The 273,038-nt window shown below is 39.7% G+C and overlaps 11 protein-coding genes, 1 long non-coding RNA gene and 2 other non-coding genes across 16 annotated transcripts; 9 read left to right on the forward strand and 5 right to left on the reverse strand.

Annotated features, from left to right (window-relative positions):
* The first annotated feature begins 10,227 nt into the window (after positions 1–10,227).
* LOC125231303 (cytochrome P450 4c21-like) lies at positions 10,228–30,828 on the forward strand. Its single transcript, XM_048136744.1, has 10 exons — positions 10,228–10,387; positions 11,229–11,318; positions 12,644–12,754; positions 14,555–14,743; positions 15,380–15,573; positions 17,694–17,763; positions 19,947–20,148; positions 28,453–28,604; positions 29,254–29,430; positions 30,558–30,828. The coding sequence occupies exons 1-10, from the start codon at positions 10,228–10,230 to the stop codon at positions 30,710–30,712; spliced, it is 1,500 nt and encodes a 499-aa protein (XP_047992701.1). The 3' UTR covers positions 30,713–30,828.
* Positions 30,829–45,243: 14,415 nt separating this feature from the next.
* LOC125231123 lies at positions 45,244–47,246 on the forward strand. Its single transcript, XR_007177594.1, has 4 exons — positions 45,244–45,442; positions 45,631–45,751; positions 46,312–46,453; positions 47,181–47,246. It is a non-coding gene; the product is annotated as an uncharacterized LOC125231123 (long non-coding RNA).
* Positions 47,247–72,119: 24,873 nt separating this feature from the next.
* LOC125231362 (odorant receptor 67a-like) lies at positions 72,120–75,283 on the forward strand. The gene is made up of 4 exons (XM_048136807.1): positions 72,120–72,234; positions 73,461–73,656; positions 74,196–74,410; positions 74,592–75,283. The coding sequence occupies exons 1-4, from the start codon at positions 72,120–72,122 to the stop codon at positions 75,281–75,283; spliced, it is 1,218 nt and encodes a 405-aa protein (XP_047992764.1).
* A 419-nt stretch (positions 75,284–75,702) lies between these two features.
* Positions 75,703–78,332, forward strand: LOC125231215. Its single transcript, XM_048136593.1, has 2 exons — positions 75,703–76,122; positions 76,836–78,332. Exons 1-2 carry the CDS (start codon positions 75,778–75,780, stop codon positions 77,244–77,246), a joined length of 756 nt encoding a protein of 251 aa, XP_047992550.1. The 5' UTR covers positions 75,703–75,777; the 3' UTR covers positions 77,247–78,332.
* Positions 78,333–78,420: 88 nt separating this feature from the next.
* Positions 78,421–82,292, forward strand: LOC125231217. Of its 2 annotated transcripts, XM_048136595.1 has the most exons (3): positions 78,421–78,852; positions 80,081–80,486; positions 80,733–82,292. In XM_048136595.1, exons 1-2 carry the CDS (start codon positions 78,499–78,501, stop codon positions 80,462–80,464), a joined length of 738 nt encoding a protein of 245 aa, XP_047992552.1. In that variant the 5' UTR covers positions 78,421–78,498; the 3' UTR covers positions 80,465–80,486; positions 80,733–82,292. The 2 variants fall into 2 exon arrangements, with proteins under 2 accessions (XP_047992552.1, XP_047992551.1); XM_048136594.1 differs by having other exon boundaries at positions 80,081–82,292.
* Positions 82,293–83,948: 1,656 nt separating this feature from the next.
* Trnad-auc lies at positions 83,949–84,021 on the reverse strand. Its single transcript has one exon. It is a non-coding gene; the product is annotated as a tRNA-Asp (tRNA).
* Positions 84,022–89,073: 5,052 nt separating this feature from the next.
* LOC125231454 (macoilin-2) lies at positions 89,074–111,273 on the reverse strand. Its single transcript, XM_048136918.1, has 14 exons — positions 111,072–111,273; positions 109,748–109,889; positions 109,222–109,348; positions 106,946–107,109; positions 106,313–106,423; positions 103,866–104,015; positions 102,811–102,898; positions 101,385–101,501; positions 100,599–100,768; positions 98,702–98,874; positions 98,119–98,235; positions 97,520–97,655; positions 96,722–96,941; positions 89,074–89,537 (listed from the first exon to the last, which is right to left on the reverse strand). Exons 1-14 carry the CDS (start codon positions 111,149–111,151, stop codon positions 89,362–89,364), a joined length of 1,971 nt encoding a protein of 656 aa, XP_047992875.1. The 5' UTR covers positions 111,152–111,273; the 3' UTR covers positions 89,074–89,361.
* A 373-nt stretch (positions 111,274–111,646) lies between these two features.
* Positions 111,647–119,844, forward strand: LOC125231453 (recQ-mediated genome instability protein 1-like). The gene is made up of 7 exons (XM_048136917.1): positions 111,647–111,819; positions 111,903–112,099; positions 113,951–114,047; positions 114,673–114,785; positions 116,787–116,927; positions 117,495–118,156; positions 119,318–119,844. The coding sequence occupies exons 1-7, from the start codon at positions 111,737–111,739 to the stop codon at positions 119,459–119,461; spliced, it is 1,437 nt and encodes a 478-aa protein (XP_047992874.1). The 5' UTR covers positions 111,647–111,736; the 3' UTR covers positions 119,462–119,844.
* A 139-nt stretch (positions 119,845–119,983) lies between these two features.
* Positions 119,984–138,384, reverse strand: LOC125231452 (ubiquitin carboxyl-terminal hydrolase 45). Of its 2 annotated transcripts, XM_048136914.1 has the most exons (7): positions 138,263–138,384; positions 137,242–138,089; positions 133,193–133,316; positions 129,928–130,078; positions 128,057–128,204; positions 126,390–126,494; positions 119,984–125,682 (listed from the first exon to the last, which is right to left on the reverse strand). In XM_048136914.1, the coding sequence occupies exons 2-7, from the start codon at positions 138,068–138,070 to the stop codon at positions 124,121–124,123; spliced, it is 2,919 nt and encodes a 972-aa protein (XP_047992871.1). In that variant the 5' UTR covers positions 138,071–138,089; positions 138,263–138,384; the 3' UTR covers positions 119,984–124,120. The 2 variants fall into 2 exon arrangements, with proteins under 2 accessions (XP_047992871.1, XP_047992872.1); XM_048136915.1 differs by lacking the exon at positions 126,390–126,494.
* A 317-nt stretch (positions 138,385–138,701) lies between these two features.
* Positions 138,702–197,758, forward strand: LOC125231304 (Golgi-specific brefeldin A-resistance guanine nucleotide exchange factor 1). Its single transcript, XM_048136746.1, has 51 exons — positions 138,702–139,232; positions 143,398–143,516; positions 143,779–143,887; positions 144,468–144,629; positions 146,829–146,934; positions 147,249–147,442; positions 148,160–148,325; positions 152,570–152,738; positions 155,820–156,036; positions 164,023–164,255; positions 170,029–170,205; positions 173,812–174,020; positions 176,181–176,331; positions 176,420–176,497; positions 176,586–176,663; positions 176,752–176,829; positions 176,918–176,995; positions 177,084–177,161; positions 177,250–177,327; positions 177,416–177,493; positions 177,582–177,659; positions 177,748–177,825; positions 177,914–177,991; positions 178,080–178,157; positions 178,246–178,323; positions 178,412–178,489; positions 178,578–178,655; positions 178,744–178,821; positions 178,910–178,987; positions 179,076–179,153; positions 179,242–179,319; positions 179,408–179,485; positions 179,665–179,817; positions 180,063–180,300; positions 180,726–180,874; positions 181,615–181,741; positions 185,056–185,180; positions 186,255–186,382; positions 187,348–187,365; positions 187,673–187,895; positions 188,115–188,259; positions 189,173–189,279; positions 190,395–190,593; positions 191,784–191,905; positions 192,586–192,667; positions 193,007–193,092; positions 193,403–193,567; positions 194,541–194,708; positions 195,293–195,392; positions 196,250–196,503; positions 196,927–197,758. Exons 1-51 carry the CDS (start codon positions 138,932–138,934, stop codon positions 197,626–197,628), a joined length of 7,086 nt encoding a protein of 2,361 aa, XP_047992703.1. The 5' UTR covers positions 138,702–138,931; the 3' UTR covers positions 197,629–197,758.
* LOC125230919 (tRNA (adenine(58)-N(1))-methyltransferase non-catalytic subunit TRM6) lies at positions 141,140–143,061 on the reverse strand. The gene is made up of 2 exons (XM_048136199.1): positions 141,745–143,061; positions 141,140–141,293 (listed from the first exon to the last, which is right to left on the reverse strand). The coding sequence occupies exons 1-2, from the start codon at positions 142,984–142,986 to the stop codon at positions 141,213–141,215; spliced, it is 1,323 nt and encodes a 440-aa protein (XP_047992156.1). The 5' UTR covers positions 142,987–143,061; the 3' UTR covers positions 141,140–141,212.
* Positions 145,135–145,266, forward strand: LOC125231501. Its single transcript, XR_007177626.1, has one exon. It is a non-coding gene; the product is annotated as a U11 spliceosomal RNA (small nuclear RNA).
* On the forward strand, positions 159,084–161,587 carry LOC125230920. Its single transcript, XM_048136200.1, has 2 exons — positions 159,084–159,157; positions 160,206–161,587. Exon 2 carries the CDS (start codon positions 160,249–160,251, stop codon positions 160,807–160,809), a length of 561 nt encoding a protein of 186 aa, XP_047992157.1. The 5' UTR covers positions 159,084–159,157; positions 160,206–160,248; the 3' UTR covers positions 160,810–161,587.
* An 8,617-nt stretch (positions 197,759–206,375) lies between the features above and the next one.
* Positions 206,376–237,622, reverse strand: LOC125230985 (frizzled-10-like). Its single transcript, XM_048136307.1, has 2 exons — positions 237,301–237,622; positions 206,376–207,846 (listed from the first exon to the last, which is right to left on the reverse strand). The coding sequence occupies exons 1-2, from the start codon at positions 237,466–237,468 to the stop codon at positions 206,488–206,490; spliced, it is 1,527 nt and encodes a 508-aa protein (XP_047992264.1). The 5' UTR covers positions 237,469–237,622; the 3' UTR covers positions 206,376–206,487.
* Positions 237,623–273,038: the final 35,416 nt, after the last annotated feature.

Genomic DNA, 273,038 nt, shown 5'->3' on the forward strand with positions numbered 1-273,038 from the left:
CTAAGGATCGGGATGATTGGCGTGCACTTGTCCGAGGCCAAGACTCATTTTATTTCATGTTTTTTTTAGTTTTTATAAATTTATGCTTTTATGTTCCTTATGTTTCTTCTTTTGTATGTTACGTTCCGTGATTTTTCTCACCTAATGGTCTCACCAAAAGACCAGCGCTGGAAGTCGCCAGCAATATGCTGAGGTGAGGCCATTTCGTGGCACTTTATTACTATTCTATGTCAGTGTAAAACTATTTATTATCTGTGTGCTTTCGAATAAAAAATATTCTATTCTATTCTATGTATTTTGGGTCGCTGCGCCAATAAGTAGTAGTAGTAGATCGGCGTCTAGCATCAACGATTGGCATTTCGGCTAGGCCGGTAAGAGCGAGCGGGAAAGCTAGCTATGATACGTTCACGAAGCGTAAGCGATTCTGACGTTGGCTAGGTACTTCTTTAAATTATCATAAAAAGGAAGCTCTAAGGATATTTCCACAACAGGAAAACCGAGAAAAACACATTATATTAAATCTGTACAAAACATTTAAGATATAATTCTGAAAATACGCTTCTTATCTCATATGACTGGCACAAAGTAGCAATTAGATGTAATGATACTATTGCGTGGTGCGACAAGGTCGCATATGACAAGGAGTTCTGGTGCAGTTGGAACCTTGTCTGTTGAAACGCTTCGCTTAATGGTGAACATCAGGGTAAGCTGCTTCCGTTAAGGGGAAAAGGGACGTTTTCGTAGAAACGTAGACCTCATTTTCCTCAGTGGATAAATTTAGATATTTTAAGAGTTTTGAATGATTCACGGTTATTTTCATTAGACTTATATTCACGGTCTATATCCCGGTCAATATAAGTCTAAGGGTCATTCTACGAGACAGCGATTTTTGTCTTATTCCTCTGTCCTTTTTTATTTTTGAAATTTGACCAATAAGGACATACTCTTGTGAAAATAGATTTATTTTTAGACATAACTATGGTTTTGGCCCATATTTTTGTGAACTTATTCATAAAATAAATTCATTATAACTTTTTGGTCCAGAGGAATAAGAAATTTAGGCCCCGAGGAATAAGATAAGTCAGGATAGGTTAACAAAAATGTTAAAAAACCGTATATTTATAAATTATATATTGTACTTTTGTTCACAAAACTATCAAAAAAGTATTTTAGAATATTTTTATTAATAACATTCAGACTGTAAATGCACTAGGTGCTAAAAAGATCTAAATTTTTTTTATTAATATTTTTAAAAAGATCTAAGTTTTTTTTTATTAAGGTACTTTTAAATATAGGAAATCACTTGATAACTACTCTTCTTTTTGAAAGTCAGTTAAGGAAAACAAGAAAAATTTAGAAAATTCTTATTCCATTGTCCAAAATCCATAGGAATAAGGGACAGAGGAATAAGAAATTATCAAAAAAAAACCAATGATTCATAATGTGTATAATACAACGCGGCTGTCGTTAATAATATGAATAGATAGTACGTAAAGCAATTAATTAAGCAAAAAAGTACATTTTTAAAAGTTACACAAATCCCAAAAAATCGAACAGAGTAATAAGAATGATACCTGAACCACGGACAGAGGAATAAGATATTTACCTTCGTAATTCCGGAGCCACGTGCAACAGCCGACACTTCCACCTCGTACCACGTTCCGAGCGCGACTGACTATTCCCCGCGGGGGGAAATTTGTCTACAATCTTCAATACGTTTACGATACAGGCGAATAAAACCCGCACCAGAGAAATAAGAATTTTGTCGCGGACATCTCTTATTTCCTAAATTTTAAATACAAAATTATAGATAAAAAAATACTTGTTAAATTTTAGTAATGTAGTAACTAATAATGTATCCATGTACTCAATCAAAATATTCGTTAAGTTGACTGAATTGAAGTTATCATCACATGTTTAGAGAAAAATGGAGAACGGACACGACAGAGTAGTAAGAATAACGGATATATTTTTTTAATATAAAAAATTACAATGACCTGATACTAAAGCTAATCGATGTCCCAGTGGACTAGAGATATAAAGTATCTCTGAAAAAAAAACAGGATTTTAAACTAAAGTTTTCAGTGAAATAAGCCTCCGGACATTGAAAATTAGGGTCTCGGAGAATCACCCCTAATAAATTTAGATATTTTGTTGAAAATATACCTTAACTTTAGCAATGAAGGGGTTCATTCCATTTTGTTGGGACAGGACGCCTTACGTATCAATAAAAAATAAAAAGGAAGAAAAAATCTAAGTGTCAATTGAAGCAAACTGAACATCAAATATTGTTTAGGTTTAGGATGTATAGTCGGCACTAAATACTTAGAAATGATGTCACAAGTACCTGTAACTGGAAATTAAAAACATATTACTTTCCGGTCTCAGGCATGCAAGGAATTTCAATTGTGGCGTATTAGGCGAGAGGCTGGTAACCTGTCACTGCAATGTCACAATTTCGTTTTCATTCAACCCCTTATTTGCCAAGAGTGGCACTGAAACTTGAGTAGTTTTATATGCTCTGCCTACCCCTTCATGGGATACATGCGTGATTGTTTGTATGTATGTTATATTTGTGTGGAAAAGCGACCGTCTTCTTCCTCCTAAAGTGACGTGAAAATAGTAACTGACACTTTCCAAACCTTAATACTAAAGGTATAAAGGTCACAACGAAACATAATATTTTCTCGTAAGTGTAGTGGATTCCTTATAATTATTATTATGGTCATATTATAATATTAACGAGTCCGCGCCTTGTGATTAAAATCTTACGGATATAAACACGGATGTCGCTGAGGAGTCCTCGAAATAAACATAACTATTAGTCTTACATAATAAATTGTTTTAAAAATGTTTTTATATTTTATTTTTATAAATACGTATTGTAGAATGAAAATAAATAAAGAGAAAAACAGTAATAATATGAGTTTTGAATGATTCACGGTTATTTTCATTAGACTTATATTGACCGGGATATAGACCGTGATTACCTTTTTGATTTTTGTCGAGCTCCCGATATTTCGACGCAGTTGCATGCATCATGATCCTTTGAGTAATTATGTTAACTAGAGAGGGCACCTCAACTTGATTTTGTGTAACAACACTTAGAGCCGATCGGCACAACCGCGCTTAGTCTGTGCCGAACGGCTGTGGTAGATTGACGTATCGCATTGAAAAATATTTCGTCTAAATAATGCCGTCATGTGTAGTGAGGTACTGTACAAACAGCTCAGGAAAATCTAACTAAAGCCAAGGAGTGACTTTTCATACGTAGGTTTACTGCATTTTTGTTTAAACACGCTTACTTTTAAAAAAATGTATCAATATAAACTCATGCCGAAGTGCCATGTTGCGGCGGCCATGTTTCGTTGAAACCAAAGAGTAAAAAATGCAACAAAAGCAGACGTGACAATATCGCAAGTTAGTTCAAATTTCCTATCATACATTAAATTATATATATGTATCGACGCAAAAAAGGTTATTTAATTATTATTGTCAGAATTGCACAGTTTTCCGACATGTCGGTCTATAACAGATTCTCAATACGCGTGTCGAATTTCATGTGAGTATGTAAATGTAAGTGCAGTACCTAACCTATCTGAATGAATTTGGGTAGGTAGACGGTCAAGCAAATTATGAGTATAAAAACGCGCGAAATTCAAATTTTGTATGGGACGATAAACCCGCGCCCATACATACATGGATGTAGATAAAGTTATGTATGCGACTATACATAATTAGGCATTAAAACATTCATGTTATCTTATTAACACAACAAAAACAACACTCATGTTTTAATGCCTACCATTATGCAACAGTCACATAAATAACTAATATCAAGTTGCGGCTACGTGTACACATGTATGCTCAGTCCGTATGCAGCTTTCTATGTGGGCATTTAAAAAAATTGGGATTGAGTTGTTAAGAAAAAGTTAAATCGCTGTTAGTTTTGCAACGATAATTAAGCATGGAATTTTAATAAAAACATCGTTTTTGTTTTAATTATGTAAATTATACTAAGCTATAATCTAAATTCAGAACGTGAAAAAAGTTTAGTTTTAAATACAGATTTCAAACTTGATTGTCGTTACAAAACTAACAGCGATTTATGTTTTTTGTTAACAAAAATGCCCATGTAAACCCATGTCACTTCTATACTACGACCTAATCTATGCACTCTATGCAGGACTCATCATCGCGACCGAAACGTCGTAAGCGCCGAGTAAAATCGTAGCGCTTGCGACGTTACGGAAGCAGGCCATTGGTTCACACCCCGCCCCCTCGCACCGCCTTCAGCTTACAGGCTGTGACACGTTCGTTGTTTGCTATAGCTCCTCTATACGAAGTAATAATTACTCAATGTCATGATCACGGAAAACTCATCCGTGATCCGTTTTCCGTGATCATGATGCATGCAACTGCGTCGAAATATCGGGAGCTCGACAAAAATCAAAAAGGTAATCACGGTCTATATCCCGGTCAATATAAGTCTAGTAATAATATGGAAAGGAAACATAGGTACCTACTTAACATTTGAAATGCGAGGAACAATAACATGAAAAAAATTACATATGTGAAAGAAAATCTCTTATGAGAGATACTTTCGACCTGTAGGCCTAGCACATATGGCCGCGGGAGTATGTCGCCGCGAGATAGATGACACGTCTTTGTCTAATTGTATTAATGACATAAGGACAGGTAGTCTATCTCGCGGCGACATACTCTCGCGGCCATCATGTGCTAGGCCTGCTGAGCAACCTGTGACCTGGGTACGTTGCCGAATGGCACAAACGCTCACGAAACGAAACGCTAGTAGATATCTTTCTCTATCGCTCTTACACATTGGCGTGACAGAGCCAGACTACCTATCGCGGCATTTCGTTTTCGTTTCGCGTCGCCGAAATGCCATTCGGCTTCGGCACCTGGATGGCCGAGGGGATACAGGCATCTGCCGCGATTGCAGAGTATGCTGGTTTAGTTACTATCCCGTATCCAGCCTCAGGCACTGGAGGTCTTGCTGGCGTAGCACGGTAGCACACTAAGTTCGATAAACTACATCATCGTAACGGTGCGTCCCTATCGCACTTAGGTACAAAATAAATAACGCGAAAAGGACGGCCTGACGTTATATCATTTATCACGTGACCATGCTTGCCTAGGCGGTCACTTTTTCTTGTTTAAGTTTAAATTTAAATGTGACAACTTTAAAATAGCACAATAAAGAGAAAAACAGTAATAATATGGAAAGGAAACATAGGTACCTACTTAACATTTGAAATGCGAGGAACAATAACATGAAATAATTACATATGTGAAAGAAAATCTCTTATGAGAGATACTTTCGACCTGAGCAACCTGTGACCTGGGTACGTTGCCGAATGGCACAAACGCTCACGAAACGAAACGCTAGTAGATATCTTTCTCTATCGCTCTTACACATTGGCGTGACAGAGCCAGACTACCTATCGCTGCATTTCGTTTTCGTTTCGCGTCGCCGAAATGCCATTTGGCTTCGGCACCTGGATGGCCGAGGGGTTACAGGCATCTGCCGCGATTGCAGAGTACGCTGGTTTAGTTACTATCCCGTATCCAGCCTGAGCACTGGAGGTCTTGCTGGCGTAGCACGGTAGCACACTAAGTTCGATAAACTATATCGAAAATACGTAGCCACCATACACTTTTAATACCCAAAATCTATAAAAATTGGTTTCTTATGTCAAATACTACAGGAAACAATCATTTCTTGTGCCAAATTCGATAAGTCTAGATGCCTATATTATAATTATGATTAAACAAAGACATCATTTGGCAAGAAAACGACGTGTATAAATAAAAGAGATAGTAATTATATTAATTGATTGCAATCATAGAAATGATTTCCTTAATAATTAACAAACAAGTTACACAATGTCGCATTTTTTCGCATTGCCTTATTTTCTTTTTTAAACAAAAGAAAAACGAAATCTAAATCGGTTCATCCGTTCGAGAGCTAAGATGCCATAGACAGATACACAGACAAGCACGTCAAACTTATTAACTTTGCGTCGGGGGTTAAGTAAAACTTTCGCATTAGGTCGTAACTTTTACGTACCACATGCTTGAAAGTCTCTTTAACTTATCTTATTTTCTCAATCTACGGCCGGTGAAAATGTGTGGCAATGATGATTATATCAATTCATAATGGTCCAAGAGCTGGCAAGATTTTGGAGTAGGTCCTTCAGGCAACCTGGGTGGCTAGCCGAATGGCACAATCGCTCACGAAACGCTCACGAAACGAAGCGCTAGTAGATATCTATCTCTATCGCGCTTGCGTATTGGCGCGACAGAGCCAGCGGCGTATCGCTTTCGTTTGGCGTCGGAGAAATGCCATTCGGCTACGGGGCCTGGAAAGGTGCTCAGTTGCTTCTCTGATCATAGCCAACATCGGTACCAACTCTACATTATCCCATAGTTTCATCCTTGAGAAAATTAGGATGGTTTCGCAGCTCTGGCCCCGTAGCCGAATGGCATTTCTCCGACGCCAAACGAAAGCGATACGCCGCTGGCTCTGTCGCGCCAATACGCAAGCGCGATAGAGATAGATATCTACTAGCGCTTCGTTTCGTGAGCGTTTCGTGAGCGATTGTGCCATTCGGCTAGCCACCCAGAGCTCGTTTAGAAGCATACATTACATTATTACATTACAATACAAGTGCGACCGAAGGGAGTGTTTTAAATCGACACGAGTTACATCCGTATTCGCATCCGTAATTCCAACTAAGACACGAGGATAGTTTTTTTGCATCACAAACAAGTCGTGAACATCAATTCTGTGATCCCACATTAAAATCAGATAACGCAACCATGAATAAAATTAGTATTAAATGATGTTATCAATTATCCATACTAAAGTACAGAAATTTGTTCCAGAGTAATGGATTTTTTCTACGTACCTAATATATAATAATAGTAGCTATGTACCTAATATAAGGATGTAAGGTCAATACGGATAAGTGTGTCATAAGGAAAAGTGAGCCTAGCTTTCAAATTTAGCCTATTTAAACCTATGATAAGTGGTTTTTGAGAGTTCATACGCCACCACTAACCGCGAGTAGCAAGTTGCAAAAGCATGAACTCGAAAAAACACATGAGACTATGAGTAAAAAGCAGAAATGTAAAGGCCAGACAAACTTTTCCTAATGACACACTTACCCGTTTTGAAAATAAATAAATAAATATTGGGGGACACCTTACACAGATCAACTTAGCCCCAAACTAAGCAAAGCTTGTACTATGGGTGCTAAGCGACGATATACATACTTAAATAGATAAATACATACTTATATACATAGAAAACATCCATGACTCAGGAACAAATATCTGTGCTCATCACACAAATAAATGCCCTTACCGGGATTCGAACCTGGGACCGCGGCTCAGCAGGCAGGGTCACTACCGACTGAGCCAGACCGGTCGTCGAAAAATGAAATATTTATTTTTCAAGTAGGCATATTACAATGCGCATATGAACGTCAAATAAAGCTACGCCGGCTCTAACCCTACGGCTCAGCCTCGAGAAGATTTCAGTCCCCCCTCAGTTGGGATCCACTATGGGACCGGCAAGAAACTCGGCGGGCCACTTCTTTTTAAAACATTACATCTTATAATTAACATGCATTAACCCCTGGAACGCCGTTGTCAAAAATTTGCTACTGAATTAATAACTTTCAATTTGTTAATTACAGTTTCAATTTCGTGGGACAGATCTAGAATAATGCGGTTTCAGAGGAATTTCCTCCCACGAACGCTCCGGCTGTGGAATGAGCTCCCTGTCGAGGTATTCCCGATGAACTACAGTATGGGGTTCTTCAAAAAAGGAGTGTACAAGTTTCTAAAGGGTCGGCAACGCGCATGTAACACCCCTTGAGTTGCAGGCGTCCATAGGTTGGTGACCGCTTTCCATCAGGCGGGCCGTATACCTGTTTGCCACCGACGTGGTATCAAAAAAAAACAAGGCGCTTGAGGGGTTAAATAACAAGATACAATTTAACATACAAAAGTATTCATCATTGACCTTATTTATTAAGTATGTATATCGTCGCCTAGCACCCATAGTTCAAGCTTTGCTTAGTTTGGGTCTGGGTTCATCTGTAGTGTCCCCCAAAAAAAGTCATGACAATGACAATATTCAGTTATTCACATCGGCGTGCGACTTCATGAATGACATGCTTCTATGCCCTCAAGATCTGCATCTAATCCTTCCTAGAGAACTTCCTGATAGCTGATCATTAGGCACTTAGCTCACTTAGCCACTTAAGACAATGATTACGCGTCGCGAACCTTAATTCTAGCTCGGTCATCGCTGAGGAACAACGTCTGTGAGTATTCTGCAAATATACTGCAATGCAATGCGAACTCCTTTTACATTAAAATTTTGAAAAAAACCTCGACCGCGACATAGTAGACCGATTTTCATGAAACATGGCTAAGAACACTCCCGACTAACTCAGCTTTCAGACAAAAAAAAACTAAATCTATAAATCGGTTCATCCGTTCGGGAGCTACGATGCGACAGACAGACACACACACAGACAAACACACAGACAAACAGACAGACAGACACGTCAAACTTATATCACCCCGTCGTTTTTGCGTCGGGGGTTAATATAATAACTCGCACTGATTTATATGTAGGTGCATTAGGTAATTCCGAATCACAGAAATGCTGGTAATTTCGAAAGTGGAATCTTGATATGATGGAAATAATGGTGGTTTTTATACGATTTTCGAAATTAGACGACTTGCTGTCGTTCGAAATTACCCTAATGCACCTTACCACTAATTTTTGAAAAAACATCGACATAGCGGAACAATTTCCATCAAAAATGGCTAAAGAACACTCCCGACTAATTCAGCTTTCAAACAAAAACCACGAAATCTCTCTCTGTCCAGGAGCTACGATGCCTCAGACAGACACACAGACAGACAGATACGTCAGACTTATAAAACACCGTCGTATTCACAGAACTTAATTTAGATAGAAGAAACAAATTCATATATTTGTATAGGGGCCGAGCGTGTCAAATTTTGTACTGAAGTTGATTCTTGCCTGTAATTTTAAATATGTCTCAGGCTCTTGATTGTTCATAATTTTTGTGTTGTTGCAATTGAATATCACGTAACGAGGCATTTTCTATGTTTTGGTTGACTTCAACTTACAAAAATTGACGCCCGAAAGCTGCAAGCTGCGAGTAAAGACGGACAACTCAGTGGATTTCACTGAGTTCATTTGACACGCTAAGTAGATACGTTTGCTTGATCTATTCTATGGTATATATGACATCTGTGGTCGTATTTATGTATTTCGGATAAAATCCTACAACCTATTGGTAAAAATCATAACCCTCCTTTTGTTTTCTACGGGTAAAAAGGAAAAGGTAACCTAAATAATTGTTCGTGGAACAACGTGAAGATCTCGAGAAGTATTTGCGTTGCATTTTTGATGCGGTCTGCTAAGGAATGGAATGCCTGTTCTGTATTCTGTATTCTCTGACAAATATGTACTGGAACTCTTGAACGGAACATAATATAAAGACATATGTAACTCCGTATAGACAGCTAAAGTCTAAGAAAAAAACGAAAACCATATAAAAAAGGTACGGTGACGTAGATGGCGTTACACCTTTGGGGGACGCTCGGCTAGATGGCGCTCATATTAATATTTGACATTTTAACACATATCAAGATAAGAATATGGGCCAAATTGTCAAAACTGAGGTTCAAAAGTTTTAAGCCTGTGTCGAGAAATGGCAGTCTGTGCACTGTGATTACACATTTTACTTAGACAGTAACTCTCTATAAATATCGATTCTCTTTGATAATATGTAGGTATATTATGTTCCCTTATTAATCCCCGACGCAAAAACGACGGGGTGTTATAAGTTTGATGTTTCTGTCTATCCGTCTGTTTGTCTCTCTGTGTGTGTGAGAATATTTTATCATCCTACACCGGGGCAAACGACGCAACGGAGCCACGCTGTTACGTCATCGCCCAAATCAATTGTTTAGTTGTAAACTTTATTGTTTGTTTTTTTTTTCATGTTCTTATTTACTGTTTTTTTTTTTTAATTTAAGTTTCATGACGCATTGGATTTATCTGTAATGTCATTGAAATATGTTTTTAAATAAATAAATAAATAATAATAATCATCATCAACTTATATACTTAATTAATTTTCCAGTGCCACAATGTACTACACCCTGGCAATCGTCTGCCTGGCGTTCTTCTGCGCATGGGCACTGGCGTGGCTGCGCACGCGCCGGGCGCGCGCCTGTTTCGCCGGCCTGCCGTCCTACCCGGCCCTGCCTATAGTGGGCAACGCGCTACGGCTTGCCACTAGCACTGAGGGTAAGTACGTGTTCACATTATCCGATCCGATATCGGATGTCGGAAGAATTTCAGAGGCAAAAATCAAAGATGGCGGCTTCAGTGTACGGGATATCGGTCCTAAATACATCTGATAACGGCTCGGATAATATGAAAACGGCATAAGGAACTGTATGTCAAAAAGGTCCGAAAATACATATGAATTCATCTCAATTCAGAGATATGCGATGCGCATAATTATGTAAAAAAAAATTAAGTGCCGAAAGAGGAAATTCGGAAAGGAACGATAAACGAGAACGATAAATAATACATGACCAAAGAGAGATGAAGGAGATGTTTTTAACACTTTCGCTACCAAGAACCCGACTGTCGGGCACACCGCTCGTAGAAGCGTAGCCGATTACATGGATTTCCCCGTATGTAGCGAAAATGTCGTAGCGCCGCGTAGAGCCCGGTTTCGAAAGTGTTAAATTGACACTAGTTACGAATTTCCTTTTCGCACATGTATTGTAATTCGTACGACGTTTTCTAGTACATATTGCCCTTTGTAGTTATCGTAATGAACCACTTCTGGCACTAATTAATGCGATAAAATATTGCGGGAGTTATAGAAAAATCGTTTTTCCAAGCGAGTTATGAAATTTCTAGTTACGTACTAAACTTTAAAAACAAGTTTTTAAAAAAGTTTAGTACGGAACTATAAATTTCATAACTCGCTTGAGAGAACGATTTTTATAAAGACTCGTGTTTTCAATATTCTTACGCCCCTAGTTATAACTCGCTCCTCGCTCCAGCAAGCCGTCGCGGTTTAACTTACACTCGTTTGCAATGTTTAACTTTCGCCCCGCATACTATTTTGCAGCCATCTACCGCATGATACTACACTTGTCGGAGAAAAGCGATGTGGAGCAAAAGCCTTTCATCTTTTGGTTCGGGCCTATACCTGTCATAGGTAAGTCAACTAAACATTACGAGTATAATGACCTTATTGAACTTTTCATGCACAGAAGGAAAAGTCAACCAATTGGAACCCTAGGCCACTGTAGAACCATGTCATAGCGACGTTATATGGGCAATTCCACGTAACTGTAATGTAAGTGACCACTTCATTGCGTGTTTTTTTATTTATGGTGCAAGTTGGAGTCTTAATTTATCTCTAGATAAGCCTACTTTTAATCCTTAGATATATTGATATTTAAATTGGCACCATGAATGAAGAAACATGCGAGTAATTGGTCACTTACATTACTCTGTTGCATGGAATTACCCATATAGGGTTCCAATTGGTTGACTGTACATTGTACAAATGTACACAGTATGACATGAGGAAACCGAATAATTTCAACAGAGTATTCCTGGTCACATTTTAATACTAAAATGTCATATGAACTATTCTGGATTTCGCCTAGTTTCAGAGTTATTACCAATTAACAAACATCTTATTGTTACTCAGTACATAGGTAAGGCCTTTCTAACGGCACGCACGTCCACGCCACGCCTTTCTAGAATGTCCAACTGTCCATGGGCGGCAGTGATCGCTTACCATCAGCAGGGCAAGCACATGATTGTCGCGAGAGTATGTCGCCGCCATAGATTTATATTCAGCTAGATTGAGTTGTTAGGCCAAAAAGTGTGTCCACATGAGAGGGTAAAGTTGGGGCTGGTGTATCTCGCACTTATTGCCACTGTCAAAATCATTTGAATGACGTCATCACTGTCATTACCAGTCAATATTCAAAGTTACTACCAAATCTACTAATACCGAATTAAATGTTTTTTTTTTATTGCGTAATTAATCTTTGGTTTTATGTCTTCATAATAATGACTTACCAATTCGTTACAAGGTATTAATATCCTTGCCTCGATATAATACAAAAATAATGTAAAAAGTTTATAAACTTAGTTATCACACAGGTAAAAATACTACTACTATAGTCTATCTCGTGGCGACATACTCTCGCTCGCGACAATCATATGCTAACCCTGCTGGTGACCTGTTTACTGGTTTACCTCCTATCGCATGCGTGACTGTCCGTGATCCCTTAAAGGGATAAGTTCGCCTTTGTACTGAAACTTTTTATTTTAAATATTATGTGCTGTATTATTTTCCTGTACAATAAAGTGTTTACTTACTTACTTACTTACTTACTGTCATCTTTATTTTATTGTAAAATCATGATATCACGTCAATATTGTGTATAAGGATTATTGACAAAAAGTGATGTATGTCCCAAGACCTTGTATCAAAATTAATTAATTAATGTTATTACCTTGCAGTCGTAAGCGACCCCGACTCTGTGAAACAAGTGACCAACACGTTCATTGAGAAGTCGTTCTTCTACAAAATCGGCCGCATATGGATTGGCGATGGACTCGTTACGGCCACTGGTATGTCTACTTAAAGCACCTACATACATACATACATACATACATACAAACATACAATACATACATACAATCACGCCTGTATCCACTAGATCAAGTAAACGTATCTACTTAGCGTGTCAAATGAACTCAGTGAAATCCACTGACTGAGCATTTCTTTTTTTTGCCACTTTTATGAAGTGTGATCTTTAAAAAAAATGCTATTACTACTTAGAATTACTAGCTTTTTCAATGCTAGCTGTTAAAAAAATAGTCCCATACGATTTTTTCTTATTTTGTTACCATTTTCCGTACATGTTGTATGGGGTAACAAAAGAGGAAAGTAACAAAAATGTATGGAAATTCTGGGACACTTTTTGTCTCCCAGTGAAATTGAAAGTACTCGTGATTCTGAGTACAATTGACCTAAACTTCCCTAAAACAATCAAAATTTTTTTATTGGCAAAAATAAAAAGAAATGCTCGACTTGTCCGTCTTTAATCTCAGCGGTTTAGGCCCAGTTCTACAGATTTGTATTACAGATTTCTATCTCTACAGACTCCCAATTCTACATAATTAAAATTTTACAGAATTTTGATTCAACATATTCACAATTCTACAGATTCCCAATTTTACATAATTTAAATTTTACAGAATCTTGATTCTACACATTCACAATTCTACATAATTGGTATTCTACAAAATTTTAATTCAACATATTCGTAATTATACAGACTCCCATTTCCACTAACTCCCAATTCCACAGATTCCCAGTCCAACAGATTTCCAGTCCTACAGATTCCCAATTCTACAGATTATACTATTAGTACGGCCATATTTGAAAATATGTATACTATTTAAAATTTTACTCTAATACATATATTTATACAATATTATTAAATATTATAATAGAACCATAAAAATATGATATGTAAATTTGAGTATGTTGTATCAAATTAGATAAAAACTATTTCTTAGGTAGGTCTTGTTGAGTGATTAAATAATAAGTTTGAATTTTATTCGCACTCGTTTTATTTGTTGTAAACTGAAATTGTACATAGGCAGAACCTCCTATTAGAATTTCAATAAATATGAAGCTCTTTACTGTAACGGTAAAATTGGTCATTTTGAAGGATGCTAATTTGTAGAGTTTAAAAATTTAACCAAAGTTTTTCATCTGACTACAAAGAAAGCGGCTCTGTTTAATAATAGATAATAAATAAACTAAAGAATCTGTGAAGTTAGGAATTTGTATAATTGGGAAACTGTAGAGATAAGAAACTGTGGAATAAAGAATATGTAGAATTGGGAATCTGTGTAATTGGTTATCTGTTAAATTGGGAATCCGTATTATAGAGAATCTGTGGAATTGGGAATCTGTATAATTGGTTATCTCTTAAATTGGGAACATGTGTAATTGGTTATCTGTTGAATTGGGAATCTGTATAATTGGTTATCTCTTAAATTGGGAACATGTGTAATTGGTTATCTGTTGAATTGGGAATCTGTATAATTGGTTATCTGTTAAATTGGGACTCTGTAGATTAGATAATCTGTAGGGTTGGGAATATGTACTCATGGGCCTAAACCGTGCTTCCGCTCCAGTTCTCACTCTCGCTCTAACTGGTTGGGGAACGCGTCAGCTATCGTCGTCATTGTAAAGGCTCTGTAAAATATAAGTTTACGTACACATTGGCTTTACCATTTACTCCTCGGGCACCCCCGCTACAATAATAAATAAATATTATAGGACATTCTTACACAGATTGACAGAGGCCCACGGGATTCGAAGCCATTATTTTATATTTTCCTATATTATTTTAGGATCAGTATGGAAGAAGAACATAAAGAAGCTAGCCGGCACCTTCGTGGGCCCCATAGTGGACGGGTACCAGGACGTGTTCAACGCGCAAGCGCACAAGCTGGTGGGCAGGTTGAAGGCCGAGGCGGGGAAGGGGCCGTTCGACATCATGGAGAAATACCTGGCTTTTGCTACGCTGGAGACTATTTGCCGTAAGTTTTAGAATTTAGGAACTCTGCGCATAGTCGATTTCATAAATGAGCATTTCTTTTTTTTCGCCACTTTTATGAAATGTGATATTTTTGAAAAAAATTATGGTATTACTACTCATAATCACTAGCTTCCTAGCAGAGAAGAAATTGTCACTTTGCTCACTCCTACGCGTAAAGAAGATATAACATTATATTTTTTCCGGGCCACACCAGATTGCAAAAAATTACAAATTTTGATTTGTTTCCTCAATTTTAAAAATAAATAGTACATTACGATACAAGTGCGTAAAAAAGGAAGTTCGAAACGAGTGGCGATAAATTAAAACACGACCGAAGGGAGTGTTTTAAATCGACACGAGTTACGAACTTCCTTTTCGCACGTGTATCGTACGACGTTTTCCAGTACAGATGAGCCTCCGAAGTTTCGACCTGGCATATAATGAACCACTTCACGAACTAGTGCGTAAAAAAACGACCATCTGTACTGAAAAAATCTTTATTTCAGACCGAAGTCCATACAGTGAGGAATACACTTTAAAAACTTATTCTAATTAAGTTAATCTTAAAAAATCTCTCTACTATACCTTATTTGAAGTTGCTTTGTACCTTGTTTTACACTAAACTTTCCCATTTCAGAAACAGCACTCGGTTTCCCAAGCTCCGAACAGCTTGTGACCACAGAGTACTACCAGGCCTTCGGCAGAACTTTGGAACTGCTGATCGCGAGGGGCATCAACCTACTCATGCATCCAGACTGGGTCTATCAGAGGACGCCCATGTATAAGGAACTGGTGAAGTGTGTGGAGATACTGCATAATGTTTCAAACACGGTTAGTAACAAATCGAAAATCGAGAACCTTATAACATTCAGCAGGGCTAAGATAAGAAATAAAAGGCATTTATTGCAACCAAAAAGAAAATATACACCGTATTTTTATTGTTTTCCATTAAATTCGACACGCAGTTCGGTTCATCATCAGGAACCACCCCGTTAAATTCGTAAAAAAAAATTCTTCCTTTCCATACATAATAAATGAATTAATAAGTGTGAGAGAACCTTAATCATAACATTAAAGTCAGTGTCAAATTTAGTGTCTGACGGCAAATGTCAAAACAAATAACTTTGGGAAGTGGTAAAGGCTGTCACACACGTGTTCAGTAATTATTTTTATTTTTTTAATAACTCTATAACCGTAGAGTTAAGACGCTAGTTTCTTAGAGAAATTAATTGTATTTGACCTAAAGAACCTTCCCTTAAAGTTAACGGAATTAAATAAAACCAGGGTGTAGAATTGACACTTACATACTAAACAGTACAAAATTAGTAACAGAGGGTTTGGTTTGTGGTTGCAAAAGGGCACCACTCAGCATGTGCTCTGGCACTGATGGTGCCACAGCGCAGGTCTTCCGTGGAGCCCTGGGTCGGGCGATAGCGCAATACAATAAGCTTGAAAACAATTGTATATAAGTAATTAAATAGTGCTGTCTATCATTTGTTACCGTCTGCACAGAATATATTATAATAGTACAAGTACAGAAGGCTGATGTTCACGAAATGCCGCCTTTTTAAATGCCTACAAAATTCTAACAAAGAAACGAGCCACACGTGCGCAGCGTCGGACGATAGGGTTGCCTATGGTTTAAAACGAATTAATACTCAAATAAAATGTCATACTATTATATTCAAGTCTTGGGTACTTTCTAGGTCTATATACAGGATTTATATATTTTTGTTCAAATCCCAACATCACAAGCCTTATTGAACTTTTCCGTGGGACAATTAATAGTAGATCTGTGTAAAATTGTCCTATTTTATTCATGACGTTTATTTACCTAAGCATTATTAGCCATTCCACAGGCGGACGTCGCATATGAACCTTAAAAAATAAATCGCGACGTAAAGTAACAATAGAAAGTCCGAACGTGCGTTCCGTGAGAACGCGCGTCACCCCTGATTAGGCCGCGAACTCGCGGCCGCCAGCATGTACTTGTAGCGCGGCGATAGAATCGCGGAGTGAGCCGCCCCTGGTAGCACGGTAAATTCAGCGGCAAAAGCATAATCACGGTCTATATCCCTCAATATAAGTCTAAGGCTTGTGATGTTGGAACTTAAACCAAAATGCTGTATATATACCTAGAAAGTACCCAAGACTTAAATATAATAGTATAAAATTTTATCTAATTCGTTTTAATCCATAGGCAACCCTATCATCCGACGCTGCGCACGTGCGGCTGGTTTCTTTGTAAAAATTTTGTAGGCATTTAAAAAGGCGGCATTTCGTGAACATCAAAGCAGTGGGCCTTCTGTACTTGTACTATTATATATTCTGTGGTAACGTTAAAATAAAGTTACTTACCACAGAAGGTTGCAACGTCTGACGGTGACGGTACTATAGTAACCTAGTGAAATAAAAGTTTAAGTCGTGTAACTTACATTTCAAAGCGTCTGTGTGTGCTTCATCCTAGAAGTCTACTCTCTAGGGTGGTTCAACCACTGGAACAGACTGGCAAAATCACAATCACAGTCTTGCTTTCACACAAAGTCACAGCACGCTCAGCTCGTACATATTAAGTACACCACACGTAGGTACAACTTTCCACTCATTTCTTGCTATGAAAAACAAGTAATTTTTTAACACAACAGATCAAGCAAAATTTGCACGGATTTTTCAGTGGGTTTTAAACTGAAACTGACATGACCATGACATATGGTAATAAAAGTAGATTTAGAAAAAATAAACGCCACATCAGAGAGTATTTTATGACATACTTAGAAGTAGGATGACAAAGAAGAAGTGTCAAATACCGAAAGTATAATTCAGAAATTATATACGAAAACGTGAATAATTTGCTTTTCTAACTGTTTAATCGTAAGCGTAATCGATAGGATAGGTCTGATTTATTAAGACAAATACATGAATGAAATATTAAATAATATTTTCCTTTTCAGGTAATAGCCAGGAAAAGGAATGAAATTACAGCCATGAAACAGAACGGAACCTTAAAACAACCAAATATCGGTAAATTAAACGTACATTATACATTATACATACTTAGTAGCTAAAAAGATCTTCTCAATAGTGCTGATTTTTTCATTCAGGGGGCCGATTTTTGAGTCTCACTGTCACTAAAATACCGGTTGAAAACGGTGAATTGCCTATTATTTTCTGAATTCGAACGCCGTGAGTAGGGATTGCAATCCAGCAGTGTTTTCAATCCAGCTGGATTTTTGCTGGATCGGCGCCAATCCAGCTGGATCCAGCGCGGATCCAGCAGGTAGAACAAATGCCAAAAAAAAATTACATTTTGCTCTACTATAGGGCTGTTATTACTAAAATTATTTGAAATAGTGAAGGGAAGGATGAAAACGCGCAATTTTGTAACAAAAAAAAAACTTAAAACGGTTCTCTTATTTATCTCCGAAAATTGTATGACCGAATATCACTTCCCAACGCACGTTTCGCGGAATTTTATTCCGCCGAATGTTCATTTCCCAAATTATCATATTGTTTTTTTTTTAAATTTGCCAATCTTGCATTTACCTACCAACTTAAAGTTTGGCAGTTTTTAGGGTTTTTCAAAAGGCCTTTTTTTTTAAACCGAACTTTCATGTTATCTAATTTTTTACTTGACGGAATATACAACCAGTTGTTTATTGTATATACCAAATGTTTTATTGAACACCGACAATATCTATGGCGTATTTCGAAAAATATGCAATACTGAGTCTCCTATGAACTTCTAAATTTATTGACAGGGGTGCAATTACTTATTTTACTTACATATTTTTTTTAAATAGTTACCTACTTCCTTTTTTGGAAGAATATTGTTTAATTTATTGTTATTACATTTCAAAAGTTTTTTCCGGTTTGCTCACGGTCAACCTAACACGCCCCTCCTCGTTTCGCTCGTCGTCGCCCCTTACTGGACTCTGTCATATATGATTATACTGCCAAGTTGCCAACATAGTCTGTGAACAGAAAACTGCTACTTTGCTCCATCCTAACAGGGAAAAAAGCTTAAAATTTAGTTGTAAAAAGTTGGCATTACTTTTTGTAACCATTTTTATCCTTGTAGCAATCTACAATATCTACATAAAAAAACATGTCATTAAAAGTGTAACAACGATGAAGCGAAGGTACTACAATAAGTAGGTACATAAATACTGCTATCAACCAGAGTAGACACGGCCTGCTTTTTTGGCACAACATTTGGGCATTCACTAGTTCACATTGAAAATTACTAATTTACTTACCAGTACTTAGTTTAACTTACTTAATATTTATGAAAAAATAAACCTCTAAGTAGGTATATTATATAGACAAACATCAATCAATATTCTGATCTAAACATAAGTTGAAACTTAAAAGAAATTTTGCGGTAGGTAACAGTAAATAATTAAATACTATAAATACATTTTGAGATTTCAGTAGTTATACAGTTTCAAGTTTCAAACTACTTACGTTTTTGAAAAAAAAAACACACAATTGTAGCGAAATAGAATTATTTTATGCTAAGCGGCCACGGGCTACGCGCGGGAACGCGGAACCGTTTTAAACATGACGTAAAATAAGTTTACTGAAGTTAATTACGCATTTTATTGAAGATTTTTTTATTTGCGGATCCGCAGCGCTGGATCCAGCGCTGGCTGCTGGATCCAGCAGACCGAAAAATGCGCTGGATCCAGCTGGATTGCTGGATGCTGGATCCAGCAATTGCAATCCCTAGCCGTGAGATTCAAAAATCGGCCCCCAGGTCGTATAAACCTTAGACTAGTACAATACTTGGCTGGCGCGATAACCCAAAATGAGTTTTGTCCTCCAACACAAGAGCACACCACTTTGCTCGGTCTTGAGCGGTATCGCGCCAGCTTTCGCCGACGCCGAGCTCACGGAGGTCTACCTCCACTCTATCCGCCCAACGATATTTTGGGTGACCAGCAAGACGGCGTCCATTCGATCATCCCAAGTAGGCTCTTTTGACTGCCCGATCTTCATTCATCCTTTCAAGGTGACCAAGCCAACGGAGACGATACGCTTTGGTTACGCATATTATACCTATAAGGCCCACTTGCACCAACCACTTAACAGGGTTGGTGGGCTGTCATCTGTCAAATTCCATATAAAATAGTGGGTTAACCCGAGGGTTTTCGTTAGTGCGAGTGGCCCTTACTAGACTAGTAACTAAAATACTTGTATTTCAGAAGACGGCCAAACAAAGTTCCGTTCGTTCCTCGACATTATCCTCGAGCTAAGCGAAGCTGATCCATCCATGACCGACGACTATATCCGTGCTGAGGTGGACACCATTATAGTGGGTGGACAGGAAACTACAGCCACCACACTGATGTATTCGATCCTGATGATTGGTAGGCATCCAAGGGTGCAGGAGAAGCTTTATGCTGAGTAAGACCTTTATTACTTTAAAAATATTATTCATTTGTGCTAAGTACATACTTAGAATAATTACTGGTCAGTCTCTTCGTGACCGAGTCCTAGTACCACTAGGTAAATTTCCTGTATTTCTCATTATCCTTGCAGTGGCATCTTAGGTCTTGGTTCAAAATTTTGTAAAAGTGCACTGACGTATATTAATAGTATTTCGAAAGCAGTGGTTTGCAGTATGTATTTGTGCCTGGTCAAAAGAGAGCAGATAGATAGCCGCATTTTTGCAGGAGATCCGGAATAAAGGACGAGTTGGTAGATTTGTGAGGCAGTTTGTGTAGCACAGGTGTAAAACCGAGAGCAGGTAGGTACTTATAGAGGATAGATTTTTAAATAGCGACTCCTTAGGACACTGTCATCTGAATTATCAAACGCAGCAGCGGAGCTCACGCAACTTAGCCAACAAAACCGCGAACTAACCGAGTGGTTTTTAACAACACAACTAGAGAATGAAGAGTCCGAAGACTCTGGCAAAATCGATCAAGATCTCACTAAAGGTGCTGAGCAACTCCTACAAGCCGATGACTGCATAGAGGATAATGAGTCATCTATCCTTTCACCGAAGCACAAAAAAGTACCAAGGCGCTCAAATTCTAAAAGGGTCAAACGTCGTCGTCACTTGTGGAATCGACGCAATCGCGCTAATGGTCGTCGTAGGCATACAAGTGCGTGTATTGATTTACCGGCCGCTTCATCTCAGGATTCTCCGGTCTGTGAGACATCTGTACGTCGATCCTCACCTACTGAGGAGAATACCACGCTTGGGTTATGCTGCATGGCTGATGCTGGGAGTGCGTCTCGAAGCGGTGAGGCGTCAATACAAGACAAGTCTCAACAGGAAACATCGAAACTGCGTTGCCTTTCTACGTCACGGTCTGAAAGACAAACTATTATTTTCTCTGACAAAATAGGTGTGGGAATTGGGCCTATAATGGCTGAGTGTCTTCAACAAAATGTAGTTAATAGGTGCTATTCAGGGTTATCGTTTAATGATCTCATTGAAAAAATTCGATCATGCGAGTATGATAAATTCACTACCATAGTTGTATTGGCCGGAAACCATACTAATGTAACTAAGAGGTCGCTGGATACTGGCATTAAATCACTGATTGACATTCAAATTAAATCTAAATGTAAGATAATTGTATGTACGTTTCCATACTGTTTTAAGAGCGTTATAACATTTCGGCGTCGGGCGAAATTAGGTATTTTACCCGCCGCGCGAGCCCAATATGCCGACCCTTTCTAGCACGTCTTATCACTCGCTCGCACTACAATAATGGACAAAACAATCTTGATCCTTTCTATGGAATTTTGATAACAACCACAATCTACTATCTCGATATAAACTTTTGATTTCTAATAAACATTATTTTGTACGAAAATACTAGAATGTAGCGCAAAATAATATCAATTATGTTAAAATTTATTTAAAAAATTAATTATAAAAGTAGATCCCATCCCAAATATTTGCTTTTGTTATATGAAAATTACTGTAATGCTGTATTATGATTACCTCTGTAATCTATTCCTTTGGAATCGGTATAATATAGATTCCTGTAATATGGATTCCTCGGTAATCAAGTACTTAAGTAATCTGAATTCCACTTTACTTCGATTCCAGGCTTATTACTTTACTTCTTTATGTCACTCAAATTGTTTTTGGTTTACATGTCATTCTAGCATTTTCACTTTCACATTTCAAGTGCATATACCACGAGTATAGGTTTTCGGGTGTGCTGATTTAAAAATTAATGACCGATTTGGAATCTGACATTGCTGACTGTCACTTTGACACAAAAGTCGCCATGGGTGTCGTAAAATAGGTTTTAGGGGTGCTGATTCCAAAATTAATGACCAATGTGAAATCTGACATTGCTGACTGTCACTTTGACACAAAAGTCGTCATGGGTGTCGTCAAATAGGTTTGCGGGGGTGCTGATTCGAAAATTAATGAACAATGTGGAATCTGACATTGCTGACTGTCACTTTGACACAAAAGTCGTCATGGGTGTCGTAAAATTGGTTTTAGGGGGTGCTGATTCCAAAATTAATGACCAATATGGAATCTAACATTGCCGACTGCCACTTTGACACAAAAGTCATCATGGGTGTCGTAAAATAGGTTTTAGGGAGTGCTGATTCCAAAAATAATGACCAATGTGGAATCTAACATTGCTGACTGTCACTTTGACACAAAAGTCGTCATGGGTGTCGTCAAATAGGTTTCCGGAGGTGCTGATTTGAAAATTAATGACCGATTTGGAATCTTGACATTGCTGACTGTCACTTTGACACAAAAGTCGTCATAGGTGTCGTCAAAAAGGTTTCCAAGGGTGCTGATTCCAAAATTAATAACTATTTTGGAATATCACAGTGCTAATTGTCATTTTGACACAAAAGGAATCATGGGTGTAGTCAAATAGTTTTAGGGGGTACTGATTCCAAAATTAATGAAATGATTTAAAAAGTCATGACCGATTTGGAACCTGACATTGCACAGTACCCCTGGAAACCTATTCGACAACACCCATAACGACTTTTATGTCAAAGTGACAGTCAGCAATATCAGATTCCAAATTGATCATTAATATTGAGATCAGTACCCATGAAAACCTATTTTACGACACCCATGACAACTTTTGTGTCAAAGTGACAGTCAGCAATGTCAGATTCCACATTGGTCATTAATTTTGGAATCAGCACCCCCTAAAACCTATTTTACGACACCCATGACGACTTTTGTGTCAAAGTGACAGTCAGCAATGTCAGATTCCAAATTGGTCATTAATTTTGGAATCAGCACCCCTAAAACCTATTTTACGACACCCATGACGACTTTTGTGTCAGAGTGACAGTCAGCAACGTCAGATTGAACATTGGTCATTAATTTTGGAATCAGCACCCCCTAAAACCTATTTTACGACACCCATGACGACTTTTGTGTCAAAGTGACAGTCAGCAATGTCAGATTGAACATTGGTCATTAATTTTGGAATCAGCACCCCTAAAACCTATTTTACGACACCCATGACGACTTTTGTGTCAAAGTGACAGTCAGCAATGTCAGATTCCACATTGGTCATTAATTTTGGAATCAGCACCCCCTAAAACCTATTTTACGACACCCATGACGACTTTTGTGTCAAAGTGACAGTCAGCAATGTCAGATTCCAAATTGGTCATTAAATTTGGAATCAGCACACCCTAAAACCTATTTTACGACACCCATGACGACTTTTGTGTCAGAGTGACAGTCAGCAACGTCAGATTGAACATTGGTCATTAATTTTGGAATCAGCACCCCCTAAAACCTATTTTACGACACCCATGACGACTTTTGTGTCAAAATGACAGTCAGCAATGTCAGATTCCACATTGGTCATTAATTTTGGAATCAGCACCCCCTAAAACCTATTTTACGACACCCATGATGACTTTTGTGTCAAAGTGACAGTCAGCAATCTGAGGTACTACATATTTGTAATCTGAAAGTAATCAAGTCAATAATTTCAGCTACTTTGAATCGACTATGATTCCGAATTATTGGTAATAGTAATTATTGTATAGATGATTAGTGATTCCTTTACATGTAATGGTAATTTACCGTTTCACTTGATTACATTACAAGTAATCTGACACCCAGTAGTGGATTACAAAGTAAAATCAAGTAATCGTGTAATCCGGAATCGATTACGATTTCCCCATCTCTGGGTTTAGTTATATGGTTCATTGGTACTGGTGACCACCATCTGGCTCCATCATCAGACCCTGAGTACCACCTCTTGTCAAAGGTCTTGTTGAGACGAACCCAACGAGCCTAAACACGAAGTCGTTTACTTACATGGTTCACTGGTACTGGTGACCACCTTCTGGCTCCATCATCAGATCCCGAGTACCATCTTGATGTGTCTTATCATCTTGACCGTATTGTAATTTTTACATATTTATCATCATAACGTTGTAATACTTTAACATTCAAACATAACAAAATATTACAAAAGCAAATATTTACGGATCTAGGATCAAATTCCGACCAACGCTGTTTACACACACACAATGCGAGGATAGCCCGTGTATAAACAAGGCGTCCGACCCACACAACGATAAATATTCTCGACGTTTGCGATCAAAACTCGGAGAGCGAAGTGACATACGTCTCACCTATACGAGCTCCGGCGCGGCACTGAAATCGCAGGCGTCCGTCGCCGGTCAAATAGCGACAGGAAGGCTAGTTTTCAAAAAATTGGCAAAAAATCATTATATAATATTATAACGACAAATGGATAACAGCAATTTAAGCAGATTGTACAGATTATTTATATACTAAAATAACTTCGATAACATGTAGATTTTCGGAGAAATGATCACTTGTTTCAATGTATTTTCAAGACAAAATTGAGTTCGTTTTACTTTCAATTTCTCAATTTTAAAGGATTAAATGATAAATATTGTTTAATGGGCCTTAAGTACAAGATATTTGGAACTTAAATTTACCTCATTTATGAGAGTGAGCTTATCAAATTGTAGATAATAAGAGCTCCGAATTCTGTGCTTCACGCGGTTTTTCCTAAACGAGCTTCAGGAAAACAATCATTACTAATTGAAAAAGCTTTTTTTTCCATATGTTTTTTAATTAACCGACAGTTAATAAGATGTTCTAACTGAAACAAGTACTTTCACTGTCTTTTAGTATGAGTAAAGTGTACAATTTTGTCGATAAATATTGTGCATTTTACAATATATCGCCTTTTTTTGTCATAGCGCTCTTAATATGACTCGAGATTACAACCTGTGTATTCACCGAATGAATTTGTTTATGTATAATGCGACGAGCCAGGTTCGTGAAGCGATCCAGTTATTTGATGTTAATAAATTTATCTATAATTTCAAATTAACAAAATATACAATGTACATGTCGCAAGTAGAGAAACGGTGTTTAGTGAAATTATTGGCATATAACATTTCTGATCCACATGTACTAAATGCAAAACAGTCTATTACCAATGTATTTGGTGACACCAGCAATACAAATACTAAAGTGCCGAAAGAAATTTCTTTGCATAATTTAAACTTACAGTAAAGACAACAGATAAGCAAAAAAGTATTTCACTACTACACCAAAACATAAATCGCTTCTCTGGCAAAATCCTAGATTTAGAGTTGTTTACAGAAAGACAAGATCTCGATGTGGTTTGCTTGACGGAAACTTGGTTGAAAGACGACACAATGAAATTTAATGTAAGTAATTTTGTAGTAGCTAGCGCTTATAACAGAACGACCACGGTAGGGGGTGGCTCTATTGTATTAGTGAAAGATGGCCTAGCATTTAAAGAGCGTAGGGACCTGTCGGCTCTTTCTGTGGATCGAATATGTGAGATCGCCTCTGCAGAGCTGGACCAGTATCTTATAATTTGTATCTATAAGCCACCTTCTAGCAACATGGCTTATTTTATGAATACTGTTGAAGATGTCTTGAATAAAGCGTCCAATTCCAAAAAATCAATAGTCGTATGTGGCGATTTCAATATAGATGTTTTAACTCAATCTATTGATAAAGACCTGTATGTATCTTTGTTTCGGTCATTCAATCTACATTACGTGTTTGAGGAACCTACTCGGGTTACTCCTACTACCGCTACATGCATTGATAACGTTTGGTTAAGCTGTTCTCATCTGGGGTCAAGTGTGGTGAACGGTGTTCGTTCGGACCATAAAGCTCTTATTGTTAGCCTACCGAGTGAAAAGAAAGATACTGGCCGCGTGATCGAAATTAGGCCACTAGGTAAAAACAGACTGGAACAACTTAAGTTTAACTTGGCTGCTAAAATCTCAAATACACAAGTAGAGTCGAATGACCCGAATGAGCTGTTTAACATGCTCCAGAACACAGTGTGCACGGAATTTAATAAAACTTGTGGAAAAAAGCAAATAAGATTAAAAAGTAGAATGTCATTTCGAGAGTGGGCCACGAAGGGTATACGCATAAGTAGAGACAGATTGTATCAGTTATATGAAAGAAGATCTTACACCAACAACGAAAATTTTCACCAATACGTCAGAAACTATTCAAAAGTTTTTAAACTAGTATGCAAAAAAGCAAAAGCAGCTTATCTTAAAGAAAAAATAAAAACCTCTAAAAGTAAATCTAAAGCGGTCTGGAAAATAATAAACACTGAAACTGGTCAAAACAGTAAACGAAATCCTTCAATCACCTTGACAGTCAATGGTAAATTAGAAGCAGATCCCGTTAAAGTAGCAAATGAGTTCAATGCTTTCTTTTCCGAAATACCCAAAGAAACCACTAGATTACTGTCATCGTCAACAGCTGTTGCTGAATCTTTGCTACGTCAAAATGTAGAACTTAAAAATTTAAGTCACTTTAAATTTCAGTGTGTTTCCGCATTAGACATAATGAAGACGTTTAAAATGTTACAAGTAAAGAAAACTGAAGATTTATGGGGTGTTTCGGTCCAGGTACTGAAATCGATTTTGGAGATTGTGGCACCAACTCTGGCATTAATTTTTAACAATTGTATAGATATCGGTGTATTCCCAAGTTTAATGAAATTCAGTAAAGTAGTACCAATTTTCAAATCAGGTGATAGCCATAATCCGACTGACTATCGTCCAGTGTCTATATTGCCTGCATTCAGTAAAATATTTGAAAAGATGATCCTTAATCAATTGATTTCCTATTTCAATCGTAATAAAATTCTACATGAACAACAATTTGGCTTTACCAAAAATAAATCTACTGCTGACGCAGGTATAAGTCTAATCAAATTTATTTTGCAAGCTTGGGAAGAGTCGCAGGACGTGATTGGAGTTTTCTGCGACCTTTCCAAAGCTTTTGATTGCGTAGATCATAAAACGTTAATTTCCAAGCTCTGTTTCTATGGTATTCAAGGACCAGCATTAAATCTCATACAATCGTATCTATCAGAAAGAAGCCAAAGAGTTACTGTAAATGGCGCTTTTTCAACAGATAAAGTGGTAGAGATGGGTGTGCCACAGGGTTCGATTTTAGGCCCTTTTCTGTTTCTGGTATATGTGAATGACCTGCCATATATGGTGAGCCAAAAATCTGGCATTGTCATGTATGCCGATGACACTTCTTTACTTTTTAAGGTGAATAGAAGAGATACCGAATTAGTTGAGGTGAACAACACTCTCTCTGAGGTAGGCCATTGGTTTTCTGTAAATAATTTAATGTTGAACCCAAAGAAAACCAAGTGTATGAAATTCTCCTTATGTACTGGTTCTAATCTAAATTTAGTCTCGAATATCAAGCTTAATGGTCAGCTGCTTGGCTTTGCGCAAACAACGGTGTTTTTAGGAATAACGCTGGACCCAAAATTACAATGGGGATCTCATGTAACTACACTAGCAAATAGATTGAGCTCAGCTGCTTTTGCAGTCAAAAAAATGAAACAGTTAACTAATGTAGAAACGGCACGACTGGTTTACTTCGCCTACTTTAATAGTTTGATGTCGTACGGTCTTGTATTGTGGGGCTCTGCAGCCGATATAGAAACAATATTTATACTACAAAAACGAGCATTAAGAGCAATTTATAATTTAAAGACACGAGATTCACTAAGAGAAATCTTTAAAAATATTAACATTTTAACGTTGCCGTCCCTATATATTTTCGAAGTCATTATGTATGTCAGGAGAAATTTGTACGCTTTTCCAACAAACTCTGAGAAAGCAAAGGTTACCAGAAATTCGGGTAAGCTTAAAGTTTCTTCCTGTAGACTAGTAAAAACGAAAAAGTCCTTCTTGGGAAACTGTACAAAGTTCTACAATAAAATTCCACTAGAAATTTGTAATCTTACAGACGCAAAGTTTAAAGCCGTTGTAAAAGGGGCGCTCATTGCTAGGGCATACTATAAAGTTAAGGACTATATCACAGACCGGGATATATGGAAAATGTACTTAAGTGACAAACCAAAATAATGTATTTTGCTTTATATGCATAATTATTTAATTTAAATTGTATTTTCAGTTAGGATAATTGGTTAATTTATTTATTTATGTTTGTACAAATGTACCCTTGACTTTCATAAGAGCATTATGTTAATGCCTAAATTGAAGAATAAAGAATTTCATTTCATTTCATTTCATTTCATTTCATTTCATTTCATTTCATTTCACTGTGTGATATGATATATGTCAACGCGCGGCCTTTATAGTGTACGAAGTAAACTTGTAGATTTTTTGGTAAATAAAATAAGCACCAAATAGCCTTTTTTATTTCAGACTGCAATCAATATTCGGGGACAGCAAACGGCCAGTTGAGAAGCAAGACTTGGCACGTATGACGTACTGTGAGGCCGTCATCTCAGAAAGTCTACGGCTGCATCCGCCCTTGCCGATGGTGGCACGAGAGGCGACACACGATCTCAAGCTAAGTATGTATTTGACGGTTAAAATTAAAAGGATTTTTAGAAATCGCGAATCTGGTTGCCGTCACTGGTGACTAAAAAGTTGACGACCTACTCGAAAAATGTTCTCAGCATTGCATTTCTACGAGGAAATGTTGCCAACATCCTTAGTATTTATGCCTCAAGGCCTGTTTTGTATAGTTTGCTTCATTTCAGTTGACATATGTAGGATATTTAATCATTTATCTACTCGTATTATATAATAGGCTAGTTTCCTACTAGTCAAATCAGCATCTTTTTATGAACTGTCAAAACGATTTGCTAATATGGAATTACTATGAAATACTGAGGAGTGACGTCACGGTCAATTCATTTACTTTATATTTTTCTCTTTGACTTATTAAATAGAAATTATGTTTAAAAATAACTACTGTCCATATTTTTCTTCTAATTATGTGATGCTTTATTTCGTGCACTGCATAAAATATTTTATTTTATGTATAGGAAACTAGCCTATTGTTGGTCTCAAAAAATTGAGAAGTATACGAACCCACTAGAATATTGGCAACTTCAGACAACTAAACAACATCTCTCATGCCGCCCCTCAATTTAAAGATAGATAAGTCAAATTGCTCAATTAATATTTTTATCACATAAAATATACCTTTCTCCACAGAGCAGTGCACGATCCCAAAAGGCACGTCATGCATTATAAACGCCATCGGCGCCGGCCGCTCCAAAAACAACTGGGGTCCTGATGCTTTGGAGTTCAAACCAGAACGATGGCTCAACGGCTCAGTGATACCTGCTGCAGCTTTTCTGCCATTTAGTTATGGAAAGAGATCGTGTATCGGTACGTAAACACATTTTTGACATTAGCTAAGTCTAGTACCTAAAGGTTTACGCTCCCGACATAACTGGGCATGGCGTTGACGCTGAATGGGATATCTCCCGCGGCCGTTTTCCTGACATTTAGTTATATAAAAAGATATTTACATAGATACCTAAGTACAAGACCCAAGAGGTTTAAAACGTGCTGGGTGCATTGCACATAATTCATAATTCATAATAATTTATTGGTAATTTAAAATTACATGTCAATAGTTACAGTGCGTATTTACATTTATTACATTTAGTTTATTACAATATTTCACATAACTAAATAACTCCTTGTGGTCGTAAAACGTCTGCTCGAGAAGCCATTTTTTAAGTTTTGCCTTAAACAGTGCAGCACTATGCATATTTTTTATTTCGTGTGGTAGCTGATTGTACACCTTACGGCCCATGACGTGGGTAAGTTTTTTAGACTTAGCTAGTCGATGCGGCTCAAGCCGCAGTAATCCTGCGCGCGCGCTACGGGTCTCGTACCTTCGCGGGGGCTCTATGATGGGGTTTGAGCTCACTTCATCACGCACATTTGTTGCCATCTGTAATATTAAGAGTTTTCAACTTCGGTTCATACGAGTTTCTTGGAACTTACGATATTTACCAGTTGCTTGTCAGGCCCCGTAGCCGAATGGCATTTCTGCGACGCGAAACGAAAACGAAACGCCGCCAAAGGTAGTCTGGCTCTGTTGCGCCAATACGCAAGAGCGATAGAGATAGATATCTACGAGCGTTCCGTTTCGTGCCATTCGGCTACGTATCCAGGGAAAAAAGACGTGAGGAAGTCTTAATAGTGATTAGTTTCATAGATTTTCTTATCCACACCAAGGATTTGGAGAAGAAAATTTCTCGGTAAAATATTAGATCAAATATTTAGCTACTCAATGTAGGACCGAATCAAGGTCCTACGTTTGCAGTGTAGGTACATGGAGCGATAGAACTGTCTCGAATTCTTATGAAAATTAGACTACATAACATATTAATAGATACTTACCCACTGTATGACTTTCATTTAAATGTCAGTGCAAAGTCATTTTAGAAAAACTTGAAAATAAGTGAGTGAAAAATGACTAACTTCACCTTTTTCTCTTCCAGGTAAAAGATACGCCATGACCCTCTTAAAAACACTTCTAGCGTATTCTCTTAGAGAGTTAGAATTCGTTTCCGAAGAAGCAGAACTGAAATTTAAAGTGGACATCGCTCTAAGGCCCGCGAGTGGCCATTTTGTAGAAGTGCGACTTAGGAAGTAACGATATGATGAAATTAAATATACCTCTATGACATATAATTTAGAAGGGTCTGGTTGGAGTTACTGCTGGCTTAGCGTCTCTCCAAACCTACCGACGTAGAATCGGCTTTGTCGACCAAAAAATTCAAAAATCGCTCGTTAGTGTAAAATGCGTATGAACGTGCGTATGGATCCATTCATCAGCGACGAGCGGTTTTGAACTTTTGACCGACTAGAGTCGGCTCGGCTCCACGTTGATAGGTTTGGGTAAGGCCATAAATTAAATAATAAGAAGATCATCATACCATCCCTGATCCCATATATTAAAACGCGACCACCTAAGAACGCGCATACACTACACCACAAGATGGCGCCACAAAAAAAATGCCTTGTTGCCATCGATTATTTTTAGATTAGCTTTAAGTGTCATTTTCGAGCCATAAATCTATGTCAAAAGTGATATTTAATAACATCTACAACTATAATCGAAAGCTAAAAGACATTTCTTTTATGGCGCCATCTATGTGTGGTGCCGGTGACTGTGCAATGTCTCAAGGGCCTATATTAGAATTATTAGATTTAAGGTGCTAGTTTTTATTTAAGCAAATATTTAACATGTATTTCAAGAAGACAAACTTTACCTGTAAGTACAAACAAAGTGATAATTATACACTGGTAAACAATTTTACATTATATTTTTAATATAAAATGATAGTTGTTTTATTACAGATTTCTAAAATACTTCAAGGCAATCATAGTTGCGTAATAAGGACACATATTTACGGCGCGGGCGTTTATTGAATCTTGAGCATGATGAGGGATTCAAGTGCTGAGACCCGAGTTGGATATGTATGACTTTGGTACCTACCATATGTACCTAACTTCCGCACCCGCTCACTTATTTACTTACTTACTTGACTAAACATTCTTACAACTAACCATCCTTTAAAAATACCCCGTAGATTTGGCCTTGTGATCGTCTAATGGTAGTAGAAGGACCCCTCGATATGAACCATAGCAACCCAAACTCTTTAATGCGAAGTAGATACGACTATTGGACTCATATGATTAATTATAACTTAACCCACTAATTAAAACTCAGCATAATTTTGTGAAAATTACGTTAACTTGGACGAATAGGCAAAAGACGTGGAGATTATGTTAACGCTAAATAACGCCTGTGAAAAATGTGCGAGCAAAGTAACATACGAACTTGAACAGGAAAAAACCTATAGGCGCCAGACATTTTATTCATAATTTTGGTTTATAAATGGTAAATAATATAAAAAATATTTTAGTAATCATCCACTACGCCCTATTAGTAGTTTCAATTGGGCTCGAAGCTTGCGTTGTGGTTTGAAACTCCTCATCTCAACCAAACTGCTCTGTTGAGAATCCTATGCCAAACCAGAAGGGCTATCTATCTATGAACTAACCCCCCTCTTATTCTGTTTCATTTTCCCTAGCTAAACCCCCCTTTTCCCCAATACTGCTAATAGACCATAACTTCTCGACCCTTTCACTGTTTCAACGATACATCGAGTAAGAAGCTTCCAATTGAAAACCCAAGAAAAGTAAGCTTAATCACTCCTCGGAGTTTTCGGCTTCCCATCAGTGGACGGCGCCCGCATGCCACTGGTCCCTAAACAAACCCCAGCTAACACTCAATGATCGCTGTCACATGAAGAATCAGAAATTGCTACCACAATTACAAATTACACTTAGATGAATTAACCAGTAATAATTCAAAGCTTTTTCACACTTCGATAATAAATATGATATTGAAGTTTCATTATACCAAGAATAAACACACGATATTATTTATAAAATACCTTCTAACACCCAGTAATTTTGTTCACAATGATTTTAGGTCTAGAATTTAATTTACTTTTACATAATTTATTTTTAGTTATTAGATAAGATAGGTTTTTATACAGAACTTTATTTATTTCCCTACCTATCGATGTGTGATTCTACCCTACTAGACAGAAAGTTCCCTAATCTAAAACGATAAAAACTCTGTTCGTACTCACCATGGACCCAGAGTTTTAGAACTTACGCGGTGTATATCTAATCTGACTACGCTAGAGTTCAGCAGACTAGACTGAAGAAAGCAAACCCTATAAGTCTGTGTATTTATCCCCCCCGATGCAGGCGTCCGTGGACAGGGAGGCAATCGGGTAGGATAGTTCCCTATTGTGTATATGATATATACTTATGACAATAAATATACAAGGCCTTCAAATACTGCAACTTCGAGCGAGCTTGGATTACTCCAAATGACACATATAATGTCCTCGTTCTAGGCTAACAGCTGGGCATTGAAGAACCAGGGAGGGAGAGATTTTTCATTTTTCTATGTTGGTAAAGAGAAAAATGCCAATTTAACCCTCTGTATTGGTAAAACTACGGACCTCCTTGCATCAATAGTTTAACAGCCGCTAGGTTAATCGATGCAAGGCTAAACAAACTGTCTGTCTGGGCAGCGATCTGGCTTTATAATTAAATATTCTTCACTTAATTTGAACTGATTAGGTATTATTTACTTTAACCATTAAATTTGATTATCACAATAACAATGAAACTTCTGACAAGAAGAACCGAATCGTTAGCGGTTCACTTCACTCATATAAACTCCAACTCAATAGCACAAGACAATAAACCTGCACCACCGAATCGGAATCTACCATCCAAAATCAGGCTCTGAAAAGAACATATGTTCCACACAAAACCAAACAATAGACGGCATGAATAAAATAAACACTCACTAACTTTCAATACTTCTAGTAAAACATAACTTAAACTTAGCAGAAATCACTACCCATTAGTACCAGAGTTAAACAACTCTAAGCACTTATCCCAAATGCTGACTTTACGAGAATAAAACATAGATTTTATTCACAATAAAATCAAACACTTAGAAATTTGGGCAGAGGTTCCCCGCTATTTAAGAGCGTTATAACATTTCGGCGTCGGGCGAAATTAGGTATTTTACCCGCCGCGCGAGCCCAATATGCCGACCCTTTCTAGCACGTCTTATCACTCGCTCGCACTACAATAATGGACAAAACAATCTTGATCCTTTCTATGGAATTTTGATAACAACCACAATCTACTATCTCGAATATCTCGATATAAACTTTTGGTTTCTAATAAACATTATTTTGTACGAAAATACGAGAATATAGCGCGAAATAATATCAATTATGTTAAAATTTATTTAAAAAATTAAAGTAATAATTATAAAAGTAGATCCCATCCCAAATATTCGCTTTTGTTATATGATAAGTATTAGAGTAAAGTATAATTATATTAATATGATGATAAAATAAGACAAATACAATTCTAATTACTTCAAGGTGGTGCTCAGGGTCTGATGATGGAGCCAGATGGTGGTCACCAATACCAATGAACAATATGACTATACAACTTCGTGGTTTACATGTCATTCTAGCATTTTCACTTTCACGTTTCAAGTGCATATACCACGAGTATAGGTTTTCGGGTGTGCTGATTTAAAAATTAATGACCGATTTGGAATCTGACATTGCTGACTGTCACTTTGACACAAAAGTCGTCATGGGTGTCGTAAAATAGGTTTTAGGGGGTGCTGATTCCAAAATTAATGGCCAATGTGGAATCTGACATTGCTGACTGTCACTTTGACACAAAAGTCGTCATGGGTGTCGTCAAATAGGTTTGCGGGGGTGCTGATTCCAAAATTAATGAACAATGTGGAATCTGACATTGCTGACTGTCACTTTGACACAAAAGTCGTCATGGGTGTCGTAAAATAGGTTTTAGGGGTGCTGATTCCAAAATTAATGACCAATGTGGAATCTGACATTGCTGACTGTCACTTTGACACAAAAGTCGTCATGGGTGTCGTCAAATAGGTTTGCGGGTGCTGATTCCAAAATTAATGAACAATGTGGAATCTGACATTGCTGACTGTCACTTTGACACAAAAGTCGTCATGGGTGTCGTAAAATTGGTTTTAGGGGGTGCTGATTCCAAAATTAATGACCAATGTGGAATCTAACATTGCTGACTGCCACTTTGACACAAAAGTCATCATGGGTGTCGTAAAATAGGTTTTAGGGGGTGCTGATTCCAAAAATAATGATTAATGTGGAATCTAACTTTGCTGACTGTCACTTTGACACAAAAGTCGTCATGGGTGTCGTCAAATAGGTTTCCGGAGGTGCTGATTTGAAAATTAATGACCGATTTGGAATCTTGACATTGCTGACTGTCACTTTGACACAAAAGTCGTCATGGGTGTCTTCAAAAAGGTTTCCGGGGGTGCTGATTCCAAAATTAACGACTATTTTGGAATCTCACAGTGCTAATTGTAATTTTGACACAAAAGGAATCATGGGTGTAGTCAAATAGTTTTTAGGGGGCACTGATTCCAAAATTAATGAAATGATTTAAAAAGTAATGACCGATTTGGAACCTGACATTGCACAGTACCTCTGGAAAGGAAACCTATTTGACGACACCCATAACGACTTTTATGTCAAAGTGACAGTCAGCAATGTCAGATTCCAAATTGATCATTAATATTGAGATCAGTACCCATGAAAACCTATTTGAAGACACCCATGATCACTTTTGTGTCAAAGTGACAGTCAACAGTGTCAGATTCCAAATTGGTCATTAGTTTTCAAACACCTCCGGATACCTATTTGACGACACCCATGACGACTTTTGTGTCAAAGTGACAGTCAGCAATGTCAGATTCCAAATTGGTCACTAATTTTGGAATCAGCACCCCCTAAAACCTATTTTACGACACCCATGACGACTTTTGTGTCAAAGTGAGAGTCAGCAATGTCAGATTGAACATTGGTCATTAATTTTGGAATCAGCACCCCCTAAAACCTATTTTACGACACCCATGACGACTTTTGTGTCAGAGTGACAGTCAGCAATGTCAGATTGAACATTGGTCATTAATTTTGGAATCAGCACCCCCTAAAACCTATTTTACGACACCCATGACGACTTTTGTGTCAGAGTGACAGTCAGCAATGTCAGATTGAACATTGGTCATTAATTTTGGAATCAGCACCCCCTAAAACCTATTTTACGACACCCATGACGACTTTTGTGTCAAAGTGACAGTCAGCAATGTCAGATTCCACATTGGTCATTAATTTTGGAATCAGCACCCCCTAAAACCTATTTTACGACACCCATGACGACTTTTGTGTCAAAGTGACAGTCAGCAATGTCAGATTCCAAATTGGTCATTAATTTTGGAATCAGCACCCCCTAAAACCTATTTTACGACACCCATGACGACTTTTGTGTCAGAGTGACAGTCAGCAATGTCAGATTGAACATTAGTCATTAATTTTGGAATCAGCACCTCCTAAAACCTATTTTACGACACCCATGACGACTTTTGTGTCAAAGTGACAGTCAGCAATGTCAGATTCCACATTGGTCATTAATTTTGGAATCAGCACCCCCTAAAACCTATTTTACGACACCCATGACGACTTTTGTGTCAAAGTGACAGTCAGCAATGTCAGATTCCAAATTGGTCATTCATTTTGGAATCAGCACCCCCTAAAACCTATTTTACGAGACCCATGACGACTTTTGTGTCAGAGTGACAGTCAGCAATGTCAGATTGAACATTAGTCATTAATTTTGGAATCAGCACCTCCTAAAACCTATTTTACGACACCCATGACGACTTTTGTGTCAAAGTGACAGTCAGCAATCTGAGGTACTACAAGTCAATAATTTCAGTTATTTTGAATCGACTATGATTCCGAATTATTGGTAATAGTAATGATTGTATAGATGATTAGTGATTCCTTTACATGTAATGGTAATTTACCGTTTCACTTGATTACATTACAAGTAATCTGACACCCAGTAGTGTCAGATTACAAAGTAAAATCAAGTAATCGTGTAATCCGGAATCGATTACGATTTCCCCATCTCTGAATTTAGTTATATGGTTCATTGGTACTGGTGACCACCATCTGGCTCCATCATCAGACCCTGAGTACCACCTCTTTTCAAAGGTCTTGTTGAGACGAACCCAACGAGCCTAAACACGAAGTCGTTTACTTACATGGTTCACTGGTACTGGTGACCACCTTCTGGCTCCATCATCAGATCCCGAGTACCATCTTGATGTGTCTTATCATCTTGACCGTATTGTAATTTTCACATTTTTATCATCACAACGTTGTAATACCTTAACATTTAAACATAACAAAGTATTACAAAAGCAAATATTTACGGATCTAGGATCAAATTCGTTGGTCGCTGTTTACACACACACAATGCGAGGATAGCCCGTGTAAAAACAAGGCGTCCGACCCACACAACAATAAATATTCTCGACGTTTGCGATGAAAACTCGGAGACCAAAGCGACATACGTCTTACCTCCTCGAGGTCCGGCGCGGCACTGAAATCGCAGGCGTCCGTCGCCGGTAAAATAGCGACAGGAAGGCTAGTTTTCAAAAAATTGGCAAAAAATCATGATAAAATATTATAACGACAAATGGATAACAGCAGTTTAAGCACATTGTGCAGATTATTTATATACTAAAATAACTTCGATAACATGTAGATTTTCGGAGAAATGATCACTTGTTTCGATGTATTTTCAAGACAAAATTGAGTTCGTTTTACTTTCAATTTCTCAATTTCAAAGGATTAAATGATAAATATTGTTTAATGGGCCTTAAGTACAAGATATTTGGAACTTAAATTTACCTCATTTATGAGAGTGATCTTATCAAATTGTACATAATAAGAGCTCCGAATTCTGTGCTTCACGCGGTTTTTCCTAAACGAGCATCAGAAAAACAATCATTACTAATTGAAAAAGCTTTTTTTTTCATATGTTTTTTATTTAACCGACAGTTAATAAGATGTTCTAACTGAAACAAGTACTTTCACTGTCTTTTAGTATGAGTAAAGTGTACAATTTTGTCGATAAATATTGTGCATTTTACAATATATCGCCTTTTTTTGTCATAGCGCTCTTAAAACAATTTACACTTTAGGCCAGAGTCGACTGTCGGTCCCTGATGCTCGAAAAATAATGAATCAAATAACGCTCCCGGAGCTATTTAAAGGCACGGATCTGGACACTTTTCTAGACATTTCTTCTAGGAAATTTTGTCCAGACATTTTATTTGGACATTTCTTCCTGGTAATGGACTCGCCTTGAAGACGCACCTGCAGGCGCTTTTGTTTGATGTATCGGCTCCAAAGAGAAAGATCATAAGTGCTTTGTTTACACCCATACGCTCTACGAATCAAAGTCCACGTTTTCTCAGCAAAAGATGCTTCCTATCACAGGTGTTTCCACACCTGACTTAGAGAGAGACAGATATATCATTGTTTATACCTAATTAAACTACTTATTGCATTGCGCAATAGTTGAAATACTTGAAATACACCGTGTTCCATTCAACACTAAAAATATGAAAACCGCCTATTCAGAATCGAGAGCAGAATCGACTGAACCATATCCCGATGGGAGCAATACTTCTATTCAAATCAACATGATCAATCATCTCTTTACAAGCCTATTCTACTGCACTTGCAACACAACAATGTACATATCGCATCGCTAGAGGTTGTTTACCTTTTTCAATATTTAGGGTTGTTAATACTGGCCGGTTACTTGGGCAACCATTCTTTCCAGCTACGAGCTTGATGTTGTTTGTCATTTTAATTTCAATGTTTATCATAAGTCACTACAAACTAAACTCGCATCTAATCACAACCTTTGTCACTCTTAATATTGGCTCAAACCCGCCTACTACAATTGCGAAATCCACCGTGACAAAACCTCAAAGTGCTTTACAATGATATCTTAGCCGTCTATTGGCAATCCCCATGTCGCCGCAGTAACGCACATAAATAAATAGTTTTATAGTTTATGATGGCAATCAGCAATTATTTTATTAAATGTAGTGTGAGGTTTTGAGTAATGGCAAAAACACGTTGTATAAGATGTTTTGTTGAACAAGCGCCATCTAACGGAGTTGTTTTACAATCGCTCGCCCGTTCAATAACTTCGCTCGCTATTCGCTATTCATGTACGTCTCTCAGTAGTTCTTAATGTTTAGTATTTGCTGAAAGATGGCGCTAATTTCAATAGACGATAACACGCTGATTATTTTTGTGTAACCATTTAGTTCATTCGAATTCTGACATACTTTTATATGAATAAATAGATACAAAGTTACATTTAATCATCAATTTAAACCATTTGTTCTTTTATTATGTTTCTTATTTATAGCTAGATGAAGTTGTTCAGTTACAGTTTCACCCCCGATTCAGTTAATTTATTGGATCACAAACGTTTTCCATGAAATAAACTTAATCTATTCTATAAATCAGCTTATTGTACTCAAAGAACCAATACCATGAATGAAATTGAAAAAGAAAAATAAATACATTATCTCTAGTTTGGTCGAAAATGTTCCCCACATTTCTAAACATGTAGTGTGTTTTCCAATACTACGCGACTGCCAATGACTCAGTTTTAAAATCAGTCTATCAGAATCTCGACAATGAACCCTGAGAACCATGATCCCAGCCACTTCTCTCTGCCAGAGATAACAGGTTGTGAATCTGTTAGGTCCTATTAACCCGTTTTTGCTAGCTCATCCCCTGGTCGCGGCGAATTTTCCTTCCATCCACACTGTTGGACCAGATTTATTACCCTCCTGCTAGTAATTCCAATGAGAATCACAAAAACTTCTCATGCAGATACGAAGAAACCTTTTGATCCTTCCTTGTAAGACCAAAGCCTTCAATTTCCACTGTCGAAACTCAAACCAACTTCTCTACTTAACCACTCCCAGCCACATGTGTTGGCGCATGTCTCATACTTGAATAAGATAAATCGACTTAAGGTTTGTTCGAGTGTGTTTTTTTTTTTTTTTATTATATATAAACAAACCTTAAATGACAAGCACGTACCTCAATATGGTACAATATCACTTTTGCCGATGCTATAGAATTATTGGAACAAATGACAAAATTATTTGATGATACTAAACTTCACATCTTTGAACTCATAACAGATAAACAATTAGTAATAAGAGCCTCGTTCTCACCAGACGATTATGGCTCTTAAATATGTCAGATGTCAAATGTATCCCATTCAAGATAAGGTGTGTGGATTTCGTTATAGTTGTCATACCTTGTGAAGTAGTAGCCAAAAAATACTACCCTTTGAAATGGGTCGAATCCATTGGATTTTAACCTAACCAATAAGAATTTTATGGCTAATGTGTTCCCAGAATTCCCCCCCGTTGTATTGTTCCCCTGCAAGTTCCGACCAACCTAGTTTTGACCACTTTCCAGCCCTGTCTGCCTCTATCAATCCTCTCATACCATAAAAATAAATTGGAGACATCCTTCTTATCTAACATCCATCAAATCTAGCCATTCACAAACACTCATACATCTGTAAACATTCATCATCTCTAACTTATACACATACACACAATCAATCCTCCTCATTCACGCTTTCACACGACTTCTAAAGACAGCCAGAACCTTTAAAAGTAATCAAAATAAATAATAAGATGGAAATAAATTACTACATACTATTTTTAAAAGTTTACCTATCCCATCCTACCCCATTCTACCCTGTCATAAAATAAGAAGAATCTAACTTTATGTGGTCTTCTATTCATTTTTTTTTTTAAATTACTAAACGCAAATTATCCAATTACAAATTTCGAATACCCCGCTGCTGTTATTTCATTAAACGTTTAAGTACTTTGTGCAACGTGGGGCGAAATCAAATATCGCCAACTGGTTTAAGTCAAATCGCAACGGTCCGCCAGAGCAACTAAAATACTCCAGCCCGCAAATCTCTCACGTCCCGATCTACACACATACATATAAAAATAAATATAAAAGATAGAAGTAAAATATGTCACCAAAAACTCTGTTAATCCCCAGGCAGGACGATTCCTCCACATCTTCCCATAGGCCCGTGCGCAACTATACCTACAAATACTGTGGAAATACGATGAAAACTACATAGTTAATTTAATATGCAGGAAAGTTAATGAAAAACTATGAAAAATGTAATCATTATCTTGCCAAGGTGTAAGTACAATCCCAAAGAAAAAGTATGAAATATATGAAGGTCCAACTTGGTTAAATACAAAACCACTAATTGCAAAAATATCAAATAAATATAAGTATTCCAATACACAAAAAAAATAACACAGTTCTCTACCTACTAATATCTAGACTGTTGTCTCTATTTTCCCCTTTTTTTTTTTAAGGCATACAAATGAATATCTAAACAATAATTTAATTTAATGAAGTTGATGTTTAATATCATCATCATTATGATCTTGATTTTACGTGTTTAACATATTGCCAAAGATAAGCAATATGCCTAACTAAATTGTCTCTTATTCGTCAACAAATATCACAAGTCAATACTCGGTCAAATGATATTTAATACACCAAAAGACTGAATTAACATGCATACATACTTAATTATATTTTTTTTTTCCAATAATGTGGAAAAGATTCGAAATACAACATGAAACTATAAACATGACATGAAACTTTTAAGTAAAGATAAGCGGTATGATTCGAAATTTAAGATACGTGAAATATTTGCTATAAATATATTGTGAAGAGGATAAATTTGGGTCAACATACATACATACAATCACACCCGCACGTCACAAAAGGGGGTAGGCCGAGCACACGAAACCAGCCCAGTCCCAGTAGGTATCACTCCCAGCAAACAATGGACCGAATGAAAAAGAAACTAAAAATGGCAGAGATAGGTTATAAAAAACAACAGATTAATTACATATATATATTCATATCCCGTTGGTGGCAAATAGGCAAACGGTCCGCCAGAGGTCGTATGCGCATTGCCCACCCGTTAGGAACAATATCATTCAATTATTTATTAGCATAGGAAAACAATACTACTACCTAACATAAGTACATAAGTACCTACTTATAAATTTCTTCAGATGATATCCATAGCCCAAGAAGTTGTGTAGTCCTTTTCGAAGGTATGCTGTAGAGTTTAATGTTACAACAAGAAATCCAGTCATTTATCTTGAATAGGTACAGCTAGCAGCTAGGAGACCAGCCAAATTATCTTCTTTCGCATTTTTTTTTCCTTCTTACATTCTTGAGTAGATAGTTATGATGATGATGATTAGATCCTGTTAGTCTTCATTAGAGGCATACGGCTCTTAGAAAGAATTTCTAGTGCTCCTGGTTCCAGATAAGTAGGTATTTCAACTTTTTCCTATCTATTCTCTTCTCAGTCGATGTCATAACTCAGGAAAACATGAATCTCTTCTTGAAGACATGCTGCAAACTTGACCACAATTAAAATAACCGCAGAAGATCCAGTCATTTACTCTTGAACACAGCAAGTAACTTGAAACCAATCAATATTTTCTTCATCTCCAAAGTTGACTAGTCCTTATTTATCCAATCAATGGCAAGTTTTTGAGCAATACCTACTTCCAGTTTTCCAAAAATATCTCTCACTTGAATTGTAACTAATGAAATACCACATTAGTGACATTAACTACTCCCTAAAACTTGTTGTGAAAACCACCTTCCTTCAGTTTTTTAACATAATTTACAAAAAAAAATCACTATCTATTTTTTTTTTTTTCAAAACAATAAACAAATCAAAGTCGTAACTATAAAAACAAAATATAGAATAGGATTTCAAAATAAAAATTACAAAAAGTGAAGCAAAAGTAAGATTCGAACACCCACCCTTGCATGAACTGTCCCATACATTAGTCCATCCCTATACTACCTGAGCTACGAACGAGTTATGAAAAGGGTCGAATTTAGCAATCAAATAGAACTAACGGACGAAAGTATTAAATTTCCAATTATGAATTTTTACATTACTGATGTTCACTCAAAACATTTTGTTTTACTTAATTCACGAACATGAAATAATATGTAATGAATACTCATATCACGATTTAAACTTTTCTAAGATACAAAATACATTTGAAACCTAAAATAATCAATATTGTTGAAATTTGAAGTGATTTCAGCGCACTATTTCCATAAAATTGTATGTAATAAGAAGGAATAATATGTAATAAAATGTCATATACAATCAGTTTCTAAAAACCATACCAAATCAATCACTGTTTCGACTAAATACTAGGTAATATTTGTTTGTATTTGTACTCACTTGCTTAGTGCACTTTTCTCGCAGAATTTTAAACACTGAATACCACTAATCACCATTGCACTTCACTGATGCCAAATAATAATTATTTTAAAGACTTCCTTCCCACACATATCTGCATTTTTCTTTTTGAACAATCGTAAACACAATTTTTGGTTGTAAACGGGTCGTCACTTTACACTTTTTACACACACTTTTGCCTCTCGCGACAGGGAAATAACGCTACCAACCATTTGTACAGATAAAATAAACACATATTCACTGAATTTGAACTAAATTACATTACTTTCTTTCACAAAACCGTAATTTATCCAAACTAACCTCAAATTAGCCGGCTTTTGATTGTTTTGAAAACGTCAAACTACACGAACTTATCGACATTTTTCGTGAATACTAACGTCATCCATATTTTACGATCAAAAAAGTCGAAGTAAGTATATAAATTTCCAATTATGAATTTTTACATTACTGATGTTCACTCAAAACATTTTGTTTTACTTAATTCACGAACATGAAATAATATGTAATGAATACTCATATCACGATTTAAACTTTTCTAAGATACAAAATACATTTGAAACCTAAAATAATCAATATTGTTGAAATTTGAAGTGATTTCAGCGCACTATTTCCATAAAATTGTATGTAATAAGAAGGAATAATATGTAATAAAATGTCATATACAATCAGTTTCTAAAAACCATACCAAATCAATCACTGTTTCGACTAAATACTAGGTAATATTTGTTTGTATTTGTACTCACTTGCTTAGTGCACTTTTCTCGCAGAATTTTAAACACTGAATACCACTAATCACCATTGCACTTCACTGATGCCAAATAATAATTATTTTAAAGACTTCCTTCCCACACATATCTGCATTTTTCTTTTTGAACAATCGTAAACACAATTTTTGGTTGTAAACGGGTCGTCACTTTACACTTTTTACACACACTTTTGCCTCTCGCGACAGGGAAATAACGCTACCAACCATTTGTACAGATAAAATAAACACATATTCACTGAATTTGAACTAAATTACATTACTTTCTTTCACAAAACCGTAATTTATCCAAACTAACCTCAAATTAGCCGGCTTTTGATTGTTTTGAAAACGTCAAACTACACGAACTTATCGACATTTTTCGTGAATACTAACGTCATCCATATTTTACGATCAAAAAAGTCGAAGTAAGTATAGTAAAAGTAAGTAAGAATAGTTGTTGCACGCCATCTATGTCAGATACTCGTAGTTAAAAGGTAGTTTCGATTGCGGAAGTTAAAGATTTCAATCGAAAAAGGTAAAATAAGCAAATACTTCTCGAAATTAGGTACTTCTCGTTACGGTATGTCGATTTTAATAAAATTATGACAAAATATGATTTCTAATTTCTACAATGAATAAATATTTAATTTTTCGCCAGATTAATGGGACACAATTTGACTTATGGCAATATCAGATCGGTACTAACTTCCGTTGACTTAAATGTGTCTTAATAATATTTTCTTGGCACGACATTGCTTTTGTTCTTCTTTAAACTCGTCATTAATCGCGTGATCTTCAATTAGAATTACTTAAATAACCGCGTCATTTTTAAATCTGCTTAAACAAATGACAAATCGAAACAGCGCCGACGCCTATCTTCCGCCATTCATACAGCGTATACGCCATTTTGTCATTTTTGCAAGAAAATGCAAGAGTAGACGAAATAAGAAAATGCAAAGAAATCATTGCCCTAGATACTCGTTGCTCTCAAATGATGCTGACGACAAAGTGATTCTGTTTTATCAAACTGAAAATCCGAATTATAATGTAAATTGTGATCTTCGAAATTGAGGTTATGAAATTGACATAACTCTATTTATAAACAAATATCTGGGCGACCGAGCTTCGCTCGGTTCTATTTTAATATATCACGTCTTTAGATAAAAAAAAACTCTTATAAATACAAAAACAAAAAAAAAGACAAAAAACAAAAACTTAATTTCTGGCCGGGATTCGAAACCCTGACACCTACGATCTATCTGCGTACATTAGACCGACCTCGTGCGACTGAGCTAAGCGGAATCGATGCGCGCGCGGCGAAATTAAGGACCATATTTTACGTTTACAAATGCGAAAGAAAAACTCATGAAAACTCGAAAATTCGCGTTTTCCGGGATCTAAGGCTACGCTAGATCGATTTTTCACCCCCGAAAACCCCCACAAAACAAATTTCAGCGAAATCGTTAGAGCGGTTTCCGAGATCGTCGGTATATATAAATAAATATATAAATAAATAAATAAATAAATAAATAAATATACAAGAATTGCTCGTTTAATAGTATAAGATATGAACGACCGCGTTGGAGGATATGAATGCATTGGAACCTTGACATGTGTTTTACTGTGTTTCTCATCACGATAATAGAAAATCTAGTGCTCAAATTCACAATCTAATGAACATACAGCCATACAAAAGATGTCTTAAAGAGGTATGCCTCCACTGACAAAGTGAATTAAGTTGCCTACTCGAAAAGCAACTTTGCAAGGAAGGTAAGATCCCAGACCTACTTGGAACTTATAGTAACAGACTATTATTTGCACTACTTTCCCCTAAGACCGATTATCTATAAAACCTGTTACTTAAACTTACTCTTTATGCTTCTAAAATAATGGATACTAAGTGAACCTACTTTGCTCTGTTTCAATGAATGATATTTACAAGTTTGTTTGTTTTTCAGCAAGTTTACTACCCACTGAAATGTTCTCTTGGTACTTGATGTGATTATGAAATGAAACTGTCATCCATTAAAATGTGATAAAGATATTCCTGATGGCGATGAGTGATGACTAACTTTCAAAGTAAGTTCCTACTTTTATACTGCTAAACTTATGCCTAGACCTGACCTTAATATATCGCAAATCCTTATTTTAACTGTGTATATCTATATAAATTTTACTCATGTTTGCCGCTCAAGACAGACGGATATCTTCCCAAGAATAATATTTTCAGCATTAAATATAGAATTGTAATCCTGTCAGCTAACACTATTCTACTCTAAACCAGTTAAATTAAATCTAGATAACTTATTTATAACCTAATTAAACACCCAGGTATATTTTAGAAGTCAAAGTTACTCAGACAGACTCGGTGAAAAGTTTGGCACATATGGCTTACTCGTATTCCATGAAATTTAATACTTCCTGTGTATTTCTATAAATGTATAGTTGAAATAGTGTTGAAAATGGTGCTAAGATATTCCTTTGAGTGGATACCCAAAACCCAAGTCAATATGTCACATTGACTGATCATCAATAGTTCCTCGGAAACTGCATACTAAAAAATTGAAATTCTTAAAAATCTATAACTACCTAGCCTATTCTTTCTATAATCTAATATCCTACTCTGTTTTGCTTTACAGACTACAAGATGAACCCCTTCCACTTCTAGAATGTGAAGAATGCTGCCATATTACTGGCCCATATGATCATCATGACAACTGTCTACCGTTGTCTACCCCGATATAAGGAAAATTACAAACGTGTTGCTAAGCTTAATATTAGGTACCTACATACTTCCTTAGACTAAAACTACTCTTACTTTAGCTTATTCTAGCCATAGATAAGTACATGTATAGCCTACTGTTAGAGAAATAACATAAAAATTGTATGAAAAGCCCTAAGTCGCAGTATGGCTTACTGTACATGTGTGTATGTACACATCCTATCTTTCTTGTTTGGGCAAAGGTAGAAATGAAGTATTATTGTGAATACTACTTAATAAATGGAACAGGACAAGTTGAAATTATGGAATATTGTCACTTCCTTATTAAATTTCCAAAATAATCTGTCGAATGATAATGGAGATGTTCACCCCCATTCAATTGTTTCCTAACTATGATAAATATGACATTAAGTATTTAAATATGAAATATAATGCCACTAGGACATTACAGCTGTTAATAAGGTAGACTTTCACCCCCATGTCTTTAGACCACTAGACATATCTTGTTTACCGCTGATCTGCTTGTAACCATTTCCTACTTTGGCAAATTGTACTAATGTTTTGAAATGCCTCACCCCCTGCTATTTAAAATAAGGAACTCATGTATGTACATGACTGATTTTTAGGTATATGGCATCCTACAGATATTGCTAACTTATAATTGTACTATTGTAAATATTCTGTGCCTATACCTACTTATATCTATGCATACTTAGATAAAACCACTTAAATTGAAATGTAAAAGGTTCCTACAACCAACTAATGCATATTTATCTCTATTTTCAGATCAGTAGAAGCAGTTAGAAGAATAAAGAATGGTTCCGGAGTTTTACAATGGCCGACTAAGTTTTGATGACTGATGGAGAAGACTATGCCAGCAAAAGACAGACAGCAGATGTACTTCGAATAGCAATATGACTAAAGCACTGCCTTACATTATTAAGACTAGGATATTGAATATATGATAAAATTTAAGTTGTAAAATAATAATGTGGATTTCATATATATGTTTATTTTTAATTAAAGATATGCAAGTGTTCGATTTTCACTTAACCCTCAACTGCATGAATTAGATGATATTTGTCAGAGTTTGCACTTCAAGGCATGTCAATATTTTGTGATTGACTATCTGACAAGTATTTAATAAAGAAGAATTTGGGTCCAATAGTCAAAGTCACTCGCACTCCGCTTCACGATCAACAAAATGTGAGTGTCCTTAGCAAAGCATCCCACAAAGCGACAACGTGAGACGCTCCACCAAACACACACAATTATAACTAAATAAGCTACTGTTTAGTATTATAATGTATATGAAATATATCTCAATGTTATGTAATTAAAAGAAACCCTATGGTAATACCTCACATCCTGGTTACGGCCTATCCAAAATTGTACCTAACTTCCGCACCCGCTCACTTATTGTGTGCGTGTGGATTGAGTGAGCACCTTCCGAAAATAAAAAAAAATATGCTGATCATTTAGTAAAAGTTCTAAAACAATTGTAAAACGAATCTCTGAATTTGTAAAAAGATAAATCAAAAGATACAGCCATTAACATGTGCTCACTCAGTTCTCACAAACTACCAACGAAAACAGTGAATATATTCATTTAACATATAATATTTATATACTAACATTTAGTAAAAAATAGGCCAACCTACCTCTATAAATATTAGATCACCTAGTGACGTATTAAATTTTTTACAAATAGTTTCTTATGCTCACTCAATCCACACACTTTTGAAAAGCCGAATTTTGATGAAAAACATAAGATTTAGACCGCTATTATATGTGTATAGTTTAGTAAAAGTGAAATGGGAATTTGTAAAATACAAAACGAACCACTAACGTGTCAGGTTTTTTTATAATAAATTTTTGTAAGTGCTCACTCAGTCCACACGTTTTGAGAAAGTTAAAAATGTAAATATCTTACGATTTGTAGCACCTAAGACACTCGAAAGTACTTCAACATTTAGTAAAAATTTTTACTAAATATCCACCATCTAATATTTTATATTCGTTGTCTGGTTTTAAAGATATTCAGACATAACTTTTCTCATACAAATGTATCAAGTAGGGTGACCACACTATGTCGGCTCCTGATTTTCCCCACCTTCCCATTGTCATATTGAGATTGGGGAGTTTCGTTCGTTCAATTCTGATAATATTAAACTAATACCATATTAATTCTCCATCTGCAAACTGTTTTTAGGTTATGTTCTTGGCCTAGTGATGATGTGTATTGTGTAATTTTTATCGACGTCAGGATATAATAACCATATCGACATGCAAGCATTAAAAAGGACATGAATAATAATTGGTAAGAAACAAAGAATATAATACTTCACTAGTAAGAAACCAGAACCTGGTAATCTAATCGCGCTAACAGATGAGCGTACCGGATTTGTAAGTGGGAGCGAGAAATAGTTATTCTTTTCTCGCTCCCACTTACAAATCCGGTAAACTATTATCAAAATTGAACGAAACTCCCCAATCTCAATATGACAATGGGAAGGTGGGGAAAATCAGGAGCCGACATAGTGTGGTCACCCTACTTGATACATTTGTATGAGAAAAGTTATGTCTGAATATCTTTAAAACCAGACAACGAATATAAAATATTAGATGGTGGATATTTAGTAAAAATTTTTACTAAATGTTGAAGTACTTTCGAGTGTCTTAGGTGCTACAAATCGTAAGATATTTACATTTTTAACTTTCTCAAAACGTGTGGACTGAGTGAGCACTTACAAAAATTTATTATAAAAAAACCTGACACGTTAGTGGTTCGTTTTGTATTTTACAAATTCCCATTTCACTTTTACTAAACTATACACATATAATAGCGGTCTAAATCTTATGTTTTTCATCAAAATTCGGCTTTTCAAAAGTGTGTGGATTGAGTGAGCATAAGAAACTATTTGTAAAAAATTTAATACGTCACTAGGTGATTTAATATTTATAGAGGTAGGTTGGCCTATTTTTTACTAAATGTTAGTATATAAATATTATATGTTAAATGAATATATTCACTGTTTTCGTTGGTAGTTTGTGAGAACTGAGTGAGCACATGTTAATGGCTGTATCTTTTGATTTATCTTTTTACAAATTCAGAGATTCGTTTTACAATTGTTTTAGAACTTTTACTAAATGATCAGCATATTTTTTTTTATTTTCGGAAGGTGCTCACTCAATCCACACACACACTCACTTATTTACTTACTTACTTGACTAAACATTCTTACAACTAACCATCCTTTAAAAATACCCCGTAGATTTGGCCTTGTGATCGTCTAATGGTAGTAGAAGGACCCCTCGATATGAACCATAGCAACCCAAACTCTTTAATGCGAAGTAGATACGACTATTGGACTCATATGATTAATTATAACTTAACCCACTAATTAAAACTCAGCATAATTTTGTGAAAATTACGTTAACTTGGACGAATAGGCAAAAGACGTGGAGATTATGTTAACGCTAAATAACGCCTGTGAAAAATGTGCGAGCAAAGTAACATACGAACTTGAACAGGAAAAAACCTATAGGCGCCAGACATTTTATTCATAATTTTGGTTTATAAATGGTAAATAATATAAAAAATATTTTAGTAATCATCCACTACGCCCTATTAGTAGTTTCAATTGGGCTCGAAGCTTGCGTTGTGGTTTGAAACTCCTCATCTCAACCAAACTGCTCTGTTGAGAATCCTATGCCAAACCAGAAGGGCTATCTATCTATGAACTAACCCCCCTCTTATTCTGTTTCATTTTCCCTAGCTAAACCCCCCTTTTCCCCAATACTGCTAATAGACCATAACTTCTCGACCCTTTCACTGTTTCAACGATACATCGAGTAAGAAGCTTCCAATTGAAAACCCAAGAAAAGTAAGCTTAATCACTCCTCGGAGTTTTCGGCTTCCCATCAGTGGACGGCGCCCGCATGCCACTGGTCCCTAAACAAACCCCAGCTAACACTCAATGATCGCTGTCACATGAAGAATCAGAAATTGCTACCACAATTACAAATTACACTTAGATGAATTAACCAGTAATAATTCAAAGCTTTTTCACACTTCGATAATAAATATGATATTGAAGTTTCATTATACCAAGAATAAACACACGATATTATTTATAAAATACCTTCTAACACCCAGTAATTTTGTTCACAATGATTTTAGGTCTAGAATTTAATTTACTTTTACATAATTTATTTTTAGTTATTAGATAAGATAGGTTTTTATACAGAACTTTATTTATTTCCCTACCTATCGATGTGTGATTCTACCCTACTAGACAGAAAGTTCCCTAATCTAAAACGATAAAAACTCTGTTCGTACTCACCATGGACCCAGAGTTTTAGAACTTACGCGGTGTATATCTAATCTGACTACGCTAGAGTTCAGCAGACTAGACTGAAGAAAGCAAACCCTATAAGTCTGTGTATTTATCCCCCCCCGATGCAGGCGTCCGTGGACAGGGAGGCAATCGGGTAGGATAGTTCCCTATTGTGTATATGATATATACTTATGACAATAAATATACAAGGCCTTCAAATACTGCAACTTCGAGCGAGCTTGGATTACTCCAAATGACACATATAATGTCCTCGTTCTAGGCTAACAGCTGGGCATTGAAGAACCAGGGAGGGAGAGATTTTTCATTTTTCTATGTTGGTAAAGAGAAAAATGCCAATTTAACCCTCTGTATTGGTAAAACTACGGACCTCCTTGCATCAATAGTTTAACAGCCGCTAGGTTAATCGATGCAAGGCTAAACAAACTGTCTGTCTGGGCAGCGATCTGGCTTTATAATTAAATATTCTTCACTTAATTTGAACTGATTAGGTATTATTTACTTTAACCATTAAATTTGATTATCACAATAACAATGAAACTTCTGACAAGAAGAACCGAATCGTTAGCGGTTCACTTCACTCATATAAACTCCAACTCAATAGCACAAGACAATAAACCTGCACCACCGAATCGGAATCTACCATCCAAAATCAGGCTCTGAAAAGAACATATGTTCCACACAAAACCAAACAATAGACGGCATGAATAAAATAAACACTCACTAACTTTCAATACTTCTAGTAAAACATAACTTAAACTTAGCAGAAATCACTACCCATTAGTACCAGAGTTAAACAACTCTAAGCACTTATCCCAAATGCTGACTTTACGAGAATAAAACATAGATTTTATTCACAATAAAATCAAACACTTAGAAATTTGGGCAGAGGTTCCCCGCTATTTAAAACAATTTACACTTTAGGCCAGAGTCGACTGTCGGTCCCTGATGCTCGAAAAATAATGAATCAAATAACGCTCCCGGAGCTATTTAAAGGCACGGATCTGGACACTTTTCTAGACATTTCTTCTAGGAAATTTTGTCCAGACATTTTATTTGGACATTTCTTCCTGGATGGACTCGCCTTGAAGACGCACCTGCAGGCGCTTTTGTTTGATGTATCGGCTCCAAAGAGAAAGATCATAAGTGCTTTGTTTACACCCATACGCTCTACGAATCAAAGTCCACGTTTTCTCAGCAAAAGATGCTTCCTATCACAGGTGTTTCCACACCTGACTTAGAGAGAGACAGATATATCATTGTTTATACCTAATTAAACTACTTATTGCATTGCGCAATAGTTGAAATACTTGAAATACACCGTGTTCCATTCAACACTAAAAATATGAAAACCGCCTATTCAGAATCGAGAGCAGAATCGACTGAACCATATCCCGATGGGAGCAATACTTCTATTCAAATCAACATGATCAATCATCTCTTTACAAGCCTATTCCACTGCACTTGCAACACAACAATGTACATATCGCATCGCTAGAGGTTGTTTACCTTTTTCAATATTTAGGGTTGTTAATACTGGCCGGTTACTTGGGCAACCATTCTTTCCAGCTACGAGCTTGATGTTGTTTGTCATTTTAATTTCAATGTTTATCATAAGTCACTACAAACTAAACTCGCATCTAATCACAACCTTTGTCACTCTTAATATTGGCTCAAACCCGCCTACTACAATTGCGAAATCCACCGTGACAAAACCTCAAAGTGCTTTACAATGATATCTTAGCCGTCTATTGGCAATCCCCATGTCGCCGCAGTAACGCACATAAATAAATAGTTTTATAGTTTATGATGGCAATCAGCAATTATTTTATTAAATGTAGTGTGAGGTTTTGAGTAATGGCAAAAACACGTTGTATAAGATGTTTTGTTGAACAAGCGCCATCTAACGGAGTTGTTTTACAATCGCTCGCCCGTTCAATAACTTCGCTCGCTATTCGCTATTCATGTACGTCTCTCAGTAGTTCTTAATGTTTAGTATTTGCTGAAAGATGGCGCTAATTTCAATAGACGATAACACGCTGATTATTTTTGTGTAACCATTTAGTTCATTCGAATTCTGACATACTTTTATATGAATAAATAGATACAAAGTTACATTTAATCATCAATTTAAACCATTTGTTCTTTTATTATGTTTCTTATTTATAGCTAGATGAAGTTGTTCAGTTACACATACGATCCTACTACCTAACACATCACATCACCTATGAGTGAAAAAAATATTGTCCTCTTTAGACCTGACTTCCTGAGTTCCTTTAAAAGGGGAAAATAGGCATGTGTAGGACATGTACTAATAGTACAAAAGATACGATTGCATACACTGTACTAGACCGACCTACTCCCAAATGATTCTGCTCTCTAGTACATTTAGTACAATCACACACGCGCAACAGAATGGGAGCGAAAAGAGCCGAGAAGTGAAAATGACAGCAATGCGATCCGTGTGGTAGAACCGACTGACTCGGACCGAGAGCGCGCGAAAACGGCCGATCAGCTCTCGGCTAGTACGAGCGAGCGTTACTGTACGCCATATGCACAATTTGTCTCTCGCTCTCTCGGCGTACTACTGTACTAAATGTCCTAAAAAAACGAACTAGTACACTTCAGAGATCGTACTAGTTGGAAGCGATCGTTTCAGTGAACGAGCAGGCACAACTCTTGGGGAAAAAATCGAATGCTTAAGTTCTTATTCTCTATGGCAGTGACCACACTGGACGGACAATACGAGAATCTTGAAGCTCTTACAGTTTCGATGTAACGAGCTTCGCTAAGCCCCGAGTGTGTAGGGTGACCACGGTCTATGGTGTTCGTGGATTTTCTTATGAATTAAACGATCAGATGAAACGCCTAATGGTAAGTGATTACCGTGTATGAACAAGTTAACCCTTTTTAAGTAGACTCATCAGTAAGATTAGTATTCGATTTACCAATTCCTAGTAAAGTAGTAGTAAAGTAGTAGTAGTAGTAGTAGTACCTAATAGACGTAAAAGACAGTTGCTCGCAGGCATCGCGAGGAGGTGCTGAAAGAGCACGATGATATATATATTTTTTAATAAAAGGAAAAATTGAATGTCACACCTCAACAGATTCGATTCCTGCCGGACATGTGATTCTTTCAATTTTTCCTTTAATTTAAATAAGTTTTGTTTTCATCTTTGGCACAAGCTATTATCGCAGACTGTACTTTCCTTTAACAGTCATCTACTGCTTTCCAAGAAGTTTCTAAAAATATTACCTCGTTGAACAGACAATGAACGCGGCGAAGTGTCACTGTCGAGCGACAATGGTCACTGTTGTGAAAAGGCCACTGACAGTAGATCAGCAACTGGACCATTTTTTTTTTTCAGAGTTGTCCACCTTACTTTTTTGTAACATGGGTATTTTTTATGCTATTCATACACAGAATCGCGAGGTCTTTCGATCCTCGAGAAAAAATATCCCAAGATTTCCATACGTTTTTCAAACCTTCCATTCCGTTACTGCCATACAAAATGTATGAAAGAATGGTAACGGAATGGGAAAAAACCTTGAGACACTTTTTTTTCTCCTATGAGGATTGAAAGAGCTCGCGATTCTGAGTGGAAACCACATAAAAAATTCCAAAACCAAAAAGAGGGCCATTTTTTTCAAAGTTGTCCACCCCACTGGACAACTTTGAAAAAAATGGCTCAACTAAGCATTATAAAACTGTCCGTCCTCTAGCAGAAGCGTGGTCACCGCGTCTAACTAATCTCGCTAATTGGGAGCGCGCATTGTTGTCGCCCTACTTCTGCTCCACACGAGGAAACGGTCCATTTTTATTTTCCGCCATTTCTTTATTATAATAACATAATGCCGTTTTACGATTTACTAAAGCAAGTAATATCTCGGGTTCAGGTTACAAACATGTGGTCAGTGGTCACGGATTAAAAATTTCACCGCCTCCTTTCTTCCCGTAGGTATCCTAGAAGTCGACTGTGCAATATGGGTTAAATTGTGGCGTAGGCTCTCGGCCTAGCATAAGTAGCAACCTGTCACTGCTATGTAACAATTTTTTTTTGATTCCATAATTGCCAAGGCCCAAGAGTCACTGAAACTTGAGTAGTTTCAGTGCTATGCCTACCTCTTTATGGGATACAAGCGTCATTATACAGGGTGTAAACCTAATACGGGCGAACCTCTTAACGGTGGTGAGTATAGGACCTAAAAAATGGAATTAGATAACTTTTACTTAAAATTGAAATATTTTTTTTATCCATACAAATTAATTCGGCCCGCAACGTAATGCAAACACTCGTGTTAAACGCTCGTTAACAGTTGTCATTGATTGTCATCGCAACCACGTTTACAGTACATTGCCGCTGGGAAATTTTTCAAAAATTTATTATGGGCTGAAAATTAAGAGTAACTCAATAACACCTCTTAATTAATGATAACAATATTGAATTATATGCCTGGTTTCATTTATCGCCCTTATTACGTTTACGCACTGTATGTGTATAAGTAATTAATTACCTACCTACTCAACGCGTTCGATTCTCATTTTGCAATTTGTGATGGTATGGGATTGGTTTTGATACGTAGTGCTCTGCCTTGTGGGAAATGGTCGAAGAAATACGAGTAGTTCGGAACCGAAAACCCTTACCTACTAACTTTTAGTAAATATTTGGGCATTATGGCATTAATCTAGCTTAGGCCGTTTTCACACTATCCGATCCGATATCGGATGTCGGAAGGATTTCAATAGAAAAAATCCAAGATGGCGCCTGTAATGTATGTGATATCGGTCCGACATCCGATATCGGATCGGATAATGTGAAAACGCACTTAGTCCAAAGATATATCGTCACTACTTTTAAAAAATCTCGTATCTCACGGTGTTCCTCAAAGTTAAAACGCAGTAAGTCTATATATGCATTCCATACATACTTACTACAATTTTCTTTTCATTGACAGACGAAGATACAAGTTTTTTTTTTAAATGTGACGATATGTAACTCCGTATAACCGGATAAAATCTAAGAAAAAAACGTACCTCAAAGCCCTAGACAAAAAGGTGCGGTGGCCTAGATGGCGTTACACCTTAGGGGATCGCTCGGCTAGATGGCGCTAATATTAATATTTTACATTTTAACACATATCAAGCTAACAATATGAGCCAAATTGTCAAAACTGAGGTTTAAAAGTTTTAAGCTTGTGTCGAGAAATAGCAGTCTATGCACTGTGATTACACATTTCACTTTGACAGTAACTCTCTATAATACTCGATCCTCTTTGCTTAGTCTTAGGTCCGGGGAAACTCGAATTTTTGAGTTTTTGAAATTCGGAGCGAAGCTCGGTCGCCCGTGCTTATATTATACGAGTACCTAGAGACTGTTTCAAGACGTAAGTTGGTAACTCAAACATCGCAACTCCTAATCCTGTTTTAAGGCTTTGTTGGAGTTCTTTTGGCTCCAACTTCGCTTTATTTGAATTTCAATCAAAGTATTAGCTCAATTTTATTCATTGGATGAGTTTTAAATGTCGAAATTATCAAAGAAACGCGGAGGCTACGAATACTACGGTATTTTTCATTTGAAAATAGTACATTACTACAGAGGCCGGGACAAAGGATAGGTCTGAGGCGGGCAACCCCATTTCCCGCCGAGGTATGTATAGTGCTTTTCTCAAACATGGTATGAAATAAATAAAGTCTACTGAAAATAGTAACTTTGGATGGCTGTATCTCCTAAACGGTGCGTCGTAGCGCAAAAATAATCGAATTTTCGTTCCCCTTTGATGCCCCGTATACGCTTATAAAAAAACAAAAAGTTAAAAAAAAATTAAAGAAAAACGAAAACAATGTTTTTTGTATGAAAACGCACCCAAAATCAAATATTGTCTAGGGCCCGTACCAGTTGCAGTTGGCACGTCTATAAAGCCCCTTATAGTTTTTTTTAATTGGCTAAATACCTGGATGTTATGTCACAATTATCTGTGAACTTGGAAATTAAAAAAGAAGACTCTGCCGGCCTTGGCCTGCAAGGTTTGTATGAAATTCCATTATCTATCAATCGTCCTATTTAGCCGCACCCAAATGCATCTTTCAAAATGACCATTTACCAAAATGGTCGATTCTACCAGCTACCTTTGGGTAGGGCTGCCATCCGTCCGGGTTTCCCCGGATTTGTCCTAGTTTGGAGGCCGTCCGGGGGACGTCCGGGCGGGGAGTCAAGAAGTGTCCGGGAAAAACCCGGACACTTTTCACGTAAGGAAGCACCTCATTGAATTTAAGTATTATCAGCGAATTTAAGTTGACCGATTAACTAATATCTGTTTACATAATAAAACCGACCAAGTGAGACTCGGACTCGCCCACCGAGGGTTCCGTATTCGTACAAACTTCCAATGGTTAAAAAAATCTCAGTTCATATATGTAGACATAATGACTTGACTAGAAGTATAGGTACTAATGAGCATTATTGTGTAGGTACGATCTCTCGGTGAATTCGCTTACTTGCGCAACCAGGGGATCGATTTTTGAATTTCGAACGCCCGAATTCAACACGTCAATACAATACAATATATTCGTCGTTTAAAAGTCTGTGGAAAACGCCGTAATTGCTATTTTTGAAAAAGGAAAGCTAGTAATTTTAAAAATAGTGGTAGGTACGAGTAATGACCATTCGTTTTCGATTCTGTTAGTAAAATTGAAATCGCTAGTAGTGGAGATATTATTGAATGAATTTCACGAAATCGAATGGTCGAGATTCACAAATCGGCCCTGCTACAATAGTATGATGGTTTTTGACGTATAATTCTTTATAATGTTAACCAATTTCGACAGTTTTTATTTTACTTTATTTGAAAGACAACGTTTTAGGTAAAATCGCGTATAATTTTGAAATACGATATGGATGTATAATATGTATATGCAAGGGTGGTAAAATTGGAAGTGGAAATGGAATTTTTTTTTATAGTCAATTTAAAAAAAAAGTTTCCAAGATACACAGTCTATTTAATTTTTCCTGCAATATTTATCATAAAGCCAATGTTTCGTAAAATTTTCACAATTTTTCGTTGGTAAACTTTGGAAATAAGGGGGAAGAACGGTATTTTTTTACATTTACCTTCAAAATATTTTTTTTTTCTTCAACTAAAAAATTATAAGAAATAGTTGATATGTGTAATTTGAGCTCTTTCTAACGATACCCCATTTGATCTAGTAACTTAGTAAACTAAAAAGAGACAAATATTTTTTTTATAAGAAAAATTACACATTAAACATTGTGTGAAATTAAAAAAATAAATGGATGAAAATTAAAGGTCATGTTTTTTAAAAATAAATTCTGACTCGTCCGGGGAAAAAACGCGATTTACGTCAAATGTCCGGGTTTTTTGTGTCTTTGTCCGGGTTTGGCGAAATTCGAGATGGCAGCCCTACCTTTGGGCATCAAATACCAGGCGCGCCGAATATTCAAGTCAAGAGTGAATAGAGCTACAACTTCGGCCTTGTCGTCACTTTCCATTAGATGCAACTAAGGTCAATCACTGGCCAGTTTATTACAAAAAAACCGGCCAAGTGCGAGTCGGACTCGCCCACCGAGGGTTCCGTACAAACTTTCTTTCAAACTACCTAGTAAAAATAATCTCATATTTTCATATAACTCTAATGACTTGACTAGAAGACAAAAGTATAGGCACTAATGAGTATTATAGTGTATAGCGCCATCTCCCGGTCAATTTGCTAACTAATTTGCGTGACCTGGTTTTTCAGGGATAATTCTTTATAATGTTAACCGATTTAAACAGTTTTTACTTTATTGGATAGAAGATGGTTTACGTAACATCTCGTATCAATTTGAAGTACGATATACATCCGCAAGGGTGGGTAAATTGAAAGTAAAAATCTGAAAAGTTTTTTGTGAATTAAAAAAAAAGTATTCAAAATACAAACACGATTTTATTTTTCCTGTAATATATAGCATAAAACCAATGTTTACTAAAATTTTCATAATTTTTCGTTGGTAAACTTCGGAGATAAGGGGGGGGAACGGTATTTTTTTTTACATTTTCCTTCAAAATTCTTTTTTTTTCCACAACAAAAAAATTATAAAAAATAGCTTATTTACGTTCAATTTGAGCTCTTTCCAACGATACCCCACTTGACCTAGTAACTTGAAATTTACAGTTTGCCCCCCTTTCATTTTAGCCATTTTCTACAATTAAAATTAATATATTTAAAAAATATATACTTTTTATTTGTAGAGGTTTACAATGTTCACAACTATTCCAAATTTCAAGTTGATAGCATTAGTAGTTCTCGAGATATTTAGGAATGTGACAGACGGACAGACAGACGGACAGAGTCGCACCATAAGGGTTCCTGTTGTACCTTTTTGGTACGGAACCCTAAAAATGTTTTTTTTATGATGAAAAATAAATACTTTGCACTCTTGTGTATAAATTGCAATTTTCTCATCCGTTTCTGAAGGGATCCCTTTCTTTCCCATAACATTATTGTTCATAATTTCGTTAGTCAGAAGTTGTTATTCATATATTTTGTGGTCATAAACATCACTAGTCATAATTTTTGTTATGAATAACGTTTAATGGTTCTAACAATAACAAACCATAATAACCATAACCATAATTAGGTTTTTTATAATGTGTTTATATGTGTTTTATATTGTTTTGTATGTGTTTTTGTATTTTACTTTTATATTCATATTATAAACAGCCTAGCCTAAGAAAGAAAATAAATAAAGAGTATACAAACCATAATATTGCATGGATTGGATATCATAATCTCAAAAGTCATAAAGTTGATGAGTATAAAATTTAAAAGTATAACAATAATTATTCAGAAATATTATTAGGCATATATTTTGAAGCCCTACTGATTGTTCTGCATATAGATTTAATGTCTAAAATTCCTAAAGCACATTATATTTCAGACATACATAATATAATTACACAGAAAAAAATTATAAAAATATTATTTATGACTTCCAAACAAAAAGTAACCCTATTCCTCAGGTAGGTTGTTAGTTTCCTTTGATTCCTTAGAGCGGAAATAGGAGCGCCGAGTAGCGGGGCTCCGTCTACTCATTGGTGGAGCTAAGTAAATTGTTTTAAAAATACCCTTTTCCTCGTTTAGGTTCGTTAGTTTCCTTTTGTCCCTTAGAGCGGAAATAGGAGGCCCGCGTAGCGGGGCTCCGTCGACTTATTGGCGGGACAAAATTGTTTCAAAAAGTAACCATTTGCCTTGTGTAGTTAGTTTCGTTAGTTTCCCTTTGCTAGTTATCTTTTGTCCTTAAAAGCCGATAGCCGAGCCGAGAGGTAGAAGTTGTCGACGTCAGCTCCTTGGCGAGACCAATTGGTTTAATAGGTGCCATGAAAATTTAATAAATACTGAGGAAGTTAGTAAGCCAAATTACAACTTACGAAAATGCAGACGAAAAAACATTGCAACATTTTTTATGGGAAACAATAGAGGTCCCATTGAATGCTATTAGTGAAGAAACACATGGTTAGTAATCATTATGACTTGTGATAAAGTCTTTAGAACAATTATTCCGAATAAGTTTATTTCCTTCAACATAATGGATTTGTACAACTATGGACTTTGATTGTTATGGCTAATAAATTTTATGACTAACAATAATTATGACTTTCAAAAATCGGAACTACAATTTCTTACGTTCAATTTTATGACTAGTGATAATATGACTAAGAAAAATTATGGCGGAAAACGTTATGGATAGTAAAAATCGGACTTCAAAAATTATGGGAACCAATAGAGACCCGTTTCTGAAGTATCAAGAGAGTCTTTAGCAGTTGGTGTGATGAAAAATATATTCATTTCCTTAATCTGTCTTTGCCTTTGTCCAATAGGTAATTGTTAGAGTGTTTCGTCGAAAAGTTATAATTTACTTGTCAAGTTAAATAAAGTACTCTTCTTTACGTTGTTGTTTATTATGATTTGTGATTTTACTTCCAAGAGAAGTTATAAAAAGATACGCTAAGAAAGTATAAATAAGTTAGGTATGTAGGTACCTATCAACTTCAATGCTTTATATGTGAGTGTGCACGGCAAAACGTCCCCGATTGCTATTAAGCCGTTTTGTCAGTGTATTCATATAAAGATACAAGTAAATCTCGCCTTAATGGTAACCGACAAAGTGGGACGTTTTACTAAACACACTCATGTTTAATAGTTGTTATAGTATGATTACAAAACATCAGATATTTTTAAAAGTTATTTACATTTCATTACCTAATATAATTTACGATATTTCGATATATTTATATCTAAGATCACTACAGGATTACGTGATCCAGCCGAAAAGGGACCAAAAAGACAAAGATTTGAACGTTCTAAAAAGACACACTCAGATCGAGATCAAAGATCAAGTTGGGCTGAGATGACTGATTTGCCCCACTTTGAGTAATTTGTGCCCCGAGAGCCCTCGAGACTGCGGTGCCCCCATTACGCGGGGGGTTGCGAGAAGAGCCTACTTACTTCGAGAAAAACGAAGACAAAATGATATAATGAAATATTTATTTTCCAAGTAGGCATATTAGAATGCGCATAAATGCGTCAAATAAAGCCACGCCGGCTCTAACCCTACGCCTCAGCCTCGAGAAGATTTCAGTCCCCCCTCAGTTGGAGGGGGTATCCACTATGGGACCGGCAAGAAACTCGGCGGGCCACTTCTTTTCAAAACATTACATCTTATAATTAACATGCATTAAATAACAAGATAAAATTTAACATGCAAAAGTATTCATCAAAAAAAAATTAACAGACTAGGTACAGTATCTTTTGCTGAGGTGTGCCAATAAAGAAGTATTCTTATTTAAAGTCACACACAGGTCGAACAAAAGTCGAAACAAAAGTTTTGTGTTCTTTACATCTCCGGTGACACTTTGCTGGGACGTCACGTCAGTCTTCCGCAACCACGGCCAGTGCAACCTGGCCGAAACGTTGGGAAAAAAGAAAAAAGGTAAAAATAATGTTAATTAATCGCGTTCGACCTGTGTGTGACTTTAAATATGTGTACAAAGCGCGAGAACTTAAAGTGTTAAGAAGTATTCTATCTATCTATCTATCTATCTACTCTATGGAAATTAATTTCAATAAATTATATTATAGCTTAATAATTGATCGTTCTTCTTCAGAGAAAACATATCAAATTGTTACAGACAATCAGCCGTATTCAAAACCAAAAACATCACTTTTGAGATTGTTATATCGTATCGTAATCATAGTATCGTTGGTCGAATACGGTCATAGGTACAGGAGCCCAAGACAGGACATGAAGGGAAAGTACCAGAACTAATAATGATTACAAACAATACCTTCTAAATATTTTTTGTATTTTTAAGAGGTCGGCAACGCTCATGTGTCCCTTTAGTTTCGGACGTCCAGAAAGCATGCTACCACTAATACTACTATCCACTAGGTATTTGCGGTCCATATGATTTTTTAATAGCACTTGTTGGCAAACAAGCATATGGCCCGCCTGAAGGTAAGGTGTTTGCGGGTTGCCGACCCTTTAGAAATTTGTATACTTACTCCTTTTTTTTAAGAAGTCCATACTGGTTTTCACGACCAAAAAAAACCGTCGCGTTTTTTAAAGTAAATAGACTGGCGATAGCACTGAACTGGGCTCCTTTTAAGCCGTAATTGCACAAAGGCTACCGTAATATTCGCTTTCTGTAACTGATATTTCAGCCTAGGCCCGGCTAAGCTGACGTAGTGAGTGATGTGATACTAAAATACGAGCAATATGATTTGCGGACTATGATGCGTAAGGATTGTTATAATGTTATGCTGCTTCTTGAAATAAGTAAGACTGAGGCACACCTCGGACACTGGCGATTAGAGATAGGCCGAATATTCGGTATTCGGCATATTCGGCAAGTTTTTAATTGTTCGTATTCGGCCGAATTATTCGGTTGCATTGCCGAATATTTACCGAATATACAAAGTAAATAACTAATGAAGATCTTACGTATTCCATTGGATAATAAGCTCCTATTTTAGTAGCTTTTTGAGGAACTGCTAAAAAGAGAGAAACCTATGCGTCAAAATATAAATACAATTGTTTTTTTTTAAGTTGAGAAGAATTCAGAGTTGTTTTAACTAAGTTTTAGTTATTCACTAAATCATAAAAACATAGATGTAGATGGTTGTAGGTTGTAGTAAAATATGTAACAATTATCAATCCGATCCGAATGTTCGGTTCGGTAAGAGCTGAACCGAATGTTCGGCCGAATATTCGTATTCGGCAAAGTTCATATTCGGCCCATCTCTACTGGCGATCAAATATAAGAAAGAAGCGCGTTCCTAGCACACAGTCTGAGCTCGTGTTGTGAACGCGTACTATGCTTGTATGAGTGAAATATGACAGGTCGACTGTTCGCGTTTTTGACAGGCGGTAACTGTGAGGTAACCGAGAGGGGGTGGGCGGCACTTTCAGCGGGGAGCGGTGGCCATACTGTATGATAGTACTCTTTATTATACTGTGACTGAGGAGTAACCCAATAAGTATATAGTTATTTGTTTTACAGGGGGCAAAGTTGTTGTTTAACCGCACGGTGTGCCAATATTGATACCCGAGCAAGCGAAAGATTCCAGTATTGAACCGCGAGCGTAGAGAGTGGTTCAAAAAGTGGAATCTTGACCGTTGCGTTGCGAGGGTATCAAGGCACGAAGGTTAAACAAACTTTGCAACCGATAAACACAATTTTTTTCACCACACCAACATGAACAAAATACTGACTACTAATAAGCTGAAGCAATCTTACAATGTTTTGTTATAAAGAACCTCATACACCCTTCTCTTTCCCAGAGTGACCCTTTAAAATGAGCTGCGTTAGCGAAAAATGACCTTCCATAGACCAACTTATGGAGTTCCGTAGACCGGGCAGAAAATTTAAAAGGTACAAAAAATGTTTTTTTAAACATTAGTGCTTCTTTGGATTACAATACGAATTATCATTCTTGAAATATTTATCGAAGGGCTTCAGCAATTAGTATCCTGAGCTTTCTTAGAACTTTCAATCGGAAACTTTAGGAAAATGCACGAACATAGATCTAATCTCTAATATAAAAAATATACAAAGTAATAAACTAAACATTGACAGACAGACCGACGGACAGAGCGGCACCATAAGGGTTCCTTTTGTACCTTTTTGGTACGGCACCCTAACAATCGGCAATATCATGATTGAGCGGCCGTGTCACACCTCAGACACTGGCGATTAAATACATGAAAGAGGCGCGTTCCTAGCACACTAAGCTCGTGTAGGTGAAAGCGTACTATGCTTGTATGAGTGACATATGACAGGTCGACTGTTCGCGTTTTTGACAGACGGTAACCGTGAGGTAACCGAGAGGGGGTGGGCGGCACTTTCAGCGGGGAGCGGGAGTGGCCATACTGTATGATAATACTCTTTTCACCACACCAACTGGTAAAGGCTTTCTTTGCTATTCGAAAACGGATAGCAAAATTGCATTTTATTCACAAGGGGGCAAAGTAATTTCATACAAATTTTAACTCGATGTCTTAATCTGGCTGCTAGATTTTACCTATAAATGATTATTTTGAATCATAAATATTGAATAAATTGATGGATTTGATTTATTTTGATGTTTTATAATCATTATTTTGTTCGTGTTGGTGTGGTGAAAAATTTTGTGTTTCACTCGGTGGCAAAGTTTGTTTAACCTTCGTGCCTTGATACCCTCGCAACGCTCAAGATTCCACTTTTTGAACCACTCGCTACGCTCGCGGTTCAATATTGGAATCTTTCGCTTGCTCAGGTATCAATATTGGCACGTGCGGTTAAACAACTACTTTGCCCCCTTGTAAAACAAATAACTATTATTATACTGTGGCCGTGTCTGTTCTTTCATAATATTATCCATTTGTTTCCCAATTTTCAGAAGTCCAGGTGCCGTAGCCGAATGCGTTTCTGCGACGCGAAACGAAAACGAAAAGCCGCGAAAGGTAGTCTGGCTCTGTCGCGCCAATACGCAAGAGCGATAGAGATAGACATCTACGAGCGTTTCGTTTCGTGAGCGTTTCGTGACCGTTTTGTGCCATTCGGCTACGTACCCAGATGTACAAATTGTACAATACAGAAATATGCTGAGTATAAAAGTCCTGATTTCACGTCGAGGATGCTTACACCTTGTCCTTTGAGACCTTTTATTAGGGTTTTAGCGCTTATTACATCTACACAGTTGCCGGATGCTTTTTGCAAAGGTAAAGTTATTTTAGTTATATTTTTTTTGTATCAGTTTGTATTTCTTTCAATATGTATATTTTATACATGTACAGTCAACCAATTGGAACCCTAGGCCACTCTACAACCATGTCAAAATGAAAAGCAATAAGAGATTTCTTACAATCTGATTTATAACGTCACTGTGACATAGTTCTACAGTGGCCTAGGGTTCCAATTGGTTGACTATACTTTTACATTTAGAGACGTGGTAGCGCTTTACTTTAGTTGAATTCATATTATTTTTCACAGTATTTTGTTTTTTTTGTTTCACTCGGTGGCAAAGTTTGTTTAACCTTCGTGCCTTGAAACCCTCGCAACGCTACAGATTCCACTTCACGCTCGCGGTTCAGTATTCGCTTCCCGCGCAAGCGAAAGATTCCAATATAATATTGAACCGCAAGCGTAGCGAGTATCAATATTAACATCGGGTAACAACTTTGCTCCCTTGTAAAACAAATAACTATTGTATGTAATGTTGACATGTAAAAGTGCCTCTGTGGCCCACTTGCCGAATAAATGTTTTGACTTTGACTTTTTGTAGTAAGGAAAGTATTTTTTTATTTATATCTCTGAAATTAGCACTTCCAAAGACACTTGAACTTGTTCCAGTTTTTGGTAGGTACTTAGTTCTAGTAGGTTCTAGGTAGTCAGTTCTTCATTGACATCCTACTTCTATGGTTATGACCACTACAGAGCAATATACAGGCTGTATATCGTCACTACTTTAAAAAAAACTTGTATCTTCGTCTGTCAATGAAAAAAAAATGTAGTAAGTATTGTATGGAATGCATATAGACTTACTGCGTTTTAACTTTGAGAAGCAGCGTGAGATACGAGATTTTTTCAAAGTAGTGACGATATATACATAATATTGTGTTGAAAAATGCCATACGAATGTGGACTACCTTTGAGACAGAAACGAGCAGGTATGTGTACATTACCGGTCTAATCTTTGGAATGTTGGGTAGCATTGTACAGGGACGGCTTATTGAGGATGTAGTCGATAAATCAATCATACATTATTAGCACTATTCTATAATTATTATTATTTTATGAATCTTAGTGACATCTAGCGACATAGATTGAAGGTTGCTAACGGGGCGGGGTACGGTATTTAGCAAAGATACTTATATGTAACTTCGCAAAGACCAAGATGGTGTTACAGCTTTGGGCGACGCTCGGCTAGATGGCGTTAATTTGAATATTTGGCATTCTAACACATATCACGCTAATAATATGGGCCAAATTGTCAAAACTGATGTTAAAAAGTTTTAAGCCTGTGTCGAGAGATGGCAGTCTATGCACTGTGATTACACATTTTACTGTGACAGTAACTCTCTATAATACTTGATCCTCTTTGGTATTTAGTATGGAGTTTATCAGTCCTTTGTAATCGTCCTTGCTAATATGTTCAATTGTTCATCAGTACGAGTATCATCTATACGCTCTGACCGTGAGACATGGTTCTAAATTCAAATTACAGTTACAATACGTAATTACTTAACTGTTACCATTCTCCGTCCAAAAGAAGATTGTAACAACTAAGGTTGCTCATCTCATATCACACTTTTAGGTACAGCTTTTTTAGGTACCCTAAGGATTTTTACGGAAGAACGATTTAGATCCTAATCCTCCAACATTTGAAAACTTCACAAATCAAACCTACCCAGCCTTCATACATCTAAGCACGAATCGTGAATGCCCACATTTATTATGAAACCATTGTGGGTTCTATAAATGTGTAATATATAGCGTCCTAAGCTAACAGTCTGAATTAGGCATTAGAGTAGGGATGTGCTGATGACGGTACTTCATTCTGATTTTGAGAACATATTGGTACCGAAAACGAAGGCGAATGTCGGGGACGGTACAAGAACCAAATACAAGATATGGACTTTTTTCGAGGGGAATACAGTTTATTTATAAATTGCACAATGTTTATGATTTACAGAGATGATGTAACTCGTTAAGTAATAAAATTATTGCCTGGCTCGATGCTCGCATCCAACACGTACCGTGTCTTAATTATCTCCCTACAGGCTTTTGCCTAGCATTCGCCACGCAGCATCCACCATTGTGCTCTTACCATTGATGGTAAACATTGCATCGCTCCTGTACCGCTGGCCGGCCTTCAATATACATATGTTCTTGAAGATGTCAAGGTAGTATCGGACCGTAAATTCTATAAGTGAGACTTCATTCCATAAATATATAGAAAGGTACCTATGGTAATTTAATAACTGGGAAATGTAGCCAAATTTTCGGGACATGTCCCTACCTTATGGGTAAGTGCCTACTCTCCCACCTTCGAGTGCCGTCGACGTCCGGACCGTATTTGTGGATTTCAAGCCTATTTTAGGACAACGTTAGGATCCGACATTAATATTAATATTAAAGATTAAAGATCTTTTCCCCTCACTAGCTCGGAAACACGTGTTTTGTCCTTTAATACCAGCGGGTAAAAACGCATTTTATCCACTAGTGGGTAAAGTAATTTGACCTTGAATAAAGTCAAATTGACTGCTTTAAAATGGATAAAAATAGGTTAATCTAGTAATAAAGATGATTTACCACCTGTGGAACTACTGGAAGCAGTGATAAACGCATTTTTTGCGTTGTAGTTTCCTCGCTATAGTGAGGGGAAAAGTTTTGTGTTACACTCGGGTGCAAATGTATTTTACTTCTCGTGTGTTAAAAAACTCGCAAGTTCAGGATTATATTCTCGAACCACTCGCTTCGCTCGTGGTTCAACTATAGAATCCTTTCACTTGCTCGTTTTTCAATTCCACACTCGGCGTTAAAATACAACTTTGCCCCCTTGTATAACAAATAACTATTTTCTCGCTAAATCTAAAATAGGTTTTAAATAATCTTATCTACCTTTTACTTATTATAGAATACCTACATAATTGAAATGAACTATATTTATTCAAAAGACATCGGTAGATGTAAAACTAACTTGAAAATACTAATTAATATAATACTACTCTATTAAAACTAACATTACTATAAAACTAAATTCTATGTTATATGTTATTATATATGTTAATTATGTCGACACTTAACCTCACTTAACATCATATTTTAAAGGGAAAAATATATAGATTAGGTTTATCGACTTTGAACCCTTGAGTACCAAGTATTTACTTTATTAATGTTAAGTTTTTTTTTTACATGGCAACCCCACAAACTCCGAATTAGTCCCTAGAGTCTAAAGGATAACAAGCTTCCCCTTCCAATTATAAATCGACTTAGAACTAAGATAACTTACATATGAGAAACGTAGGCGGTTAATGCCTTTTAGAATGGCAGCTTTCTCGTCTTACCAACAAATTGGTACTGAAACTTGATTTTTACACCAATATAATTAAAATCAGACACCAAGCAGTTTGTGAAGGAGGTTTCACTTTTATCTGGGTGTCTGGTGCCGTAGCCGAATGGCATTTCTACGACGCGAAACGAAACGCCGCGAAAGGTAGTCTGACTCTGTCGCGCTAATACGCAAGAGCGATAGAGATAGATATCTACGAGCGTTTCGTTTCGTGAGCGTTTGTGCCATTCGGCTACGCACCCTGTGCACGGACAATTTTCTTGCACAACGGCTTAGCCAAGCCATAGGTACAGGCGGGGAAACGCGGCAAGTATCCTAGAGACGATGCCCCGGGCAACCCTCGTAATCTCAGAGGAAAAAATCGTAATACATCTACTTACATACTTCTGATGGCGCTACAACTCTTTGTGGGTCTTGGCCTCCTCCACTATCTTTCTCCAGTTGTCGCTATCTCTGGCAACCCTCCTCCAGTTGGTATATTGCCTCATTCTCCTAAGGTCCTCTTCCACGCAGTCAAGCCACCTTTTCCAAGGTTTAGTCCTAGGCAGCAAACACCCATTGACGAGGAAATCGCGACACGAAAATGGAGATGGATTGGACACACTCTTCGGAGAGGGGAAAGAAATAACGCGAGCATTGCTCTCGACTGGAAACCGCAGAATGCAAGTCGTGGCCTCGGGCGCCCTGTCCACTCATGGAAGCGGTCCATCGAAAATGAGCTACGGGCGGCTGGGTTGAGCTGGAGCGAGGCCACAAGGGTCGCTGAAGACAGGAAGGCGTGGCGCGAGCTCGGGAAGACCCTTTGCACCTCTGGGGTGCCTTAGGACTACAACAACAACAACAACAACAGTCCTAGGCCTTCGTCCTGAAACATAATTTTGGGAGCCCTTATATCTGACATTCTTTCAAGGTGACCAGCCCATCTCAGCCGCTGGGATTTGCAGAACCTAACAATAGTCTCAATACATCTAGAACAATTAATTAAGTTGCACAACTGTAAATAATTAGTTACCTCACTAATTTTGTATGATGATGAAGAAAGGAGGTCTTCCTTTCTTCATCATCATACAAAATTAGTTATTTATTTAGAACATTTTTCTAGAAACTTGTACCTAGGTCATTTAAGACGTAGTCGTCGCGCGTCGTTCAATTCATATATATTATGTATTGTTGGACCTGGGGTATCCTGGAGGGTATCCTTAAATAACACAATATCCTGTTAAAGGATTTGTATGTTTAGTATGTTATGAAGTAGTATAATGACCATATATTTCTCCCCAAGAAACGTAAATAAAGCGCTTTGCAGATGGACACACAATTTCACGGGCGACCGGGCGCCGGAGATGGCCACTTACCGAACCATTGTGAGCCGCTAATAGGGTTAAAATGGAGAAGAAACCTGCGACCACTGCTCCTAGCATCTTTGAGGTACCCCACAGAGATTTTTTAGTTTTAAACTAAGCTATGATCGTATAAAATAACCTAGCAACTACCTATAAAGCCCACGGCCACGGCTAATAATAGTCAATGACGACTACATAAAAAGATGGCATTCTGTTTAGTCCGTCAGTTAGATCGTCCAAAACCGTCACGTGACGTCCTAGGCGTGACGTCACGTGAAACTTCAACGCACTGTACGTACCGTCGTCATTTTTCGATTACGAGAAAAAAGAAAAAATACGTGTCTAAAATTATTTGATAATCTAACTGACGGACTAATTAGTTTTTTTTAGTCATCTCGCCTATTAGCCAAATTTATTATATATTACTACACCACTTACCGAACCATTGTGAGCCGCTAATAGGATTCTAATGGGGAAAGAACCACTGTACCAATCCGTATTTAATTTAGGTACATATCCCTCGGCAACTTTACTGTTCTCATACAAAAGTGCCCCAATAGTTGTCACTTGCAAAACGGTTTCTACTTTTTGCCATAATTTACGTTAAGAAAAATTTAACACTGTTTTAGCTGACTATAAGGTAAGAGGTTAGGCAAAATATTTATTTTATTAAAAAGTACTACAATAAGGTAAACTCATAACACACAGCTGCAAATAATTTATTCAGTGGTGTCAATTTATAATTACAGTTGCGGCAGCAGGTGTTACAAAACACCCTTTTGCATAATGAAGTAGTTACGGGATAGTCAGCCTACACATTTTTTGAGTAAATAATAAATAATACTTAATTACGGACTATGAGTAAATAGTACATGTCACAAGCGTCACTTGTTTAATTTTGTAAATTGTTCTCCCTAAGGCCGTTTTCACATTATCCGAGTGTGATGAAAACAGTTTAATATAACTACTTAGCGCAGTATAGTGATGGTCACAATCACAATCTTACCTACTTATTAACCTGCTAACCGATTAAAGATAAATTAAATGAAAAGAAATAACTGCACCCATGAATAATCATTTAAGACGACTATAATAGTTTTGTACTCGTATGAAAAGGCGATTTCGCGCACGCGCGGCCCATCCCCACTATCCCCAGTCGTCTCAAACTTAACCATATCCAGTGCCAATGCGTGCTACGCGCTACGAGCGAAGACCGAAAACATCTGGAATCCCGTAGAGCGTAGCTAGTCGGCGTCTACGAACAGAGCGCCCGCCCAGCGGGATGCTGATTGTAGTGAATGGGATAGGCACCTAAATTACACTAAAAATTGTATTTATTTTTGCAGTGTTTTTTTTACTACGGCCCGCTTGTTGCTAAGCAGTCTCAGTAGCTTACAGACACCGTGCGCGTTGCCGAAATCTCAGTACCCTCCTTCGCTATGGCAACCTTCCTTACCGGCAGGAACACAACACAACATTATATTATAAGCGACTTATATCCAAGCTCGCTCTCAGCTCGCATCTTGTCCACGTCCTCTGGTCAACGCGACAATGGTATAAATGAACAATCACGACTGCAAACCGCGACACAGCGCTAAACAACATCGATCTAATTGGCCTGCCTGTTTCACTGCAGTCTGCAAGCATCCGAGACTATTCGGTGCTCTTGGTAAAATCCCTTTAAATGTCATGTCTGAAATGTGCCAACTCTAAAGAATGTTGACAAAAATTCTGGAAATTTTCATGAGAAAATTCTTGCGATCACTTAAAGATATAAGGTTGGGCAATAAATCTGCAAGAAGAATACTTAGGGCATTTTATGACATTGTTACTTGCCCAGTGGTCTTACGATTGACAGTTTCACAATCCCGCGCAAATATTCAAAAGTTGTCTGGAGTAAATCACTGCTATATTGCGTTACTTCTAAGTAACTATTTGTCTCTAGCCGAGCTGTTGGTCTGTTGGTTGGTACCTACCTACTTCTAAGATGCCACAAGTGCCACAACGTAGTAGGTAGATAAGTTATAATAAAGACGTGGGTTTCGTTATTACCAAACTAAAATGGAGTTGGGTGGGACATGTTGCTAGGCAGAGTGATGGCAGGTGGAGTAAAATATTAACGGAATGGTGGCCGCTTACAAATGTAAGAAACGCCTGGCATCCGTTGACTCGTTGGGTCGACGACATCCGGCAAATAGCGGGTCACAACTGGATGAGACTAGCCCAGGACCGGGAGAAGTGGCGTAGGTACTAGAAGAGAGGTCTATGCTCAGCAGTGGGCGATAAAGGGCTGATATGATGATGATGTTGATGAAGTGGAACAATTTTTGGTCGAGTGATGCCGCACTACGCATCTGACGCACGTTATCAATAATTTGTTTGATCTTGTTTTCTCTGCAGAGGCAGGGGCAGCATGATTGAGACGTTAGACAAGTTCGGACTCGCGCACTGCGACCTGCCGACCATGATGTGGAATGTCGCGGTGATGCTGCGAGTTGTGGCAGTGAAGATCGAGGGAGGCGCCAAATGTAAGATTAGGAGTAGATTACTTAGTTGAGAACTGAAACACCAGCTCGATAATTTGCCACCTTCGTCACCAGGCTTGACATTCTTGTCAGTTGCGGCCGCAACTACCGCTCTGGCATCGGACTTACATTTGCGTTAGAGCCGCAACATAATGAACGAACGCTACGTACTTAATACATAATGATATCAAAGGCTAGAAGATGATGACATTGATTACACTCGCGGCCTTTCTGTCGGTCGAACTCTGTAGATAAGTTCAGCCTAGTACACTGCAACCATGATGATTGATACCGAATATCGCCGTGATGCTGCGAGTGGTAGGTAGTAAGATTCGATTTCTGTAGGTACAGGACATAAGTGCCCTAATATAAGTGTACTTTAACTATCGTGTGTTATTTAACTAGACCTCGCGACCACGGGAAATACACCCATTTACCTAAACGTCAACCCCATTAACAAAATAATTCAAAACGGTTCATCTTGGTATTTATTAGGTAAACGAGTAGTGATTCCCTCGTTTTGTAGGCTTAAATCCAATCCCATGGAGTCAAATTAGAATTAGAGTAGGTATTCATTTGACATGTCCATAAGATGTGTATTTGTTTGTGACAATCACCGCCATTCTCTCACGCATGATATATAGTATGTACGTAGATCTTCCTCTTAGCAATTGGGGTCAAACCGCTAAGACCACGGAATTGACGGAATCCAGCGCGCGTCAGCTGTATATACCAAGAACAACGGCGCTTCTTAGTACAATCACGAATAACCAAAGCTGGGGGCTGGCCAATTCGCTAATTCGCATTGCCATTGCCATCCAACGTGCCTTCTACTGTTTCTTCATCATCCTCCTTGCGTTATCCCGGCATTTGCCACGGCTCATGGGAGCCTGATGTCCGCTTTGACAACTAATCCCAAGATTTGGCGTAGACACTAGTTTTTACGAAAGCGACTGCCATCTGACCTTCCAAACTAGACCTTATTGGAATTAGTCCGGTTTCCTCACGATGTTTTCCTTCACCGAAAAGCGACTGGCAAATATCAAATGACATTTCGCACATAAGTAAATTCCGAAAAACTCATTGGTGCTAGCTGGGGTTCGAACCCGCGACCTCTGGAACGAAAGTCGAACGTACTTACCGCTAGGCTACCAGCGCTTTGACAAGAAACAGTAGAAGGCTGAATTCAGCCTTCTACTGTTTCTTGTCAATAAATATTTACCTTTTAGCAATCTCAGTATTCTTCTACCTGTTCGCGACGGTGAACATAGTGCTATATTTCTTCAACTACTACGCGTCGATGCTGGTGTTCGTGTTGGTGGGGTGCCGCGAGTCGGGGGACATGCTGGCCGGCATCATGGTAATCTCCATCAGCATGAACAGCCTCATCGGCATCAACAAGCTCTTCTACATTTACACACACCAGTGAGTAGCTGCGTAATGGCGCAATTTCATTAGTCGATAACTCGTTCGGTATACAGCATACGGGGAGTCCCCGCAGGCGAGATAACAACCAATGAAAGTGGAGCAATTTAATTGGTCGTTAACTCGTTTGGTATGCAGCATGCGGCGGGGACTCCCCGCAGGCGAGATAACAACCAATGAAAGTGGAGCAATTTAATTGGTCGTTAACTCGTTCGGTATGCAGCATGCGGGGATTCCCCGCAGGCGAGGTAACAAGTATCACCCAATGAAAGTTACTATTACTATTTAATTTCCCCGAATGCGGGCCCTGTGGCATGCATTCTAGAAATCTCTCGCATCCCGAATGCGGACCCTATCGACTAATGAAAACGTTTCCCCAAATGCGGGCCCTGTGGCACGCGTGCCATAAATCTCTCATACCGTAGCCCGCATGCGGGCCCTATCGACTAACGAAATTGCGCCATAGCTCAGTTAGCGACTGTCAGTATTAACACATTCAATTCCAAATGACCATCTCTGAGTACAAATCAATTTTTCAGAGACAAAGTGCAATCATTGGTGGCCGATTACATAGCGTACGACCGCGTGACTGCGTGGCCCGGCACCACGGCCCTAATGGCCGCGCTCATGAGGAATGTCAAGACCAGGCTGATATTATTCTGGGCCGTCACCATGGGCAACGCCTTCATCTTCAATCTGCAGCCACTTGTGATGCCGTCGAGGCTCAATTTGTATGATAAACATGTGGTCTATGGTAAGAAATTGTAATGATTGGTTTAAAAAATTACCATGCTAATTGTTATTCCTAGCTATATAGAAAAACATATTTGTTGTGAGCATCAACAGAAATCTTCAATGGTAACGGATTTTTGGTGACGATTTCGCGATACTCTGAAACTCCTCCTGTTTATTAAAATATGCCCATTTAATTCCAGGTTTGAAATTTATCCTGAATATAACGAACTACCCGTTTGCTGTAGCCAATATAGTTGCCTGTACCTTCTTCATCTGCTACATAACCTCAAGCATCGGCGGCCTTCTCATCGTAACCTGCGGCTATAGTGAAGTAAGACTCCTGACCCTTAGTCAAGAAATGCGAGATCTCTGGAGCGATGCCCATAAGCACTACAGTGAGAATTTTGAAGGAGATAGTCATGACAAACACGCAGCAAAAGAATTGAATAATTACATAAACTATCGCTTGCAAGCCATAGTTAAAAGCCACGCGATTAATATTGATATTGTAAAGAAACTCGAAGGTCTATTCCGAAACGCAATCGCAGTAGAATTTATCCTGCTCACAGCAGGCCTTATTGTTGATCTCCTGGGAGGTCTGGGCGACACTTATATAATCTTGCCTTTCTCCATAATGCAAGTTAGTATGGACTGCTACTTGGGGCAAAAGCTGATGGACGCAAGCAAGGTTTTCGAGAATGCTATCTACGATTGTAAGTGGGAGAATTTCGATGTTAAAAATAGGAAGACGGTGCTGTTAACTCTGATGATGTCTCAGAGAATTCTCTCTCTGTCGGCCGGCGGCGTGGCCACGCTCAGCTTCGAATGTTTAATGGCCATGTATAAAGCTGTGTACTCCGCTTATACAGCTTTACGATCAACAATGGAGTAATGAAAAATAATATAGTTAGAGTCCGACTAAGCTTTATCTCCTCTTCATTAACATTGAAAAAGTGTGCTACCTACATCATAATTATTTACGTGTTATTTACATACACTGACTTATTTTTTAATAATTATGGCCTGGATGCAAGTCCTTTAAGCCAAGTCTTGGTTTTACTATGTTAGGCTGGCCACACACAGTCATTAAAATTCATAATCTGAAAAAATCATAATCTCATAAAAATCTGATCGAGTGCACGGAGTTCCGTACTATTTATTTTAGGTTCTTGTTAAGCGTTATACAAGATACAACAGAGAGTTTTTTACGACGGCATGAATTTTATTAGTCGTGCAATATTTGGGTGTGTATTTGAAAACCATGAACTTATCTAAATGTCACAACTGTCAAAAGTTGACAGACTTGAATGGCAAAAGAAACTTGTAAAATTATAAATATTAGATATTTATATATAATTTTCTGCAGTTCAGTTTAAACAAGATACAATGCGGTGGAGTGAAGCAATCACTCTAGAGTTTGTGAAAATATACATAAAACACGAATGCCTGTGGAACCCCGCGCACACTGGTTATAAACTAAAATATCAACGAGCAGAAGCTTACAGCAGTATTCAATCAGATTTTAAGGCGGCCACGGGCAAATCATTAAGTATTCCCGAGATAAAAATAAAGATAAAGAATTTGAGAACAACCTACTGTCAGCAAGTGCAGAAAATATTACAGAAGTCGAGCCCTGATGCCATATACGAGCCTTCTTTAGTTTGGTTTCATGAGATGGACCAATGTTTGAAACATGTACCAACTAACAGACACTCTACGTCTTATATCAATGTGAGTAATGTTGTTTGTACCTTCTGCATTTACTATGTCATAGAAGTGGAAGCAATTTTTTTTTGCCATTGATAGATACCATTTTCAATTAAGGGGCTTTTTTTTGCCATTGATAGATACCATTTTCAATTAAGGGGCTCCGTATTCATCGATTTTTGACAAGTTTTGAGTTGAAATTCCTAAATTTGTACTACAGATAGAATTATAAGACAAGCAGTTTCTTCAATCTTTTATCTCTATTTGTAAGAACCATTTTAAGAAAAAAATAAATGCTTATTTTTCTATGATTTTTAAACATGGTCTAAAAAAACCCTTTTTTCTAAATTTTATTTTAGTGAAGGATCTTACACACATGAAATTGACAAGTTTGGCGTTACCTTTCACTTTCCTAAAAATTTGTCCAAAAAACCAGTTTCTTGGCTTAAAATTGGTCAGCTTTGAGGCCAAATATCACAGAAACAATGAGCTGTGAAGTAATTATGAGATACTATTTTGTTTAAAGATGATGCTGTTAATATGATAAATAGGCTTTAGAAACTTCCATAATGTCATTGGGTTCAAATCGAAGGTCATTGGCGCAGGCACGGCCCTTAAAACAACAATTCACCTATTTTAGACCGATAGACATAGGACAATTCTTGTTTAATAGTGATACATGTTGACCAAATGGTCAACATGTATTTATAATGTGGAGTCTGACTGTTCATTTTCAGACCCACGAAATGCCAGAAGTGGACTCATCTAGCCAATTATGGGTCGACCAAGATTTACCGAATGTTAATGCTGAAGACTCCAACCCAGACCCACTCGTGCCACATACCGATGATGAGTGTGACTCCAACCAACTTGAAGACTCGGAAAATATAAAACAAGAAATACACACATCAGCACATTTTAAGAAAATTAAGAAGAAAAAACTCAAGCATAGAGCTAAAGATTACTATTCACAGTCTATAGACAGTGTCAATCAGTCAAAATATGAAGATGAATTTGATATATATGGGAAATACATAGCTTCACAATTGAGGAAGATGGATTTAAGAAATTCTTTGAAACTGAAACTGCAGATTCACAGTCTTGTCAGTGAGGCAAGGCTATCTGATTTATCAAGAAACAATATTTAAATTAAAATAAACTTTAAATTTAAGGTCCATACATACATAATTATATCAGACATGACACCCCATTTGTGTCATGTAATATTATGGCTCCAATATTATATGCAGCTAGTGTGCCCTGTATTCATCAGCATAAAATAAATATAATTGGAAATAATGTACAGTAATATAATTGGAAATAATGTAATTGGAACCCTAGGCCACAGTAGAACTATGTCAGTGACATTTTAAATCAGATTGTAAGAAGTCTCTTACTGCTTGTTATTTTGACAAGGTGGTAGCTTGGCCTAGGGTTCCAATTGATTGACTGTACAAGTGTACACATACTCAGAAAGTGTTTGAGAATCATAAGCTCTTATGTTTTTCATACTTAAGTATTATTATTAGAAAGCTATTTTCAGAAAATGTGCAATGAACAGATCTCTTATTCTATTTAATTAGGACATGCATTTTTAAGTGTTCTTTTACTTAATTTATAAGCAGTGATAAAATTATTTATAGTTTGTGTACATTTGAAATGAGTAAAAAGAGACCAAGAAATATTACATACCACATTATTAATTTGGAATGTTGAACCAAAGATAACGTTTATTTGTTTTATAGTGTAAATGTAATAAAACATGATTTATTTATTTGGCTCCTTGTCTATTTTTATTGACAATTACTTATTTACGTACTTACAAAATCATTTTCCATTTCCGTCTGCAACCAAACTAAACACGGTGATCACAGTACAAAAACGTTTCGATTATCACCATCAGCATATTCATGTCGCCCCATGCTCAAGGATTGATCCATTTCAGTATTTTCAGTGTTTATAAGCCATCATACTTTAAAAAATATTTGATATGTTGGGGCCAAGGTTTAATGAAACTGTCAGTTTGAATTTCGCCCCTTTTCTTAGTGCTAGGATTTGGTTTATACGTGGTCTAAACTGACAGGCTACGGAACCCTTTAAAATGCATAATGCTAAACACCCTTCCCACCTCCCCATTAAAAAAAAACGGATCGTTTTGTCATTACACCGGTCACGTTTTCGTAATTTTCTGCTTTCCTGTAAATTATAGTAACATGAACTTTAATACCATGAAACTAAAGTTGCTTTTGGCTTTCTCTAGAAATATACTCTGTAACAAAAAGTGTGATATTCAATTCAATCTGACAGTCATGTCATTGTCAATCAACAAATGCCGTGCTAGGGCAATGTTAATGTGTTAATAAATAAACATTTACAAAACAACAAACAATATAAGCAGAAATGAGATGGAGCGAAAAAGAAACGTGTACTTTTGTCAAATTGTACCTGGAGAATGAAGCACTTTGGAATCCCAGAGTTCCAGAGTACAAATCAAAACCAGAAAGGCACAAAGCCTATACAAAGATTATATCAGATTTTCGAGCTGCTACGGGAATGCCTTTAACGGAACCTGAAGTGAGAACGAAGATTAAGAACTTGAGATCCACCTACATCCAGGAGGTCAATAAAATACGTAAGCGTTCTAGCCCGGACTCCGTTTTCAAGCCTTCGATCAAATGGTTCTATGCTTGGCATAAACATTTTAGCAAGAGGCACAGAATAAATTTGGACGGTTTAGATGATACATTTTTGAATGTAAGTACCTATCTACGGTTTTTCATATAGTTACATTTTTTCTACTAACAATGAGCTAAACACGGAGTGGGAGCCCCACGAGTCAAACCGGGGATCCGGTAGAATAGACCCCGTCAGTGATGGCGGGATAACTTGATTCCTTTTTTATTTATTATTTATTTATTTATTTATAAAGATTAGCCAGATATTGCTTCAAACTGGGATGACTGGAAAAAGAGGGAGAGGCCTTTGCCCAGCAGTGGGACACGCTGGGCTCTAAATAATAATTTTAAAATATTCATAATATATATTACCACACCAAATATGCCTACTAAGGAGAAACATTTTATTGCCACTTAGTTATTGTAAACCTATTACTTACTAATAATATCATTTTTATTGTTTTGCTCAATAAGCACATAACTACACTACACTGACCTACTAACAAGAAATGCCTAAGATACAACATGCATTAAGTTACTTAGTTTAGGTATTTGGCATATATATATATACCGATGCACTTTAGTTGTTTGTCTACCTATCTAATCTATTTTCCTCTCTCAGTTATTCTAAGGTTAGCTGGAAGAGATCCCTTAAAGGGATAAGCTCGCCTTTGTACATAACCGTTATAATTATTCTCTGTACATGTAATTTGTTCTGTACAATAAAGTGTTTACTACTACTACTACTACTACTAAAATAATATTATGTTAAAGCTACTAAAAAATGTTGCATACAAGATTGATTTATTATTTACTAGCTTTTGCACGCGGCTTCGCTCACGTTAAATTCGAAAATTACGGAATGCTCCATACAAACTTCCACCCCCCATTTTAGAGAAGGGAGGGGATAGAAAGAGACAAAACGTAGCCCATGTCACTCTACATCCCTTCAACTACCTTCACTTAAAAATCACGTCAATTCGACGCTCCATTTCGCTATGAAAGGCGGAAAAACAAACAGACACACACACTTTCCCATTTATAATATTGATGTTTGCTTTCCTCATATTGTGTATGTTTATGTATAACATTATAATTTATCTGGAGACAGTCATTGCATAATATTTAACTTAGTTGTGTCTCGAACACAACAACAGCAGCAGATTGTACAACATAATACATAATATTCCGCAATTTTCGAATTTAACGCGAGCAAAGCCGCGGGCAAAAGCTAGTTTAAAATAAAGAATCACTATTTTTCAACCAAGATTTTGTGAAGCAAAAAAAAAAATTTTTAATTTTCACAGCATGACAAAGAAATTGACGAATCATGTCAAAAAATATGGGTCAATCCAGATGAAGTAAATGATAATTCCAACCCTGACCCCTTCGAGTCCGAGCAAGACTTCCTGCTAGTCCTCAAACCAGAACCAGGAGAAGACATAAAACAAGAAGCCTCAAGTTCATGCAAAGTAAAGAAGAAAAAATTCAAACACCGCCACAGTACCGATCAGTCCGACAGGTCATACAGAAACAGCATAGATGAAGCCAAAGAGGACGAATTTGATATTTATGGGAAATTCATAGCGTCACAGTTGAGGAAAATGAATTTGCAGAAAGCGCTGCGGTTACAGCTGGAGATTCAGAGTTTAGTCAGTGAGGCGAGGATTTCAGATATTACGGAACATTGAAATATAGAAATTAATTTTTAAGGTTATTGATTTTGTTGTTTTTGCCCACAATTGTTTCCAAAGACAGGGTAACAAGTGACATTTTAAGTTCATCATTTTGTGGTGGTCCTTGGACAAAAAATGTATTTTTGTTTCATTAAATGATGAAATGTGTAGAAAACTTCTTCAATGTCTGCCAGTTCATATTAAGTAATTTTGCCATTTATTTATTTTGATTATGAAGATAAAAAATTGACAAAATTATTTCTTATATTTTGTATTATTACAGGAAATGAAACTTACAGTTATAAAATACGATACAACATGCCTACGATGGAGTGAGCTCGCCCAAAAGATCACTGTTTGATGATTTCTTTTGCAAAAATATGAATTTATTTTTGTAGTAATTTCACTATCAGTAACTTGCAATGGCACATCAATCTATAGTTTGATAATTTTCACCAAAGGACCAGTTTTCAAGTACAAGAAAAAATAAAATAAAACTCAAAATAACGGAGATGGCTGGTCCAAGAATTTTACAGATAGTGCCAGCATAGGGTTTGTACCTGTCCATCATGCAATACTACTGTTTTCATATTACTTTTATTTTTATATTTCATACCCTGAATGATAGAGACCTCTTAGGATCTCATAGGACATAATTAGATACAGGTAATACCTATATTGCTGGCGCAATCTGCCGAAATTTTCCGACTCCAATGTAAAATGTATACTGTCTTAAAATTATAAGGATAAATAAATATAAGAAAAAGTCATGTAGCAAGTCTGATCTTTTATTGCTGTTACAGCCTCTGTTTATAATATAAACAAACATAGCTTACGTTTCACTAGTGAAAATCCAGATTTCCTGAATGTACCAATTTATTGTACCTACATTCTCACATTTGTCCTAGAAATGTATGACAAAATATACAGATGTCTGCTGCAGATCGGTTTCAGTACGAGAGTCCACGTCAATTATATCTATAACTAAATTAAGTACTTCAATTTTCACAAATTACGAGTTCAGTAAAACAAAACAAATTATGGAAGCCTTACGGCTGAGCATGGTTTAAAAAACTAACCATCTAAAAACTTAAGTTATAAATATTTAACGTTAAAAATCGATTTACACCAACTTTTTCTTGGACAACTTTATAGTGTAGATCGATATTTAACTTAGACTAGAGAAGACCACAATCTTTATTTCAACAATCTCAAAAATAATACTAACAACATTTCATTACAATCCGATTGAGTCCAATGTGCGTTTATCGTAGTAGAAACTTTGGCAATGATTATCGAGTTCAACCCTCGTGTGGAAAGTTGTTGACACTGAATATTCTGGGTGCCACTGCCAATGAAAGGGTGTTTTATCTTAATTATTACCTCTTAATTATTTACTCTTTAATTGTTATTTGCCTGCTTTTGCTCTCCTGGTTTACAGTTAGTAATTAAGCTAGGAACATACTACGCGGACGTCCGCGGTCGCGCGACCGCGACCGATCAGTGTGCACGGTCTTCGAGACGTGGCTTCGGCTGACCAAAATATCCAGTGAGCCAGATTTCGATCGGACGCCCGTGCGCTCAAGGCCACGTCCACGACCGACGACCGATAGTTTGCACGGTTAAGTGTATATTGATTGTCTAGATCCGCGTCCGCGTAATATGTTCCTAGCTTTAGGCGGGGTCCACAGTGTCCACACTGACCGAGCAGCAATGCCTCGCGCGCAAAACGTCCATGCTCGAGCGAACACGTTTGCCTCGCCCGAGCCAATTTGCGCGGGAAGATGGCGGCCCTCAGGCAGCTGTTCAAAATTCAACTTGCTTAAAAAATAAGAACTTTGACGTAACGTTCTTTAAAAACATAATTTAAGTACATTTCAAAGTGTTTCTCAAATGAAAATAGTATTATAATATTTCAAAATGAGCAAAAACAAGCAACCGGGGCAATAAAAAATATTGGCACTTAAGAACAACATTTAAAGTCACACCACTGAGTACCAAACAGTACGCTTAGCCTAACGCCATCATGTCAATATATTGTGTTGTGTGGAAACTACACCAAAATCTTACAGAAATGTGAGCAAGTACCATTTATTAGTCAGTGTCAGTACTTTGTACACTAATATTGTGATGTTTAAAAGTAACCCGATTAGCGTCAGAAAACTTCCAAAATTGACGAAACTTTGTCACTTGTCAAATCAATTGAAGTTTTACATTTCCAATATGAAAGTATTATTTCTCTTCTCAGAAATTTCGATTTTTTCATATTCCAAACTACTAAGTGAAATAACACAGTTTTATAAGTGCTTGAGACATTTCTCCAGAAACTTCCTGCCCCGCACAGCTAAACTGTGGAATGAATTGTCGCCTGCGGTATTTCCGGACCGATACGACCTTCAAATCTTCAAGAAAAGAGCGTACACCCATCTTAAAGGCCGGCAACGCACCTCCAACACCTCTGGTGTTTCGGGTGTCCATGGGCGGCGGTGATCGCTTACCATCAGGCGATCTGTCTGCTCGTTTGCCTCCTATCCCATAAAAAAAAAACATTATTTATTACAGGTCAAAATTGACCGTATAAATAATCTTTCAGGGTACATAGCCAACTGCACAAACGCTTACGATAATATCGTTATGGCGCGACAGAGACAGACTGCGTTTCGATCAGCGTCTAGCTAGCGTCAACTATTGTCATTTCGGCTAGCCCGGCAGAAACCTTTACAGTCATCATCATCCTCCTTGCGTTGTCCCGGCATTTGCGACGGCTCATGGGAGCCTGGGGTCCGCTTTGACAACTAATCCCAAGATTTGGCGTAGGCACTAGTTTTACGAAAGCGACTGCCATCTGACCTTCCAACCCTAGGCCTTATTGGAATTAGTCCGGTTTCCTCACGATGTTTTCACCGAAAAGCGACTGGCAAATATCAAATGACATTTCGCACATAAGTTCCGAAAAACTCATTGGTACGAGCCGGGGTTCAAACCCGCGACCTCCGGATTGAAAGTCGCACGCTCTTACCGCTAGGCCACCAGTGCTTCACAACATATAAACATACACAAACACAACAAAACAAAACATTTACAGTATTTTATTTATTAATATTATTATAACTGTGTTTGTTTCAATAGGCACTGATGTAGTTTCCACACATTCAAACACCGACCAATGTCTGCCGATTTTCCGGAAAATAAAGGCGAAACTTAAATGCATCGTTTGTACATAAAATAGTGGAAGTATCAGGGAAGCAAGTTCGTTCAAAGTTCAATACATCATTACATTGAAATTCAACAATTTTTCATATGCCAACTCACTTTACAAATTTCATCGGCGTGAATAAGGATTTTTCTTCTTTTATAGAAGCGGCGGAAAGACGGACAATGTATAGGCTACTTGACCCCTTTTTTAAAGTCTGTCTTATATTACGAATAAGCACTGTCCAAATAACCGAAATAAAATATTACTATTAGGCTTAGAATAAATTTAAAAGTGGAAAATGTCTGTCTTGGGTGAGACTTGAACTCACGGCCTCTGGATCGATACTCCAGCGCTCTGCCAACTGAGCCACCAAGACTTCAACCAAGCCAGCGAAATTTTCCACTACTAAGGTCAATGGGACCCGTAGCAACATCTACCGTAAGAGTGTTAAACTTCTTAAACGGCAACCGGAGTTCCAAGTCATATTGGAAATTCACCAGTTACGATGCGCTAACCATGTTAAATTTTAACCAGATATTTTCCACTTTTAAATTTATTCTAAGCCTAGTGGCATCGATTGCAGACGTTTCTGCTAATCAGAAGTTAAAAAATATTACTATATTTTATTATGACCTAAAAACAGCAAAAAATTTATTTAAACTATACTTTTATGTAATCAGGCGAAAACAACAGTCATGTTAATCTATACATTATCTGTGCATCCGGTCATTCTATTCGAAATCAACATTTTCTGACTTTTGAGTATGAGGCATAAAGTTTATTATGTCAGTGATTGTTTTGACATGAAGTAAGTTCGAATTCGATGACGTCACTACTTCGCTGACAGCGTTTTCGGTGGCCAAAAAAAAATTACACACATTTTTAATCGAAAATACGTAGTCATCATATTTTTTTAATACCCAAAATCTATAAATATTGGTTTTTATGTCAATTACTACAGAAGACAGTCATTTATTATGCCAAATTTGATATGAGGCTATTCAAGACTTTTGAGGCCCTTATACAAATTTAACGTTCCACTTTTAGACCAGTGGCGGGCAAACTTTTTTTATTTAGGGGCCAAATTTGAAGGAATTTTACAACAAATATGCAATTTTACTACAATGCTGGCCATATCAGTAGGCCTAGCACATGATGGCCGCGGGAGTATGTCGCCGCGAGATAGATGACACGTCTTTGTCTAATTGTATTAATGACATAAGGACAGGTAGTCTATCTCGCGGCGACATACTCCCGCGGCCATCATGTGCTAGGCCTGCAGATATTATTTTGAAGGGCCACATAAAATCCTTTCGCGGGCCCGATATGGCCTGTAGGCCGTACTTTGCCCACCACTGTTTTAGATAGATGTGACTGATGACTGAAAATTACATGGAAGTTACGTTACGTCTTAGGTCCCACACTTTTAGATTTACCAAAGCTATGAAGGTAGTAATGGTCACATTACCTAGTTTACTTTTTCTTTTTTATTTATTAATTCATGGCAGCTTTTATCATCATGATGTTCATAAGAGTGGGACACAAGTATAGGTAAAACCGAACGTTTTACTTTCCCAATTCACGCCTTTTCTGGACTCACTGCGAGTTGACATTCTCAACGACAGTTATCAAACAATGTAAAATATTTGACAGAAAACATCAACAATAAGTTGTACCGTTTTTGAACACTTAAGGAGTAAGGTACATTTAGATGTGTAAATTAAAAATAAAACGATTTCAACTTAAAACAAATTTACGTTAAGCGATGATTTTGTAATGAATTTTACAGATAATTGCTCTAACATGTTCCTTTCTTACGAAAAATATCTAGTACTCGGTAGGAAAATAATCTGTATTTTTTTGTCGAGTTTCTATAATTTAATTTGATTTTAAACCACTTTTTTCATCTCCAAAATCAACTTTGCCGTCCCATTAAAAAAAATGTAATGAAGACAATTTTATAAAAACGATAGATATTATTTTTATGTTTTTCGCATAGCTTGATAAAAATGAAGAATACTCTGAACCTCTATTGGTTGACTTAATAGTGATGTAAAATATTTATGAATCTATTGGATTTAGGCGGTATTTTCTATCAGTCAACCTTGAGGCGATGCAGTTTGTGTGCGTTAATAGTTATTACTTATTAGTTATTCGCGTGACAATGTTAGAGCTGCCATCTATAAAAGTATGATGAAATTGCGGCTCACCGCATAACAGGATCAGTCGTGTCATGGTATATCCTACAACTAAAGTCGAATTCCAACAAGATACGGGACTGTCAGGTGGAAGAAACTCAACTGGACATCATCATATCAGCCCTTTATCGCCCATTGCCGAAAAATACGTCTGTCAAAAGGAATTTGAACAATTTACTAATATGGTATTAATATGAAATCGAATTTTTATATTTCTATCCGACTTATTAAACAGGAATTGGAGGTAAACATAAGTATCTACCGTGCATGTTTCCTTATAATTATGCTTTATTTCGTGCACGGTATAAAATATTTTAAGGGCAAGCAAGTTAGGGGCGTTTTTTCATGAAAAAGGTGGAAAAGGTATGATTATGACCAATAGAGTTTCTTCCCCTCATAATCCCAAAGAGCGTCACAATGTTGCTATTCTAAACGTCAATAAAACTACACAAGAAGGGAGACTCGAATCAGATCTCGTTTTGTACAATTTATCACATAAATTTAAAGAACACTTCCGCAGCAAATACTGTCTGTTAAATTATGCATTTAGAGATCAAAAGTACACCAATAGAGCAATACGGTTCTAAAATTACATTTACGTCGCTCCGGGCGGCAAAAGGTACCATTAAGGCTTCTACAGACGTCGCAACAAAGCATACGACTTTACCTGTGCGACTAAATGCCGCGATGTAATGCAAATCGCATGCGATTATCGGTTGACGTTTGGAGAGGCCAATAAACTGAGAGCTGGTGATCAAAATACAATTCTGTGTTAAGGCTAACGCGATGCAACCCGATGAAAGCGAGTTGCGTCAATAACAATGTGTTTCGGCCTTTATACCATAGATAATAAATACAGTTTAACGCAGATCTGCTTTTCGATCACAAGCACAGCTCCTATGAATCCAAATATGTCATTGATGAAAAAATAAACGCTCTGCTATTATTGTATCGTACACGGTTACAAAACTAACATACTCGTATTTCATCAGATCCGGTAGTACCGATGTTTGTATGGACATTTTCAAATTGAAAACGCTTTTTAAATAACTAATAAATTAAGAAAAAAATATCAAAAGGTTAATTAAATAAGAGAACAAAAAATGAGATCACAAAACGCCCATACAAAAACCAGCGTTTTACAATGCCAGCGTAATGTTGAAAGCTTGGCATCTAGACATGTCAGTGCTATTCCTTTGGTAAACATCGTTTTGATTCACCTCAACCTCATTAATCTATCCAAATAACGTTTTAAGGGTCTCCCCAAACTTATACGCGGAATAGGCTCGTTAGTATGAATGCGTTGGGCTTTCTAAAGTTTTATGAAAATTATGAAACATGTTATTTTTTTATTCAAATTATCATTATTTTATACGACGGGACGACTTTGACACCTTCATGACTAATTGGCCAGAAATAGCACACCAACGGGAGCTGTGGAAATCACGGGGAGAGGCCTTTGCCCAGCAGTGGGACACATAAACGGGCTATTTAAAAAAAAAACACTAAAATATAATTTCGAGCCCGAATTTACGTATTTGTTACCGTAAATTCCTTGATAATTTTAGGATGTAAACAAAGTTATACCGGAATAGCACTGCATTTTTAGATACTTGTTAACAATAGCTCTCCCTTTCCAGAAGGGATTCTAAAGTTACACTACATGCAAGCTATTTTTGACAAAAGTAAAAATATTTGCGTTCAAAAATATTTACGAATTTACTTGTTTTTTTTAAATGCCAGAAAAATGCTTCTATTTTATGGAAATCAGTCTATTGTTTTTTTTTTTTTTTTTTCAAATAAACGACGAACGCAAATATTTCGACCATCGACAATATTAAAGGGCTAAGCAATGAACTTGACAGACGGGTTTAAAAAAAATCGTTTCCGTCTGACAAATTCAGTTTTGAATAGATAATATTAGAGGATTTTAGACACATTTCTTATTATGTTACCATGTTGTGTTGTCTCCTAAGAGAGCTGTGTTAGTGTCAATTATTGATAAGAAATGTCACTGTTGCTCACTAATATTAAATAACAAATCAAGTTAAAAATTAACCCCAGCGTATTAAGCAGTAGTTAAACGAATTACTTTATAAAAATACTAAAATAATACTTGAAGTCTCTCGAGCTGTGTTGAAACCAACCTGTTTCACATGGGGAGCAAGAACCATACCGTTCTACCCTAGGAATGGTCAGAGGGCGCTACGAGTCCTTGTGTAGATTACTCATATGAGAGATAATTTCGACCTCAGTAGCTGTAACCTGGGTGGCCGAGCGGAAACAGGCATCTGCCGCGATTGCAGAGTACGCTTGTTCGATTCCAGCCTCAGGCACAGGAGGCCTTGGTCACTTTTTCTTTCATATGTGTAATTTGTTTCGGTTTTAATACTTAAAGTGTTAAAAGGGTCTTTACGTGTCGGCTTCGGTTCCGCGCACGCCTCCCAAAGGTCCGGAATACCCAAAGGTTTCCGCGATGGGAAAGACCTACTTTAATAACAACATAATAGTTTAACTTGTAACTATTTTGTATACTGTTTGGTTTCCTATAAAATGCTGCCTATAAAACGCTAAGGGTAATTATTTTTCACCTTGACTCATGCTTAGCTCTTTATGTTAATCAATGAGGTCCTTGTTTACAATAATTCTCCCTCAGACTTTGCCAGGACATATATTAAAAAGATCATATCCAGTAATATTTGGACTTTTGGATTTGAGATGGATTTTTCTAATTTATGCCCTTGTTATAATCATGTCGATTGCTGGATGTTGGACCGAAAATACATCAATTTTGAATAATGACTGTATTTTTAACTATAAAAAGATTTTTCTCAAACATGCAATGAAATATTGTCTTTACGTTCCTTAAAATGGGCTGGGAAGTATCGCTTTTTGGGCGCAACAACTCGAGAGGACTGTAAAGGGATTTCATATTATTTTTTAGGCCTAGGCCTGCAAAGTAACTTTTTTTTTTTAATTTCGACAACATTTTTTATTTCATTGTATGTTTGAGAAAAGCACTATACATGCCTCGGCGTGAAAACGGATTCCCTCCGGAGGAACGGAAATCCTCATTTTCCCGGCCTCTGATGTAATGTACTATTTCATTAAAGTAAGCTTCAAAAGACTTTACATTTTTTTAAATATAAGTGGGCATACTCATGGCCACAGACTAGCCGAGGCGAAGACGTGGCCTACGATGGAGCTCGCTCGAAAGTTACCTTTTTAACCCCCGACGCAAAAACGACGGGGTGTTATAAGTTTGACGTGTCTGTCTGTTTGTCTGTCTGTCTGTGTGTGTGTGTGTCTGTCTATTACGAAACTTACAATATCAATATTTTCAGTCAAACTTCCAACAGGCCTACGATGGTTTCAATTTTACCATTTATACATATAGATCATCTGCCACGTTCTGGCAATGTCAGTGTGAGAGTGACAGATTTGTTATCCACGTTGATAAGTGATAAAATTGCAAGTATAATTGCCCTACAGGAGAATCAAACCTCATCCAGTCCTGTTTAAGCGTCCGAGCAGAGTTGTTTCGGCGTGTACACGGAGGCGTTTGGGTCTAGCGGCGAACCGTCGGTTAAACGCAACTTGCTTACGCCGGCGGACGATACGTACTCGGTCGGCATCACGGCCAGCATTTGCGCTTTTAGCTCTTCTATCTCTTTCTCTTGGCGGGATATTAAGCCTGGAAGAAAATGTTGTGATTAGTAAAAGTAGGATGATCCAACAAATATGTCAAATGATCCATAATGTTAGAATCGGTAAGTGTGTCTGTTTGTCCGTCTTTCACGGCAAAACGGAGCGATGAATCGACGTGATTTTTTTAGTGGAGATAGTTGAAAGGATGGAGAGTGGCATAGGCTCTTTGTCTCTTTCTAACCCCCTATTTCCCTAAAGGGGGGGGGTATAGAGCATTCCGCAATTTTCGAATTTAACGCGAGCGAAGCCGCAGGCAAAAGGTAGTCTTATATTTTTAACCCCCGACGCAAAAACGACGGGGTGTTATAAGTTTGACGTGTCTGTCTGTCTGTCTGTTTGTCTGTCTGTCTGTCTGTATGTGTGTCTGTCTGTGGCATCGTAGCTCGTCAACGGATGAACCGATTTAGATTTCGTTTTTTTTGTCTGAAAGCTGAGTTAGTCGGGAGTGTTCTTAGCCATGTTTCATGGAAATCGGTCTACTATGTCGCGGTCGGGGGTTTTTTCAAAATTTTAATTTTGTGGTTAGGTTATTTTTGTCAAATCATGTTGATATTTAATATGGGAAATGTTGCGATATGTTCTGTTATGTTTTGCTAGATATGAATACATAACTTTGTGGTGAATAACAAAAGATAGCGCTTTATTGATATAGGGGAAGTGTGCCAGAATACTGCTTTAGTTTCTGAACAGAATTCAATCTATGTTCCCCATATGACTTAGAAAAGCGAAACGGCATTTCAAAACACTTTTACTATTGGGTTGTGTTTATTAAGCTCCAATTTCACTACGACCCCGAAAGTAATTTTATTGCGAAAGCCGTAGGCCGAGCTCCGCGTACGGCCGAAGGCTCGGAGCGTCCGTGATAGGCTCCCAAGTAGGCGAGGCCGCAGGTCGAGCTGCGGGCAGGCAATGCTCCCACACCTACACAAAATATTATCAAGTGTTTGAGCCGGTGGGCCGAAGGCCCGACGGCGAGTTTCTAAACTTAGCGAAGGCCGAACTTCGCGTAGGGCCGAAAACCCGGCCCTGAGAGGCTCTCTAGTATGCGAGACCACAGGCCGAGCTACGGGCAGGCAATGCCCCATACAAAACATTAGTAAGTACGGCGAGTGGCCGACGGCGAGGTTCTAAACTCAGTGAAGGCTGTAGGCCCGCGGAGTCCCTAAAAGGTTCCGAAGCACGCGAGGATGCAGGGCGAGCTGCGGGCAGGCAATGCTCCCACACAAAACAAAAAAGTGTCCTAAAAGCGAGCCGGCGGGCCGAAGGCTCTCCTACCACTGCTCCACGCTGGCAGACGGGGCAGTAAAAGTGGGTCAGCATAGTGACATACCCTCCTGTATGTGCATGTGCCGCTTGGCGTCGCCCAGCGCCTGCAGCAGGTCCAGCTTGACCCTGGTCTCGGCGCTGAGCGCGCGCTGCAGGTGCGCCGAGCGCTCGGACAGCGCGGCGCAGGCTACAGTCAGTATAGTGACGTACCCTCCTGTATGTGCATGTGCCGCTTGGCGTCGCCCAGCGCCTGCAGCAGGTCCAGCTTGACCCTGGTCTCGGCGCTGAGCGCGCGCTGCAGGTGCGCCGAGCGCTCGGACAGCGCGGCGCAGGCTACAGTCAGTATAGTGACGTACCCTCCTGTATGTGCATGTGCCGCTTGGCGTCGCCCAGCGCCTGCAGCAGGTCCAGCTTGACCCTGGTCTCGGCGCTGAGCGCGCGCTGCAGGTGCGCCGAGCGCTCGGACAGCGCGGCGCAGGCTACAGTCAGTATAGTGACGTACCCTCCTGTATGTGCATGTGCCGCTTGGCGTCGCCCAGCGCCTGCAGCAGGTCCAGCTTGACCCTGGTCTCGGCGCTGAGCGCGCGCTGCAGGTGCGCCGAGCGCTCGGACAGCGCGGCGCAGGCTACAGTCAGTATAGTGACGTACCCTCCTGTATGTGCATGTGCCGCTTGGCGTCGCCCAGCGCCTGCAGCAGGTCCAGCTTGACCCTGGTCTCGGCGCTGAGCGCGCGCTGCAGGTGCGCCGAGCGCTCGGACAGCGCGGCGCAGGCTACAGTCAGTATAGTGACGTACCCTCCTGTATGTGCATGTGCCGCTTGGCGTCGCCCAGCGCCTGCAGCAGGTCCAGCTTGACCCTGGTCTCGGCGCTGAGCGCGCGCTGCAGGTGCGCCGAGCGCTCGGACAGCGCGGCGCAGGCTACAGTCAGTATAGTGACGTACCCTCCTGTATGTGCATGTGCCGCTTGGCGTCGCCCAGCGCCTGCAGCAGGTCCAGCTTGACCCTGGTCTCGGCGCTGAGCGCGCGCTGCAGGTGCGCCGAGCGCTCGGACAGCGCGGCGCAGGCTACAGTCAGTATAGTGACGTACCCTCCTGTATGTGCATGTGCCGCTTGGCGTCGCCCAGCGCCTGCAGCAGGTCCAGCTTGACCCTGGTCTCGGCGCTGAGCGCGCGCTGCAGGTGCGCCGAGCGCTCGGACAGCGCGGCGCAGGCTACAGTCAGTATAGTGACGTACCCTCCTGTATGTGCATGTGCCGCTTGGCGTCGCCCAGCGCCTGCAGCAGGTCCAGCTTGACCCTGGTCTCGGCGCTGAGCGCGCGCTGCAGGTGCGCCGAGCGCTCGGACAGCGCGGCGCAGGCTACAGTCAGTATAGTGACGTACCCTCCTGTATGTGCATGTGCCGCTTGGCGTCGCCCAGCGCCTGCAGCAGGTCCAGCTTGACCCTGGTCTCGGCGCTGAGCGCGCGCTGCAGGTGCGCCGAGCGCTCGGACAGCGCGGCGCAGGCTACAGTCAGTATAGTGACGTACCCTCCTGTATGTGCATGTGCCGCTTGGCGTCGCCCAGCGCCTGCAGCAGGTCCAGCTTGACCCTGGTCTCGGCGCTGAGCGCGCGCTGCAGGTGCGCCGAGCGCTCGGACAGCGCGGCGCAGGCTACAGTCAGTATAGTGACGTACCCTCCTGTATGTGCATGTGCCGCTTGGCGTCGCCCAGCGCCTGCAGCAGGTCCAGCTTGACCCTGGTCTCGGCGCTGAGCGCGCGCTGCAGGTGCGCCGAGCGCTCGGACAGCGCGGCGCAGGCTACAGTCAGTATAGTGACGTACCCTCCTGTATGTGCATGTGCCGCTTGGCGTCGCCCAGCGCCTGCAGCAGGTCCAGCTTGACCCTGGTCTCGGCGCTGAGCGCGCGCTGCAGGTGCGCCGAGCGCTCGGACAGCGCGGCGCAGGCTACAGTCAGTATAGTGACGTACCCTCCTGTATGTGCATGTGCCGCTTGGCGTCGCCCAGCGCCTGCAGCAGGTCCAGCTTGACCCTGGTCTCGGCGCTGAGCGCGCGCTGCAGGTGCGCCGAGCGCTCGGACAGCGCGGCGCAGGCTACAGTCAGTATAGTGACGTACCCTCCTGTATGTGCATGTGCCGCTTGGCGTCGCCCAGCGCCTGCAGCAGGTCCAGCTTGACCCTGGTCTCGGCGCTGAGCGCGCGCTGCAGGTGCGCCGAGCGCTCGGACAGCGCGGCGCAGGCTACAGTCAGTATAGTGACGTACCCTCCTGTATGTGCATGTGCCGCTTGGCGTCGCCCAGCGCCTGCAGCAGGTCCAGCTTGACCCTGGTCTCGGCGCTGAGCGCGCGCTGCAGGTGCGCCGAGCGCTCGGACAGCGCGGCGCAGGCTACAGTCAGTATAGTGACGTACCCTCCTGTATGTGCATGTGCCGCTTGGCGTCGCCCAGCGCCTGCAGCAGGTCCAGCTTGACCCTGGTCTCGGCGCTGAGCGCGCGCTGCAGGTGCGCCGAGCGCTCGGACAGCGCGGCGCAGGCTACAGTCAGTATAGTGACGTACCCTCCTGTATGTGCATGTGCCGCTTGGCGTCGCCCAGCGCCTGCAGCAGGTCCAGCTTGACCCTGGTCTCGGCGCTGAGCGCGCGCTGCAGGTGCGCCGAGCGCTCGGACAGCGCGGCGCAGGCTACAGTCAGTATAGTGACGTACCCTCCTGTATGTGCATGTGCCGCTTGGCGTCGCCCAGCGCCTGCAGCAGGTCCAGCTTGACCCTGGTCTCGGCGCTGAGCGCGCGCTGCAGGTGCGCCGAGCGCTCGGACAGCGCGGCGCAGGCTACAGTCAGTATAGTGACGTACCCTCCTGTATGTGCATGTGCCGCTTGGCGTCGCCCAGCGCCTGCAGCAGGTCCAGCTTGACCCTGGTCTCGGCGCTGAGCGCGCGCTGCAGGTGCGCCGAGCGCTCGGACAGCGCGGCGCAGGCTACAGTCAGTATAGTGACGTACCCTCCTGTATGTGCATGTGCCGCTTGGCGTCGCCCAGCGCCTGCAGCAGGTCCAGCTTGACCCTGGTCTCGGCGCTGAGCGCGCGCTGCAGGTGCGCCGAGCGCTCGGACAGCGCGGCGCAGGCTACAGTCAGTATAGTGACGTACCCTCCTGTATGTGCATGTGCCGCTTGGCGTCGCCCAGCGCCTGCAGCAGGTCCAGCTTGACCCTGGTCTCGGCGCTGAGCGCGCGCTGCAGGTGCGCCGAGCGCTCGGACAGCGCGGCGCAGGCTACAGTCAGTATAGTGACGTACCCTCCTGTATGTGCATGTGCCGCTTGGCGTCGCCCAGCGCCTGCAGCAGGTCCAGCTTGACCCTGGTCTCGGCGCTGAGCGCGCGCTGCAGGTGCGCCGAGCGCTCGGACAGCGCGGCGCAGGCTACAGTCAGTATAGTGACGTACCCTCCTGTATGTGCATGTGCCGCTTGGCGTCGCCCAGCGCCTGCAGCAGGTCCAGCTTGACCCTGGTCTCGGCGCTGAGCGCGCGCTGCAGGTGCGCCGAGCGCTCGGACAGCGCGGCGCAGGCTACAGTCAGTATAGTGACGTACCCTCCTGTATGTGCATGTGCCGCTTGGCGTCGCCCAGCGCCTGCAGCAGGTCCAGCTTGACCCTGGTCTCGGCGCTGAGCGCGCGCTGCAGGTGCGCCGAGCGCTCGGACAGCGCGGCGCAGGCTACAGTCAGTATAGTGACGTACCCTCCTGTATGTGCATGTGCCGCTTGGCGTCGCCCAGCGCCTGCAGCAGGTCCAGCTTGACCCTGGTCTCGGCGCTGAGCGCGCGCTGCAGGTGCGCCGAGCGCTCGGACAGCGCGGCGCAGGCTACAGTCAGTATAGTGACGTACCCTCCTGTATGTGCATGTGCCGCTTGGCGTCGCCCAGCGCCTGCAGCAGGTCCAGCTTGACCCTGGTCTCGGCGCTGAGCGCGCGCTGCAGGTGCGCCGAGCGCTCGGACAGCGCGGCGCAGGCTACAGTCAGTATAGTGACGTACCCTCCTGTATGTGCATGTGCCGCTTGGCGTCGCCCAGCGCCTGCAGCAGGTCCAGCTTGACCCTGGTCTCGGCGCTGAGCGCGCGCTGCAGGTGCGCCGAGCGCTCGGACAGCGCGGCGCAGGCTACAGTCAGTATAGTGACGTACCCTCCTGTATGTGCATGTGCCGCTTGGCGTCGCCCAGCGCCTGCAGCAGGTCCAGCTTGACCCTGGTCTCGGCGCTGAGCGCGCGCTGCAGGTGCGCCGAGCGCTCGGACAGCGCGGCGCAGGCTACAGTCAGTATAGTGACGTACCCTCCTGTATGTGCATGTGCCGCTTGGCGTCGCCCAGCGCCTGCAGCAGGTCCAGCTTGACCCTGGTCTCGGCGCTGAGCGCGCGCTGCAGGTGCGCCGAGCGCTCGGACAGCGCGGCGCAGGCTACAGTCAGTATAGTGACGTACCCTCCTGTATGTGCATGTGCCGCTTGGCGTCGCCCAGCGCCTGCAGCAGGTCCAGCTTGACCCTGGTCTCGGCGCTGAGCGCGCGCTGCAGGTGCGCCGAGCGCTCGGACAGCGCGGCGCAGGCTACAGTCAGTATAGTGACGTACCCTCCTGTATGTGCATGTGCCGCTTGGCGTCGCCCAGCGCCTGCAGCAGGTCCAGCTTGACCCTGGTCTCGGCGCTGAGCGCGCGCTGCAGGTGCGCCGAGCGCTCGGACAGCGCGGCGCAGGCTACAGTCAGTATAGTGACGTACCCTCCTGTATGTGCATGTGCCGCTTGGCGTCGCCCAGCGCCTGCAGCAGGTCCAGCTTGACCCTGGTCTCGGCGCTGAGCGCGCGCTGCAGGTGCGCCGAGCGCTCGGACAGCGCGGCGCAGGCTACAGTCAGTATAGTGACGTACCCTCCTGTATGTGCATGTGCCGCTTGGCGTCGCCCAGCGCCTGCAGCAGGTCCAGCTTGACCCTGGTCTCGGCGCTGAGCGCGCGCTGCAGGTGCGCCGAGCGCTCGGACAGCGCGGCGCAGGCTACAGTCAGTATAGTGACGTACCCTCCTGTATGTGCATGTGCCGCTTGGCGTCGCCCAGCGCCTGCAGCAGGTCCAGCTTGACCCTGGTCTCGGCGCTGAGCGCGCGCTGCAGGTGCGCCGAGCGCTCGGACAGCGCGGCGCAGGCTACAGTCAGTATAGTGACGTACCCTCCTGTATGTGCATGTGCCGCTTGGCGTCGCCCAGCGCCTGCAGCAGGTCCAGCTTGACCCTGGTCTCGGCGCTGAGCGCGCGCTGCAGGTGCGCCGAGCGCTCGGACAGCGCGGCGCAGGCTACAGTCAGTATAGTGACGTACCCTCCTGTATGTGCATGTGCCGCTTGGCGTCGCCCAGCGCCTGCAGCAGGTCCAGCTTGACCCTGGTCTCGGCGCTGAGCGCGCGCTGCAGGTGCGCCGAGCGCTCGGACAGCGCGGCGCAGGCTACAGTCAGTATAGTGACGTACCCTCCTGTATGTGCATGTGCCGCTTGGCGTCGCCCAGCGCCTGCAGCAGGTCCAGCTTGACCCTGGTCTCGGCGCTGAGCGCGCGCTGCAGGTGCGCCGAGCGCTCGGACAGCGCGGCGCAGGCTACAGTCAGTATAGTGACGTACCCTCCTGTATGTGCATGTGCCGCTTGGCGTCGCCCAGCGCCTGCAGCAGGTCCAGCTTGACCCTGGTCTCGGCGCTGAGCGCGCGCTGCAGGTGCGCCGAGCGCTCGGACAGCGCGGCGCAGGCTACAGTCAGTATAGTGACGTACCCTCCTGTATGTGCATGTGCCGCTTGGCGTCGCCCAGCGCCTGCAGCAGGTCCAGCTTGACCCTGGTCTCGGCGCTGAGCGCGCGCTGCAGGTGCGCCGAGCGCTCGGACAGCGCGGCGCAGGCTACAGTCAGTATAGTGACGTACCCTCCTGTATGTGCATGTGCCGCTTGGCGTCGCCCAGCGCCTGCAGCAGGTCCAGCTTGACCCTGGTCTCGGCGCTGAGCGCGCGCTGCAGGTGCGCCGAGCGCTCGGACAGCGCGGCGCAGGCGGCGGCGAGGCGCCCGCCCTCCGCCGCGGGCGCGGTGGGCGCCGCCGCCGCTGACGGGGACGGCGGCGCGGGCGAGCGCGACTCGAGGGCACGCGCCTGGAATAAAAACAAATGCTACAGTCTCCATGACAACCGTAACATGACATATTATTAGATTACGTAATCAAATGGATTCGATTTTAGAATCAACATCGACACCGAGCGATTCACAGGACTGAGGAAATAGAGGCACGCGATGTGCCGACGTAAAGTATCCAAAATTCTGAAATTTTCACATAGGAAAACTACGGAAACTTTCCATACTCTGTATGGATGGAAACATTCCATTTCATAAATTTAAACTCCTTTTATTTTTCGTGAATTTTCCAAGAAATTGATTTTTTTTTGGAAAATTTCCGCAACTTGCACATCACTAGGAGAAACGATTACCTGATCCGTAGCGTGCTGTCTCGGTCGCGCCTCGCTACCTTCAGCCTCTACACAGCGGACTCTCGTCACTCGTTATCGCAACCAGACTGATTATTGATTGATTTCGCAGCCTGACTGGTTGTATACTGTTAGACAGAGAGCGCACCTGGTCCGTGGCGTGCTGTCTCGCTCTCGCGGCCGCCTCAGCTTCGCCGCGCGACACCATTCGTCCTCACTGACTGTATACTGTTAGACAGAGAGCGCACCTGGTCCGTGGCGTGCTGTCTCGCTCTCACGAGCTCGCGGCGGAGCGCGGCCGCCTCAGCTTCGCCGCAGCGAATGGCCGCGCGACACCATTCGTTCTCGCAGCCCGACTGGTTGTTGTTGTTGGTTGTACTGTTACTGCAATAAAGATAAATGTTAAGAGGGAAAACCCGGGATTTTAATAAAATGTAGGTATGTATTTTGTTGCTAGGTAACTATTTCGCTCGCGGGTGGCTATTCTGTACACGTGGGGTATAGAGTTACTGTTGCGGCTGTCGCTTGGCTGCAGCTAGTGGTTCTCGTGTTGCTCTAGTGTCGCTCGCGGGCGGCTATTCTGTGCACGGGGTATAGTTACTGTTGCGGCTGTCGCTTGGCTGCAGCTAGTGGTCCCGGTGTCGCTCGCGGGTGGCTATTCTGTACACGTAGGGTATAGTTACTGTTGCGGTTGTCGCTTGGCTGCAGCTAGTGGTCCCGGTGTCGCTCGCGGGTGGATATTCTGTACACGTGGGGTATAGTTACTGTTGCGGTTGTCGCTTGGCTGCAGCTAGTGGTCTCGGTGTCGCTCGCGGGTGGCTATTCTGTACACGTGGGGTATAGTTACTGTTGAGGTTGTCGCTTGGCGCGCTGCAGCTGGTGCTCGGCGGCGGTGCGCGCACGCCGCTCCTCGCCGAGCCGTCGCTCCAGTGTCGCTCGCTCGTGCGTGCGCCACGTCGCTATTCTGTAAGAAAATATTATGTCAGTATGATTCTTACAGATCCTGAATTATTTGGGGGTTATTCCAACTCGGACCTAGCACATAAAGCTATTTTGATGCTAAAAAATCCCTAAATCTGAGTGTAATTTCTCCAAAAACAGTGAATAAAAAATTTATGACTCCGCGACGTTTAAAAAACTACTAACATAACTTACTTATATTGCAAAACTTGTTGCTTCTTGAGCTGCGCGTGTTCGGCGCGACGTTGCCACTCCTTCCTTAGCAGCGACGGATTATTTTTTCGTTGTTGAGCGACGTTGCCAGCTCGGCTCTTCACTTATGTTGCAACGCTTGATGCTGCTGCTTAAGCTGCGCGTGTTAGGCGCGACGTTGCTGTTCCGCGGCGGCAGCCGCGGCCAGCGCGCCGCTTGCTTTCGCCTTGTTGCTGCGCGACGTCGCCAGCTTGGCATTCACACAAATAATAACTTACTTATGTTGCAACGCTTGATGCTGCTGCTTGAGCTGCGCGTGTTCCGCGCGGCGTTGCCGCTCCGCGGCGGCGGCGGCGGCCAGCGCTCGCCTTGCTTCCGCCTCGTTGCTGCGCGACGTTGCCAGCTCGGCTTTCAGTCGCTTTATTTCTTCGGCGTATTCGCGAGCTTCGCGCTACGAAAGATTAGTAAAAGTAAAAAAATGCAATTTCTTTAGAAAATTGAAACAAGGCTGCGTCAGTAACAAATAATTTACATACTGAACATAATAAACAAGAATACGAGGATTACAATACTTATGTTGTCAAATAAACGTAGCATAACCTAACCACAAAATTAAAATTTTAAAAAAACCCCCCACCGCGACACAGTGGACCGATTTCATGAAACATGGCTAAGAACACTCCCGACTAAATCAGCTTTCAAACAAAAAAAACTAAATCAAAATCGGTTCATCCGTTCGAGAGCTACGATGCCACAGACAGACACACACACAGACAGACAGACAAACAGACAGACACGTCAAACTTATAACACCCAGTCGTTTTTGCGTCGGGGGTTAAAAAGCAATCCGAATAAACGGCCGAGTATAGCGAGGGTGATTAGTGACACAAAACTGGCAATGTTATATTCATATTCGCCAGCTCGTATCGCGAGAACCCGCCTAGCGGGATCTCTGGCATCTGAGCCAGAATCACGAGTGCCCACTAGGCGGGTTCTTGATTGCGAAAGTGTTAATACCATGACAGGATTAAGATCTTTGTAGTCTATTATCATAATTATCATAAATCAGCCCCACTTGCACCACTAACCACAGTATAATAAAGAGTACTATAGTACAGTATGGCCACTCCCGCTCCCCGCTGAAAGTGCCGCCCACCCCCTCTCGGTTACCTCACAGTTACCGCCTGTCAAAAACACGGACAGTCGATCTGTAATATTTCACTCATACAAGCATGGTACGCGTTCACCTACACGAGCTTAGCTACTGTGTGCTAGGAACGGGCCTCTTTCATATATTTGATCGCCAGTGTCCGAGGTGTGACTTAAGGCTGCTTTCAAGAAAAACGTCAAAATAATGTAAAATTTATAGTTTTAGCCGGTGAAATACTACACTTTCCGTTATCTAACAGATATATTTTATTCAAGTTTCAATTAGAGCATCTTATTATCTTGATTCTTATCAGACTGGATTTTTGAAAACTGACTCACTAAATTAATTATGAATTTTTCTCTGATGCACGTTTAGTAAAACCCGCGTATAGCGCTGAATTAGTCGATCTTATTTGTAAAATTTGGACAATTTTGAATACTGAAACTGGTATATTTATAATACGTATATCCTGTACTACAATCTTCTCAGACTACATTGTCTATATTTTTATTATAAGGTTTTGAAAAAGAGTAAACGAGGCTAAGACAAATTAAATTTTTTTCAGAAATTACCTAAAATTAAGTGACAATTTCTTTGAAAATCTACATCACATAGAAGTTATTTTCATACTAAATTTATCTGCCACGTTTACTAAAATTGCTCTTATGCCTTAGTGATTATAAATTTCTTTTATATATTTTTGGCAATTTTTTGAAAACAAGCTTTCACCGTCACAATTATTACCACTTCTGGACATTTTCTTATATTTTGTTAGACCAAGTAGAAAAAGTCCTATTATATGTTATATATTTGTAAACTACTCAAAAAGCCCTTTAATTTGATACCACACACGGTATGATTAAGCGCTCGGTTGCGATTTCACTATTTTTCACATGAAAGCCCTCTTAACTCAGGGTTTTAGTGGGCTGTCATCTGTCAAATTCCATATAAAATGGTGGGTTAACCCTCCTCCAATCTCGTTGGTACAAGTGGTCCCTTATACATATAATTCTTTAAGGACTTACCAATTCGCGTTCTCGCTCCCTCTCCCTCTCGCGTTCCTTGTCCCGCTCCCTCGTTTCTCTCTCCCTTTCCTTTTCTAGTGCCCTCTCTTTCTCTTTGCTATTGCACTCCTTGTTACTTCTCGTCTCTTTTGTACTTTCTACTTCTTTTTCTTTAACTATTTGTTCTTTTACTGGAACAAAGTCATTAGAATTATTTTATGGAAAAAGTTGTGTTATAGGTTCGGAATGAAGAATTTTTGAAGTTGTTAACAAAAATTAACTCACTGTCAGTTTTATAACGATAGTTAAGCATGAAATTTCAATAAAAATATTGTTTTTGTGTTAATTTCATAAATTTTAAGCGATAATCTACATTCAGAGTGTAAAAAAAAATTTTAGACAGATTTTATGCTTAATTGTCGTCACAAAACTGACAGCGAGTTAATTTTTGTTAACAACTTACGCTAATTGGGGGGACCCAAATTCTGAAAATGCCCATACACAGCTGTCACAAAAAAAAATAACTTTAAGCCTGTTTTTAGTCACTTCAGCTATTCAAATCCTGATTTTTCTTTCTTTCGCTACTTGGCAATCTTAATACTACTCGACAGCGAAAAAACATCAACTTGGGTCTAAAACTTACTTTAAATTATTCGTATTTAAAAAAAAATTAAAGCTAAATATTTGAAAATTGCTTCTAATATGATGTAATAACTGTTTAAGCGAACTTGGGGCCTTAAGAGTAGCAAGATCTGATACCCTGAAGATTTTAAATACATAATAATAAACTACTGCATGTAAACTTACTCTGTTCTGTACTCTTATGACTATCGCTGCTATCCTTATCCTTATTTTTACTCTTTTTCTTCTCTTCTTTTACTGTACTGGCCTCTTTCTTTTCACACTTCGACGATTTTGTACCACCTGCGAAAAAGTAATGATTACACTGATCTGCGGCTGAAGCATGGTGCGCGATGAATGATAAAACATCAGGCCGTCCCTATCGCACTTACAAATAGTGCGATAGGGACGCGCGACCATGCTTGCCTGCCTGAAAAGTAATAGAAAGTTCGAAGGTTCCGGAAATCGGCATCATTCGACAGTTTAAGAGACCGTCCCCACTCAAGAGACGAATGTCTTGCGGCGCGCAACGGTCGTCTCCGCCGCGCCGCCCGAATGTAATTCAAAAAACGTCTCCTCAGTACATTTTGTATAGGAAGGACGTAAGATGCGCCTCCAGGCGTCGTGGCGCGCGCCGCGACGCCGCCGCGCCTCCTCCATGCGTCTCATGAGTGTGGATGGTCCCTAATATTATGTATGAGAATGGAAGCTTCTGACGACGGAAGCATACAATTTTTCAAGATGTCAACGAGAAGTAATTGACTAATAGGTGACGTGCATAAATGGAGGGGAGATCTTGAGTACAACCGTATATTTATTACATAATTAGAATTTACTGTTTCATACTTTTTTCCCCTCCCCGATTATTCCCTCGGATTATATTATGGTCAGACATACCTAATAAAAACTTTCTATAGGTACAGTCAACCAATTGGAACCCTAGGCCACTCTACAACCATGTCAAAATGACAAGCAGTAAGAGATTTCTTACAATCTGACTTATAACGTCACTGTGATATAGTTCTACCACAGTATAAGGACGACAGTAGTTACTCTCTGGCAGGCGACGCGAAAGGCACACACTGCTTTCGAAAGCACGTGGTTGAACAAAATTACTGTAAGTCTAAGTGTTACTCGACATCATCCAAAGTAAGATGTTGTTATTTAATACTATTAACTATAAGTATTAGTATTATAATACCACATTATATCAGTCAGAAAACACAAAAATAAACATTACGCATATTATTATTATCCACGTTTGTCCAAATGCTTATGTGCACTCCGCGCGGCGTACATTTGTTAGGAGTAAGGCTCTGTCTGAAAACCAGCGCTGAGCTCTCTGCCCAGCACATGCTGAGACTGAGACCTTATTGCTTCACAATATTATAAGCTTATTATTAGTTAGTTCATAAGTTTAGTTAAGTTTGTGGCAATAAAAAATTTTGAAGTTATAACTGGTTGATACTGTGATTCTACAGTGGCCTTAGGGTTCTAATTGTTTGACAGTACCTACACGCATAAGCATCCAACACCTATATTTTGATAGGGTCAATGGGCTTCGGATAAGGAACATAGAGTAACAAACATTGTTTGGGGAGAACTAGCGTACCTTTACTGTGGTCCTCGTCAACGTGGGCCTGGCCGTTGCTGAGCGCATGCGCGCGACCGTTGGCCGTGGGCTTCTCTACCTTATCTAACTGTACAAACAAATATGCAACATTAGTACAAAATACAGCAGCTGTTATCTGGTTATAAATAACTTATGGGAGACAGTGGACTAAGTAATATGACTGTTGGGGATATCCCTTGATTTTATCATCATACAATACTTGGAGGAAAAAATTTTTTTATAGCAAATCAATCAATTTCACGAACTCGCAGTTTTCTCTTCGATGGGGAAATGTTCAGCCGAGGCTGACACAGACGTATTCACAAAGTCAGGATATGGTCAGGTCTAAATTAGGTAAAGATAACACACTAAATAACACTGAAAATCTAAAATTAAAGTCGCCTTTGTTGCAGCGTTGTGTCGGCGGTCCCGTTCGGCTGTCTGTTCTTGAGTAACCCATCGTAATCCCATGCATCCATAGCTACCGTGAAGGTATTCTGTACCCAAGGTATATAGCGTGGACTCGGCGGTACCATTCGGCTGTCGCTTCTTGAGCAAGCCGTTGATATGCCGCGCGTCCGTCGTTGCCGGCGGGGCGTTTGTGGATGCTTGCGTCGCGCACTCTGCATGAATACTCGTGTGTACAGAATACCTTCCTATCTTGGCATGCAGCGTTATGTCGGCGGTCCGTTCGGCTGTGAAGGTAGGTATTCTGTACCTTGGCATGTAGCGTGGACTCGGCGGTCCCGTTCGGATGTCTCTTCTTGAGCCAGCCGTTGTAATCCCATGCATCCATCGCTGCCTTAGTCTGAATAATTCTGTAAAGGTAGATATTCTGTACCTTGGCATATAGCGTGGACTCGGCGGTCCCGTTCGGCTGTCGCTTCTTGAGCGAGCCGTTAAGGTGCTGCGCGTCCGTCGCTGCCGCCGGGGCGTTTGTGGATGCTTGCGTCGCGCACTCTGCGTGAATACTAGTGTGTACGGAATACCTTCCTACCTTGGCATGCAGCGTTATGTCGGCGGTCCGTTCGGCTGTGAAGGTAGGTATTCTGTACCTTGGCATGTAGCGTGGACTCGGCGGTCCCATTCGGCTGCCGCTTCTTGAGCGAGCCGTTGAGGTGCCGCGCGTCCGTCGCCGCCGCCGGGGCGTTTGTGGACGCTTGCGTCGCGCACTCTGCTGGTGCGCCGTCTTTCGACGGTTGGTTCTGTGGAATAATGTACAATATTAGTTACTAGCTTTTGTCCACGGCTTCGCTCGCGCTAAATTCCAAAATTGCGGAAGTTTCCATACAAACTTCCACTCCCTATTTTAGGAAAGTAAAGTTAGGTTAGAAAGAGATAAGTAGCCTATGTCACTCTACATCCGTTCAACTATCTCCAATTTAAAAATCACGTAAGTTTGTCGCTCCGTTTTGCCATGAAAGACGGACAAACAAACAGACACACACACTTTCCTATTTATAATATTAGTATGGATTGTTTATTTAGGGACACTTTCAGCGTCTAGTTATCGTTGTACATAAAATTGTATAGGTAAACATCGAGCGAGCAACGGCACGGGAAGGTAATATCTTCGAGCGGGCAATTTTCGGTCGAGGCACGTCTACATTAGTCGTTTGCTGAGTGAGGATATTGTCTCGCGATGTTGTTAGCTCTGTGTGGCCTAATGTCAAACAAAATGCTTGAAAATGGGCCATAATGGGCTCCAGTGCGCTCTCAGGGAGCGCGTCCCTCATGAGCTGGCAGCAGAACTCGTTCACTTGGTATGACTATGACTACATGTGTTGCGTACGTACACAGCGCGCACATACACACCGCGCGGCGTACGTTTGTTAGAAGTGTTACTACTGTGTCGCATTGTTACCTGCTCCAGTGCGCTCTCAGGGAGCGCGTCTCTCATGAGCTGGAAGTAGAACTCGTTCACTTGGTATGACTATGACTACATGTCTTGCGTACGTACACAGCGCACACATACGCACCGCGCGGCGTACGTTTGTTAGAAGTGTTACTACTGTGTCGCATTGTTACCTGCTCCAGTGCGCTCTCAGGGAGCGCGTCCCTCATGAGCTGGAAGCAGAACTCGTTCACTTGGTATGACTATGACTGCATGTGTTGCGTACGTGCACAGCGCGCACATACACACCGCGCGGCGCACGTTTGTTTGAAGTGTTACTACTGTGTCGCATTGTTACCTGCTCCAGTGCGCTCTCAGGGAGCGCGTCCCTCATGAGCTGGAAGCAGAACTCGTTCGCTTGGTATGACTATGACTGCATGTGTTACGTACGTGCACAGCGCGCACATACACGCCGCGCGGCGCACGTTTGTTAGAAGTGTTACTACTGTGCTGCATTGTTACCTGCTCCAGTGCGCTCTCAGGGAGCGCGTCCCTCATAAGCTGGAAGCAGAACTCGTTCACTTGGTATGACTATGACTACATGTGTTGCGTACGTACACAGCGCACACATACACACCGCGCGGCGTACGTTTGTTAGAAGTGTTACTACTGTGTCGCATTGTTACCTGCTCCAGTGCGCTCTCAGGGAGCGCGTCCCTCATGAGCTGGAAGCAGAACTCGTTCACTTGGTATGACTATGACTACATGTGTTGCGTACGTACACAGCGCGCACATACACACCGCGCGGCGCACGTTTGTTAGAAGTGTTACTACTGTGTCGCATTGTTACCTGCTCCAGTGCGCTCTCAGGGAGCGCGTCCCTCATGAGCTGGAAGCAGAACTCTTTCACTTGGTATGACTATGACTAGTATGACTACATGTGTTGCGTACGTACACAGCGCGCACATACACACCGCGCGGCGTACGTTTGTTAGAAGTGTTACTACTGTGCTGCGATGTTACCTGCTCCAGTGCGCTCTCAGGGAGCGCGTCCCTCATGAGCTGGAAGCAGTTGGTATGACTATGACTACATGTGTTGCGTACGTACACAGCGCGCACATACACACCGCGCGGCACACGTTTGTTAGAAGTGTTACTACTGTGCTGCATTGTTACCTGCTCCAGTGCGCTCTCAGGGAGCGCGTCCCTCATGAGCTGGAAGCAGAACTCGTTCTCTTGGTATGACTATGACTACATGTGTTGCGTACGAACACAGCGCGCACATACACACCGCGCGGCACACGTTTGTTAGAAGTGTTACTACTGTGCTGCATTGTTACCTGCTCCAGTGCGCTCTCAGGGAGCGCGTCCCTCATGAGCTGGAAGTAGAACTCGTTCACTTGGTATGACTATGACTACATGTGTTGCGTACGAACACAGCGCGCACATACACACCGCGCGGCACACGTTTGTTAGAAGTGTTACTACTGTGCTGCATTGTTACCTGCTCCAGTGCGCTCTCAGGGAGCGCGTCCCTCATGAGCTGGAAGCAGAACTCGTTCTCTTGGTATGACTATGACTACATGTGTTGCGTACGAACACAGCGCGCACATACACACCGCGCGGCGTACGTTTGTTTGAAGTGTTACTATTGTGCTGCATTGTTACCTGCTCCAGTGCGCTCTCAGGGAGAGCGTCCCTCATGAGCTGGAAGTAGAACTCGTTCTCTTGCCGCACCTGCCGCTGCCGCCGAAGCCGCAGCCTTCGCGTTATGTGTGCCTGAAAAAAAATGTAGCTCTTAAATTTTTATTTTCAATTTAACTAACAATCTATTTGTTTTGATATGTTTTTTCTTAAGAAGAACGACGTATTTATTAAGCCATAACATAATTTATTGAAATTAATTTTCACAGAGTACCTACCTAGTCTGTTAACATTTTTTTTTGATGAATACTTATGCATGTTAAATTGTATCTTGTTATTTAATGCATGTTAATTATAAGTTGTAATGTTTTGAAAAGAAGTGGCCCGTCGAGTTTCTTGCCGGTCCCATAGTGCCCCTCCCAACTGAGGGGGGACTGAAATCTTCTCGAGGCTGAGGCGTAGAGTTAGAGCCAGCGTAGCTTTATTTGACGTTCATATGCGCATTGTAATATGCCTACTTGAAAAATAAATATTTCATTTTCATTTTCATTAGATATTAAGTCTATACTAACAAGTTCTATGGATTTTTAATTGGTCCGGAATAAACAATTTTTTAATTTAGCACTAGGAGCGGTCACCACACTAGTCATAGCCAACCTTGACGGCGGCTCCGAGCGTGACGGCGGGGTAGCCCACGCAGTGCGCCGCCAGCGGCCGAGTCAGCTCCATACTGACTGTCCGCTCCGACCGGAGCGCGCCCTCTACATACACTAGGAAACAGCACACCGCTACTGTGGGCAGGCATATTCCTTTTTCTGCAACTGTAACAAAAAGGACAAGTTAATAAAAACTGATTATAAAACCAATGCAGCATATTAGTATTATATTGTAATAATAGCTGTTGATCTCCATAACCTAAAATAAATAAATATCTGCTATATACGGTTAGATACGAAACGCCTACATAGGTTCATTGATATTTCTAATTACATAACCTAACCACAAAATTAAAATTTTGAAAAACCCTCGACCGCCACATAGTGGACCGATTTTCATGAAACATGGCTAAGAACACTCCCGAGGCCGTTTTCATATTATCCGATCCGATATCGGATGTCGGAAGGATGTCAATGGAAAAAATCCAAGATGGCGCCTGTAATGTATGGGATATCGGTCCGACATCCGATATCGTATCGGATAATGTGAAAACGCACTAATTCAGCTTTCAAACAAAAAAACCTAAATCTAAATCGGTTCATCCGTTCGGGAGCTACGATGCCACAGAAAGACACACACACAGACAGACAGACAAACAGACAGACAGACACGTCAAAATTATAATAACCCGTCCTTTTTGGGTATATCTAAGTAACAGACAGAAAATATAACTACCTAAAGATCTTCAGTTAATCTTATTTTTTATTAAAAAAAAACTTTACATTCCTCTGAATTATAATTTCATAATGTTTAACATTTTATCAAAAGAATAATATTGCCTATATTTTTTACTTGTAGTGTATCTAATAACTTATGATTTTTAAAGTAGAATAAGTAGTTCCAGATCGCCAATGATAAGACTAGACATTAGACAAAGAGTGAAGTCTGTATCAGATACAAGTAAAAGTGTAATTAAGTCATTGCGTCCATTCAACAATAGCATATTGTTTCCAATTCCCACAAGTTTGCCCAAAAACCAACACAATGCCAAGTCTTTCACATTTAACACGAAATCTAGAAATAGATACGGGGAAGACGTAAATTTTATTAGTTACAAACTTCATGTAAACAGTTTTGGCTTATGATGTAATGTTTAGCTTTAGCTGTCTTGGGTATTTGTGAGTTGGGCCGCCATTTTTTTCAAAGTTGTCCACTCCACTTTTTTTGTAACGTGGGTATTTTTTACGCGATTAATACTCAGAATCGCGAGCTTTTACGATCCTGATAAGAGAAAAAAAATGTCCCAAGATTTCCATACATTTTTTCGAACCTTCCATTCCGTTACCGCCATACAAAATGTATGAAAAAATGGTAGCGGAATGGGAAAATACCTTGGGACACTTTTTTTCCTATTAGAATTGAAAGAGTGATTCAGAGAGAAAAATTTTAAAAACCAAAAAAAAGTGGGGTGGACAACTTTGAAAAAAAAATGGCCCAGTTAGACAAATAAGGTGGGTATATTGATCTAGAGAATTATATGAATAAAGAAAGAAATAATTGATAGAACAGTTCATAGTAGAAATGGAAGATTGACAGTTGTCATAGTTTGACAACCTGTATTTTATTTCCATGTTTCTGGATTTATAACTCTGCACCACTAACATATTGTGATCACGGAGCAATTTCCTAGCGCGGCAATGAGCCAATCTAGACGTGCAAACGGCAGCGCGCGTATCCTAATGTAACACTTCTTCATTGTTTGTAACATTTTCATGTGATGTTGAATAAAGATTTTCTATGTCTATGTCTATGTTTTCCTTGGCAGACTTGCCTCGGCCGAGGCACATTCTACGTTGGACAGTATTCTCTATCGTCGCTCGAGTATTCTCTATATTATCCCGAGTATTTCTGTTATTACACGCGCACTTGCTCGGCCGAGGCACCTCTACAATGTCCAATATTTATTTCTTCATTTAATCAATTTTCAAACTTCAAAGATGCATCTATTTTCCCGAAAAGAGGTACAGTGAACTAATTGGAACCCTAGGCCACTGTAGAACTATGTCATAGTGACGTTATAAATCAGATTGTAAGAAATCTCTTACTGCTTGTCATTTTGACATGGTTGTAGAGTGGCTTAGGGTTCCAATTGGTTGACTGTACATACTACTAGTTCCTCTAAAATGTTGATATTTCAAGTGTTGTTATATTACCAAATAAATCTATTAGTGCCTAGGCACTTACTATCTAAAATTAAAACGTAAAAAAGCACTTACATGAATACCATACATATTGCACCCACACATATGTGCTGGCCGCAAAGAATATATACTGCAGCGGTATGAAGAAGAAACATATCATGTCGGATGTGAGCGCTATGCAGATGAAGAATACTGAGAATGCCTGAAACAATATATTTTAATTAATGAATTATAAATAAATAATTATTATCCCTCAACCCTAACGCCCCATTTGCACGACGCGCGAAATAGTATGCGATTTTAGTAACATTTTGGACTGAGGATGATGCAATTAAAGCTCATCATTGGGCACAACATCTTTAACAGATGATTTTTGCAGAGACTTTCACGAGGTATGTGCGCCGACAGAAATGGAGGTATGGCAATTCAAGCACACCGATTGAATACCACAAAAAAAAATTTGACTAGGCATGATTTTTATTTGGTCTGACACCAAATATATAATTATACTTTTATGTTTTTTTGAAGGCACTTATTATTTATTATTTTTTTTTATTAAGAAGAGACACATAGTCGGAGGTTTATTAAGCATTGTACTCACAATTCCCTGGTATTTGAATGAGTCATAAACAGATCGGAGCATCATCCAGAACGGCCAGAGGAACTCGAATCTGAACTCCAGCATGTAATCTGCCAGCACAACTGTAGCCCACAGCATCACGAACTTCAGATACAGGAGCGAGCTGAAAACGATTTAATCATTTTAGACATTTTGTTTAGGGGCCATTAAACTTTTTGCAAGGCAGTCCCTGTGCTTTCTAGTATAAAATTATCAACTGGTTTGGCCGAGTGGATAGTGGTCTAGCCTGCGAAGCAGTTGGTTCTGGGTTTCAATTTGGGTGAGGACATTTGTCTAATGAGCACAGATACTTGTTCCCAAGACATGGATGTTTTCTAAGTATTTGTATTGTATTACTCAGTCAATAAGAATGTCCAATTTTTTTTGTTGTCTGCCTGGCCACAACACAAGCCTTATTGAGCTTACTGTGAGACTCGGTCAATATGTCTAAGAATGTCTTATAATATTTAATTAAACAAATCAGACTCAGAGCTGAAGTATTCTGTAGAAACTAACAGATGTAAATGTAGAACTTTGGGTGAGCCTTATATTGCCTGTGTGGTGACGGGTTAAGAATTTCACCACCCCCTTTCTTCCCATGGGTGTTGTACAAGGCGACTATGGGATATGGGTTAAATTGTGGCGTAGGCGAGAGGCTGGCAACTGCAATGTCAGTTTCGTTTTCTTTCAACCCCTTATTTGCCAAGAGTGGCACTGAAGCTTTAGTAGTTTTATGTGCTCTGCCTACCCCTTTATGGGATACAGGCGTGATTGTATGTTATATTGTTTGTAGTGCTGAAAACAGATATCAACATTAAAAGAGCACACATGATAAACAAAAGTAAGAGATGGCCCTTCATGGTAACATTCAAGTCTTTAAGACATGCCACAGGTGCTATATGTCTGTTACAATTAATTACAACTTAATGGACAAATAGTAGTGTCTTATCATCAACATAGTACATACTACCTTACCACCAGAATCATCACCACATAATATATCTATAGATATATTATAGTGAGAGCTGCAACATAAAACAAATGTGGGAAACATGCCGCACATTTGTGCAACCACTTTTGCAGGGTAGAAACCGACAAAAACACCCAAATAAAACTCATTTCTTCCGCTTTTTTGTCGAGTTGACGTTCCCACGGCCCAAGACAGATGGTTCTCTCTACCCACACTAAATTTATATTTCATGCATTCTCACTTGTTTCATCACTGAATATGAAGCTGCTTTGGAGTTATTACCATAAGACATCGTCCTAAAACCCTGAAAAACAACCAGAATCCACATCCACTCACTTTCCGTACATTCCTTCGGTGATTTTTGTGCGCTTTAAAGGGCGCCGCAATTTGCCACTTTCGGCATTCCGCCTCTTCATATTTTTTCCTCCACGGTGTAAATCACTAATACAGGCTCCCGAGACACAACACTTATTTATACAGAATCATTTGAAACAATAATGTTCCTCAAAATAATGCCTTTTGTTGTCAATCTTTTGGCCTATCGAGAATTTACGAGGGAGATGGATGAAATATCGGCAAGCTCTTTCCTGCGTTCACTCAGAATTTATGTTGCCATACTTTGTTGTTGTTAAGCATTAAATTCAACTAAAATTGAATGACAAACCACTTTGTCTGCAAATAACGTCTGCAAATTAAATTGAAAATTTTAAATCACTGTTACATTTTTTCTTTATTTATTTACAAATAAATAATTATAAGTTTATTTTTTCCTTTCTAGTAACACTTTTTGCAAATAAAGGTGCCCATTCAACAATAAAGTTGATTTCATTACTAACGTGTTTATGTTCGACTCAAACAAACTAATTTTTTTAATATTTGACGGAATGTCAATGTCAAATTATTGACTGACACACACGGATTCGTAAATAGAGGGAATACACGAGATATTCTTGTATTTTTATTAGATTTAGAATGAAATAATACATATATTTTTACATAAAATGTCATCAGTGAATTTAGTGAATTCCGTACGAAATTTCTTAGCGTCTAATTTTATGCGTGTTGAAGATGAATGGTTGACCGGGTAAACTCTTCAAAGAACCATACATCATTCTCGTTGTTTATCGTATTTTTTGTCAAAATTCCTGATTGCAATGTTTATTACAGATGTGTTGAATACTTGACTGAGGATAGCAGCAACAGTTACAGCGAGTCGGACATACAGAATCTTGCTAAAGAGCAATGGCTCTTAAACGATCTAAAAGAGATATGTCCGGGGTCTTTACCTGCCAATTTGAGGGGTCAGCAGAAAACTGTGCTAAATGGGAGGTTCGCGTTACAAATCAACGCAGCTGTGGACATAGGTAACGTAATCAGATTATTCATAACAATAATAACCCGTAACTAGATAGGTCAAATCAGACATCAGTAGGGATAAAATTTAATTGTATTGTTCTTACAGGCTGATTTATTTTGTTTGTATTTTTTTTAATGTAGAATAGAGACACCAATACCTGACTGAGAGGGCAACACTTAAAACTACAGAAACTCTGCATGTCAAACAACAACCCACATAGACACTTCTTTGCTAACAGAGTAGTCACGCCTTGGAACAAGCTACCAGAGGAAGTAGTCTCAGCACCCAACATCAACAGTTTTAAGAACAAATTAGACAAACATAATAATATGAGATAAACCTAGAAAAAGATACCAGGATACAGGCCATATCAGTTGTTTTTTCAACTGCCTGCCTGAATTATATAAATAATAATAATACTCAAATTGTGAGCTGACTTAGGTTGTACCATGAAAATGATTATCAAACTTAGACAACCCAACATATTTTTCAGTAAGCACAGAACAGGTTACGGTAAAAAAAAACATCATGTCCGAGGGAGCACAGATGTGCAATAGTTTACCTAGTGAAGTGACAGACAGCAAATCGTTAAAGTTGTTTAAAGCCAAGTTGAAAAAATATATCAGTGATAATGTTAAGAAAACTTTAAATATTAAGAAAATTGTTTATATCTTAAGCTCATTGTAGGTGACCTTTTGTTCTTTATGAGTAACTAGCTTTTGCCTGCGGCTTCGCTCGCGTTAGAAAGAGACAAAAAGTAGCCTATGTCTCTCTCCATCCCTTCAACTATCTACACTTAAAAATCATGTCTATTCATCGCTCCGTTTTGCCGTGAAAGACGGACAAACAAACAGACACACACTTTCCCATTTATAATATTAGTATGGATAAAATCTTTAAACCCAGATGGGTTTAAAGACTTTAACCATACTAATATTATAAACAGTCAAGTTCCTTATTGTAGATATTGTATCTACAATAAGGAACTTGACTGTAGTTAAAATAAAATATTTTATACCATGCACGAAATAAAGCATCAGATAATTGTAAGAAAAACATGGACAGAAGTTATTTTTAAATCCATTTCTATTTAATAAGTCCTAGGCTTGTGCCGTTTCGTTCGTTGATCGGAGCGCTCCGATCTCGTTCAATCGCTCCCACGAACTAGTTCGCTCTTTTAGGTCTTTGCTCATTTACTTCAGTCAGACCAGCGACCACTACGGTCGGAAGTGGGTCGGAAAGATCAGAACGAATAGGACCGACTAGTCTCAAAATAATACGAATAGTCCACAGATAATAACAAGTGTTGCTCGTCTGAATAGCTCGATCCCGGTCGGCGCAGTCACACACTCGTTCTCGTTCCGAACGGCTCGCGCTCGCCGATCCTATACTGAACTAAATGATCAAAGACCGCTTCACAGAGCACGGAAAGATTCAGTTCATTTCGGTCATTGATGGGATTTTATTCCTAACAGTTCATAGTTCGTGAACGACACAAGCCTAATAAGTCCCACAAGCCTAATAAGTCCGGTAGAAATATATAAAGTAACTGAGTTGATGTGATGTCACTCAATTCAATTTCATATAATTTCCATATTAGCAAGTTGTTCCAGTTCATTTTGACAGTTCTTAAAAAGAAGCTAATTTGACTAGGCAAGTATCCTATTCAACCTTTTATAGGGCACTGGCACAAAAAAAAAACCATACTGTATGTTTTTTAGACCCAAAGGGTGATGATGAGGTTTGCATTCACAATTTATTTTTAAAAGAAGAGGAGAATTTTTGGTAACCTAAGTTACCTAAGAAATACTGAGGCTTCCTAAACAGTTGAATAAAATATAACTTTTTGCATATTCAGGCACACCGGCATATCAGCAGTATATGAAACTCCAGAAAGTTAACACGGAAAACTTGGAAGCCACTACTAAGTTTGAAGATAAAGTGCCAAGCCATAGGTCAGTAAAAATTATGGCACTGGCAAAGTATTAAACATATTTCTTAGATCAAATCAAATTACTACTTAAAGAATACAAATTAAAATTAATGAAAATAATTTGATTTGATCTAACGTTCTGCACGGCAGCGCCATCTGTCTTCGCTAGCTCGTAATCACATGTGTTGATTCAGTTAGGAGGTCGAACTAGTTTGGGTACTACCTCAGAGACGGCGGGGGGCGCCATAAGCCTACGGTAACTGTGTCATATATCTGAAAATTTCGACCCTTGCTTTCGTGATCCGATGGCCGAGTGGTTTTACAGGCATCCGTCCGGTTTTGTGACGACAATTAAGCATGACATTTCAATCAAAATGTTAATTACTTTTGTGTTAATTACATAAACTATAAGCAATAATCTACATTTAAATTATAAATAAAGTTGGTTTTAGACAAATTTTATTCAAAACTGACATAGAGTTAATTTTTGTTATACTATAACAACTGTCACTAATTTTGGGTCCCAATTTCTGAAAATGCCCATTATCATAATGTACTGACATTGCCTGAACTAGCATGACACTTTTCACATTACATCTATAGTAGAAATTTTACTTTACTGCAAATGTCTATGTATACTGTTTCAGAATGATAAAGTTGTACCTTACTGATGGTGTGCAAGAAATATCAGCCATAGAGTACAAACCAATGAGGAATCTCAGCTGTGACATCACTCCAGGGTGTAAAGTACTCGTTAAAGGTAATATCAAAGACATATACTCCGTATGGACAGATAAAGTCTAAGAAAAAAACGTACCTCAGTACTATACAGAAAAAGGTATGGTGGCCTAGCTAGATGGCGCTAATATTAATATTTGACATTTTAAAACATATCAAACTAAAGCTGAGTTTAGACGTGCAAGTTCTTGCTGCGAGTTTTGAGACGCAACTATAGGTAAGAGTGAGTGGCAAATATCGGCATCTCTTTCTTGCATATACTTCTGTTTCAAAACTTGCTGCAATAACTTGCTCGCCTAAACTCAGCATAAGAATATGGGGCCAAATTGTCAAAACTGAGGTTCAAAAGTTTTAAGCCTGTGTCGAAAGATAGCAGTCTATGTACTGTGATTACACATTTTACTTCGATAGTAACTCTCTATAATACTCGGTCCCCTTTGGTAATATGAAAACTGTAATGGCATATTAGCCAATTTCTGTGTTTAGCAGTAACACAATAGGAGGTAGGGCATAGCGAATGATATTCCGCTTTGTGTGGTAGGGCACAGCACAGCGGATATTGTCTCGCTCGAATCTAGAGCAGAGCCCAACTGGGGTAGTACCTCCGCCTTACAGAAGACCGCAGCCAAATAGCACTAGACCCTACTCATAGTGTTGTGTTCCTGTCGGTGAGTAAGGCTGCCAGAGCTCAACGAGGGTGCGGTGTGCTGATGACGGGAGGACTTACGGAACTAACTTGTTCCGTTTATTGTCCTTTGAGTCGTCGGCAACCCGAACCCTCCTTAGAACTTGTACACTCCTTTTTACTGTGTACTTACTTAACACAGCAAAAGGGAATGTACAAGTTTCTAATGGGGTGGCAACGCGCATGTGACACTGTTTGAGTTGCAGGCGTCCATAGGTTACGGTGACCGCTTTACATCAGGCGGGCCGTATACTTGTTTGCCACCGACGTAGTATAAAAAAAAAAACACAATAGTTTACTGCGACATAACGCATACTGCTTGGTCAGCGACAACCCAAACATGTATATGTATATAGGGACACCTTTATACAATAAATGGGATTGATTGGAATTCATTACTTTACCTAACTACTCGTGTCAATCATTTGACGACACCTTATCCCGTGACGCTGCCCATCCTCATCCATAATAACATATCTTGTTATTACATGGCGACCCTGCCAGGATCAGTACAAAATTACAAGTTCTGCTTACAACTTCTTTCTTCAAGGCACTGGTTCCACCAGAAGCGAGTAAGCGATGAGCTATCAGCGAAAGAAACTAACAAAATATAGTCGCCCCCGTGTAAAAAAACCGGCCAAGTGCGAGTTGTACTCGCGTTGCAAGGGTTCCGTACACTATAAGAAAGGCTTAAGCGCCTCTTTTTTAGTAGAAAGTTTTGTCATTTTTGCGAATAATCGATATTTTGAACAAAACGAAACAGGAATGAGTTTATATGCAATATTCAAACGCGCTTCAATGGTCATTTTTTTTCCTATTTTCTTAAATTACTTGAAAATTACTTTACTAAAAATTATTAAAAATATATATATTTGAAATACTTGTAAAAAGCTCTTTCATTTGATATGTAACACAATATAGTTCTAAGAAACTTTTAATTTTCACTTTTACCCCCCAAAAGTGGCCCATATAATTGAATTTTCTTAATTTAAATTACGTCCGTCTTTGGGTCACAGGTCTTTGGGTCATATGTGTGCCAAATTTCAAGTTAATCGGTTCGGTAGTTTCGGAGAAAATTGGCTGTGACAGACACACGAGGGTTCCGTTTTTCCTTTTTGAGGTACGGAACCCTAATAAAAGAGACACGATAAAAGTTCGTCACCGAGCTATAATTCGCTCGCTCTCTCTCTTATTTACACGGGGGCGATTATCTTTTGTTTCGTCTGTCGGCGATAGCTCTTCGCTTAGATACTCGCTTTGGCGGAACCAGTGCCTCAGTTTGTGAAGATATGTTTGAGCACTCAACCATGCAACTGTAGGAATCCATTACGTTTCTAGGTCCGATAGAATGCCGTCGTGGAGTCCTGTTGCTCACAGAGAGCTCGATAGACCTGCTCGGAGGAGAAGTCCAGGAGATCGCCGTCTCTAACTCCTTGGCCGGGTTGCTGTCCAGCAAACTTGGCTTGCCAATGACACAAGGTAGTATTTTATCATTTTTATAAGAACAATGATTTCCTAAAATCTGTAAACACCAATCTTCATTCATTTGAAACAGGGTTCGAGGATATATATCAATGGATATATATATAGATATATATCCGATATATATCGGATATATATCCAGCGGGGTTCGACGATATATATCAATGGATATAAATATCCGATATTTATTATTTGTTTATAAATATTGCAATACAAAAATGGTTTAAAAAAATTTAACATTGTCAAAAATATAGTTTTTTGTGTTTGTTATTGTTTTTCTACTAAATGTTCTGTTTCTTAGTACAATTTTCCTTATCTGAATTTGTATTCATAAATAATGCAACAAAATACTGCTATGCCTTCCATACAAAATGGATATATATCCGATATATATCATAAATATCCGATATTTTGATATTTATTATAAATATCGGATATTTTCGAACCCTGATTTCAAATCGAGGGAATGTCTTCTGAGTCCCATTTTACCCTAGCAGCATGGGATCTGGTAACTGTCCTGTATAAACAACATAGCTTACTAATGTGCTGATTTTTAACTTTCAGGCACCGCAGCAGACCTGAACACAACCGTCCCCCGCCACGCAGACATACCCCCACCGCACTGTGACATGCCCCCCGCGCGCAACCCCGCCCCACCAACATTCGACGCTCCCCGCCCCGTTGCCATAGTAACCAGCGTGCAGCAAGCCAACTTCGCCGACGATGACATCGATATAGACCAACTAGCGGCCATAGAAGCGCAACTGACTAACAAACGAGCATCAACTGACGACCGAAGCAAACCTGAAAAGAAACCAAAAATAGACGTTGCAAACAGAATAGACGATTACCCAGACGACAATGATTTATTCGCCGAGGACGAGGACTATTTGAGAGAATTGGAATCCAAATTCGATGCCACCGATCCTATTTCCGTCTCATCTGAACCGTTTACTTATCTAAAACAGATTAACGAGATGAGAGAGATAGAAAAAGCTGGTAGGGTATTCCGAGTGAAAGCGCAGATAATGAAACTGTTGTCTAAATTGTCTGTGGGCAAAGAAGGGTGGAGTTTGAAGTGTACTATTGTCGATGGTACGGGGAGCTTGGACGTGGATTTTACTAATAATGTTTTGTCGAAATTGGTCGGGTATACGCCGCAGGAAATGAATCAGTTGAAGAAACAGATGGCGACCGATCCGCAGCTGAAACAGAAAGCTGTTATGGTTAGTATATTTCATTTTGCATCACAAAGTATTTCGATCATCCAACAGAGCAAAACCCTACTTGCCCAGTGGGTTCTCCGGCATCCGAGCAAAGTTCCCGAGTGCCCAACTGCCCACCAGGGTTCTTAGTTGCGAAATAGTCTAAAATGACGTCATGCTCCCCGGCAGAACCACAGTGTCTTTCGGAAACAAACATATCAGAAAATATCTAAGACATCTATAAAAAAACTAGGACCCCTTGGAAAAATTCTATATACCTAGTTTTTGTGTAAATCTAATTTCAAAGTGGTTCTGCTACAGAGCTTCCTCCCAGCAGAACCACCAAGATGTTCTAACTACACATGCTATTTACACGTATACCACATCAAATAACTCTATATTAATACTATATTTATTTAGTTTACTATATCACTCTTTTTATTCTGAATACACTTTACGACATGTCAAACTTTAAAGAAAACTATTTTTTCTACTCCCGTGTTGTTATTCGTCATTTACCGTGTCGTGCATAGATCGTTAAAACCCTACATAAAAGATGCCCCGCCCCCGCCCGGCGCCCCGCGCACCCACGCATACGATATAGCTCTTACAGCATTGTGACGTAGCCTTTAGGGATATAACGGGCCGGGGGCGGGCGGCGGCGCGGGGGAGTGCGAGCGACAGGGTGAGTGCAGAAACATTGCAGAGGACAAGTCAAAATACTTGTAGGAAACAGTGCGAATTTCACGAAAGTTATTCTAGAAAACTATTCAAAAGTAAGTGCATGGTCGTAGAAAAAGTATTGTATGCAACGGTGTTTAACTGAGTCAAAAAATACTCGTGGCGTCTTAATAACAATTTTCGGCTTTGCCTCAAATTGTTACCCATGCCACTCGTCTTTTTTGACCTCCTTTAAACGCCTGTTGCATAAAATACTATATCAAGCGCCTGCCCAAATCATCGTAGCAAATAATGAGTAATACATATTTGCAAAGCTTTGCATCAAGGCGTTGTTCAGTCTATTTAGTTTGACATATCGTAAATTCGTGTATTCAGAATAAACAGAGTGATTTAGTAAATTAAATAAATATAGATCTATTTGATGTGGAAATAATAAAGGTTTGTTCTATTGATTTTATACTTTTTCCTTGACTAGCTATAATGTTAATATGTTGTCCACAGGCTCTCCAAAAAGCGAAAGAAGCTCTACAAGTGTTATACTGCATAATAGAGTTAACCATGTTGGAAGTACCCAAAATAACGTGCCTTACACCATTCGATGGATCACATCTAGACTTACTGAAGAAAAGGAAGACTAACTTATAGCATACAATGGGGTAGAAATAGATATTAACAAGTTGTATATATACCTATTATATAGATAGTCACGCACTTTAGTCGCCATTTTTGGGAATATTTGTTTTGTGTTTCACAAAAAAGCGAAGCACGTCACGAGGCAATTTCCTTGCTTGGCAAAGGTTGTATGTAGACTTGCCTCGGCCGAGGCGAGTCATTGAAAGATTGCCTCGCAGCGTGCGGAAGTAAACTGACATTACTTCACGCCAAATGGCTGCCAGAAAAGATATATGTGATTCGATAGCCGGCTTGCTCTGTAAATGCTATGAAAGCGATAAAAGGGTCGCAAATTACAAGTTCAATTTGAGAAAAACAGAAAAAAAAAAGTTATCACAAAAGTGCTAATTTTAGATACCATTTTAAGTTTCTACTCCCCTTTTTACTCAAAATTTTAATTTTAAGTGTAATTTGGACAATAAATTTGAATGTATTATTATACTTACTATATTTAAGTCTTCCTTTATTAAATGAATTATCAAATAAAACAACCTCGACGTTTTAAAATCATATTTTATTTTAATACACCAGTTAACGCAATAATATGTTTGGAGTTCAATATACAAAATTTATCAAATAATATATAAATCAACATAGACAACTAACTTCGCGGAAAACCTGGCAAATGCATACTTTAAAGTGGGCTTAGCTTAGCCGGCTGCCCCAAAAAGGAGGGTTATGTGTTATTAGTAACAATTTTAGTAATAAAGTGACTGTAAATAAGATATGTGAGAAAACACTGGCTGGTTAAGCTACCTTTTCAATCCCAAGAGCGAAGCAGCTAGACAAGCTTGGACCGAGGCTAGGTTGCTTCCGAGCAAATAGTGCCTGCTGCCTCGACCGAGGCACGTCTACATCGAACATTAAGACTTCAAATCAGCCTACTATTGCCTTGAATTCGTACTGAAGTCACTATATTACTGAAAACGTACGTTACTATTTTAAAACGAAATTGTCCAGTTTTGAGTCAGGACATTACTTTAGATTCTAAAATAACGTCTTTACAATTCTAGAATCCAATCGACTAGGCCTAGAATCTAACTATAATATCAGTCTGAAACTTTGCAGGAGATCTAGACAGCTAGGGTGTTAGTAGAAATTAAATAGCTGGGTCCACACTGACAGCACCCTCGCTCGCAAAATGTCCGTGCTTGTCCGCGTTTGCCTCGCGCGAGGCAATTTACTCGGCAAGATGGCGTCAGCTGTTCAAAATAGTCCTGCACAAGTGCACATATTTATCGCCGTGAGTAGTGCATGTTTTGCGAGCGTGAATATGCCTCGCGAGGCTGCTCGGTCGGTGTGGACCCGGCTAATGAATGCTTAGATACTCTTGAACAAGTAGTACTAATTAGTTTGGCATTGCACACTGCAAATGGCAAAGACAGTATTATAGTAAGCTTCTTTTAAACTTGCTTATTGGAACACTAATAGATTAAACGGAAAAATATAACACTTCTCATACTTGTTAGTCCTGAATTAGAAGTTAATGTAACTTCATATTTAAGACTAAAACAGTATTTTATAAGTGTTTAAGGGCATATTTAGACGAGAAGTCGCATACGAGTTTTATTACATTGCGGTATTTGATGGCTGTGCAAAATTATATGTAACCTTAACAGCCCGCAATGTAACTAAAATCGCATGCGAGTTCGCACGCCGTCTAAATCAGGCCATAAAGACTCGGACGGCAATTGCAATCCCCGCTACGCTCGGGTTTCTGTCTGTCCTCGCCCTAATTTACTTCCTTGTGACATGATTAATAAAATGCACGATGAGAGCGTCAACAAAACAATCGAATCAAGCAATTATTAAAATAACAGTCGTTCATATTGAAGTCTCATGAAACCACCGCCATAAAAACAGCTCTTACAATTTTAGCTATATTTAATTTATTTCATACAAAAGTTCTACTCCTCTTTGTATAACATTTATTTCGGTGACAGCTCTTCCGAGAGTAAGTCACCGTAGCTTATGGACGCCTTCAACTCCAGAGGTAATACTTGCGCGTTGCCGATTCTAACAACGCATCTTTGTTGAGCCCTGGTAACTTTACTCACCGGCAAACACAACATCTAGTAGTGTTAGTTGTCTGCGATTTTCTAGATGTTATATCACAATTTTATTTTATTTTAACCCTTTAATTGCTAAGAGTAGCACTGAAACTTGAGCAGCTTCATGTGCTCTGCCGACCCCTTTTGGAAACACAGGCGTGAGTATTGCGTGTTAAAATGAGAGCCGAACTGCTTTTGTATGGTAGCAGCTTTAAAGCAGTGGGTTCATAAGATTTTTAACTACATGGTTTAGATTTAATAGTTCTGTCAGTTTCATGAGAACGACTTAGCAGTAAAATGTTAAAACATCTCATTACAATAAATAACTACGCTAATTTCATTATTACGAATGGCATTTAATGATAATGTACCAGATTTATACAGGCTTGACACTTCAGTGGAAGACTATGGAGAACATAGGACACCCTATATACTTATACAGGGTGATTTAGGAGACGTGAACAGGAATAAAATTGTTTACAATATCATGGTCAACTTTTTACTTTAGACACATTACAATATCTAAGGCAGCGTCCCCACTTAGGCGTCGCGTGTCTCGCGGCGCGCGCCACGCCGCCTGGGGCGCGTCTTACGTCCTTCCTATACAAAATGTACTGAGGAGACGTTTTTTGAATTACATTCAGGCGGCGTGGCTGAGACGTCAGTTGCGCGCCGCGAGACACGTGACGCCTAAGTGGGGACGCTGCCTAATTGACAAAACGGTATAATGATGAAATTGTAGTTACGTCTAAAAACATCGATACGTACGGGCGAAAAATAAATGTAAACACAACCTTGTCACTTAGGATACCTACATGAAACATATTTTTTTGCATTGTTCCGTATAGAACCAACAATTATTGGTGTTAATTAGTTTAATCAGCTTCTTTGGTAGATGACCTAGACTCTAGAGGATACACCCATAAACGCATATTTATTAAATTCCATAAAACCAAGGTTTAAATTCATAGTGATCCATATGTAAAACCTTACATCTTGTATTTTGTCAAGCAAGAATGTTTACATCAACTCGAAGTCACCTTTTTGGTCGTCTTTTTTCCTGATCACGTCTACCGAACCACCCTGTAGTCTCACTTCTCAGGGCCACAAAACAACAAATGACAAACATAAATACAGAAAAGAATAAATACGTTAAAAACCGAACGTTAAACATTTAAAACTTAGTGAGAACCGCTATGTAACGTTCACGAATAAAATAACTTTTAAAATGTAAGACGGCTTAATATTACGTCTTATGCGAGTAACTATATATCGCAGTACATCGAACGCACCAAACAGTACCCTAATTCATTGTTATCAATTCCTTAGACAGGTCATTTTATTTACAGTTGGTAAAACTTGCAAACTACACTTCTCAATTTTTTTATGTTATTTGTACTCAATAATGAACTGTTTTGATCGTAATAGGAAAAAAGTGTATATGAATTTTGGAACTTGATTTTTTTTCCAATCCGTTACCGCCATAAATTTATGAAAATTTAATTTTTCCCTTCCGTTACTGTCATCAATATATGAAAAATTCATTCTTCTTTCTGTTTGTTACCATCATAAAATCTAAAAAAAAATGGCTACAGAATGGGAATAAAAATCTCGGGACACTATTTTTCTCATATGATATTCGAAAAAGTACAAGATGTTGAGTAAAAAATAACATTTATAAATAGAAAAGTGTAATTAGTGGTACAACTTTAAACAAAATGGCCCTTATACATCGTTTTTTATCTGCAATGACTAAGACTCGTATTAATAAAATGCAGTCAGATACCACACAAATGTTAACCCATTCAGCGCTATGACGTCATACTGCCTCAGTTTGGCTTTTTAGCTAAGCACTAGCAGTGAACGTGTTGAGAAAAGCTGATGCTCGAAAAACTTCAATTTCGAGAACCTAATACTCGATGGTTGATTCTTTATTTTCTAACTAGTTTCAGACAGGCTAGTGAAAACATTGCTTGTTATCAGTATAGTATAATCTGATTGCCAGCACTGACGGTTATAGAGAGGCCTTTTAAAGCACTAGTTTCGTCTGAACCTATTTATAATAAAGTTTTTCTGTTTAGCTTCTAAATTAGTGACATAAGTGAGAAGTAGGTGAATGAAAAATTATATACATAAGTTCAAATTTATCGAAGCTGTGTAACTGTGTGCGTAGGCGAATGCACAAACGCTCACGATAATATCTCTTTCGTAGATCTATCTTTATCGCTCTTGAGTATTGGTGCGACAGAGCCAGACTATATTCCTAAGGCGTTTCGGTGGCGTTGGCGTCGCAGAAATGCCATTCGGCTACGCCCCCTGGACGTCAAAATCAATGAGAAAAGCAGCTATTTTCTTTATAGCTAGAGCAAGATATCATTTGACGGTTTATTAATACGAGCTGTACATGAGGCGTAGAGCCGTAAAAAATACAAAATATCGTCGCTAGGACAGCGTTTTGGGGCGAGCAACGGTCACCTGTCCTAAGGATAAACGAAACAAGAGTAACACGGAACACCGCGGTAACCATTAACTAGGAAAGGAAAAGCTAACAAGCTATATACAGCACGCTGGTAAATTAGGCTTATAGGATCCTCTCATAGAAGAGGAGGTAGGCCTGCGCTCTTAATACTTTGTCCTCGGAGACTTCTGAGACCATGCTGTCGGAGACATAGTACCATTTGCCAGGCGGGGAGTCGGGCATTGGTGCTCCTTCCCCGGACTCGTATCCAGAGAGTTCGGACTCAGAGTCAGGTTCCGGAGCCTCCGGGGCTTCAGCAGCAGGAGGTGCTACATTAGCACTCTTAGGTAGGAAGCCCCAGCGAGGATGATCACGCCGTAATGGAGCCCTAACTTTCACATATGCGACATAATGCCCACCGTGCATACCTCCGGAGTGCTCAACAACTCCATATAGAGAGTATAAAACTTGTTCCTGTGTTCGGTTGATACCGGGCTGCTTGCGAAGCTTGTCCATAGCACAGAATGGTGCTAAGTCTAAGATGGCCGGGAAGTCTACATGCTTTGACATCTTCCGGAACATGCAGCGAGGTCCGAGCTGGAAACGCTTCAAATGTAGGATCAAGATAGCCGGAGCGCTGGCTACTAAGAAGCGTTTAGTAGCATTCGTGTAGACAGTTTTGCCTCCTTCCTGGCCTTCTCGCTTAGTGCAAGTGTCGCATCCGACTTTGTTGTTCCCAGTGAGCAGTTCCAGAGCTGTGAACTGGCTGAGACAGGACGCGACGCTGCATTCGTCCTCGTCGCATACGTGGCGAGTAGAATTGCGGGAGTAGGACAGGAAATCCATGAGACCTTTATCGTCGGCGCCTCCGAGCGTCGGCCGCGGTAACGGGGCCGGTAAGGCCGGGGCTGGAGGGACTATTAGAGTCTTCTCTTCCATATCTAGTTTGAGCTTATCAAGTTTGTTCGTGACTTCGACGTGATTCGTCAATTCTGTCTCTGCCGGTTTCGCGTCAGGCGGAGATTCGTAACTGCTGTCTCCGCTCTGTTCCAACAACTGCCTGGATCCAGCTACACTGATGCCTCTGGACACGACTTTATTGGTATACTCTGGAGCGAAAGCGATCCTGGAGACTGGTCTTTCTGGTTCCGTGCCTGGACTTGGTTCAGTCAACTCTAAATTGATCTCGCTTGAGAGTGAACTGGGACTGCCAAGCTCCTTGTTATCAGTTGGTGAGTCGACATGGTCAACTGTCTCAGTAGAGTTGTGTTTCGTTGCTTCCGGGCTCGCTACTCCAGAGTCAGGATTGGACAGGTTTTCGAATGGTGCGAGAGGTTTGTATTCGAGGGGGACAGCCATAGTAGATGTGGAGGAGTCGACATACTCTTTGCCATTTTCCTCGGGAGTTTCCTTTTCTGCTAAATGCACGGGGCTGGTCCGGATGGAGTCAGAGCTGATGACTTTCTCGGAGTTGTAGCCGGACTCCATATTGAGGTAATGGGCGAAGTTGGCAGCGGTGTGGGCGATGGCCTGTGTCCCTACGGAGGTGCTGTGGGTGTCTGCTCGTCGCGGGGCATCCTCTAGGTTATCTTCTACGTCGGCATCGGATTGTTCAGAAGAAGACTTACCGTCTTCTTTTTTGGCGTTCGACTCGGGGGTAGATTCTTCCTTTGACGTGGAATTACCTGGAATTAGAGAGGTTGGTTAGAGATGTAGTCATTTAGGTTAGACTTTGATACAAGCTGTGAATGAGTATAAGTAAATTTAAACGATAAAATAATGGAAGGAGGTATAAATGATTATAGAATACTGAAAAGTGAAAAAATAAATATTTATAAATAACAGTAATAATGATAAAAGCCTATAAATCTACAGAGAAATTAGTAAATTTACTATAAGGCAGGCCCACACAGGGCGAGGCAAATCGCGAGACAAAATGGTCGCGCGCGCAATCATCCAACTAGACATGCATCTGTGAAAAGTTGCTTGACCAACGAACTGAGCGCAGTAGCCATTTGCCACGTGAGGACAATGATTCGCGCCGTGCCTCGGTCTATGTGGAGCCGCCTTTTAATAAAATGGCCTCAATAAGTTCCAGAAGATAATAAATGATGATATTGATGATGTAATCGTCTATATCGGTAGATGTCGCTATACGCCACTTCAATGGTTTTTATATCAAAGGAAAGATTTGCGAAGCATGGCGTGGCTGGTTAAGAGCGGCCGCCGAGACTACGGCTGATGCGGGTTCGAGTCCTGCCGGAAGTGTAAATTTTTCATTTTTTTTTCCTTTAATATAAACTTTAAGTATTATTAGCGGATGTTTCCGCTTGTTACAAAATTAAAGAAAATAAATATTAGAATCAGCAATGTAAGCGTCACAAGCCAGCACCTTTGTTCTTCCTGGCCGCTTTCCTTGCCGCGATGCGCTCCTTTTTGAGCTGGTGCTTCGAGGGTTTATTCTCTTCCTGAGTGTTGTACTGATTGTACATCTCCTCTGAAAACACGGGTTTAGTCAGTACACACGAGGCTGCAAGCTGGTGTGGTTAGTACACATAGGGAATCTACATTTTTATTCAGGTTGTTCTTCTTAAAAGCAATATCTGGGGGCCGATTTTTGAGTCTCACGGCGTTCGAATTCAGAAAATTGTCACTGAAAATAATAGGCAATTCACCGTTTTCAACCGGTATTTTAGTGACAATGAGACTCAAAAATCGGCCCCCTGAACCTGAAAATGTAGTGCTAGGGGGCTAATTCCAATTAAGTCAAAGAAATATTAATATTTCTCAAATAAAGTCCATGCTTGACAAGTTTAAGGGACAAAAAATAAGGGTAAAAACCGTGATATAAACTAAGGTACAGCGGGGCAAATCTCGACTGGGGGACAATTGTAACTAATCCATTTTTCCCATTATTACACTATATATGGTTTATTTGTAGGCCCAGTATCGCGAACTGTGTCTCACCGAAAATCCCCTCTTGTTCGCCCTTTGCCCCTCCTGAATGCTCTCTTAGCATCAGCACCTGAGTGCGATTTATTTGCTGGCAGGTGGAGTGCTGTGCGCGATGAATTATTGAGGCTCTGCGAGAGGATGGATGTACGTCTATCAACAGTGTATCATGTATAATAATTTTTGTAATTTTTTTGTACTTGTTTTCAGTTTTTAGTTTTACGGTGATTTAGTATTTAATACTGTCATGCTGTATCACTATTTTTGAAATAAATAAATAAATAAATATATAACCGGTGGACACTCTATCTAATATTGCAAACATTGTAAAACATGGAAGAAATGGACCAGTTACATTTGCCTCCCTAGTTAAGATTTGCCCTGCTGTACCTTAGTGTTTAAACGGCCTCCATCAGATAATATCATCAATCACTCCTGGAGGTCTGCCCCAGAGATGGCCACAATGACCTGTCCTGTGCCACCCGCATGCAGCGAACTCCTGCGGCCTTCACCAGGTCAGTTCACCTTGTGTAATATGTTTCGCAGTATTTTACCTGACTAGATCGTGATACCTTATGATGATGCTCTCAAAATGTTGTGCTAAAATTGGTCTGGTCTTGTCTGGAGTATAAGAAATATCCCGTGTGGTTCGAGTAGTTAACCCTTAAATGCATGGTGATGTATATATGCTGTATATGCATCATATATTTGATGGCCCGTGGCTCGATATGTAGCTATCCAAGATCACATTTATTGCTTAATTATTATTTATTATTATTTAATAAACAATTAAATAAATTAAATAATATAATGATTTACTATTTATTATTTAAGGATTAAGATGGAATGGCGGAAAAGTGTAAAAAAACAGGACGATCCGATCGACACCAATTTCGATATATTTATATAAATACGATTTGGCCTATTTAACTTCTAACAATGATTTAGTATAAAAAACGTTTTTTTTTTATTATTTTTCCCAGAATCAGAAAACCATTGTCTATCACATATATTAATATCTCGTTAAAAGAAAAAATCATGCATTTAAAGGTTAAAGCGCTCCTGTCTAGAGTAACGAAATGGGATAGAGTATAGGAGTAGACATACCATTGGGAGTTTTCCTGCGGACGACCGCGGGCGGCTGCGGGCGGGACGCGGCGACGGGCAGCGACAGGTCGAGGAAGTACTCCGTGCGGTCCGAGTGGTTGAAGCACTCCTGGCACTCCAGTGTCGACACCAGGAAACCGCGGAACACCTGCCAAACGAACATTCTTATGATCTTCCAATCAAACTTGTGCCGTTTAAAAGTGACTATTGCAGAATATGCTGGTTCGTCTCTAAGTCACTTTTTTTACCCCCGACGCAAAAGCGACAGGGTGTTATAAGTTTGACGTGTGTGTATGTCTGTGGCATCATACGGATGAATCGATTTAGATTTAGTTTTTTGGTCGTGAAAGCTGAGTTAGTGCGTTTTCACATTATCCGATCCGATATCGGATGTCGGAAGGATTTCAAAGGTGGCGACTTAAATGTATGGGATATCGGTCCTGCATCCGATATCGGATCGGAAAATGTGAAAATACACTTAGTGGGGAGTGTTCTTAGCCATGTTTCATGAAAATCGGTCTACTATGTCGCGGTCGGGGGTTTTTTCAAAATTTAAATTTTGTGGTTAGGTTATCGTTGTAATCATGTAATTCATGTAATTTATTTTAGCATAGCCGACTTCGAAACTATAGGCATAGGCATCTCGGCACTACTTTGATAAAAACTTGTATCTTCTTCTGTAAATGAAGAGAAAAATGTATTAAGTATGTATGGAATGCATATTGACTTACTACGTTTTGTCTTTGAGGAGCAGTGTGAGATAAGAGATTTTTTCAAAGTAGTGACGATATGTTCCTCGCCAAGCGCATGGCCTCGTGCAGTTTTAATCGCATGTGTGCAGTAATTTGAACACACCATCTAGTAGGGGGAGGGGCCTGAGATCTCGTTCCTTCAACTTATTCCGTCATAATTAATATCTCCAGGCTATCTAACGGGCGATGTGAGATGTGACCGAAATAACTAAGATAATGGTCCTGACAAATTGTTGACAGCCGGCGTTTTATCTGAAGTATAAACAGCCAGCACCACATCTCAAACGTCGACACGCTTTTTCAAATTTGCTCGGTTAGACGTTAGACTACTTGCCTCCTAGTCAAATCAGCTTCTTTTTAAGAACTGTCAAAACGAATTTCAACGTCTCGCTAATATGGAATTAGTATGTAATCGAATTGAGTGACGTCATTGTCAACTCAGTTACTTTATATATTTCTACCTGACTTAATAAATAGAAATTGGATTTAAAAATAACTTCTATCCATGTTTTTCTTACATTTATCTGATGTTTTATTTCGTGCATGGTATAATAGTACATTACGATACAAGTGCGTAAAAAAGGAAGTCCGAAACGAGTGGCGATAAATTAAAACACGACCGAATTTCCTTTTCGCACGTGTATCGTACGTTTTTCAGTACAGATGAGCCTCTGAAGTTTCGACCTGGCATATAATGAACCACTTCTCGCACTAGTGCGTAAAAAAAACACCATCTGTACTGAAATTTTTCAGCCAATGTTTTTTTTTTTCATTTCAAATTTCAATGCCAGGTCGAAACTTCGGAGGCTCATCTGTACTGAAAAACGTCGTACGATACACGTGCGAAAAGGAAATTCGTAACTCGTGTCGATTTAGAACACTCCCTTCGGTCGTGTTTTAATTTATCACCACTCGTTTCGAACTTCCTTTTTTACGCACTTGTATCGTAATGTACTATTATTTTGAGTACAGTCAAGTTATATCGACGGTGAAGTACCATGAACTCCCAACTACGTAGGTTTTCGTACTTACGCCGTGTCTTGCGTGGGCGACTGATGTTTCCGAACCATACATAAAAGTATTATGGAAGCAGCCGAATGAAGGTAGGCGTGTATTTACCTGTTCAGGCCTCAGCATGGTGTCCGAAGCCTGCTGGCCGTAGAACTTGACCTTCTGCTTGACCTCCCCGTCCACCTTGGACGGGTCCACTTTAGAGTTCATGCCCAGGCTGTTGAGAATCACGGCCTGGTAGCGCCTTAGGTCCTCCGATCTGAAAGTTGGTACCATAAATTGAGCATTTCTTTTTTTTTTTGCTAATAAAAAATTTTTGATTGTTTTAGGGAATTTTAGGTCAATTGTACTCAGAATCCCGAGTACTTTCAATCTCACTGGGAGACAAAGTGTCCCAGAATTTCGATACATTTTTGTTACTTTCCTCTTTTGTTACCCCATACAACATGTACGGAAAATGGTAACGAAATAAGAAAAAATCGTATGGGACAATTTTTTTAACTACTAGGATTGAAAAAGCTAGTAGGTAATTCTGAGTAGAAAAGCATATTTTTTTTTCAAAAATATCACACTTCATAAAAGTGGAAAAAAAAAAAGAAATGCTCAGTTGATATTGTGTTCAATAATAATTATTTAAAAGTTTTGTCTTTATTTTAACCTGTAGCGAGACAGAATAACATTACCACGCACGAGCGCGCGGGCTCGAATACTTTCTCGCTCGCACACCATCACCCGTCGCGCTCAGCGGATCGACCGGCCCGAGCGCGCGCGAAGTACTCCGAGCGGCGCAGGCAGCGCAGGCGGCGGGGAAACCGTAATAAAAGGCGCCGCGCGGCCGCCGATCAGTCAGTTGTTAGCTAGTGGTCTAGCTTGGGAGACGGCCTCTGCTATGCCCCAAGTCCAACCAACAAATGAAGCACGGGTCGAGATCGTCTACACGGACCGCCCATAAGCTTCATAATCGGTTGGCCTTTGGTCTTGCAGTGGTCGTCCCTGAGGACCTTCAACTCATGTTTAGCTAGGTACTCCACTTGTATGATGATTATTTGTAATATTGGAAGTTAAACCAATAAACAACTGGTTCCTACTTGGCGTCTTATTCCAACCACCCTACATTCTGGCGCCCGACTTAAAAACAAGTAGGACAATGGAAAAGTCAAGAGGGAACAAAATCACTACAAGAGGCAAAAACTACGCAATTTCTACGAGTATAGTTTTGGTGCAGGGGGAGGGTTCTGGCGAACACCCTCACTAGCAATGCTGCGTCAACGAGAAACTGGAAGACAATTAGCTGTACATGGATCCTGTTATTCCTGGTACTCTTACGGGACGTCACAGAGTACCAGAGGGGGAGAATGCAGCAAGACAAACTAATTCAGTTGTGACCTACCGGTCAAGCATGAGAGACGGCTCATGCTATGCCTCAAGACTAACCACCAAATGATCACGACGGGTCGAGACCGTCTACACGGACCGCCCATAAGCTCATATTCGGTTAGCCGTTAGTCTATCGACAAAGTAAGGGGTGAGAATGCCGATGCGTACCGCCCCCGATCATAACTTTCGCCCAAGTAGGGCCCATGAATGAAATGTACTGTCGGACCTGCGACAATGGAAACTACCCGCACTCGGAAAAAAAAAGTCGCTCTTACCCTACAATAAGGCTGTAAGTGGCGAATTATTTACAAAGGAGGTAGCAACGGAAGAATCTTCAGATACATCAATACAGAGTTGAATTGCACTATGGACACTATCGGACCAGCTTCACTCCAGGGGAGGGTTCCGAAGAAAACCTTATCAAGCAGTTCTGTAACATGACGAAACTGAAGAATTTGTTCTACTCACGTACCAGAGGGAGAGACAACAACTCCTGCTATTCCTGGTACTCTTACGGGACGTTAAAGAGTACCAGAGGGGGAGAATGTAGCGAGACAGAATAACATTACCACGCACGAGCGCGCGGGCTCGAATACTTTCTCGCTCGCACACCATCACCCGTCGCGCTCAGCGGATCGACCGGCCCGAGCGCGCGCGAAGTACTCCGAGCGGCGCAGGCAGCGCAGGCGGCGGGGAAACCGTAATAAAAGGCGCCGCGCGGCCGCCGATCAGTCAGTTGTTAGCTAGTGGTCTAGCTTGGGAGACGGCCTCTGCTATGCCCCAAGTCCAACCAACAAATGAAGCACGGGTCGAGATCGTCTACACGGACCGCCCATAAGCTTCATAATCGGTTGGCCTTTGGTCTTGCAGTGGTCGTCCCTGAGGACCTTCAACTCATGTTTAGCTAGGTACTCCACTTGTATGATGATTATTTGTAATATTGGAAGTTAAACCAATAAACAACTGGTTCCTACTTGGCGTCTTATTCCAACCACCCTACAAACCTAATTTTAGACGTAATACCTCTCGGAGATTTGCCGTACTATCAGCCTAATGATTTTTTTTTTATCGACTCAGGTCAGATGTTTGAGCCGCCAGCAAAAATCCCTGAATCGGACGACTGGGAATGGAGGGCCTAACAATATTTGGGGTGACCAACTATTGATTGGGACTCCCATAACGTTAGGTGGCGATTGTAAACGCAGTTTGGCTCTGTGCTCGACTACAGAATAGAGATAGGGAAAGCTTGCTACGGTATACTTACGAAGCGTTAGCGATTCTGACGCTGGCTAGGTACTCGGGACTCTAATATTATAAACATTGAAGAGTCTTCTTTTTCTTCCCCTAATCCCATCTACTTGGGGTTGGGTCTCCTTGATCTAGTGACAATTCTGTTCTGGGTTGTCGTTTCTTGAAGATTCTGTCCATTCTAGTAACGCCGCCAGCCCATCGAAGCATCTTCATCTCATTAACATGAACACATTGTTCATGAGTTTGCTTTGTGCATAAGCATTGAAGAGTGTTTCATATTTTTCATCCAGTTTTACGACCGGCCTGGCCTAGCGGGTAGTGACCCTGCCTGCTAAGCCATGGTCCCGGGTTGCAATCCCGGTAAGGGCATTTATTTGTGTGATGAGCACAGATATTTGTTCCTGAGTCATGGGTGTTTTCTATGTATATAAGTATTTGTATATCCATACTAGTATTATAAATGGGAAAGTGTGTGTGTTTGTTTGTCCGTCTTTCACGGCAAAGCGGAGCGACGAAATGACGTGATTTTTTAAGTGGAGATAGTTGAAGGGATGGAGACTGACATAGGTTACTTTTTATCTCTTTCTAACGCGAGCGAAGCCGCAGGCAAAAGCTAGTTATATATATATCGTTGTCTGAGTACTCACAACACAAGTTTTCTTGAGCTTACCGTGGGACTCAGTCAATCTGTTTAAGAATGTTCTATAACATTTATTTATTTCATGACTGTGTAGATTTAACATACCTGACTGCCTCTAGAAGGTGCCTCAATAGCTCGTGAGCATCATGCTGGTCGCCGCCCCCGAACTGAGGCAGCTTGTTCACCAGCGCCGAGAGCAGCTTGCGAGGGGTGTACACTCCTCCTTCTCCTGAAATAGAGAGTTTTTATTGTAATGTTACGATTTTACTGAAGAAAAAATATTCGAAATGTAAAATAGATGAGGTATAATCGTCAGCACATTCTTTATTGACAAAAAAATTGTTACGTCTCCCCAATTTTTATATTACTATATTCAAAGACATATTATAACTCCGTATAGACAAAGTCTAAGAAAAAAACGTACCTCAGTACCTTACAGAAAAAGGTACGGTAGCCTAGATGGCATTACACCTTTGGGGTATGCTCAGCTAGATGGCGCTAATATTAATATTTGATATTTTAACACATATCAAGTTAAGAATATGGGCCAAATTGTCAACAATTGTCAACTGAGGTTCAAAAGTTTTAAGCCTGTGTCAAGAGATGGCAGTCTATGCACTGTGATTACACACTTTACTTCGACAGTAACTCTCTATAATACTCAATCCTTTTTGCTATATTAGAATTGACAAAAAAATATGGCCTAATTTCTAGAGATATTGTAGCGAAGTGTACATAAAAAAAGGGTTTTGCCTCAAGATTTAATAAGTTCAAAGATTTTTTTTTATAATGAACTTTAAAACTCTAATTCTGAAAATTTTATGGATATGACTTGTGAAAAAAGTACAGCTACAATTCATGTCAACTATTCTTGAAATTGCCTAGTGTTATGTTCGTTACGGATCTTCGTATACACAGCCTTTCGTCATTAACATCAGTGATAAACAAACTTTGTGACACAGAGTCACATTTGTTCTCAATTTACAATGTTTATGAAAGCGTTATTATGTATTTGCTAGTGGCATTATGAAACGTTTTCAACGAAAAGGATGTCAATCTCAATCACTGGAACACATTGACCCGCTGATGATTATGCTAATAAGAAAAAATCGATTTTCATAAGGTGTTCTTTGGATCTGCAATAATATCTTAATAATTACGGGCGATTAATAGAGGTAGTAACAGGGTCAATGTACGGAAATCCTTGAAGAAAGCGTTTGTTTTTTACTAGATATTATACTGCAAAGAATCGACTTTCACGGCAAAACGGAGCGACGAATTGATATGATTTTTTGTTGAAGAGATGAAGAGTGACATAGGTTACTTTTTGTCTCTTTCTAACGCGACCGAAGCCGCGGGCAAACGGTACTACTATATATGAGTAAAATGTAAAACCATCAGGTGCCACTGTAATTTCAGTGTCCTTATCTGTCATAAGCATAACAATTAGCAATTAGTAACACAAAAAGTTGGAGTGTGTTGCTGTTGTTATCTGTTAAATAACGCATTATTTTATCATTAAGGTCAATGTAATGCCTATATGTAGCATTATCACCTTGTGCGTAATGTCATTGCTATACGGGCTGTATGTGTATGTTTTGCATGGCAAGAATGAAGATAATGGATTCCTATGCCTTTCTTGGTGCAAGTAATTTACTTACTTAAAGTTTGTTTGTCCTCCTAAGGCCCAAGGCGAAATTCGGCCCCTAGTCATTGCGAACCACGGTACTACCAGTAGTACTATTGTTTTATACCCGTTCAGGCCCAAACATTAGGAACACATTTTTTTAATGTTATTGTACTTGTATGCCACCAACAGCTTTGGGGCATATTTATTATCAGTTTATGATGCCTTTTAGGATCATTTGATTTTAATTAAAAAAGTCCTACAGGAAGGACCATGGGCTTATAAAAAAACGTAATTTATATTACGAAATAAAAAAAACTCACTTAAGATTTGTTTCTTTTTCAGTTTTATTGAATGAATACAATAAAATAATAGTCTTATTTAAATAATATAATGCACTAATCACTTTTAATCAGTCTTTAGTGGTTTACTAGACCCAAAAATTAAGATTTTACGCTCTTCTTGGACGAACGTTACTCCACTGCGAGCGTGAGATCGTCCTCTTGTAGGCGCTCCTCGACGACGTCCTGCAGAAGCTGCATGGCGAAATATCGAGTCCTGCCGTGGATAGGCTTTGAAATTAGTTCTGACAGAGAAATATCGACATAGGAACTAGAGGAATCATACCGGGATCTTGTTTGTACAAAATTTGTTTCTATGAGTTTTATGTCGCAAAAGTCTGTTTCTTCATCTTCAGTTTCTATTTCTGATTCCCTAAGAGCGAATTATGTTTCTCTGTCATTTAATCCTACAACAATAAAAGCAATATGTGTCAGTTTTTGCAACCACCACAAACATTATTATTAAATTATGTAGTTGTATAAACCCGAGGTACTACTCATAGGACTTAATATTTTTACATCCCGTATTTCGTAAAATATAAGCAAAATCAATGAAATTATTACTTAACTCCGTAAAATAACTTATAAAAAAGAAGATAATTTAAAAATTAGTAAAAAATTACTCAAGATTACATGAATAAAATTGGATTTACTAACCTCTCCTTCACGGAATACTCATGTCGCCGTCTGTAACTTGTCAGTTTGACACTTTGTTTTTATTTTTCAAGCTTATGAGTGTGTTCACATTCAAACTAAAATACCCCTCTAGAAAATCGTATGACGTCAGTTTAGATTGGTGCGCAATTTGAAATCAAAATGATGGCTTTTATAATAAGTCCTACTGGTAGGACCGTGGTACGCTATGACTATACAGTCGTTGAAGAAGCTGGGTCTGAATGACCAACTTAATTATTACTATAGGAAGGACCTTGGGCCTTAGGAGGACTATAAAACATAAACTAAATCACTTCCAGTCTTACATAGCATGGGGTACCCCCATATTGGTGGTCCAATGTTGGGGACTACATATAAAACTTTAAATTTCTTTGTAGCTATTTGCAGGTTTTCTCGTGATTTTTTTTCTTTCACCAAAATACTTATTGTTAATATTAAAATTATGAAAATCTCATTGATTGTGGAAATAGGATGTAAAATCCTTTTAAGTTGACTGCGGGTGAGAAACAAATATTCAAAATACGTTTCTAATATAATAGCATTACTTCCTATCATAATTCTAATAAAGAGTACCAAGATGGATACTGTTATCAATGCATAATGTCTATGACACGCAACATACGTATATTACATATGTAAAGACGTGTTTAAGACAAAGCATCTGAACTGGGTCATTAGTCAGCTAATTATAATGAGTATCGTATTTCAAACGTTGCCGTGAACTGGGGAATTAGAAATCATGTGGTAATGGCCTTTAGACTGAAGGATGGAATTAAAATACTGTAGTTTGTATGGTTTTGGTCTCAGTGTCTAACAAAACAGTTCTGTTTTTTATTATTTTGCATTAGTCTATGCTAAAATAATTTTAATGCTGATATTCAGTGTCATTCTAACTTTTATGTATTAAATGTATACATGTGTGATGGCACTAAGAAATAGTCCATAGTATATTTATTTATTCAGTGATACAATATAAAAGCAACTTAGTTGATTTAATAATTAATTTCATTCTACTAATTTAGACCTAAATATTGACAACACACTAAAAAAGATAATAAAATGGATTGTTAACTTTGAAAAATTGAGATTTTTCATTGATTCAAATGGGTGTATTAACTTTTTCTTGCCTGTTATTGCAATGGTTACGGTCCCCTGAGTCACGCTGGTTTTATGCAAAATTTTGCAAGCATGCATGTAGTCCATGTTTGTAGGTGCCAAATTAAGGAAAGGGCTTGTTAACACCAGAAAAATGCATGTTTGCATAGTTTAAGTAGCATAATATTGCATAAAACCAGCGTGACTAAGGGGACCGTAACCATGGCAATAACAGGCAAGAAAAAGTTCATTCACCCAAATCCTATGACACACACTACAGACTATTTTTTGTTAAATTCATATTAGCATCTCAAGATGTCTAATATTCTTATATGAAATCCTATTAGAATAATATTATATTCTTTGTAAAAAATAAAGAAGAGCCTTTAATAATCAAAACAAAAATAGAGTCATACCTGATTGCAAGTCCGACAAAGTCTCTGCTAGAGTCCTAGTCAATGGTCCCCACTCTGACAACTGGCCTGTGATAGGGGGCAGCTCAACTTCCTTCTCCTCACCATCCAGCTTCATATTCAACTTGCCCCCTGGCAGCGTAAACTGCTCCCCTGTCGCTGACATCTCTTGTAACACAGGCAGCAGGTACGGTGTTTGCACTAAACACTGCATGACCGAGTTGAAGAAACAAGTATTTCCTAAGTTAGAGAGACCTCTCACTCGCTGCGCGGTGAAACCCATGGCTTTGTCTTTGCCTTTAAAAGTATAATCAGTTTTTATTATTGTCTCTGGCGGTGGCAATTCTATTGGTGGCAAGGATTTTGTACTGCCACCAGACAAAGCCTGTTTTTTAAGGTACTCAATACATTCATGTAGCTTTTTCGAGCTGGTGGCTGTAACCTCATCATTGCAGTTGTAACAGTAGATTGCCCAGGTCGTGGTATTAGCGGTTAACGCGTGGGAGTCCGAGTGCGGGCGGTTGAAGTGGTTCAAAGCGTGCTGGTTACGAGCGCGGCCGCAGAGTTGCGAGCCACATCTTAGACACATCCACAGAGAAAGGTCCTCCACAAAATCTGGGTCAGACACCTCCGTCTTCGTACTCTTCAAACACTCCGCGCACTCCTTCTCGAAGCCTCCGATCTTCAGTGCCTTCTTCAGCCGAGTCAGGTCGACGGCTTTTGCGACATGAGGACATGCGGACTTGACATTTTCGTCGCACGACTCCGTCGATTCGTCCCCGTTCTCCCCTGGGTCGCCTTGTCTCTTTTTCCACTTGATCGTTTTTCCCATAACTAGGTCAGAAGACTGCCTGCAACACGTAACCAGATACGTTTATAGAATATCCGCATGGATACAAAAAGAGAAAAATGACAAATCTGTGTCGATAGCCATTGCACGCGTGACAACGCACTATCTTCCCGAAAGTTAATTTTTAGCAACACTGATGCAAAATATGTATTAATATAAACGTTCAACACTTACAGTTACATGTGAAGAAAGGTTATTAGACTTAATCGTCGAAACTCCAGTTAAGTTCCGATCTTTCTAAATTTTGTCAAAAGAAAAGTAAACCACGACCGTCAGACATCTTAACAATGTCACCAACATAATGCAATTATAAAAAAAGTTTATTTAAGGGGAAGTTAATTATAAATGAAGTGAACTGATCGGATTAGATTTGTGCCTAAAACTTTTTATTATAAAATGTTATACTATTTAGATAAAAAAAATGTTTTAAATAAATATCTAATCAAATTTTTTACTATATCTTAAACAATTTTGAGTCGTACAAAACTCAAAGACTATGGCAAATCGTATACAATCGATTACTTGACTATCGATTAGCTAAAAAACCTAGCATCCATGTCTCAAACGTCATTCTTTTGTTGCGACCTCTAGCGGGCAGTAGTAGCACTAAATTTATGAAACGTCAACATGATCGTGATGGAATTTGTTAATCAAATTGAAATATTCCACTAAATTGTGTATTTTAAATGCTAATAAGTGTTTGTTTGATCAAAAATTACACAAGTGAGTTGTATCAGTACAAGGAGTGCAGTGCAAATATGTAGCTAAGCTAGCGATCGCGCGCAGCAACGTAGTTTTTCTAAGTGTTGATAGTTCTCAGCTGTACTTGAAGTAAGAGGCAGAATGTCGCTCCCTGGAAATGGAATCTTCGTGGTGCAGGGGGAGATGGCGATGCTGGTCACGGCGATGCGGCGGAGCACTCGCTGGGGCTCGCATTCCTTCCCTAATGAGGAGTACGACGTCCTTATGCGTACCTTTCAAGATCTCAAAACTATACTGAACCAAGTGGACGATCTGAGATTGCTGGACCCTCCGACGTATCTAGGTCCGTTTCTGGAAGTAATCAGAAGCAAGGAGACAACGGGACCTGTGACTAGCCTTGCACTGTCTGCTATAAACAAGTTTTTATCATATGGACTGATTGGTAAGGAAATTATTATACTAACTTAATTTCTGCTCCATTTTGTAGCTAAGAGCTCTATATTTCAAAAAGTCTTGGATAATCTTTGTAAATATTTTGAATAATCTAATTAAGGCCAGAAAAAAAATACATAAGATACAATATCCATGGCTACTGATTGATTTTTGCTTCAAAATAACAATTCAAATAGTATTGGCTTGTTATAAAGCATAATGGCCTTCAGTTTATCTTCTTATCTGTTATTACTGTGTACTTCAAAATTCAAGTAGCTAGTATTAGCAAGTAACTGGTAGCTGTTTTAGAGAGTCTTGACTAAGGTAACTCTACCTAGTATGTGGTCTATATCATCTATATGGATACAATTGTGGGCTGCAAGATACAGGCCTAGCCTAGTTTGCAGTCCACCGGATATTACCTGCGTGTAAAACTTTGTCCTTTTATTTAATTAATAAATTTACTTTACTTTACTTACTTTTACAATATTTCAATGAAAAATGTGATGTACATAATGAGTAATAATGACACTCCACTCTTCCATCTAGTCTATTATATGCAAAATTAGCTTACATATGATGGACTCTTATTATGTGGGTAACAACTTCTTATATGCTCAATTAGTTTATTTTGCTGAAATAGGCAGTTACATATCTACTTTTGCAACAAACAAATAAATATCCTAGAAGAATATTTCATATAGCTTTTTTACATTTCATAAACATGCAATACTATTTTACTTATGACCTATTTGTTATTATAAAATATCCTATATTACTATTTTTCCATGATTTTTCCATCAACATCATTTCATATAAAGGATATTTAAAAGATCTTAAATCATACTTGATGTTCTATTACTCTGTATAATATCTGGACAGTTTCAATTTGATATGAACTTTTTACTGTTTAACTTCCTAGTAAATTAATTACAATAGGCTAGTTTCCTACTAGTCAAATCAGCTTCTTTTTATGAACTGTCAAAACAATTTGCTAGTATGCAATTACTATGAAATACTGTCCGCTGGATGCGGGTGGCGCAGGACAGGTCATTGTGGCAATCTTTGGGGGAGGCCTATGTCCAGCAGTGGACGTCTTTCGGCTGATATGATGATGATGATGATGACTGAGGAGTGATGTCACGGTCAAATCATTTACTTTATATCTTTCTTTTTGACTTATTAAATAGAAATTATGTTTAAAAATAACTTCTGTCCATATTTTTCTTCTAATTATGTGGTGCTTTATTTCGTGCACTGCATAAAATATTTTATTTTAGGTATAGGAAACTAGCCTATTAATAATTTTACTGCATGTCTGGATGGTGAGAGTGATGTATTTATAAATACTATATGCAATAAAAATCTAATATTGGTATTGAAATTTCCATCCATTAATTTATTTGGTACACATACACACTATTTTACTGCAAAGTACTGTACATAATATATACATAGTACACATTATTATTATAAGTTTGAATATTTCATCACTCAAAAATTGCTGGACAGGGTTGTTCAAACATGATTAAAAGATAGTTCACACCCTAGAATATGATTATCTTTATCAGAATTCCACACCTCTATGAGGATGCATTTATCATCCATACTAATATTATAAATGGCAAAGTGTGTGTGTCTGTTTGTTTGTCCGTCTTTCACGGCAAAACGGAGCGACGAATTGTCGTGATTTTTTTTAAATGGAGATACTTGAAGGGATGGACAGTGACATAGGCTACTTTTTGTCTCTTTCTAACTCCCCACTTCCCTAAACTGGGGGGTGGAATTTTGTATAGAGCATTCTGCAATTTTCAAATTTAACGTGAGCGCCGCGGGTAAAAGCTAGTATGGAAATAAATCCAGCTTCTTGATATATAACCTAAAAGCCATAAGGGTGGACGTCAGGTCAACATTTTTTCATATTTTTATACAAACTTATGTTGCAGGCAGAGATAGTGTTGAATGAAACTAAACGTAGATATTTTTAAATTTATTTTAAAACATAGCCAGTTAAAATGAAGCCACTGGCTCCATTCATCATCACCTCTGGGTGGGTCCGGTCTGGCAGAACCTGGAAATAAAAACATGTTTTAGACCAAAAATCTTGGAGACCTAGGATATTAAAAGTTTGGCAAAGCTAATGTAAAGTTAATAATCTCACATTAAAAATATTACTTAACACCAAATATTAAGTAAAACTTCTATTTAGTTATTCTAATGAGAACTAAAAAGTTATAAACTATTTTTAACCCCCAACGCAAAAACGACGAGGTGTTATAAGTTTGACGTGTTTATCTGTCTGTCTGTCTGTCTGTGGCATTGTAGCTCCCGAACGGATGAATCAATTTATATTTAGTTTTTTTGTCCGAAAGCTGAGTTAGTCGGGAGTGTTCTTAGCCATGTTTCATAAAAATCGGTCTACATGTCGCAGCCGGGGGTTTTACAAAATTGTAATTTTGTGGTTATTTGAAAAAAAAACACTATCAATAAACTATTTTTAGATAAATTAAACAACACTGCACCTGATAGTTCCTCATCCAATTACAAGTCAGTTTAAGTGCAGCAACATTACTTCTTATCTTTAAATTCATGTACATTTTCTGCAATGGCTCTGCCACAGTATAGTAAATTGCAAATGGCCGCCCGGGCTTCACAAAGTTCACCAGTTCATCAAATAAATTCTGCGGGTCCTCTTTACAAGCAATCACTAGAGAATCCACTTTGCCTTTTAGCAATTCAGCTGCATTAATGTTATCAAAATGCCATTTAGGTTTTTTAAACTCTTTCGGTTTATCATTTTCTTTTACTTCTGAATTATCAACAATTTTTTCCTCTGTATCTGGTTGTGATTTTTCTTCAAGTTTAGGTATTTTACTCTCAATTTCAGCAGGACTCTCCTCAGCCTTTCTCTTCAAGTTGTTATGCTCAGTTTTCTCATTTGTGTCATGTGTGTCACAACCTTGATAATACTGTCTTAACACAGAGTAAATATTCACAGAGATACATCTGCCTAATTGTTCCTCTTTATAATTCATAGCTAACAACGCTTGTTTCTGCGACATGTTGCCTGGATGCATATGTATTAGCTTTCCATCATTAGATTCGCCTATAGCACTTAATAATGCAGCTGCTAGCAATCCGTTTGAGCCTGAATCATATAAGAGATGGACTCCTTCCGATTGTATGTTAACAGCTGTAATAATCTGTGATAGTGTATCAATACGGATATTTTGTATTTTCCCTGGCTCCAACTTGTACATTATCTCTGAAATCATGCGTAGATTCGGCTTAAGGATTTGAATGTACTCAAAATATTTCTTCTCCTTTTTCCTTAAATATTTCTCTTGAGAAAATTCAGTTTTGTTTGAAAAAGTGTTTGAATTTGATATCAAAGTTTCTACAATATCTGATGCCTTTTTAGCGTCGTTTCTCAGTTCCTCAATCTCGGAATAAGATAATTTTTGTGATTGTCCATCATCGAAAATGTTTCTGTTATCCGTGCCTGATGTTTTGACGTTGATTTCGTCTTTTAAATCGCCAGCCTCTTCTGTTAACTGTACAGAGAACTCCTTAGTCCTTTTACCGCCTTTTGGGATAAGTTTAAACACAGAATGGAACCTGCAGCCTTCTATACCAGTTAGATTAACGCTATCGCGGCCAATGTTGATACAGGAGTCCGCTTTATTGAATTTGTGTAGCTTTCTATAATTTTGCTTCTGTATAACTATGTATTCTCCCACACGTATTGTGTTATCGGGCGTCATTTTAATAAATTTAAGATATATTTAATACAGTTAATACTCGTTATAAATACATAAACTATATCGTGTACCAGCAGTCCAATAGCACGTCACTCAATTAACATAACCTCAAAAATCTATACGTCAACGTCACAGCGCTGTGCGGTTTGAGCTACGTTTTAAAACGATCATATTTTTATGTGCACAAATCGGATAAATGAATGAATTTATTTCTTGTGTTATTGTATCAAAAATCTTCTCTTCTTATATCCTATCTTATATTTTGTTCTAAGATCATAGAAAATAAAATTATCATCTTTGTATTTCATCGCAGATGGCGACACTGCTGTTTGTTTTAATAATAGAACACAGTAACGCCCTCGGCAGGTAAACTGTATGTACAATTTTTAAATTCAACTTTTTTTTTAATTTCAGATCCAACACATCCTAGTGTGCCAGCCACAGTGGAGGATATCGCAGATGCGGTTACGCACGCACGTTTCGTCGGCACCGACCATTCGTCGGACGGCGTCGTGCTTATGAAAATTTTACAGGTAACAACTACGTAAATTACCGTCTCATTTTTTTATCGTTAGCGATTATCCATAAATTACGCCATATGTATTCCACAACTTTCTGATTCATCTCTCTTCTTTTCCAAAGTTTGTGACTTTCTCACATTTTATGGAGTTGAATCTTAGGCCTCAAGGCAGACCTGCTAACGCATAATATCTTAGTTCTTACAGGAAGCTAGCTAGTAGAAAATAATACCAGATCATGATAACATTATTTAAAACCGTATTATTACTTTTACAGGTTCTGCGCACACTAATGCTAAGTCCAGAAGGCGCTATGTTGACAGACGACAGTGTATGCGAGATCATGCTGAGCTGTTTCCGCATATGCTTTGAAACTAGACTTACAGGTATACCTGCAGATAACTACAGCTTGGCAAAAAATAATAGAAATGGAACTTTTTTTACCATAGCAACACTTACTTTTCTCATTCAGAAGCGTCAAAATAGTTCCCAAATGCAAAGCCGCCGTTTACACAGACGGTGGCGAACCCTAACGGACCGGCCACGACATTGGTCTAAGCGCGACAGCGGTGAGCGGCGGCCATACATTGGAGCGAGACACAGCGATGGGACTTTTCATTCGCACGTATGGCTGCCGCTCACCGCTGTCGCGCTTAGACCAATGTCGTGGTCAGGCCGTAATATTTTCTACTATTTTTTGCCCGACTGTAAGAATGCATTTGAACTGAATTCAGACTGTCTTCCGTGAAACTAGATGGCGCTAGTGGTATCCATAGCTCAGCGCTTTGTTCTATTTAAATATTGACCTTATCATGTTTACTTATTATATTGAGCGGGGAATAATCATGCTAGCAGCTCTTGTGTTTTTTTAGTAAGATTTTTGTAAAGACACTCCTCAATTATTTGTCCATGCATCGATTGTTCTCTTCTATTTTCTCGAGAGTATACCTTAGGTTTACGTTCCAGAGCTCCTCCGCCGCAACGCCGAGCAATGTCTCCGCGACATGACGCAGCTGATCTTCATGCGTCTGCCGCAGTTCCCCGCCGAGGACAACGCCGCTTTTGCAGCCGCCGCTCTCTCGCTCAATAAGAGAGAGAAGCCTAAGAAGAAGATTACTTCCGCTAATAGTAAGTTTCCGCCATCCTGCTTGATTCTGGGAATCAATAAGTCTTAAGACTCTTAAGAGAGATTTCGTCTCTAGGTGCGTGGCGCCGCCTTTACAGTCTGACTAATTCTGCAAAATATGGCAAAGTTGCTGAGTACCGATACAACCTTCAAGAAAAGAGCTTCTTCATATTAAAGGCTGGCAACGCATTCACAACATGTCTGGTCTGTCTGCCTCCAATCATTAAAAAAAATCGACACCCTACTACGCAGTACGCATCATGATGGTGCGGTGCGGTACAGACAAACCTGTTATAATGTATTTTGCAACTGAGAATATTTATCAAAATTAAACCTAGTTTCCAATTTTTACAATCCAATAACGGAAATCGAACAAAATCCAAGAACCTTAATTTCGAATTAGTCCCAACATTTCCCGCTAGATGTCGCTGTACCCCTTGCTGCCTCACGCTATCGTTAGTCTCCCGTAGCTTGTATAAGACAACTGTCAGCCGGCCGCCATGTTAACAAAAGGGTGTTTGCCGCTTTGATGGCACGTCGGCCGGCGACGGTCGGCGGAGTATGGTTATCAAGACATACTCAACACGTAATTTTTTTAATGGTGAGGCAGTTGGCTACCTCTTATGTACCGGCGCCTCCTCTATATTACTATCATAATTAATTTCCTATATTTATTACTAGTAGGCTTGTGCCGTTTCGTTCATTGATCGGAGCGCTCCGATCTCGTTCAATCACTCCCACGAACTAGTTCGCTCTTTTAGGTCTTTGCGCATTTAGTTCAGTCAGACCAGTGACCACTACGGTAGGAAAGATCAGAACGAATGGGATCGACTAGTGTCAAAATGATACGAATATTGCACAGATAATAACAATTCCGGGCCGAAAGGTTGTAAGTAACCGAATTTTAATATGAAAACTTGACGTTTTTGTGTCGCTTTGCTACATAGCTCGCTCTCGGTCGGCGCATTCACACACTCCTTCTCGATCCAAACCGCTCGCGCTCGCCGATCCTATACTGAACTAAAAGAACAAAGACCGATTCACAGAGCACGGAAAGATTCAGTTCATTTCGGTCATTGATGGGATTTTATTCCTAACAGTTCATAGTTCGTGAACGACACAAGTCTAATTACTAGCTTTTGTCCGCGGATTCACGTTCGTCAAAATTGCGGAATGCTTTCATCTCATTTTAGGGAAGTGGGGGATTAGAAAGACACAAAAAGTATTCTATGTCACTCTCCATCCCTTCAGCTATCTCCACTTAAAAAATCACGTCAATTCGTCGCTGCGTTTTGCCGTGAAGGACGGACAAACAAACAGACACACACACTTTTCCTTTCACAATTTATAATATTAGTATGGATATGATGATGATTGATGGCTATTCATGTAAATTAGCAAGAGCTTACAAAGTTCATACAAACTTGACATTGGTATGAACCATATAGGTCTGATATGGTTCCGATGTATCTATTAATCATTTTTTTTTTATACTACGTCGGTGGCAAACAAGCATACGGTCCGCCTGATGGAAAGCGGTCACCGTAACCTATGGATGCCTGCAACTTAAAGAGTATCACATGCGCGTTGCCACCCCATTAGAAACTTGTACACTCCCCTTTGCTGTGTTAAGTATAAGTACACAGCAAAAAGGAGTGTACAAGTTCAAAGGAGGGTTTGGGTTGCCGACGACTCAAAGGACAATAGACGGAACAAATTAGTTCCGTAAGTCCTCCCGTCGTCAGCACCCCGCACCCTCGTTGAGCTCTGGCAGCCTTACTCACCGGCAGGAAACACAACACTATGAGTAGGGTCTAGTGCTATTTGGCTGCGGTCTTCTGTAACAGCTCAGCCACGACATTGGTCTAAGCGCGACAGCGGTGAGCGGCGGCCATACATTGGAGCGAGACACAGCGATGGGACTTTTCATTCGCACGTATGGCTACCGCTCACCGCTGTCGCGCTTAGACCAATGTCGTGGCTGAGCCGTAAGGCGGAGGTACTTCCCCAGTTGGGCTCTGCTCTAGATTCGACCGAGACGATATTTGCTGTGCTGTGCCCTACCACACAAAGCGGAATATCATTCGCTATGCCCTACCATCCACATACTTTTCATCAACATATTTTTCAATGAAAGAATTGCATCTCACACATTGAATCTATTCATCTGTTATTTAACTTTCTTTTTTGTTTGTTCCCAGGCACCAACTCTCTGGAAAGAAAATCATCAATGACAGAACCTGTCAGCCCGACTGTTGAACCAGAATCAGACACAGAAGCAGCTAAAAAAGACAATCTTCGAAATAGGTACATGTTTTTTTTAATCGCATAGTTGTACATACATACAATCACGCCTGTTTCCCAGAGGGGTGGGCAGAGATCACGGATTTCCGTTCGGAGGCCAAGATTCTTTTTGGAACGCAGAGCCATACTAGTTAGTTAATTAGTTTTATCAAAACCAAGCAAAATGTACGCACATTATAAATTATGTCTACCTATTGTTAACACTACATTTTCGCAAATATTTTTGTGTTTTACCTTTAATATAATAAAATTAATATGATAGTTCTCGTACGGTCTAAATGGGCCCTTATTCTTAATTGCTTTCCATTTTCTCACAGCCAAGACAAGAACCTAATAAACGAAGCGGAAATCACCATAGAGCCAGTAGAGTCAATCAAGAGCCCTAAGAAACATACACGTCACTCGTCTATGGATCTCGCGACCACAGACAACTCGTCCATAGCGCAACTAGTCGAAAAATGCGTCAGCGCCGATGAGACGGAGAGTGAGACACCCGAGGAACCTGCTGAAGGTAAGACAAGGACAACGAATATACTAGAAAGTTATAAATAAAATAAAATAAATAAATACATATTGGGGACACATTACACAGATCAACTTAGCCCCAAACTAAGCAAAGCTTGTACTATGGGTGCTAAGCGACGATATACATACTTAAATAGATAAATACATACTTATATACATAGAAAACATCCTGACTCAGGAACAGTGTCTGTATCTGCGTTTCAAATCATCATTAAATTCCAAAATTATACCAATTTGTAGTGTTTCGGGTGTTCATGGGTGGCAGTGATCGCTTACCATCAGGTAACCTGCTAGTTTGCCTCCTATCGCATAAAAACCTTGTAATTGTACAAGTACAAATTATATTCGGTTTTTGGAGTCTTATAGAAATAAAAGAAAATTCCAAATTTAACGGAGGAAAAATTTCCCTGGATCTAACAAAGATGCATATACCTACCTTTTTTGAAATGCCAGTGCATTTATCCCTTTCTTTAGATCTTTATGCTTTCTGTAGGTCCTTTGGCTACATCGGTTCGTCTTTTAGGCTACTTCCAGCTTAACCCAACTTAGTATAACCTAACCACAAAATTAAAATTTTGAAAAAACCCCCGACCCTGACGTAGACCGATTTTCATGAAACATGGCTAAGAACACTCCCGATTAACTCAGCTTTCAGACAAAAAAAAACTAAATCTAAATCGGTTCATCCGTTCATCTTTTACAGTTCTACCTCCAGAATCAGACCCAGACGGCACAACTCAGAGCAAACCAGCTGATGAGTCAGAAAAGCTGGAAGAATACGTGAACCACCGCGGCATACGGTTCACTCAGCAAGAAGACGCTCAGGATTTACAGCCGTATGGACTAGCGTGCGTTCGAGAAGTTTTTAGGTATGATAAACCTGTTCGTTACCTCTTGAAACCTATTCTTCTATCTATATCACAAATTAATGATGTAAATAACCACGATGCAAAATTAAATTTAAAAAAAAACCCCGACATAGTGAACCGATTTTCATCTAAAATGGCTAAGAACACTCCCAACAAACTCAGCTTTCAAACAAAAAAAAAAGATATCTAAATCGGTTCGTCCGTTCGGGAGCTACGAGCCCATAGACAGACACACACACAGACAGACAGACACGTCAAACGTACCCCGTCGTTTTTGCGTCGAGGTTTAAGAGGCCGTCAATATCAAAAAGTAGAAAATCGTAAAATTGGTAGTTTTCTACGTCCGGTTTTAGTTTCAGTATATACTTATTGATAAGAAAAGCACTTGTTTTAAACAGCGCGTATTCTTATCTACAAAATCAGTAGTTAACATCAAGGAAAAGTTACTCCCTGAATTAATTATGATTTTTTTCCTGACGCTAGTTTAAGAAAACCCGCAAATAGTGCTCACGTCTGAGTGAGCTGAGCTCAATTTTGTATACTTTAGGCTGCTAAAATTGATGCTGTCGCATTACTTATATCCTAAACTAAAAATTCAGTAGTTTACATGTGTGTTATCATGCTACTAAAATACAGTAAATGGAAGTTAAACGACATCAATATTTGTCTAAAAATACTTCGAATCAAATGGCAATTACTTCGAAAACCTTTTAGGCAAACAAAAGGCTTTCTTGAAATTATAAACTTTAAGTATGTGTATGCAAAATAGTGTGTAATACAAATCAGGAAACACTTCCAATTTTAGATACATACTTACTTAAAGTTGTAACTAAAATGCGGTCGGCCCCTGTCGGCATCTTCATAAATTTGAATATGTACGACCGTGTTTTAGTTTTAAAATAATCTTATACTTTTAAACGAGCAATTCTTGTATATTTATTTATTTATTTATTTATTTATATATATATTTATTTACACTGACGATCTCGGAAACCGCTCTAACGATTTCGCAGAAATTTGTTATGTGGGGGTTTTTGGGGGTGAAAAATCGGTCTAACTTATCCTTAGGTCCCGGAAAACGCGAATTTTCGAGTTTTCATGCGTTTTTCTTCGCGCGCCATCTCGTGTGCAGTAGTTGTACTGTTAAGACAGAATTCTTTCGGTCGATGTAAGTACTATTTATTGCAAACACTAGATGGCGACACAGGTCAAGGCTAAAACGTATAGAAAATACACTATTTGAGTTTTTGTGGCGAAATGCGCGCCATCTCGTGTGGAGTAGTTGTGTTGTTAAGGCTGAGAATTCTTTCGCTCGATGTAGGTACTATTCATTTTTGAACTAGATGGCGACACATGTCAAGGATACGAAACAGAACCGAGCGAAGCTCGGTTGCCCAGATATTGTTATTTTATAAGCTAGATAACTGGACTACAGAATTATTACCTTTTCATATTTTTCCTTACAAAGAGAACGAATAAAATCAATGTTGAATATAAACTTTCGTAAATTTTCCATACAAACGTCAAAACTGCGAACAGATTCTATTGAGTCAGACGCCCGATCGGGCTCGTTCGGAGCGGACGTGTCGCCAAATTTGCTCCAATGACATTTGTTTTTGACACTGGAAATCATATACGGATACAAAAAGATTGCCAGTGCTATGAATGTATTCAAAAGTAATAAGGTAAATAAATATCGTCACGTCTAAAAGAGTCTCAGTTTAAAATCGTTTTTTTTTGTGTTGTTTACTACTTATTATTGTTGAGAAATAAAAAAATATATGTAACTTTAATACAATGATAAGAAATATAGGTATTTTTTGTCTTCTAAACTTTATTAAAATGAAAGAGTTTTAAAATTAATTTTAACTCGTTGGACTTTATTTTCATTATACTGGTCACATTATTTAGTGTGTCAGTGTGTGTAAGGCTCCCCACAGACAGTCTTAAAAATTCATAATCTTAAAAAAAACTTGTATGCAATCTGACAGTTCAAACTGACACTGACAAGACACTGACAGATGTGTCAGTGTCAATTGCATACAAATTTTTTAAGATTATGAATTTTTAAGACTGTCTGTGGGGAGCCTAACATTCTCTTTCGCGAAGAGACATTCAGTGTGGCGTATGAAAAAACTAACACAACTAATCATTATAATTATATTCTATAAACGATTATTTACGTAAATGGCGAAATTATTAATTGTAATAATATATTATCACAAAATTGTTCTGTATGACTTACCTTCTTACGTTCAATATAATTTTTAAATGGTGTTTGCACACGGGGCACGTAACCTTAGATTCAGACAACTTTAACTAAATTTTGAAAATTATTATTTTAATGAAGAATTCTATATATGGCAACAATTTTACATGTAAACTGACTGTCAACCTCTGTTCAATACATAACCTCAACCTTTGTCTCAGTGCATTTATAACGGATGTTATAATGGCTAAACCGATCAGGAACAGTGAATTATTTTAATTCATTCGGAAAAGGGTTTAACCATTTATAATTAGAATAAACGAAGCACTGTTTTTTACACCAGAGTTGTTTTGATTTTATATGGTGTTTGCACAAATTTATTTTGAAAAATAATCGGAGTCAATTCGTGTGAGATGGTAACACTAAATTGACACTGTCCGCAATCTAAACACGCGGCAGCGTGTCAAGCCAAGTTCAAGTAACCGAACTGGCAGACTAGAGATGTGCCAAACCGAAAATATCGCAAACCGGGCTGAACGGTTTGATTTTCTACGTAAACCGGTTTCAACCCGGTTTGACCAAACCGAGTTGCTACGACGGTCCTTAGCGTATTAATGTAGCGGTTAAGTTTGGCCCGTGTGAAGCGATTCGTCAAAATTGAACACGAATCAAGTCGGTCGGGTTGAGTCGAGTCAAGTTATGCCCGAAACACATGATATAAACGTGTGTTTTTTTATTTATTTAAAATTAAAGTTGTGTTTGAACGAGCTAAACTGAAACTAAATTAATGCAAATAAATATATTTCATTTCATCAAAATATTCGTAACGGAGACAGAATTCACAGAATATCGGGCGGCAACGGCAGAATAGCGGGAGCATTTAATTACAGTTGTAAACTGTTATATTTCCCCATTTATTATTAGGAAAAAGAGCACCATCTGTTATAATTGATTTCAAACCAAAGCGAGCACGGTCGGGCGGATCGGGAGTGTGTTTCAGATTCTGGCCGTGGCGCCACTTCCGCGCGAAAGTACAGCTATCCTGCTTGCACTCGCTGGCTTGCAGTTCCGATACCGATATTGCCGGTTTCGTTATCAACATTTTCGAGTTGAGTCATGTGGGAGGGGGACCGATCGGTACGTTCGTTCGGCTGCGTTCCGTCTGCTCGTTGGAACCGGTTTGGTGAACTGTCAAACCGAGTCGGGCCGAGTTGAGCCTAACTCGGTTTGAACCGGGTTGGCAAACCGGGTTGACACATCTCTATGGCAGACAACATCGTGTGTAATATTACACGAACTATTTGGAGCCTCTATGGGCGTCCTCACAACAAAAACTATTTCACATAAACGTCTTAAATTTGGCTCTTATATTGATATTTGTGACATACATATTATGTGCCTGTCGTGATTGTTTCACCGGATGGTCTGATCGGAAGATTAGACCATTTCGTTGGATCTCCTTCTTGTTTATGTCTTATTATTTGTAACGTTTATTTTGTGTGTGTGTTAACGAATAAATTAATTATATTCTATTCTATTATATTATAAAAGTTATAAGAAATGATATTTTATGTCATCAATTGTCATAAAAAATTTTGAGGACTGCCATTGAACTTGGCACCCGTTTAGATCTCACTGCTTTTGTCGTTGACGCCAACAACCAAGGCATATATAATATTGAACTTGGCTCATATTTCCCTTTTTTGGTTTTGATGGGATTTTAACGTTACAACTGATCTTCAGTGAAACTATAGACCTGTCTTAAGTTCCTCTCACTTAGGTCACTGACCTCTTCCAGTAAATTGCGGTAGTGTGCGAAAAGTATGATGGTGAGTGTGACGTGCGTTAGTGTGTGTAAATGGGGTAATTTGACAGATACTGAATTTTTACCCATCGTGACGGGCTCTTAAAACATAAAAGTATTTATTTTTGTCGCATCATTAAAATTTTGCGATGAAAGCTAGAAATTCAATATTATCCTAATTCGATTTTTTATGGTACCTACTCTCTAAGACAAACTTTTTTTCTTCCCCAGGTTCATAATATCGCTATGCAACCCCCTAGATACCCAAAATACTTCCGGAATGGTACACCTAGGGCTCTGCTTAGCTGGTACCGCGTTAGAAGTGGGCGCCGATCAGTTGGCACGGTACCCTTCTCTGCTGTATCTAGTGAAGGACCCGCTGTGCAGAAATCTGCTTAGTGTAAGTAATATCTGCACCCTGGGGCCCGTTTCTCGAAAGGTACAAGCCTTGTATTACAAGTGTGTTTCCATGACAACCCATACGATTTGACAGTTCGCGCACTTGTAATACAAGGCTTGTACCTTTCGAGAAACGGGCCCCTGGTCACACACAATACCTCCGGTAAGTGCGTTTTCACATTATCCGATCCGATATCGGATGTAGGACCGATATCCCATACATTACAGGCGCCATCTTGGATTTGTTCTATTGAAATCCTTTCGATTTCGGATCGGATATTGTGAAAACGGACTAAGGTGCGACTCGGCAGAATATAAGGCCAGTAGTAAGCATTTGCCACGGCTCATGAGAGCCTGGGCTCCGCTTTGACAACTTATCCCAAGATTTGGGCGTAGGCACTAGTTTTTACGAAAGCGACTGCCATCTGACCTTCCAACCCGAAGGGTAAACTAGACCTTATTGGAATTAGTACGGTTTCCTGACGATGTTTTCCTTCACCGGAAAGCGAGTCCACTATCATATGTTAATCATAGAAATATGATCATAGACAACATGCCGTCCTTTTTCATTACGTTGAAGAAAAAGGGAGACATACAGATCTATGATCATATTTCTATGATACGAGTAAACATATGATAATGTACTTTCGACCTAACTCATCTGACAAACGTACAGTCAACCACTTGGAACCCTAGGCCACTCTACAACCATGTCAAAATGACGAGCAGAAAGAGATTTCTTACAATCTGATTTGTAAAGTCACTATGACATAGTTCTACAGTGGCCTAGGGTTCCAATTGGTTGACTGTACGCTAGGGTGGAGCGAAAAAACACTTTTCTGGAATTAGCAAACCTAATAGTTATCAATCAATGCCCCTTAGTCTATGAAGCCTTTGTGCAAATTTTCAGCTTTTTAAATCAACATCTTCTGCCTCCGCATTAGGTTTGAAATTTTGAAAATCTCATACAAACCTGAAAATTCAACTTTTAGATAAATTAACAAAAAATAAAACCGCCTTCAAAAATAGGCGCGTTACAAAACACGGAGAAACTAAAAAGCCAAAAATAATAAACCTTTCAATTCAGATTTCTTATCGTATTGCAATAAGCTAAACATCCAAATTATAAACAAATCAATTATTTTTGTAGTCGGTACCAGACCTGTTCGTCGCCTTGCTATTGCCTGTTTGCCCCACCCAACCATACACAGGCTGGTACCGACTCCAAAAATAATTGATTTGTTTATAATTTGGATGTTTAGCTTATTGCAATACGATAAGAAATCTGAATTGAAAGGTTTATTATTTTTGGCTTTTTAGTTTCTCCGTGTTTTGTAACGCGCCTATTTTTGAAGGCGGTTTTATTTTTTGTTAAAAAGTTTATTTATTTGTTGATTTTTAGTGGTTCCTAGTGATATTATATGTATCAGTCCGAATACATGTACAGTAGTGAAAGAATTATCCTTTAACTCCTAACCATTGAGGAGTTGACCTTCCATCATCAGCTCAGTTGATTTTTAGTGGTTCCTAGTGATATTATATGTATCAGTCCGAATATATGTACAGTAGTGAAAGAATTATCCTTAAACTCCTAACCATTGAGGAGTTGACCTTCCATCATCAGCTCAGCCACATAAAATTATTACCATCAGACGTAAATACTGGTGTACCTTTGAAAAATAGACTAAAAACATTACATGTGCCTATAACATTTGAAGAGTTCCCTCGATTTCTCCAGGATCCCATCATCAGACCCTGACTTGGTGCCAATGGGACCATCTCGGGGTTATACCGGTTCGATCAAAAAAAAAATTTTGAAAATCGGTCCACGATTCTCGGAGATATCGAGTAACATACATACAAAAAAAAAATAAAAAAAAAAAAACATTCAGTCGAATTGAGAACCTCCTCCTTTTTTGAAGTCGGTTAAAAATGTTTTTCGGCAGTATTATGTTCAGTATACATTATTGATACATATTACAAGAAACTACCAAAAATTGCGAAAATAGCGTTAAAAATCGCCAATTTTCAGTATTTTAGCGGCTATTTTGGCGAATGTACTGAAACTAGACAAACTTTGGCGATTCTTGACGCTAGTTTCGCAACTTTTTGTAGTTTCTCATAATGATATGTATCAATAACATATACTAAACATAATACTGCCGAAATTTTTTTTTTATCTGAAAGTTGAATTTTTAGGTTTGTATGAGATTTTCAAAATTTCAACCCTAATGCGGAGGCAGAAGATGTTGATTTAAAAAGCTGAAAATTTTCACAAAGGCTTCATAGACTACGGGGCATTGATTGATAACTATTAGGTTTGATAATTCCAGAAAACTGTTTTTTCGCTCCACCCTACTGTACGCCGCGCGGTAAGTATGTGCAAAGACATACGTAACTCCGTATAGACGGATAAGGTCTAAGAAAAACACGTACCTCAAAGCCATAGAGAAAAAGGTACGGTGGCCTAGGTGGCGTTACACCTGAGGTTCAAAAGTTTTAAGCTTATGGCGAGAGATGGCTGTCTATGCACTGTGATTACACATTTTGACCGTAACTCTCTATAATACTCGATCCTCTTTGGTATGTTTGCGCGCTGTGTACACAACACATGTAAGCGAATGAGAATAAACGAGAATGAATCTTTATCATCCGCTTACATGTGTTGAGTCTAAAACAAAACTTTTCTTACATCACGCCATAATATCGTCACTACTTTTAAAAAATCTCGTATCTCACGCTGCGTCTCAAAGTTAAAACGCAGTAAGTCTATATGCATTCCATACATACTTACTACAATTTTCTTTTCATTGACAGACGAAGATATATGTCTTTTAATGAAAAAAAAAATGAACTTTGAACGTTTTTACAAGTTATTCGTAAAAAGATACAGGCAAACCCCCTATGGTCGTGTCGTGTGACAGTGTTTTATTTATTTATTTAAACTTTATTGCAAAAATTTACAATAAAAGAGTACAAATGGCGGACAACGCCTTGAGGCTTTCTCTACCAGTCAGCCATCTGAACTGAAGCAGTTTGGTGGTTATTTTTTGTAGGATATTAAAGTTTTCTTTTTTTACAGTTGCTAAGCACAGAGCGTATATCAATCTTCGCCCTGGACCTGCAAATAACGTTCCTCCTGTTCGAAGCCCTCCGCTTCCACCTTAAGTTCCAGGTGGAAGCGTTCTTCAAGAAGGTCATAGAAATCGTCTCCATGGACGTCTCTAAAGCGAACTACGAGCTCAAGGAAATACAACATCTGACGCTGGAGAGCTTGGCGCAGATATTCAGAATACCAGGTATATAATAATATTTTCATCACACCCGCACTTTAAATGTGCTATTCCACGCAGGCGGAGCGTGAGTTATAGAAAAATCGTTCTCTCAAGGGAATAATGAAATTTCTTGTACCGTACTTAACTTTTTTACATCTATTTACATGTTTTTTACATTGCGAGTGTGATGAAAAACATTGTGTGTAACTCGGGGAGTATGAATATTACTAACTCGAGTCTTTAAATCGCTCCGGCAAGCCGTCGCGATTTAACTTACTCTCGTTAGTAATATTCAACTTCCTCCCCTTGTTGCACAATGTACTATTATTCATATATATTTTCACCACACCAACTGGTAAAAACTCTGTTTATTCTTCGTAAACAGATAGCAAAATCGCATTTTATCCACAAGATTGCAAAGTTTTTTCTAGCAAATTTTAACTTGATGTCTTAGGCCGGCTGGTAGAATTTACATATGTGAGTGTGCACGGGAAAACGTCCCACTTTGTCAATTGCTATAAAGCCGCTTTGTCAGTGTATTCATATAAAGATACAAGCAAATCTCGCGTTAACGGTAACCGAGAAAGTGGGACGTTTTACTAAACACACTTACATAGTGTTATGTATACGGGTTTACTATCTGTGCATTAAACGTCAGTCTATACCGGATCGTCTTGTTTCATTGACGCGCCTACTTACCTATCACTGGCGAACGAGTATTTTAAATTCGATCGACGCGTGTGATTTTTTCCCCTTTTAAAAATGCCTTTTGGACACATTGAGTGTTTTAATATCGGTAGCAGTAATTGGGACGCATATGTTAGACGTGTTGAACAATATATTCAAGTTAATTCAATTGCTACTACATTGAAAGTAGCCACGTTAGTGACGGTTGTCGGGCCAGAATGTTACGAGTTAATGTGTGACTTGTGTGCACCGGCTAATCCAGAAACCAGGACATTTGAGGAACTTGTAAGATTAGTGAAAGAACATCTCGAGCCTCAAAGGTCCGAGATAGCGGAAAGGCATGTGTTTCGACAAAGAACACAGCGGCAAGGTGAAAGTGTGCGTGACTACCTTCAAGCATTAAAACATTTAGCAAAAACATGTAATTTTAGCGGCTGCCTTGAGGTTTGCCTTCGTGATCAGTTTGTTTCGGGGCTGTTCAATGAAGATATGAGGTCCAGGATATTCGCAGAACAGAATGTTGACTACAAACGCGCCGTGGAGTTGGCGTTGGCCCTGGAGGCGGCGGAGCGGCACGCGGCGACCGCGTGCGCGCCGGGCGCCGAGGGCGCCGCGCTCCCGGCGGCGGCGCCCCCGGCTGCACAAGGGGACGACGGCTTGCATCGTTTCGGCTCGGGCGCCGGCGCTGCCGCCGCGCGCGCTAAAACCAACCAGCGCGTCTGCGGCCGCTGCGGCAAGGCGGGGCACGGCGATGGCAGGTGTCGGTTCAAGCATTATACGTGTGACACTTGTGGACAAAAGGGTCACCTAAAGGTAATGTGCAAAGTAAAAAGTGCAGTTAGTAGTGGTAACGGCAAAACAAGAAGACAGCTACATTTTAACTATGACAGCGATAGTGATTATAGCGAAGATAGTGCTTTCTATAATTTAGTAGCTAGCAGTGAGGGGGACGAGCCATATTATGTGTCTTTAAAAGTAGGAAACGTGACATGTAATTTTGAAGTAGACACGGGGAGTAGGATTTCAGCCATTTCCGAACGATTTTATAAAAAGTATTTCTCGGATATACCAATTCAAAATCCCCAATTAACACTTCATTCGTATATTGGTAGCCCCATTAGGCCATCTGGCTATTTGATTGTCGATGTCGTTTCGGGCGATAACGTAGAAAAACTGAAATTGTATGTATTTAAAAACGGGGGACCGCCATTGATGGGTCGAACATGGATCAGAAAGTTAAAATTAATATTTCCTTGTCATAATCTAGCTGATGACGATTCAATGGCGGGGACCTTGAAAGATGAGTTTCCGGAGGTTTTCGCAGATGGGTTGGGAACTTTTAAGTCAGAGTTGCGTTTGCATTTAAAGGATAAAACGCCGGTGTTTGTGAAGGCGCGCGCGCTGCCGATCGCGCTGCGCGAGCCCGTGGAGCGCGAGCTCGAGCGCCTGCAGCGGGAGGGGGTAATCTATAAAGTCGAGCGGTCCGACTATGGCACGCCGATCGTGCCAGTTGTCAAGTCTAATGGTAGCATTAGATTGTGTGGTGATTATAAAATCACTATAAATCCATTATTGAAAGATTACCACTATCCGCTGCCGCGGATCGAGGACTTGTTCGCGGCGCTAAGGGGCGGCGAACAGTTCACAAAACTAGACTTGTCAAATGCGTTTCAACAATGTTTATTGGACGAACAATCTCAGCCGATGACGGCAATAACCACTCATATAGGTACATTTATGTATAAGCGTGTTCCGTTTGGCATTAAATGCATTCCTGAGAATTTTCAGAAAATAATGGAAGAAACGCTTAGTGGTTTACCGTCGACGGCTGTTTTTGCAGACGATATTTGTGTCACTGGCAAAGACAGGCCAACTCATCTAGCGAATTTAAGGGCGGTGCTACAAAGGCTCAAAGATAACGGTTTACGCATAAATTTTGGTAAATGCGAGTTTTTTAAAGACAGCGTTACATATCTTGGCTATAAAATTGACAAATATGGTCTACATACAGACGAAAAAAAAATTGAGGCCATCGTAGCAGCCCCCACTCCAACTAACGTAACGCAATTGAGAAGTTTTATTGGACTGGTTAATTTTTACGCCAAATTTTGTTTAAGCATGAGTGATATATTGAAACCTATGTACGATTTATTAAAGAAAAATGTGAAGTGGGAATGGGGTAACGACTGCGAAAGGGCATTTACAAAAATTAAAAAAGTGTTAAGTAGCGCTCCGGTACTAGCACACTACGATCCGTCGCGGCCACTAATCCTTTCAGTTGACAGCAGCGCGTACGGCCTGGGGGCGGCCCTGACGCAGCGCGGGCCGGACGGCTGCGAGCGGCCGGTGTGCTGCGCTTCGCGCACGCTCAGCGCCGCCGAGCTCAACTACTCCCAGCTAGATAAGGAGGCCCTCGCTATTGTGTTCGGAGTGACTAAACACCACCACTACTTGTACGGTAAGCGTTTTATATTACGTAGCGACCATCACCCGTTAAGTTATATATTTGGTAAACACAAGGGAATACCGGTGACAGCCGCCAGCCGCTTACAACGTTACGCCGTCAAATTAGCGGCATACGATTTTGAGATACAGTTTGTAAGGTCCGCTCAAAATTGTTTCGCAGACGCTCTTTCCCGCCTTCCTCTAGGATCGACCGAGGATCGATCTAGAACGAAGTGTCGTGAAGAACTTAGTTACCTACATTTCATAGAGGACAACTTTCCGCTCAGTTTTAGAGATGTGAAAACTGAGACTTCGAAAGATCCTTTACTATGTAAAATATATGGGTATGTAATGTTTGGTTGGCCATCTAACGGTCTAAATGAAATTGAAAAACAATATTTTTCTCGAAAAGAAAGCTTACACATCGACCAGGGGTGTCTCGTATGGGGATACAGGATTGTGATTCCCAAATCCTTACGTGAAAAGATTTTAAGAGAGATACACGATGGACACCCAGGTATCGTAAAAATGAAGCAAATTTCCCGTAACTACGTGTGGTGGGAAAACTTGGACGCCGACATCGAGCGCGTGGCGCACGAGTGCTTGGCGTGTCGCTCGCAGCGGCCCGTGGCGCCGGTGGCGCCCCTGCACTCGTGGTCGTGGCCCACTCAGGTATGGTCTCGTCTACACATGGACTTTTTAGGACCATTTAATTCTGACTATTATTTAGTAGTTATAGATGCGCACTCGAAGTGGATTGAAGCGGAAAAAGTAAAAACCACTTCAGCGCCAGTCGTAATTGAGCATCTTCGGAAAATGTTTGCTCGATTTGGATTGCCAAAAAGAATAGTCAGTGACAATGGGCCTCCGTTTTCATCTTCGGAATTTGCCACATATTTGTTGCGTAACGGTATCAAGCATACTTTGATACCTCCTTATCATCCGGCCAGCAACGGGGCCGGGGAGAACGCGGTACGCTCAATAAAACGCGTATTAAAAAAGGCACAATTTGAAAACGAAGACCCACATGTCGCACTTAGTAGGTTTCTCTTCACCTATAGGAATGCAGAGCAAACTACAACCGGGCGAGAGCCCGCGGTCCTCATGCTGGGCCGGCGGCTGCGCGGGCGGCTGGACCTGCTGCGCCCGGACACCGCGGAGGCCGTGCGCGCCGCGCAGCTGACGCACGAGAGGCGCGAGGGCGCGCGCGCGCTTCGCGTCGCCGACCCCGGAGATAAGGTATTATTTAGAGACTATTCAAAGGCGGGGCCTAAGTGGCAGGAAGGGGTCGTGACAAAAAGATCAAGTCCTGTTTCATATGAAGTTAAAACCAGCGATGGGCGCATGCATAAGCGTCATGTCGACCAAATTTTAACAAGTAATAAATCAAATAGTCTAAGGAAATCACGCCACTCGCTCAGTCAGGTACTTGACGAGTCACCGATGTCTCCTAATACAACGTCCCCGAGACCTCTGGACGTCTTAGATACAGAGGAGTTTTATGATAGTGAAGCGGCACACTCAGCTGAGCCAGCATCGCCGAGGGCGCCCCCGCGCTCGCCGCAGCAGGTACCGGTACCGTCCGTGTCAGGACCTGATCGTCGTAGTCCTCGTTTAAAGCGCAAAGCTGCTTTGAAATGCCTAGAAAGGTTACAGAACGCTTAGCTGCAGTCGTTGCCCTTATAATCACTTATATCAATACATGTCAGTCATATCAGTTTTCCAAACGTATTCTTACCTAACTAATCTAACAAGTATCGCGTAATAAGGTATAACATAAATAAACCTGTACTGTTTAGATAATTCAACTTAATTTTAAATGGTATTCAATAAATGTACCTAATGCAAAGCAACCGATGTAAACAAACACCTAATACCTACTAAGATAAGAACATCAACAAGAAAATATTAGACCCATAAAATATGTTCCTTCAACTTAGAGTCAGTAGATTTAAGGTTCAATTTTAAATAATTATACGTTGAGTTACTTTAGGAATAACTAATATTCCTTTATTTGTAATATTTATGTTTTGACCTTGTGTCATTAGTAATAAGGCATATACTTAAGTACATGTTCCTTACTCCAATGGTTTTGTGGTCTGTTCCAGTGCATATTGTTTACGACTAGATTTCAACATCTGTTTGTTTTATCTTTTTATTACTGGCACCTACTTAGACGTAATACCTATCGAAAATGTTTTCATAAATGCTACTTACTATTTAAGGTAAGCATTAAACTATGTAAAACCTAAGTTAGTTTTCGTAGTTCTTATCAATATTTTATGTAAACCTTACACTTACCTAATAGTAATACCTACACGTGTACTTTCGTGTTATACATATGTGCCAAATATAAATCTCTAATTTTATTAGTAATATAATTAAAAGGGGGGAAAAGTGTTATGTATACGGGTTTACTATCTGTGCATTAAACGTCAGTCTATACCGGATCGTCTTGTTTCATTGACGCGCCTACTTACCTATCACATATAAATGATGTTTTTGATTCATAAATGTTGAATAAATTGACGGTTTATTTTGAGATTGACGTTTTACAATTAGTATTCTGTTGGTGTTGGTGTGGTAAAACATTTACCTAACCTCCGTGCCTTGAAACACTCGTAGGTGAACTGGAAGAGATTTCCCTCTTCGGGATAAGTTCGCCTTTGTTCAGTCACCGGTAATAACATTTTTTTTTTATACTACGTCGGTGGCAAACAAGTATACGGTCCGCCTGATGTAAAGCGGTCACCGTAACCTATGGACGCCTGCAACTCAAAGAGTGTCACATGCGCGTTGCCACCCCATTAGAAACTTGTACACTCCCTTTTGCTGTGTTAAGTACACAGCAAAAAGGAGTGTACAAAACAAGGCAATATTTTTGCAGCATTCTTTTTGAGCGATGTTATTGCCGATGACTGTTCTACCCGAGGCCCATTTCTCAAAACTGAAAGTTACAAGTTACAAGCGGAAGTTTCTTTCCAACTTGTCATATTAGACATTGACAACCTCTTGTAAATAGGGAACTTGGCTGTAGTAAAAATAAAATATTTTATACCATGCACGAAATAAAGCATCAGATAATTATAAGAAAAACATGGACAGAAGTTATTTTTAAATCCAATTTCTATTTAATACGTCAGGTAGAAATATATAAAGTAACTGAATTGACCGTGACGTCCACAGAACTTAATTTAGATAGAAGAAACAAATTCATATATTTGTATAGGGGCCGAGCGTGTCAAATTTTGTACTGAAGTTGATTCTTGCCTGTAATTTTAAATATGTCTCAGGCTCTTGATTGTTCATAATTTTTGTGTTGTTGCAATTGAATATCACGTAACGAGGCATTTTTTATGTTTTGGTTGACTTCAACTTACAAAAATTGACGCCCGAAAGCAAGCTGCGAGTAAAGACGGACAACTCAGTGGATTTCACTGAGTTCATTTGACACGCTAAGTAGATACGTTTGCTTGATCTATGGTATATATGACATCTGTGGTGACGTCACTAAATTCGATTTCATATAAATTCCATATTAACAAGTCGTTCAAATTCGTTTTGACAATTCTTAAAAAGAAGCTGATTTGACTAGGAGGCAAGTAGCCTGTTGTAACTTGTAGCTTCGAGAAACGGGGCCCAGGCCTACGTCACTCGCTCGCGGTCGCGCGTTAAGTACCTACCCGCTAGCCGTTCATTCGAATGAACAAGTTGCCGAGGGGCGCCACGCGCCCTCCTGTGTACGTAGTCTATTTTTTTTAACCCCCGACGCAAAAACGACGGGGTGTTATAAGTTTGACGTGTCTGTCTGTCTGTCCGTCTGTCTGTCTGTCTGTCTGTCTGTCTGTCTGTCTGTCTGTCTGTCTGTCTGTCTGTCTGTCTGTCTGTCTGTCTGTTTGTCTGTCTGTGTGTGTGTCTGTCTGTGGCATCGTAGCTCCTGAACGGATAAACCGATTTCGATTTAGTTTTTTTTATTTGAAAGCTGTGTTAGTCGGGAGTGTTCTTAGCCATGTTTCATGAAAATCGGTCCACTAGGTCGCGGTCGGGGGTTTTTTCAAAATTTTAATTTTGTGGTTATTTTGCCATTTTTTTATTTTGATTTTTTTAGGGAATTTTAGGTCAATTGTACTCAGAATCACGAGTACTTTCAATTTCACTGGGAGACAAAAAGTGTCCCAGAATTTCCATACATTTTTGTTACTTTCCTCTTTTGTTACCCCACACAACATGTACGGAAAATGGTAACAAAATAAGAAAAAATCGTATGGGACTATTTTTTTTAACTAATAGGATTGAAAAAGCTAGTGATTCTGAGTAGAAATAGCATAATTTTTTTTCAAAAATATTACATTACATAAAAGTGGTGAAAAAAAAAAGAAATGCTCGTATCTACTATTCTTCTGAGTTTTACGTAGTAACTTATTAGTATTATATATAATTGTAACGATAACATGCATGCCTTTCAACATTTATTATATAGCACTAAGCATTCGGTATTCTTAGTCTAATATTTCTTAGTTTGTAAGGAAGACATTGCATGTACGCAATTCATATTCACATACATAGCTTTGACATGTAGTGAACATGGAAATTTTCACATGCCCTGTGGCAGAGCATATTAAGGATCTCCAATGTAAACACTTTATAACATCTACTGTAACGCACCATATGTTCTTGTGAATAAACTTTCATTCAAACTTTCATTCATTCATTCATTCATTCATTCATTCATTAGTTAAATAAAGCGTAGGTATTTGTCTTTGCGGGCAAGTGAAGGATCTGTTACGTTTGTAACTTACTAATAATCTGTGGTACTACTTTGTTGTTTCTTTAATAATGTTTTAGTTTTATTTTTACAATAAACTGTTTACTTACCAGGTATATGCAACGAGTTATACCTAAACTACGACTGCGATATATACTGCATGAACGTCTTCGAAGAGATGACCAAGTTGTTGTCAAAGAACGTGGTCTCAGCGACTGCGTATAATATACACACCTTGTCGCTAGAGGCGCTCATGACGATAATAGAAGCTATTGAGATGAGCAACCCTAAGGAGAGCGAGACGGAAGTCGTGGTTGAGGAGGAGGATAAGGAAAGGTATAGTTTTGTCAGTGTTTTATATAAATAACGAGAGATAGTAAGCTCAAGCTATGTTGGCGGCGATTTTGATAGACTCGACTGTGTCAAGTGTTGAACGTAACAATTTCATAGAACATTAAATAAATGTCATATACAAAGAAAAAATGACCAATGAAGTATAATAGTAGTGAGACTGCTTAAAAAATACAAATTAAAATATTTTCTATGAGAAAATAAGTTAATGTGATCTAAAATTTCATAGAAATTTGATAGTTATAACTTTCGTAACGGCGGGGCTGGACGTTATAGATTACGTCATAACTATGAGATGCCCAGTATAAAATGAGCTAGAAGTGAATCAACAATGAAAATCCGTGATCGTACACTGTTAATACGTTCATACCAGTGGATTTTAATTGATTATTGTTTTTCCTTTCGAACATAAAAACACAATGTGAAAATCCATACTAATATCGGAAAGTGTGTGAGTCTGTTTGTCCGTCTTTCACGACAAAACGGAGCGACAAATTGGTGTGATTTTTTAAGTGGAAATAGTTGAAGGGATGGAGAGTGACATAGGCTACTTTTTGTCTCTTTCTAACGCGAGCGAAGCCGCGGGCAAAAGCTAGTGTTAAATAATATCGAACTTGTAACCCAGTGGACTTGACGAAGAATATACTAATCTTTATACAAGAACAACATAATCGCCTCTGGATATTAATTTAATTTCATTATTTAGCACTAAAATTCCACATGCTGTTGATTTAATTAGGACAGCAGTTCTCGAATAGTTTGTACAAAAATTAAGGAGAAATGAAAATGAAAATGAAAATGAAATATTTATTTTTCAAGTAGGCATATTACAATGCGCATATGAACGTCAAATAAAGCTACGCCGGCTCTAACCCTACGCCTCAGCCTCGAGAAGATTTCAGTCCCCCTCAGTTGGGAGGGGGTATCCACTATGGGACCGGCAAGAAACTCGGCGGGCAACTTCTTTTCAAAACATTACATCTTATAATTAACATGCATTAAATAACAACATACAATTTAACATGCAAAAGTATTCATCAAAGAATATGAACAGACTAGGTACTCTATGGAAATCAATTTCAATAAATTATATTATTGCTTAATAATACGTCGTTCTTCTTCAGAGAAAACATATCAAATTGTCATAGAAGAAAAAGATAATATGAATCTCAATATCATTAAATATGTAATTTACCTACACAACATAAAATATAAAATATTTGATGTGCTTTCTTATCTGAACTGTGTCCTCTATACATAATACAATTATTTTAATTGCTATTCGTTTTTTGTAGTTTCTGGTTCGGGCCATGCATGTTTGTCTGTCAAATAGTCCTCGACTCTGTAATAAGCCTTTAACATCAATGATTTTTTAAGTAGTTCTTAAGAGCTGGGAGGGGTAATCTCAAAGCAGTGTCAGGTAACTTATTATAAAAATGAATGCATTGCCCAACAAATGACTTCTGTACTTTACGGACACGAAACTTCTTTATGGCAAGCTTATTTTTGTTTCTAGTGTTATAATTATGGATATCAGAATTCTTAGTGAAACAGTCTAAATTCTTAACAACATAAATTATACTATCATAAATGTATTGGGAAGCTACAGTTAAGATATTAATTTCTTTGAAGAGTTCTCTTACTGATTCACGTGTTCCTAAGTTGTAAATAGAACGAATGGCTCTCTTTTGTAATACAAAGATAGTCTGTATGTCAGCTGCTTTGCCCCAAACCAGAATACCGTATGACATTACACTGTGAAAATAACTATGATACACTAGGCGAGCTGTCTCAACATTAGTCAGTTGCCTGATTCTCCTAACGGCGTATGCGGCTGAACTTAATTTGCTTGCTAGTTTCTTTATATGAGGACTCCATTGTAGATTTTTGTCCAATGTTAAACCAAGAAACAGTGTTGTATCTACCATCTCTAAGCATTCATCATTCAAAAGTATTTTTGTATCGATTGGTTTAACATTCGGCAGAGAAAATCGAATACATTTGGTTTTCTTAGAATTAAGAAGTAAATTGTTGACAGTAAACCACTGCAGTACATCAGCTAACGTGCTATTAATTACATTGTAATCCGTAGATTTTCGGTCAACATTAAAAAGCAGTGATGTATCATCAGCAAAAAGTACTATTTCACAAAAGTTTTTCACTATACATGGCAAATCATTTATATAAACCAAAAACAGGAATGGACCTAAAATTGAGCCTTGTGGCACTCCTAATTGGACTACAGTCCCGCTAGAGCGAGTTTTGTTAACAACTACTGTTTGTGTTCTATTGCTAAGGTAAGAAGACATAAAGTTTAGGGCATTTATAGACAAACCATAGTGTTCTAATTTCAAAATGAGCGTTCCATGATCCACACAATCAAAGGCTTTTGAAAGATCACAAAATATGCCAATTGCATCACAAGAATTTTCCCAAAAATTATATATATGTTTAATGAGTACCGAAGCAGCATCGGTCGTGGAACGGCCCCTTGTGAAACCGAACTGTTTGCTTGTAAGTAATCTATGTCTGTTGAAGTGTCCCAGTAGATCATTTAACATTAGCTTCTCAAAGACTTTACTTAGTACAGGAAGTATTGATATGGGACGGAAATTGGTTATATCACTCGAATCACCCGATTTAAAAAGCGGTATGACTTTGCTACATTTCATAAGATCTGGAAAGGTGCCTTGTGAAATTGAAATATTATATATTACGGCCAAGTAAGGTGCTATTATATCTATGACATGACTAATTACTTTAACTGATGTTCCCCATAAGTCTTCCGTTTTCTTTAAATTGAGTGACTTGAATGTTTTAACAATATTTACAGAGTCTACTTGACTAAATTCAAATGAATTATTACATTTCTTAACATTAGCACAAAGTAATGAATGGGCTTGAGCCGCAGAAGAATGTAAACATTTTGTGGTGTTAACGGCTATATTTGAGAAATAATCTTCGAATGCCGAGGCAACATCGCTGTTCGACACTATTTGTTGATTATCTGATACAATGTTGACTTGACAATCGCGTGATTTACATTTACCAGCTTCTTTATTTATAATACTCCAAGTTGTTTTCACTTTGTTGTCCGACACTTTCAATTTAGAACTAATAAAGTTTTTCTTGGCAGTTAAACACACTTTCTTGAAGATTCTTGAGTAGTTTCTTACATAGTCCAGGAATTCTGAATTCTTGTTCAGCTCTCTCTCACCATAAAGTTCATAAAGTCTTTTTCTACTTTTGTGAATACCTACAGTAGCCCATTCACTAAACTTTGTTTTAACTTTTGACCCACTAATAGATTTCACTTTGAAATTGTTATTAAATTGATTAAGAATTACATTGAAAACATCTTGATACAAATGATTACAGTCATAATGCGAAAATGGTATTATAGACAAACTATGTAGAATTTCATTTTTGAATGATTCCAAGCGAGATCCAGTAATGGGTCTATATGTTATTGTTTGTGGAGTATCATGAATAACGTTTAAGAAAGCTGCCCTTTGGCCGCTGTGATCGGAATGAAAACAGTTAAATAATTTCTTATCTATACATTCACAGTTACAAAAAATATTATCTAGGCATGTTGCACTAGTCACACCTACCCGGGTAGGTTCAAGAAATAAATTAAATAAATTAAATGATTTAAACAAACAGAACATTTTAACAGTATTACTAGATGACTCGAGCAAGTTAACATTAAAATCTCCACATACAATAACATGTTTTTGGCCCTTGCATACTAAATTCAGAACATTTTCCATTGTAGATTCAAATATGCTGAAGTCAGCTGATGGTGGTCTATAAACACATACAATAATATATCTGTCTAATTCAACACATGAAATTTCTATAGTTCTTTCTATGGAATATTTTACAACATCTTTGCGCTCTTTACACTTCATACAATTTTTAACAATAATAAGGGAGCCACCATGAGCAGCAGATTTTCTGGCAAAAAAACTAGCTAATTTAAAATTAACATAATCAAATATCAACTGTTCTTGTTTCAACCAATGTTCAGTAATACACATAACTTCAACATTATTACTATCTAAAAATAATCCTACTTCTAATTCTTTGCTGGAAAAACCCTGAATATTCTGGTGAACAACGTTCATATTCAGGTGTTTTTCCGCTGTCTTACAATCTAGTTTAAATGAGGCATGGGGTCCTTGGCTTTGTCAGCTGACTGAGACTTATATATAACACTATTACATCTATTTGGCTCAATATTGAAGGCCAATAACTCCACTAAATATACAAATAATTTCTTTGGCAAAAATACCTTCCGTGGAGCTAGCATGAAGCGCTCAATGAATTTATTTAAGTCAAAGAAATGGTACTTTTTATTAACAGCTATGGCATGGTACATTAAAGAATTATAGTAAGCTATCTTACAATTATAGTCATATGATACATTTTCTGCATAAGGTAGTGCACATAATATAATTTTCCCCACACCAGATTTTTCAATAACATTTAGTGTGGACATCAATTTATCTATGCTAAGCTTATCTACATTAAGACTATTTCCTAATAAAATTACTAATGTAGTACTGCTATCATAACATCCCTTTGAAATAAGGTCACATAAATGAGACAAAGTAATGTTTTGATAACAGTAATTTGTCACTTGTTGCTCTAACTGGTAGCTTAATAATGGGCCCATTCCTAACCCAATCTGATCTGAAAAACAACAGTCTTACTGACTGCTCTAGGGGCTGTTTAACTACTGCCGCATGCCTAGTTGTGTCGTGGGCCACATCGGCTTGAATAATCTTTGCTGGTGGCATTTGGCCACAATTACAATGTTTTCCATTTAATAATGCCTTACACCGCTCCTCCAAATCTCTATTTTCTAGCAGCAATTTATTAAAAGCCTGTATGTGCTCCTCAACTTGTTTTTTAGTAGTCTCATACATGGTGGATACTGCCAAAAGCTCATCTTTCAGCCTGTTAATGTCGGCATTTAATTTCAGAAAATTTGATTCCTTGACTTCCAGCTCTGAATGACAGTCTTGAACCCTATTTTTCATAACTGTTAATGTATGTTTTAATTTACTATATTTTTTAATACATGCCTGGCCTTTGATCAGCTTTTGGGTTCTCCTAATATACCTATTAATCTTAATGTACTTTTTTAACTTATTACTACTATTAAAGAATACTATGTGTTTGGAGTCCCTACTCAATTGTGTTTCACCGCTTACCAACTCTTGGTACACATTCTGTAACTGCGAAGCATCATAGTGCTCCCGCTCTTTCCTAAACAAATTAAGTTCCTCATTAGCCGCACCCAGTTCTTCTTCTAACTGTGTGATGCGGGCCAAGGCCACTTCATGTGTCGAAGCGCACTAAGGCTACGCTAGATCGATTTTTCACCCCCGAAACTCCCCACATAACAAATTTTATATATCGACTATCCGTACCGGCTTCCAATTTTTACAACGAATTTCGAGACGTATTTTCCTTACAAATATAAAGGAGCGTGTGCCATTGTAGGTAAGGCATAAAATAATTATGAGAAAAATCAGTGACGCTCATATTACAAAAACGGCCTTAAATATAACTTAATCACGTAATTTTTAGTTGACCTTTTGATATTGATGAAACGAGGTGAACAGGAAATATTTTTAAGGCTCAAATATCTACCACGCCTTGAAAAAGAACAATGTTTTTTTTTTTTAATTTAGCCTCAATAAACCCCATTTCTTCATAACATTCCTAGTACCTCACACCTAACTTTTTTTATCCAGTGGGTGACGCAAGGCACGGAACTCTTCAACCAGAAACCGGAGCGAGGGATTGAGTACTTACAAGAGCACGGAGTCCTAAAAACGCCATTGGATCCCGAAGAAGTTGCGCTTTTCCTACGAGAAAACCCAGATTTGGACAAAAAAATGATTGGTAAGCAAGAAAAACTTTGGCAACATGTAAGATATCGGTTGCAGCCGTCGTAGGACACTAGTTGGATAAAATTTATTGCATCGTAGTCCGTTGCTTCTGGAAAGTTATGTATGAAAATGTTGGCATAATTAATGGAAGATTTTTTTGATTGGGATATGTACATTACAGGCCGAAGTTATTTTTCATCAACTCTCCCCATCCCTCCCCCTCTGCGTCACCCTCTTCCCCCTAGTCTTAAATAGCCGAAAATGCGGTTTTTCGCGATTTCTGACAAAACCGTTGTAGATACAGAAAAAACCGTTGTAGATACAGCGTGTAGGAAAAAAGTAATCCTTGATAAATTTACTACAAATCGTTCATTGACACTTTGGTTCTAGCACTTATAGGTTTCGCGTGATCCATCACGAAAGTTGGTCCTTTGCTGCAATTTTCTTTAGTTAATGTTAAGTTTTCTCCCAAATTGCTTACGAAATCTGTTTGATATTACTAAAATATTATAAACTGAAAATGAATTTCAGGGGGAAAAATCACTACCATGGGTGGGACTTGAACTCACGGCTACTGGATTGATACTCCAGGGCTCTACCAACAGCTACAAAAAGCTCATCCCCAGTCATAGATATACTATATAGATCAATGGTACTCCTAGCGACTACTACCGTGAAAATATTACGTCTTAAATAGTTACTGGAATTCCAAGACATATTGGAAATTCCACCCATGGTAGTGATTTTTCCCCCTTAATTTTATTTTAGTCATGAGTTACAATATTTTAGTTATATCAAACAAATTTCGACGATTTCGTATGCATTTTAGGCGAAAACTTAACATTCACTAAAGAAAATTGCAGCAAAGGACCAACTTTCGTGACGGATCACGCGTAAACTATAAGTGCTAGAACCAAAGTGTTAATGAATGATTTGTAGTAAATTTATTAAGGATTACTTCGTTCCTACGCGCTTTTTCTGTATCTTCAACAGTTTTGTCAGAAATCGAGAAAAACCGCATTTTCGGCACTTTAAGGGAGGGTAGAGGGGTGACGCAGAGGAGGGAGGAGTGGGGAGGGTTGATGAAAAATAACTTCGGTCTATAACGTACATATTTCAATTAAAAAAACCTTCCATTAATTATGCGGTAATTTTAGCTAATTTCCCCTACTAAACTCAACAGCCCGCAATGTAACTAAAATTGCATGCGAGTTCGCACGCCGTCTAAATCAGGCCTTTGTGTCCTCAGCGCTTACCTGGATTCAGATTACTTGGCGAATAGCCGATGATATTCTGAGTGATGGAACGTTTCGGTGGCATGTATTGTCCCAGATTTGTAAGAACCTCTTTTTGACACATGACAGCGACCACAAAACGTAAACTCGCGCAACCTAATGACTAATGCGCAAAAATCAAGTACTTAAAGTACAATTTTTTGACGTGATAACGTCTAATAACTCGTTACTACGGGCAGCATGCACGAAAAAGATGACGTCATTGTCCCGTTCCCCAAGAGAGCGAAAGCGCCATCTATTGGCGCGCGTAGGAACTAAGTAAAGCACCGCAGCTGCGACAGATGGCGCGCCCGTGGTCGTTCGGTGTTGTTCTCGTTACAAAATTAATTATTTTAATTTATACGACTTTTTGACAGAACATATCCCGTCTGAACTCATCATAGATTTAGAATTATTAAACTAGATTGTGTAGTTAGGTCAAAAAGTGTGTCCACGTGTGTTAAGTTCGAAACGAGTGGCGATAAATTAAAACACGACCTACGAATTTCCTTTTCGCACGTGTATCGTACTTCGGAGGGCCATCTGTACTGAAAAACGTCGTTCGATACACGTGCGAAAAGGAAATTCGTAACTCGTGTCGGTTTACCTACATATAGAACACGTTTAAATAAGGATGTTTTGTTATATAAACTTTTTCTTTTCCATTAATATTTACTGAGATATTAGGGTTCTAAGATTAGTAAATGGCACTAGCACTTTAATAAAATTAACGCGTGTCTCGCAAACGGTCTAGGATACAAAATGACAGGTTCGTTAGGTATCTTCAAACGGCCGAAGGCCAAACTGCACAGAATAGGAGCCCCGCGTAAGCGGTGCTCCGTCGATATCGCTTTCTGTCTCTGGCGCCTTAGTAATGCTACGGGAAAATTTTGCAACTTTGCACCACTCTAACTCCTAAATTAGTAGGTTTTTAAAAAAACTTTAATTTATAAAAGATGCTTATTTTAATGCATTCTTTCAAATAAGAACAAAAAAAACGTGAAAAAAGTCCCAGAATCGGGCCCCTTTTGCTATACTCTGACCGCCCCTGTCTATACTACTGTAATGTTTGACGTTATCACGTTAAACTACCGTCCGTAAACCGACTTTACAGACAACCAATTTTTTTATTTATAAGTAGGTTAGGTATTTAGTTTTATCATGTTTTTATTTGTTTGATGTATTTATTAAATAAATATTCATTCAAATGACATCTCAGTAAGTTGACAGAAAAAAAAGTATGAGTATTTTACGATATTAATTTATCACCCAGCCGGCGTATCATGCTGCCAATTTTATCACTTATCCACGTGGATAAGACATCTGTCACTCTCACACTGACATACTTGCTAAAGCGTGACGGATTGGGACCCGTAGCATATTCGTGTCCACGATCTGCATCAAGACATGTTGGAGAAATTGAAACAGCTGAACATAGCGGACCTTGATACCCCGGGTGACGCATACCTCGGCTACGGTCAATTTAACCCTCTGCTCACTAACCATAGAATAGGAGATATCCCCTATATTGTTAACAGGCAGGACCGCAGGAGACCGCTCAGTATAAGATCAGCAGCTCCTAGGCCACATAGATTGTAAGTTAGTTTTAAGTAGTTATTAAGAACACAACAAGGAATTATCAATGCTAGTTGTCCTTATATAAAGTAACTATCATAAATCAGATACACCACACTTGCACTGATCTCACCTAGACTTAAGCAAGCATACACCCCTGAGACTCGATGGGAGCAGGGACATTAATTGTAACCAATATAACTATGAAAATAAACCATTCTGATTCTGATTCTGATTCTGATTCTGCTCTTTCCACGTGGATAAGTGATAAAATTGGCAGCATGATACGCCGGCAGGATTTACTTATTATGTCATTTATCATTCATTTTTATTTTTAAACTAGTGCTGTGGCAGAGTCTGTCTCTTCGATTCAAATGACATTTCATTAAGTTGATAGAAATCGTATATTTGTTTTAGCACCTTGTACATAGGGCCTAATCGATTCAACCAACTCGAAATTAATTGTTACATTTGGCAAACGATACGTCTTAGCCACATCGCAACATACCTACTTCAAAACAAATGTGTCAAAAATGTGAACTTACAAATCTGGGACAATAAGTTGAGGCAATTGGTCGCTAGATGGCGCTGTGCGGGTTGATGAGATTTCTACATCGCGGTATGTCTATGGAGTATCCTTAAGCTATGGGTCGGGTTAGTTTATGACGTGGTAAAATTACTACGTATTTGATGATGGCTGAAGTGTGCAGGGTGGTGGTGGCGGAAAGCTGCACTCTATAGCTTTCCGTTCATGTCACACTTTCCCATGTATTTATTCCCTTGTTTCACTACCCAGACAACAAACGGCGAACCTTTCGCCAACACCGACGCTGCCTTCCGTCTCGCTTACGCCGTGATCATGCTCAACATGGACCAGCACAACCACAACGCCAAGAAACTCAACGTCCCCATGAATGTTGAGGATTTCGTCAAGAACCTGAGAGGGTGTAATGGCACTGGAGATTTTGATCAAGCCATGCTTGAAGCTATCTTCCATTCTATCAAGTAAGTTTACACGTAATTTTGGTAGTAATTAGTAATTCCTGAAAAATTTGTACATTTGGATCACGTCTCCGATTTTGATAAAAATTGTTAGGCTGATAGAATCCATGATGCTGAGCAAGATCCACTAGGTTTCCCAAAATGTCCCAGGTAGTTTGTATGAAACCTTCCTTTTTTTGTTACCAGTTTTCTATACGTTTTCGGTAACAAAAAAGGAAAATTTCTGGAATTGCTGTAATAGTCTTTAGCAGCATGGATATAAACACTGATTTAAACTTTCACGATTATTACACATCATTATTTTTAAAATCGGGACTTAATCGCGTATAACTACATATTAAACTGACCTCCAACGTTTCAAGGACGGCGTTGTTCCCGTGGTCTCGGAGAAGACTGGCTTGAAATGACATCAACACCTTCTGACAGCCGCGCGAGTTTTTCGAACTACCCGCACTTGGTTTTGATTATCAACTTGAACTGTTTGCGCACTAGGGATGTTACTCTGTCGACATACAACACTGACGATATTTGATTTAACGACTGTCGATATTATTTTCGGCTTCCACTTATTAATGACAGGATTCCATGTGGATGAGATCCTAAACCCTTCGTCCCGATTGAAATTGCGATGTTTTTTGATTTCAATGGCTTCACGCACTTTTCTACTGTAGAAATGGCGTTCCGTGGAAAGGACTTTAGGGTCATGTAGTTCGATCCAGTGGTTTGGCCCTGACTCTAACAAATGTTCAGCCACGGCAGACTTGTTGACCTGACGATTTTTCACAGCCGCGATGTGCTCCTTTACCCTTTCTTCTATGGTGCGCTTAGTTTCTCCAATGTAGGAGCTACCACAACTGCAATCAATTTTATAAACGCCAGGTGATTGAAACGGTATAACGTCCTTAGGTGATCTTAGGCTTCCTGCAACTTTGGATAATGGCGTGTACACCGTCTTTATAGAGTACTTTCCAAGTACTGTACCAACCTTATCCGTCACACCTTTAACATACGGCAGAAATGCCGGTTGTCTGGACACCTCAGGACGTTTCCCCCTTGCCTTCCGTCTAGGTTGCCACTTTTTATTCTTGTACCCGTTCCTTCTAAGCACCTCCTGAATATGTGACAACTCATCCTTCAAATATTCAGGGTCACACAGATCATACGCTCTATTCACCAGCGATGAGACAACTGACTGCAGGTGGCGCGGGTGGTGGTGAGAAAGGGCATTCAAATACCTGTCAGTGTGCGTAGGCTTTCTGTAAACAGTGTGAGTTAGGGTTCCGTCCATTCGACCAATCACTTTCACGTCTAAGAATGGCAAACTGCGCTGTGATTCTAATTCGTACGTAAACTTAGTCCTTGGATGAATAGAATTAAGATATTGGAGAAGTTGCTCCACCTCCTGCTTACCACCCTTCATAATACAGAAAACATCATCCACATATCGCTTCCACAACTTCACTGCCCAAGGCTGCAGATCTACACTGGCCTCGATATGCTCCATCCAGATGTTTGCCAGAACCGGTGCCACAGGACAAAATCAACAGGAACAATACACGAATAACATCGACAGACACAGGACAGGAATAATATCGACAGTCGTTAAATCAAATATCGTCAGTGTTGTATGTCGACAGAGTAACATCCCTAGTGCGCAAACAGTTCAAGTTGATAATCAAAACCAAGTGCGGGTAGTTCGAAAAACTCGCACGGCTGTCAGAAGGTGTTGATGTCATTTCAAGCCAGTCTTCTCCGAGACCACGGGGACAACGCCGTCCTTGAAACGTTGGAGGTCAGTTTAATATGTAGTTATACGCGATTAAGTCCCGATTTTAAAAATAATGATGAGCATGGATATAACTTCAATTTCAAGAAGCTCAACGTGCCTATGAATGTTGAGGATTTTGTCAAGAATCTATGCGGTTGCAATTACAATGGAGATTCTGATCAAGCTATGCTTGAAACCATCTTATAATCTATCACGTGAGTTGGTATCGTAATATCATAGTTATAGTCATTGATACAACCAAAATTCCAAGAACCCCATGAACTGCAAAGGATGCAACGGTACTCTTGACGTTTCGAGCAGTCTACGCTTGAGGCAATTTTCATCTTGTTCTCAAATTTTCTTACCTTACTAATATTCTAATTCAATTCTACCAGGAACGAAGAGATGGTGATGCCAGCGGAGCGCGTAGGCCCCGTGCGGGACGCGTACCTGTGGCGCGTGTTGCAGCGGCGCGGCAACACGGCCGCCGGCCGCTACCGCGCCGGACACACTGCCAGGCTGCTGCCCGTCGCCGCTCCGCCACAAGTGAGTGACACAGTATACCAGGAGTGAGATGGTGACGCCAGCGGACGTAGGCCCCGTGCGGGACGCGTACCTGTGGCGCGTGTTGCAGCGGCGCGGCAACACGGCCGCCGGCCGCTACCGCGCCGGACACACTGCCAGGCTGCTGCCCGTCGCCGCTCCGCCACAAGTGAGTGACACAGTATACCAGGAGTGAGATGGTGACGCCAGCGGACGTAGGCCCCGTGCGGGACGCGTACCTGTGGCGCGTGTTGCAGCGGCGCGGCAACACGGCCGCCGGCCGCTACCGCGCCGGACACACTGCCAGGCTGCTGCCCGTCGCCGCTCCGCCACAAGTGAGTGACACAGTATACCAGGAGTGAGATGGTGACGCCAGCGGACGTAGGCCCCGTGCGGGACGCGTACCTGTGGCGCGTGTTGCAGCGGCGCGGCAACACGGCCGCCGGCCGCTACCGCGCCGGACACACTGCCAGGCTGCTGCCCGTCGCCGCTCCGCCACAAGTGAGTGACACAGTATACCAGGAGTGAGATGGTGACGCCAGCGGACGTAGGCCCCGTGCGGGACGCGTACCTGTGGCGCGTGTTGCAGCGGCGCGGCAACACGGCCGCCGGCCGCTACCGCGCCGGACACACTGCCAGGCTGCTGCCCGTCGCCGCTCCGCCACAAGTGAGTGACACAGTATACCAGGAGTGAGATGGTGACGCCAGCGGACGTAGGCCCCGTGCGGGACGCGTACCTGTGGCGCGTGTTGCAGCGGCGCGGCAACACGGCCGCCGGCCGCTACCGCGCCGGACACACTGCCAGGCTGCTGCCCGTCGCCGCTCCGCCACAAGTGAGTGACACAGTATACCAGGAGTGAGATGGTGACGCCAGCGGACGTAGGCCCCGTGCGGGACGCGTACCTGTGGCGCGTGTTGCAGCGGCGCGGCAACACGGCCGCCGGCCGCTACCGCGCCGGACACACTGCCAGGCTGCTGCCCGTCGCCGCTCCGCCACAAGTGAGTGACACAGTATACCAGGAGTGAGATGGTGACGCCAGCGGACGTAGGCCCCGTGCGGGACGCGTACCTGTGGCGCGTGTTGCAGCGGCGCGGCAACACGGCCGCCGGCCGCTACCGCGCCGGACACACTGCCAGGCTGCTGCCCGTCGCCGCTCCGCCACAAGTGAGTGACACAGTATACCAGGAGTGAGATGGTGACGCCAGCGGACGTAGGCCCCGTGCGGGACGCGTACCTGTGGCGCGTGTTGCAGCGGCGCGGCAACACGGCCGCCGGCCGCTACCGCGCCGGACACACCGCCAGGCTGCTGCCCGTCGCCGCTCCGCCACAAGTGAGTGACACAGTATACCAGGAGTGAGATGGTGACGCCAGCGGACGTAGGCCCCGTGCGGGACGCGTACCTGTGGCGCGTGTTGCAGCGGCGCGGCAACACGGCCGCCGGCCGCTACCGCGCCGGACACACTGCCAGGCTGCTGCCCGTCGCCGCTCCGCCACAAGTGAGTGACACAGTATACCAGGAGTGAGATGGTGACGCCAGCGGACGTAGGCCCCGTGCGGGACGCGTACCTGTGGCGCGTGTTGCAGCGGCGCGGCAACACGGCCGCCGGCCGCTACCGCGCCGGACACACTGCCAGGCTGCTGCCCGTCGCCGCTCCGCCACAAGTGAGTGACACAGTATACCAGGAGTGAGATGGTGACGCCAGCGGACGTAGGCCCCGTGCGGGACGCGTACCTGTGGCGCGTGTTGCAGCGGCGCGGCAACACGGCCGCCGGCCGCTACCGCGCCGGACACACTGCCAGGCTGCTGCCCGTCGCCGCTCCGCCACAAGTGAGTGACACAGTATACCAGGAGTGAGATGGTGACGCCAGCGGACGTAGGCCCCGTGCGGGACGCGTACCTGTGGCGCGTGTTGCAGCGGCGCGGCAACACGGCCGCCGGCCGCTACCGCGCCGGACACACTGCCAGGCTGCTGCCCGTCGCCGCTCCGCCACAAGTGAGTGACACAGTATACCAGGAGTGAGATGGTGACGCCAGCGGACGTAGGCCCCGTGCGGGACGCGTACCTGTGGCGCGTGTTGCAGCGGCGCGGCAACACGGCCGCCGGCCGCTACCGCGCCGGACACACTGCCAGGCTGCTGCCCGTCGCCGCTCCGCCACAAGTGAGTGACACAGTATACCAGGAGTGAGATGGTGACGCCAGCGGACGTAGGCCCCGTGCGGGACGCGTACCTGTGGCGCGTGTTGCAGCGGCGCGGCAACACGGCCGCCGGCCGCTACCGCGCCGGACACACTGCCAGGCTGCTGCCCGTCGCCGCTCCGCCACAAGTGAGTGACACAGTATACCAGGAGTGAGATGGTGACGCCAGCGGACGTAGGCCCCGTGCGGGACGCGTACCTGTGGCGCGTGTTGCAGCGGCGCGGCAACACGGCCGCCGGCCGCTACCGCGCCGGACACACTGCCAGGCTGCTGCCCGTCGCCGCTCCGCCACAAGTGAGTGACACAGTATACCAGGAGTGAGATGGTGACGCCAGCGGACGTAGGCCCCGTGCGGGACGCGTACCTGTGGCGCGTGTTGCAGCGGCGCGGCAACACGGCCGCCGGCCGCTACCGCGCCGGACACACTGCCAGGCTGCTGCCCGTCGCCGCTCCGCCACAAGTGAGTGACACAGTATACCAGGAGTGAGATGGTGACGCCAGCGGACGTAGGCCCCGTGCGGGACGCGTACCTGTGGCGCGTGTTGCAGCGGCGCGGCAACACGGCCGCCGGCCGCTACCGCGCCGGACACACTGCCAGGCTGCTGCCCGTCGCCGCTCCGCCACAAGTGAGTGACACAGTATACCAGGAGTGAGATGGTGACGCCAGCGGACGTAGGCCCCGTGCGGGACGCGTACCTGTGGCGCGTGTTGCAGCGGCGCGGCAACACGGCCGCCGGCCGCTACCGCGCCGGACACACTGCCAGGCTGCTGCCCGTCGCCGCTCCGCCACAAGTGAGTGACACAGTATACCAGGAGTGAGATGGTGACGCCAGCGGACGTAGGCCCCGTGCGGGACGCGTACCTGTGGCGCGTGTTGCAGCGGCGCGGCAACACGGCCGCCGGCCGCTACCGCGCCGGACACACTGCCAGGCTGCTGCCCGTCGCCGCTCCGCCACAAGTGAGTGACACAGTATACCAGGAGTGAGATGGTGACGCCAGCGGACGTAGGCCCCGTGCGGGACGCGTACCTGTGGCGCGTGTTGCAGCGGCGCGGCAACACGGCCGCCGGCCGCTACCGCGCCGGACACACTGCCAGGCTGCTGCCCGTCGCCGCTCCGCCACAAGTGAGTGACACAGTATACCAGGAGTGAGATGGTGACGCCAGCGGACGTAGGCCCCGTGCGGGACGCGTACCTGTGGCGCGTGTTGCAGCGGCGCGGCAACACGGCCGCCGGCCGCTACCGCGCCGGACACACTGCCAGGCTGCTGCCCGTCGCCGCTCCGCCACAAGTGAGTGACACAGTATACCAGGAGTGAGATGGTGACGCCAGCGGACGTAGGCCCCGTGCGGGACGCGTACTTGTGGCGCTAGCATTAACGAGTGGCATAACCGCTTTACCGCGACAACGAACTTTTTCTTTTCGCGGATATTTTTGTGATGTTAGATTTGATGGCTCAGGCAAGATTTATTAGTATTACCGACTGCCAGAACGGTTTATTAAAAATATATGTTCTTACCGTCAATTCCTTTCCAGATAACCGCCCTCTCAGCAGCCTTCGAGCGCTCCTCCCCGCCATCTACCGACGACATCCTAACCAACAACCTACAGAACGCCGCCATTTTAGCGCTTTGCGGCATCGAACGCTGCGCGGCGCTACTGTCGCGCTTACCACCGGTCCCGCCCACGTTAACTGTGGACACTTTGTTGCTGACGCTGTGTAAATTCACGGCTTTGCTGCCGCCACAGCCGCACATGCATCATCAAGCTATAGGTATTAAAGTGAGACAGATATAGTAAGGCTGCATCTCTCTCGTTTTGCTTCTGAACGCCTACTCTCAAGCTGGACACTTTCTATGGAATCATGTTTCGTGTGTGTCCTACGGTATTTTTTTTCGTTTTATAAATAGATATACAGGTTGTATTTTGATAATGGGTTAAATAGTGAGGGAGCTACCAGATCCCGTGTTAAAGTGAAAACTCGGTCCTCGATTTCAAATTTATGAACATTGGCGTTTACATATTTTGGAAAAAACGAACAAAGTGTTACAAAAAGTTATTTTTGACGATTTTTTTAGGTACCAATTGCTCCAGAATTTTGTATAGTACTTGTACCTAAAAAACTGGTTAGTAAAGCCACGAATCGAGATATTTTTTTATCACTAGACGGTTTTCTATAAACATTTCCTTTTTTTACAGGAGTAACACTAGGGCAGTCAACCAAAGCGCAACTAGCACTGCGTCGCGCATGCTCCGTGGCCGCGCGACACGCCGACTGCGTCCGCGACGCGTGGCGCCATCTGTTGGAGATCGTGCACACTTTATACCTAGGCAGACTGCTGCCTAAGGTAAATGTATATAGGAACCAGAGCAGGAGTTTTCAAACTGTGGAGTGTGGGGCTAGCAACATTGTAAAGGGGGGCGCGGGACCTTGAGAGACAAGTGCACACATCACACATTACCTAACTAATAGTAAGAAGAGGAAAGGGGGCGTGGACTTTTCATTTTTGACGTGCGTTACTAGAGCTAAACTCCTGAACTTACTTACTTAGGAGCAACAATCAACCAGTGCGTCCGCGACGCGTGGCGACATCTGTTGGAGGTCGTGCACAATTTATACCTTAGCAGACTGCGGCCTAAAGTAAAGTCAGCTAAAGTGATGCTAAGAGCTCATAAACTTGAATAAAGGAGCAAAATTGATATTTTATAACGATAGGTGGCATCACTTAAAGCACCTACTCTCACTGAAATAATTTTTTTCGAAGATTTTGTTGGCTTGACAACACCACTGTACCTACTCCATATCTATAGCGTTGCAGTAGTGACATCAGGGGGGCTACCATGAAGTGCTAAAGCCGTTCAGTTTAGGTTGAGAGAGAGGGACGGAGCTATGGAGCTGCTATAGCTTCGTCCCTTTCTCTCAACCTAAACTGAACGGCTTTAGCACTTCATGGTAACCCCCCTGTTCTATCTTTTAATGTACCTCCTTGTTATAGTCGCAGTATAGTTGTTTAGAAAGTACGTCACACTACATTTCTTACATTAGTTACATATTTTAATAAATATTTAATTGACGTTTTTGTTACAGAGCTTAGTAGAAGCGGAGGATTACCTGTCATCCACTGGGACTGTGTCTTTAATACGTGACGTTAATAGAGGATCAGAAGCAGGCCTGCTCTCTAGTCTATACTCCTACATAGCGTTGGGAGAAACAGGTTAGTTGTGAAAAAAATAGTAAAAAAAAGCTAAAAATATTCAGAAGCCACATGGTGGTGCATTGTGATTTTTAGAGTCCTTTACTCCATAAATAAGATGAGTTTTTTACAAATATGAAATACCGTTTTGTTAATATTTTGTCATATTTCATAATTACATCGGCGAGGAAATCGTCTATTGTTGTTCCTCATTTTCTGAAAATTTGCAGGCATCAGTCTTTCTCTTTCTGGCTTAAAGCACAGTATAATGAAGAGTACTATTGTATCAGGCAGGCAGTATGGCCACTCCCACTCCCTGATGAAAGTGCTGCCCAACCCCTCTCGGTTACCTCACAGTTACCGCCTGTCAAAAACGGCGACCTGTCATATTTCACTCATACAAACATAGTGTGCGTTCACCTACACGAGCTTAGACTGTATGCTAGGAACGCGCCTCTTTCATATATTTGATCACCAGTGTCCGAGGTGTGCTTAAAGTATGAGAATAAAAAACGATAAAATCATCTATAAAACGCAGAAAAAAAATGTACGGAATACAATTTTTTTTAAATTATAAACTGGCCAGTGATTGACCTTAGTCGCACCTGATGGAAAGTGACGACAAGGCCGAGGTTGTAGCTCACTGGTTCAGTAATAGCCTATTCACTCTTGACTTGAATACACCCAGATTGTATTCGCCCGGGAATACAGATGAGGGGAGCATGTTCCATTCCTTAGCAGTTCGCATTAGGAAAGAAGAGGCAAACCTCTTCGTGCGAATGAAAGGTAGTTCGACAATGTTTTGATCACATTACAAGCGCCAAAAGCTTACTGACTGAAGCGCCATCTTTGTTTTAACTTCATTTCCCTATTTTAGGTCAATGCCATGGTACTACCACTTTCCTTGAATTATTTAAAACTAGCTTTTGCCCGCGGCTTCGCTCGAGTTAAATTCGAAAATTGTGGAATGCTTCATACAAACTTCCACCCCACATTTAGAGAAGTGGGGGGGGTTAGAAAGAGACAAAAAGTAGCCTATGCCACTCTCCATCCCTTCAACTATCTTCACTTAAAAAATCACGTCAATACGTCGTTCCGTTTTGCTGTGAAAGAAGGACAAACAAACAGACACACACTTTCCCATTTATAATATTAGTATGGATTAGGGTTTGCAATATCCGCCGATTTTTCGGATCCGGATATTTCGGATCTTAAAATATGACGGATCCGGATATCCGGATTTTTCGGATAAAACGGATCCGAGTTGAAAAGTTAGCTTTTTATAGGGGTTTCGTCAAATCAAAGCTGCTGTTACTGAAATAAAATAATTTTAACTCACAAAACGACATAAATATAGTGTATTATTGTGTCATTAACTTTTTAGACAAACTTTTTTAACATAATTAATGTCACTCTCATTTTACAGCATATAACATTAAACAGTAGGCAAATATTTTTGAATGAATGAATGAATGAATGAATGAAATCGTTTATTCACAATGAACATATGTTTACAAAAGGTCTTGGATTACAATAGTGTGTCCCTTAATATATTCAGTCTAGGTAGACGTGTGAAAACAGAATGTCAGTGATATTATGATCACTCAGTCATAGTCAGTTTTGTTTAACATAAGATAACAGGGTAATTTAGTGTTCACTAATACCTCCATATTTACTGGGACGTCAATCTTCTGTAACCACAGCCAATACATCCATGCAGAAGTAGGAAAAAAAGTTAAAATAATCGTTGGACCAGGGAGTGTCAATATGTAACTACACAAAAAGTATTACACTTGTAAAATATGTCACACATATTTAGTTATCATGTACCAATTTCATGAAATTACGCTTCAATGCCTACTTCCTGAACCTTTAATACTCGTAGCTCATTAAATCCGGCTGTATTAGAACAATCTTCCATTATTATATATATAAAACTAATAGAAATCGGCTGAGTGGTTCCAAAATACTGTGGAATGAATTGTCGCCAGCGGTATTTCCGGAGCAATACGACCTTCAAGAAAAGAGCTTACATCACTCCCAGCTTAAAGGCTGGCAAGGCACCTGCAATCCTTCTGGCGTTTCGGGAGTCCATGGGCGGGAGTGATCGCTTACCATCGGGCTACCTGCCTGTTAGTTAGCCTCCCATCTCATAAAAAAAATGTGGCTTTGGATTCAGCCTATAACATTTTTATAAAAGTAATTAATTTCTCTTTAAGCTTAAAAGCATCCATTTCATTCGTTTCTGCTTATATACAAAATTAATAATTTATCGTTATTCCTGTCGGGACGCATCCAGTTAGTAACGACTAACGACGGCAGTTTTAAAAACGATGGTTTACTGTTCATTTCGTTTACTTAAGAAACATTAAGTACTTAATACATATTAGTTTCATAGATTCTTCGCATAGCGTAATGTACCTAACCTAACAGCTTGATATTTTATAGTATTTGAATGAAATAAAAGTGAATAAACATTTTAAGCTACAAAATACACGAAATAATTCATAAGTTTTATTCGAAAACTCTTTCTGGTGTGGATCGATGGCCATATTTAACGGATCCGTATTATCCGTATTATCCGGATCCTATGAGTCCTCGGATCCGGATCTCAAATTCAACGGATATCCGGATAATTCGGATATCCGGATATCCGGATCTCAAACCCTAGTATGGATAGACAATAGGCTAGTTTCCTATACTTGAAATAAAATATTTTATGCAGTGCACTAAATAAAGCACCACATAATTAGATGAAAAATACGGACAGTAGTTATTTTTAAACATAATTTTTATTTAATAAGTCAAAGAGAAAGATATAAAGTAAATGAATTGATCGTGACGTCACTCCTCAGTATTTCATAGTAATGCCGTACTAACAAATCGTTTTGACAGTTCATAAGAAGAAGCTGATTTGACTAGTAGGAAACTAATCGATGGAATCAGGCGTTACTTTGCGGAAATCCATGTTAATCGTAAACTAGAACTTTCCTTTGCTAATCCGCGAATAGATAGATAACGTGCAAGTCAATCAGTGCTAACCTGTTATAATTACTTGCGTATTTTTTACATGCAATTAATTTTCCCACCCTCCCACCGCAAAAATAAAAATAAATACGCAAATAAATATAACAACCCACCACCAAAAATACAAAACTCGACACGGTGGGAGGGTGGGAAAATTAATTGCATGTAAAAAATACGCAAGTAATTATAACAGGTTAGCACTGATTGACTTGCACGTTATCTATTCGCGGATTAGCAAAGGAAAGTTCTAGTTTACGACTAGTAGGAAACTAGCCTATTCTATGTTCTAAATTGAGTATTTGTCCCAGGTATGCGGACTCCCACGCCACACGAGAAGGCGCTAATCGACACAGCCACGGAGTGCGTGGAGAAATGCAACCTTCCCGGCCTGCTCATCATGGAGACCAAGTTCCTGCAGCTAGAGAGTTTGCAGGTAATCTACGGAGTTTGCAAAGACATATGTAACTCCGTATATACAGATAAAGTCTAAGAAAAAAAACGTACCTCTGAACCATATAGAAAAGGTACGGTGGCCTATAGATGGCGTTACACCTTTAGGGGACGCTCGGCTAGATGGCGCTAATATTAATATATGACATTTTAACACATGTCAAGCTAAGAATATGGGCCAAATTGTCAAAACGGAGGTTCAAAAGTTTTAGGCCTGTGTCGAGAGATGGCAGTCTATGCACTGTGATTACACATTTTACTTTGACAGTAACTCTCTATAATACTCGATCCTCTTTGCTACGTAGTTTGTAATAAGTACTTTAAGGGAAGAGTTGAGACATACATCAGTAAAAGCGGGTTATTTGTATAGGCATAGTTAAGTGACATCTAATCAGTAATCAGTATCTTTATTGCTTCCATAGGTAAATACATGGTGTTATATTTCGTTAGTTCAGCTATGAAACCCTGTAGGGCACTGCAATATGACTTAAATCTAACTTATCTAAATACATAGTGATAGTTATCTATATCTAGCGACAATCATAAACTAAATCGAAATCGGTTCATCTGTTCGGGAGCTACGATGCCACAGACAGACAGACAAACACACACATAGACAGACACGTCAAACTTATAACACCCCGTCGTTTTTGCGTCGGGGGTTAAAAAGGAAGTTCGAAACGAGTGGCGATAAATTAAAACACGACCGAAGGGAGTGTTTTAAATCGACACGAGTTACGAATTTCCTTTTCACACGTGTATCGAACGACGTTTTTCAGAACAGATGGACCTCCAACGTTTCGACCTGACAAGAAGTGAACCATACTAATATTATAAATGGGAAAGTGTGTGTGTTTGTTTGTCCGTCTTTCACGGCAAAATGGAGCGTCGAATTGACGTAAGTTTTTAAGTGGACATAGTTGAAGGGATGGGGAGTAACATAGACTACTTTTTGTTTCTTTCTAACCCTACTTCCCTAAAAGCTAGTTCTCTATATACTCGATCCTCTTTGTCTTGAGGTAAAGATAGTTTTTATATAATGAAATGTTTTTGACAGGAACTGATCCGCGCCATGGTGACAGTGGGCGCCCCGCCGGACGCTGAAGCGTTGCAAGCGAACCCGCAGGCGGAAGATGTCGCTGTATTCTTCCTGGAGTTGTTAGGGCACACCCTTATACAGAACAGGTTAGTAAATCGTATAATGCCGGAAAACACTAGGGGTTTCAATATTATTTTACTGGAATAGGGTATTGTTCAATTGTGTCGCTTAACTTCAAACTTGAGTAAATCCATTCTACTATAAGGTTGATAATCTTTCAGCCATGTTCAACCTTAAAGAAAAAATATCTGGGCGACCGAGCTTCGCTCGGTTTTGTTTCGTATCCTTGGCTGTGTCGCCATCTAGTTCTAAAATAAATAGTACCTACATCGAGCGAAAGAATTCTCAGTCTTAACAACACAACTACTCCACACGAGATGGCGCGCGTTTCGCCACAAAATCTCAAAGAGTGTATTTTTCTATTCGTGTTACCCTTGACCTGTGTCGCCATCTAGTATTTGAAATAAATAATACTTACATCGACCGAAAGAATTCTCTCTTAACAATACAACTACTCTACACGAGATGGCGCGCGCAGAAAAACGCATGAAAACTCGCGTTTTCCGGGACCTAAGGATAAGTTAGATCGATTTTTCACCCCCGAAAACCCCTACATAACAAATTTCAGCGAAATCGTTAGAGCGGTTTCCGAGATCGTCGGTATGTATAAATAAATAAATAAATATACAAGAATTGCTCGTTTAATAGTATAAGATTAGATTTACCCAAGTTTGAAGTTAACCGACACAATTTATACTCAATTGAATTAAATTTGACTTCCACTTGGTTTTTCAAATTAAATCATTTATTTGCTAGAATAATTCTAATCAATTATTGATTATTGCTCATTTATTATTAAAAGAAAGTGTAAAGGAGTGTGTAATCACTGTAATCAGTCTTAAAGTCATGCAAATATTATATAGAAACATTTTAAAACAGAAGTATAACAAAATTTTTGTGACGCATCCGCTCAAATAAAGTTTTGCTTTAAAAAACGTCATGAAAAAAATACTACTGTATAACGAAATAAAGTATATTTACTTAATTACAGCTCTGAGACTTGGGAAAGGTATGGTGACAGTAATATTATATTCTAATTCGAAAATACATCAATATGTATTTCGACTTCGCTATGCTCTTTTGTTATCCTTTCATCTCTGACTTGTTAAAAATATGTATTGAAATTGTAAATCAACATGTCAGCAATTTATCGCCCATTGCTGAGTTTGCCACTTATCCCGATTCTGAGGTAGTCTCATCCAGTTATGACCCGCAATTTTTTTAAAAAGCTGGATATTGATTTTGGTCTTACAACAGTCGAAAGCTGAGTTAATTCCGCATTTTAGCCATTTCCTAACACAATATTAATTTCACAGAGATCGTGCCTTAGAAGTGTGGCCCGAAGCTTCATCCCACTTCACTCGCGTCCTCCTCTGGGCCATGAGTCGCCCCGCCCCCACGCCAACAAGAGTCCTGACCACATTACTGCGCACTTGTGCCCGCCTCATGCGCTCTGAAGTGTGCTGCGCGCGAGCCCTCGCACATCTACACACGCTGTTCCAACTGCCGCATACTGTCTTCACGAGACACGCCGTCGTGGTGAGTTATAGTGTTACAAACAAGAGTCCTGACCACATTACTGCGCACTTGTGCCCGCCTCATGCGCTCTGAAGTGTGCTGTGTGACTACCCTGTCACACGCGCAGAAAGAAGTGTGATAAAGGATCGACATAGTGAATGTGATAAAGACGTATTCTGAATTTGATTTTTCGTCATAATACCTTATTGACATCATTGTTAACTTGTAGTTTATTTCCAGATATCCTGCGGCCTGTACGAGCTAGTAAAGACCTCTGCACAAAACGTTCACACTGCCGAGGAGTGGCAGGTGGTGTTCTCCCTGCTCTGCGCCGCCGGCGCCGGCGCCTGGCCCGCGCACATAGCGCCCTCTGCCAACAACACTGGTAAATACAAATCTTCCTCGGTCCCACATTACTGAAGATCAGTATCACGACCATATTTGACGACCGGTCTGGCTCAGTCGGTAGCAAAGACATATATAACTCCGTATAGACAGATGAAGTCTAAGAAAAAAACGTACCTCAGTACCATACAGAAAAAGGTACGGCGGCCTAGATGACATTACACCTTTGGAGTACGCTCAGCTAGATGGCGCTAATATTAATTTGACATTTTAAAACATATCAAGCTAAGAATATGGGCCAAATTGTCAAAACTGAGGTTCAAAAGTTTTAAACCTGTGTCAAGAGATGGCAGTCTATGCACTGTGATTACACATTTTACTTCGACAGTAACTCTCTATAATACTCGATCCTCTTTGGTCGGTAGTGATCCTGCCTGCTGAGCCGCGGTCCTGGGTTCGAATCCCGGTAAGGGCATTTATTTGTGTGATGAGCACAGATATTTGTTCCTGAGTCATGGATGCTATATATATAAGTATGTATTTATCTATTTAAGTATGTATATCGTCGCTTAACACTCATAGTACAAGTTTTGCTTAGTTTGGGGCAAAGTTGATCTGTGTAAGGTGTCCCCAATATTTATTTATATATGCAGTGGGTCCACAGTTTGCGGTCATGCGCCATGTGTGTTGCGCAACTGTATGAACTAAACTATTTTGATCAACTCATGCCGCTAGAGGCGCTAGTATCGCGTGTTGCCAGCTTTTGCCCCAAGCTGCATGTATTAACTCGTAGAGTTTACATAGTATTTGATGATAGCGCGAGCGAGTTATAGTTCGCCGCTGAGCTATGAACAAATCTCTCGCTCTCTCTCTTTTACTTACACGGAAGCGACTATCTTTTGTTCTTTTCTATCACTATGGTGATTTTTTTCATTTTCCTGTTTATATTGCAGCTTCCAGTCGGTCCGAAGGTTCGGAGGAGGAGGGAGAGAGACGGCCTACATCAGCCTCGTCTGACAGCGAACTGTCTCAATCGCCACGCGCTCATGGGTGGATATTGGTGAATAGATTTGTCTATTTATTAGTATCAAAGACATATCGTCACTACTTTTAAAAAATCTCGTTTCTCACGCTGTTCCTCAAAGTTAAAACGCAGTAAGTCTATATGCATTCCATACATACTACAATTTTCTTTTCATAGACAGGCGAAGATACAAGTTTTTTTAATTAAAAGTAGTGACGATATAACACTCCGTATAGACGGATAAAGTCTAAGAAAAAAACTTACCTCAAAGCCATAGAGAAAAAGGTATGGTGGCCCAGATGGCGTTACACCTTTGGGGAACGCTCGGCTAGATGGCGCTAATATTAATAATATTTGACATTTTAACACATATCAAGCTAAGAATATGGACCAAATTGTCAAAACTGAGGTTCTAAGCTTGTGTCGAGGGATGGCAGTCCATGCAGTGTGATTACACATTTTACTTCGACAGTAACTCTATAATACTCGATCCTCTTTGGTGAACTGTAACATAAGTAGTACCACATTTTCTTATCATCTTTCCTAGACCTAATATGAACGAGGCTAAGAACATAACCAATTTTTGCATAGCGCTTGTAGAATAAGATCAAGATAAGTTTGTGGTTCGAATTAATATCTATATACTTTTTGGTCTAAGTACCTATATAAATATATATTTTATGAGTATTTGTTTATTTATTATTATATATGTATATATTGGTGTATTAATGTAATTGTATATGTATATATTTGTTACCATGTGTATACAAAATTTGCATTTAATTCTTTTAGTGGTTGTACATTTTTGAATTGGTCACTCATCGTTAATTCGCTTCTACTCATTTCCTCAAAGGTTGACTGGAAGAGATCCCATTAAGGGATAAGTCCGCCTACATTGTATATTACTGACTCTGTAACTATGTCTCTTTTGTTTCCTTTATGTACAATAAAGCTTATACATACATACATAAGTTGGGAAAGGTTTTGATAGCCTTGTCTGCACAAGGTTTGACATCGTAAGATAGAGGGCAATTTTTCCGATTTTGAATACGGAATAAATAAATAATTGAATATTTGTTTCACTGTCACAACTGCTAACAGCATGGCTTCAGGAGTTCGTTAGATCATAACCAACACAACTTTTTTCCCAGGTCAAAAATGAGGCCACAACTCCCGACTCAGACTTCGACACGGACCAGCTAACGTTCCTCCCGTACAAACGAGCAGCGTTATCGCGCTGTTGCGAGGCTCTAGCACTAGTGGTGCGCGACGTCGCGCACGTGACGCCGCACAACTGCCGCGCCGCCGTCAGAGCCGTCAGGATATTCGCGCACGCCACTCTCACTAGAGGTAAACAAACTAACGCAAAAAAAAACATGGCTGATGAAATCACATCTATCAGCATCGAGCATTTTGTGTAGGAAAGAGTTGTAACTCCGTACATCAGTAAATGCGGGTTATTTGTATAGGCATAGTTAAGTGACATCTAGCGACAATCACGCGTCAAATAGCGTGAATTATCAGTACCACTACTCGATACTAGGTGGCAACTGTGTCTTAGCTAATATTCATATTCATATTTATTGATATTGCACATATACATTACACGTCAGAAACATAAACATTCATTATAACCAAGTAATTCTTATTACTCTAAGAATTAAATTATAAAATTTATAAATGTATTCTATATAATTTAAATACATTATCGCGCTAAATATTACATTTCAAGGAATTCATTGATGTCATAGAAGGCATTATCAATAAGCCATTTTTTTTATTTATTGTAAAATACATTATCATTGGATATAGCGGTTATTTGTTTGGGGAAACAATTATACATTTACAACTTGTTGAGATAAGGAAGTCCAATGGTATTAATCAGTACTCTGTTTTCAATTCGTCCTGCTTGTTATATAAGTTGTAAACTGTTTTAATATTACATCTCTTTAAAGCGAGAGTAAATAGGTATCTCATAGGTAAGCGTGCTCCACCGTAGACCGCATCATCACTTACCATCAGGTGTGATCGTGGTCAAACGTCTTCCTATTCATACTAAAAAAATAGTTATTTGTTATACAAGGGGGCAAAGTTGTATTTTAACGCCGAGTGTGGAATTGAAAAACGAGCAAGTGAAAGGATTCTATAGTTGAACCACGAGCGAAGCGAGTGGTTCGAGAATAGAATCCTGAACTTGCGAGTTTTTTAACACACGAGAAGTAAAATACATTTGCACCCGAGTGTAACACAAAACTTTTCCCCTCACTATAGCGAGGAAACTACAACGCAAAAAATTCGTTTGTCACTACTTCCAGTAGTTCCACAGGTGGTAAATCATCTTTATTACTAGATTCACCTACTTTTATGAATTTTAAAGCAGTTAATTTAACTTTATTCAAGGTAAAATTACTTTACCCACTAGTGGATAAAATGCGTTTTTACCCGCTGGTATTAAAGGACAAAACACGTGTTTCCGAGCTAGTGAGGGGAAAAAAACATTATATGTATAACTAACCAGAATAATGATTAATTGTTATTAGCTAAACAGAAGAGTAAGACGGAGAGGAGAAAGCGGCCGGGCTCCGCGCGCCGAGGCAGTTACGAAGATAGCAGCGAAGAGGAGGACGACACTCAGGACCAATACCACATGGTCAGTTTGCAGGTACGCTCCGCTTAAACAAATGTCGCTAAACGCTTGTCCTTAATATCCTATTATAATAAATACATGGGTGAATCAACTTTTTCTTGCCTGTTATTGCCATGGTTACGGTCCCCTGAGTCACGCTGGTTTTATGCAAAAGTATGCTACGTAAACTGTGCAAACATGCATTTTTCTGGTGTTAACAAGCCGTTTCTTTAATTTGCCAAACATGGACTACATGCATGCTTGCATAATTTCAGTAGCGTAATTTTGCATAAAACCAACGTGACTCGAGGGACCGTAACCATGGCAATAACAGGCAAGAAAAAGTTGATTCACCCCCTTAATATCCTATTATAATACGTACGTATTATATTACGTGTAGTGACGGGTTAAGAATGTCACCACCCCCTTTCTTCCCGTGGGTGTCGTAGAAGGCGACTGTGGGATATGGGTTAAATTGTGGCGTAGGCGAGAGGCTGGCAACCTGTCACTGCAATGACACAGTTACGTTTTCTTTCAACCCCTTATTTGCCAAGAGTGGCACTGAAACTTGAGTAGTTTCATGTGCTCTGCCTACCCCTTCAAGGGATACAGGCGTGATTGTATGTATGTAGAATATTTGTATAGCAACGCCATCTGCCGTAAGATTTAAACGTTTTTCAGTGTTTGAGTAATACAAACCTGTGATATTGTTTCAGCTCCTAGACCTTATGCACACGCTACACAGCCGGACAGCGCAAATATTCAAGTGGTGGCGAGACGAAGCTGACCAGGAACAAGGTAACAAGCTACTTACCCTCATACCCTAACCCATATTCATAAAAAAAGTTACTGAACTGATCAGTTAAAAGTGATTTGTCCTTTTCTGTCATGTTGACTTATGTATTTGTGAGATAGGGACAAAACACTTTTTTATCTAATCAGTTCAGTACTTTTTTTATGAACAAGTGTGTAATTCTTTATGCGTACAGTTTACACTTTTAAAAATGTATCATATTCTCGAAATTTAAATTGACGTTTAGTACGTATTTAAAAAAAACGTAGTATTTTAAGAAAACGTAAATGAAGAACACGTACGGATATCATAAAATCAGGAATTTTGTAAAATAATTTTTTTAGGTGCTGAGGAATACGACTTATGGGAAGTGGCATGGAAGCCGTTGTTGCAGGGTATCGCCGAATTTTGTACAGACAGAAGGAAACAAGTAAGCATTTTCCTTATCAGTAATTACTAATTCAATGAAACCTGTTCAAAACGTGTGCGACAAAATATGAAGTAAAATAGTAAATCTATCCGTCGCTGGATGGCGTTAGTAGTATTCAGTTTTTGCTACACTAGCGCCATCTTGTATTCATGAATACAACATTTCGAATGTATGTATATGAATATTAAAAATGTATAGTCGAATCCTACTAACTCGGCAGCTATTGTAAATAAGTGTTATTTAAAGTAAATTTTTAGAGGAAAACGTACTTTTTGTAGTACAATTAAATAATCATATGTATTTATTCTAGGTGGCGAACAGTGCCATAGCATACCTCCAACGTGCGCTCTTAGCGCCCGGCCTCCACGCCCTAGGAGGCGCCCGGTGGGAAGCTTGCTTCGCCAAGGTGTTGTTCCCTCTGCTCGACTCAGTGGCCCCCGCGCACGCTAGCCGCGCTAATACTATACTGTGCAAGGTATGCTTTATGGTTTACCAAATATCACGCTAGATGGCGCTGTACAGGAAGCGGCGATTTCTACATCGCGCTAACGGAGATCTTATTGGGATCGTATAAGGTTCGCCAAGGTCTTGTTTTCGCTGTTGGAAGATGGATGTAATAGACATGATGGATGCTGAGTCAACGGGGTATGTCTGAGTTACATTGAGATATTTTATACACATTCGCCTTGTGGTTTAAAATCAGTGAAAAATGTATAAGAATAATTATAAATTAAGAACGACCGCTCTGGCTAGGCTTGTGCCGTTTCGTTCGTTGATCGGAGCGCTCCGATCTCGTTCAATCGGTCCCACGAACTAGTTCGCTCTTTTAGGTCTTTTGCTCATTTAGTTCAGCCAGACCAGCGACCACTGCGGTCGGAAAGATCAGAACGTATGGGACCGAATAGTGTCAAAATGATACGAATAGTCCACAGATAGTAACATTCCGGGCCGAAAGGTTGTAAGTATCCGAAGTTTAATATGAAAACTTGACGTTTTTTGTTGCTCTGCTAAGTAGCTCTCGCTCTCGGTCGGCGCAGTCACACACTCGTTCTCGATCCAAACCGCGCGCGCTCGCCGATCCTATACTGAACTAAATGAGCAAAGACCGATTCTCAGAGCACGGAAAGATTCAGTTCATTTTGGTCATTGATGGGATTTTATTCCTAACAGTACATAGTTCGTGAACGACACAAGCCTAGCTCTGGCGTAGTCGGTAGCGACCCTGCCTGCTAAGCCGCGGTCCTGGGTTTGAATCCCGGTAAGGGCATTTATTTGTGTGATGCTGATGAGCACAGTTATTTTTTTGAGTCATGGATGTTTTCTATACATATATATAAGTATTGTATAGTATATCTTTGAGTACTCACAACACAAGCCTTCTTGAGCTTACCGTGGGACTCAGTCAACCTGTGTAGAATGTCCTATAATTTTTATTTATTTATTTCCAGGTGTTCCTTCACCATCTCTCCGCTTTATCACCTCGACCAACGTTCGGCGCGCTCTGGCTTCGCATAGTGTCAGTGCAGCGGGCCCTCCTCTCGACACCCCTGGACCCACTCACCGAAGCGGCCCTGGAGTCGCTCAAGAACATGATATTGGTCATGCACTCAGTGCGGGTAGGTACACTTTCTGAATGGACCCTTGATGATTGCTCTTTCTGAAGTAAATCCTAACGCAGAGGTAATGAGGGTTTTCTGAATCGTTTTTTCCGCCTGGCGTCAGCGACACTGAGAAGCCAGGGGTCCATTTCTCAAAACTGAAATTTACAAGTTACAAGCGGAAGTCTCTTTCCAACTTGTCATATTAGACATTGACAACCACTTGTAAATTGTAACTTGTAGCTTCGAGAAATGTTTCCATGACAACCCATACGATTTGACAGTTCGCGCACTTGTAATACAAGACTTGTACCTTTCGAGAAACGGGCCCCAGATCTTACTGCCAGCAAACTTAAAAATCAACCACAAATTTTTGAAGCTTGCTCTCAGAAAGACCGCCTCAGTATCGCCGGCTGAAAAGAAAAACGATTCAAAATACCCTCATTCTCTCGCGCGGCAAATAACCAATGTGCCTTGCTCAAGTATTGTTCGGCCGTGTACACGAAATGTTCTATTGGCCCATTGCCGCACCTCGCAATGACGTACCTATGGACCCTATTATGTAATTTTGCTGCTTTGTACAACCTACTATCCTGGCACAGATATTCACAACTGCGGACGGCTACAATGACCTCTGGTACATCACGTGGGAGAAGATCGGAGAGTTCCTGCCTAATCTGAAAGACGAGCTTTTCCCTGAAGGTAATAAAAAGGAGATACAGAGTTCTTTATCCCAGTGCTGTGTTAATTGAAATATTAATCATAATTAAGTAATGAAAACGAAGCAAGCACTTTCTTATGACAATAAATACAAACATTACCTATAGATAGATACAACATAAAGAACAGGCTAAAGTACAATGTGAAATTCATCCTTAAGGCTCCAGTACACAATGGCCTGTGATGGGCCACGCTTTGCAATGCACAATTGTAGGCCACGATCACTTGGTGTTCACACAGTGGCGCATGTCTCATTGCTGGCTGGCAAACCACTTGCGATGGACATAGAAGTAATTACGGCTGCGGCTATTTATTTATAAACTGTTTACAAGTATTACAGGCTCAGATTGATATAAATCAATAAACTTAAAAGTTTCTTCATTGCTCCACGATACTGATATTTTGAGCGATCAAAAATTCTAGTTCTAGCAACAAAAAAGTGCACTATCCCGGTCAGGCGGTCGGTGACAAACTAAACAATGGCCGATTGTGTGAACACCACAGGCCACGCTACGCCACGATTCCTTTGAAGTGTGCCCAAAAAACCGACAACTCCCCGATTGCGCACCACGATTGACAATTGTCCGCCATCATACACCATTACCCCCTGTACACAATGGCGATGGCCTGTAGTGGGCCAGCATGGGCCATTGTGTACTGGAGCCTTTAAGGGGGATTTCTTCTAGTTAACCTATGATACATAATAATATATACATTCTTATGTGCGCAAAATAAATGTTAATTTACGACTTGATTTGTTTGTGCCTTTCTAATATTTGCCAGCTTCTATCGATCGAAAGAAAAGTATTACGTTTTACCTTTATTTATTTATTTTTCAGCAAAAACCACCAAACCCACACAACCTCCTTCTGCCCCTGCGCCCCCCACCATCCCACAGCCGCCACAGATCTCCCCCACACACTCACCAACTCTCCAACCTTCGCCCCCCACCCTACAGCCTGCACTGAATGGCACCCCACAGCTGGTAGCGCCGGTGCCAGTCATGCCAGTCAGTGGCATGGTGCCTATAAGGAACCCACTATACGATCAGACTGGACTGAGTGCTTCAGTGTTGCTACAACCTTTAAATGAGGTATACTTGAACATTTACATTTCTAGTGAAAAATCAAATGGGCTAAATTTCAGTGTCCTGAAACTACTCATCGAAGTCTTCCAGCCCAATTACTTTGTATTTATGTAGATATATATTTTTGTGACGCAGCTCTGTGGCAAAATATTCCATAAACAATTTAGAACAATTTATAATATTTAGGGCCGGTTTTTCAGTCGCCAGATAAATATATCTACCAGATAAAGTTATCACTATCCTTTTCATCACACGTATAAATGACAATGACAGCTAACATTTATCTGACAGATATTATTTATCTGGCGATTGAAAAACCAGCCCTTATTTTAATTAATTCATATTATTAATTCATCTTTCTTTAATTGGCTCAAAAGTTCTATCTTACATAAAATTAACAATTTCTAAAATAAATTTACTTTTTTTCAGATGGTCTCCACACCAATAGGAATATCCCTTCAGTCACAAATACCAACACTCTACCGCGCCCCCGAGCAGATACCTCAACCACAACCGGTACCACAACAGGTACCAGCCCCACAAGTACCACAACAGGTACCAGTCCCACAAATACTACAACAGGTACCAGTTCAAGTACCACAGGTACCAGTTCAACAAGTACCGCAGGCTCCACTTCAGCAAGTACCCCACGTGGTACCACTAACACAAGTCTTATCACACCCAATACCACCAGTACCTCTCCCTCAACCTTCACAAGTATCGGTACCTCAACCGACCAATCCCGTACCTCAAGTACCGACCAATCCGGTACCTCAAGAACCACCAATTCCTCCAAATGACCCAAAGCCATCCATAGTAGATTTAAACTACGACATAATCGAAGTAACTAAATTAAAACAGAGCGAACTCTTCGCCGAATATATGACGAACCCGTACAATGACACCACAATATCTCCCAAAGAGGCAACTCTATACGATCCTGAGGACCCTAAACCCCTCTTAGACAAGAAATCCCTGAGCGCAAACGCGACACCTATGCATATAAAGAAGACACAGTTCGGTTCCACAGACAATGTGACACAGAGCTTTAACTTCACTAGCTACTTCGGTTCGGTCAATGAGTTAGTCACAGGGTCGGACGTATTCGACAGTTTGACCGGCGAAGGATAGCTTGAGTGTGATTTTGGGACTTGGTTGTAAATAGTTACCTAGCCAACGTCACAGTCGATTACGCTTCGTAAACTCTCGCTATGGCTCTTCTGTAGTGGTGGGTATAGGGTTGCAAATAGAAAAAAAAACATGAAAAAAAAAAACAAGCATCATTGATTCTTCTAAAAACGGTTGTTTTTTTTCAGATGAGATAATAATACGCTAATAACGGTTATTTGTCATTTCTAAAGGTTCAATAACAATAACGTAATTTTAATTCGATAAATATTCAGTATACAAACGTTTATTGGGGAATCCCCGATGCGGCGTGGAGCGTGGAGAAACGGTGGTGTTGCCAACAGTAAATGGCGATAACTACTAACTACAGGCAGGCAATTATGTTCGCGCGATAAGTGATAAAATAGCAGGCCGTCCCTATCGCACTATTTGTAAGTGCGATAGGGACGGCCTGATATTTTATCGTCTATCGCGCGACCATGCTTCCCGTGCAGATTTAGTAAATGTTTTAGTTTTATAAATTGTAAATTAAAATTTTTAAATCAAGATTTTGAGATATACGAAAAAAAATATTTTCCAGAAAAAAACTGTTTTTTTTCATGTTTTTTTTTCCAAGCCAGAAAAAAACCGTTTTTTTTTTGCAACCCTAGGTGGGTATCGCCAAGTAGCGTCAACGATTGTCACTTTGGCTAGGCCTACAGAGCTCTTATGCCATTTCTGTTTAGTGACTTCGATGCAGTCGATTATTGTTTGGCGATTTAAATTATTGACTAGTCTGTATTTTGGTTTGTGCAATAAGCGGAAATTATGAACAGTTTTAAACATACCAACTTGACAAATGAAACAATGTAAATTATATTCTTATTTTTTAATAAGTAGGCGAAAGCATCCCGCCAGGTGGCGCCACTACTAGTGCCTGCTGTCACTGTCAAATCATATTTTTTGGCAAGACAAGTTGAGACTCCGTACCTACTAAGGTGGCGACATCTGTCACCTTTTAGTGTGACCAGAAATAGATGACTACGCGTCATGAATGATTTTGTTCAATGAATTTTATTAGAACTATTTTGTTCAACGGGCGTTTTCCAAATTAAATCCCGAATATCGAATTTCACCATTTGTGTTTGGGCTCATTCTTCTCAAAATCACGAGCTGATTCGATCCCGACGATAAAATAATGTGTCCTATTTTTTTTTCTTTTACGTCACGATTTTAGTATGAACTTACTACGAGCGTGACGTATTGGAAAATTTGGAAATCCGCATTTTGTATGGAAAATTTGTAACACATTTGACACATTCGATCCCGACGGTAAAAAAATGTGTCCGATTTTTTTTCTTTTACGTCACGATTTTAGTATGAACTTACTACGAGCGTGACGTATTGGAAAATTTGGAAATCCGAATTTTGGATGGAAAATTTGGGACACATTTTTTTATCGTCGGGATCGAATCAGCTCGTGATTCTGAGAAGAATGAGCCCAAACACGTCCAGATCTGGTGAAATTCGATACTCGGGATTTAATTTGGAAAACGCCATACTTAACTGAAGTGTCACCGCATACATCAGAAAAACACCGCCCTCCTGACAATAGTCTTATATTTCAGGTCAGTCTGTAATCATATTTGGGACCTATATTGTCAAAGCACACACATTCACTACCAGACTAAAAATGGCGCACTACGTCAGAAACCGGTCGTAATTTATAACCGCCTGCTTGTATGGTGAGAACCCGCCCAGCGGGTTCTCCGGCATCCGAGCAAAGTTTACGAGTGCCCACTAGGCGGGTTCCTGGTTGCGAAAGTGTTAAGTCGTAATTTATAATGACTTAAGCCATGTTTTTAATTTAATAAATCAATACTAGAGCTCTGTTATTATTGTTATTAGTTAATGACACTAAAACTTGAGACGTAACTTTTGCAGACCTTAGTTATGAATATCATGATACACAATGTATTTGTAAAAAAAACATCATCTTTATTCGGTTATTTCGACGATAAATTTATATTTTAATTGTTGATTACACTCTGTATGATTATCCACGGTGTAACAGGAGGAAACCGAATAATTTTAACATCGTATTCCTCATCATATTAGAAGAATAAATTTCATATAAACTTTTCTGGATTTCGCCTACTTTCAGAGTTATAAGCATTTAAAAAAAAAACTACTTATTATTTCTCAGAATAAAACACTGTTTTGATGGCGATGATGTCGTTATCGGACATAATCTAACTATCCTCGTTGATAGATGTCAAAAAATAACTAGCAACTCATTGCAAAAAAGTAGTTTTTTAGAAAAAAAAAATATTTTTATTTTAAGTGCCCGTTTTACAAAAAAAAATTTTTTTTTTGGCGAAATTTGTTTGACGTCATATAACGTTTCATCTTTATTCAGCCCACCGAAATGCGTAGTTAAAATATTTCTGTATCCTCATGTTAGACCGTGTATAATGTTTCATTTGTATGACAATATGTAGATAATTGAAGTGTGTCATCTTACCCAAAGGTATAGAGAATAATATTTGTTGAAATATGTTCGCAAAAGTTATGCCTCCTAGCAATATCGTTATTAGAATAGTTGGGTACTTGACACTTCGGCCTAGTATCTGTGTATTTACTTTTATTTATAATATTTACATTCCACGTACTGTTTTTATTTTGTTATATTATTTATTTGAAGCCGTCAGAAGTATAAATATACCTAAAACGATAGCCGTAATGTCATAGTCAAGTTTGTAGACAAAAAAATTGTAACAAATTAACTGGTTGTTTTAAGGTGCATATCCATACTCGACAACAATGGCAGTAGCCTGTACTGGTACCAGATTATAAATATTAATATCTGAGATAATGTGGATTATTCAATCACGAATCAAGATTAACTCAAAACTGTTTTTACAGTTACCTCGAAAATGCTGCTTTGAATTAAACAGCGATAGTACTAAGAGGTTACCATCATTAGAATTTATTTCATATACTTACTTATACCATACAAACCAATAACATCAGCAGACAGCGACATCTGCCGTCGAACATGGAATGCACCTTTATGTTAAATTAGCAGCTGGCGGGCAAGCACGGTAGCGTTATATAGACTGTCATGTTGGCACCGCGATGCGACGCGATAAGCCTTATGACGCTATCGTGCTTGCCCGCCTGGACTGACGCGTCCCAGCTAAAGGAGATTGAACTTTCTGCGCAATACACACATTTCATCAATTGCCAGGGCCACACCGATATCTGACATTGTAATATGAACTTTAACTACCATCAAATGGGGCTAATAGGGATGGCGAGGTGAATAGGGGCTAGGCTTAATATGATTTGCCGTCTAATTTCTTAAAAAAAATAAAAATACTACAGACATTGTATCATTCAATTGTTATGATACACTTTGTGTAAATTTTAACTTCTGATTAGCAGAAACGTCTGCAATCGATGCCACTAGGCTTAGAATAAATTTAAAAGTGGAAAATGTCTGCCCTTTAAGAAGCCTTGGCGTTTAAGAAGTTTAACACTCTTACGGTAGATGTCGCTACGGGTCCCATTGACCTTAGTAGTGGAAAATTTCGCTGGCTTGGTTGAAGTATTGGTGGCTCAGTTGGCAGAGCGTTGGAGTATCGATCCAAAGGCCGTGAGTTCAAGTCTCACCCAGGGCAGACATTTTCCACTTTTAAATTTACACTTTGTGTAAGTAGACATTTAGTAAATGTCCGGTAAATTACATTTTAAGTCTCGTTCCTATTCACCCCGGCATCCCTATTGACCCCTTGACTGCACAGAAACTCATATTATTCCATTAGCTTTAAATGCGCCCCTATTCCTATTCGTCTTTTGATGTAAATACATAGTACAGTTTCCATCAGATACGTCAAGAGTGATTTTAAGCCTCTTTTGTCAAAGTGTGCGGCCCTCGTGGATTCATATTAGCCGTGCAGCGGGGTGGGGCATGCGGCGTGCATGTTAAACAATTGAAGCTCATACCTATAAGTGTCCTGCCGGCGTATTATGATTCCAATTTTATCATTTATCCACGTGGATAAAGCATCCGTCACGCTTTGGCAAGTATGTCAGTGTGAGAGTGACAGTTGTCTTATCCACGTGGACAAGTGATAAAATTGGAAGCATGATACGCCGGCTGAGTCGACACTGCATAGCTTGCACTAGGACCACACCCCGCCCGCTGCACGCCGAGTCGGCCAAGACCACTCAGGCTTTAGTAGGTACTAAGAATGCGTGTTTAGGCATTTTTTTTCTTTCTAGAATGCCTCAGCCGTTCAAATACATCTGAGGTTCGTAGCCGAATGGCACAAACGCTCACGAAACGAAACGCTCGTAGATATCTATCTCTATCGCTCTTGCGTAAGGGCACGACAGAGCCAGACTACCTTTCGTTGCGTTTCGTATTCGTTTCGCGTCGCAGAAATGCCATTCGGCTACGGCACCTGTACAGTTGATTGGATAGCTCCATTATGAAAATATTAGTCAACTTCTATAGAATTTATAGTATTAATGATTTACTGACTTCAGTACCAGGGTTTTTTCAGGATGTAAATTGTAATTAATCGTTTCGTTTTGTATAGAGAGATATATAACCCTATCGATGTAATATATATGTTTAACAATTTATTAATAAAAGTGTTTAACAATTTTATTGTTGTGTTTTGATAGATAACCCTCCGCGTCGATCCTTTACGTATAGCCACAGAATATATAATAGTACAAGTACAGAAGGCTCACTCCTTTGATATTCACAAAATGCCGCCATTCTAAATTCGTTACTACAATAACAAACGGACCGCACGCGAGCAGCCGACGTTGAATTCTATTGCGCCGCGCGAAGGTCGTCACCAGTGAATAGGCCGCGAACTCGCGGCCGCCAGCATGTACTTCTTTTACGTCACGATTTTAGTATGAACTTACTACGAGCGTGACGTATTGGAAAATTTGGAAATCCGAATTTTGGATGGAAAATTTGGGACACATTTTTTTATCGTCGGGATCGAATCAGCTCGTGATTCTGAGAAGAATGAGCCCAAACACGTCCAGATCTGGTGTAATTCGATACTCGGGATTTAATTTGGAAAACGCCATACTTTACTGAAGTGTCACCGCATACATCAGAAAAACAGCGCCCTCCTGACAATAGTCATTTATTATTACTGGTCAGTCTTTAATCATATATGTCAAAGCACACATATTCACTACCAGACTAAAAATGGCGCACTACGTCAGAAACCGGTCGTAATCTATAACCGCCTGCTTGTATGGTGAGAACCCGCCCAGCGGGTTCTCCGGCATCTGAGCAAAGTTTACGAGTGCCCACTAGGCGGGTTCTTGGTTGCGAAAGTGTTGTCGTAATTTATAATGACTTAAGCCATGTTTTTAATTTAATAAATCAATACTAGAGCTCTGTTATTATTGTTATTAGTTAATGACACTAAAACTTGAGACGTAACTTTTGCAGACCTTAGTTATGAATATCATGATACACAATGTATTTGTAAAAAAACATCATCTTTATTCGGTTATTTCGACAATAAATTTATATTTTAATTGTTGATTACACTCTGTATGATTATCCACGGTGTAACAGGAGGAAACCGAATAATTTTAAAAGCGCATTCCTCATCATATTAGAAGATTAAAATGTCATATAAACTTTTCTGGATTTCGCCTACTTTCAGAGTTATAAGCAACAACAACAACAACATACAATCACGCCTGTATCCCATAAAGGGGTAGGCAGAACACATGAAACTACTAAAGCTACAGTGCCACTCTTGGCAAATAAGGGGTTGAAAGAAAACGAAACTGTGACATTGCAGTGACAGGTTGCCAGCTTCTCGCCTGCGCCACAATTTAACCCATATCCCACAGTCGCCTTCTACGACACCCACGGGAAGAAAGGGGGGTGGTGAAATTCTTAACCCGTCACCACACGGGCACGGGAGTTATAAGCATTTTAAAAATAACAATTATTTATTATTTCTCAGAATAAAACGCTATTTTGATGGCGATGAGGCCGTTATCGTACATAATCGAACTATCCTCGTTGATAGATATCAAAAAATAACTAGTAACTCATTGCAAAGAAGTAGATTTTTAGAAAAAAAAAATTAAGTGCCGGTTTTACAAAAAAAAAATTTTTTGGGCGAAATTTGCTTGACGTTATATAAAGTTTTATCTTTATTTAGCCCTCCGAAATGCGTAGTTAAAATATTTCTGTATCCTCATGTTAGACCGTGTATAATGTTTCATTTGTATGACAATATGTAGATAATTGAAGTGTTTTCCATCTTACCCAAAGGTATAGAGAATAATATTTGTTGAAATATGTTCGCAAAAGTTAGGCCTCCTAGCAATATCGTTATTAGAATAGTTGGGTACTTGTCACTTCGGCCTAGTATCTGTGTATTTACTTTTATTTATAATATTTACATTCCACGTACTGTTTTTATTTTGTTATATTATTTATTTGAAGCCGTCAGAAGTATAAATATACCTAAAACGATAGCCGTAATGTCATAGTCAAGTTTGTTGACAAAAAAATTGTAACAAATTAACTGGTTGTTTTAAGGTGCATATCCATACTCGACAACAATGGCAGTAGCCTGTACTGGTACCAGATTATAAATATTAATATCTGAGATAATGTGGAGTATTCAATCACGAATCAAGATTAACTCAAACTGTTTTTACAGTTACCTCGAAAATGCTGCTTTGAATTAAAAAGCGATAGTACTAAGAGGTTACCATCATTAGAATTTATTTCATATACTTACTTATACTATACAAACCAATAACATCAGCAGACAGCGACATCTGCCGTCGAACATGGAATGCACCTTTATGTTAAATTAGCAGCTGGCGGGCAAGCACAGTAGCGTTATATAGACTGTCATGTTGGCACCGCGATGCGACGCGATAAGCCTTATGACGCTATCGTGCTTGCCCGCCTGGACTGGCGCGTCCCAGCTAAAGGAGATTGAACTTTCTGTGCAATACAACATACATTTCATCAATTGCCAGGGCCACACCGATATCTGACATTGTAATATGAACCTTAACTACCATCAAATGGGGCTAATAGGGATGCCGAGGTGAATAGGGGCTAGGCTTAATATGTGATTTGCCGTCTAATTTCTTTAAAAAATAAAAATACTAAGACATTGTATCATTCAATTGTTATGATACACTTTGTGTAAGTAGACATTTAGTAAATGTCCGGTAAATTACATTTTAAGTCTCGTTCCTATTCACCCCGGCATCCCTATTCACCCCGTTACTGCACAGAAACTCATATTATTCCTTTAGCTTTAAATGCGCCCCTATTCCTATTCGTCTTTTGATGTAAATACATAGTACAGTTTCCATCAGATACGTCAAGAGTGATTTTAAGCCTCTTTTGTCAAAGTGTGCGGCCCTCGTGGATTCATATTAGCCGTGCAGAGGGGCAGGGCATGCGGCGTGCATGTTAAACAATTGAAGCTCATACCTATAAGTGTCCTGCCGGCGTATTATGATTCCAATTTTATCATTTATCCACGTGGATAAAGCATCCGTCACGCTTTGGCAAGTATGTCAGTGTGAGAGTGACAGTTGTCTTATCCACGTGGACAAGTGATAAAATTGGAAGCATGATACGCCGGCTGCCGGCGTATTATGATTCCAATTTTATCACTTATCCACGTGGATAAAGCATCCGTCACGCTTTGGCAAGTATGTCAGTGTGAGAGTGACAGTTGTCTTATCCACGTGGACAAGTGATAAAATTGGAAGCATGATACGCCGGCTGAGTCGACACTGCATAGCTTACACTAGGGCCACCCCGCCCGCTGCACGCCGAGTCGGCCAAGACCACTCAGGCTTTAGTAGGTACTAAGAATGCGTGTTTAGGCATTTTTTTTTCTAGAATGCCTCAGCCGTTCAAATACATCTGAGGTTCGTAGCCGAATGGCACAAACGCTCACGAAACGAAACGCTCGTAGATATCTATCTCTATCGCTCTTGCGTAAGGGCACGACAGAGCCAGACTACCTTTCGTTGCGTTTCGTATTCGTTTCGCGTCGCAGAAATGCCATTCGGCTACGGCACCTGTACAGTTGATTGGATATTCCATTCCATTATGAAAATATTAGTCAACTTCTATAGAATTTATAGTATTAATGATTTACTGACTTCAGTACCAGGGTCTTTTCAGGATGTAAATTGTAATTAATCGTTTCGTTTTGTATAGAGAGCTATATATACCTATCGATGTAATATATGTTTAACAGTTTATTAATAAAAGTGTTTAACAATTTTATTCTGTTGTTTTGATAGATAACCCCCCGCGTCGATCCTTTACGTATTGCGCGTAGGTTAATATTGGGTTGCAGCAAGTTGCCAAGGCAAAACAAGGTAGAGATGGATTTTTTTTATCATAGCAACACTTTTCTGATACAGAAGTGTCAAAATAGTTGCCACATGCAATGCTATTTACATAGATGGTGGGGTTATTTTTTTTATGCCAGGCCCCAGGCCGTACAGAGGATTACGAAAATATCTACCTATAAGAAATATTAGTGCTTTATATAGTTAATACTTCGCAAGATGCACCAATGAATTCAGCCGGTGGTGTAAAGGAATTCTACTGCGTGCTTTTACTATTTTAATATGTTTTAAGGAGTTAGGTCAGTGAAATAAGAATTCTTTGGTGCATGTTAACCGAAGTTTCTGAGAAAGGGGATAAAGAAAACATGGCATTTATATCAAAAATCAACAGTATAATATATATTTACATTATTTACAGTTTTACAATCGAGAGCGCCTTCACAGAAGGCATAAATTAGGCACTTAACAGTCTTTCACACAGATTCACACACGGGACACGTGCAGCGGTCTCTTATAGTAGGGGGGGTGAGTTCTAAGTAAGGGTGGGGAGTAGCTCGGGGCTTTGCGAGGGGGGCAAAGCGCTTTCCTCCAGACAACAGCTGATTTCCGCGACCACGCCCAGGCGCCAGCCGCTATGCCGCAAGCGAGCCACAGGCAGATTGAAAGCCCATTCGATCCGACCGTTTCTTCCTGATTCCCGGCCTCTAGAGCTGCCAGTAACGCCAGGCCGGACTGCGTTTCTCTCAGGCGAGATTCGTAAACTCTCACCGCTGTACCCGCGGCGGCTAATATTAAATATAGAAGTCCGCAGACGGCCGCTCGGGCGGCGAGCCTTCCGACGCGCTTTGCGCCTCGTGAGTCTAAAGCTCTTCGCACTCTCATGATGCCTGGACACGCGCCGAATGCTAGCGCGATAGATGTCACGAGCAATGCACCTCTTGGCACGCCTATCAAAGCCGCAGCGGCCGCGTCTGATACGACACACGTCCCTGTCAGCTCGTCTGCTGTCACTCTTCTCAAAGCCAAAGCTGCCGCTGTCCAAGCGCCGGCCCAGCCCCAGGCTACTGCATGTAAATACGCTGCCGCTCTCTCTAGAACTTCCGTCGACCATTCGCTAGCAGCTGTTAGGTACCACGCGACGCACGCGTTCGCGAACCAAGCATCAGCGGCCAGTGTAAAGTAGTAAGTTATAGAGAAGAACGCTACGCATGTAGTGGATGCTAGCCCGTCGACGGCGAGCGTAGTTCCCGAGCAGGAGACTATCTTAGCTCCGAGCCAGCCGCGCGCGACGTACGCTAAGGCTATGATGGCGTGGCACGCCGCCATCCACACTACCGGCCTCTCCGGGTAGCGGTATCTCGACGGCTCCGCGCAAAACGTAAGCAACGCGAAGGTGGTCGATAGTAGGGAGAACCAGGCGAGGGTAGTCATGAGGATCTCAGCTGTGCGCTTGTCGCCTTGCGTGTACTGGGCTGGTTGTCCGCACGCGGGCCAGCACTCTCCTGTGGGGGCTCTAGTGTGCGCCGGTGGGCAGCCGTGTTCGCGTAGATCTTGTTCGTGGAACGGCCACCTTGGTGGTGGGGGTGGTTCTGGTTCGGATTCGCTGGCGTTGGGCGGGCGCATGCAGAGTCTCCTGTCTGCTCTGAGCGGGAAGGCGGTGCAGTCTAGGGTGAGTTCGTGGAGTTGTTGCTTGCAGTCGTCGGCGACGGTCTCGCAGAGCGCGCGGCAGGCGCTGACGGAGCCGGAGACCTCGCGGGTGCAGAGGGGCACGAAGGCGGAGCACAGCAGGAAGCGCGCGTGCGGCGAGCACCCGCTCGACAGGATGCCGGCGAACGCACCCATCTGGAATAACGAGAAATACATATTTAGCACTTGAGTCTCTAAATACATCTAACAACTTTTGAATTAGGTTTTCAAACATTTTAAGCCTCCGCCACACGTAAAGCGTTTTGATAGCGTAGCGTTAGCGGTGCGCCGGCGGAACGCTGGCGTTCCGCTCGCAATCCGCGTTCGTTAGTTCCCGCCGGCGTCCGTTGGGCGCAACGCCAGCGTTCATCCGGCGCACTGCTATCGTTGCGCTTCGCTAACGCTCCGCTAACTCTCCGCTACCGCTCCGCCTACGCTATCAAAACGCGCATGTGTGGCCGAGCTTTAAGAAGACTGATGAGTACATTAGAAATCGACGTTACGAGTACATTAGGTAGGTATCGATACGTTTAAAAATAATGCTAAGGCCGAACAAAAAATCTTAACCACGACTTCACGCCTCATCACACCTTTTTTGCCACAAAAGGCAAATGGTCAAGGATTTTTTTGCCGCATCTACTCGTACAAATGCATCTGTAGAACTAATTATCGACAATGATCTATCTACAAATGTACTACAAATGTACATATGTAGGTACGCCATTAATACCTATAATTAAGTAAAGGTAATGTTCTATTAGCCTCCCTTCTAATCGCACTAATCAAATCAGTAACAGGAAACTGCCAACCCGTTCCTCTGTTCCCATGCCAATTCTGGCAAAAACAACAAAGTGAACAAAGGCAAGGTCGCGTTTTTGCGGATGTCAGAATGAAGGGACTCCGACTGACGAGGCAGCTTTTTGTAAAGGGTCGCGGTGACTTGTGTGACGGGTTTAGGGCGGTGAAGTTTGTCTTGTGCTTAATTACTGATTTACTGACGACGAATTAAGGAATAGTGCGATAATAAGGTAGGGCTTCAGAGAGGCTAACATGTGTTTATGTTTGTAGGTAGGTAATGTAATGATGATGTCATGTATTGGCGCAACATTATTTGTGGAAGTTATTACTTTTTAACCCTCAAAAACCGACGGGGTGTTATAAGTTTGACGTGTCTGTCTGTCTGTCTGTGTGTATATCTATCTGTGGCATCGTAGCTCTCGAACGGATGAACCGATTTAGATTTCGTTTTTTTTTTGTCTGAAAGTTGAGTTAGTCGGGAGTGTTCTTAGCCATGGTTCATGAAAATCGGTCTACTACGTCGCGGTCGGGGTATTTTTTTAAACTTTAATTTTGTGGTTAGGTTATTACATTGTACAGCTGTTTATTGTTGACATAAACTAATTCGGCATTATGTCAGTATGCTATGGACATGCCATGTAAAAAATCGACGTGTAAAAAAAATTTGAAGAGGTATGAGTAATACAGATTTACTTTGCCTTTGAAAATGTAAGGCAAGGCTTATTTTAAACAAGTTTCTAAGCAAAAACACACATTGCATGCCTGCAGCGGCTGCGGACTTTAACGGTTCGCCAGGCATTGTTAATGTGGAGCAAAAACGGAACCTTGGTCCTCGGCCGCGAATGCCGCAATTAGGGATGCTTCTGTGGGAATGCACGCTTCGACGGACCTGATATTTCGGGCATGCAACTGCATTTAGACTAAGTTTGATGACGTGAACGTTTGTTTGATTTATTTCAATGTTAAGGCATGATTTTAACTGCTTAGAAGATATGGTTTTATCTTCTAAGATCGGCCAGCGGCTGGCTTACTGTTAATATATCTTTATAGGACTCATTTTACACTCTTATTAAGTAGTTTGTATTTATACACAATCTTTCGTATTGCATATTTTGTTTAATGTTTAAGACAAAATATTAATACTTATGTAGTTTATTGTTATTGAATAGCTAGAAGACATCTATCTAGCGTGCAATATGAGGCATAGAAAAAAACTTCAAAATCAATTTTAATAAATTTAGCAATGCCGTAATAATAAACATACCGTACGGTAGCTACGAGAACCATTCATACTTCGATCAAAGAGATCACTGATATGGTACCAAATTCATTCATATTTGCCTTCTAAAAAAATATCTATTCAAGTTACAACAAACTTCCTACTTCCAAAATTGCGATAACAATCTACAAATGTCTCTGTCAACACGGAAGCTCCGATGCAATCTAAGTTAAGATCTTATCTATTGAATATCCAATTCAAGTCCCTAAAAAGTATCAAATCCCGTCTAATATTACGTGAACCTTTTAAAGGTTTTTTCTAAACTATCTTTTCTTATACTTTTGAAGACTTTTTACTTAGATAACCCGCCGATACCCGGCGTGTAATTCTATTAGGTGCGCGAGCGCAGGAAAATTTAGTTCACAAGAACCTATTATGAAACATGTGTCGTGATAGTATTTTTAAGTCTACCTACTTCTATAATTATAACTAGGTTCTTCAAATTTGAATAGTCTTAACTTTGTCATGGCAAAGGCCAAACAAATTGTATGTTGTTCTCTCATCTTCGATGCAATTGCGGATAGTCAGGTGGTGATGGTGAGTGTTGTATAACAACAGCGACAAAACTTTGATTTCGTGTTGTTGGCGCGAAAGGGTCAATGGGTAATAAGTGTTTAACCTAACAATCAATCTCTATTATTTACGCTACCTGAGATTCTATACCGCGAAAAACAAAAATCTAAATGTCTTCATCTGGCTATTCGAGCACCGTTTTGCAGTGGAAGCTCTGTTAGTTCGTCTGAGGCCTCGAATTCTGTGCATTGGCTGTTCTGTAAGCCATTGCAACAACACCGCTATTCATCCTATTACCGCGGCTCGCCGGTTTAGTTTTTACAAACACGGGACAAAGACGGGCAAACAAACTGTTTGCGAGCCGAAGAGCCTTCTGATGTCCACGTCGTAAGGTAAGATGCTTTGGTTAAGGGGCAGCTATAACTTTAACTTCATCGTATCGTACCTATTAAATATCGTACTGACGTCAAAAGTTTATTTTCATATGAAAATTCGCATGAATTTTTCACTTTTTAAACGTTGTTTGGAAGATTATTATTTTAAAAGTTGTACGTTTTGGACGCGAGAGTAAGGTTACGAATAAAAAATTAAGCGATATTTTTTTTCGTTTCCTACGTTCATAAAAAAATAAGTAAGGTATTTTTATTACAGAGAAACCACAAAAGACAGATGGAAAGACATTCTTTACCACAGACCACAAGAAACATCGTACTGATCGAAATAAATTACTCCATTGACGCAATGCTAGGTTCAATTATAGGTAACAATTAAATGTAGTTGCGTCACCAACAAGTGTATTTTAATTACTTAGGTATTTACGAGGCAGCCGTTTTTGAAACACAAGATCTTTTGTAATGTACCGCTGAAGGCAGGCTGTAACCGGACACATGAAATAACAAACATGCGATATTTAATAACATACATTCGTGGAAGTGGACTTCGGTGCGAAATACCTAAAGATTTAATTTAACGTTTGGAATGTTCTCACGTAGTTTAATGTAGGTAACTACAGTACCTCCAGGTACCTAACACTAGTTATTAATAACATTTAGCTGTGCGCATGGGCTTTACCTAACAGAAATTTAGAATATTGATAATTTTGCGATGGAAGACAAACCAGCCAGATTCTAGGTTGAATGACAGCGACTCAACTCCGCAGCTGTCGTTTAAATCCCAGCTGATTTCAAGTCAATATAAACGAATAAAGGCATTTGTTTTGAGTGGATAATGGAACATTAGACCACCATGAAACTGTGACAACGTCAATGTCCTCGATATTACCTTAGAAAGAAAATCGTAAGGAATCTCATACCATTTGTCAATTTGTCATGGTTTCTCGGTGACATCACGGACATCGCTCCACTTCACTCGTTGACAGCACGTATCATCTGTCTACTGTCTACCCCTTAACAAAAGTTAGATCAAACATTCCCCCAAGTACTTTCGGATGTTTTCGATCGCTTTCAAGGGTCTATTGATACGTACACCAACTACTTACTTCATACATTTAGTCGAAAATAGACCTTGTTCGTATAAACAGTCAGTTTAATTGAACTTTGTATTAAGTATGATCTTAATACTTCACAGAGTTTGTTTACATTTATCTAATCCATTGAGGTTTAGAACCGTATTTATTTGGTCGAATAAACATCTTGAGTGCCGAATCGTTGAAATGACGGGGCTAAAGAACTCTTTTATAACAAGCTACCATTTCAGGGTTCCATACAAAAAGTTATCCTTTTCCGAGAACATATCTGATGTTCAGTTAACCGTATAGGTATTTAAAACATTTAATAATTGATGTGTTATGCTCTGTAACTCAAGTATTTAAAGACGTGTGGCAAGTATTGTGCAGTTACAGAGACTTGAAATACCTTTCTGGTATATTTTAGTTAGGTACTTAACACACATTTTCGGATGACTTAGAAATTCAAATATTTAGGTAGATTTCTGAAATGAATGCCTCGATTTGTCGTAAGTAGCCAGACAGTGCCGTTAGATGGACATTTAAAAGAAGTAGAACTGACAATTTTCCCGCATAGCAAATTATTGCCATGATTTTCTCAGATATAAATCGTCGCTTAGAAACTACTGCCTTTTAAGATGGAATGAGTTATAATTATAACAGATATACTAGTACTCTTTAGATAGTCCAAACAGGTGGACAACCAGCCGGGATCCATTTTGGTCGCACATCAAAGCTATTTAGTTTCAGCCACTCACAGTAAAACAGACGTTAAGTTAAAGTTTGGTATAAACATTCATCAACCCAGCGTCAGCGCACAAAGCAACGTGTGACAAAAAAATAATTACCGGCGCGGCCGAAAATAGCCTGCGCCGGCGCTTTGATGTCAGCCAGCGCGTATCGTAGGGCTGGCGACTAATAAGTTTTAGAAATACTGTAATAGGTGGATGATTAGAGGGTTGGTTGCATTTTAGGAGGACAATCTAAATGAGGTCTCCACGAGCACCTTTGAGACCGTCATTACTTTTTAGAATGCGATTCGGAACCGTGCGGTGCGTATGCGTACTAATACGCACAGTAGGTACTAGTACCTAATCAGTGCGCAAGTTTTGAGAAAAACAAAAAGACAAGACAATAAAAACAGGTACCATGAGGTGGATAAAAAAATATAAATAAACTACGACTAGTTATCATAGTAGGTAGTCGACCAGTCAGTTTTATATAAGAGTAAGCCCATTAAAAAAAAATACGCACTGAGAACTCTACTTGGTACTAGCCTTTATCAATTTCCTATCGGCATAGTTGACTTGGATTACGAATTACGATCTCCAAGTAGATTAAAGAAAGTTCATTAACACTTCCGGTATCGACAACAGTGCCAACCCTATCCGTCTTTGATGTTAAGGCCAGTTGGTGCCGACCGATGCACCGGGGTCGGACCGACATGCTTTAATATCACATGCGTGTCGTATCGCCGTCGCGTGTCGTGTCGACACGGCTTTATTGCCTTTTAGATGTTATGAAACTACTGAATGAATAGAAAATGGGCTACATTTTGAACCACTTGTGAAGTGGTTATTTTAATATTTTTAATCGATTATGGTTCTACACAATTATTTTAATAAATTAAATTTACCTATTTTACACAGTAATTGAGTTGTCTGGAAAAGATCGCTTTATAGACATAAAATCGTCTGTTGTTTTACCTCTTCTAAGTTGCTGTGTATAGTTTCCTGTATTGAGGTGTACAATAAAGAGTATTTGCAATGTATTTTAATAAAAGTACAATGTACTTAATATAACGAATACTAGAAAGCTGGTATGTTTATTGACTGTGTCACTACATCTCATAGGTACAAGAGGAGATATGTAAAAGAAAACTCCGTGCACGCGCCCCGTTACCGTAGAGAATAATCCATACTTAATATTATTAATGGTAAAGTGTGTGTGTCTGTTTGTTTGTCCGTCTTTCACGGCAAAACGGAGTGACGAATTGACGTAATATTTTAAGTGGAGATAGTTGAAGGGATGGAGAGTGACATAGGCTACTTTTTGTCTCTTTCCAACCCCCCGACTTCCTTAAAAGAGGTTTTGTATGGAGCACTCCGCAATTTCCGAATTTAACGCGAGCGAAGCCGCAGGAAAAAGCTTAAATTAAAAAAAAAGTTATAAATCGCTTCATTTTCATTCCATTTACTATCTACTTAATCAGTTTCTAATCACAATTAATAATTATAGAGCGCACGTTTTTGTAAAAGTTCGTGAGAACAATCCGAAGTTTTACACGATTGTATTGTTTATAAAGATCTCGCGTGACAGCACTACCTACGGGTCGCATTACGGATGTTGTTATAAACATATTGCCACTTAATAGCTCCGTACAATGGGGTGTTGAGTTTCTTGAAAACTCAAGGTGAGATCAATATTAAACATCTGTAGGCACGAGTAAATGTTTGAATAAACTACATGATGAAATGACATTTTTTATTTACATGCCAAGTCAGTACGGGTACGTAGTCAAATTGCACAACGCTCACGAAACGAAACGCTCGTAGATATCTATCTCTATCACTCTTGCGTATTGGCGCGACAGAGCCAGACTACGTTTTGCGGCGTTTCGTTTTCGTTTCGCGTCGCAGAAATGCCATTCGGCTACGGGGCCTGTCAGTAGCGGTACCGTGAGTGCGTTTTCACATCAGATATCAGATGTAGGAAGGATTTCAAAGGCAAAAATCAAAGACGGCGGCTTACATATATGAGATATCGGTCCTCCTTCCGATATCGGATCGGATAATGTGAAAACGCACTTAGGGTGCATTCCACACATTTTGGTCGCACTATATACTATATACATAATATCTCATCATATTCTTAACGCTTTCGCTGACAGTGCTCCGCCTGTCACTGAAAATACATATACGGGTTTTTCTGCGACAGTGGTTCGGCATAGTGTCAGCGAATGGGTGAAGAACCTTCAAATCAAGAGTGAACAGGCATCTTCTGGGCGAGCTCACTCCATCGTATTAAACCCAATTTAGACGGCGTGCGAACTCGCATGCGATTTTAGTTACATTGCGGGCTATTGAGGGTACATACAATTTTGCACAGCCATCAAATACCGCAATGTAATAAAACTCGTATGCGAATTCTCGTACCGTCTAAATGGGCCCTTAGGCTTTTGGCTAGTCTGGACTAGTCTATGACTAGACTCTTGTCTATGGAGTAGATAATCGCCACGGAATGCCATTTTTCTTTCTGCTTTTAAGCTCCTGAAACTTTACTACATTTAATTTTTTCTTTAACTTGGCTCAAAAGTTTTCTTCCCTTGCTTCTGTTTTTTCTATTACTGCTAACGTAAATGTCATATGACAACTCGTGGTAACCGTACCTCAGATCACGGAACTTGTCATTAATAATCAAACAACTGACAGACACCACTTAATTTCCATCAAAGACAACGTTTTTAACATTATATCCATGAGTCATAGACAAAAGATTAATCACGACTTCAAAGACAACTGCTTTATTTTCAAGGCGTTAAATTAGTTTACTTTGTGCATTCCCCGTCAAATATATCGGACATGCCGGGGTGCTCAAAAATATCGGAACACACTCTTAATGCCTTGGAAACAGACACACGGGAGCCCATTTATGAATGTCGACCATTCGATTTCGTGAATTTCGTTCAATAATATCCCCACTACTAGCGATTTAAAATGTTGTTACCGAGTGGTTAGCCGTCCTTTTACAAAAATAGCATTTTGTCGTTTTCCAGTGTTTCTACGCAATAATTTCAAACGGCGAATTCGTGCATTCGAAATTCAAAAATCTGTCTCCTGTGTGCGTAACCGAAAGCCCAAACGCTTCACGATTCGTGAGCGTTTCGTGAAGCGTTTTGTGCCATTCGGCTATGCACCCTGGTCAGATATTTGTGCGCGCCTTGTCAGCTCTGAGCACAGAACCTCTGATATATTTGATAGCGACTTTAAAAGTGTATAATATGTACATGTGTTAAATCTATTTACACATACTTCAATGTTTCGCATTCTCCCTGTTCTATTTATTTATAGTGCACTTATAGTAACATTGCTACTAGCTAAGCTAAAGCACTCTTTAATTCTTTATACTTTAGAGTTGAAAATGCAATGTGTGTAGATGGATTTGAGCGCACGTGTTAAACGACACGGCACTTCAAACGTACCGATATAGCGGATCAAAGTGACTGTCGGTTAATAATTAACTTTGAAGATAAAAAAAGAATTGTATGATGTAGAACCGTCTGGGGTAGTCTTTATTAAAAAATTGGCTCTTTGTTAAAAATGGATAAGCTAATTATGATACAGTATACACTTAATTAAGCTCCTATAATGGCCATAATATTTCCGAAGGAGTAACAAAATCTTCAAAGGGGTTTTCCAATTAGATTATTTTTTAAATTGCATTCAAAACGAATTGAAGAACTACCATAGAGTTTATACTGTGTGTGTAGTGTTTTAAATACGGGGTAGGAACAACTCTCTTAGTTTGAGTATGAATACACTTTTATGACATCGTTTTAGTGATAAGAGGATGCAACAGACCGACAAACAGATGTCCGGAAGCGAAAGTGACCTTTTTAAGGTTTCCTTAATTTCCTTTTTACCTAATTGAACTCTACAACAAATCATAGTTACCTACTTATAATAATTTTCGTTATTTTTGATGTTTAAACATAATTAATTCACTAAAACAAGACGTGTCAAAATTGTTTATCTTTTTTCTGATGCAAAAAGAAGTGGGTATAATTCATAAACATATATTTCAGGCCAATAGTCTGAAAAATGAACTCTCCCGTTTATTTCGGCCTTGTGCTATTTTAGCTGCGGTAAACAAATCTAGCCACATTTCTGTATACACTCGTGGCGTATACAAACAACGTATACTGTATATTGTATACAACGGGAAGTCTTCATTGGAGCGGGAGCCCTTTGATGTATAAATTGAATTAGGGCTGTCAAAAACATAGGCTTTATTTTTAATTTTGGAAAGGAAAAATCTTAAGGGAGACAACACTTTAGTACAGTATTTAAATTATTTTAATAACACTTACATAAAAAACCCATACAATAAATATCATAAACTAGGCAATTAAAAAAAAACGAAAAATCTAAGTCTAAAGAGAGCCCCTGCCTGAGGCATAGTGCCCAAGATTCTGGCAGCATTTCCTCGCTGAATCGAAATATTTATACGTTGAGCGAGGAAGCTGCCAGCTCTTTTGTCCCCCGTAGTATCAGTACAGTATTTAGTAGCAACTGGTGAGGTGTAGATAATGGTGTAAATTACTGTAGAAATGTATACTTCATTACTTTAATGCTCTGTCATGATATACACGCATTTTGTTATGGTAGGTAAATAAACTAAGATAATCTAAATTAAGGTACTTTTATCTTACGATATCATTCTCTAAAGATATGTAGGTACCCACGAAACAGATAAACATCAGCTCGTTATCAGATTTCTAGATTACCTATGTGTGCTACTGACTTTAGTGTGCGTGGGGGATTATCAGCATTATACTTTGTACTATCTAATTGATAGTTTTGCGGCGCCGGGCGATTCACAATTTTGCAAAAGGACTGTTCACATCGGGTTTATCATACGATGTTTTTCAGTACAGACGGTTTGAACTCTGAAGTTTCGACTTGACAGGAAATGCACCACTCTGCGTTTTAGTGTGGGTAATAAGTTTTTGCAAAAAAATCATTTTTGGTACAAGCTTTTATCGCCGACTGTACCTTTGATTGTGATTTACATATGTGTTCAAAATTTCAACTCAATCGGACACGGGAAGTGGGTCAAATTAGCTTCTACGTTTTGACGCACACACTAACATATTAACAAGGCAAGTTGAAATAAAAGCTTGTAAAAAGCACCACCTGGGGCCCGTTTCTCGAAAGGTACAAGCCTTGTATTACAAGTGTGTTTCCATGACAACCCATACGATTTGACAGTTCGCGCACTTGTAATACAACGCTTGTACCTTTCGAGAAACGGGCCCCTGCAGGGCAATTATGGTCTGTCATTAAATACAATCTATCGTCTACCGAAAGTGGAATTATATTGTAGCTCAAAGCATACTAATGTTATAAATCGGGGTTTAATAAAACGAACGCCTGATTGCTAAAATGGCTACACCGACCATCAGACTTCAGAAATCAACCCCGACAGGCAAAATAGCATGATTGGTATGTGACAACAGAATTTAAAATACATATTCAAGCTATTATCTGATTCATCAAAGGTGTAGGTAATACCAACGTAGCCATTTGTATAATTTAGTACACAAGTACACATGTAACCTTTAAAATACATGACTGGCGACAGTCAAGCACGAGATAGCCATCTTGATAGCCATCGCGAGCATCTGCCTATTAGCAGCCCTGCTCAAAGACGCCGCTAATGAAAACAGGCCGAGTTGCAATTGAATGCGGTGGGCGGTTATTCGCAAAACCAGTGGGGAGTGACCTACAGCATCATATGAAAATGAAAATGAAATATTTATTTTTCAAGTAGGCATATTACAATGCGCATATGAACGCCAAATAAAGCTACGCCGGCTCTAACCCTACGCCTCAGCCTCGAGAAGATTTCAGTCCCCCCTCAGTTGGGAGGGGGGTATCCACTATGGGACCGGCAAGAAACTCGGCGGGCAACTTCTTTTCAAAACATTACATCTTATAATTAACATGCATTAAATAACAAGATACAATTTAACATGCAAAAGTATTCATCAAAGAATATGAACAGACTAGGATATATAGATATTCAATAACGTTCTTTAATACTAGAGAGATAGATAGTACCTAAAATCTCTGCGGTTACTTTCGGACTGTTGGGTAAGGCAGAGCCCATAAACCGGATGGATTCCGCCAGATATTGATTAACTTTAGTCACTTCAGTGGGTTAAACTGTTCCAAAACTTCCATTTATTAACAATACTAGCTTTTGCCCGCGGCTTCGCTCGCATTAGAAGGAGACAAAAAGTAGCCTATGTCACTCTCCATCCCTTCAACTACCTCCACTTAAAAAAACACGTCAATTCATCGCTCCGTTTTTCCGTGACGGACAAACAGACACACACACTTTCCCATTTATAATACATATTAGTATGGATAATATTTTTACACATTTTCAAGGTATCTACAATCTTGGTTGGCTTAATATGTGAAAAGACTATTGACGGAATAAACGAAAAAATATTTCGTAATTTTTGCATACGTTCAAAAACGATTTTTCTTCTCTGAAGTTAAAGCCAATGGTTTACCATACACCAACACATATGAAAGATTAACATGCTATTATTTAGGTAGGTATATAATATACTCTGTTGCAATTGGAATTACACACAGAAGTTGCGCGGGCGCGGGTTATTTTGCTATGGGTCTGTTTATTTTGCTAGCCAACGTTACATTACATCCCGCAGAGCAAATATCTAGATTCCCAAGACGGTCACTTACCCGGTTCTAAATTAGGTGAATGATTTGATCTAGTCTATTCCGAGTTAATGTATGTACGCGTACGCTTTGAAGTCATGTAAAACTAGCTGTTTATAAGAATGTATTAAATTTAATTAACTTATTTTTTTTGCCTAACAGATAGGATAGGACAGAGGTATATGCACACTTGCACAGTCCCATAAGAGAGTATATCTTCTGTTTTTTTGTGTCTTGTTGCTTTAAAGTTTCACTTTTCGGGTAAAATTGTCAACTACACTTCCTAATCAAATAAAACTATGGAAACGGATTATATCGCGTATAATGAATTTACAATTCATCCCGACGTTTCGAACACTTTACAGCATTCGTGGTCGACGGTTGACTGAGGAAAAATTACAATGTGCAAAAGCTACCCACATACAAGAAATATTTATGAACCACCACAAATAATATAGATTTTTAAGGCAGGTTCACACACTGTTAATAAAGATAGTTATAACTATCTTTATTAACAGTGTGTGAACCTGTTTTTATATTTATAGATTTTTAAGGCAGGTTCACACACCCTGCCTTAAAAATCTATAAATATAAAAACCTGCCTTAAAAATCTATAAAAATATAAATATTATACAATATTAAAAAAAAAATACAATTCTTTCAATCCCTTATTTGCCAAGAGTGGCACTGTATCTTTAGCAGTTTCATGTGCTCTGTCTACCACTTTATGGGAAACAGACGTAATTGTATGTATGTGTATGTTAAAAAACAAATAATTAATTAATCTACACAAAATTGACAAAAACAAACTGCAAATGTCCAACACCATACAACACAAATGCCTCACAGTCTTCGTCGTGCTTGTTCCATTATCAGATGTACTACTGGATCCCAAGCTTCCACACTTCCTAATTTACCAAATGTACTTCAAATAGGTACATTTAAAATAACTAAGACTTCTAAATACGAGTATGTTTACTCAACTCTTGCGAAGTCTGTCAATATGTGAGGACCATCAAACAAGTTAAGGTCGGCAAACAGTCATGTTCGCGCAATTTCGTGTGTTGACTTAGCTTAGGCAAATTTACCTTTCAATATTAGAGCCAAGAGTGTGTGAAGATAATAAAATAATATGTTTGTTTGTCACGTTCGATGTTTAAATAGATGTGGGACAAATGTGCAGTTTTATGTCGAACCAGACAGCACTAAAATTAAAATAGGTCATATCTTATAATGTAGTAGCATTTAAATTATATTTTGTATATTATCAGCACGGGAAGCATGGTCGCGCGATAGACGATAAAATAGCAGGCCGCCCCTATCGCACTATTTGTAAGTGCGATAGGGACGGCCTGATATTTTATCGTCTATCGCGCGACCATGCTTCCCGTGCTGATAGGTAAAAGACAGCTCGACTGCCCTATCTTCGACATAAATAATCTGCCAAATGAGACTGTCTTCGAAATAAAATAAGACGAACAGCGGGCGTAACACACTAGCTGGATAAACTTTAAAACATCGATCGGTGTGACCCTGTCGCACTTACAAATAGTGCGAAAAGGATGGCCTGACGTTATATGTCGTTTATCACGCCACCATTCTTGCCTGCCAGGCAGGTAATTATGGTCGCGCGATAAATGATAAAATAGCAGGCCGTCCCTATCGCACTATTTCTAAGTGCGATAGGGACGGCCCGATATGTTTTATCATCTATCGCGCGACCATGATTGCCCTACTGGAGACTATCCAGCAGTGACAGAAAAAAAAATGTCTTTCAACCTGTGGCGTCCAAAATAAATGTGTTATTATTTTTGTATCTATTGTAGTAAGACCTCGGCCGCGAACCTTGACGACTGACGACCCAATGTTTCATGATACAAGGTCAGCACTCAATAACGAACCTAAATGCGACTGCATATCACCACATCCATTATTGTCATCCAGTTCCGACCAGAATAAACGAAAAAAAACCGATTCGCTTTATACACTGCCCACGTGAGGCACATTCAGATCTTGAAAACACGACACTCATTTAAATGTTCCTCTTTAATTGGTTGAGTATTGGTATTAATGTTGTTGAAATCTGAATAAGCTTCGTCGACCAGACATGTTGACAGAACAATTCGAGTTACAGTTTCAGTGGGTTTTGAGAAATATTTTTGTTTACATTCTTCGCGGGAGCGTTATGGTTAGTGAGATGTAGTTTAAATGAGCCACATAATGCCACATATTCGTTGAATAAAATTGTTTACATTGCGAAACGAGGTTGATGTGGTTACATTCAATATTACTATGTACTATGTACTAAGTATTTTGCAAACTAAAAGAATCGTATACTTGTGTACCTACATCAAAAGACCTAACAGAAATAAAGGTCAGCCAGGGCATTAGGGCCTAGGTGGGTGAAAAAAATACTCTCACTGGATAGAAAATGTTAAGATAAACAGTCAGCATACATTCTGTATTAGAACAGCCAATTTTTCACGATTTCTGGGTTGGTCTTACAGTAAAAGTTGCTTAATAAATTATCACAGATCATGAGATCACAGTGCACTATATAAACGCCCTGTATGTACACAGTTTTGCCATTTTAAAGTACATCACGACAGTCAAAAAGCCTTAACCTTGCAATCGAAGTAAACTCATGCCTCTAAAGGCTCGCGAGTAATTGACAACTGAACGGGGCGGCTGTCGCGTCAGGCATAAACAGTTTTTAATGGTTATTTATGTGCACGAAGCCACAGTATAAATAATACCAGTAATAAGTGTAATAACTCTTCTAACAAATGTACGCCGCGCGGTGTGCACACAAGCGCATCGTGTACGTACGCAACACATGCAAGCGGATTAACGTGGATAAGAATAATATGTATAATATTTTTTGCGTTTTCTGACTAATATGATGTGGTATTGTTATACTAATAAATCAAAACGAACTATTTTGCCTCAATGATCTAAAGTGAATCTTGGCTTCCGAAATGAGAGATCGCCACCTGTCCCGATCCTGCGCAGCCTCTTGCCAGTCACTGACTTGAAGCTGACGCAGACGCTGCCACACTGTCCTCCCAGCGATACCTGGGTCTGGTTTTTGTTATACTAATACTTATAGTTAATAGTATTAGATAACAGCATCTTCCTTTGGAGGAAGTCGAGTAACATACATAGTAATTTTGTTTAACGCAGTAGGTACCTTTCGCCACTGCCGGAGAGTAACTACTGAGTCGTCCTTATACTGTGACAAGCGAATTAATCGCAATAACTCTTTAAAGGGCATAAGTGAGTGTGATGGGACGACGCATGCGACTTTTTGAAAGGAAAAATGCGTTTAAATGCGTACGTGCGTCGAGGCGGCGCGTTTGGTGTAGGCTGTATTCATATGGAAACTATGTACCAATGCTATTACACGTAGTACGTCTGTAGTCTAGAGTAGTAAGGAAATGTTGTACTATAGTTCCATGGACTAGTCCGTTTTTGTGGATAATGATAGTAAAATTTATTTATCAGAAGAATAGAAATAGCATACGTGTAGGTAATAATACGCTGTGTCTAGTGTTGTGCAAGTTGCGTGAACTTTCCAAAAAAATCTTAAATTTCATGAAAAATTCACGAAAAATAAAAAAGGGAATTTAAATTTATGAAATGGAAAATTTCCACCCATACAATTGTCCATACAAAATACCGGAAGTTTCCGAAGTTTTCCTATGTGAAAATTTCAGAATTTTGGAAACTTTCCGTCGGCACATCAGTACCGGCTGTGTTAAGCTCTTTAGTAACCACTAAGAGTACACTAAATAATACCTAATTATGTATATTCGTTCATTTATTGTTGCTTTTCCGTGGTATTACAATGAATTCCTTAGCTAAATTCCTTATCATCCATTAAGGCATTATCTGCATGGACTTATGTTGTCTTAACTGCTTAGTTGCTTACTCTACGCATCATGGAGAAACTGTCTGCCTATGATATTATAATTCAGTTTTCCTTGCTTACTATCAAATTAATTCAATTTACAAATTTTATACATAAAACGGAAATTTCCCAATGTAAACACATTTCAGTCAAAGCTTATTAAAAAGCGCGTTTAATAAGCCGTTAGCAGCATCCTGTTTAATTAGCATTAATTCGGTGCACACTTAACATTCCTCGGCTTATCAGGCCGATAAGGAGGCGCCGGGCTCCGCTGTGGGACACGGGGTTTATGTGAAGAGATGTATATGAAGAGGCCGTTATGTTCGTCTGATTTGGGAAAACATTGTAGGTTTTTAATAAGGTATTTTAGGTTGCCCCGTGTGGAGACGGGTTAAGAATTTCATAACCCCTTTTCTTCCCGTGGGTTTCGTAGAAGTCGACCGTGGGATATGGGTTAAATTGTGGCGTAGGCGAGAGGCTGGCAACCTGCCACTGCAATGTCACAATTTGGATTTCTTTCAACCCCTTTTTGCCAAGAGTGGCACTGAAACTTAGTAGTTCATGTGCTCTGCCTACCTCTTTATGGGATACAGGCGTGATTATATGTTTTAATAAGGTCAGACGGGGTGCTGAGCTGAGGTGAGATAAACAATTTTGCCCGGAATAAAAATAACTTCATCACAGTGACATTGACACTTGACACTGACAATTGTGTGCCTATTTCTGGGTTGATAAGTAACATTGTTACTCAGCGTCAATATTTCCTTGTTGGACAGGCGATGAACGGCGAAATGTCACTGCCGGACGTTAGTAACTTATTAATCTTATTATTAATCTGTGCTGCCCGCCGACAATTGTCACTGTTGTAAAATAAGCCACTGTATGAGGAATCCCTACAATACAAATGTTAAAATTTAAATGTTGTCCTAGTGTTTTTCTCATCCGCGAGAAGTCTGATAAGTTACTTCTGCATTCTCAGTACCGAATTGGCAAGCTCTGTAACGACAAATCGCGCCAATGATCATAACATTCATAACTTCACAATATTTTCAAAAATCATATTTTTCCTGACATTCATACACTATATTGCTTGCCAAGTGGGTACAAAGTTTAGACAACTCATTGTAGATACTTTATATTGGTTTGGCAAAACATCAGTGCTGACAGTCTTTTACACAAATGGTGGACTTAATGCCAAAAGGCATTCTCTACCATTGGAATAATTAGAAAAGAACATATCCCGTCAGTTCCCGTTCAAAACAATCTGAATCTGCTATATAATTATATTAAGCTAATTTTACTTTTCGTCATGCTATCAGAGTATAGTAAGATACTTTGACCAAAATTCTATTCCTCCTTTAGATGTTAACCCTAGTTTAAAGACGGAACACCGTATAAATGTACCGCTACATATATTTCTCTCAGCGCTTGCGCAACACCAGCTGCGTCATTTCCCTCAACCGATTTCGCGAACGATTGCCGGCGAACAACCCACATTTTTCAAAACAATTCAACCTATCACAGTATTCTACCCTTCTATTTTAAAGCTTATACCTACAGTTTCAAATACAATTTAGAATACAAGTTTTCTAAAGTTACGTCGTTTTTGTGCGCGCGCGCTTTTACGATAGCGTTTATAGATCACTAATCAAGAGTCTGGGCGGATTGGGCAGTTTTATTGTCAATCAGACGGCTGTCTGTCTGAAATGTTCCTACTGGCGAATGGAGATATCCATCAATGTGGAAGAAATGCAGATCACATTAAAGTTTGTAATTTATTTCATGTTTTAAAGACACTTAATTAGGATTGCACTCTAATTTAGATTTTGTTTTAGGGATCTAATGGTTACATAATCACTAAGTCGATCATTACACACTTCTTTACAAATTATCTTATGCTGAAGTAGGTGCCAGAAAAACTACGTTTTCGTTCTCATTTTAACATATTTATCATCAATCAACCTGTCGAAATATGAACACCAATGTACCCATTTAACCAACGATTGCTATGATACTGCAACACCGAATCATAGCGCTATACAATTTCTTACTTCCATATCTAATTACAGCGAGATAGTCTTACGAAACCTTTCAAAGCGTTTCCGTGCCCAGGTATTAATGCCTCGATTATTATTATAAATTAAATGCGCTACAATCAGTCCCTTTGCCGTGCCGCTGCGTCCAATCGCATCATTGCACCAACATAACCGTATAAATTTCAAAGAAAACCCGCCTGTATTATAAAGAGGCTATTACTCTTTAAACTGCAAGATTATCTTGGCTTTTAACTCCGAATCCCATCATTCTACAAAGATAAACTTGCGTGAAACAATCGAAAAACAACCTTAAAACTACCAGTCAGAATTCTCTTCTGTAGAATGTATAAGCTGTGAGCTTCTATCAGAGATCGGTCACGAGAGTCCGATTATTATCAATTAGGTTCGGTCTCCGCCGCGACCGGTTCGGGAGATCTACAGAAGATAGGGCTGAATATTACCAACATAATGGCAACACCGATTTGTCACGGTGAGGTTTTTGTGAGACGGCTGACAGCGCGGCCGTGGCCAATCCACGAACACTCAATGACAGCCTGGGATAGGATATCATATCATATATTTTGTGATGATGACGTCGCAAGCAATTCTTTTTTTGTATTCAGAATGTTCAGATCTTTTATGCAGAATTACATTTTGCGAATGACATCTTCATTCAGCAGATCAGCACAGATGTCTAGTATCTTTGGCATTTACCGATTTTGGGATGGAAAGCACGAATATACCTCAATTGAAGCAGGCAAGCCGGCAAATCAAGAATCAAGATGACAATCAGTGATAATAGAAAACGATGATCAAACTTAAATACTGCATGGAAATAGACACATGACTCTTCGTACCATCGGTCAACGTCATCTTATTTTTCTTTACGTTTGATGTTTACTGTCGATGCTATCTTAGTATATGCCCTCTGGAATACTCTTGCCAGGACTGATCTGATTATCTAAAGGTGACAGAAACCTTAACAAGGGAGTTAAACAAATGTCTATGCTCGCTGAATATCAAGTATCTGACTTAAATTGAATGGACGCTATCTGCGGCTGAATGCTCGCCTCGATCTAAAGAGCCAAACCGTTAGGCAACACCAAGAGGCCGGAACATCTCTAATGCCTGTTCTTTAGCACTCAGTGCGTCTAAGTTGGAAGTTGGAACACTCGAGGAACTAGTTTCGCTGGGCCTTATAAGGAGTTCGCCGGCAAACGCGAAATTTTGAGAAACCACGTTAAATGGACAAACTAAACGGTACTTTAGAAATTGTCACATGTTTGTCAAGAAACTTGTGAAGTGTTCAAAAACTTAAACAATAAGTGTCTTTGAAGAATTTCCGACTCCTAGAAATATTTTGTTTAGCTTTAGTTTACCTTTCTGTTTAGGTACTGCCACCTGAACCATAGCTTTACAAATTTTGAAATAATTGATGGACTAGAAATTGACGGAAGATAGACAAGAAGATAGTAGATAGACCTACTTCCCAAATCGAAAAGCAAAATGCAGAATTGTAATTCTGTGAAAATACTTTTTAATTCAAGTTGTCGATAGTACCTATGTCTCAAAAAGTAAGTAGTAGAAAATTATAATGTATGACAATACTACAGCTCGGAAAATGCAAAACTTTTGACTGAAATTCAAATGAGTCCTGACTCCTGACTAGAACCAGAAACTTCTGAGTCTTACAGAATATGCAGTAAAGTAAAGATATACGTAATCTTCATAAAAATTTAGTTACTTTTAATGCTCCTTAATCTCATAACGGTAACAGCATAACTCGAGTTTTCGTAATTCCACATTTGGGCTATAAAATGATTTACCGCCGTGCGTGTCGGATCGGGAATCGAACCCGTCTAATTGGGCTGCATTCCTCACCTCCCAGCCTTCACTTTTAAAACACAACTTGAGGTACTTCTGCAATTAAATTTGAACTTAGTGATTATAATGATAAAGTTTAAAGTGGTGAAGTGTCAATGAGTGAGATATGTCCGTTTGGAGTTAGAGTGTACAAGGGTATTCCAATCTCTTAGCGCGGGTAAGTATAAGATATAGGGTACTAGACCAGTATACGAGGATTTTTATTTTCATAAATCCATAGACCACATTATTCGACACATTAGCGCTTGCTCACTAAGCTCACAGACGACGCACGAACTCGCATGCGATTTTAATACATTGCATGATTGCAGGACAATGAAACTCGCATACGAGATCGTAACTCGGCCATAATCAAGCTTGAGTATTGAGGAGAGTAGAGAGTATGAAGGTTTTAAGTCCATTTTCACATTATCCGATGCGATATGGGATGTCAGAAGGATTTTAATAGAAAAAATCCTAGATGGCGCCTGTAATGTATGGGGTTATCGGTCCTAACTGTCCTAAGTCCTAACGCACTAAGAATGTAGGTATGCCAGGCAGTATAATGCATGCGAAAAAGTAGTGACTACGAATTTTCGGAAATCGTTTGAATTTTGAAGATCTTCCGCTACAACGATGTACAGTGAGCTGCAAAAGTGCATGGCGAATTCATCAACGAGTTTGTTCATATTTTTTCCTTCCGATTTCGACTGGTAATTTTGACAACAAAACATTAGTTAAATCACAACTTTGTTTATCAAGATTTAAATCATTATTCTACGTTCGATCTTTACATTAGAGCTTGACGCAAAAGCTCTGTAATCTATAGGAATAAGTATCAAGAATTCTTAGGACGGGATGACCATGCCATTTCGTTTATAATAGAGGCAGTACGGGGAACGAGAGTGGAGATGTGCTAGATTTGCCGGAGAATAGGCTCTGTTCTATCAAGGATCAAGTTATTGTGTTTAAATGTTCTATTCTATTCATGCCTGCTTGTTATCAAGCTATAGTTTAGCTGTAGGTAAGTAGCCTATGAAAATTGTATAGTGGATAGGCATAACTGTTCTTGTGTCTTCGTATACATTGCAACGTAAAGAGAATTTAAAGGTAATACCTATGATATTAGATGTTTAATATAATATCATGTGTTTTTACTAGTTTAGGTCTCTTCGCGTATTTATATGCAAATATGTATTTACATTACATACAACCACGATATTTATCAACAATAGTCTTATTATGGATGGCTGTCTTCAAACGTTTATTAATCATTATCATTAAGGAAAATGACATCATTGACATCATAAAAACAAAAACAGATCACCAAACATGATCCCACAATCGATTAAAACAAAACATAATAATTAATATTCGCTCGATTATCCGATTCACAATTAAAAATGCAAATGCTAACTACAAGTATCAAAACGTATTATTCTCCTATTGATATTAAGACAATTTAAATCTTAATACAGTTCATTTAAGTCTAAATTATAAGTTACATGTCATTAGGGAATGCGAACCACTTCAAATGAACACATGGGTCAAGCGAAAATGGTGTTTATGTGGATGTATTAAGATGTTATCGGGTAGATGTAGATAAGTTGGTGATCGCAATCGCATCGATGCATCGGGTCGACGTACGCGCATGGCAATAAAACAAAATGTTGTCGCAGTACACAGACTTAAGATGTTCACAATTTTGTCCTTTCAGTTGTCCGTTGGTGTGATTGAACCGCTTGGCAGAGAATAAAAGCTCAGCCACACATGCGCGTTTTGAGAGCATTAGCGGAGCGCAATGATAGCGGTGCGCTGGACGAACGCTGGCGTTGCGCCCAGCCAGCGGACGCCGGCGAGAACGAGCGCAGATTGCGAGCGGAATTACAGAAAATAAGAAATCAATTAATTACAGTTAAACAGACCTATGCTTCTTGTCTCGTCTGCTCTGAAGTAATTAAAGGCAAACAAATTTATTTATACTAATTATTGTTAAAGGTTGGTTTTAAATTACTTCAGTCCAATTAATTCATTCCATTGATTGAACATAGGTATAACTTATGCTATACACCATAAACAAATGTTGAATGAATGATGATTCATTTTCAAAATAACACGCCGCATTTTTGCACACTCATACTGTTCGCAAAATACCACTGCGACCGCACAAGCGCAGGCGCATCGTGCGGTAATCGCGCCGCTTTGATCTCGCCGCCACCCCCTCCCTCGCCCCCCCTTCCCCACTTTATGGCATCTAATTGTGGCAGTTAACGGCGCAATTACAATGCAATTAGAGACCCGCTCGCATACTGCGGCGTCCGTATGATACATACTTGAACGTGCATAGTAAAAACTTGCACTTCTTTTGTTTAATTAGTGTAATTAATTGAAAAAGCTCTCAAGGCTGACGTATGAACTGTTTAATGCGCTTTAAAGGCAGCTGGTACTGTCGCGATCAAAATTGTCTTGACGTAAATATTTTTATTTTGTTAGCATACGTTGGTGTCCCAATGTTGGGTAAAGGACTCTATTCGATTTCGCCAGTCAACATTTAATTTAGTGACCTTTATTATGTTAAAGTTAAAATTTACATAGAACATTATTTTTAAACACCTTGATATTTTGTCCCCGAGATCATACGAAATCCACCAAAATTACGTGTACTTACGTCTATTAAATGCCTACAATTTAGGCGTGACTTGTCATAAAGAAGAAAGAAGCTTTTTCATGGCTCGATACCTGCCGACCGCATAAGATTATTAAAGTTTAAAAGTCGGTTTGAAAGATGGCGCGGGCGCCGCGGGCGAACCGGCGGAACTCACAAATTGCCCCTCCTAATTACCCCAGGTAGGCGGTCGCACAAAGTCGAACGTTTTTTATTCCGAGTGCTAAGTTATTCAAAGATGTGGCTATAAATTTATAGCGATGGTCCGTAAATCTAGAATTATGAACTTTTGTGATGTATAAAATTATGACATTTATGAGACAAGAAAATAATTAATAAAGAATGGGCGAGTACTATTCTGCAGTGTATCAATAATTTGAATGTTTCTTTGTTGAAAGTGATGTATCAGTTTTGTTAATCGATGTAAAAACTAGGATCCTCAGAAGAACTTACGCGTATCGAATCGACAATGCCATGACAATTTCATTTAGTTCACCAACATCGTTCAACAATGCAACGCGCCGGCCCTCGGAACAAATCAACATTTCCGTGATGAAAATTACCGTAAAACTGCTGCAACCCAACAATAGGACAGAGATTACCCTCCACGATGACTTCAAGCATGACTTAACAAAGCTGAAAACTTTCATCCGAAACACCGGGCCCTATTATGGCCGCCGTATAATCCCCGTACCTGCGCTAATGATAGGGTGCTTCAAAGAATACGGACTTCTCAATAACACCTCAGATGTACCCCGACCCAAAAAAGCCGGGCAATTTTGACACAATGCTCAAAGACGCCGACAATTGGGGAAATGGGTTATCAAGTCTTATCTAGTTACGTTGGAGTTTATTATTTTATGCCCAAGTTTATGACGGACGTGATAAGTCTAGAATACTTTTTTGAAACATTCAATAAAGGTCAGGGATAATTGCAGCAACGACGGGGAATGAGGTAAAACAAGGTGTTGCCGTGGAATTCTTTCTTAACGCCGACTTTACACTCGATGCAATCGCCTAAGGAAACGGAAAGATAGGCCGCTTATTTGACCGGTTTTTATGACTAAATAACTCACATTCTGACACTTTAGCGCTGGGTTATTCTCGAACAGCCGAGTTCTGTTAGCCAATTTGTAGAGTGGTGCTAATGGCGCTCAGGTGTGGGTGTCCTGGCACTTGCCACCACCTCTAAGAGGAGCTAAAAGCCGGCTTTTGTTGGCCTTACTTCGTATTTGCTCGGGATTTAGATCATGTCTCGCAATATCCGGAAAGTTCAAGCAGTTTTGTATTTGGTCGTAAACATTTAAGTGGCTACTTACAGCTAAAGTATCCTTAATACTTTGGAACTGTGATGGTTCCCGAAAATCATTGAACTCGTTAAGTTATTCTGAACAGTAAAGTTAAATTTATAGCTTGTGTAATAAAACACAAATTAAACCAGTGTAAGCGCAATGAAAGTCTAAAAGCTATAAAAAAGGAAATGTACTTTTAAATGTCAAGTAAAAGAGCGGTGTCCACGCTAGACTTTAATTAAGAAATACCATTACGAGCGATACAGAAAATTTATCTGTCCATGAATTGGGTTCGATTGCCCAATCTAGAGGTGAACGCCCGCGCAGTGACGATGCAGCAAAATCAGATGAAACTTTTCGTGAATGGACCATCCCACTAGAACAAATGGACCCGATTGTACGCCCGATAAGGCCCGTTTGGAGGACTGGACCACTTTTATTCTTCTCTAATTCTACAACATTGAACCAACAGCAGGTTGCAGTTCAGTCTACTTTGAACTGACAAGATCAAGATATATTTTTACTGTTGTAAATCGTGAAGATGAAAATATGATTTAAAAACGTGCGTCAGATTAAGTTTTATTGTAAAAATATGACCTCGTTTATAAAGTAGACGGAGACTATCACAATAGTCATCACACGTAATTAGATGGAGCGATAATGAATAACTTCATTAACTAATTAGAAACATATCAGCAAACGTCACTGCGGAACGAATCGATGTTTACATGTACAGCGAAATTCATATAAGTGAAGTAATCGGAGATACGCGTAAAAGCGATGCCGACGATAGAGCGGCATTAACCGATATACATCGGCACTTAAGGCAAGATAGCCGCGATTCGATAAGGGATATAAATAAACGCCTGCTCCGCGTTATTGGGCTGTAAAGATACCGCTATCGCGATAGTTGTATCAAAACGTCCGCGTGTTTATTGATTTAATGCAGCTCAGAATAATCCAAATGAATTTGCAACATGAGCGTTTTAATGGATTTTGCTTGTTACAGAAGCCATTAATCACACTGAAAGCGGCCGTAAGTGCTGATCATGTTCTCGATCTATTTCTTTAGTAATCGGTGCTTTTAACAGTGCATTTATACAAACTGTGTAATGTTTTAAGACGATACGGTAGGGGTCAATTCTCCATACAAACGCTCTCGACTATTTCCTCCCTGGTTTTTGAAGATAGAGCAATAATTTTTTCAACACAGATTGCTATTATTTTTATCTGTGTCGGACCGTTTTGATTTTTTTGATATTCTGCTTTTTAAAGACTCTAGAGCTAATTAAAAATTTCCAAAAACGGCCTTTTTCATTGTGGCGCAAAAAAGGTGTGATACTCAAGATTGGTAACAATTAACCAAAAAAGCTAAACGGTCCGACATAGATTATTTCATTGTTATTCAGATTCTCAAATTTCGTTCCGATTGATTAAGTTTTGAAGGAGGAAAGAGTAGAGAGCGGAACCTCGATTTTAAAGATTTTTTTGAAATATCTTTTGACTGAGTTGTTCTTAATGGACAATTTTTTTTCGATAAATCTAGTTAATAACACTTGTATATTTAACAAAAATTCCCAAGGTGAAAGGGGGGATCCTTTCCATTTTAGCATTTTCGCTACCGTATCCTCTTAAGCAAATACAATTTGTGAATGGAACGATAAACAACTATCATGTAATCCGCAGACTCTGTAAAAGAACTTTAGTGCCTTTAGTGGGTACCTTCAAGGATTTACTAAACAATAGACACTAAAACAGATAAACATCTACAATTTTCCATATGCACGGTTGCATTTAAATAGTCATTTACAAGTAAAAATGTTGAGTTCCTTTCCGTTGAAACATCGCTTATTGGCATTAGGTATCTCGATCAAGTCGCTTAGCAAATATGAGCAGTACAAAAAGGCCTCGATCGGCGCGTTTGATGTGAGATACGTTATCAGCTATCACACGTCGCGGTGCCTCGGTTATTGTCACGTGAAAGTTTTTTTAAACTCGCTTTATTAGCCTTTTACGGGTAAGTCGAGTTGGGTAAACAGAACGAGTTGGTTCTAAAACTCTAATCTACATTTGTAACGGGCAAGTTTTCGTTAGTTGTTTTTATTAAACTTTTTTTTCCTCCAAACTTTACTGATGTATTTTTTTATTTAGCGAAAAAAAATAAAGCAGTTTTACAAGGACTTTTGCTGTAGGTACTTGATAAAAAAACCTGATGTAATCCAATAAGAAAGCCCAAAAACTTCCATATGACTACGACAGGTGAGGTGACCCACATCGCTCTATCACAAAACAACAGAACGAAACAGAAGCCAATGTCAACAGACTCCCCTCGTTTACGCTATCTTTATACTCGTGCTAATAAAAATATCTAATCATTGTTTAGTTTTGGTAAACATCACTCTACGGTATTTTGGTTTGTACACCTACACAGCTAAAGTAATGTTTTTGTTTTCAGTTGTATGTTTTACGGAATTTCATAGAAATAGTCTACTACTACGTCCACTACCTATGTCATGTCATAACGAGCGCCTACTTAGATATATCTAGTATGTCTAACTACTTACACGTACTTGGCGGATCGTAAAAGACAAAAAAAAGCCGTAAAAAAAAGTGCCACCACGAATGAAACACATTTCTTCTGATAACTAGTAAAGTATAATAACAATTCTTTAGTTTTTGCCCTTCCCTATTCCCTTTTAACTTTTACAATGTGTTCACAAGAGATTCATTACATACAGACCATAAAATCTATTCCATAATCAACTATAAATCAAATCCCCCTTGTTAAAAGGGCAAGAGTAACATAATACGCTTGTCATGTTACCCCTGCTTATTAAAAGTATGTTTTGAAATGGTTGTGTATGGTAAGCTTATTTAAAGTACGACCGAAAACGAAATAATGAAAATCATACCTACCCATTTCATTTTAAAGTTTGACATAAACTAAAAACCTATCCATTTCATTTAAAAGTTTGACATAACACACTAAAAACTTGTGCGCTTGATTGTACCTGTGGAAACGTCAGTTGTTGACGTTATTTCATTACCTACACAAATTTTAATTAAAACTGAGCATGTTTCTTATTGCCATGCCATTTCGTTTTATAATTTAGTGATATATAATATTGCATTGAATGTTTCTTCGATTCTCAAATAAATTTAAATAGAAGTAAGTACCTAACCAAAAACAGGAATATAGAAATTTTTAGATATATGTCAATTTTATGCCACAAAGACTATTTTTGTGGTTTAACGCTAAAATATGTAAGTATTCTGTCAATTTTAAAACTACAATATAAATATCCAATGACTGTGTTCATCAGTGGCGTAGCGAGGGGGGGGCCGGGGGGGCCATGGCCCCGGGCGGCACATGACAAGGGGCGGCAAAATCGGCAATTAAAAATTATAACACACAGACAGAGTCGCACCATAAGTGTTCCTTTGTACCTTTTTGTTACGGAACCCTACTAATAAATAAAATTTTATTATGAGACCAACATTTTTCAAATCGCGCTGAGAAACGCGCCAATTCTCTGTTTTGTGCTGGCGCCGAATGCACCACGGCTGCGAGGGACGCGGGGCGGGGGCGCGAGCGGCCGCGCGCACGTACTATAGGCGAATGTTCGTAAAACTATGGCGAAAGAGCTTAAGCGGAACCTATATTACACGATAAAATACCTTATCTTCATACTGTTAAGCACTTTGTAATGAATGGAGTTTTATATTTTTATGTACTTACGACAGATGATTACTTGAGTTGAGCAAACAAAATTCGTCATTTTGTTCCGAAGTTTAGTGCTAAGTTTAAATTATAATAGGAAAATATTAATTACATTTGATTTTTGGATTGATATTCATTTTTCAATCCACTTATTTTCAAATTGTGTAAGTGTCTATTTAAGTATTTTTGAATTTGAATTGAATGTTGAATTAGTTTTGTTCCAAGTTTGAAATATTTCTCGTATGTTATGTGAGTAAGTAAACAATAATACTTTAGCTTAGTGCTAAGGCCACCGAGTAATATTAGACGGTCAACCAAATTTTAGCACTAAAAAAACCGGCCAAGTGCGAGTCGAACTCGCCCACCGAGGGTTCCGTACAAACTTTCAATAGGTGAATCATCAAATGTTATTCATATAACTCTACAAACTTGACTAAATCTCTCAAGACTCAATTCCCACATAAGTAATATTTTAATATACAATTTTATTGTTAGACAACGTCCAAAGAAAATCAAGACTCGACTTCAATAGTTTACGACATGTAAGGACACTCCTGAAGCGACCTCATTATATCAGGAAAAACGCGATGTAGGAAATGAGCGTTCAACGTACAGTGATATTTTTCGGCAAATTAAGTAAACTAATGTGTGCGAGCTAGTATGGAGGATGATTTTTATTGGATAATTGTTTATTGTGTGAACCGATCTGAACCATTTCTCCTCTCTTTGAAAGCAAAAACTTTTATTCTGTAAAAAATACAGGTACAAGAAACACCCGCAAGAGTGTTCAAATTGAAAATGTAAATCTAGAAGGATTTTTCATAAAGTAAAAAAGTTCAAATTTTTTCCAAAAACATTTTTTTTCCACAACAAAAAAATTATGAAAAAAATAGTTTTGATAATATGTATAATTTGAGTTCTTTCTAACGATACCCCAATTGCCCTAGTAAATTTGAAATTTATAGTTTTCCCCCTTTCATTTTGGCCATTTTCTGTTATTAATATTAATATATTTAAAAAAATATAATTATGCTTTCAATTTGTAGAGATTAACGATGTTCATAAGTATTGCAAATTTCAAATAAGGATGATAATAAGCGGTAAGTGCGTGCGACTTTCGTTCCGGAGGTCGCGGGTTCGAACCCCGGCTCGCACCAATGAGTTTTTCGGAACTTATGTGCGGAATGTCATTTGATATTTTCCAGTCGCTTTTCAGTGAAGGAAAACATCGTGAGGAAACCGGACTAATTCCAATAAGGTCTAGTTACTCTTCGGGTTGGAAGGTCAGGTGGCAATCGCTTTCGTAAAACTAGTGCCTACGCCAAATCTTGGGATTAGTTGTCAAAGCGGACCCCAGGCTCCCATGAGCCGTGGCAAATACCGGGATAACGCAAGGAGGATGATGATGATGAGCATAATAGTTCTCGAGATATTAAATAATGTGACAGACAGACAGACAGACGGACAGAGTCGCACCATAAGGCCAATTTATTTGTACCTTTTTGGTAAGGAACCCTAAAAAGGCGCGAAATTTACATTTTCTATGGGAATTTAACCTTTGCCCCTATATTTTCAATAGTTTTTTGAAGTGTCAGGATATGGTTCGTCGATGATTCCGCCAACGTCAAAGCACGCGTTTCAAGAAATTAGCTAGCCGCTGAGCCCTCTATTTTTCAAATTTGCCGTTTTTTTAGTACCAAGGTTTGGTTGACCGTCTTCTTTAGTAGGAACAAAAGACACAAGCTATTGGTTTGGATTACCTCAAAAAGGAAAAACGGATCCCTATAGGATCACTCGTGCGTCTGTCTGTCCGCCTGTCACAGCCAATTTTCTCCAAAACTACTGCACCGATTACCTTGAAATTTGGCACACATAATGTCCTGTGACCCAAAGACGGACAAGCAATTTAAATTAAGAAAATTTAATTGTAGGGGTCACTTTTGTTTAATAAAAATGAAAAGTAAAAATTGAAGTTTCTTAAACTATATTGTGTTACATATCAAATGAAAGAGCTTTTTATAAGTATTTCAAAAATATTTTCTTAAATTATTTTTAGTCAAGTAATTTAAGAAAATGGGTAAAAAATTCACAGAAAAAATACACGAGATAGCCTTTAATCTATGGATTACATAGGAAAGCCTATTATTAATCTACAGTCAAGCGTAAGTCGGACTTAAAAGAAAAAAAACTCAAATTTCACTCTCTGCCGCTGAAAGGAGTTACCAAATCTCTTGAAATCTACCTAAATTAATTTCCGTTTCGTTTTTCTAGAAATTGTTCAGAATATCGATTATTCTCAAAAATAATTTAAGTGTCTTCAAAAAACGAGGCGCTTAAGCTCTTCTTGTGGTGTACGGAGCACTTACAACGATAGCACAACTCGCACTTATAATGACCAAATAATCTAGATATAGTAGATATGTTGATCATAAGAGGGGCGGCATATCGGCAAAATTGGTGATCGGCCCCGGGCGGCAATCACAGACGCTACGCGGCTGAGTGTTCATGACTGTGTTCATTTGTATGTAGAAACTTTCATGAAAAGATTCTCATACAAGTTTCCTCTTACAGAAAAAGTTTGAATGTAAATCCTTACCGCTTCTTCAGCTTCCTTCTGATCCCGATGGCCCATGAGGTTGGGCATGGCTGTCCAGTTGTACCCCAGGTCCTGGCACAGAGGCAGCCTGATCCTCTCGCATCTACCGCCTTCCTCCTCCTGGGCCGCCACCGCGGCCAAAAACAACACAATAATAATCCGAGACATGTTCAACACACTTAATAATCACAACACAACAACAATAGTCATATTAAAACAGTTTAAAACTTTGTTTATACTCAAACTTCACTCGTAAACATTTTATTTTATTTTACAATACGCGGACACTAGCGCGCTCCACAACGGCTTGCACCGGACTGATTTGAAATTCGTAATTCGAACTCGGCGCCGCGGCGTTCAATCAAAGGCAAAGGAACGAAACCGGTCTGCCGCTACGTTCAGAAACATGCATATGTTCCGATAAAGGCCTGTCTGAAGTGAACGCATGAACAGGGCATTAAGAAAAGAAAAAAAAAACTAATTCGTGTACGGCTCACTGCAATCGGTGGTAGTAATTTACGCTATCTCTTTCGCTCTTACGACTTTGAGTAGAATGGAAGGATAATGTGGAATTAAGTGTATCTGCCCATGGGGTTCAATTTTTAGGGTTCCGTACCTCAAAAGGAAAAAACGGAACCCTTATAGGATCACTTTGTTGTCCGTCTGTCCGTCCGTCCGTCTGTCAAGACCCTTTTTCTCAGGAACGCGTGGAGGTATGAAGCTGAAATTTATATCAATTACTCAGGTCTACTGTCCCTTGAAGCTGTGAAAAAATCAAACTTCTAAGCCAACGCAATCAAAAGATACAGCCGTTTATGCCGCAAATTTTCGACACTTGCAAGGGAATCAAAACCTACAGGGTGCTTCCCGTGAACTCAGAATCTTGAAATTTGGTACGAAGCAACGTCTTATAGCATAGATAAAGGAAAAATTACGAAAACCATACATTTTTAGTTACATCACATAATATATTTTTTTTAAATAATTTTAACCTTACTACCCATTTCCTCATAAGGTTTGTACGGAACCCTCGGTGCGCGAGTCCGACTCGCACTTGGCTGGTTTTATTTTATGAAATTGCTGCAATAAAAGTGTAGTAATTGAGAGGTTTAAAGCTTTTATTACATGAATTTCTGCTGTATTACAGTATGAGCTAAGCTAGCTAGATGTTAACGATTAATAGTTTCATCTTGAGCTAGATGTTAACGCTTAATAGGTATATGATAAGTATACTCTTAATAGTCTTTTAGAAGAATATATACTTAATACTACTTACGCGTTCCAATACCCGACTTTTAATTGTATGTCTCATGTTAATGACCAGTGTTTATAGTTTAGCTTCAAGAACATTTCAAGACGCTACTTTTATCTTTCAGTTCGACATCCCAAGTAGAATACACAATTAGGGCCCTTCATTACATCACTCCAATAACACCTTTAATACATCACTACCCGCATCCAATTTCTCACTTTCTTAGTATTATTTAAGACTTAAAATCCGTTGTAGAAGTTTCATATCTTTAAAAGTTATCAGGGCCAATATAGGAAGAGCTTTGAGTGCAATGGAGTATGTTTGATATTGAAAGGCGTCGGCGGGTCGCGTTAGAGTGGGAGGGGGGTATGAATAGGGCGCTGTGCGAGCGGGACGGGCACAAAGGCGCCGCTGCGCGCGCGCCGGACGCCGCCGGAATGCCTAATTAAGGGCGCATGCGTGGTGGGGTGAGGGGTGCGGGCCAGTGGAGGCGGAAAGCGCGGAAAATAACTATCAAAACTTCATATGCCATTAAAGGTCATGGATGTCCGAGAAAGTCCTTCAAAAACTCAAGTTCGTTTCGGGGCATCTAATTTTGCCATTTCCATTTGAAAGGAAAATGTATGATCTGAGTAAATGTAGGTTTGGTAAAAAAGGACACGTTTACAAATCAGAAAAAAAACAAATACCATGCCCATTAAAAGATAGCCAATGTCTACTAATGACCACAGAACAATCGTTCCTTTGTCGGAAAACACCACTGATTATGAAGTTCCGCTCACAAAATACATCATCCTTATCAGTCTAACCTTATCAGCTCTGCGGAAACCACTTTCCTTTAACCTCATTTTTAATGATAATTACATCCCTTTGTATAAATTTTTTTGAACTTTGTGTTTACAGAGCAATACTTAGGGCGTTGCATTCTGTATAATTTTAAGAATAGATAAGTATGATGAGTGGTTCTTTAATGTTTATGCTGTGGTAATTTTGCTGTGCTGCTGTGGTTCTATCAAAAAGTATATTTGGAATGGAACCTCGAATTTATAATAACTTACCAGATAACATACGAAGACTACAGGACGTGAATATATTCAAAAAAGATCTTTTTAATTTTCTTGTTAATAAGGCTTATTATTCCATAAAAGAATATCTAGATGATTGTGACATACAAAATATCAATTAGAAAGTAATGTATAATGACTATTTTTTGTATTTAATTGTAAATCTTTATTTAATTTTAATTGTGTCTATTTATTTGAATTGTAATTTTAATTCTGACTAATTGTAATTTATTAATTTTATATTATTCATTTGCTCTCGTGCCTCTCGTCCTTTTTGACATTTGTATGCCAACCGGCAAAACATAGTTTGTTCAGACCATTCATAGACCTAAGACCTAATTATGTACCTATGTTTTACAAATAAAGCATTCTGTAAATTCGGGCTTGATGTCTGAAAGCGTCAAGCTGTTACATTACTCAAGCAATATAAGTAAGTAAGTAAACACTTTATTGTACAGGAAAATAATACAGCACATAATATTTAAAATAAAAAGTTTCAGTACAAAGGCGAACTTATCCCTTTAAGGGATCTCTTCCAGTTAACCTTAATATAATAGTTGCTTTATCATCCAGAGTACGGCAGGGGCAGGGCTGACCAGTGTGCGTAGCCGAATGCACAGACGCTCACGAAACGCTCACGATAATATCTCTTTCGTAGCTACCTATCTCTATCGCTATTGCGTATTGGAGCGACAGAGCCAGACAACCTTTCGCGACGTTACGTTTTCGTTTCGCGTCGCAGAAATGCCATTCGTCTACGGGGCCTGGCATGACTAAGCATAAAACAACTGCAGTATATAAGAACAGAATGGAAATCCATGAAAGAGGCTTCTTTACTGTTCAGCAATGAACACAAATAAGCTGAAAAGAAATAGAGAAGAAAGATATGACTTGTGAGTTGCCCGCAACTTTGATGTAATAGTGCATGAGAGTGGGATGATGCTGACTGAATTTACTTAATGACTCTAAATCTGAATTTACTCAGGTTTTGAAACAAAGGTATGGTATATACAAGAAAGAAATGCAGTATTTGTCATATTTGCCACAACATCTTACCCATATTTGAGTCTCAAAAATTGCAGCAATAACTTGCATGTGTAAATGCTTAAAATCCCATACAGTTTGTGGTCTCTATAAACCGCACACCGCTCGCACTGGGGCCCTACAGCTCTCCGGAATCGTAATTAAAACGTCAGATATGGCGGCGCGCGCGCAAAGCGATCGACACATGCAAATACACAACCAACACGCTATTGTGTCCGTCTGTCTGCTGTTCAGCAAGGTTAGATACCTACACCAAAGGTTCTTACAAACCGTCTCTTAAGTTCGAATCCTGACCCACGCAAAAGAGTTACAACACGCTCAACATGCTGTTGTGTCCATCTGTCTGTAGCTCAGCAAGGTTACTGAAAACTTCAGCTTTTCCAAACCCTCGATTAGGTTTGAATTTTGACATTCCTGATGGTCGTTTCTTCAAGGAGTTCATCTCATAATGGTATACATACAGCATATGCCCGATGCCGGCTGCACAGTTTTCAAGATGCCAGTCTCATTCGCGTGGTCTCGTGGTCTCAACTTCGCACTAAATGATTTTGATCCACAACTCATTCGGTAGACAAATAAGCATAGCTGGGCATTAACTCGTTAATCCGTTAATCGTTAATTAACGAAGTTAACATTTCGATTAACGGATTAACTTTTAAGTTAACTTTAACAAATGTTAACGGATTCGTTAACTTCCGTTAAATTTATCCTAGTCCGTTAATCGTTAATCTAGCATGGCAGGCGCCAGCGGCGCAGCGAAAAACACGTTGTGAACGCTAGGTACTGAAAAAACCCGATGTCGATCGTTAAAAATACGAAATTATATATAAGCTAGTATTGTTCTCTTTCAATTTTTATCACGTGTTAACGAATTATCGATTAACTTTAACTTCCGTTAAGTTTGTCGAAATGTATCGCTTTAACGATTAACGAAGTTAACTTTTTTAGTTGCCCAGCTATGCAGATAAGACATGGTACCAGCCCACTTGATCGTTTAGCTTATGCACTGAGGGTCAGCGTAAGTGTCCGTAGTCCGTTGCAGCTTGATCAAAAACGCTCTTCTTTATTGTTAAGTTTATTTATACTTGCAAGGTCTTCCCACTAGTTAAGACAATTTGTCACCTTCTCAAGCCTTAAATTCTTAAGCCTGGCCTGTTTTTCTCGGTGTTTTTGCTTGCATTCGCATTTATAACAGACACGTATGGACACATACAAAGTCACAGGCGCAACATAGTTCACAATAAATTCGCACTATGTATTTTATAAGGTCCGACCGAGATCTCGGTCTCGGTCTCGGTCTCGGCATTCTCGGCCGAAAATCGGGCCGAGATCTCGGTCTCGGTTCTCGGCCAAAATGGGCCGAGATTCTCGGCAAAACCGAGACTGCGGTTTTTAGCTTTCAGTTTGTTACATCGCCCGTTTGGTATCCCGATTTTAGTGATTTTGGTAGGGTCTTTATCGATATTTTAAGCCAAAAACAAACAAATACCGAGGTATAATTCATAAAAGAGTGTAAAATATTTACGACAACTTGATGTGTGTGGAAGACAACGACGGCGCGAAAAATCGAAGCAGCAGGTTAGAACAATACCTACTTACATGATAGAAATGGCGAATTACGGAATATCGGACGAAATTTTGAGCTTTGTGGATGCTTTTTTTAGTTTTTTTAGTAAGTATGGGTTTTCCAAAGTCATGTTTTTGATATACATACATACAATTTTGGAAATATCAATTATAAATATCAATAATTTTGGAAATATACAATTTTGGAAATACAAATTTGGAAATATCGCTATCAAAAAAAATAGTTCGTGTCCCTTAACTTTGAATCATGTGCGTAAAAATACGTCAAAATCAAAGTAAAGCTTAGTACCTAAAGACTTTCAAGGAAAACTTGGAAAACTACCCGTAGAAAACACGATTCGGCAACCTGTTTTATGATTTCTTGCAAAAAGTCACAAAAAATCAGGGTATTAAACGCGCGTGTAAAACCTCTGAAATTGCATGCCTCTATAGGCTATGGCGACTGCTTACCACCGGGCGAGCCGTATAGTTGTTTTTGTCACTGACGTAGTCTATTTTGCTACGGTAGATAGGTAAGGTGTGCGGGTAGGTTTGGGTAGTTACGGAACACGGGACCAAACACTAAGCAGGACCCAACATACTCTTGGTTTCCTGGTTAATAGGCGAATTTTGTTTATGAAAACATTTTTTTGTAAAAATGGCATATTTTTTTACTGTTTTACAAATTCTCGGTCTCGGTCTCGGTCTCGGCCGAGAATCAAATTGAATCTCGGTCTCGGTCTCGTTCTCGGCCGAGACAAAAATATCGTTCTCGGTCGGACCTTAGTATTTTACAATATAAAACCGTCTACTAAACGAACCAAAGAATTTTCAACTTAAACAACAGGATGAAAAGTTTACTATGGACTGTAGTTCTTTTTAGGATAAGTCTTTTTGGTTGTAGATGGTATTTTATGAAGGAAGTGCTATTGAAACAATAGAACAGTCATTTTGGCGTGTCCAGATATGGGTATGGAATGTATGGGAAGAATAATAATGGGCGGGACGGCTTTAGATCTTTGTGCTGTTCCGATTGCTATAATACAGTTCTGTTAGCTACAATGTCTGCAAACTGCTGACGAGGCAACGCGACCACCCGACGGGACCCCTTCCTCAGCCTGCGAGGACCGAAACTCTGCCTATTTGGCCATAGACGCTCGCTCGATTAACATCTTACAAACTTAAATACTAGCTCTCAGATTTTTAATCATAAATTTAATTCAAATATTGAAAATGTACTTGTATTCGTATTTTCTTCAATTAAATTGTATTTAATTTTGGTTTCATATTTCATTTTACTGAATAACCGACTAATTTTATTAAAAGTTCCTCCCTAAGAACTAATAGTTCTATATGTGAGTGTGTTTAGTAAAATGTCCCACTTTGTCGGTTACCATTAACGCGAGATTTGCTTGTATCTTTATATGAATAAACTGACAAAGCGGCTTTATAGCAATCGACAAAGTGGGACGTTTTCACGTGCACACTCACATATGATGAGTTCTATATGTGCCTGTGTGGTGACGGGTTAAGAATTTCACCACCTCCTTTCTCCCCGTGGGTGTCGTAGAAGGCGACTGTGGGATATGGGTTAAATCGTGGCGTAGACGAGAGGCTGGCAACCTGTCACTGCAATGTCACAATGTCGTTTTCTTTCAACCCCTTATTTGCCAAGAGTGGCACTGAAACTTGTGTAGTTTCATGTGCTTTGCCTACCCCTTTAATGGGACACAGGCGTGATTGTATGTATGTATGTATGTACCTATATGATGACGTTATACCTATACAACAGTGATGTTTGGTTTGACTTGTTAACCTTTACACTTACAACAACAACACAACACAACAATCACATTTTTGCCATACTAATTGAACCTTATCATTGAGCTGGAAAGGCGTTCGTATCAGAATAATTCATAATTACCTACCTATTTATGTTTTCTTAGTCCAATATGTTTTATCATGTAAATAAATCAATTTGTGAACTTTACACTTTGATGTATACTTATACCTACTTCTTTTATTTCATAAATAAATAAATATTATATTATAGGACATTCTTACACAGATCGACTGAGTCCCACGGTAAGCTTAAGAAGGCTTGTATTGTCGTTACTCAGACAACGATATATTTAATATACAAATACTTATATACATAGAAAACATCCATGACTCAGGAACAAAAATCTGTGCTCATCACACAAATAAATGCCCTTACCGGGATTCGAACCCGGGTCCGCGGCTTAGCCGCTAGGCCAGACCGGTCGTCAAAATTTCGAATTGTTTTGTTTTTCTGTGTGACAATAAATTCTTCTTCTTCTTAGAGCTTTCTGTTTAATCGGATATCTATTTTAATCTATTAAATGATAATTACTAGAGTGACAGAGCCCATGACATTATGCCCACAATTGGCAAACTTCGATCTTGGCTATGGGGAATCTGATATGGTTATGGGATGATATTGATATTGAATGTAAAGGTGGAAATTCAAGGGGCATGTTGCATTGCACTACTTAAGCTATGTCTACAGAAAATATGTGAATGAATCACGAATAAATACACCCATTTGGCTACCCGCCTACGTTCAAGGCAGCTTAGTTTTGTCATTTTTAGGGTTCCGTAGTCAACTAGGAACCCTTATAGTTTCGCCATGTCTGTCTGTCCGTCCGTCCGTCCGTCCATCCGTCCGTCCGTCCGTCCGTCCATCCGTCCGTCCGTCCGTCCGTCCGTCCTTCCGCGGATAATCTCAGTAACCGTAAGCACTAGAAAGCTGAAATTTGGTACCAATATGTATATCAATCACGCCAACAAAGTGCAAAAATAAAAAATGGAAAATAATGTTTTATTAGGGTACCCCCGGTACACGTAAAGTGTGGGCTGATTTTTTTTTCATTCCAACCCCAACATGTGATATATTGTTGGATAGGTATTTAAAAATGAATAAGGGTTTACTAAGATCATTTTTTGATAATATTAATATTTTCGGAAATAATCGCTCTTAAAAGAAAAAAAGTGCGTCCCCCCTCCTCTAACTTTTGAACCATATGTTTAAAAAATATGAAAAAAATCACAAAAATAGAACTTTATAAAAACTTTCTAGGAAAATTGTTTTGAACTTGATAGGTTCAGTAGTTTTTGAGAAAAATACGGAAAACTACGGAACCCTACACTGAGCGTGGCCCGACACGCTCTTGGCCGGTTTTTTAATATACTGTATAAGACTTCAACGCGCGTGTCTTCAAAAGCCTTAAGTAGGCACTTAGGCAGTTCCCATCTCCAATCCACCTTTATGCTTAAGGTATAAATGTTACGTAATGACCTCCAGAGTGGTAAATGTAATTATTTAATGTTGTATTATACAGCAGGAAATCATGTCCCAAATATGGATTTCCTGTACAAGTAGATAGGTGCTTAGGTTCTTATAGGTATTACAAATTAGTCAAATTACAATCATAATATTTATAGTCATCAAGTCATATGTCACTCTTGTTTTGGACAGTAAGTAGTTAGCTAAAAATACAAAGATCGAAACCTTATTAATATTTATTTCTAAGCAGGTCTGTTTAGTGTGACGAAATTATTTTAATAAACAAACAAAAAACTTTCTTAAAATGGAGGAGCAGAGAACCATGGCAGTTTTTGTAAAATATACTTTGGAGGGCGTCAAATTTTGGAATTTCTTTTATAAGAATTGTAAATTATACTGACGTACAATTCTTATACATATAGGAATATTCATTCATTATTTTTATTCACATATTCACGTAACAACAACTAATCCCCACAAAACGCATTAATGGCGGCCGACAAAAACAATCCTCCAAGGTATTTCACCTCCATTAAACTAAAAACCAAAAAGCTAATTGCGCCGTCGGCTGAAGTCCAGGGAGGGGGGGACAATTAAATGAATTTGCCAGGAGGGACAAAAACGAATCCGTCACTGGGAGGTTGGGGTGACCATGAGGTCCTTGGACTGAGGAGTACAACGCTCTTTTTCTCGCGTAGTGCAATCACTTTTAAACTAACGGGCGTAGCACACTTAGGGTTTCTGCTCGAGAGTCTCGAACTCGAGACTTCTCGAGAATTTCGGCTTCATTCGAGACGAGAAAAAAATGACAGGTACTCGAGACGTCTCGAGTCCCGAATGTAAAGTACGACCTGAAGTGAAATGCAACTTTTTACCTTCTGCCCGGTCTCATCGCGAGGCGGTGGAGACGGTGTCGAACGGCGGCCATAAATTATAACGAGATAAAGCGACCTAACCTCTCATTCCAACGTAAGCTGGCAGCGACTTTGGCTAGTTTTGACAGCCTCGTGTTATTTAAAAGCAATTCGTCATTACGAAAAAGTCAGCGCGTTTATGTATCTTGGGTCATTGATAACCTGCGAAGAGTGCTATGGCTAACTTCGACAAGATTTGGAAGAACAGAGGAATCCGACGTCAAAATAAAGTGCGATTATTTCGATTTCTTGTCTTCTCGATAATCTCGATATTTATGTATGGTGCCGAAACTTGGACCCTGAAAAGTTTTGGTGTGGCTAAGATTGACGCTATTGAGATGTGGTGCTGGCGAAGACTGCTACGAGTATAACTTGAAAAGCTAGAAGAACTAACAAACATCTCTATTCTGCAAGAACTGAATATCACCACACGGCTCTCCAAAATATGCCAAGAGCGACCCTCAGATTTTTCGGACACATTATGAGAGCACCAATGCATAATATGGCGAATTAATGGTAAACATTCTTGGGGTGGGGCTCGTAATAGATGGTCTGACTGTGTGAAGAAATCGTGTGGCGATAGCGTATACTGTGCAGTCCACATGGCTTATGACCGCGTTCAATGGAGACACGCTACTTGTGGTCGCGATCCTCGGCAATGAGGAAACGAGGAAGAAGAAGAAGTTATTTTAAACGTTTAATTTCAATGACATTATGATTTAATACATGACATTTTAATTTACTTAACCCGTGCACAGGCGGGGAAGTTAAAGGATTAGGTATTATTTTCAAGACTATAATTGTAGTTTTCTTGTTAAAATTTGATTTATGTTTATTTCAAAGAAGATTTTTATTGCTGTTACGCATTTTTTATAATAGTGTGGTGCAATAAAAACTACTAATCATATTGTTGTTTATTATTTTATCAAAATTTTACCATTTATAAAAAAAGACTCGAGACTCGAGAAGACTCGAGACTTTGGGCTCGAGATTTCTCGAAACTCGAGACTTCTAATAGGTCGAGAAATCAGAAACTCTAAGCACACTAGATTGATAAACTTTATCGCATAGGTGCGTCCCTATCGCACTTACAAATAGTGCAATAAAGACGGCCTCACGTTATATCGTTTATCACGCGACCATGCTTGCTTGCCAGGAATAAAACTCCTATGATGCAATGCTGCGAATTACTGACGATACGTCAAGCGATTTCGTCAAGCATCACACCGATCACACGCCTTAGTGCGTTTTCACATTATCCGATCCGATAATTCCGATATCGAATGTCGGACCGATATCCCATATCATATGTTTATTTAATTATCTTTGTTTTTTTTCCTTTGAAATCCTTCCTACTTCCGATATCGCATCGTATAATGTGAAAACGCACGTATTTATGTCGTACCAGTGTGTTCACAGTACGGATTTGCATTTACATATTTTAATATGACCACTTTTGGGAATTGGCGAAAAACATTTCGTACTGCTCTTAGATTAATTTTGCCTTTGATACGAACGACTTCGACACGTTTTATTTGTTTTATTTTTACTTTTGTGAAGTTGTAAGGTCAGGCAATGGTCCTGCAAGTTTCCTTGCAAGTGGTCACCCCACTCACTATAATTTGAGCGGAATGCCGGCGCGGGCGCACGCAAAAACTATGACGTGCGCAGCTGAACTGGCTTCATATGTACTTAACTAACTCTGTAGACTTTGTGACGTTGTAATAAGGTTGAGTATTTAATGGTCATACAAATCGAAATTTTGATATTTGCCTCTCTATCACTCCTGTATATCGAGCTACAGTGATAGAGAGATAGCAAAGCGATTTTTGATATTCGCGGTAGCCTCTGACCATTCCTTCCGATGCGCAAGGACGGCTGAGTTGATTTTTTGTATGGACTATTTCATTAACTTAACTGTTTCAAGCGTAGTACCTCGGTACCATTTTAAAGCTGGCTACCTTGTATTGAGGCGCTGCCCCTCTGGTATTGCAGTCATCCATGTGGGTAAAAGTGATTTCATACTGTCAGGTTACTTGCTCGTTTGCCTTAGCTATATTTAGAATAGAATAGAAGAATAAAATAGAATAACATTTATTCGTGAACACAGGCAAGACAAAATACACATTAATAACAATAATAAGAAAATAATGAAGTGCCACGAAATGGCCTCATCTCAGCGTGTTGCTGGGGACTTCCAGCGCTGATCTTCCGATGAGACCATCAAGTGAGAAAGATTCACGGAGGGTAACAGACAGAAGAAATGCAAAACACATACAAGAAAAGTGGTCAAACAGTTAAAAAGAATAAAAGTGAAAACGTTACAAGAAAAATAACAACAGACTGTGATCTATATAAAAAAAAAGAATAATAACGAACAGAACGGTTTACTGACGATTCGCCAAAAAACGTTTCCCAAAGTTTCACATCCCAAACTATTATTCCCAAATTATCATTTCCCAAATAAACGTTTGGCAAAACAACTTATCGCAAATTGACATTTAGCAAAACTTTTTTTGGCAAGTATTTGTTTCCCAAAATATTTACTTGGTCAAATATCATTTTACCAAATATTATTTAGTCAAAGGTATTGTTAGGCAAAATTTCCATTTCCCAATATATTGTAATTAAATGGCGCACTAGAAATTTGTTTGTTGATTTTATACTTTGTGTCCAAGATTTGTGTGAAATAATGTGTATGTCGTACTTTTTTCCTCCTGCTGCAAATGTCAAGGATGACATTTTCACTTACTTGTCCGGATACATTTTATTAAAAAGAAACCTTATGTTTTCAAGACCATTATGTTCTATTAATTTTTAATTACTTTAAAAAGCTAACACGTCAACCTAACAACCTAACACGCTCCTCCTCGCTTCGCTCGTCGTCGCACCTAAACTGACCCTGTCGCTGAAATTATCATTTGACAATTTTAAGTTAAATTTGGCAAACAAATCTTCGGTAAATTAAATTAATCCCGTAGAAATGAAAATGCAAATGCCTAAATATTTTCGAAATTTGCGATGTGAAATTTTGACCAAACATGTTTTTGGGATATAAGTTTTGACATTAAAAACGTTTGCGAAATAAAGTTTTGTCTAAATAAAATTTGACTAAGTAAAATTGTGCCAAATGATAATTTGACCAAACAAATTCATTGCGAAACATACCTTTGCCAAACAATACTTTGGGAAATGAAACTATTGCGATATGATTATTGGGAAATGAAATTTGACGAAACGTTTTTTGGCGAAACGGCAGGACACCGAACAGAACACACTAAATTTAATTAAAAGGAAAAAAGGAAAAGGGTCGTACACCAGATTGCACACGCAGCGTTCCATTCCATCGTTTGGTCGATTTAAAAAAAGACACATTTCTTCAGCAAGTAGGGTAAACTCGCCTCATTCGGTGACACGCCTAATTCGGTGATACAAGCTTTGAAGCACTATTCCGAAAGACGATTTTTAGTTGTTTCACCGAATTAGGCGTGTCACCGAATGAGGCGAGTTTACCCTATACTAGGCCTCAGGGGCACTTTTACATGTCAACATTAGGTACAATAAATCATCACAATTCAACTAAAGTAAAAAGCTACTACAATTAATAAGATGTAATTATGTATTTGAATACACAGAGTATCATAATGGCACAATCGGAATAGGAAAACCTCTATCTTTTGGTTTTAGATATTTTTGATTCTGAAATGTTGCTCTCTTGGAAAATGAAACATCGTAAAGAAATCTACTTAATCTATGAAAATATGATGTGACGCAAAACTTGTAAAAATAAATTATACTCATCGCAATAAAGTCTTAAGGCCCTTACGGTAGCACTGCGACCAATCGACAATTAGTCAGGATTTTTTTTTCTCACATCTTTTTTACTCATCAAAAACGTGCTGCCAACATCATATCAACAAGTACAGAGACAACTATGACTTTATAAGAGTTTTTACTTTAATCGTTTATCTCGCTGTTTTCGCCATTAAACTAATTGTGCTTATTATAATAATTGCTGTTGTCAAGCGGCCGGGAAATTGCCCTGTTTTTACTCTAATTAAGAGCTTGGTATTTGATGAGCTATTTTGAGGGTAGCCGACAGATAATGAAGGGAGATACCTTTATAAGTGTCCGCTCTAAATTTCGACATAATTCGTAATTGGCTAAAGCTACACTCTAAAAAAAATTTGGTTACACCTACCAATATTTTGATAGTCGTAGTCAAGCATCTTGATTCCATACGAGCCTGATAAGATCTTAGACATATCAAATAAGGTAATTTTGATTGCTCTTACTTTGGCAACGTAACTGAACCGATTAAGATCTTGTTCAATAATTCCATGAAAAATATATTATGCTAACTAAATTAACTTAGTAAGTTCAACTAAGGATTGAATCCACCTATGTTATATACATAGTTATGCCTAACAAGTTATTAATTGATTCAAGGTGTACAATGGTTAGGAATAACAAAACACCTAAGTTATTAGTTCAACCATACATTCCCTTGTTGTTTTTAGTAATCAGATTTATTTGAATTATATAAGATCGTAATTGTAGTGATTAACTTAACGTCAACTAAGAGAAAACTGCTCTTAGTTGGTCTTCATTTTTTAGAGTGTAGACGTGTGCTTGCTCACCTAATTTAAGTACGTGATTCTCGAAATCAATCTGCTTACTGTAAAACTTAGCAAGATTCGTAACTAATCAATTGACCATTATGTTTTTGCAAATAATGGAGTTAGACAAGTGGCCGGCATCGGCAGGTGATGGCAGCTAGGCGATCCAAACAATTACTGCAATGAACAAACTTCAGCTTTCAAAATTACAGGATATTTTCTGGGGGTTAGATGCAGTCTATGCTTACGCTGTGGCTTGCGTGGGCGACGGTCGCGCGATGGTCGCGCGACGGCGATGCGACGCATACGAAATCAAACCTTATCGATATGGAAGTATGAGACGCGACGGCGACGGTCGCGCGACCGTCGCCCACGCAAGACACGGCGTTAGTGAACAATAATGAATGATGATGATGATACTGAGAGCGACGATAAAAAGCACGTAAAAAGCGTTGTTGCTGTTGGCATTCTTTGCTCAAAGTTGTCTATACTTCACTATAAAATGTCAAACCATATACAACCAAGCGATTACTCAATAATTGAATTACTACAATTACAGGTTCAGCTACAGAATACCTAATGTCGTGTAATTGCAGTGGACGATTAAGATGGGTTAATGTCTTATTGTTCGGTGACACACATTACTTTCCTGCCGCCATATTGGTAGTAATTCGAAGGAGCTGTAGCAACCTGCAACATTGTTGCTATGTTAAAATCATTCAAGTACGGCTGGACCGATTCGTACAAAATTCTGTTTCGTCGCGTCGGTCACAGTGCCAAGTTGTCCGCATACGATTGCTAAATTGTCACCTGTCAAACTCGTCCGTTCTCATTTTTAACCCCCGACGCAAAAACGACGGGGTATTATAAGTTTGACGTGTCTGTCTGTCTGTGGCATCGTAGCTCCCGAACGGATGAACTGATTTAGATTTAGTTTTTTCTTGTCTGAAAGCTGAGTTAGTCGGGAGTGTTCTTAGCCATGTTTCATGAAAATCGGTCTACTATGTCGCGGTCTGGTGTTTTTTCAAAATTTAAATTTTTGAATATTTTGATCACAGTCCAAGATCGTCTCCAATACTGTTTTTACCACAGTGCCTTAACCTACAACACTTTTCATTTACCTAATTTAGATTTTTTTTCCAGTACCAAGACTCTGGTCACTGCGGACAATATTCATGAATCAATAACCTAACAACAGTGGACCGATTTTCATAAAACATGTCTAAGAACACTCCTGACTAACTCAGTTTTCAAACAAAAAAAAACGAAATCTAAATCGGTGCATCCGTTCGGGAGCTACGATGCCACAGTCAGACACAGACACAGACAGACAGACACGTCAAACTTATAACACCCCGACGTTTTTGCGTCGGGGGTTAAAAATATGTGAGGCTTTGCTAAAATAGTTACATCTTAGGAACACAAACATAAAATTGCCAAAGGAAATATTTTATTCAAACAACATCGATCCGAAGAATGACGAAAATAAATCAGATGACAGAGATCGGATCTAGTGCGTCATTTACCATAGAAATAGTTCCACGGTTACTTTACTACGGACTAGAGATGGGCCGAATATGGAATTTGCCGAATACGAATATTCGGCCGAACATTCGGTTCAGCTCTTACCGAACCGAACATTCGGTTACGCCATATTTAAAAAGCGGATGTTAAGATTAAAACTATTAAATGATTACATATTAGTTACTAGAACTACATATGTTTACGATTTAGTGAATTTAAGTTAAAACAACTCTGAACTCTTCTCAACTCTTAAACTACGGTTTTTTCAACTTTGTATTTGTGTCTCTTAACTTCAATGTCCATTCAGCTTTAAGGTTGAATATATAAAAAAATATAATACTATCTGAAAGATAATCAACCTTATAAAAGAATGGATTTACCCAGTTTTGAAGTTAAGCTACACATTTATATTAGTAGTTCCTTAGAAAGCTACTAAAATAGGAGCTTATTATCCTATGGAATACGTAAGATCTTCATTATATATTTACTTTGTTTATTCGGTAAATATTCGGCAATGGTACCGAAATATTCGGCCGAATACGAACATTGAAAAACTTGCCGAATATGCCGAATACCGAATATTTACCGAATATTCGGCCCATCTCTACTACGGACCATATGTATTTTGTGAGTGTGCACGGGAAAACGTCCCATGTCGATTGCTATAAAGCCGCTTTGTCAGTTTATTCATGTGAAGATACAAGTAAATCTCGCCTTAATGGTGGTTTACTAAACACACTCACATTATACTGGGTTCGGATCGGGTTTGAATCGGACGTACTTCGTGCGAAACCGCTCTTAACGTTTTTATGCCATGCATTAAAAAGTTGACGAAACAGAATGATGGACGAAACGGTGTCTTAAGACGTTAATTGATTTAAATTGTGTGTCCATTTCTTCAGTAGCATTATCCCATAAACCTAAAGTAGAAGGCTCTCTTTTGAGCCTTAATTGGAGGTATAATGGGACCGATTGGTCAATGAATAACATTTCCATAAGGAAATGGGAAATAGCTAATAATATATCAGGAATAGTAAAGGTATTGGCTAATAATAACGGTAAAGCTGTTCAATTTTGTTTATTTTCTTTAATGAAAGCAATGTCTAATGAAATATCTCTCATTGTAGGTCGTTTATGTAGCTTCCAATCTCTCTTTCTCTGTCCCTGGTCCCAGCTCGCTAGTTGGGGTCGGGCCTCCTTATGGCTCGGCGCCAGGACGCTCTGTCCCGGGTTGTCGTGGTTGGTGACAGTTGCTTGAGGTCTCTCTGGACATTGGACCACCACGAGGCGGGCGGTCTTCCTCTTCCTCTGGATGGATTGGTGATATCGAGCACCTTGCGGACGGTGTGGGTGTCTTCTCGTCGCATGACGTGGCCAAACCATCGCAATCTGCCCTCCTTCAGCTTGTCGGTAATAGAAGCGGTCTTAAATGTGCCCCGTATGTAGTCGTTCCGGACCTTATCCAACCGCGTGACACCACCGGCCCACCTCAGCATTTTCATTTCATTTACATGCAATCGGTTTTCGTGTACCTTATTAGTGGTCCAGCATTCGGTGCCATACAGCATGGCTGGTCTGACTACGGACTTGTATATTTTACCCTTCGTCTTGATGGGCATTTTGGGGTCACATAGTACGCCAGTAAGCGATCTCCACTTCAGCCAAGCCGTATTAATGCGGTGTGTGACGTCTTCATCGACAGTTGCATCATTGGAGATTATGATTATGTAGCTTCCAATACCATAGTTAAACTATGCAGCGCATTTATTATTTCCGTTATTTTCATACAAAACTTGCATTTGCTTTACTCTGTTCTGAAGAGTCGTGGAATGAATATGACTCTTCTCTTTTCGCACGGAATAGTTGGTAATATATAAACTATAACGCTGCTAACATGCAAAAATATACCTCATATATCATTATAAGTATATGTGCAAAGTTTCATTACAATCCATCGTTAGCTATAAAATAAGAACGAATCTCCATTTGTAAGTAGTATGGTAAGGTAAATCCGGCTCAGCTTTCTACAGACCCTTTTAATATCGTTAAGCATAAATACCTACTTTTCTCCCTGCGGGATACATCATGGACTGCAATAACATCAATAAACGGACCTACAACCGCAATTTCCAACAACTATATAAAAATTACACGCACATTAACAGTTACAATCAAAAATGCATCGGTATTTTTACATCACTACAAACCTATTTTCGACCTTGCATAGTACGCTGAGTTCAAAAACATCTTTACAAATGCTGAATAGTTGAATACCAAATGTATGTTTTCAGGACTCTATTGTCAGTGTCTTAAAGACGTGTAGATATATTTTTGGCATGTTGGCTTGTAAAGATCTTTGTGAACTCGGCCGTTTTTAAGATTGAGAGTTCATTGTAAGTTTCTGCGGCGTAGCCGAATCGTCGACGCCAGACGCCGACAGAAATGCAGTCTGGCTCTGTCGCGCCAATACGCAAGAGCGATAGAGATAGGTAGCTACGAAACAGATATTATACTTCCTATCCAAATCCGAGACAACAAATATTATTTACTATGCAGCACACGGAATCGTACCGTCCAAAGTCACACATTTCAGAGATATAAAATTTAAAAAACAAGTTCTCGCCATGCATACCTACTACCTTCAACATAGCCCAGCGCCCTGCGGCGTAAACCCATCATTACATGTTTTTGTGTCGTCCGAGTCACACGTAATTTCGTCAAAATAAGTGTTCCTCTAAAAGTGTAAATGTTGTGAATTTATGAAGTTCGGTAAGTGATTTAATACCTACTTATGTACCTATAGTGCGCTAAATGGTGATTATAGAATTCAAACCATATTTGAACAACTGCCGACCGCCGTATAGTACCGGCGAGTTTAGTCTAGTTATCGGCGAGTGTATAATGGTTTCGTTTTTCATTCGATCGTAGCTACAAGCTAATGTGATTTTACACATTAACACACAATTGTACTATCATTTAAGTAGCTTGCCTCACTTGCCTATTGATAACTAGAACTAAGAAGTTAACGAAATACTAAACTTATTTGCGGTCATATTTGGTCATACGATAGGATTTTCTACGACTACCTTCTTTTTCAAACAAAAGGCTTTCGGTATGAATACTTAAGTTGCAGTAGGAAAGTAATACGATGTAGTGTTACCTTATTACTAGTATATGTGTTTAAGTAATACGTAAATCACAGATTACTTACAGTAATATGTAACTATTAAACTACCTACTGACAATCGATGTGATCTCTGACTTCCATATTTACGAATATGATTTTACTCGTATATATCGTAGGCGTATAGAACAGTATATTATACGTTAACAACATGTCTGATCTATAAACATATTTTTTCTGGTTGGTAATAAAGCGCCTTTTATAAAAAGTTTAAAAGAAAAACGCATCGTTATGTAAATTGTAACAACATTCAACAATATTTATAAGTCAAACGAACAATAGTTGTAGCAATATTTACAATTACTGGAACCAATAATTAAACTATATTTTTTCTGTTGATTCATTCAATAATGTATTAATAAATATAATGACCGACTGCACATTGCCAGTAACTGATGCATTTAAACAGGACGCGCTTGCACGATCTTACCTAAGGCGCCTTAACTAATACCGAATCCATGGCACAAACAGCAACACCTTTAACTGACTATCGTTAGACTTTATGCCGTGGTAATAGGGATCACAAATGTGTTGACAGTGTTGCCTGTTGCTTGCTGTTGTATATAGTACGGGCCGTACTTCGATGCCGACGAAAGGATTTATGCGTACATTACGGGTTTCTAGCTCGGCATCATGATCACATCAAAATTTTTTCTATCAGTTTTTTGTGAAGACAAGTACCCTATGTGAGCAAGTCTCTTTTTGTAATTACCTACTATTTGGATGACATGTGTCTATGTCCAGCAATGAAATCATAAAGAAATAAAAATAAAGACATTAGAACATTAGATATTGTTTGACATTGTTAAGACATTAGAGATTATAATTATAAGTGCTTATTGTAAATAAAGATTTACTTGTGTCAATAATAAATATTGTACTCCGATAGTATAATAGTGTCAAGGATGATTGGTTGAGTATCGATCCTGATGAGTGATGAAAATTGAGATTACAATGTTGGGTACCCCACAAGTCGAGTTAACTATATGTACCAAATTTTAATAGTGGCGTGGCTATTTTTTCTCCACAAATAGTGTCGCGGGCTCCGCTAAATGCGTTGTAGCCATTTGTGAATGAATTGAATGAATTACTTTATTGCGATAAACATGGTATACATTAGTTGGTACATTACTATTTTTGACTAGCAATACATGAAATAAAACACATAGCAATACATGTTTAGCCAAAAATGGCATGCAAAATTATATCTGAACCTACAGTAAAATGCCCTTCTTTATTAGTAGCGTGACTATTTTTTCTCCACGAATTGTGTCGAGGGCTCCGCTAAATGCGTTGTAGCCATATGTGCCCCACTTTAATAGTGGCGTGGCTATTTTTTCTCCACAAATTGTGTCGAGTGCTCCGCTAAATGCGTTGTAGCTATATGTGCCCCACTTTAACAGTGTCGTGGCTATTTTTCTCCACAAATTGTGTCGAGGGCTCCGCTAAATGCGTTGTAGCTATAATATGTGCCCCACTTTAACAGTGTCGTGGCTATTTTTTTTTTCATGAATTGTGTCGAGGGCTCCGCTAAATGCGTTGTAGCTATTATATGTGCCCTACTTTAACAGTAATGTTGCTATCTTTGTTCACAAGTTGTATCGAAGGCTCCGCTTAAGGCGTAGTAGCTGTTTGTGGCACATTTTAACAGTGATAGGCTATCCATTCAACTCAATTCAAAACCTTTAATGGCATAAACAAAACATGTCAAAAACACAAAAATAATAATACAATAAATAAGGAATTAAAATAATCTTAAACAACTTAGTCAAAAAATAATAATAAATTTAAATACTAACCATAATTATATATATAAAACACAAGAAATTAAAACAAAATGTTATCATTTTAAATTAAACTTACTATGTAATTCTCCACGAATGAAGTCAAGATCTCCGCTCTCTGACTGTTGAAACTTTGTGGGTTCCACTTTATTAGGAAATAAATAAAATAAACATTAATAGTGTGATCTTTGCTTCAAAACTGTATCGATGGCTCCACTTTTATAGATACATTTTATAGAGAACATTGTATTTATTGCGTTCTAGCTATATGCACATCAAGTCAACCTTAAAATGACTATATTTTCTCCACAAATTGTCTCAGGAGCTCTTCTTTCGTTCAAACTATATTGAGAATTCCGGTCTCACAGTGTATTGTCCACTGTGTTTTTTCAATCGGTTTACGCTTCGGTGGATTCACGCTTCTGTCGCTACGTTCATCGGTCACTTCGCTCTTCGCTCGCAACTCCAACGTTCTTCGATTGCTTCTCTCCTCGCTGTATTCAATCTGTTTATTCTTCGGCCGCTCCGCTCCTTGGTCTCTCACAAATTAAAGATAGTAACATTACTCCGCTTTAAAAGTGTTAATGTTAATGAGATTTACATTATCTCGAGACTTGTTAACAGGGACCGGACAACCCCTTCCGCGCTACAAGCCTTTCATTGGGAATCCCTAACGTAAGGACGACCCAAACGAGAGACTCTCCCTTTCCAACTGCAAGCCCATTCATTTGACTAGCCCTTACAAAAAACTCAGCAAAACAATAAAGCTAGCCCTGTGCATTGGCTTACCGCTATCCGATACGGCTTGCAAGCCTTTAATAAGGGTTACCCTTATTTTAAGCGCTATTTATAAGGCTTTCCCTTTTGTTAAAGCGTAGTCGAGCCTTGCGTGAAAGAGACAGGATTATGAATCTAAGCTAGTGTAAGAACAGGAAGGAAAATGCGCTGTTGCCACTCCGCACTATGCGCCCCATTTTTAATTTTGCAACGAAACATGTTTTCGTTGGATAAAAGTAGAACACGGCTAGAAATTATTTTTAATGAACTGGGATACAAGGGACTGATGGATCGCCTGATGATGGTAAATGATCATCGTCGCCCATAGATCAGTATGTATGTTCGTACGTATGAATGTATGTAGGTATGTATGAATGTATGTAGGTATGTATGTATGAATATAATTATGTAAATATATATGTATGCATGTAAATATACAGTGTTGGCCGAAAATCAATACAATTAATCATTAATATTACACATTGAAAACGTTAATTGCCAACATAAAAACAAGCCGTTTTCGTCATCTAACTCGCCTTGATGAGTTAATTGGGTGAGCAGTTCCTAAGATGGAGCTGATGCTGAACCCTGGCTTTTCCCAGGGGAACGCGGGTTTGGTTTAACATAGGCAAGCGCTGTTTTCGTCATCGGACTTGTTTTGATGAGTACTTGAGTGAGCAGTAACCAAGGTAGAGCTGATGCTGAACCCTGGCTATTCCTAGGGGAACTCGGGTTTCGTGCAACATAGGCAAACGCTGTTTTCGTCATCGGACTTGTGTTAATGAGTACTTGAGTGAGCAGTAACCAAGGTAGAGCTGATGCTGAACCCTGGCTTTTCCCAGGGGAACGCCGGTTTGGAGTAACATAGGCAAGCGCTGTTTTCGTCATCGGACTTGTCTTGATGAGTACTTGTGTGAGCAGTAACCAAGGTAGAGCTGATGCTGAACCCTGGCTATTCCTAAGGGAACTCGGGTTTCGTGCAACATAGGCAAACGCTGTTTTCGTCATCGGACTTGTATTGATGAGTACTTGAGTGAGCAGTAACCAAGGTAGAGCTGATGCTGAACCCTGGCTTTTCCCCAGGGGAACGCAGGTTTGGAGTAACATAGGCAAGCGCTGTTTTCGTCATCGGACTTGTCTTGATGAGTATTTGTGTGAGCAGTAACCAAGATAGAGCTGATGCTGAACCCTGGCTATTCATAGGGGAACTCGGGTTTCGTGCAACATACGCAAACGCTGTTTTCGTCAATGTCTTGATGAGTACTTGAGTGAGCAGTAACCAATATAGAGCTGATGCTGAACCCTGGCTATTCCTAAGGGAACTCGGGTTTCGTGCAACATAGTTAAACGCTGTTTTCGTCATCGGACTTGTCTTAATGAGTACTTGAGTGAGCAGTACCCAAGGTAGAGCTGATGCTGAACCCTGGCTATTCCTAGGGGAACTCGGGTTTTGTGCAACATAGGCAAACGCTGTTTTCGTCATCGGACTTGTATTGATGAGTACTTGAGTGAGCAGTAACCAAGGTAGAGCTGATGCTGAACCCTGGCTTTTCCCAGGGGAACGCGGGTTTAGGGTAACATAGGCAAGCGCTGTTTTCGTCATCGGACTTGTCTTGATGAGTATTTGTGTGAGCAGTAACCAAGATAGAGCTGATGCTGAACCCTGGCTATTCATAGGGGAACTCGGGTTTCGTGCAACATACGCAAACGCTGTTTTCGTCATCGGACTTGTCTTGATGAGTACTTGAGTGAGCAGTAACCAATATAGAGCTGATGCTGAACCCTGGCTATTCCTAAGGGAACTCGGGTTTCGTGCAACATAGTCAAACGCTGTTTTCGTCATCGGACTTGTCTTGATGAGTACTTGAGTGAGCAGTAACCAAGGTAGAGCTGATGCTGAACCCTGGCTTTTCCCAGGGGAACGCGGGTTTGGAGTAACATAGGCAAGCGCTGTTTTCGTCATCGGACTTGTTTTGATGAGTACTTATGTGAGCAGTAACCAAGGTAGAGCTGATGCTGAACCCTGGCTATTCCTAAGGGAACTAGGGTTTCGTGCAACATAGGCAAACGCTGTTTTCGTTATCGGACTTGTATTGATGAGTACTGGTGTGAGCAGTAACAAAGGTAGATCTGATGCTGAACCCTGGCTATTCCTAGGGGAACTAAGGTTTTGTGCAACATAGGCAAACGCTGTTTTCGTCATCGGACTTGTATTGATGAGTACTTGTGTGAGCAGTAACCAAGGTAGAGCTAATGCTGAACCCTGGCTTTTCCCAGGGGAACGCGTGTTTGGAGTAACATAGGCAAGCGCTGTTTTCGTCATCGGACTTGTCTTGATGAGTACTTGTGTGAGCAGTAACCAAGGTAGAGCTGATGCTGAACCCTGACTATTCCTAGGGGAACTCGGGTTTCGTGCAACATACGCAAACGCTGTTTTCGTCATCGGACTTGTCTTGATGAGTACTTGAGTGAGCAGTAACCAAGGTAGAGCTGATGCCGAACCCTGGCTATTCCTAAGGGAACTCGGGTTTCGTGCAACATAGGCAAACGCTGTTTTCGTAATCGGACTTGTCTTGATGAGTACTGGTAAAGCTGATGTTGAACCCTTGCTGTACCTAGGCGAACATAGGTTTGGTGCAACATAGACACACCCGGTTTTCCTTATAGGCCCTGCCTTAATGGGGACTTGGGTGCGCAGTACCCAAGCCAGCGCTGTAGCTGAGACCTGGTGGTACCTAGGGGAACTCAGGTTCGGTGCAATATAAATAAACGCTGTTTTCTGTTCATAGTATTTTTCGTGTGATATATCTTAGACTTGTCTTTATGACTGGTACTTGGTTGAGTTGAGTAGTACCATAGAATCTGTCAAACTATTTCTGTTGATTGTTGTGAATTCTATAAAGATCGTTTGAAACAGAAATACTCGTACTTTTCTAGTGGCAATCAAGCATACAGCCCGTCTGATAGTAAGTAGTTACCGCAGTCTATGGACGCTAGGAACTCCAGTATTCTCTTTATTCCCTGTGTTACTATTAGTGAAATCGACTGTACTTAATTTTTAATATTCAAATGGATATACATACGTATTTTTTTTATACATTAATAAAGTGTTTCATGTATGGCAAATTAATAAATTTGTTCTAACTACTTGATGTTAATATTCACTTCTGGTAGGATTTTTGTTTAGTTAATATTATGTTTTTATGCCTAACTTGACATTGCAAGAAATATTTCTATATTATAATACACTGAAACCAGAGTTGCCCTAGGTACCGCCAGGGCTCAGCTACAGCGCTGTCTTGGCTACTGCGCACCCAAGTCCTCGTCAAGACAAGTCCGATGACGGAAACAGCGTTTGCCTGGGTTACACTAAACCTGAGTTCCCCTAGATGCAGCCAGGGTTCAGCATCAGCTGGACTTCGGGTACTGCTCAATCGAGTACTCATCTAGACAAGTCCGATGACGAAAACAGCGTTTGCCTGTGTTACACTAAACCCGAGTTCCCCTAGGTGCAGCCAGGGTTCAGCATCAGCTGGACTTTGGGTACTGCTCACTCGAGTACTCATCAAAAAAAGTCCGATGACGAAAACAGCGTTTGCCTGGGTTACACTAAACCCGAGTTCCCCTAGGTGCAGCCAGGGTTCAGCATCAGCTGGAATTCGGGTACTGCTCACTCGAGTACTCATCAAAACAAGTCCGATGACGAAAACAGCGTTTGCCTGTGTTACACTAAACCCGAGTTCCCCTAGGTGCAGCCAGGGTTCAGCATCAACTGGACTTCGGGTACTGCTCACTCGAGTACTCATCAAGACAAGTCCGATGACGAAAACAGCGTTTGCCTGTGTTACACTAAACCAAGTTCCCCTAGGTGCAGCCAGGGTTCAGCATCAGCTGGACTTTGGGTACTACTCACTCGAGTACTCATCAAGAGAAGTCCGATGACGAAAACAGCGTTTGCCTGGGTTACACTAAACCCGAGTTCCCCTAGGTGCAGCCAGGGTTCAGCATCAGCTGGAATTCGGGTACTGCTCACTCGAGTACTCATCAAAACAAGTCCGATGACGAAAACAGCGTTTGCCTGTGTTACACTAAACCCGAGTTCCCCTAGGTGCAGCCAGGGTTCAGCATCAACTGGACTTCGGGTACTGCTTACTCGAGTACTCATCAAGACAAGTCCGATGACGAAAATAGCGTTTGCCTGTGTTACACTAAACCCGAGTTCCCCTAGGTGCAGCCAGGGTTCAGCATTAGCTGGACTTTGGGTACTGCTCACTCGAGTACTCATCAAGACAAGTCCGATGACGAAAACAACGTTTGCCTGTGTTACACTAAACCCGAGTTCCCCTAGGTGCAGCCAGGGTTCAGCATTAGCTGGACTTCGGGTACTGCTCACTCGAGTACTCATCAAGACAAGTCCGATAACGAAAACAGCGTTTGCCTGTGTTACACTAAACCCGAGTTCCCCTAGGTGCAGCCAGGGTTGAGCATCAACTGGACTTCGGGTACGCTCACTCGAGTACTCATCAAGACAAGTCCGATGACGAAAACAGCGTTTGCCTGTGTAACACTAAACCCGAGTTCCCCTAGGTGCAGCCAGGGTTCAGCATCAGCTGGACTTTGGGTACTGCTCACTCGAGTACTCATCAAAAAAAGTCCGATGACGAAAACAGCGTTTGCCTGGGTTACACTAAACCCGAGTTCCCCTAGGTGCAGCCAGGGTTCAGCATCAGCTGGACTTTGGGTACTGCTCACTCGAGTACTCATCAAGACAAGTCCGATGACGAAAACAGCGTTTGCCTGTGTTACACTAAACCAGAGTTCCCCTAGGTGCAGCCAGGGTTCAGCATCAGCTGGACTTTGGGTACTGCTCACTCGAGTACTCATCAAGAGAAGTCCGATGACGAAAACAGCGTTTGCCTGGGTTACACTAAACCCGAGTTCCCCTAGGTGCAGCCAGGGTTCAGCATCAGCTGGAATTCGGGTACTGCTCACTCGAGTACTCATCAAGACAAGTCCGATGACGAAAACAGCGTTTGCCTGTGTTACACTAAACCCGAGTTCCCCTAGGTGCAGCCAGGGTTCAGCATTAGCTGGACTTTGGGTACTGCTCTCTCGAGTACTCATCAAGACAAGTCCGATGACGAAAACAGCGTTTGCCTGGGTTACACTAAACCCGAGTTCCCCTAGGTGCAGCCAGGGTTCAGCATCAGTTGGACTTTGGGTACTGCTCACTCGAGTACTCATCAAGACAAGTCCGATGACGAAAACAGCGTTTGCCTGTGTTACACTAAACCAGAGTTCCCCTAGGTGCAGCCAGGGTTCAGCATCAGCTGGACTTTGGGTACTGCTCACTCGAGTACTCATCAAGAGAAGTCCGATGACGAAAACAGCGTTTGCCTGGGTTACACTAAACCCGAGTTCCCCTAGGTGCAGCCAGGGTTCAGCATCAGCTGGAATTCGGGTACTGCTCACTCGAGTACTCATCAAGACAAGTCCGATGACGAAAACAGCGTTTGCCTGTGTTGCACTAAACCCGAGTTCCCCTAGGTGCAGCCAGGGTTCAGCATCAACTGGACTTCGGGTACTGCTTACTCGAGTACTCATCAAGACAAGTCCGATGACGAAAACAGCGTTTGCCTGTGTTACACTAAACCCGAGTTCCCATAGGTGCAGCCAGGGTTCAGCATCAGCTGGACTTTGGGTACTGCTCACTCGAGTACTCATCAATAAAAGTCCGATGACGAAAACAGCGTTTGCCTGTGTTACACTAAACCCGAGTTCCCTTAGGTGCAGCCAGGGTTCAGCATCAGCTGGACTTCGGGTACTGCTCACTCGAGTACTCATCAAGACAAGTCCGATGACGAAAATAGCGTTTGCCTGTATTACACTAAACCCGAGTTCCCCTAGGTGCAGCCAGGGTTCAGCATCAGCTAGACTTCGGGTACTCATCAAGACAAGTCCGATAAAAAAAAAGCAGCGTTTGCCTGTGTTACACCTGAGCAAGCAGGAGCCTATCATAACTATAAGTATTTAGTTTGGTATTTATTTGGTATTGAAAATTGAACCTTATTTTATCTACAGCCGTTTCCATCAAACAGAAACGCGCAAATATCACACACAGTGCCGCCGTAGGTAATGATCGTATGTTATTTCGTTCGGAGTAATGTGTGCTTTATGAGCGAGGTACATGATTTAAACTCGCACGATATGCTCTATAAGGGAAAGCAAATAAAACCCAATATAAGGCTTACCCTTATGGCGTTAGGCTGAGCCGATGATAAGGGTTTTGAAAGGGTATTGGGCTATTTTAGGTAAGCGCTTTCGTTAGGGCTTTAAAAGCAAAATGAAAGGGTATCGCGTCAAAAGGGTAGGGTAAGTTAAGCCTAACGAAATACCCATACAAAACCCCGTATAAGGGATAGCGGGCCGGTCCCTGAATACACACAATATAGTTGTGCAGTTATGCAGAGTTATTGCAGCCGTGAACAGCTAGATTAATAAATCCAATTAGAAAATAAAGTTTCCAATGAAATTAATATTTAAATTTGAAATCCCTAATTGACATACTGTCTCGCTTAATAACTAGAAAGTTTAAATAGTTATGATAGTTTATTGTATAACACAACTACCTATTTTCTTTCTTGTTAATTGTAGTTTTGTATCACAATACATAGTACAGCTTTACTGTAACGTTATTTTATTTTATTAGTATGTATGTTTGTTGTTTGTTACTCCCTCAATTAATTAATAAAGGAAACTGTGGCAAGTGTGGAATAAGCAGAACTGTCTTCTGAAGGATTACCGGACAAACACACCTTTAAAAAACTTCTAATGCTTCAGGTTTTTGGTGTTCATGGGTGACAGCGATCTGTCTGCTCATTTGCCTTCTTTACAACTTTACAATCAGATGTTAAAATTGAATGTTGTATAGTTTGTCCTCAAAACATCGGCAATAATTACATAATACTTGTTTAAGTATTAAACTAGTAACTAGCTAAGTTTACTTCTTCCTTTTTAAGTATAGGAGCCTTTTTTGTTGGCATCTATATAAATTAATATAATACTTACCAGGTTACTTATGTTATATGAACAAAGTGATATGACGTTTTAAAACAATATTTAGAAAGTAGTATACTAAGGCATTGTATGGACTTACTTTTTAATTGCATAGTAATTGAATTTGACTTTTAATTCGCCTTAGAATATAAATAAAACATTGTAACTGCGTATGCTTATTGCTTGCATTGCCAATGCACAAAAGGGAATTTGTTGCTACGCATAATTTTACATGAGATTTCTTGTACATCAGAAAAACCTTAAATGAAAACTGATGAAACTATAATGACCTTGACTTTAAAACGTAATTAATACTAATTTAAAAACATTTCATTAAAATCCAAAAAGCGCCGTTCTAAGACCTTAGAAGTTGCAAACTAAGTAATCAGTGTTACCATAACCAGGGAATATCAAAAACATTCATAAGTTAAAGCTTAATATAATTATAACATTTTCAATAGGTTATATATAAAATAATAGGAATAACTTAACTTTAAATAATAGGAATAACTTTTAGTTTGCTTGATGATGTCATCATAACGTCACATCATCAGATACTTAATACCATTAAGTAGGTACTCATACGAAACTTAACACTATATCATATTTTGATGTCCATACTTTATTTTATTTTCGCATTCAGTATTTGTATTGACATGCAAGGCTCTGAACATCTGCATAGTAAATAATATTTGTTGTCTCGGATTTGGATAGGAAGTATAATTAATAATCAAACGAACTTACCTGTGAAGTTTGATTACAATTATACGAGTATCCAAATCCGAGACAACAAAGTCCCGCCCCCATCCCCGAAAATAACAATAAAATGGTTTCACGACACAAAAAGATCTACTCTAAAATAATGATGGGTTTACGCCGCAGGGCGCTGGGCTATGTTGAAGGTAGTAGGTATGCATGGCGAGAACTTGTTTTTTAAATTTTATATCTCTGAAATGTGTGACTTTGGACGGTACGATTCCGTGTGCTGCATAGTAAATAATATTTGTTGTCTCGGATTTGGATACTCGTATAATTGTAATCAAACTTCACAGGTAAGTTCGTTTGATTATTAATTATCATGAGCGTTTGTGCATTTGACTGTGTACCCTGAAGCGATAGTGGTGGACTCACGCTGTGAGAATAGGTGTTAATGCGGGCCCCCGCTGCGCTGGGACATCACTACCGTGGGTATGTTTTTGTTCTGCGCCGTATCTGTACGCGATCTACGGGGAAAAAAGTGTTGTTTTTGACAAGTGTGCAGCCTTACATTAAAGTTTCTTTGGGGTATACTGAATGGATGTGAAAGGTCTTAGTGGAATGTGGGTTGCACTTTTTTTGTAGGCATATTGAAGAATAAAATATAATAAGGAAGCGCTGGTAGCCTAGCGGTAAGTACGTGCGACTTTCGTTCCGGAGGTCGCAGGTTCGAAACCCAGCTCGCACCAATGAGTTTTTCGGAATTTATGTGCGAAATGACATTTGATATTTGCCAGTCGCTTTTCGGTGAAGGAAAACATCGTGAGGAAACCGGACTAATTCCAATAAGGTCTAGTTTACCCTTGGGGTTGGAAGGTCAGATGGCAGTCGCTTTCGTAAAAACTAGTGCCTACGCCAAATCTTGGAATTAGTTGTCAAAGCAAACCTCAGGCTCCCATGAGCCGTGGCAAGTGCCGGGATAACGCAAGGAGGATGATGATGATGATATTGAAGAATAAAATATGTTTTTTTTCAAACATGCATGACGTGGAAATTTGTAGATGTTCCAATCAGGAAGCCAGCAATTCATTTTATACAGATTACTTAGATACAAATTTATAGGTAGATAAAAGTATCAAGTGCCCAAAAGTACGGAAATTGCAAGAACCCTATCTAATATTTAAACAACTTCTACTTGGGGTGACCTGGAAGTCCTAAAATACATTCTCAAGGACAAGATACTGTGTACCTTGTGGCAGTGGTGTGGCATCTCATTTTCTCCAAATGCAAAAGCCTTTTAATAAGCTCATTAAAGAATGCCCCGTCCCGTCAACCAACCGCCGCCGCCGTGTGTGTCAAATGCGCCGCACAATGGGGCCCATAGCAAGTACGTCGGCGAGTGACAACTAGCATATCAATTCTAAAGTCCGGAACACACTAGTTGCATAATATGCATATCGTCACTACTTTAAAAAAACTTGTATCTTCGTCTGTCAATGAAAAGAAAATTGTAGTAAGTATATATGGAATGCATATAGACTTAGGTACTGCGTTTTAACTTTGAGGAACAGCGTGACATACGAAATTTTTTTTAAGTATTGACGATATGTTTTCTAGTTTTTCATTATACTTTACAATTTTACAACCCTCTTTGATTGGCACTTCTGTAATATTCTTGGAAATTCTAAACCCCTAAACACACTAGACGCATAAACTTCCTGCATTTCCGTTGTCACAGGAATATTCAGATTATTGAATTACTGAAGAGATTTGGTTGAGAGAGAGTAAGTTGCGGTTTCCCGCGCCTATTTTGCATGACATGGGAGTTGGCTAGTCCCTGCCAATCCAGGTCCTCGAGGAATCTTATCAGTCCTTTATTGTTGAGCGGGATCTCGGGAGGAGATATTATAATGACATATAAATCATTTGGGGCACTAAAAGTGCCGACATTTTACCAAGTCAATAGCGGCTGTTAAAATTCCTACTGAATCTAATGTAACCCAACCTTTAAAACGGCGCAGAGAGAGCGTGAAGTAGGTAAGTATATTCATTCATTGGCATTTCATGCAGGTATACTTACAGCACCATCACGACTGTTCCTAGGGTACCTACTACTACGCCATCATATCGGCCTATCAACTTTCATTTGAATCGCTTCCCGACTGAATGGCTCGCGATCTTTAATTTTGGTGATTAAACTAATATAATAGCGATCGACAGCCCGCCTATATCCGGCCAGGCGTCCCTACACTACATCTACATTTACAAGTATATTATAATTTATTTATTAACACACAAGAATTTACATTTTCCTTTAGATAAATGTCTCACAAAATAGTTTTCACGGTTTGACTGTGAAATCGTGCAGTCTCTACTCTCTTATTATGAATATATAATCTATATCTATAAGTAATAATACTATGCTGATATGCTAGGCTTATGTATACTAGTTATGGCTAACCAGAAACAGATTTATTTATTTTATTACCTTAGCTCTAGTTACCTATACCTAGTACCGTCAGATCTATCCATACTAATATTATAAATGGGAAAGTGTGTGTCTGTTTGTTTGTCCGTCTTTCACGGCAAAACTGAGCGACGAATCGAAGTGATTTTTTAGGTGGAGATAGTTGAAGGGATGAAGAGTGACATAGGCTACTTTATGTCTCTTTCTAACAAGAGCGAAGCCGCGGGCAAAAGCTAGTTTTCTATAAACTATTCTTAACGTTATTTGGTGTTTGATATGAATGATGTTGATGTGTCAGTTTCAGTAGGTGTATCACTACCATAATGGTTGTTATGATAGTTGTTCTTGTAAGCTGTCGTCGCCTCCACACAACACTCGGTGACCTCAGGGTCCTTACGGGTCGAACGGAACAATGGTTATGGAGATCACTACCTACGGCTACTCTACATCGTCACTACTTTTTAAAAAACTTGTATCTTCGTCTGTCAATGAAAAGAAAATTGTAGTAAGTATGTATGGAATGCATATAGACTTTCTGCGTTTTAACTTTGAGGAACAGCGTGAGATACGAGATTTTTTAAAAGTATATAGTGTCGATATATTATACTAGTCTAGCTACTTAAACATGATATGTAAGTAGAAATGACTGACGATTGTTTGGTACGACAAGGTCTTCCTGGCTGTACAAATAAAGGTGTGTACGTATTTATGAATGAAGTTTAGGTTTTGGTTTCAATTTCTAAGATTCGGTTTTGAACTTTTGATTGATCCGTTTGATCGCATGTGTTCAAAATAGTATCTATATAAAACAATAGGTACGGATAAGTGTGTCATAAGGGTAAGTGTGTAAATGAAAAACAAAGGTCTACATTGCAAGTTGCAACGCTAGTGTTAAATAACAGTGTTAAAATATTTCTCAATATTGTCTCACGTTCGTGTTAAGTCGCTTATGAGGAGGCATCTAACACTTGTAGGGTGACCACATATCCCACAGGATATGTTCCTTAGCTTAGGCCCCAATCGTTTAACTCAGGGTTAGTGGGCTGTCATCTGTCAAATTCCATATAAAATGGTGGGTTAACCCTCCATTTTCGTTGGTGCAAGTGGCCCTTAGTATACTTACTAGTCTTACAACGAAACTATGCTATGATCTCTAGCTATTGTACTTAGTTAATTTCCTTACAATTAAGTTAGCGCAACCATAAAACACAATTTTTTACTGCAAACCGTTATGAAATCTACAATTCAAATATGTATTATCATTTTTCTAATTTCCTTTCAACAAAGGATTTTAGGGTTAACTTGTTAAAATAGCGCAATAAAGTCATACCGTCAGTTGCTTTTGTAAATTATATTCTAGCTATTCTGCACCTTTTCTTTATAGATTTAAGGCTTAAACTACATTAGTGTATAAAACATATAGTATTTTAGTAAAGGTATACAATATTGAGTTTTAAGCGTATACAAATAAAGTGTAAGAAAGGATTGCAGAGTAATAATGGTTTAAAGCCCATTGTTTCAAACTGCAGGTACAACAAGAGCTTTGTTAGAACAATACTTATTCTGTGGGGTAGTCGTTATCACACAACAGCTGGTGTTCGATTATTGCGTTGTTCAATTGTTTTAGAAGTTCGGGTTGCGTGGATGAATTGAAACGATTGTAAACATGTTGCAGAAGTTTACAGTTGCGTTTTTAGAAACACGTGGATATTTTCATCCGTTAGGCTGGCAACAGACAGTCTTAAAAATTCATAATTTTAAAAAAAATGTGTATGCAAACTGACAGTTCAAACTGACACTGATCAGTGTCAGTTTGAACTGTCAGTGTCAGTTTGCCATACAATTTTTTTTAAGATTATGAATTTTTAAGACTGTCTGTTGCCGGCCTTAGTCAGAAGTGTGCTAATTTATTAAGATAAACTTATAAATTGAAAATTGAAATGGATATCATACACGAAAGAAAAAACGGCAAGGCCCACTGGTGGCCGAGCCGAGAATCGAACCTGGGTCTTCAGCTTACGCGGCTAACGTCTTTACCACTAGACCACACGCCCGCCAAAAAGTGGTAAAGACGTTAGCCGCGCGCGTAAGCTGAAGACCCGGGTTCGATTCCCGGCTCGGCCACCAGTGGGCCTTGCCGTTTTTTCTTTCGTGTATGATATTTATTTCAATTTATAATTTATATATAGTAGTGTGACTACTTGAAAAAAGAAACAAATCAAAAATATTTAATAAAATAATTTTCACTACACCAACTGATAAATATCAATTTTGCTATTCGAAAACGGATAGCAAAATTGCATTTTATCCACAAGAGTGCAAAGTAATTTCATACAAAATTTAACTTGATGCGTTGAGCGGGCTGGTAGAATTTACCTAAAAATAATTATTTTGAATCATAAATATTGAATAGATTGCTGGATTTGATTTAGTTTGATGTTTTATAGTCAGTATTTTGTGGTGGTGTGTGGTGAAAATATTTGTGTTTCACTCGGTGGCAAAGTTTGTTTAACCTACGTCACAGTATAAGGATATATCAGTAGTTAATCTCCGGCAGCGGCGGCGCGGTCGTTACTACTGCGCAAGGTCACGCAGGGTTGTACATGTACAACGTTACTATAATCGACTTCGTACAATGTAAGTTGTTGTAAATCTAATAGGTACTATTAACTGTAAGTAGGTTTTAGTATAACAATACCACGTCATGACACCACATTAGTCAGTATTGAAGACACAAAAAATCATTATAAATATATTACTCTCATACGCGCAATAGTAGATTGTGTAACAATAATTGCAAAAGCGTTATTTTAAGTGTTCATTTTATATGTTTTCTCTAGAATACATCCAATCCATCACAATAAAAAAAAGATTCGTTTGAACTAGAAACGTAGGTACCTACTGTCCTACTCGTATTAGTAACTGTGTATGGCGCTATGCTAGTACCAACGCTCTTTCTACCTTTTTATCTAATAAAGATTCAAGTACGTATTTGTTTCTTAAATACTGACGAAATCATATTTACATAAAATGTTTGAATAGATGTTTGCACAATATTTAAGTAGGTACCAAACTTTCGAGCTAGATAGATCGCAGCATCTACCTAAATGTCGTTACAGATAAATCCTTATTGATTTTAATGTGTCATTCTAGCTTTAAATCTCACTTTTACGCCATTTACGTAAGCAATAATGTACCTAACACTGCAAATATATAACAACCACTTACTTTTCTGGGTGTCTAGGAATTCTAAAGAATGACATTTCCGCATTTTGAGAACTTTCCATACACCCATAAACACTACAGTAACGAAAATATGTCTTCGGTGCTGACGTCATTTTCTCCCGAACTCAACACGTCAACACAGCGCGCAAACGCGGCCCCGACTGTCCAGCCCAATAATCACCAGTTTCGCATGTTTTCGCCGCATGCGAGGGGAGGGAGGGGGACACACCGCGCGGCGTGAAGTTTGTAAGAAGAGTTATTACTGGTTTTATACTGTGCCTACGTGCCTTGAAACCCTCGCAATGCTCAAGATTCCACTTATTTTTTTCAAAAATTGGAATCTTTCGCTTGCTCGGGCATCAATATTGGCACGTGCGGTTAAATAACAACTTTGCCCCCTTGTAAAACAAATAACTATTTATTTATTTAATTGATTTGTTCCCTAGTTGTAAGATAAACTTCTATAATTACATGTACTTTACTTTGTTGATACGTATTTTAAATCCCAGTCGTGCCGCGTATGTGTATGTTTAACGATAAACTCAAAAACTACTGAACGGATTTTCATACGGTTTTAAATGTTTTAATTTGCCTACCTCTAGAGAAAATCTAGTATATAATATAATAAGTAATCTAGTATAATAAATTAAATTAATTATACAGGGTGTAAACCTAATACGGGCGAACCTCTTAACGGTGGTGAGTATAGGACATAAGAAATGTAATTAGATAACTTTTACTTAAAATTGAGATAAATATTTTATCCATACAAAATAATTCGGCCCGCAACGTAATGCAAACACACTCGCGTTTAACGCTCGATGACAGTTGTCATTGATTGTCTTCGCAACCACGTTTACAGTACATTGCTGCTGGGAAATTTTTCAAAAATTCATTATGGGGTGAAAACTAAGAGTAACTCAAAAACACCTCTTAATTAATGATAACAATATTGAATTATATGCCTGGTTTCATTTATCGCCCTTATTAGGTTTACACGCTGTATGAAAATGAGAACGCCATGAAATACAGGCACTTTCCCTTCCATAGATATAAAATTGTATTTATAAGAAATAGTGGAAATAGTAACATACAAAACAACAGCTGAAACAAGGAACTTTACAATTTCTTACAACAAATAATGAAAATTATGTAATAAAAGTGTTTTATTGTATTATTATATATCCCACTCATATAGTCGTAGATTACCTACAAAGAATTTAACCCCATTAATTTACCACCCGTTATTTAATTATAAC

The sequence above is a fragment of the Leguminivora glycinivorella genome, chromosome 11, assembly GCF_023078275.1.
Source record: "Leguminivora glycinivorella isolate SPB_JAAS2020 chromosome 11, LegGlyc_1.1, whole genome shotgun sequence".
NCBI classification, from domain to species: domain Eukaryota; kingdom Metazoa; phylum Arthropoda; class Insecta; order Lepidoptera; family Tortricidae; genus Leguminivora; species Leguminivora glycinivorella.

Coding starts and splice junctions, on each gene's coding strand:
- LOC125231303 (XM_048136744.1), top strand. CDS start 10,228: ATGTACTACACCCTGGCAATCGTCTGCCTGGCGTTCTTCTGCGCATGG. Junction 12,755..14,554: donor TGGACTCGTTACGGCCACTG/GTATGTCTACTT, acceptor ATATTATTTTAG/GATCAGTATGGAAGAAGAAC. Junction 14,744..15,379: donor TACGCTGGAGACTATTTGCC/GTAAGTTTTAGA, acceptor TTCCCATTTCAG/AAACAGCACTCGGTTTCCCA.
- LOC125231362 (XM_048136807.1), top strand. CDS start 72,120: ATGATTGAGACGTTAGACAAGTTCGGACTCGCGCACTGCGACCTGCCG. Junction 72,235..73,460: donor GATCGAGGGAGGCGCCAAAT/GTAAGATTAGGA, acceptor TTTACCTTTTAG/CAATCTCAGTATTCTTCTAC. Junction 73,657..74,195: donor TTCTACATTTACACACACCA/GTGAGTAGCTGC, acceptor TCAATTTTTCAG/AGACAAAGTGCAATCATTGG.
- LOC125231215 (XM_048136593.1), top strand. CDS start 75,778: ATGCGGTGGAGTGAAGCAATCACTCTAGAGTTTGTGAAAATATACATA. Junction 76,123..76,835: donor ACTCTACGTCTTATATCAAT/GTGAGTAATGTT, acceptor GTTCATTTTCAG/ACCCACGAAATGCCAGAAGT.
- LOC125231217 (XM_048136594.1), top strand. CDS start 78,499: ATGAGATGGAGCGAAAAAGAAACGTGTACTTTTGTCAAATTGTACCTG. Junction 78,853..80,080: donor TAGATGATACATTTTTGAAT/GTAAGTACCTAT, acceptor TAATTTTCACAG/CATGACAAAGAAATTGACGA.
- LOC125231454 (XM_048136918.1), bottom strand. CDS start 111,151: ATGAAGAGGCGGAATGCCGAAAGTGGCAAATTGCGGCGCCCTTTAAAG. Junction 102,899..103,865: donor AGTCCACGCTACATGCCAAG/GTACAGAATACC, acceptor TTGTTTGTACAG/TTAGATAAGGTAGAGAAGCC. Junction 100,769..101,384: donor TCATAAGAGTACAGAACAGA/GTAAGTTTACAT, acceptor ACTTTGTTCCAG/TAAAAGAACAAATAGTTAAA.
- LOC125231453 (XM_048136917.1), top strand. CDS start 111,737: ATGTCATCAGTGAATTTAGTGAATTCCGTACGAAATTTCTTAGCGTCT. Junction 114,786..116,786: donor GTGTAAAGTACTCGTTAAAG/GTAATATCAAAG, acceptor TTACGTTTCTAG/GTCCGATAGAATGCCGTCGT. Junction 118,157..119,317: donor TGAAACAGAAAGCTGTTATG/GTTAGTATATTT, acceptor TGTTGTCCACAG/GCTCTCCAAAAAGCGAAAGA.
- LOC125231452 (XM_048136914.1), bottom strand. CDS start 138,070: ATGGGAAAAACGATCAAGTGGAAAAAGAGACAAGGCGACCCAGGGGAG. Junction 133,317..137,241: donor TTTGTCGGACTTGCAATCAG/GTATGACTCTAT, acceptor TCTCTATTTCAG/GAGAAGGAGGAGTGTACACC. Junction 126,495..128,056: donor CCGCAGGAAAACTCCCAATG/GTATGTCTACTC, acceptor CCGTGTTTTCAG/AGGAGATGTACAATCAGTAC.
- LOC125231304 (XM_048136746.1), top strand. CDS start 138,932: ATGTCGCTCCCTGGAAATGGAATCTTCGTGGTGCAGGGGGAGATGGCG. Junction 144,630..146,828: donor GAAGATTACTTCCGCTAATA/GTAAGTTTCCGC, acceptor GTTTGTTCCCAG/GCACCAACTCTCTGGAAAGA. Junction 179,818..180,062: donor CCGTCGCCGCTCCGCCACAA/GTGAGTGACACA, acceptor ATTCCTTTCCAG/ATAACCGCCCTCTCAGCAGC.
- LOC125230919 (XM_048136199.1), bottom strand. CDS start 142,986: ATGACGCCCGATAACACAATACGTGTGGGAGAATACATAGTTATACAG. Junction 141,294..141,744: donor ATTGGATGAGGAACTATCAG/GTGCAGTGTTGT, acceptor TTTTATTTCCAG/GTTCTGCCAGACCGGACCCA.
- LOC125230920 (XM_048136200.1), top strand. CDS start 160,249: ATGCTGGGCCGGCGGCTGCGCGGGCGGCTGGACCTGCTGCGCCCGGAC.
- LOC125230985 (XM_048136307.1), bottom strand. CDS start 237,468: ATGTCTCGGATTATTATTGTGTTGTTTTTGGCCGCGGTGGCGGCCCAG. Junction 207,847..237,300: donor AGAAGGAAGCTGAAGAAGCG/GTAAGGATTTAC, acceptor TCGTTATTCCAG/ATGGGTGCGTTCGCCGGCAT.